The sequence below is a fragment of the Somniosus microcephalus genome, unplaced genomic scaffold (genome assembly GCF_052327205.1).
Source record: "Somniosus microcephalus isolate GS21.2 unplaced genomic scaffold, FLI_Smic_1.0 unresolved_chr9, whole genome shotgun sequence".
Classification (NCBI taxonomy): Eukaryota; Metazoa; Chordata; class Chondrichthyes; order Squaliformes; family Somniosidae; genus Somniosus; species Somniosus microcephalus.
Window position 1 is genome coordinate 29,030,372 of NW_028225187.1, and position 288,358 is coordinate 29,318,729.

The window sequence follows — 288,358 nt, forward strand, 5'->3', positions numbered from 1 at the left end:
ACGGGAGCAGGAATAGGCCACTTGGCCCCTCGAGCCTGCTCCGCCATTCAATAAGATCATGGCTGATCATGAGCTCAAAGCCACTTTCCTGCCCGCTCCCCATAACCCTTCACTCCCTTATTTTGCAAAAATGTCTATCTCCACATTAAATATATTTAATGACCCAACCTCCACGGCTCTCTGGGGCAGAGAATTGCAGAGATTTACGACCCTCTGAGAGAAGAAATTTCTCCTCATCTCAGTTCTAAAACGGTGACGATTTATTCTGAAACTATGCCCCAAGTTCTGGATTTCCCCACGAGGGGAAACATCTTCTCTGCATCTACCTTGTCAGGACCCCTCAGTGTCTTACATATTTCTATAAGGTCACCTCTGATTCTTCTCAATTCCAATGAGTTTAGGCCCAGCCTGCTCAAACTTTCTTCATAAATCAAACCCCTCGTCTCAGGAATAAACCATGTGAATCGTCTCTGACCTGCCTCCAATGCAAGTATATCCTTCCTTAAATAACGAGAGCAAAACTGTAAGCAGTACGCAAGGTGTGGTCTCACCAATATCCTGTACAGTTGTAGTAGGACTTCCCTGCTGTTGGATTGCAAAATTAGGCCTGTGAGCCGAAGCCTGAATCCTCCAGTCTCTAATACATAAACCATTAAGCTGTAATACTAGAAATCATATTTAAAGGATGATTAGCTTTACATTATTGAGATATATATGTATTAAAAGCGTACATGTAGCAATTGGAGAGCTGCAAGGCATGATGGGGTGCTTGCACTTTATAAACTAACTCTTTTTAACTAGTACTGTAGAATAGCTGACCAAAGCAGATTTGCCAGAATGCGGGCCGCCACCCCACGTATCTGCAAACATTCTGGAATGTTGTTATCAGCTTCACAGAAGCAGTGTTCAACACAGCTTGCTCTTCAAAGAGATAAGGACACTAGCCACAGAATATGTGGCTGTTTTTGATTTGTTTGCTCGATGGTTAGGGGAGACACATGTCCATTGAAGTTACAAACCTTCAGGCACTGGCTCCTACTGTAGAGTTGTACTATACAACATTTATAAGAGAAGTCTCTAAAATTCCACAGCAAGTTGTGGCCACCAAGTTAACATTAAAATGAATCAGCAATTTCTGAGACAAATCCTTGCTTCAAACACCTTATCTCCCTTTGGAATGTTTTCTCGAATCCTGAGCTGACATTGCTTATCCCAACAAGCTTTTCTCGAGATAATGGCCCCAAAATTCGGGTCTCCACGGGTGAGTACACGCTGGGTACTCACCCGTAGGCCCAATGGAAGTGTCGGTTTCCTGCATGCACTGTGCATGCACGGGAAACCTGCACTTTTGGTTCTCTGATCAAAGAGGTACAGAGGTCAAACTTTGGTTTTTATTACAGGCTTTCCCGGGAATGTAAGCCTGCAGAATTTAGAGAGATAAAAAGCAGGCATAAGGCCTGCTTTTTACAAGTTAAGTGGTGAATTAATTAAAATTAAAACATTTTTTCCACAGGTTGATTAATTTTAAATATTTTGAAACAAGGTAAGTTTAATTTTAGCCCCGTTAGAACATAAAATTATTTTTTTCAGAAGTTTAAATTATTTTTTTAAATAGTTATTTCATGTAATTTATAGTTTATTTAAAAAATGTAATGTTTTTAAAAATTTATTTGAAGATTTAGTGCTATTTTGGGGACGTAGTATATATAAGCCTTGACAGCTCTTCCTGTCACTTATGAATGAAGCATTCCCTGCTCGGATTGGCTGCCCATGGCCCACGTGATCCCAGGGGATGCATCGAACTAACTGCGCCCCTGGGATACACAAGCACTGCGTGCCGGCAGATGGACCAGGCCCCCGATCGGAATTCCAAGGGAGCCCAGAGCTCAACGGCCGGTGCGCAAGGTAAGTGCAGATCGGGGGCTTGCACCCACGGGAAGCCCCGACCCGAATTTCTGGGCCATTATTGAAGTGACTGCGCATCTCCAGGGCTAGCACAATAACACCAGGGTTGATAAGCATGGTTGCAGCCTCGGTGAAAGCTACTTTGTGGAGACTCAATGTCTGAAATCTATGCGCTTACTGATAAGAAGTAACTACAACTAGTGTGAGATGATTTGTGTCACAGGAAACCTCAAGGCGGGTCCTGACAGTTGAGTCAACCAATAAGAGAGTAACTGTAGTGACACTGTTTGTACATGTACGCTCACATTTTGTAACCAGTGCGCATTGCAAATTGAAAGGTATAAAAATATTTGTATTGCAGCATTTCCTTTGAGAGTTAGGTGCGAGCTTGAGGAAGCTCACCTCTCTCCCTTTGTGCACAAGGCCTCCCGGCCGTGATATAATAAACTTTAACTTTGTCAGCAGTTCCATCTCTCCATCTGCTTTTGCTCCGAAAATTCGAGTCTAACAGTTGGTGTCAGAAGTGGGATACTGTGCTTCAGGTAGGATGCTCAAACGGGTCCTGTATTGGAGGGTGGAGTTAGAGGCAGTGGGTCTGTCCCTGTGCTCGAGACAGGGAGGTGTTTGCCCCTGTATAAAGCCCTTGAGGGTGAGATTGGTAGGCCTATGGAATTGACATGCGTGTCTCGGTAGAAAGGGGCTAGGCTCACCATTAGAGACAGGGTTTATTAAACTTACCCACGTAGTGAAATTATTTTTCACGCAGACCACGGATTGACGGAATTGAATAGACCTGAATGTGTATTTCTGATTTAGAGTATAAGCTGATTTAGAGTCTAAGTTGATACTTTTGTGCCGATTAAAGTATAAGATTAGTGTAACGTAAGTAAGTTAAAGTACAAGATGGTGCATAAGGATATATGTAATGATAGACATGGGTGATGAGGGGAGACCACTTTCACCGGACGTTCCGGCCATGGCCACCAGTGTCACTGTTGTTAAACGGGTCCAGCCGCCTAATTTAAAATACCGAAATGAAATGATCAGGAATGAGTGGAAAGAAACGAGTCCGGTAGCTGACCAAATAAAGTGGTGGGCGTGCCAAAAGGTGCTAAACAAGCTACCTTCAGGGCGGTTTTATGTCTAGTTGTTTGGATCAGATAGGACCCATAATCGTGGATTAAAGGGGAAAACGGTCTATGCTACAAGACTTCTTGAGACCTGTTCAGGAGGCTAAAGTTCGAGTTAGTAGTCTCCTGCACCTGGGGCCATCAGAGATTGAGAATCTAGATGATTTAAAGAATTCGGAGGGAATTGTTGAGGCCGTAGAGGCTCAAAAAAACAAGACCCCACAACCCACGTGCCCCCCCCCGAACACAACCGTATCTGGCATTCAGCACCGCCTCAATCACGGGCCTGGAAATCCAAAGCCATGGCCCCCATCCAGATGAATCCGTGAGTGAATGCCAACAATGGAGAGATAAATGGTAGGGGCGACATGGGCGAGTCCCAGCCTTTCATTCCCCAAGAAAGATCTAGCGTTGTTCTTCTCATTCCCAATTTAAAGCGACACAATCCCAACGTTGATGTATGGGTAAAAATACAAGACGTAACAGATATCATCGAGGTGGAATGCCCCTCCACGGTTAAATCATCTAGATGTTACAAATGTCACGTATCCAGTCACCTGTATAGAGATTGCCCCATGAGGAATAAACGGTGTACCAGTTGCGGGCGCCCTGGACACCACCAGGCCACTTGTTATAGAAAGGGTGTAGAGAAGGAGGAACAAGGACCCCGAGAACCCAGTCAGGGTCCCCAGGGACTACCAGGGGGGTGGCTTGTCCAATCGAGAGTTGGAGGGTCCACGGGCCCTCCTCCTCCCACCATCACCCCCTCACAACTGATTCTGGACATGTCATCTGGACCCCAGGTCTCAAGAATGCTTCGCGTTTCCTGTCCGGTCCATTCAGTATACAGGGACCCGGCTGCCCCAAGGGTTCCAGATTGACCCCACAATTTTTCACGAGAGTCTGGAAAAGACTCTCCAACCGGCACAAGTGGATACCCGTATGCAATATTCCGCTTGCCTTCAGTATGTAGATGATATTCTCAATGGCAGCCCCTCGCCCTTAGCTCATTTGGATGCCCTGACGTGTGTCTCAGAGACTTTTAATCCTGGGTTGCTTTAAACTGAATCCAACCAAAGCTCAAGTTGGGCTTCCCCGGGTTACTTATCTCGGTCAGATCATCTCCCCAGAGGGAAGATCCCGGACTCCCAAGAGGGTTCAAGCACTTTTAAAAATGCCGTGACCTGTCACTGTCTCTGGCCAGTGGAGCGTGATGGGATTGCTCAACTACTGCCGCACATACATAGCCGACTTCACTGAATTGGCAAGTCCCTTAAATGCCCTCCTAAAGGGAGGGCCCCCGGGAGCGGCAAGTCTGGATTGGACACCTGAGGCAGTCAAAGCCTTTGATATGGTCAAAATCACTTTGGCCAATGCACCTGTCCTGGGTCTCCTGCACCCCGCAAAACCCTTCCACCTGTGAAACTGGGTGGGCAATCGGGTGTGTAGTGCAATGGTGGGACAATTCCGGGATGATCGTATACGACCAGTAGGATATTATTCTTGCCCAGTACCGTCCTCCATGATGGCACTGCCCCCATGCCTGGCTGCCACCGATTGTGCAGCCTGGGCGGTAGAAGCAATAGAGCCCATGGCAGGTCCCGGTAAGATAATCCTACACACCCGTCACAGCCTCGTTAAACTTCTCACGGGCAGCGTGTAAACTCTCTCCAACCAGAGGCGTGCGAGATGGGAGGCTTGTTTATTAGGTAGGGGGGTCCGGATTGAGGTGGTAGCTGACTCTCGAACAAACCCGGCATCCTTGCTGATAGAAGGAGGGACAGCTCCCAATTCAAAACTACCCTCCTGACGAAGCTACGTATGCTCAGTGAGGCCAATCAGGCCAATCACTTCCGGGTTCAACACCTACAGGAGGCACAGGATGACAACCAACTGAGGGGGGTTTGGAAATCACCCCCTTGTGTGGGACAATGGGTGATGGTTCAGTTACCAGTTCGAGGAACTTTTGAGCCACGGTGGGATGGACTTTTCCAGATCCTAATTAGTACAGGAACATTAGTTTGCCTGCAGGAAAAATTGGATGTAAGGTGGAGACACTTGAGCCAGACGAAGCAGGTGCTGACATCCGGGGAAGGAATCCCCCCTAACCCTCAGGATCCCTAGGGTTGAGGATAAAAAATAACTGCCGGATGTGTTCCTTCGTCTTCAGTGCACTGTCACTTTAAATGCCTGCGCTTCCCTCTTCAGGGTTGCAGGCTGCTCTCCTTCTCTCTCTCTCTCCCTCTCTCTCTCTCTCGATTGTGACTGCTGCTTGAAGTTGTGATTGAAGTTGACTGGAGTGTGTGTGTGTGTCAAATAATGTGCAATCTCCGATGAATTATGAAAACGACCCTATGGTTAAGAATAATGCGAGTTAACTTCCTTTCCATCCCAATATTAGGTTAGGGCCAATTTTGGAGGATTGAGTCAATTCTTCGGGTTGTTATATACCTCTCACTTTCTTACAGTTGTCCGGACCTGGCATCCTTACTTTCACCACTTCCGAGGATATCGACCTTTCAAAAGCTCAGTTTTTCAACTTAACCAGTGATCCGACTCACCCTGACGGTTATACGACCCTGACCTGTCCCAGGACATAACCCTTGACTTTTAGTTCTGATTATCTCCCTTTTGTGATAGGCCCATCAGACCCCTCGTCTTGCAGCACAGCAGAACACAGGCCCTTGATTTACCCTATTTCCAAAGCAGTTTGATTTCATTTGTTTAAATGTTGAAAAACGAATGTTTCTACAGTTATATTCAATGTTTTTACAGTATTTTGGAAAGACACCTGAAGAAAGGACAATAAGAAATATGACGTAATTTAGTGTTTTCTGCAAGAATGTGCTATTTTGTTTTGTTTTAATTGTTCACAGTTTTACAAAAGATAAGCTTCTGCCTTGAAGTTAACATTGCCAATGTGTTTGGAAGAAAATTAATTTGAATGGCTACAAGGCATGAGTGATTGTTTCCTTGCTAATGTGGCTTTCTTTTACAAGTTAGTTTAAAAAATTTGTCTGGATTAAATTGGAGTTATGAGTTTAATTAACCTTTTAAAGCCAAACTTTCATTGTGGCCATGGTGAAATTCTGGTTAGTGTAAATTTGTGTAGACCGCATTGAATAAGAAAACTCTTCTTCATGAGACCATCCGATAGTGGCAGGTCCCTCTACAATATTTAAGTGTTCATGTTTAGTTAAAGTGTTACAACACAACTGTCTTTTCGATCGTGAAAGTTTTTTTGTAATTTACGTGAAGTGACGCAATTGTGTGTGCCTGATAATGTTTTGCTCCACCTTCTTTAAAACCTGCAAAGGAGTTAACCCTTTCCACTGACAGCTGTTTAAGTTCACCGAGCAACAACTTTAGTATGAAGTTTAATGATATTAGACATTATTAAATTTAAGTTTCTTAATTTTAAGTTAATGTTTCCCCACAGTGATAGAAGGAAAATTCTGATTAGATAAATTAACCCCTTGGGCTCTAAGCAGAGTGACAATGGATTTGCTTCTTTCTTTTGTTATATGGAAGCTGCCTTGTAAACTAATTGCAGCACTTCTGTCTCTAATATTAAAACACAGTGTAAGTCACCTAGCTTGGGAGTCTCTTGTTTCTGAAATTGGAAATGGAGGATAAATTGCAAAAATGAAATTCAACCTTGACAAAACCTGCTAGTACAATAACACTGCTGATTGCATTTTGGGATAATTTTGTATTACAAAATGGACTCAGGCACTATATATTTGGTTACTTTTGGGAAAATAAAAGATCCTCTAAAATAATAATAAATAAAAGGTGTTAATAACTTGGATCAAGTGAGAATGTTTGATCTATGTTTTCAATTTTAAATATTGTACTGGACAGTAAAGTTCCTCCAGGACTCCTGAATGAGATATGAATGGTAATTAAGGGTGTGAGGTGGAAACAGGAGAATTGCAGTTAAGCATTTTTCAAAATTGTCTAGTGAAAGTCAGGAAAGTGTCATTAAGAATAATAAATTGATAGCTTTCTCTTGGAGACATGTGTGTCCTTGCCTTTAAAGGACTTTTTAAGAAAACTGAATTTGATAGCCTGGCCACTACCAAGACATCGGGACCATGCAGAGGAAGATGAGCAAAGAATTCCAGACAATCTTTTGATAAGATCACCTGAAAGCCCGAGAAAGGCTTGTATCAGATGGCAAGTGTGGCCTAATATGGAGATACCGGTATGAGTGTCCAAATATGATTCGTTGTCACAGAAATCACAGAAATCACAGAAACCACACAGTGCAGATAGAGGCCATTTCGGCCCATCGAGCCTGCACCGACACATATCCCACCCGATCCCCGTAACCCCTACACCAACACATATCCCACCCTATCCCCGTAACCCCACGTATTTAATCCCCCTAACACTAAGGGTCAATTTATCATAGCCAATCAACCTAACCCGCACATCTTTGGACTGTGGGAGGAAACCGGAGCACCCGGAGTAAACCCACGCAAACACGGGGAGAATGTGCAAACTCCACACAGACAGTCGCCCGAGGCCGGATTCGAACCCGGGTCCCTGGCGCTGTGAGGCAACAGTGCTAACCACTATGCCACCGTGCTGCCCTTGCAATACACAAACACTTATGTATGAAGTAATTACAATCCAGGAATGTATGGTGAGTTTGCACTGAAGAACAGGTCTCAGTCTGCTCATTTACTTGACAACAGCAAGACAGACATGAAATAGTTAATGCAGCTCAGGAGAGAGAGACAACCTTTAAAGCATTAACACATACTCCATGGAGAAACTATCAGAATAGAGCTACAGACACTGGTACCTGTTAGAGGGATTGAAATTGAGGTTGAAGAATCTGGATTGGGAGTATTGAGGGCTAAGGAGAAATCATATTTCGTAAGAATTATCCACAAGATGGATAAGAGAGATCTGGAGAATCTTTTAAGTCCATGATTTGTTGATTAGATGTTAAACTGTAATATCGCTTTAAATGATTGTAAGTCTGAATTTAACTGTGACTGTAATAATTTTGTTTCGTAGGTAACAGAGCTTGGGAAAAAACAGTACCAATCCAGTATTAGGTGATCAACCAACACGTTTTTAAGTACGAGCTGCACAATTGTGAGGCCCAATTCGGATAATCAGATACAGCATTTCCCTGTTGTTTGAGGGTTTCAGTGAGCTCATGATGTGACTGGAGTCCCCCAAAAAGCATTTTTACGTTTTGGGGTAAGACAACTCGAGAATGGATATTGAAATTGACAGCACAGAGGACAACTAACACTGCTGGGATATTGGGCTTAATATATATCAGCACACCCTTAGGTTTGTATTATTGGTTGCAGCCTTGCTAAAAGCTACTGTGTGGAACCTATGCGCTTACTGATAAGAAGAAACCACAACTAGCGTGAGATGTTTATTGTCACAGGACACCTCAAGGCGGGCCCTGACAGTTGAGTGACAACCATGTCAACCAATAAGAGAGTAACTGTAGTGACGTGGATTGTACGTGTACGCCCACTTTTGTAATCGGTGGGCGTTGCCTATTGAAAGGTATGTCAATGCCTGTATTGCTGATTTTCATTTGCGAACTCGGTGCGAGTCTGAGGAGACTTCCCTCTCTCCATTCATGCACAAGGCCTCCCGGACGTTTTCTAATAAACTTCAACTTTGTCAGCCGTTCCGTCTCTCCATCTGGTTTTGCTCTGAAAATTCGAATCTAACACACTCTTCTTGGAATTAACGCAGACATAAATTAAAAAGCTTCATGGCCTGTTTAACATTACCATTTGTAAAGAAACGATTGTGCATTCTGTGAAAGATTTATCAGGAGGTGCGATGTCTTAACTTGTCTTGATGTCACATATCTACTTTTTAAAGGAACAACGTTTCTGGTCAGAGACTGTACCCATCTCCCTGACAAGCTTGTAACAGGTGTAAGGCACTTTATTACTGATCTAAATGCATTGGCTGACAATATGGAACACAGGAGGACACCCAGCTGCTTTCGACGTGCACAGCTGGAGTCCTTACGAGGTTTATGGAAATGAGGCCTGGCCATTAAAACGGGCTGGGCCTCGATGTCTCCCTTTGTTCTGGATGCGTGTTTACAACTGCCACCCTCTGTTAAAATCGGGACCAACAGATAACCTCTCCGCAAATATTAAACACTGCTACTTTAAAACAGGGAAGATATCTTTGGAAAATACTACGAACGTTGATTAGACATAATGGCCCAGAATTTCGGGCCGGAGGGTTCCCGTGGGTGCAAGCCCCTGAACAGCACTTACCTACCGCGCCGGCCGTTGAGCTGTGGGCCCGCATGGAAATCCGATCCTGGGCCTCCTCCAACTGCCGGCGCACAGTGCTTGCGTATCCCAGGGGCGCAGCTAGTTCGAAGCGTCCCCTGGGATCACGTGGGCCATGGAGAGGCAATGGCAGCAGGGAATGCTTCATTCATAAGTTTGACCTGTCAAACCTTATAAATACTATAAGCCCCAAAACATCACGAAATCTTCAAATAAATTTTAAAAACCATCACATTTTTAAAATAAACTATAAATTACATGAAATAACTATTTTAATCAATAATTTAAATTTTTGAAAAAAATAATGACGTTTTCTAACGGGGCTAAAAGTAGACTTACCTTTCTTTAAGTTATTTAAAAATAATAAAGCTGTGGAAAAAATGTTTTAATTTTAATTAATTCACCACTTACCTTGTAAAAACCAGGCCTTGCGCCTGCTTTTTTAAATTGTAACTCCTGGAGACTTACCCTCCCGGGAAAACCTGTAAAAAAACCATGGCCCAGTAATTCAGAATCACAGAAATCACACAGTGCAGATAGAGGCCATTTTGGCCCATCGAGCCTGCACCGACACATATCCCACCCGATCCCCGTAACCCCTACACCAACACATATCCCACCAACCCCACGTATTTAATCCCCCTAACACTAAGGGTCAATTTATCATAGCCAATCAACCTAACCCGCACATCTTTGGACTGTGGGAGGAAACCGGAGCACCCGGAGAAAACCCACGCAAACACGGGGAGAATGTGCAAACTCCACACAGACAGTCGCCCGAGGCTGGATTCGAACCCGGGTCTCTGGCGCTGTGAGGCAACAGTGCTAACCACTATGCCACCGTGCTGCCTGTCACAACACGTGAGTACGGACGGGGTACTCACGCGTGTGACCGGAGGAATTGCCGGTTTTCAGCATGCACAGCGCATGCGCTGAAAACCGGCATTTCCTGCCCTCTGACCCAAGGGGTTAAGAGGCAGAACGCGTGCGACTGCACAGGCAGCGCGCGCGCAATGGAATTCCTGTTTTGTGACAGGTTTGCGCGTGTGCAAGGGCCTGAACTTTTTGGAAATAAAAAAGGAGGCGTAAGGAGTGGATTCTTCAAGGTAAGTGGTCTATTATTTAAAATTATTACATTTTTTCCACAGCTTCATTATTTTTAAGGGCATTACATTAAGGTAAGTTTATTTTTAGACCCGAAATCGTAGTTTTATTAGTTGTTTTAAATCGTTTTTTAAAGTTATTTATAGTTTATTTAATTATTGGGATGTTTTATTAAATTTTAATTAAAGTTAAACTAGTCTTTTGGGCGCCCGTACTTTTCATGAGTTTGACAGTCTTTACGACCAAACTGATGAATGAGTTTCCCCTCCCCCGATTGGCAGCAGAGTGCTCACCTGGTCCCAGCCGGCACATCGCACTAAGTACGCCGCTGGATCAGCTAAACACTGCGCGCCGACATCTGAACCGGGCCTGTGACAGGAAATCCACTGCGGGCCAGGTTTCAGATGTCGGCGCGCCGGCTAAGCGCACATCGGGGGCTTGCACGCGCGGCAAGCCCCCGACACCAAGTTCTGGGCCCACAAGTTCGGTGCGCACGCGCTGCCTCTCCTGCGCACGCATTCCACCTCTGAACCTCTTCTTTCAGGGGAACGGAAGTGCCAGTTTCCCGCGCATGCGCAGTGCATGCATGCATGAAACAAGCACTTCCATTGGGTGTACCGGTGAGTACCCCGTGCGTACTCACCCGTGGAGACCCGAATTTCTGGGCCATTAGAATTTTAGGTTGCACTTCACAAACCTGCTATAGTGACCGTCACAGCCTCGCTAAGCGGGGACACCAACAACCTTCTCATGACGGAGGTTCCATATTGACATTGGTAGCGCCCTCCTTGGGCTGTACTGGTGACCGGGAATCTTTCCAAGGTGTCCTTTGTGATGATGTGTCTAAAAAGGACAGCGGTTGTCTATCCCGGTAAAAGTCTAAGTATTTATCACAATATTCTCCAGTCACGGTGCAGGCAATGGTGACTGTCTCTCCTTCTGAATACACCCCGGTCGGTTGATCAAGTGATATCACGAGTGGTGTTAGAGGATCTGTGGTAAAATAAATAGAAGCCGCAATGTGAAATGGGTCCGTGGATGTTCCTGTTCAGTGCAATGTTAGTACCGAAATAACGATTGTGCTGTGTTAAAGGGAAGTGTTTACATCGGAGCGAGTGGAGAAAGGAGAAGGAATTAAGCTGAAATTACTATTTCTGCTAGTGTAACTGAGGAGCAAACTGGATTATAGAGAAGGAAACTCTTGCTAAACCATGGACAATCGATTTTCAAATGAAGGAATGGAGTGTTGATAGACTTCTATTCCGCAGGGTGATTTCAGAGGCACTCTCACCTGTATTACACTTGTAATACACAAACACTTTCCATTATTCATTCATTAATTTCAAGACATCTGGACTCACGGGATGATTTTCATTACTTTGGCTCTCATTTTCCCATCCTGTCACGTGTTCCACCAAGTGTACAATGCCGCCCCCGTGTATATGAAATGGCCCCTTAATCTTAATTATATTCCAGCTTCCCGAGGAAAGAAACGGACTCCCTCTAGTGGTCTGCAGGCAAACTCTTCTGCAACGCTGGAAAACAATCTGCCTGGACTTCTTTCACAAACAAGTGCATCCAGGTGAAGAGATTCTGAGCGGTTTTGGGGTGAGGTAGGCGGCTAACTAATGATAAGCCCTACCAAAAATAAAGTGAGAGTATTAGTTATCAAGTTTGTGTTTCCTACGATTTACATTTTGTTTCTATTTTGACAGTTTTAATTGATCCAGGGTGAGATTTGTTGATAGGGGCCAGGTAGTGTCTGACAGCGATTACTGATATTGGCCTCACTGTCATAACGAGCACTTATAATATTTACTATCAATTTAACCAACTCGTCAGGGGAAAATAAGAAAACACTACGGCCCATCAACGGACATTCCTTTATGTCTCCAACTTAAACCGCTGAATCAAGTGAATTTTAGAGTAACACAATTCATTCTGCTTCACTCAGTCCTCGGGGGTATTTAGTTAAAAGGCTTTCTTGCACTGCGAGTGATTGATTTCTGAGATCCATTTTAAATTTGCATTTCACACAATCATGTTTGAGTTCCTACTGCCCAATGGGGGCGATTGTAACCTTTGATATTGGTGTTAAACGGGCGATAGTGGATTGGCTGCCAGTTACAAACCTCGCGCCAATTACATTTCCATTAAATTCATTAGTCTGGAAAATCGGGCGAGGTGTATAGTGAGCGTTATATTCCATTTCGCTTATGTTACACCATCGCCCGTTGTTAAAATGAAGCCTTTCAGTAAGAGTGAGCCCGCACAAACGCTGATGACACCCAGCGGATTTTCCTCTTCTGCTCTCAGGTACACGAGCTGGGAGGAGTGCGAGTGCTTAACGGAAACTGGGACAAAACAGCGAGAATGAGTGAAATATATGGAACAACAAAGTGCCTTTTTGGTACATTTCACAATCCACGCTTCACAAGGCATTTTCTAATTGGTGAAATCCTTGCGAATCGACTTTTAATAACCAACATTTTCATTAACGTGGAACACATATCCAGAATCTCATGGCATCGGCTGTTGACCAATAGCTTTAGCGATTCATTCGTTTAAACACCGATTGTAAACTTGTTGGAAATGGCAGCCACATTTACGTCTTAGTTATTTAGACAGGGAGACTGGGCTGTGATTGGATCTTTCTTCCCGAAATATATTTTGTGACCCGGCAATTGTACGATCCTCTGTCTCCATCAGTGACGTGATCGATGTGGAGTCAATGAAATCTCCGATCTTGAGGTGTGCGATTCAGTAACTTGCTGCTGCTGCAGAAAGTGACCGGGCCTCCGCTAGAGCCCCCGGGACTGGTACACATTAGCATGGCCGCCTCTGCTATTACTTACACACGCGAATATTGGTCCAGAGCAATTTGTGGAGTTAACAGAGGATCTGAAAAAAATATGAAGACTATTTTCTCCTAAATATCATCTCATTGATTTGCACACATTATGATGGTGAATATTAATTCTATTTAACGCTCTAGCTATAAATAAGTAATTTGACTCCACGAATCTGAGTTGAGTTGAAATGAATCGAAGGGCAATGAATATCACAACCATCCAGATAGGTGGTTCCGATCTTCTAGTTTATTCTTAAATTAGGGTTAGGAAGGTAGGAAGATATGGACACGAGTATACCATTCCGTCCTTGGTGTCTGTCCCGCCATTCAATTAGATCATGTGTGAAGATGTGTGTCTTGATTCCAATCCTCAATGGCCTGGCTGTAATTTATAAGGGGTAAGCTCGGTATGGGCTTGGGCATAATGAAAACAAAGGTCATTTAATAAATAGGCCAGACAACGGAGAAGGGTGATGCACTGTGAGCGGTAGAAGGTAAAGTGGATTCAGAGAAGAGATATTGTGCGAGTCGCTGCTCCCATGACGATTTGTTGGGGCAGGTGATGGAATTTACAAGCTGACGGGAGACTTCAGTGAGGATCAAGGTATTACCACTCTGTGTCAAGTCTCAGTCAAAGCCACATTGACAACGCAGTCACACAGTTATCTACCTGGATAGAAAGGGGTTGTTGGCGAGTGAACCGTCATTCTAGATAGAAATTAGGTGGAGTGGTAATTGAGTCACTGAAGAGTCCAAGGAGGTAGTGGATGGTGGGGTAAGTGTGACGGGAAGGAGGATGCTGAGGTTAGTGGTCAGCAGACACACTGCTTGGGACGCGCAGCAACAGAGGATGTGGAACTATTCAGGTTGATGCTCCGAAGAGGCGAACGACAGTTCCTTTGATGGGCACTTTGGAGAATAACAAATGAGCCACGAAGGCTGGCTATGGGATTGTTCAATATATTCAACCCTGGGACCATAGAAGGCGAGAGGGAAGGCAGAGGCGTAACGATGCACTGGGTTAATGGTGAGAGAGCGGGTATGCAAGCAATTGCCGAGTTCTGACAAGGGATAGTCAGGAAAGGGATCTGGAGTGATGACTGATTGATCGTTCAACTCATTCAGTCGATTTCTGGGCTTTGGGCTGCTGACAAAGTTAAGCATAGATTTGATCAATAGAAGTCATGTCAAAAATTATATAGAGCACTGGTACTGTCCCACCTGGGATTGTGTGTAGTTTCTAACCCACACCAGAGAAAGGTTACGGGTGCACTTTCAGAAAACAAGGACAGATTTTGCCGCTGCATTGACAGCTACCGCGATGCAGAGCTACATTATCGCTACCAATGCCACAATACGACTTATTACGACAATCAACTTAGTTTACATAAAAAGTGACTTCAATTATTCAGCAGTGTGGAACGGCAATTGATCAGTATCGCTGTTTTAAGAGAAAAACGTGGACACTAACCTTGAGAAACGCTCCACCGAGCCCCAAAAACTGCTACAGTGAAAAAGTCAGCAGCAGATGTATGAGAAACTTCTGCAGCAATGCAAAATACGTTTCCGAGTTTCATGGAACTGAGCATCGGGCCAAACATCTAACAGGCGACCAATGAGAGGCCGCGAGTATTGCAGCCAAGCCGAGTCTAATATCACCCCAAGGGTATCTTTGATATCACAGAATCACTGAAACCCCACAGTGCAGATAGAGGCCATTTCGGCCCATCGAGCCTGCACCGACACATATCCCACCCGATCCCCGTAACCCCTACACCAACACATGTCCCACCCTATCCCTGTAACCCCACGTATTTAATCCCCCTAACACTAAGGGTCAATTTATCATAGCCAATCAACCTAACCCGCATATCTGGTGTTATATTGCTCTTCACCACGAAGGCAAAACTGGCTCATAGCGAATCGCAGTCCATTTTACACCGCGCCTGCATTTATTTTCCGCACAGGTTGCATTCCTGCCCTGTGTTGTAAATGGCACAGTGCATTACAGAACCGATACTACAATATATGGGACACCTCAAACCTGGTGAGCTTAAATTGTGAGTTATTACACCAAATCTGTGTGTTTTAGTTCCCTTTCTCCATTATTTCCCTTCCTCTTATGAAGGAGGTGACTCACACTGGAACAAGAAGGGCGGCTCCTATCTGTTTTACCATTTCGCTAATCAACACTCGACAGCGGGGCAGCAGCGGTCACTCTCTTCGCTTCTCTCTCTGCTGAAAATCGCAAAACTTTCCTGCATATTAACACCGTTTCCCACTGAGAATTGAGCACCAGCATGTACCCGCTCCGAAACCTCTCCAATGGGAGCACTCCACACCAAACTAGGAGTTGTTTTTATCCACTGAGCTACCAGAGATTGGACACCACCCGGCTCAGTCCCGCCCTCCCACTTACAGTTACCAATCAGCTGCCCCACAGCCCAGGAATCCTTCACTTTTGGTATAAAATTGTTTCACCACTCACCAAAGAGCAGGAATAAATCTGCTGTATCCATGTTCTAATAAGATCTTCTCCGTGATGTCAGAACAGTCAGGAACGATGACTCACTTGTTCTGCCTCGCAACAAGAGCAAGCCGGAATTGTTTATACAATGAGAACGGAAGAAGAGGCTGGGAGAGATTGATCGGTCACCACAATTATAACACCACCACTGCGTTTGCACAACACTGAAAAAAATGGATTGGAGCGTTGCAAGTGTCCAGCATGGCAGCCTTTGGATATCATAAGGTGATAACAGGATGAAAGGGCTCGAAAGGAATATGTACCCAGAACAAATTTCTTCATTTGTGTTTGGTTCAAATCTTTGTTATTATCATGGTCAGGAGAGCTAGTGCTGAGAAGGGATCTTTTCCCCTTTCAGGCACTCAGTGTTAGTTCAAAAACCCAAACATCAGGCGCAGCAGAGCAAAATTCAACGACAAATTACCTCAACCCCAGCCTCAGCAGAACGTCCCCTTACTGTGTCAATCATTTTGTGCTACTGACCAAAACTGCAATTTTGCGGGGGGAAATGGTAAGTTGCTGTTAGCACCGAGTTCATTGTCAGTTTTATGTCCCAGCCGGTTAAATAGAAACTGGAATATCCAAAAACAGTTAGGAATCTATTACGCAGCAGTCTGATGTAACGACTGAACATGGGTATGTTTAATCTGAATCAAAGAAGGAGCTGGTTCACAGCTGGTAATAATTATTTCAATTTCACACTCTTGAATTAGTTCATGGATGTGGGAACTAATCACATAATTGAGAAGATGCATTTGACAGCGGTCATAATTGTCTTGTGCTGGTGTAAACTAACAGGGAAATGTGTGTAAATAGATGCCGCTTGTTGAAGAACATGTAAGCTCGATCGTGCAATGGAAGCAGGACTGGCGATCCCTCGAGCTCGGAACACCGTTGTATAACTGGGGATAGATTGATCAAATCTCATAAATCACTTCAACAGTTTTCACGCAGCAGCATTTTCGATATAACACTCCTAATTTGAAGTCCTTACATCGAATTACCTCGTACTCAAGCTCCTTCACATTTTCCATTTTCTAGATCACTGCACGACTGTTCAAGCAGAGACCATGAGGGAAAACTCCCACTGAATTCAGCCACTGCAGAATATTGCCTCTAAAATATTTTGATTTTTACTGTACTGATCATTTAGATTGCAAAACAATGACAATCCATACACATGAATTCCATACTCTGCTGTCCGTATCTTAGCACATACCAACTCCCGTTTACACTGGCTCAGCCCCTGAGGATTGCGGGCATCTGGAACTTACTGCCTGAAAGGGTGGTAGAGACAGAGAGCTCATCCACGTTTAAAAGGTATGGCACGGACACTGTGGGCCGAAATGGTCTCCTTCTATTCTGCAACTTTCAATGATGCTATGATAATTAAAAGTTTTTAGTTTCCAGTGTGAAATATTGTATATTTTAATTTCAAAAGGCAACATTGGTGCAACATGAAGTTGAGAACAAATGTCATGTAATTTATCAAACAGGTTTTGCCAACTGAAATCTGATATGATGAAATATGCAACATGTTACTATAAAGTGAAGACAAATTTCAATTTGAGTGCAATAAAAATTTAAAAAAAGCTAATTACAGGGTTAATTCCAGGAACTCGAGACAGGTGAACCGTCTACCGAAGTCGAGGAACATAATCAGATCCATTACAAAGAAACGATGCAACAATTCAACTGGATTTGAGTAATTTCAAAGGCGAAAGCTAGAAAATGTTACCTGTCGTTATGGTTGTGAATCATAACGTGTGCTAAGTAAATATCCACACGTGAAATATATGTATTTGTTTTGTGTGTAAGATGAAATTAGGGCATGTGACAGAACGCTGTCATTGTAGGCACAACAGTGTCGAGTCAGTTATTCTATGATCCTTGTTACTGGCAGCACGACATGTTCTGTACTCGCAGTCTTGTTGTGTTTGAGTTTTTAAGTGCACTCAATTTCTAATATTGGCGACAAAGGGGAGATTTCTACCTGAGCAACGTCGGTTATTGGTTCTCCAGTGTTCAGTGACAATTTCTACTGAAGCACAAATTGATTCCCTGAATGGACGAAAAGCGAATCAATTTCAGAACCAAATGTTGCAGCAGCGCTCTAGAAAATACAAAAGCAACAAGATTAACAGCAGTTACTTAATTAGCGAAATATTAATTTCAGCAGCGCCCCTCACTGTACAAGGTCACTACATCCACCGCTCCGGAGTTGAGCCAATAAACTTCCATATGCACGTGTATGGTAGCATAATGGTTATGATGAAACGTCATCAACCTGAAAAGTTAACTCTGTTTCCCACTCTCTATATACAGCTAGACAAGCTGAGCATTTCCAGCATTTTATACTTATTATTAGTGGTTATGTTATTGATCTTGTAATCCAGAGGCCTGGGCGAATGATCCAGAAAGCTGAGTTAAATTCCGATACTGGGGGATTTTAAATTCAGTTAATTTAATAAACCTGGAATAAAAATCTAATTTCAGTATCAGTAACGGTGATCACAGGATTGCATTGGCTCAAGAAGACAATCCACCACATTCTCAAGAGCAACTGATGATGGGCAATAAATGCTGGCCTCACCAGCGAAGATAACATCAAAATAAAGAATTAAAATAAACGCTCAGCAGGCAGCCGTGCGGACATCGACTGGATCAGCACTTTTTCTTCAGAATGGGAAAGAGTCGTTTAGATTTTGGCACCAGATCTGGCAGGAGAGCACTAGATAAGGTGCTGCAAAAGGAGGAGCATAATTTCAGGGGCATCAGTGATTCTTTCAGGTCATGAAAACCAATAGGCACTGTTGGGTTTTGGAAAAATTACCTCATGTTTGTTGGACAGCTGCTCTGACCCGCTGACCCACGGCGCCTCGTGGGTCAGCGTGCAGTGCATAGCAGACAGCAAGCAAGGCAGAGTAGAGCAGCGAGCCACTACATAAGAACATAAGAAATAGGAGCAGGAGTAGGCCAATCGGCCCCTCGAGCCTGCTCCGCCATTCAATAAGATCATGGCTGATCTGATCCTAACCGCCAATCTACTATCACAGAACCATCTCCTGAATCTAACAGAATTAGACACATGAAATAGGAGCAGGATCAGGCTACACGGCCCCTGGGCCCGCTCCGCTACCCACAGGGCCATGACCGATCCGAACCTATACTCATGTCCAAATTCCTGCCCGCTCCCCGTAACCCTTAATTCCCTTTACTTCTAGGAAACTGTCTATTTCTGTTTTAAATTTATGTAATGATGTAGCTTCTACAGCTTTTTGGGGCAGCATATTCCATGGACCTACCACCCTCTGAGTGAAGTAGTTCCTCCTCATCTCAGTTTTGAAAGAGCAGCCCCTTATTCTAAGACTATGCCCCCTAGTTCTAGTTTCACCCATCATCGGGAACATCCTCCCCGCATCCACCCGATCCAACCCCTTCACAATCTTATATGTTTCAATAAGATCGCCTCTCATTCTTCTGAACTCCAATGAGTAGAGTCCCAATCTACTCAACCTCTCCTCATATGTCCATCCCCTCATCCCCGGGATTAACCGAGTGAACCTTCTTTGTACTGACTCGAGAGCAAGTATGTCTTTTCTTAAGTATGGACACCAAAACTGTATGCAGTATTCCAGGTGCGGTCTCACCAATACCTTGTACAACTGAAGCAATACCTCCCTATTTTTATATTCTATCCCCCTAGCAATGAAAGCCAACATTCCATTGGCCTTCTTAATCACTTGCTGCACCTGCATACTAACCTTTTGAGTTCCTGCACCAGGACCCCCAGATTCCTTTGTGCTTCAGTACTTTCCAGTTTCTTGCCATTAAGATAATAACTTGCTCTACGATTTATCCTGCCAAAGTGCATAACCTCACACTTTCCAGTATTGTATTCCATCTGCCAAATCTCTGCCTACTTACTTAGCCTGTCTATGTCCCCTTGCAGGTTTTTTATGTCCTCCTCACTCACTACTTTCCCTCCTATCTTAGTATCATCTGCAAACTTTGATATGTTACACTCGGTCCCCTCCTCCAAATCGTTAATATAGATTGTAAAGAGTTGGGGACCCAGCACTGACCCCTGCAGAACACCACTAGTTACTGATTGCCAGTCTGAGAATGAACCATTTACCCCAACTCTCTGCCTTCTGTTAGATAGCCAATCCTCTATCCATGCCAGAATATTACCCCCAATCCCGTGATTTTTTACCTTAAGCAATAATCTTTTGTGTGGCACCTTGTCAAATGCCTTTTGGAAGTCTAAATACACTACGTCCACTGGTTCCCCTTTATCCACCCTATATGTTACTTCCTCAAAGAACTCCAGCAAATTTGTCAAACATGACTTCCCCTTCATCAAACCATGCTGACTTTGTCCTATTAAATTATGATTATCCAAATGTCCTTTTACTGTCTCCTTAATAATGGACTCCAAAATTTTACCTACCACAGATGTTAGGCTAACCGCTCTATAGTTTCCAGCCTTCTGTCTACTGCCCTTTTTAAATAAGGGTGTTACATTAGCAGTTTTCCAGTCTGCTGGGACCTTTGCTGAGTCCAGGGAGTTTTGGAAAATTATTACCAATGCATCCACAATCCCTACCACCACTTCCCTCAAGACCCTAGGATGTAAGCCATCAGGTCCAGGCGATTTATCCGCCTTGACCCATTATTTTACCGAGTACCACTTCCTTAGTGATTTTGATCGTGTTTATCTCCACCCCCCCTATAGCCCCCTGTTTGTCCAGTGTTGGGATATTCTTAGTGTCCTCTACCGTAAAGACTGATACAAAATATTCATTCAGTGTTTTTGCCATCTCCATATTTCCCACCATTAATTTCCCGGTCTCATCCTCTAAGGGACCAACATTTACTTTAGCCACCCTTTTTCTTTTTATATAACTATAAAAACTCTTACTATCTGTTTTTATATTTTTTGCTAATTTACTTTCATAATCTATCTTCCCTTTCTTAATCAATCTTTTTGTTATTTTTTGCTGTCTTTTAAAGTTTTCCCAATCCGCTATCCTCCCACTAGATTTGGCTACCTTATATGCCCTTGTTTTTAGCTGAATACTATCCTTAATTTCTTTACTTAGCCACGGATGGCTGTCTTTTCTTTTACACCCTTTTCTTCTCAGTGGAATATATATTTTTTGGAAGTTGTAAAATAACTCCTTAAATGTACACCACTGATCATGTATCGTCTTACCCTTTAATCTATTTTCCCAATCCACTCTACTCAATTCCGCTCTCATACCTTCATAGTCTCCTTTATTCAAGCTTAGCATGCTTGTTTGAGATCCAACCTTCTCACCCTCTAATTGAATATGGAATTCAACCATGTTATGTTCACTCATTCCAAGGGGATCCTTTACTAGGACATTTTTAATTAATCCTGTCTCGTTACACAGGACCAGATCTAAGGTTGCTTGCCCCCTGGTCGGTTCAGTTACATACTGCTCAATGAACTCATCCTCAAGGCAGCCCTGCCCAATTTGATTTGTCCAATTAATATGATAGTTAAAATCCCCCATAATTATAGATCTTCCCTTATTACAAGCCTCAACTATTTCCTGGTTGATGCTCCGTCCAACCGAGTTGCCACTGTTCGGAGGCCTATAGACTACGCCCACTAGTGTTTTTTTCCCCTTATTATTCCTATCTCCACCCAAACTGTTTCATTATCCTGATCTTTTGACCCAACATCATTTCTCTGTATTACAGTGATTCCTTCCTTTATTAACATAGCCACCCCACCTCCCCTTCCTTCCTGCCTGTCCTTCCTGATCGTTAAATAACCTGGTATGTTTAATTCCCAGGGATTGTCACCCTGCAGCCATGTTTCTGTAATGGCCACAAGATCATACCCATATGTAGTTATTTGTGCCATTAACTCGTCTATTTTGTTACGAATGCTACGTGCATTCAGATAGAGAACTTTCAAATATGTTTTGTGACACTTAGTTCCTGCTTTTGCCCTTTTTATTACTTTACCTTTTACTCCATACCTTCTGCCCCTTCCTGACACGCTCTGGTTTTTAATTTCCCCACTGCTACCTAAGTCTCTGACCTTCTCTGTTGTCATTTTTATTATTTGCTCTCCAGGAACCTCCCCGCCACTAGTTAGTTTAAAGCCCTCTCTACAGCCCTAGTTATATGATCCGCCAGGACTCTAGTCCCAACACTGGCCAAGTGAAGCCCGTCCCAACGGAACAGCTCCCTCCTGCCCCAGTACTGGTGCCAGTGTCCCAGGAAGCAAAACCCATTTCTCCCACACCAGTCTTTGAGCCACGCATTTAACTCTCTAATTTTATTTGTCCTAGCCAAATTCGCTCGTGGCTCAGGTAAGAGATTATTACCCTTGAGGTTCTGTTTTTTAATTTGACCCCTAGCTGCTCATACTCCTTTAACAGAACCGGCTTCCTAGTCCTATCTACGTCGTTTGTACCAACATGGACCACGACAACTGGATCCACCCCTCCCACTGCAAGTTTCTTTCCAGCCCAGAGGAGATGTCCTTAACCCTGGCACCGGGTAGGCAACACAACCTACGGTACTCTCGCTCTCGGCTGCAGAGAACTCTATCTATCCCTCTAATAATACTATCCCCTACCACTACAACATTTCTATTTACTCCCCCCTCTTGAATGGCCCCCCGTTCCACGGTGCTGTGGCCAGTTTTCTCATCCTCCCTGCAGTCCCTGCTCCTGTCCCCACAGGGAGTAAGAACCTCGAACCTGTTGGACAAGAGCAAGGGCTGCGGCTCCTCCAACACTACCTCTTGGATCCCCGTACCTGCCTCACTCGTAGTCACACCGTCCTGCCCCTGACCATGGGCCACATCTGAATTAATTAACTTCATATGTATGACCACCTCCTGAAATATAGGGCTAGATTTTCAGTATAGACAGTTTTGGGGCGCTAACCTTAGCGCCCGCCCGAAGTTAGCGCCCGCCCCAAAGTAGCGCCCCGTTGCTGGAAATTCAGTGGCTTCGCCCTAAGAGAGTGGTGGAGCGCTAAAAGAGGCGTTCCACTCCTACCTTTAGGCGCTAAGCCGGCGGTCCAGAGGGATAGCGCCCAGGCGGGGCGCAGCACGGGTGCGGTCATTTTTGCACTGACAGCAGACCCCGTGGTGCCGACCAGCTCTTAAAGGGGGAAGGGACGAATTGGTCTGCTGCCACGCCCTGCACACTGCAGCCTTGCAAAGAGGCCTCAACACTGCTGCTCAGCCCCAGGGAGTCATGGCAACGCCAGAGAAGGCCCGTCAGCGTGCCCTGCGCTTCTCAGAGGGTGATCTGGACATAATGGTCACAGCTCTGGAGGTGAGGCGCAAGATCTTGTTTCCAGAGAGTGGGAGGAATCCAACCCACCATGACTACACCAAAGCCTGGAAGCAGATCGCCCAGAGGGTCACGTTCACCGGCGAGGCCCCCAGGACCCACAAACAATGCCGTAAGAAATACAACGATCTGACCAGGATTGTGAAGGTGAGTAGCCTTTCCAGTCTCCTCCTCATTCTTGCATGTACACCTGACATGATGGGCAAAGGGACCTGAAAGTCCTATTGGCCAGCCCTCAGCCAGCAGCATTGGGACAGTCATGAGCATCAAATGGCCATTCGGCACTCTACACTTTGGCCAAGCTATTCCACCATGGGAGGCAGTGCACACTACATCAGGGCTTCACTCTGTCCAAGCTATTCCACCATGGGAGGCAGTGCACACTACATCAGGGCTTCACTCTGTCCAAGCTATTCCACCATGGGAGGCAGTGCACACTACATCAGGGCTTCACTCTGTCCAAGCTATTCCACCATGGCAGGCAGTGCACACTACATCAGGGCTTCACTCTGTCCAAGCTATTCCACCATGGGAAGCAGTGCACACTACATCAGGGCTTCACTCTGTCCAAGCTATTCCACCATGGGAGGCAGTGCCCACTACATCAGGGCTTCACTCTGTCCAAGCTATTTCACCATGGGAGGCAGTGCACACTACATCAGGGCTTCACTGCGCACTTACAGCCCGTCCTTTCTCTTGCAGGCTAAAGTAGCGTTTAATCGCCAGGCCCGTGCCAGGGGTGGCCGCGCCAAGCTGCAGAAGCTCACTCGGCTGGAGGAGCGCGTGTGTGTGCTCATGGGAGCCCGTGTGATTGTCCCCACAGCGTGCGGTGTATCCGACCCTCCACTGCCCGGCAATGGTAAGGACCTCGCCTTTTGGCCCTCTCGCGTCGCACTGGCCCATCCGAGCTACCTCCTTTGCCACTGTCCCACCAATGCGCTGAATCCCACCAGTCCTAACTCCCGCGCTGACGCCGTCTCCTCACTCTGAAGCTACTCTTGTGCATTCCTGCTTTCAGCTGGTGATGACCAGGACCCTGAAGCTGCCAGTGACAGCACCTCCGACCAGGAGGAGGAGGAGGAGCAAGCCGGACCTTCGGGGGAACAGTCACGTCCCGCAGGAGAGGAGGAAATGCTTGACACCTCCTCACTGGACGAGTGCCTGGAGGAACTGTCGCAGGGCAATGCAGCTTCTGGGACCAGTGGCGTCCAGCCACCCAGCAGCCGTGCGCGTGGCCCGCGGCCTTCCCCCCAAAGGGGGGAAGGATCAGAGGGGAGTGCTGCTGCTCGGCACACTCGCCGTCACCAACGCGGCAAGGGTCCCCTAGTTCGGCCCCCTCCTCCCCAGCGGGAGAGTCGCGACTCCAGTCCGGACACCTTCACTTCGGAGGAGGTGCGGAAGCTGGATAAGATGGCCGACGACTCGGACCGGCACCACACGGAGCTCATGAGCGTGGTGGGGCGCATGCCTGAGGCCATCGAGTCGCTGGCGACCAGTGTGCGCGAGTTCGGGGCAGCAACTGCCGCGAGTGGCCGCATGCTGACTGATGCCGTCAAGACCCTGGCGGATGTGATGCGCGCGCACACCAGGACCACAGGGCCACTCACTGCTGCCACACGCGCTGTCTCAGGCAGGCATCGCCAGGGCAGGCGCCGCGCTGGACCATCCCAGCAAGCCGCCCGTCGGCTGATTGCTGCGGATCCTGCAGTGCGGGCCCGGCCGAGTGCCACCGCGCCACAGCACCAGCCAGCGCATCCCAGACGCCAGCTGGCCCACATTGCGCCATCCGTCGCCGCCATTCCCCCTCTGGGGCATCAACGGCAAGCGGCTGCAGCTGATGGTGGCCAGGCTCAGGTGCGCCACTCAGCAGACGGCCCCTCGAGGCCCAAACGCCGTGTAGGCCGCCCCCCAGCGGCATCTGGCGGAAGGGCATCTGAGCCTCAGGCGCCTTCCCCCAGCCTCGCAGCAGCCACTGGGCAGAGCTTGCGAAGGAGCAGCAGGCAGGGCAGGGGAGGCAAAATGCTGGCCAAGGTCTCGCCCTCGCGGGCCACTCAGTAGAGGGTGTGGGCAGCTTTCCTTTAATATGGCGGTGGCCATCTTTATTTTGCCCATGGTTGTGCTTTTGGACGGCTTATTTTTTGCGTTAGGCCGACGTTGAGGCCCAGTTTGAATAAAGGTGGAGTGGCTCCTCCCCAGTTTGTGGGAGTGAGTCGTTTGTTGGGCTTTTTGTGCGGCCCGTTTATTGTTTTTGGGGATTCATGTGGGAAGGGCTTTTCATTTTTGTGCAATAAAAAATTATCTTTATTCATGCAGTCTCCATGGTTGTTCTTCTTAGTGTTTGTTGGCTTCGCCGGCTGAGGGCTTGCGGAGCGGCTGCATTCATCTTCCCTCATGGCCCCTGGCCATTCCCTGACAGGGGGCTTAGAAGTACCGTGTAATAAGGTGGCGTCGTGCGGCCCTTGGCCCTGGTCGCTCCCTCCTGGGAACGTACTCCTGCTCCTCCTCCTCCTCCTCATGCTCCTCCTGCTCCTCCTCCTGAGGTGCTGGTCCAACGTCAGGTGGCAGTGCCTGAGTCCTGCGGATAGCCAGGTTGTGTAGCATGCAGCAAACCACCACAAATTGGGAGACCCGGTCCGGCGAATACTAGAGAGCTCCTCCGGAGCGATCAAGGCAGCGGAACCGCTGCTTGAGGACCCCAATAGTTAGCTCGATGATGTTGCGGGTGGTTTGATGGCTCTCGTTGTAGGCCTCTTCAGCAGCGGTCCTGGGCGCGCGGAGCGGGGTCATGAGCCAGGTGCACAAAGGATAGCCTTTGTCCCCGATGAGCCATCCTCTTGGGGAAGGCTGTGCCTGGAACATGTCATGCACAGTACTCTGCCGCAGGATAAAGGCATCGTGGCTGCTGCCTGGGAAGCTGGCATTGACTGCCATGATGCGCTGCTTGTGGTCACATACCAGCTGCACATTCAGAGAATGGTAGCCCTTCCTGTTGCGATACTGCTCGCCATGCTCCAGAGGGGCCCGCAAAGCCACATGCGTACAGTCAATGGCGCCCTGCACCAAGGGGAATTCCCCGAGTCTGGCAAATCCCAATGCGCGCTGATGCTGGCTCTCGAGGGCCATGGGGAAGGAGATGAATTGGCTTCTCCTTCTGAACAGTGCTTCGGTCACGTGGCGGATGCAGCAATGCGTGCCATACTGGGAGATGTTTGCTATGTCCCCAGCAGCGTATTGGAAGGAGCCGGTGGCATAGAAGTTCAATGCCACCGTCACCTTCACTTCCACTGACAGAGACGTCCTGCACCTGAGCTTTGGCCGCAGATCTCGGCGAAGCAGGTGGCAGATCTCTGCAATCACCTCCTTTCGGAATCGGAGCCTTCTAACACATCGCGCGGCACTCATGTTTAGGTAGGAGCGCTGCTGGCGGTATAGCCTGACTGGGTAAGGCCTACGTGGCCGACGCCTGTAGCCCCCTCTGCCTCTAGCCAGGGCTGCCCCTCTCACAATGCATCTGCGAGCCCTACGGACATGGCGCTGCAGCTGCGCGTTGGCACCCCATGCAGGCCCCATCAAATCCTGGCAAACAGTCTAATTTCCAAATGGCCACTTGCAGCGCTATGGCCTGAGTCCAAAAATACCTGGCTCTTGCTGCTTGAAACCAGTTAGCTATCCTCCTTGTTGTGTCTCCAGAAATGCGTTGCACAAGACTGTTTTCTGAAAAAAGGCTGGCCTTTATACTGGAGAGGACGTTCCCTTTAATTAGCGCCCCCCGGGGCCCGCGCTGGTTGTGTTGCGTTCCTTTTTCCAAACGCTCCGGCCGCCCGCCGCACAATGGGGCGGTCCGACTGAAGTTTGCAATCGGGGCGGCCAAAGGGCGTTGCATGAGGATGTGACGTCATTTTCTGCGCGCGCATCCGGGCGGGCGCTAAACTTTGCGCCGGCGCTAACGGGCAACTTAATTTGGGGCGGGGCGCAAACTGCGCTGCGCCCGGGCGCTACACGCATAGTGCCCGGAAATCACTTCTCTTAAGGCGCTAACTGCTGGCGCAAGCGACTGAAAATCTAGCCCACAGAGTCCAGGTACTTCTCCCCCTCCCTGATGTGTCGCAGTGTCTGAAGCTCAGACTCCAGCTCACCAACACGGAGCTGGAGTTCCTGTAGCAGCAGACACTTCTCACAGATGTAAACACCATGGGCCTCAATGGGGTCCACCAGCTCCCACATCTCGCAACAGTAACACATCACCTGCTCCATTCTATGTAATTAATTAAAATTTTTATTCTTAGTTATGGACACCCTCTGCCCGATTATAGATGCTAGTAGCCCCTTTAATTAATTGGATTTAAATTAAATCAATCCCTCTAATTACACCAGCTAACTGGTTTACCAACAGTCAGTCTGCACCAGAAAGGCCTTATTAACTACCACCCACAGAGTTAAAGTTTGAAAAGAGCACCTAACACCCCACTCACCCTATCTCACACTTACTCAAACTCACAGCACTCTCTGCTGACTCGCACTCAGTGCTTGCTCGCACTAGCACTGGTCTTTTTATACTGTTTGTTTGTTTACAGCCAAATGAGGCACCCCTGCTGATTGGTTAGAAAACTGGTTTCCACTGCCTGCTGTGCCAATTTACTCCTACTGCAGTGTAACCTTGTTTTACTCTTCTTAAACCAACAGAATCCCAAATATTTAACTTTTCCCCTTTACTTAAACTGCTTAAGTAATCTTATCAAGATAGATTTAATGAGAAATAACAATTAAAGAACTCTCACACTTACCCAAACTCACAGCACCCTCTGCTGACTCGCACTCAGTGCTTGCTCGCACTAGCACTGACTCCATCTCTCTCCCTAACATCTGTCTGAGGCTGATCTACACTGTTCACAAACTTGCTGTCACAGTTGACCCTGAAATGAGTTTCTGACCACATATCCACAACATAACAAAGACCGCCTACTTCCACCTCTGTAACATTGCCCGTCTCTGCACTTGCCTCAGCTCATCCGCTGCTGCAACCCTCATCCATGCCTTTGTTACCTCTAGAATTGACTATTCCAATGCACTCCTGGCTGGCCTGCCACACTCCACCCTATGTAATAAAGAGGTCATCTAAAACTCGGCTGTCCGTGTCCTAAGGTCGATATCCTGGAACTCCGTACCTAACAGCACTGTGGGAGTACCATCACTACATGGAGAGCAGCAGTTCAAGAAGGTGGCTCACCACCACATTCTCAAGGGCAACTAGGGATGGGCAATAAATGCTGGCATTGCCAGTGACGCCCTGATCCCATAAACGAAAAAAGCACTCGCACCAAGTTGCATTCACCCATCAGCCCGGTGCTCGGTGACCTACATTGGCTCCCGGTTAAGCAGCGCCTCAATTTCAAAATTCTCACCCTTGTTTTCAAAGCCCTCCATTGCCTCGCCCCTTCCTATTGATGTAATGTCTGTCAGACCCACAACGCACCCCCCCACCCCAAGATGTCTGCTCTCCTCTAATACTGCCCACTTAAGTATCCCTGATTATAATCGCTCAACCTTTGGTGGCCACGCCTTCATTTGCCTAGGCGCTAAGCTGCGCAATTGCCAGCCTAAATACTTTTGCCTTGCTACCTCTCTGTCCTCTTTTAAGTCGCTCATAAAAACCTAGCTCTTGTACCAAGCTTTGGTCAGTTGCCCTAGTTTATCCTTATGTGAATCAGTTTTAAATTGTCTTAAAATACTTCTGTGCAGCGCCTTGGGACGTTTTACTACGTGAAAAGCGCTATATAAATTCAAGTTGTTGTTGTTGTTGTCCACCAAGCCTGTCGCTCACCATGATGGTCCCACCACAGGGCGAAGCATTTCTTGAATTTCCCTCATCACCTGTGCAGACTTGTAATCTTCCAGCAGAGGCAAACATCAAGAGAAAAAACCGGGGCCAATAATGGAAATAATACCGTGAAAAAGTCCACCCCTTCGCTCTCAACCGAGCGAAACCTGTCCATGACATCAAATGGAGCAAGTGTTACAGATAAAGGCCCTGAACTTCTATAGGATGTGATCTCTGCCCCAGTCAGGGACCGGTCCATGAGATCACATGGACCAAGTGTTACAGAGAAAGGCACTGACCTTCTATATGATGTGATCTCTGCCCCAGTCAGGGACCGGTCCATGACATCACATGGACCAAGTGTTACAGAGAAAGGCACTGACCTTCTATATGATGTGATCTCTGCCCCAGTCAGGGACCGGTCCATGAGATCACATGGACCAAGTATTACAGAGAAAGGCACTGACCTTCTATATGATGTGATCTCTGCCCCAGTCAGGGACCGGTCCATGAGACCACATGGAGCAAGTGTTACAGATAAAGGCACTGACCTTCTATATGATGTGATCTCTGCCCCAGTCAGGGACCGGTCCATGAGATCACATGGAGCAAGTGTTACAGATAAAGGCACTGGCCTTCTATATGATGTAATCTCTGCCCCAGTCAGGGACCGGTCCAGGAGATCACATGGGCATGTGTTACAGATAAAGGCACTGACCTTCTATATGATGTGATCTCTGCCCCAGTCAGGGACCGGTCCATGAGATCACATCGAGCAAGTGTTACAGATAAAGGCACTGACCTTCTATATGATGTAATCTCTGCCCCAGTCAGGGACCGGTCCAGGAGATCACATGGGCATGTGTTACAGATAAAGGCACTGACCTTCTATATGATGTGATCTCTGCCCCAGTCAGGGACCGGTCCATGAGATCACATCGAGCAAGTGTTACAGATAAAGGCACTGACCTTCTATATGATGTAATCTCTGCCCCAGTCAGGGACCGGTCCATGAGATCACATGGACCAAGTGTTACAGATAAAGGCACTGACCTTCTATATGATGTAATCTCTGCCCCAGTCAGGGACCGGTCCAGGAGATCACATGGGCATGTGTTACAGATAAAGGCACTGACCTTCTATATGATGTGATCTCTGCTCCAGTCAGGGACCGGTCCATGAGATCACATGGAGCAAGTGTTACAGATAAAGGCACTGACCTTCTATATGATGTGAAATCTGCCCCAGTCAGGGACCGGTCCATGAGATCACATCGAGCAAGTGTTACAGATAAAGGCACTGACCTTCTATATGATGTGATTTCTGCCCCAGTCAGTGTCCGGCCCAGGAGATCCCATGGACCAAGTGTTACAGATAAAGGCACTGACATTCTATATGATGTGAAATCTGCCCCAGTCAGGGACCGGTCCAGTACATCACATGGAGCAAGTGTTACAGATAAAGGCACTGACCTTCTATATGATGTGATCTCTGCCCCAGTCAGGGACCGGTCCAGGAGATCACATGGAGCAAGTGTTACAGATAAAGGCACTGACTTTCTATATGATGTGATCACTGCCCCAGTCAGGGACCGGCCCATGAGATCACATGGATCAAGTGTTACAGATAAAGGCACTGACCTTCTATATGACGTGATCTCTGCTCCAGTCAGGGACCAGTCCATGAGATCACATGGAGCAAGTGTTACAGATAAAGGCACTGACCTTCTATATGATGTGATCTCTGCCCCAGTCAGGGACCAGTCCATGAGATCACATGGACCAAGTGTTACAGATAAAGGCACTGACTTTCTATATGATGTGATCTCTGCCCCAGTCAGGGACCGGTCCAGGAGATCACATGGACCAATTGTTACAGATAAAAGCACTGACCGTCTATGTGGTGTGAACACTGCCCCAGTCAGGGACCAGTCCAGGAGATCACATGGACCAAGTGTTACAGATAAAGGCACTGACCTTCTATATGATGTGATCTCTGCCCCAGTCAGGGACTGGTCCATGAGATCACATGGACATGGTGTTACAGATAAAGGCACTGACCTTTTCTATGAGGTGATCTCTGCCCCAGTCAGGGACCTGTCTAGGAGGTCACATGGACCAAGTGTTACAGATAAAGGCCCTGACATTCTATATTATGTTATCTCTGCCCCAGTCAGGGACCGGTCCAGGAGATCACATGGAGCAATTGTTACAGATAAAGGCCCTGAACTTCTATATGATGTGAACTCTGCCCCAGTCAGGGACTGGTCCAGAAGATCACATGGAGCAAGTGTTACAGATAAATGCACTGACCTTATATATGATGTGATCTCTGCCCCAGTCAGGGACCAGTCGAGCTCCCTACTGGAGGCCAATGCAAAGAGGCAGCCCCACCACTCCAGCTGACAATGTATTCCAGAGACTCACAATTCCCTGGGAGAGGAAGAATTGACACAAATTCGGTATATTCCTACATTTACGTAGATTAAACTCGCAAATCCTGGATTTGCACTGTGTGTTAAACTGTACTAACCCAATTATTAAGGACGCTATCCATCCCCTTTAATTATTTGAGATGCCTTTATCAAATCTCCTCTAAGCCTACGCTGATCTAATTCCAATAGATCACGGTCCTGGAGCAAATCTGCCTAACTGACCTGCTTTAAGGGAGGATTCATTCTTGTCGCGTTCCTCTGGACCTGCTGCAAGGCCACTATATCACCCACCATGTTGGCGGTGTTGTGGGAAACCAAAACTAGCGACAAATCTCAAATGGGTTCTGACCAACGACGATTGTACAAAAATGTTGTCCTTTCAATTAAATTCAATGCTTCAATTAATACAAATCAACTACCTGCTAGCTTTAGCTACAATTTCTCTATATTGGATACGAGCCTCAGTGACATGTGCACAATAACACCTAGGTGTTTTTTTTCTCTCCCAACCTCTTTCAATATTTTCCCATGTAAATAATGTCTGTATTCTGTGTTGGCTCTACCAAGTTGCATAACATAACACATATCTAACTTAAATGCCATTTTATGTGGCCCATTCCCTTAGCACATCTAAATTTTTTTGAATTTGATTGAACTCCTCTACTGTCTCCAGGCTGAACCACAATGCTTAGCTACTCATTTTCTGGCTGTGGGATTGGAGGCAATTCCTAATCCAAACCCAAATTTGGATGTAGCAGTCTATAACTAGGGGCCATAAATATAAGATCCTCACTCATAAATGCAATCGGGAATTCAGGAGAAACTTATTGACCCTGAGAGTGGTTAGAATGTGGAGCTTGCAACCATATGGACACATTGTGGAGAATACTATAGATGCATTTCAATAGGAAGGTAGATAAATACAGAGGGCGAAATGAACAGGAGGAAATGTTGATCAGGGGAAATTAAGTAAATGAAGAAGACTTTGTGTAGCATAAACACTGGCAGAGAGCAGTTGGGCTGAAGACCTATTTCTGTGCTTTAGATTCCATGTAATTATAAAGGCTCAGACACGGCAGAATGAGATCCGAGTGATAAAATATCTTGAATATCTGTATTCTTCTACCAAAAAAACGTATATTTCATTTTTTTTTAAGTTTGTAAAGTTTCATCATCTTCACTTGAGTTTCGTATTCTCTACCGATCCTGGGAAAATTTAGAATTCCGTTAGTATTTTTATAGCCATTCAACCTGAGGTTGAGCCGAAACCATCCAGTGAACCGATACCCCCACATCACTCTGCTCCTCCACAGCACTGAGACAGCTTAATTTTAATGTTAAGGCGTTGTGGGAGTGAGAGACAATGATGGTCAGTGTGGGCGAGTGTGATGGGCGAGCGGGACTTGGGGAGAGCTGGACATGGACAGCAGAGTTTGAGATCGTTTGAGATTGATGGAAGGTGGAGGTTGCCTGGCCAGCCAGGAGTGAACTGAAGGAATGGAGTCAGGAGGTGTCACAGTTCTAATTTTTCTGGAGCCGTTAATACAATGTAGAATAAACAGGTAAACATCTGCAGTAAAATAGGGGAGAGAAAAATGTCATTGGGGCCCGTTTAGTGTCTGTCCCCTAATATCACGCACAGTGACTTCTAGGCTCCAATCCTTAATCTGGCTTTAACTGTCCATGTGTAAGGCATTGAAACAACTGGGAAACTGCAGGGACAGAGTGAAACACGTCTGCCTGTGTCCCTGGATTCAGTGTTTACGGTGGAGAAATCGGTAACATTTGTAAATACATTGGCAGTAGTGAACATGTTCAAAACAATTGCATGAAACTGTAATTGAAGCCGCTAATTATTGCTGGATCTGTCCTGTAGGAGTGCAGCTTTCAGCCTTATTCCCGAGAGAGGTCTGATTAAGACAATGTCTTGGACTTTGAGATATTTTTGTTTTATCCTCCACATTTTTTACACCAGTGTCAAAGGTCCTGATGTAATGTGTTTGTTCAAGTGACTGTAACTAATAGCAATGATCAGGGGTATAACCGTGTCAGTGGAGATTTATCCCCTGTATAAATCAGGGCCCATTGGAATGGATCAGCTCAGAGTGCCTGCCGGAGCTGTGGGTTACACTCCAACAGAAGTCGCTGCTTCTCACAGAAATGGGAAAATCAGTAGTTCTTCAGATAGAACACATTTACTATCCTGCACTTGCAGCCGTTGGTGTTACTGGTAAGCCATTGTCTCAGCTATCAATCGGTGTTAACTGTGCTGCACTTTTTTCTCCTTGCATGTTTTCCACAGCCGCCTGTCCTGTTCCAGCAGCTGAATGCTGGAATGTCCTCAGTCCCTTCACTTTCGGCCTTGTAGAAGCCACATTATATCTGTAATGATCTTAGCATATCCAAACCTTGCATTGTTACTGGATTATTCCCTTCACTGATACAACTGGAATCAGGAGTCTGGGCTAAGAGCTGGTGCCAAACCATCATGCACTGGCAACAGTTTAATGTTGTGATCTAACCTGTCCTGTAATATATTTCATGAATGTGTTTCCAGTGATTGACAATGAGACAGCTCCCGGTCTCAGTGTTACAAGGAGGCAGCGGCACGCTCTCCCTGCCCAATAACATGGTTCAGTTTTACTGGGATTTCACTGTTGTGCAATATTTCACTGTGTGTGTATCTGACGCCACTTCAGAGGTCCGGCGACTGAACTGAGCTTGCTGCTGCCTCTTTCACATCTCCTTCTCTGCTTCAGTGTGGATGGATTCACTGACTGTCACCGGACCTCATTGTAAAATGAAATATTTTGAGGGTATGTTGTATCAGTTTGCACTGTATCAGTTGCAATCAGGAGCCCTTCTCTTGTTCTGGAGATTATAACTAGCAGCGGTGATGTTGGCATTATGTTCATTGAACCATCGCGCCATCTAACGTGGTACTTTATAATTCAGGAGAAGGGACTTCAATTATTGTCAGGTCTGTCTTTTGATTCTGTCTATTGCGCGCATTGCAGGTCAAAGTAGGTGAACAGGTGGAGAATTGAATGATCTTTAGCGACATTAAACTGTTCCTCTGAGGTTTCAGCGTTGATCAAACTGACTCTGAGAATAGAATCGGTGAACACGGGGTTGGTGAACAGTGTGGAACAGCAGGCTGTTAAGGTTGAAGCGGATTGGAAAGGGGGCATTAAGAAAGACAGTAGAGAGAGAGCGGCGAACTACAGACAGGAGCAATAGAGGGAGACTGAGAAAGAAAGCGAGAGGGAGGGTAGAATGAATGTGAGAAGAGCGCCGAAGCGATGTGAATAATTCATGGTAATGAACTGCGGTAACTTCCAGTACAATTATACTGAGGAAATGGGACTTGAAGGTGATAGGAGAATGCTGTCAGATAGTGAGAGTCTGATTTTACTCGGGTGGCTTTATCGCTATCAGATCTTCATTCTGTTTTGGTGAATGTACATTTTACTTGTTTAGTGAATGAACAAAGCAAGATAATTAAAAGGATTCTAAAGATTAGAATCAGTCATTTTTAGATCTGCGCTGCAGAGATCCTTGAATCAGATTCCACCGTTCGATGCAGCAACACATTTTGAACTTTCACCCCAGATCCTGTCAAACTGCTTCTTTGGCTCCTGGTCAGTTCAGTAATTTCTCTGCTTCCTTTTCTCTCTCTTACAGTTAACTTGTTGGCGATTGTGATCCTGTCCCGAGGAAACTGCGGTCTCTCCAAATGTATCACACTCTACCTGGTGGGAATGGCAGCGGCCGATCTCCTAGTCGTTATCTCAGATCCCATATTGAAGTGGATCGGTGGGATGTATTTCCCATTTTCATTCCTGGCGATTACTCCTGTGTGCAGTCTCATTGGCTTCCTGGTTTTTGCAACCACAGTGGTTTCTGTCTGGCTCACAGTCGCTTTCACCTTTGATCGATTTGTGGCCATTTGTTGTGAGAAACTGAAAACAAAATATTGCACCGAGAAAACGGCGGCTGTGGTTATTGGAACAGTGAGTGTGCTGGGCTTTTTAGAGTCTGTCCCCTGGTACTTTACATATGAACCTTATTTTATAATATATAATGTGCCCTGGTATTGCACCGCTAAACAGAGCTTCTATACTACCCCGGCATGGGCCGCATTTGAGTTGTTTCACTTAATTTTAACCCCTTGTGTCCCGTTCTTTCTGATTTTGCTGTTCAATGCTCTGACGATCAGACGTATTTTAGCGGCCAGTAGAGTCCGCAGGGGACTCCGGGGCAGCAGCAATGGAGAGAATCACAAGGACCCAGAGATGGAGAATCGAAAGAAATCCATCGTTTTACTCTTCAGCATATCTGGCAGTTTTATACTGTTATGGGCGGGCCTGGTTTTGTTTAACATTTATGGGCGAATTGCAGATGTTCGGTTTTATTACTCCCCCACAGACCCTGTTTCTATCACAGAACACACAGTAACAATGCTGCAGCTTCTCAGTTCCTGCACAAACACGTGTATTTATGTCCTGACCCAGACTAAATTCAGAGAGGAGCTGAAGAATGCAATGAAATACCCATTCAATCTAATTGTTAAATGTGTTCAATCATAGAAAGAGCTGAATTTTTTCAAACACTGGAACTAAATCCCATTTCATCCCCCATCTCCCTCATTTCCCACTGGACAGAAACTATATTTTATATTAGTAGCACAGATTCCTGAAATGATCTTTAATCTGATTCTGTTATATTTTGTTGTTGATCTGACCTGTCAGCAAAATATTTGTTCAAAGTCTCTGCCATTTCTCTGGTTCCCATTATTAATTCGCCAGACACATCCTCCAAGGGAGCTACGTTTACTTTAGCTATTCTCTTCCCTTTCATATACCTATTGAGGCTCTTACTGTCTGGTTATATATTTTTTGCTAGTTTACTTCCATAATCTATCTTCTCCATCTTTATTATTATTTTTAGTCATCCCTTGCTGGTTTCTAAAAATGATCCAATCCTCTGCCCTACCATTAATCTTCGTAACATTGTGCGCCTTTTCTTTCAAATTGATGCCATCCTTAACTTCCTTAGTTAGCCACAGATGGTTCATCCTTCTCGTAGACTCTTTCTTTCTCACTGGAATAAACCTTTGCTGAGAGTTATGAAATTACTCATTACATGTCTGTCACTGCTTATCTACCATCTTACCCTTTAATCTCTTTTTCTAGTCTATTTAAGCCAACTCTGTCTTCGTACCTTTTTTTAATTGCCTTTATATAAGTTTAGGACTACATTTTAAGACACAATTTTCTCACCCTCAAACTGAATTTGAAATTCCTTCAAGCTATGATCACTCTTCGCTGAAGAATTCTTTACTATGACATCATTAATGAATCCTGTCTCATTACACATTACCAGATCTAAATAAGCCTTCTCCCTGGTTGTTTCCACAATGTATCGTTGTAAGAAACTATTCAGAAAGCATTCTATAACACGTCCCCCAGGCTACCACTGCCAATTTGATTTGTCCAACATATACGAAGATTAAAATCACCCACGATTATCGCAGTACCTTTCTTTCAAGCCCCTATTATTTCTTGGAGGTGAAGTAAACATCATCTATTATCTAGTAGAAAGTTTCATCAGGCTCGAGGGCTGAACAGCCTACTCCTCATCATATGTCACAGGCTCGAGGGGCTGAATGGCCTCTTTCTCTTCCCGTGTTGTGGGGCGATGAAAATCAGTGATGCACAACAGCCCAGAATTGGAGGAAGGCAGAGGGTGGTCGGGCTGGAGGTGGTTACGGAGATAGAGTGGGGCTCGGGCCATGGAGTGAATTGACCACGAGAATGAGAGATATAAAATGAAATATTGTCGGACGGAGAGCCAGTGTAGGTCACCGAGCACGTGGTGATGTGTAAACGGGGCTTGGTGGGAGTTATGAGATGGGCAGCAGAGCTTTCGATGAGCCAGTGTCGGTCAGCGAGCTCGGGTGAAGGGTGAACGGGACATTGTGCGAGTTATGAGATGGGCAGCAGAGGGTTAGATGAGCCAGTGTCGGTCAGCAAGCATGGGGTGAGGGGTGAACGGGACTTTGTGTGAGTTATGAGATGGACAGCAGTGGTTTAGATGAGCCAGTGTGGGTCAGTGAGCACGGGGTGAGGGGTGAACGGGACATTGTGCGAGTTATGAGATGGGCAGCAGAGGTTTAGTTGAGCCAGTGTGGGTCAGCGAGCACGGGGTGAGGGGTGAACGGGACATTGTGTGAGTTATGAGACGGGCAGCAGAGGTTTAGATGAGCCAGTGTGGGTCAGTGAGCACGGGGTGAGTAGTGAACGGGACATTGTGTGAGTTATGAGACAGGCAGCAGAGGTTTAGATGAGCCAGTGTGGGTCAGTGAGCATGGGGTGAGGGGTGAACGGACTTTGTGTGAGTTATGAGACGGGCAGCAGAGGTTTAGATGAGTCAGTGTGGGTCAGCGAGCACGGGGTGAGGGGTGAACGGACTTTGTGTGAGTTATGAGATGGGCAGCAGAGGTTTAGATGAGTCAGTGTGGGTCAGCGAGCACGGGGTGAGGGGTGAACGGACATTGTGTGAGTTATGAGACGGGCAGCAGAGGTTTAGATGAGCCAGTGTGGGTCAGTGAGCACGGGGTGAGGTGTGAACGGGACATTGTGCGAGTTATGAGACGGGCAGCAGAGGTTTAGATGAGCCAGTGTGGGTCAGTGAGCACGGGGTGAGGGGTGAACGGACATTGTGTGAGTTATGAGATGGGCAGCAGAGGTTTAGATGAGCCAGTGTGGGTCAGTGAGCACGGGGTGAGGGGTGAATGGGACTTTGTGCGAGTTATGAGACGGGCAGCAGAGGTTTAGATGAGCCAGTGTGGGTCAGTGAGCACGGGGTGAGGGGTGAACGGGACATTGTGTGAGTTATGAGACAGGCAGCAGAGGTTTAGATGAGCCAGTGTGGGTCAGTGAGCACGGGGTGAGGGGTGAACGGACATTGTGCGAGTTATGAGACGGGCAGCAGAGGTTTAGATGAGCCAGTGTGGGTCAGTGAGCACGGGGTGAAGGGTGAACGGACATTGTGTGAGTTATGAGACGGGCAGCAGAGGTTTAGATGAGCCAGTGTGGGTCAGCGAGCACGGGGTGAGGGGTGAACGGACATTGTGTGAGTTATGAGACGGGCAGCAGAGGTTTAGATGAGCCAGTGTGGGTCAGTGAGCACGGGGTGAGAGGTGAACGGGACATTGTGCGAGTTATGAGACGGGCAGCAGAGGTTTAGATGAGCCAGTGTGGGTCAGCGAGCACGGGGTGAGGGGTGAACGGACATTGTGTGAGTTATGAGACGGGCAGCAGAGGTTTAGATGAGCCAGTGTGGGTCAGTGAGCACGGGGTGAGGGGTGAACGGGACATTGTGCGAGTTATGAGACGGGCAGCAGAGGTTTAGATGAGCCCGTGTGGGTCAGTGAGCACGGGGTGAGGGGTGAACGGGACATTGTGTGAGTTATGAGACGGGCAGCAGAGGTTTAGATGAGCCAGTGTGGGTCAGTGAGCACGGGGTGAGGGGTGAACGGACATAGTGCGAGTTATGAGACGGGCAGCAGAGGTTTAGATGAGCCAGTGTGGGTCAGTGAGCACGGGGTGAGGGGTGAACGGGACATTGTGCGAGTTATGAGATGGGCAGCAGAGGTTTAGATGAGCCAGTGTGGGTCAGCGAGCACGGGGTGAGGGGTGAACGGGACTTTGTGCGAGTTATGAGACGGGCAGCAGAGGTTTAGATGAGCCAGTGTGGGTCAGTGAGCACGGGGTGAGGGATTAACGGACATTGTGCGAGTTATGAGACGGGCAGCAGAGGTTTAGATGAGCCAGTGTGGGTCAGTGAGCACGGGGTGAGGGGTGAACGGACATTGTGTGAGTTATGAGACGGGCAGCAGAGGTTTAGATGAGCCAGTGTGGGTCAGCGAGCACGGGGTGAGGGGTGAACGGGACATTGTGCGAGTTATGAGACGGGCAGCAGAGGTTTAGATGAGCCAGTGTGGGTCAGCAAGCACGGGGTGAGGGATTAACGGACATTGTGCGAGTTATGAGACGGGCAGCAGAGGTTTAGATGAGCCAGTGTGGGTCAGCGAGCACGGGGTGAGGGGTGAACGGACTTTGTGCGAGTTATGAGACGGGCAGCAGAGGTTTAGATGAGCCAGTGTGGGTCAGTGAGCACGGGGTGAGGGATTAACGGACATTGTGCGAGTTATGAGACGGGCAGCAGAGGTTTAGATGAGCCAGTGTGGGTCAGTGAGCACGGGGTGAGGGGTGAACGGACATTGTGTGAGTTATGAGACGGGCAGCAGAGGTTTAGATGAGCCAGTGTGGGTCAGCGAGCACGGGGTGAGGGGTGAACGGGACATTGTGCGAGTTATGAGACGGGCAGCAGAGGTTTAGATGAGCCAGTGTGGGTCAGCGAGCACGGGGTGAGGGGTGAACGGGACATTGTGCGAGTTATGAGACGGGCAGCAGAGGTTTAGATGAGCCAGTGTGGGTCAGCGAGCATGGGGTGAGATGTGAACGGGACATTGTGTGAGTTATGAGACGGACAGCAGAGGTTTAGATGAGCCAGTGTGGGTCAGTGAGCACGGGGTGAGGGGTGAACGGGATACTGTGCGAGTTATGAGACGGGCAGCAGAGGTTTAGATGAGCCAGTGTGGGTCAGTGAGCACGGGGTGAGGGGTGAACGGACATTGTGTGAGTTATGAGACGGGCAGCAGAGGTTTAGATGAGCCAGTGTGGGTCAGTGAGCACGGGGTGAGGGGTGAACGGGACATTGTGTGAGTTATGAGACGGGCAGCAGAGGTTTAGATGAGCCAGTGTGGGTCAGCGAGCACGGGGTGAGGGGTGAACGGGACATTGTGTGAGTTATGAGACGGGCAGCAGAGGTTTAGATGAGCCAGTGTGGGTCAGTGAGCACGGGGTGAGGGGTGAACGGACATTGTGTGAGTTATGAGACGGGCAGCAGAGGTTTAGATGAGCCAGTGTGGGTCAGTGAGCTCGGGGTGAGGGGTGAACGGGACTTTGTGCGAGTTATGAGACGGGCAGCAGAGCTTTAGATGAGCCAGTGTGGGTCAGCGAGCACGGGGTGAGGGGTGAACGGACATTGTGTGAGTTATGAGACGGGCAGCAGAGGTTTAGATGAGCCAGTGTGGGTCAGTGAGCACGGGGTGAGGGGTGAACGGACATTGTGTGAGTTATGAGACGGGCAGCAGAGGTTTAGATGAGCCAGTGTGGGTCAGTGAGCACGGAGTGAGGGGTGAACGGACATTGTGTGAGTTATGAGACGGGCAGCAGAGGTTTAGATGAGCCAGTGTGGGTCAGCGAGCTCGGGGTGAGGGGTGAACGGGACTTTGTGCGAGTTATGAGACGGGCAGCAGAGGTTTAGATGAGCCAGTGTGGGTCAGTGAGCACGGGGTGAGGGGTGAACGGACATTGTGTGAGTTATGAGACGGGCAGCAGAGGTTTAGATGAGCCAGTGTCGGTCAGCGAGCACGGGGTGAGGGGTGAACGGGATACTGTGCGAGTTATGAGACGGGCAGCAGAGGTTTAGATGAGCCAGTGTGGGTCAGTGAGCACGGGGTGAGGGGTGAACGGGACATTGTGTGAGTTATGAGACGGGCAGCAGAGGTTTAGATGAGCCAGTGTGGGTCAGTGAGCACGGGGTGAGGGGTGAACGGACATTGTGTGAGTTATGAGACAGGCAGCAGAGGTTTAGATGAGCCAGTGTGGGTCAGTGAGCACGGGGTGAGGGGTGAACGGACATTGTGCGAGTTATGAGACAGGCAGCAGAGGTTTAGATGAGCCAGTGTGGGTCAGTGAGCACGGGGTGAGGGGTGAACGGACATTGTGCGAGTTATGAGACAGGCAGCAGAGGTTTAGATGAGCCAGTGTGGGTCAGCGAGCACGGGGTGAGGGGTGAACGGGACATTGTGCGAGTTATGAGACGGGCAGCAGTGGTTTAGATGAGCCAGTGTGGGTCAGCGAGCACGGGGTGAGGGGTGAACGGGACATTGTGCGAGTTATGAGACGGGCAGCAGTGGTTTAGATGAGCCAGTGTGGGTCAGCGAGCACAGGGTGAGGGGTGAACGGGGTAGTGTGTGAGTTATGAGATGGACAGCAGAGGTTTAGATGAGCCAGTGTGGGTCAGCGAGCACGGGGTGAGGGGTGAACGGGTCATTGTGTGAGTTATGAGACAGGCAGCAGAGGTTTAGATGAGCCAGTGTGGGTCAGTGAGCACGGGGTGAGGGGTGAACGGGACACTGTGCGAGTTATGAGACGGGCAGCAGAGGTTTAGATGAGCCAGTGTGGGTCAGTGAGCACGGGGTGAGGGGTGAACGGACATTGTGCGAGTTATGAGACGGGCAGCAGAGGTTTAGATGAGCCAGTGTGGGTCAGCGAGCACAGGGTGAGGGGTGAACGGGACATTGTGTGAGTTATGAGACGGGCAGCAGAGGTTTAGATGAGCCAGTGTGGGTCAGTGAGCACGGGGTGAGGGGTGAACGGGACATTGTGTGAGTTATGAGACGGGCAGCAGAGGTTTAGATGAGCCAGTGTGGGTCAGCGAGCACGGGGTGAGGGGTGAACGGACTTTGTGTGAGTTATGAGACGGGCAGCAGAGGTTTAGATGAGCCAGTGTGGGTCAGTGAGCACGGGGTGAGGGGTGAACGGGACATTGTGCGAGTTATGAGACGGGCAGCAGAGGTTTAGATGAGCCAGTGTGGGTCAGCGAGCACGGGGTGAGGGGTGAACGGGACACTGTGTGAGTTATGAGACGGGCAGCAGAGGTTTAGATGAGCCAGTGTGGGTCAGCGAGCACGGGGTGAGGGGTGAACGGGACATTGTGCGAGTTATGAGACGGGCAGCAGAGGTTTAGATGAGCCAGTGTGGGTCAGTGAGCACGGGGTGAGGGGTGAACGGACTATGTGCGAGTTATGAGACGGGCAGCAGAGGTTTAGATGAGCCAGTGTGGGTCAGCGAGCACGGGGTGAGGGGTGAACGGACATTGTGTGAGTTATGAGACGGGCAGCAGAGGTTTAGATGAGTCAGTGTGGGTCAGTGAGCACGGGGTGAGGGGTGAACGGACATTGTGTGAGTTATGAGACGGGCAGCAGAGGTTTAGATGAGCCAGTGTGGGTCAGCGAGCACGGGGTGAGGGGTGAACGGGACATTGTGTGAGTTATGAGACGGGCAGCAGAGGTTTAGATGAGCCAGTGTGGGTCAGTGAGCACGGGGTGAGGGGTGAACGGACATTGTGTGAGTTATGAGATGGACAGCAGAGGTTTAGATGAGCCAGTGTGGGTCAGCGAGCACGGGGTGAGGGGTGAACGGGACATTGTGTGAGTTATGAGACGGGCAGCAGAGGTTTAGATGAGCCAGTGTGGGTCAGCGAGCACGGGGTGAGGCATGAACGGGACTTTGTGTGAGTTATGAGACAGGCAGCAGAGGTTTAGATGAGCCAGTGTGGGTCAGTGAGCACGGGGTGAGGGGTGAACGGACATTGTGTGAGTTATGAGACGGGCAGCAGAGGTTTAGATGAGCCAGTGTGGGTCAGTGAGCACGGGGTGAGGGGTGAACGGGACATTGTGTGAGTTATGAGACGGGCAGCAGAGGTTTAGATGAGCCAGTGTGGGTCAGTGAGCACGGGGTGAGGGGTGAACGGGACATTGTGTGAGTTATGAGACGGGCAGCAGAGGTTTAGATGAGCCAGTGTGGGTCAGTGAGCACGGGGTGAGGGGTGAACGGACATTGTGCGAGTAATGAGACGGGCAGCAGAGGTTTAGATGAGCCAGTGTGGGTCAGAGAGCACGGGTGAGGGGTGAACGGACATTGTGCGAGTTATGAGACGGGCAGCAGAGGTTTAGATGAGCCAGTGTGGGTCAGAGAGCACGGGTGAGGGGTGAACGGACATTGTGCGAGTTATGAGACGGGCAGCAGAGGTTTAGATGAGCCAGTGTGGGTCAGCGAGCACGGGGTGAGGGGTGAACGGGACTTTGTGTGAGTTATGAGACGGGCAGCAGAGGTTTAGATGAGCCAGTGTGGGTCAGTGAGCACGGGGTGAGGGGTGAACGGACTTTGTGTGAGTTATGAGATGGGCAGCAGAGGTTTAGATGAGCCAGTGTGGGTCAGTGAGCACGGGGTGAGGGGTGAACGGACATTGTGCGAGTTATGAGATGGGCAGCAGAGGTTTAGATGAGCCAGTGTGGGTCAGTGAGCACGGGGTGAGGGGTGAACGGACATTGTGCGAGTTATGAGATGGGCAGCAGAGGTTTAGATGAGCCAGTGTGGGTCAGTGAGCACGGGGTGAGGGGTGAACGGGACTTTGTGCGAGTTATGAGACGGGCAGCAGAGGTTTAGATGAGCCAGTGTGGGTCAGTGAGCACGGGGTGAGGGGTGAACGGGACATTGTGTGAGTTATGAGACGGGCAGCTGAGGTTTAGATGAGCCAGTGTGGGTCAGTGAGCACGGGGTGAGGGGTGAACGGACTATGTGTGAGTTATGAGACGGGCAGCAGAGGTTTAGATGAGCCAGTGTGGGTCAGTGAGCACGGGGTGAGGGGTGAACGGGACATTGTGTGAGTTATGAGACGGGTAGCAGAGGTTTAGATGAGCCAGTGTGGGTCAGTGAGCACGGGGTGAGGGGTGAACGGGACATTGTGTGAGTTATGAGATGGGCAGCAGAGGTTTAGATGAGTCAGTGTGGGTCAGTGAGCACGGGGTGAGGGGTGAATGGGACATTGTGCGAGTTATGAGACGGGCAGCAGAGGTTTAGATGAGCCAGTGTTGGTCAGTGAGCACGGGGTGAGGGGTGAACGGACTATGTGTGAGTTATGAGACGGGCAGCAGAGGTTTAGATGAGACAGTGTGGGTCAGTGAGCACGGGGTGAGGGGTGATCGGGACATTGTGTGAGTTATGAGACGGGCAGCAGAGGTTTAGATGAGCCAGTGTTGGTCAGTGAGCACGGGGTGAGGGGTGATCGGACATTGTGTGAGTTATGAGACGGGCAGCAGAGGTTTAGATGAGCCAGTGTGGGTCAGTGAGCACGGGGTGAGGTGTGAACGGGACATTGTGCGAGTTATGAGACGGGCAGCAGAGGTTTAGATGAGCCAGTGTGGGTCAGTGAGCACGGGGTGAGGGGTGAACGGACATTGTGTGAGTTATGAGATGGGCAGCAGAGGTTTAGATGAGCCAGTGTGGGTCAGTGAGCACGGGGTGAGGGGTGAATGGGACTTTGTGCGAGTTATGAGACGGGCAGCAGAGGTTTAGATGAGCCAGTGTGGGTCAGTGAGCACGGGGTGAGGGGTGAACGGGACATTGTGTGAGTTATGAGACAGGCAGCAGAGGTTTAGATGAGCCAGTGTGGGTCAGTGAGCACGGGGTGAGGGGTGAACGGACATTGTGCGAGTTATGAGACGGGCAGCAGAGGTTTAGATGAGCCAGTGTGGGTCAGTGAGCACGGGGTGAAGGGTGAACGGACATTGTGTGAGTTATGAGACGGGCAGCAGAGGTTTAGATGAGCCAGTGTGGGTCAGCGAGCACGGGGTGAGGGGTGAACGGACATTGTGTGAGTTATGAGACGGGCAGCAGAGGTTTAGATGAGCCAGTGTGGGTCAGTGAGCACGGGGTGAGAGGTGAACGGGACATTGTGCGAGTTATGAGACGGGCAGCAGAGGTTTAGATGAGCCAGTGTGGGTCAGCGAGCACGGGGTGAGGGGTGAACGGACATTGTGTGAGTTATGAGACGGGCAGCAGAGGTTTAGATGAGCCAGTGTGGGTCAGTGAGCACAGGGTGAGGGGTGAACGGACATTGAGTGAGTTATGAGACGGGCAGCAGAGGTTTAGATGAGCCAGTGTGGGTCAGTGAGCACGGGGTGAGGGGTGAACGGACATTGTGTGAGTTATGAGACGGGCAGCAGAGGTTTAGATGAGCCAGTGTGGGTCAGTGAGCACGGGGTGAGGGGTGAACGGGACATTGTGCGAGTTATGAGACGGGCAGCAGAGGTTTAGATGAGCCCGTGTGGGTCAGTGAGCACGGGGTGAGGGGTGAACGGGACATTGTGTGAGTTATGAGACGGGCAGCAGAGGTTTAGATGAGCCAGTGTGGGTCAGTGAGCACGGGGTGAGGGGTGAACGGACATAGTGCGAGTTATGAGACGGGCAGCAGAGGTTTAGATGAGCCAGTGTGGGTCAGTGAGCACGGGGTGAGGGGTGAACGGGACATTGTGCGAGTTATGAGATGGGCAGCAGAGGTTTAGATGAGCCAGTGTGGGTCAGCGAGCACGGGGTGAGGGGTGAACGGGACTTTGTGCGAGTTATGAGACGGGCAGCAGAGGTTTAGATGAGCCAGTGTGGGTCAGTGAGCACGGGGTGAGGGATTAACGGACATTGTGCGAGTTATGAGACGGGCAGCAGAGGTTTAGATGAGCCAGTGTGGGTCAGTGAGCACGGGGTGAGGGGTGAACGGACATTGTGTGAGTTATGAGACGGGCAGCAGAGGTTTAGATGAGCCAGTGTGGGTCAGCGAGCACGGGGTGAGGGGTGAACGGGACATTGTGCGAGTTATGAGACGGGCAGCAGAGGTTTAGATGAGCCAGTGTGGGTCAGCAAGCACGGGGTGAGGGATTAACGGACATTGTGCGAGTTATGAGACGGGCAGCAGAGGTTTAGATGAGCCAGTGTGGGTCAGCGAGCACGGGGTGAGGGGTGAACGGACTTTGTGCGAGTTATGAGACGGGCAGCAGAGGTTTAGATGAGCCAGTGTGGGTCAGTGAGCACGGGGTGAGGGATTAACGGACATTGTGCGAGTTATGAGACGGGCAGCAGAGGTTTAGATGAGCCAGTGTGGGTCAGTGAGCACGGTGTGAGGGGTGAACGGACATTGTGTGAGTTATGAGACGGGCAGCAGAGGTTTAGATGAGCCAGTGTGGGTCAGCGAGCACGGGGTGAGGGGTGAACGGGACATTGTGCGAGTTATGAGACGGGCAGCAGAGGTTTAGATGAGCCAGTGTGGGTCAGCGAGCACGGGGTGAGGGGTGAACGGGACATTGTGCGAGTTATGAGACGGGCAGCAGAGGTTTAGATGAGCCAGTGTCGGTCAGCGAGCACGGGGTGAGGGGTGAACGGGATACTGTGCGAGTTATGAGACGGGCAGCAGAGGTTTAGATGAGCCAGTGTGGGTCAGTGAGCACGGGGTGAGGGGTGAACGGACATTGTGTGAGTTATGAGACGGGCAGCAGAGGTTTAGATGAGCCAGTGTGGGTCAGTGAGCACGGGGTGAGGGGTGAACGGGACATTGTGTGAGTTATGAGACGGGCAGCAGAGGTTTAGATGAGCCAGTGTGGGTCAGCGAGCACGGGGTGAGGGGTGAACGGGACATTGTGTGAGTTATGAGACGGGCAGCAGAGGTTTAGATGAGCCAGTGTGGGTCAGTGAGCACGGGGTGAGGGGTGAACGGACATTGTGTGAGTTATGAGACGGGCAGCAGAGGTTTAGATGAGCCAGTGTGGGTCAGTGAGCTCGGGGTGAGGGGTGAACGGGACTTTGTGCGAGTTATGAGACGGGCAGCAGAGGTTTAGATGAGCCAGTGTGGGTCAGTGAGCACGGGGTGAGGGGTGAACGGACATTGTGTGAGTTATGAGACGGGCAGCAGAGGTTTAGATGAGTCGGTGTGGGTCAGTGAGCACAGGGTGAGGGGTGAACGGACATTGTGTGAGTTATGAGATGGGCAGCAGAGGTTTAGATGAGCCAGTGTGGGTCAGTGAGCACGGGGTGAGGGGTGAATGGGACATTGTGCGAGTTATGAGACAGGCAGCAGAGGTTTAGATGAGCCAGTGTGGGTCAGTGAGCACAGGGTGAGGGGTGAACGGACATTGTGTGAGTTATGAGACGGGCAGCAGAGGTTTAGATGAGTCGGTGTGGGTCAGTGAGCACAGGGTGAGGGGTGAACGGACATTGTGTGAGTTATGAGACGGGCAGCAGAGGTTTAGATGAGCCAGTGTGGGTCAGTGAGCACGGGGTGAGGGGTGAATGGGACATTGTGCGAGTTATGAGACGGGCAGCAGAGGTTTAGATGAGCCAGTGTGGGTCAGTGAGCTCGGGGTGAGGGGTGAACGGACATTGTGTGAGTTATGAGACGGGCAGCAGAGGTTTAGATGAGCCAGTGTCGGTCAGCGAGCACGGGGTGAGGGGTGAACGGGATACTGTGCGAGTTATGAGACGGGCAGCAGAGGTTTAGATGAGCCAGTGTGGGTCAGTGAGCACGGGGTGAGGGGTGAACGGGACATTGTGTGAGTTATGAGACGGGCAGCAGAGGTTTAGATGAGCCAGTGTGGGTCAGTGAGCACGGGTTGAGGGGTGAACGGACATTGTGTGAGTTATGAGACAGGCAGCAGAGGTTTAGATGAGCCAGTGTGGGTCAGTGAGCACGGGGTGAGGGGTGAACGGACATTGTGCGAGTTATGAGACGGGCAGCAGAGGTTTAGATGAGCCAGTGTGGGTCAGTGAGCACGGGGTGAGGGGTGAACGGGACATTGTGTGAGTTATGAGACGGGCAGCAGAGGTTTAGATGAGCCAGTGTGGGTCAGTGAGCACGGGGTGAGGGGTGAACGGACATTGTGTGAGTTATGAGACGGGCAGCAGAGGTTTAGATGAGCCAGTGTGGGTCAGTGAGCACGGGGTGAGGGGTGAACGGGACATTGTGTGAGTTATGAGACGGGCAGCAGAGGTTTAGATGAGCCAGTGTGGGTCAGTGAGCACGGGGTGAGGGGTGAACGGGACATTGTGTGAGTTATGAGACGGGCAGCAGAGGTTTAGATGAGCCAGTGTGGGTCAGCGAGCACGGGGTGAGGGGTGAACGGGACTTTGTGCGAGTTATGAGACGGGCAGCAGTGGTTTAGATGAGCCAGTGTGGGTCAGCGAGCACAGGGTGAGGGGTGAACGGGGTAGTGTGTGAGTTATGAGATGGACAGCAGAGGTTTAGATGAGCCAGTGTGGGTCAGTGAGCACGGGGTGAGGGGTGAACGGACATTGTGTGAGTTATGAGACGGGCAGCAGAGGTTTAGATGAGCCAGTGTGGGTCAGCGAGCACGGGGTGAGGGGTAAACGGGACATTGTGCGAGTTATGAGACGGACAGCAGAGGTTTAGATGAGCCAGTGTGGGTCAGTGAGCACAGAGTGAGGGGTGAACGGGACATTGTGCGAGTTATGAGACGGGCAGCAGAGGTTTAGATGAGTCAGTGTGGGTCAGTGAGCACGGGGTGAGGGGTGAACGGGACATTGTGTGAGTTATGAGACGGGCAGCAGAGGTTTAGATGAGCCAGTGTGGGTCAGTGAGCACGGGGTGAGGGGTGAACGGACATTGTGTGAGTTATGAGACAGGCAGCAGAGGTTTAGATGAGCCAGTGTGGGTCAGTGAGCACGGGGTGAGGGGTGAACGGGACATTGTGCGAGTTATGAGACGGGCAGCAGAGGTTTAGATGAGCCAGTGTGGGTCAGCGAGCACGGGGTGAGGGGTGAACGGGACATTGTGCGAGTTATGAGACGGGCAGCAGAGGTTTAGATGAGCCAGTGTGGGTCAGCGAGCACGGGGTGAGGGGTGAACGGACATAGTGCGAGTTATGAGACGGGCAGCAGAGGTTTAGATGAGCCAGTGTGGGTCAGCGAGCACGGGGTGAGGGGTGAACGGACATAGTGCGAGTTATGAGACGGGCAGCAGAGGTTTAGATGAGCCAGTGTGGGTCAGTGAGCACGGGGTGAGGGGTGAACGGGACATTGTGCGAGTTATGAGACGGGCAGCAGAGGTTTAGATGAGCCAGTGTGGGTCAGTGAGCACGGGGTGAGGGGTGAACGGACTTTGTGTGAGTTATGAGACGGGCAGCAGAGGTTTAGATGAGCCAGTGTGGGTCAGTGAGCACGGGGTGAGGGGTGAACGGACATTGTGCGAGTTATGAGACGGGCAGCAGAGGTTTAGATGAGCCAGTGTGGGTCAGTGAGCACGGGGTGAGAGGTGAACGGGACTTTGTGCGAGTTATGAGATGGGCAGCAGAGGTTTAGATGAGCCAGTGTGGGTCAGCGAGCACGGGGTGAGGGGTGAACGGACTTTGTGCGAGTTATGAGACGGGCAGCAGAGGTTTAGATGAGCCAGTGTGGGTCAGTGAGCACGGGGTGAGGGGTGATCGGACATTGTGTGAGTTATGAGACAGGCAGCAGAGGTTTAGATGAGCCAGTGTGGGTCAGTGAGCATGGGGTGAGGGGTGAACGGGACATTGTGTGAGTTATGAGACGGGCAGCAGAGGTTTAGATGAGCCAGTGTGGGTCAGTGAGCACGGGGTGAGGGGTGAACGGACATTGTGCGAGTTATGAGACGGGCAGCAGAGGTTTAGATGAGCCAGTGTGGGTCAGTGAGCACGGAGTGAGGGGTGAACGGGACATTGTGCGAGTTATGAGACGGGCAGCAGAGGTTTAGATGAGCCAGTGTGGGTCAGTGAGCACGGGGTGAGGGGTGAACGGGACATTGTGTGAGTTATGAGACAGGCAGCAGAGGTTTAGTTGAGCCAGTGTGGGTCAGTGAGCACGGGGTGAGGGGTGAACGGACATTGTGTGAGTTATGAGACAGGCAGCAGAGGTTTAGATGAGCCAGTGTGGGTCAGTGAGCACGGGGTGAGGGGTGAACGGACTTTGTGCGAGTTATGAGACGGGCAGCAGAGGTTTAGATGAGCCAGTGTGGGTCAGTGAGCACGGGGTGAGGGGTGAGCGGGACATTGTGTGAGTTATGAGACGGGCAGCAGAGGTTTAGATGAGCCAGTGTGGGTCAGCGAGCACGGGGTGAGGGGTGAGCGGGACATTGTGTGAGTTATGAGACGGGCAGCAGAGGTTTAGATGAGCCAGTGTGGGTCAGTGAGCACGGGGTGAGGGGTGAACGGGACATTGTGTGAGTTATGAGACGGGCAGCAGAGGTTTAGATGAGCCAGTGTGGGTCAGTGAGCCTGGGGTGAGGGGTGAACGGGACATTGTGCGAGTTATGAGATGGGCAGCAGAGGTTTAGATGAGCCAGTGTGGGTCAGCGAACACGGGGTGAGGGGTGAACGGACATTGTGTGAGTTATGAGATGGGCAGCAGAGGTTTAGATGAGCCAGTGTGGGTCAGCGAACACGGGGTGAGGGGTGAACGGGACTTTGTGTGAGTTATGAGAAGGGCAGCAGAGGTTTAGATGAGCCAGTGTGGGTCAGTGAGCACGGGGTGAGGGGTGAACGGACATTGTGTGAGTTATGAGACGGGCAGCAGAGGTTTAGATGAGCCAGTGTGGGTCAGCGAACACGGGGTGAGGGGTGAACGGACATTGTGTGAGTTATGAGACGGGCAGCAGAGGTTTAGATGAGCCAGTGTGGGTCAGTGAGCACGGGGTGAGGGGTGAACGGACATTGTGTGAGTTATGAGACAGGCAGCAGAGGTTTAGATGAGCCAGTGTGGGTCAGCGAGCACGGGGTGAGGGGTGAACGGGACATTGTGCGAGTTATGAGACGGGCAGCAGAGGTTTAGATGAGCCAGTGTGGGTCAGTGAGCACGGGGTGAGGGGTGAACGGGACATTGTGTGAGTTATGAGACAGGCAGCAGAGGTTTAGATGAGCCAGTGTGGGTCAGTGAGCACGGGGTGAGGGGTGAACGGACTTTGTGTGAGTTATGAGACGGGCAGCAGAGGTTTAGTTGAGCCAGTGTGGGTCAGTGAGCACGGGGTGAGGGGTGAACGGACATTGTGTGAGTTATGAGACGGGCAGCAGAGGTTTAGATGAGCCAGTGTGGGTCAGCGAGCACGGGGTGAAGGGTGAACAGGACATTGTGTGAGTTATGAGACGGGCAGCAGAGGTTTAGATGAGCCAGTGTGGGTCAGTGAGCACGGGGTGAGGGGTGAACGGACATTGTGTGAGTTATGAGACGGGCAGCAGAGGTTTAGATGAGCCAGTGTGGGTCAGTGAGCACGGGGTGAGGGGTGAACGGACTTTGTGTGAGTTATGAGACGGGCAGCAGAGGTTTAGATGAGCCAGTGTGGGTCAGCGAGCACGGGGTGAGGGGTGAACGGGACATTGTGCGAGTTATGAGACAGGCAGCAGAGGTTTAGATGAGCCAGTGTGGGTCAGCGAGCACGGGGTGAGGGGTGAACGGGACATTGTGCGAGTTATGAGACAGGCAGCAGAGGTTTAGATGAGCCAGTGTGGGTCAGCGAGCACGGGGTGAGGGGTGAACGGGACATTGTGTGAGTTATGAGACGGGCAGCAGAGGTTTAGATGAGCCAGTGTGGGTCAGTGAGCACGGGGTGAGGGGTGAACGGACTTTGTGTGAGTTATGAGACGGGCAGCAGAGGTTTAGATGAGCCAGTGTGGGTCAGTGAGCACGGGGTGAGGGATGAACGGACTTTGTGTGAGTTATGAGACGGGCAGCAGCGGTTTAGATGAGCCAGTGTGGGTCAGTGAGCACAGGGTGAGGGGTGAACGGGACATTGTGTGAGTTATGAGACGGGCAGCAGAGGTTTAGATGAGCCAGTGTGGGTCAGTGAGCACGGGGTGAGGGGTGATCGGGACATTGTCCGAGTTATGAGATGGGCAGCAGAGGTTTAGATGAGCCAGTGTGGGTCAGTGAGCACGGGGTGAGGGGTGAACGGGACATTGTGTGAGTTATGAGATGGACAGCAGAGGTTTAGATGAGCCAGTGTGGGTCAGTGAGCACAGGGTGAGGGGTGAACGGGACATTGTGTGAGTTATGAGACGGGCAGCAGAGGTTTAGATGAGCCAGTGTGGGTCAGTGAGCACGGGGTGAGGGGTGAACGGACATTGTGTGAGTTATGAGACGGGCAGCAGAGGTTTAGATGAGCCAGTGTGGGTCAGTGAGCACGGGGTGAGGGGTGAACGGACTTTGTGTGAGTTATGAGACGGGCAGCAGAGGTTTAGATGAGCCAGTGTGGGTCAGTGAGCACGGGGTGAGGGGTGAACGGACATTGTGTGAGTTATGAGATGGACAGCAGAGGTTTAGATGAGCCAGTGTGGGTCAGTGAGCACGGGGTGAGGGGTGAACAGGACATTGTGTGAGTTATGAGACGGGCAGCAGAGGTTTAGATGAGCCAGTGTGGGTCAGCGAGCACGGGGTGAGGGGTGAACGGACATTGTGTGAGTTATGAGACGGGCAGCAGAGGTTTAGATGAGCCAGTGTGGGTCAGCGAGCACGGGGTGAGGGGTGAACAGGACATTGTGTGAGTTATGAGACGGGCAGCAGAGGTTTAGATGAGCCAGTGTGGGTCAGTGAGCACGGGGTGAGGGGTGAACGGACATTGTGTGAGTTATGAGACGGGCAGCAGAGGTTTAGATGAGCCAGTGTGGGTCAGTGAGCACGGGGTGAGAGGTGAACGGGACTTTGTGTGAGTTATGAGACGGGCAGCAGAGGTTTAGATGAGCCAGTGTGGGTCAGTGAGCACGGGGTGAGGGGTGAACGGACATTGTGTGAGTTATGAGACGGGCAGCAGAGGTTTAGATGAGCCAGTGTGGGTCAGTGAGCACGGGGTGAGGGGTGAACGGGACATTGTGTGAGTTATGAGATGGACAGCAGAGGATTAGATGAGCCAGTGTGGGTCAGTGAGCACGGGGTGAGGGGTGAACGGGACATTGTGTGAGTTATGAGATGGACAGCAGAGGTTTAGATGAGCCAGTGTGGGTCAGTGAGCACGGGGTGAGGGGTGAACGGACATTGTGCGAGTTATGAGACGGGCAGCAGAGGATTAGATGAGCCAGTGTGGGTCAGTGAGCACGGGGTGAGGGGTGAACAGGACATTGTGTGAGTTATGAGATGGACAGCAGAGGTTTTGATGAGCCAGTGTGGGTCAGTGAGCACAGGGTGAGGGGTGAACGGACTTTGTGTGAGTTATGAGACAGGCAGCAGAGGTTTAGATGAGCCAGTGTGGGTCAGTGAGCACGGGGTGAGGGGTGAACGGACTTTGTGTGAGTTATGAGACAGGCAGCAGAGGTTTAGATGAGCCAGTGTGGGTCAGCGAGCACGGGGTGAGGGGTGAACGGGACATTGTGCGAGTTATGAGACGGGCAGCAGAGGTTTAGATGAGCCAGTGTGGGTCAGTGAGCACGGGGTGAGGGGTGAACGGACATTGTGCGAGTTATGAGACGGGCAGCAGAGGTTTAGATGAGCCAGTGTGGGTCAGTGAGCTCGGGGTGTGGGGTGAACGGGACATTGTGCGAGTTATGAGACAGGCAGCAGAGGTTTAGATGAGCCAGTGTGGGTCAGTGAGCATGGGGTGTGGGGTGAACGGGACATTGTGCGAGTTATGAGACGGGCAGCAGAGGTTTAGATGAGCCAGTGTGGGTCAGTGAGCACGGGGTGAGGGGTGAACAGGACATTGTGTGAGTTATGAGACGGGCAGCAGAGGTTTAGATGAGCCAGTGTGGGTCAGTGAGCACGGGGTGAGGGGTGAACGGACTTTGTGTGAGTTATGAGATGGGCAGCAGAGGTTTAGATGAGCCAGTGTGGGTCAGTGAGCACGGAGTGAGGGGTGAACGGGACATTGTGCGAGTTATGAGACGGGCAGCAGAGGTTTAGATGAGTCAGTGTCGGTCAGCGAGCACGGGGTGAGGGGTGAACGGACTTTGTGTGAGTTATGAGACGGGCAGCAGAGGTTTAGATGAGCCAGTGCGGGTCAGCGAGCACGGGGTGAGGGGTGAACGGGACATTGTGCGAGTTATGAGACGGGCAGCAGAGGTTTAGATGAGCCAGTGTGGGTCAGCGAGCACGGGGTGAGGGGTGAACGGGACATTGTGCGAGTTATGAGACGGGCAGCAGAGGTTTAGATGAGCCAGTGTGGGTCAGTGAGCACGGGGTGAGGGGTGAACGGACATTGTGTGAGTTATGAGACAGGCAGCAGAGGTTTAGATGAGCCAGTGTGGGTCAGCGAGCACGGGGTGAGGGGTGAACGGACATTGTGTGAGTTATGAGACGGGCAGCAGAGGTTTAGATGAGCCAGTGTGGGTCAGTGAGCACGGGGTGAGGGGTGAACGGGACATTGTGTGAGTTATGAGATGGGCAGCAGAGGTTTAGATGAGCCAGTGTGGGTCAGTGAGCACGGGGTGAGGGGTGAACGGGACATTGTGCGAGTTATGAGACGGGCAGCAGAGGTTTAGATGAGCCAGTGTGGGTCAGCGAGCACGGGGTGAGGGGTGAACGGACTTTGTGTGAGTTATGAGACAGGCAGCAGAGGTTTAGATGAGCCAGTGTGGGTCAGTGAGCACGGGGTGAGGGGTGAACGGACATTGTGTGAGTTATGAGACGGGCAGCAGAGGTTTAGATGAGCCAGTGTGGGTCAGTGAGCACGGGGTGAGGGGTGAACGGACATTGTGCGAGTTATGAGACGGGCAGCAGAGGTTTAGATGAGCCAGTGTGGGTCAGTGAGTACGGGGTGAGGGGTGAACGGGACATTGTGCGAGTTATGAGACGGGCAGCAGAGGTTTAGATGAGCCAGTGTGGGTCAGCGAGCACGGGGTGAGGGGTGAACGGACATTGTGTGAGTTATGAGACGGGCAGCAGAGGTTTAGATGAGCCAGTGTGGGTCAGCGAGCACGGGGTGAGGGGTGAACGGGACTTTGTGCGAGTTATGAGACAGGCAGCAGAGGTTTAGATGAGCCAGTGTGGGTCAGTGAGCACGGGGTGAGGGGTGAACGGGACATTGTGCGAGTTATGAGACAGGCAGCAGAGGTTTAGATGAGCCAGTGTGGGTCAGTGAGCCTGGGGTGAGGGGTGAACGGGACATTGTGTGAGTTATGAGAGAGGCAGCAGAGGTTTAGATGAGCCAGTGTGGGTCAGCGAGCACGGGGTGAGGGGTGAACGGGACATTGTGTGAGTTATGAGACGGGCAGCAGAGGTTTAGATGAGCCAGTGTGGGTCAGTGAGCCTGGGGTGAGGGGTGAACGGGACATTGTGTGAGTTATGAGACGGGCAGCAGAGGTTTAGATGAGCCAGTGTGGGCCAGTGAGCACGGGGTGAGGGGTGAACGGGACATTGTGTGAGTTATGAGACGGGCAGCAGAGGTTTAGATGAGCCAGTGTGGGTCAGTGAGCACGGGGTGAGGGGTGAACGGACATTGTGTGAGTTATGAGACGGGCAGCAGAGGTTTAGATGAGCCAGTGTGGGTCAGTGAGCACGGGGTGAGGGGTGAACGGACATTGTGTGAGTTATGAGACGGGCAGCAGAGGTTTAGATGAGCCAGTGTGGGTCAGCGAACACGGGGTGAGGGGTGAACGGGACTTTGTGTGAGTTATGAGACGGGCAGCAGAGGTTTAGATGAGCCAGTGTGGGTCAGTGAGCACGGGGTGAGGGGTGAACGGACATTGTGTGAGTTATGAGACAGGCAGCAGAGGTTTAGATGAGCCAGTGTGGGTCAGCGAGCACGGGGTGAGGGGTGAACGGACATTGTGCGAGTTATGAGACGGGCAGCAGAGGTTTAGATGAGCCAGTGTGGGTCAGTGAGCACGGGGTGAGGGGTGAACGGGACATTGTGTGAGTTATGAGACAGGCAGCAGAGGTTTAGATGAGACAGTGTGGGTCAGCGAGCACGGGGTGAGGGGTGAACGGACTTTGTGTGAGTTATGAGAAGGGCAGCAGAGGTTTAGATGAGCCAGTGTGGGTCAGTGAGCACGGGGTGAGGGGTGAACGGACATTGTGCGAGTTATGAGACAGGCAGCAGTGGTTTAGATGAGCCAGTGTGGGTCAGTGAGCACGGGGTGAGGGGTGAACGGACATTGTGTGAGTTATGAGACGGGCAGCAGAGGTTTAGATGAGCCAGTGTGGGTCAGTGAGCACGGGGTGAGGGGTGAACGGACATTGTGCGAGTTATGAGACAGGCAGCAGTGGTTTAGATGAGCCAGTGTGGGTCAGTGAGCACGGGGTGAGGGGTGAACGGACATTGTGCGAGTTATGAGACAGGCAGCAGTGGTTTAGATGAGCCAGTGTGGGTCAGTGAGCACGGGGTGAGGGGTGAACTGGACATTGTGTGAGTTATGAGACGGACAGCAGAGGTTTAGATGAGCCAGTGTGGGTCAGTGAGCACGGGGTGAGGGGTGAACGGGACATTGTGCGAATTTTGAGATGGGCAGCAGAGGTTTAGATGAGCCAGTGTGGGTCAGCGAGCACGGGGTGAGGGGTGAACGGGACATTGTTCGAGTTATGAGACGGGCAGCAGAGGTTTAGATGAGCCAGTGTGGGTCAGTGAGCACGGGGTGAGGGGTGAACGGACTTTGTGCGAGTTATGAGACGGGCAGCAGAGGTTTAGATGAGCCAGTGTGGGTCAGCGAGCACGGGGTGAGGGGTGAACGGACATTGTGTGAGTTATGAGACGGGCAGCAGATGTTTAGATGAGCCAGTGTGGGTCAGCGAGCACGGGGTGAGGGGTGAACGGACATTGTGCGAGTTATGAGACGGGCAGCAGAGGTTTAGATGAGCCAGTGTGGGTCAGCGAGCACGGGGTGAGGGGTGAACGGGACATTGTGCGAGTTATGAGATGGGCAGCAGAGGTTTAGATGAGCCAGTGTGGGTCAGTGAGCACGGGGTGAGGAGTGAACGGGACATTGTGCGAGTTATGAGATGGGCAGCAGAGGTTTAGATGAGCCAGTGTGGGTCAGTGAGCACGGGGTGAGGGGTGACCAGGACATTGTGTGAGTTATGAGACGGGCAGCAGAGGTTTAGATGAGCCAGTGTGGGTCAGTGAGCACGGAGTGAGGGGTGAACGGGACATTGTGCGAGTTATGAGACAGGCAGCAGAGGTTTAGATGAGCCAGTGTGGGTCAGCGAGCACGGGGTGAGGGGTGAACGGGACATTGTGTGAGTTATGAGACGGGCAGCAGAGGTTTAGATGAGCCAGTGTGGGTCAGTGAGCACGGGGTGAGGGGTGAACGGACATTGTGTGAGTTATGAGAAGGGCAGCAGAGGTTTAGATGAGCCAGTGTGGGTCAGTGAGCACGGGGTGAGGGGTGAACGGACATTGTGTGAGTTATGAGACGGGCAGCAGAGGTTTAGATGAGCCAGTGTCGGTCAGCGAGCACGGGGTGAAGGGTGAACAGGACATTGTGTGAGTTATGAGACGGGCAGCAGAGGTTTAGATGAGCCAGTGTGGGTCAGTGAGCACGGGGTGAGGGGTGAACGGGACATTGTGCGAGTTATGAGACAGGCAGCAGAGGTTTAGATGAGCCAGTGTGGGTCAGCGAGCACGGGGTGAGGGGTGAACGGGACATTGTGCGAGTTATGAGACAGGCAGCAGAGGTTTAGATGAGCCAGTGTGGGTCAGTGAGCACGGGGTGAGGGGTGAACGGACATTGTGTGAGTTATGAGACGGGCAGCAGAGGTTTAGATGAGCCAGTGTGGGTCAGTGAGCACGGGGTGAGGGGTGAACGGACTTTGTGTGAGTTATGAGACGGGCAGCAGCGGTTTAGATGAGCCAGTGTGGGTCAGTGAGCACGGGGTGAGGGATGAACGGACTTTGTGTGAGTTATGAGACGGGCAGCAGCGGTTTAGATGAGCCAGTGTGGGTCAGTGAGCACGGGGTGAGGGGTGAACGGGACTTTGTGTGAGTTATGAGACGGGCAGCAGAGGTTTAGATGAGCCAGTGTGGGTCAGTGAGCACGGGGTGAGGGGTGAACGGGACATTGTGCGAGTTATGAGACGGGCAGCAGAGGTTTAGATGAGCCAGTGTGGGTCAGTGAGCACGGGGTGAGGGGTGATCGGGACATTGTCCGAGTTATGAGATGGGCAGCAGAGGTTTAGATGAGCCAGTGTGGGTCAGTGAGCACGGGGTGAGGGGTGAACGGGACATTGTGTGAGTTATGAGACGGGCAGCAGAGGTTTAGATGAGCCAGTGTGGGTCAGTGAGCACGGGGTGAGGGGTGAACGGGACATTGTGTGAGTTATGAGACGGGCAGCAGAGGTTTAGATGAGCCAGTGTGGGTCAGTGAGCACGGGGTGAGGGGTGAACGGGACATTGTGCGAGTTATGAGACGGGCAGCAGAGGTTTAGATGAGCCAGTGTGGGTCAGCGAGCACGGGGTGAGGGGTGAACGGGACATTGTGCGAGTTATGAGACGGGCAGCAGAGGTTTAGATGAGCCAGTGTGGGTCAGTGAGCACGGGGTGAGGGGTGAACGGGACATTGTGCGAGTTATGAGACGGGCAGCAGAGGTTTAGATGAGCCAGTGTGGGTCAGTGAGCATGGGGTGAGGGGTGAACGGGACTTTGTGTGAGTTATGAGACGGGAAGCAGAGGTTTAGATGAGCCAGTGTGGGTCAGCGAGCACTGGGTGAGGGGTGAACGTGACATTGTGCGAGTTATGAGACGGGCAGCAGAGGTTTAGATGAGCCAGTGTGGGTCAGTGAGCACGGGGTGAGGGGTGAACGGGACATTGTGTGAGTTATGAGACGGGAAGCAGAGGTTTAGATGAGCCAGTGTGGGTCAGCGAGCACGGGGTGAGGGGTGAACGGACTTTGTGTGAGTTATGAGACAGGCAGCAGAGGTTTAGATAAGCCAGTGTGGGTCAGTGAGCACGGGGTGAGGGGTGAACGGGACATTGTGCGAGTTATGAGATGGGCAGCAGCGGTTTAGATGAGCCAGTGTGGGTCAGCGAGCACGGGGTGAGGTGTGAACGGACTTTGTGTGAGTTATGAGACAGGCAGCAGAGGTTTAGATGAGCCAGTGTGGGTCAGTGAGCACGGGGTGAGGGGTGAACGGGACATTGTGCGAGTTATGAGATGGGCAGCAGAGGTTTAGATGAGCCAGTGTGGGTCAGTGAGCACGGGGTGAGGGGTGAACGGACATTGTGTGAGTTATGAGACGGGCAGCAGAGGTTTAGATGAGCCAGTGTGGGTCAGCGAGCACGGGGTGAGGGGTGAACGGACTTTGTGCGAGTTATGAGACGGGCAGCAGAGGTTTAGATGAGCCAGTGTGGGTCAGCGAGCACGGGGTGAGGGGTGAACGGACTTTGTGTGAGTAATGAGACGGGCAGCAGAGGTTTAGATGAGCCAGTGTCGGTCAGCGAGCTCGGGGTGAGAGGTGAACGGGACATTGTGTGAGTTATGAGACGGGCAGCAGAGGTTTAGATGAGCCAGTGTGGGTCAGTGAGCACGGGGTGAGGGGTGAACAGGACATTGTGTGAGTTATGAGACAGGCAGCAGAGGTTTAGATGAGCCAGTGTGGGTCAGTGAGCACGGGGTGAGGGGTGAACGGGACATTGTGTGAGTTATGAGACAGACAGCAGAGGTTTAGATGAGCCAGTGTGGGTCAGCGAGCACGGGGTGAGGGGTGAACGGGACATTGTGTGAGTTATGAGACGGGCAGCAGAGGTTTAGATGAGCCAGTGTGGGTCAGTGAGCACGGGGTGAGAGGTGAACGGGACTTTGTGCGAGTTATGAGACGGGCAGCAGAGGTTTAGATGAGCCAGTGTGGGTCAGTGAGCACGGGGTGAGGGGTGAACGGGACTTTGTGCGAGTTATGAGACGGGCAGCAGAGGTTTAGATGAGCCAGTGTGGGTCAGTGAGCACGGGGTGAGGGGTGAACGAGACTTTGTGTGAGTTATGAGACAGGCAGCAGAGGTTTAGATGAGCCAGTGTGGGTCAGCGAGCACGGGGTGAGGGGTGAACGGGACATTGTGTGAGTTATGAGACGGGCAGCAGAGGTTTAGATGAGCCAGTGTGGGTCAGCGAGCACGGGGTGAGGGGTGAACGGACATTGTGCGAGTTATGAGACGGGCAGCAGAGGTTTAGATGAGCCAGTGTGGGTCAGTGAGCACGGGGTGAGGGGTGAACGGACTTTGTGTGAGTTATGAGACGGGCAGCAGAGGTTTAGATGAGCCAGTGTGGGTCAGTGAGCACGGGGTGAGGGGTGAACGGACATTGTGTGAGTTATGAGACGGGCAGCAGAGGTTTAGATGAGCCAGTGTGGGTCAGTGAGCACGGGGTGAGGGGTGAACGGACATTGTGCGAGTTATGAGACGGGCAGCAGAGGTTTAGATGAGCCAGTGTGGGTCAGTGAGCACGGGGTGAGGGGTGAACGGGACATTGTGTGAGTTATGAGACGGGCAGCAGAGGTTTAGATGAGCCCGTGTGGGTCAGCGAGCACGGGGTGAGGGGTGAACGGGACTTTGTGTGAGTTATGAGACGGGCAGCAGAGGTTTAGATGAGCCAGTGTGGGTCAGCGAGCACGGGGTGAGGGGTGAACGGGACATTGTGCGAGTTATGAGACGGGCAGCAGAGGTTTAGATGAGCCAGTGTGGGTCAGCGAGCAAGGGGTGAGGGGTGAACGGGACTTTGTGCGAGTTATGAGACGGGCAGCAGAGGTTTAGATGAGCCAGTGTGGGTCAGCGAGCACGGGGTGAGGGGTGAACGGACTTTGTGCGAGTTATGAGACGGGCAGCAGAGGTTTAGATGAGCCAGTGCGGGTCAGCGAGCACGGGGTGAGGGGTGAACGGGACATTGTGCGAGTTATGAGACGGGCAGCAGAGGTTTAGATGAGCCAGTGTGGGTCAGTGAGCACGGGGTGAGGGGCGAACGGGACATTGTGCGAGTTATGAGACGGGTAGCAGAGGTTTAGATGAGCCAGTGTGGGTCAGCGAGCACGGGGTGAGGGGTGAACGGACTTTGTGTGAGTTATGAGACGGGCAGCAGAGGTTTAGATGAGCCAGTGTGGGTCAGTGAGCACGGGGTGAGGGGTGAACTGGACATTGTGCGAGTTATGAGACGGGCAGCAGAGGTTTAGATGAGCCAGTGCGGGTCAGCGAGCACGAGGTGAGGGGTGAACGGACTTTGTGCGAGTTATGAGACGGGCTGCAGAGGTTTAGATGAGCCAGTGTGGGTCAGTGAGCACGGGGTGAGGGGTGAACGGACTTTGTGCGAGTTATGAGACGGGCAGCAGAGGTTTAGATGAGCCAGTGTGGGTCAGCGAGCACGGGGTGAGGGGTGAACGGGACATTGTACGAGTTATGAGACGGGCAGCAGAGGTTTAGATGAGCCAGTGTGGGTCAGCGAGCACGGGGTGAGGGGTGAACGGGACATTGTGCGTGTTATGAGACGGGCAGCAGAGGTTTAGATGAGTCAGTGTGGGTCAGTGAGCACGGGGTGAGGGGTGAACGGGACATTGTGCGAGTTATGAGACGGGCAGCAGAGGTTTAGATGAGCCAGTGTGGGTCAGCGAGCACGGGGTGAGGGGTGATCGGACATTGTGTGAGTTATGAGACGGGCAGCAGAGGTTTAGATGAGCCAGTGTGGGTCAGCGAGCACGGGGTGAGGGGTGAACGGACATTGTGTGAGTTATGAGACGGGCAGCAGAGGTTTAGATGAGCCAGTGTGGGTCAGTGAGCACGGGGTGAGGGGTTAACGGGACATTGTGTGAGTTATGAGACGGGCAGCAGAGGTTTAGATGAGCCAGTGTGGGTCAGTGAGCACGGGGTGAGGGGTGAACGGGACATTGTGTGAGTTATGAGACAGGCAGCAGAGGTTTAGATGAGCCAGTGTGGGTCAGTGAGCACAGGGTGAGGGGTGAACGGACATAGTGTGAGTTATGAGACGGGCAGCAGAGGTTTAGATGAGCCAGTGTGGGTCAGTGAGCACGGGGTGAGGGGTGAATGGACATAGTGTGAGTTATGAGACGGGCAGCAGAGGTTTAGATGAGCCAGTGTGGGTCAGTGAGCACGGGGTGAGGGGTGAATGGACATAGTGCGAGTTATGAGACGGGCAGCAGAGGTTTAGATGAGCATGTGTGGGTCAGTGAGCACAGGGTGAGGGGGTGAACGGACATAGTGTGAGTTATGAGACGGGCAGCAGAGGTTTAGATGAGCCAGTGTGGGTCAGTGAGCAAGGGGTGAGGGGTGAACGGGACTTTGTGCGAGTTATGAGACGGGCAGCAGAGGTTTAGATGAGTCAGTGTGGGTCAGTGAGCACGGGGTGAGGGGTGAGCGGGATATTGTGCGAGTTATGAGATGGGCAGCAGAGGTTTAGATGATCCAGTGTGGGTCAGTGAGCACGGGGTGAGGGGTGAACGGACATTGTGTGAGTTATGAGACGGGCAGCAGAGGTTTAGATGAGCCAGTGTGGGTCAGCGACCACGGGGTGAGGTGTGAACGGACATTGTGCGAGTTATGAGACGGGCAGCAGAGGTTTAGATGAGCCAGTGTGGGTCAGTGAGCACGGGGTGAGGGGTGAACGGGACTTTGTGCGAGTTATGAGACGGGTAGCAGAGGTTTAGATGAGCCAGTGTGGGTCAGCGAGCACGGGGTGAGGGGTGAACGGGACATTGTGCGAGTTATGAGACGGGCAGCAGAGGTTTAGATGAGCCAGTGTGGGTCAGTGAGCACGGGGTGAGAGGTGAACGGGACATTGTGCGAGTTATGAGACGGGCAGCAGAGGTTTAGATGAGCCAGTGTGGGTCAGTGAGCACGGGGTGAGAGGTGAACGGGACATTGTGCGAGTTATGAGACGGGCAGCAGAGGTTTAGATGAGCCAGTGTGGGTCAGCGAGCACGGGGTGAGGGGTGAACGGACATTGTGTGAGTTATGAGACGGGCAGCAGAGGTTTAGATGAGCCAGTGTGGGTCAGTGAGCACGGGGTGAGAGGTGAACGGGACATTGTGTGAGTTATGAGACGGGCAGCAGAGGTTTAGATGAGCCAGTGTGGGTCAGTGAGCACGGGGTGAGGGGTGAACGGACTTTGTGCGTGTTATGAGACGGGCAGCAGAGGTTTAGATGAGCCAGTGTGGGTCAGTGAGCACGGGGTGAGGGGTGATCGGGACATTGTGCGAGTTATGAGACGGGCAGCAGTGGTTTAGATGAGCCAGTGTGGGTCAGTGAGCACGGGGTGAGGGGTGAACGGACTTTGTGTGAGTTATGAGACGGGCAGCAGAGGTTTAGATGAGCCAGTGTGGGTCAGCGAGCACGGGGTGAGGGGTGAACGGGACTTTGTGTGAGTTATGAGACGGGCAGCAGAGGTTTAGATGAGCCAGTGTGGGTCAGTGAGCACGGGGTGAGGGGTGAACAGGACATTGTGTGAGTTATGAGACGGGCAGCAGAGGTTTAGATGAGCCAGTGTGGGTCAGTGAGCACGGGGTGAGGGGTGAACGGGACATTGTGTGAGTTATGAGACAGGCAGCAGAGGTTTAGATGAGCCAGTGTGGGTCAGTGAGCACGGGGTGAGGGGTGAACGGGACTTTGTGCGAGTTATGAGACGGGCAGCAGAGGTTTAGATGAGCCAGTGTGGGTCAGCGAGCACGGGGTGAGGGGTGAACGGACATTGTGTGAGTTATGAGATGGGCAGCAGAGGTTTAGATGAGCCAGTGTGGGTCAGTGAGCACGGGGTGAGGGGTGAATGGGACATTGTGCGAGTTATGAGACGGGCAGCAGAGGTTTAGATGAGCCAGTGTGGGTCAGCGAGCACGGGGTGAGGGGTGAACGGACATTGTGTGAGTTATGAGACGGGCAGCAGAGGTTTAGATGAGCCAGTGTGGGTCAGTGAGCACGGGGTGAGGGGTGAACGGGACTTTGTGCGAGTTATGAGACGGGCAGCAGAGGTTTAGATGAGCCAGTGTGGGTCAGCGAGCACGGGGTGAGGGGTGAACGGACATTGTGTGAGTTATGAGACAGGCAGCAGAGGTTTAGATGAGCCAGTGTGGGTCAGCGAGCACGGGGTGAGGGGTGAACGGGACATTGTGTGAGTTATGAGAGAGGCAGCAGAGGTTTAGATGAGCCAGTGTGGGTCAGTGAGCACGGGGTGAGGGGTGAACGGGACATTGTGTGAGTTATGAGAGAGGCAGCAGAGGTTTAGATGAGCCAGTGTGGGTCAGTGAGCACGGGGTGAGGGGTGAACGGGACTTTGTGTGAGTTATGAGACAGGCAGCAGAGGTTTAGATGAGCCAGTGTCGGTCAGCGAGCACGGGGTGAGGGGTGAACGGGACATTGTGTGAGTTATGAGAGAGGCAGCAGAGGTTTAGATGAGCCAGTGTGGGTCAGTGAGCACGGGGTGAGGGGTGAACGGGACTTTGTGTGAGTTATGAGACAGGCAGCAGAGGTTTAGATGAGCCAGTGTGGGTCAGTGAGCACGGGGTGAGGGGTGAACGGACATTGTGCGAGTTATGAGACGGGCAGCAGAGGTTTAGATGAGCCAGTGTGGGTCAGTGAGCACGGGGTGAGGGGTGAACGGACATTGTGTGAGTTATGAGACAGGCAGCAGAGGTTTAGATGAGCCAGTGTGGGTCAGCGAGCACGGGGTGAGGGGTGAACGGACATTGTGTGAGTTATGAGACGGGCAGCAGAGGTTTAGATGAGCCAGTGTGGGTCAGTGAGCACGGGGTGAGGGGTGAACGGGATATTGTGCGAGTTATGAGACAGGCAGCAGAGGTTTAGATGAGCCAGTGTGGGTCAGCGAGCACGGGGTGAGGGGTGAACGGACATTGTGTGAGTTATGAGATGGGCAGCAGAGGTTTAGATGAGCCAGTGTGGGTCAGCGAGCACGGGGTGAGGGGTGAACGGGACATTGTGTGAGTTATGAGAAGGGCAGCAGAGGTTTAGATGAGCCAGTGTGGGTCAGTGAGCACGGGGTGAGGGGTGAACGGAACATTGTGTGAGTTATGAGAGAGGCAGCAGAGGTTTAGATGAGCCAGTGTGGGTCAGCGAGCACGGGGTGAGGGGTGAACGGACTTTGTGTGAGTTATGAGAAGGGCAGCAGAGGTTTAGATGAGCCAGTGTGGGTCAGCGAGCACGGGGTGAGGGGTGAACGGACTTTGTGTGAGTTATGAGACGGGCAGCAGAGGTTTAGATGAGCCAGTGTGTGTCAGTGAGCACGGGGTGAGGGGTGAACGGACATTGTGTGAGTTATGAGACGGGCAGCAGAGGTTTAGATGAGCCAGTGTGGGTCAGCGAGCACGGGGTGAGGGGTGAACGGACATTGTGCGAGTTATGAGACGGGCAGCAGAGGTTTAGATGAGCCAGTGCGGGTCAGTGAGCACGGGGTGAGGGGTGAACGGACATTGTGCGAGTTATGAGACGGGCAGCAGAGGTTTAGATGAGCCAGTGTGGGTCAGTGAGCACGGGGTGAGGGGTGAACAGGACATTGTGCGAGTTATGAGACGGGCAGCAGAGGTTTAGATGAGCCCGTGTGGGTCAGTGAGCACGGGGTGAGAGGTGAACGGGACATTGTGCGAGTTATGAGACGGGCAGCAGAGGTTTAGATGAGCCAGTGTGGGTCAGTGAGCACGGGGTGAGGGGTGAACGGGACATTGTGTGAGTTATGAGACGGGCAGCAGAGGTTTAGATGAGCCAGTGTGGGTCAGTGAGCACGAGGTGAGGGGTGAACGGGACATAGTGCGAGTTATGAGACAGGCAGCAGAGGTTTAGATGAGCCAGTGTGGGTCAGTGAGCACGGGGTGAGGGGTGAACGTGACTTGGTGCGAGTTATGAGACGGGCAGCAGAGGTTTAGATGAGCCAGTGTGGGTCAGTGAGCATGGGGTGAGGGGTGAACGGACATTGTGTGAGTTATGAGACGGGCAGCAGAGGTTTAGATGAGCCAGTGTGGGTCAGTGAGCACGGGGTGAGAGGTGAACGGACATTGTGTGAGTTATGAGATGGGCAGCAGAGGTTTAGATGAGCCAGTGTGGGTCAGTGAGCACGGGGTGAGGGGTGAACGGGACATTGTGTGAGTTATGAGACGGGCAGCAGAGGTTTAGATGAGCCAGTGTGGGTCAGTGAGCACGGGGTGAGGGGTGAACAGGACATTGTGCGAGTTATGAGACGGGCAGCAGAGGTTTAGATGAGCCAGTGTGGGTCAGTGAGCACGGGGTGAGGGGTGAACGGACTTTGTGCGAGTTATGAGACGGGCAGCAGAGGTTTAGATGAGCCAGTGTGGGTCAGTGAGCACGGGGTGAGGGGTGAACGGGACATTGTGTGAGTTATGAGACTGGCAGCAGAGGTTTAGATGAGCCAGTGTGGGTCAGTGAGCACGGGGTGAGAGGTGAACGGACATTGTGCGAGTTATGAGACTGGCAGCAGAGGTTTAGATGAGCCAGTGTGGGTCAGTGAGCACGGGGTGAGAGGTGAACGGACATTGTGTGAGTTATGAGACGGGCAGCAGAGGTTTAGATGAGCCAGTGTGGGTCAGTGAGCACGGGGTGAGGGGTGAACGGGACTTTGTGCGAGTTATGAGACGGGCAGCAGAGGTTTAGATGAGCCAGTGTGGGTCAGTGAGCACGGGGTGAGGGGTGAACGGACATTGTGCGAGTTATGAGATGGGCAGCAGAGGTTTAGATGAGCCAGTGTGGGTCAGTGAGCACGGGGTGAGGGGTGAACGGGACATTGTGTGAGTTATGAGATGGGCAGCAGAGGTTTAGATGAGCCAGTGTGGGTCAGTGAGCACGGGGTGAGGGGTGAACGGGACATTGTGCGAGTTATGAGACGGGCAGCAAAGGTTTAGATGAGCCAGTGTGGGTCAGTGAGCACGGGGTGAGGGGTGAACGGACATTGTGCGAGTTATGAGACGGGCAGCAGAGGTTTAGATGAGCCAGTGTGGGTCAGCGAGCACGGGGTGAGGGGTGAACGGACATTGTGTGAGTTATGAGACGGGCAGCAGAGATTTAGATGAGCCAGTGTGGGTCAGTGAGCACGGGGTGAGGGGTGAACGGGACATTGTGTGAGTTATGAGACAGGCAGCAGAGGTTTAGATGAGCCAGTGTGGGTCAGCGAGCACGGGGTGAGGGGTGAACGGACATTGTGCGAGTTATGAGACAGGCAGCAGAGGTTTAGATGAGCCCGTGTGGGTCAGTGAGCACGGGGTGAGAGGTGAACGGGACTTTGTGCGAGTTATGAGACGGGCAGCAGAGGTTTAGATGAGCCAGTGTGGGTCAGTGAGCACGGGGTGAGGGGTGAACGGACTTTGTGCGAGTTATGAGACGGGCAGCAGAGGTTTAGATGAGCCAGTGTGGGTCAGTGAGCACGGGGTGAGGGGTGATCGGGACTTTGTGTGAGTTATGAGACGGGCAGCAGAGGTTTAGATGAGCCAGTGTGGGTCAGCGAGCACTGGGTGAGGGGTGAACGGGACATTGTGCGAGTTATGAGACGGGCAGCAGAGGTTTAGATGAGCCAGTGTGGGTCAGTGAGCACGGGGTGAGGGGTGAACGGGACATTGTGTGAGTTATGAGACAGGCAGCAGAGGTTTAGATGAGCCAGTGTGGGTCAGTGAGCAAGGGGTGAGGGGTGAACAGGACATTGTGCGAGTTATGAGACGGGCAGCAGAGGTTTAGATGAGCCAGTGTGGGTCAGTGAGCACGGGGTGAGGGGTGAACGGACTTTGTGTGAGTTATGAGACAGGCAGCAGAGGTTTAGATGAGCCAGTGTGGGTCAGTGAGCAAGGGGTGAGGGGTGAACGGGACATTGTGTGAGTTATGAGACGGGCAGCAGAGGTTTAGATGAGCCAGTGTGGGTCAGTGAGCACGGGGTGAGGGGTGAACGGACATTGTGCGAGTTATGAGACGGGCAGCAGAGGTTTAGATGAGCCAGTGTCGGTCAGTGAGCACGGGGTGAGGGGTGAACGGACATTGTGCGAGTTATGAGACGGGCAGCAGAGGTTTAGATGAGCCAGTGTGGGTCAGTGAGCACGGGGTGAGGGGTGAACGGGACGTTGTGTGAGTTATGAGACGGGCAGCAGAGGTTTAGATGAGCCAGTGTGGGTCAGTGAGCACGGGGTGAGGGGTGAACGGGACTTTGTGCGAGTTATGAGACGGGCAGCAGAGGTTTAGATGAGCCAGTGTGGGTCAGTGAGCACGGGGTGAGGGGTGAACGGACATTGTGCGAGTTATGAGATGGGCAGCAGAGGTTTAGATGAGCCAGTGTGGGTCAGTGAGCACGGGATGAGGGGTGAACGGGACACTGTGCGAGTTATGAGACAGGCAGCAGAGGTTTAGATGAGCCAGTGTGGGTCAGTGAGCACAGGGTGCGGGGTGAACGGACATTGTGTGAGTTATGAGACGGGCAGCAGAGGTTTAGATGAGTCAGTGTGGGTCAGTGAGCACAGGGTGCGGGGTGAACGGACATTGTGTGAGTTATGAGACAGGCAGCAGAGGTTTAGATGAGCCAGTGTGGGTCAGTGAGCACGGGGTGAGGGGTGAACGGGACTTTGTGTGAGTTATGAGACGGGCAGCAGAGGTTTAGATGAGCCAGTGTGGGTCAGTGAGCATGGGGTGAGGGGTGAACGGACATTGTGTGAGTTATGAGATGGGCAGCAGAGGTTTAGATGAGCCAGTGTGGGTCAGTGAGCACGGGGTGAGGGGTGAACGGGACTTTGTGTGAGTTATGAGACAGGCAGCAGAGGTTTAGATGAGCCAGTGTGGGTCAGTGAGCACGGGGTGAGGGGTGAACGGGACATTGTGCGAGTTATGAGACAGGCAGCAGAGGTTTAGATGAGCCAGTGTGGGTCAGTGAGCACTGGGTGAGGGGTGAACGGACATTGTGCGAGTTATGAGACAGGCAGCAGAGGTTTAGATGAGTCAGTGTGGGTCAGTGAGCACGGGGTGAGGGGTGAACGGGACATTGTGCGAGTTATGAGACAGGCAGCAGAGGTTTAGATGAGCCAGTGTGGGTCAGCGAGCACGGGGTGAGGGGTGAACGGGACATTGTGTGAGTTATGAGACGGGCAGCAGTGGTTTAGATGAGCCAGTGTGGGTCAGTGAGCACGGAGTGAGGGGTGAACGGACTTTGTGTGAGTTATGAGACGGGCAGCAGAGGTTTAGATGAGCCAGTGTGGGTCAGTGAGCACGGAGTGAGGGGTGAACGGACTTTGTGTGAGTTATGAGACGGGCAGCAGAGGTTTAGATGAGCCAGTGTGGGTCAGCGAGCACGGGGTGAGGGGTGAACGGGACATTGTGTGAGTTATGAGACAGGCAGCAGTGGTTTAGATGAGCCAGTGTGGGTCAGTGAGCACGGGGTGAGGGGTGAACGGGACATTGTGTGAGTTATGAGACGGGCAGCAGTGGTTTAGATGAGCCAGTGTGGGTCAGTGAGCACGGGGTGAGGGGTGAACGGGACATTGTGTGAGTTATGAGACAGGCAGCAGAGGTTTAGATGAGCCAGTGTGGGTCAGTGAGCACGGAGTGAGGGGTGAACGGACTTTGTGTGAGTTATGAGACGGGCAGCAGAGGTTTAGATGAGCCAGTGTGGGTCAGTGAGCACGGGGTGAGGGGTGATCGGGACTTTGTGTGAGTTATGAGACGGGCAGCAGAGGTTTAGATGAGCCAGTGTGGGTCAGTGAGCACGGGGTGAGGGGTGATCGGGACTTTGTGTGAGTTATGAGACGGGCAGCAGAGGTTTAGATGAGCCAGTGTGGGTCAGCGAGCACTGGGTGAGGGGTGAACGGGACATTGTGCGAGTTATGAGACGGGCAGCAGAGGTTTAGATGAGCCAGTGTGGGTCAGTGAGCACGGGGTGAGGGGTGAACGGGACATTGTGTGAGTTATGAGACAGGCAGCAGAGGTTTAGATGAGCCAGTGTGGGTCAGTGAGCAAGGGGTGAGGGGTGAACAGGACATTGTGCGAGTTATGAGACGGGCAGCAGAGGTTTAGATGAGCCAGTGTGGGTCAGTGAGCACGGGGTGAGGGGTGAACGGACTTTGTGTGAGTTATGAGACAGGCAGCAGAGGTTTAGATGAGCCAGTGTGGGTCAGTGAGCAAGGGGTGAGGGGTGAACGGGACATTGTGTGAGTTATGAGACGGGCAGCAGAGGTTTAGATGAGCCAGTGTGGGTCAGTGAGCACGGGGTGAGGGGTGAACGGACATTGTGCGAGTTATGAGACGGGCAGCAGAGGTTTAGATGAGCCAGTGTCGGTCAGTGAGCACGGGGTGAGGGGTGAACGGACATTGTGCGAGTTATGAGACGGGCAGCAGAGGTTTAGATGAGCCAGTGTGGGTCAGTGAGCACGGGGTGAGGGGTGAACGGGACGTTGTGTGAGTTATGAGACGGGCAGCAGAGGTTTAGATGAGCCAGTGTGGGTCAGTGAGCACGGGGTGAGGGGTGAACGGGACTTTGTGCGAGTTATGAGACGGGCAGCAGAGGTTTAGATGAGCCAGTGTGGGTCAGTGAGCACGGGGTGAGGGGTGAACGGACATTGTGCGAGTTATGAGATGGGCAGCAGAGGTTTAGATGAGCCAGTGTGGGTCAGTGAGCACGGGATGAGGGGTGAACGGGACACTGTGCGAGTTATGAGACAGGCAGCAGAGGTTTAGATGAGCCAGTGTGGGTCAGTGAGCACAGGGTGCGGGGTGAACGGACATTGTGTGAGTTATGAGACGGGCAGCAGAGGTTTAGATGAGTCAGTGTGGGTCAGTGAGCACAGGGTGCGGGGTGAACGGACATTGTGTGAGTTATGAGACAGGCAGCAGAGGTTTAGATGAGCCAGTGTGGGTCAGTGAGCACGGGGTGAGGGGTGAACGGGACTTTGTGTGAGTTATGAGACGGGCAGCAGAGGTTTAGATGAGCCAGTGTGGGTCAGTGAGCATGGGGTGAGGGGTGAACGGACATTGTGTGAGTTATGAGATGGGCAGCAGAGGTTTAGATGAGCCAGTGTGGGTCAGTGAGCACGGGGTGAGGGGTGAACGGGACTTTGTGTGAGTTATGAGACAGGCAGCAGAGGTTTAGATGAGCCAGTGTGGGTCAGTGAGCACGGGGTGAGGGGTGAACGGGACATTGTGCGAGTTATGAGACAGGCAGCAGAGGTTTAGATGAGCCAGTGTGGGTCAGTGAGCACTGGGTGAGGGGTGAACGGACATTGTGCGAGTTATGAGACAGGCAGCAGAGGTTTAGATGAGTCAGTGTGGGTCAGTGAGCACGGGGTGAGGGGTGAACGGGACATTGTGCGAGTTATGAGACAGGCAGCAGAGGTTTAGATGAGCCAGTGTGGGTCAGCGAGCACGGGGTGAGGGGTGAACGGGACATTGTGTGAGTTATGAGACGGGCAGCAGTGGTTTAGATGAGCCAGTGTGGGTCAGTGAGCACGGAGTGAGGGGTGAACGGACTTTGTGTGAGTTATGAGACGGGCAGCAGAGGTTTAGATGAGCCAGTGTGGGTCAGTGAGCACGGAGTGAGGGGTGAACGGACTTTGTGTGAGTTATGAGACGGGCAGCAGAGGTTTAGATGAGCCAGTGTGGGTCAGCGAGCACGGGGTGAGGGGTGAACGGGACATTGTGTGAGTTATGAGACAGGCAGCAGTGGTTTAGATGAGCCAGTGTGGGTCAGTGAGCACGGGGTGAGGGGTGAACGGGACATTGTGTGAGTTATGAGACGGGCAGCAGTGGTTTAGATGAGCCAGTGTGGGTCAGTGAGCACGGGGTGAGGGGTGAACGGGACATTGTGTGAGTTATGAGACAGGCAGCAGAGGTTTAGATGAGCCAGTGTGGGTCAGTGAGCACGGAGTGAGGGGTGAACGGACTTTGTGTGAGTTATGAGACGGGCAGCAGAGGTTTAGATGAGCCAGTGTGGGTCAGCGAGCACGGAGTGAGGGGTGAACGGACTTTGTGTGAGTTATGAGACGGGCAGCAGAGGTTTAGATGAGCCAGTGTGGGTCAGTGAGCACGGAGTGAGGGGTGAACGGACTTTGTGTGAGTTATGAGACGGGCAGCAGAGGTTTAGATGAGCCAGTGTGGGTCAGTGAGCACGGGGTGAGGGGTGAACGGGACATTGTGTGAGTTATGAGACGGGCAGCAGTGGTTTAGATGAGCCAGTGTGGGTCAGCGAGCACGGGGTGAGGGGTGAACGGACTTTGTGTGAGTTATGAGACGGGCAGCAGTGGTTTAGATGAGCCAGTGTGGGTCAGCGAGCACGGGGTGAGGGGTGAACGGACTTTGTGTGAGTTATGAGACAGGCAGCAGAGGTTTAGATGAGCCAGTGTGGGTCAGCGAGCACGGGGTGAGGGGTGAACGGACATTGTGTGAGTTATGAGACAGGCAGCAGAGGTTTAGATGAGCCAGTGTGGGTCAGCGAGCACGGGGTGAGGGGTGAACGGGACATTGTGCGAGTTATGAGACGGGCAGCAGAGGTTTAGATGAGCCAGTGTGGGTCAGTGAGCACGGGGTGAGGGGTGAACGGGACTTTGTGGGAGTTATGAGACGGGCAGCAGAGGTTTAGATGAACCAGTGTGGGTCAGCGAGCACGGGGTGAGGGGTGAACAGGACATTGTGCGAGTTATGAGACGGGCAGCAGAGGTTTAGATGAGCCAGTGTGGGTCAGTGAGTACGGGGTGAGGGGTGAACGGGACATTGTGCGAGTTATGAGACGGGCAGCAGAGGTTTAGATGAGCCAGTGTGGGTCAGTGAGCACGGGGTGAGGGGTGAACGGGACTTTGTGGGAGTTATGAGACGGGCAGCAGAGGTTTAGATGAGCCAGTGTTGGTCAGTGAGCACGGGGTGAGGGGTGAACGGACATTGTGTGAGTTATGAGACGGGCAGCAGAGGTTTAGATGAGCCAGTGTGGGTCAGTGAGCACGGGGTGAGGGGTGAACGGGACATTGTGTGAGTTATGAGACGGGCAGCAGAGGTTTAGATGAGCCAGTGTGGGTCAGTGAGCACGGGGTGAGGGGTGAACGGACATTGTGTGAGTTATGAGACGGGCAGCAGAGGTTTAGATGAGCCAGTGTGGGTCAGTGAGCACGGGGTGAGGGGTGAACGGACATTGTGTGAGTTATGAGACGGGCAGCAGAGGTTTAGATGAGCCAGTGTGGGTCAGTGAGCACGGGGTGAGGGGTGAACGGGACATTGTGTGAGTTATGAGACGGGCAGCAGAGGTTTAGATGAGCCAGTGTGGGTCAGCGAGCACGGGGTGAGGGGTGAACGGGACATTGTGTGAGTTATGAGACGGGCAGCAGAGGTTTAGATGAGCCAGTGTGGGTCAGTGAGCACGGGGTGAGGGGTGAACGGACATTGTGTGAGTTATGAGACGGGCAGCAGAGGTTTAGATGAGCCAGTGTGGGTCAGTGAGCACGGGGTGAGGGGTGAACGGGATAGTGTACGAGTTATGAGACGGGCAGCAGAGGTTTAGATGAGCCAGTGTGGGTCAGTGAGCACGGGGTGAGGGGTGAACGGACTTTGTGCGAGTTATGAGACGGGCAGCAGAGGTTTAGATGAGCCAGTCTGGGTCAGTGAGCACGGGGTGAGGGGTGAACGGACATTGTGCGAGTTATGAGACGGGCAGCAGAGGTTTAGATGAGCCAGTGTGGGTCAGCGAGCACGGAGTGAGGGGTGAACGGACATTGTGCGAGTTATGAGACGGGCAGCAGAGGTTTAGATGAGCCAGTCTGGGTCAGTGAGCACGGGGTGAGGGGTGAACGGACATTGTGCGAGTTATGAGACGGGCAGCAGAGGTTTAGATGAGCCAGTGTGGGTCAGTGAGCACGGGGTGAGGGGTGAACGGACATTGTGTGAGTTATGAGATGGACAGCAGAGGTTTAGATGAGTCAGTGTGGGTCAGTGAGCACGGGGTGAGGGGTGAACGGGACATTGTGTGAGTTATGAGACGGGCAGCAGAGGTTTAGATGAGCCAGTGTGGGTCAGTGAGCACGGGGTGAGGGGTGAACGGACATTGTGTGAGTTATGAGACGGGCAGCAGAGGTTTAGATGAGCCAGTGTGGGTCAGCGAGCACGGGGTGAGGGGTGAACGGGATAGTGTGAGTTATGAGACGGGCAGCAGAGGTTTAGATGAGCCAGTGTGGGTCAGTGAGCACGGGGTGAGGGGTGAACGGGATAGTGTACGAGTTATGAGACGGGCAGCAGAGGTTTAGATGAGCCAGTGTGGGTCAGTGAGCACGGGGTGAGGGGTGAACGGACTTTGTGCGAGTTATGAGACGGGCAGCAGAGGTTTAGATGAGCCAGTGTGGGTCAGTGAGCACGGGGTGAGAGGTGAACGGACATTGTGTGAGTTATGAGACGGGCAGCAGAGGTTTAGATGAGCCAGTGTGGGTCAGTGAGCACGGGGTGAGGGGTGAACGGACATTGTGCGAGTTATGAGACGGGCAGCAGAGGTTTAGATGAGCCAGTGTGGGTCAGTGAGCACGGGGTGAGGGGTCAACGGGACTTTGTGCGAGTTATGAGACGGGTAGCAGAGGTTTAGATGAGTCAGTGTGGGTCAGCGAGCACGGGGTGAGGGGTGAACGGGACTTTGTGTGAGTTATGAGACGGGCAGCAGAGGTTTAGATGAGCCAGTGTGGGTCAGCGAGCACGGGGTGAGGGGTGAACGGACATTGTGTGAGTTATGAGACGGGCAGCAGAGGTTTAGATGAGCCAGTGTGGGTCAGTGAGCACGGGGTGAGGGGTGAACGGGACTTTGTGTGAGTTATGAGACGGGCAGCAGAGGTTTAGATGAGCCAGTGTGGGTCAGCGAGCACGGGGTGAGGGGTGAACGGGACATTGTGCGAGTTATGAGACGGGCAGCAGAGATTTGATGAGCCAGTGTGGGTCAGTGAGCATGGGGTGAGGGGTGAACGGACATTGTGTGAGTTATGAGACGGGCAGCAGAGATTTGATGAGCCAGTGTGGGTCAGTGAGCACGGGGTGAGGGGTGAACGGACATTGTGTGAGTTATGAGACGGGCAGCAGAGATTTGATGAGCCAGTGTGGGTCAGTGAGCACGGGGTGAGGGGTGAATGGGACATTGTGTGAGTTATGAGACGGGCAGCAGAGGTTTAGATGAGCCAGTGTGGGTCAGTGAGCACGGGGTGAGGGGTGAACGGACATTGTGTGAGTTATGAGACGGGCAGCAGAGATTTGATGAGCCAGTGTGGGTCAGTGAGCACGGGGTGAGGGGTGAACGGACTTTGTGTGAGTTATGAGACGGGCAGCAGAGGTTTAGATGAGCCAGTGTGGGTCAGTGAGCATGGGGTGAGGGGTGAACGGACATTGTGTGAGTTATGAGACGGGCAGCAGAGGTTTAGATGAGCCAGTGTGGGTCAGCGAGCACGGGGTGAGGGGTGAACGGACATTGTGCGAGTTATGAGACGGGCAGCAGAGGTTTAGATGAGCCAGTGTGGGTCAGTGAGCACAGGGTGAGGGGTGAACGGGACATTGTGTGAGTTATGAGACGGGCAGCAGAGGTTTAGATGAGCCAGTGTGGGTCAGTGAGCACGGGGTGAGGGGTGAACGGACATAGTGCGAGTTATGAGACGGACAGCAGAGGTTTAGATGAGTCAGTGTGTGTCAGTGAGCACGGGGTGAGGGGTGAACGGGACATTGTGCGAGTTATGAGACGGGCAGCAGAGGTTTAGATGAGTCAGTGTGGGTCAGTGAGCACGGGGTGAGGGGTGAACGGGACTTTGTGTGAGTTATGAGACGGGCAGCAGAGGTTTAGATGAGTCAGTGTGGGTCAGTGAGCACGGGGTGAGGGGTGAACGGGACATTGTGCGAGTTATGAGACAGGCAGCAGAGGTTTAGATGAGCCAGTGTGGGTCAGCGAGCACGGGGTGAGGGGTGAACGGATTTTGTGTGAGTTATGAGATGGGCAGCAGAGGTTTAGATGAGACAGTGTGGGTCAGTGAGCACGGGGTGAGGGGTGAACGGACATTGTGTGAGTTATGAGATGGGCAGCAGAGGTTTAGATGAGACAGTGTGGGTCAGCGAGCACGGGGTGAGGGGTGAACGGATTTTGTGTGAGTTATGAGATGGGCAGCAGAGGTTTAGATGAGCCAGTGTGGGCCAGTGAGCACGGGGTGAGGGGTGAGCGGGACATTGTGCGAGTTATGAGACGGGCAGCAGAGGTTTAGATGAGCCAGTGTGGGTCAGCGAGCACGGGGTGAGGGGTGAACGGACATTGTGCGAGTTATGAGACAGGCAGCAGAGGTTTAGATGAGCCAGTGTGGGTCAGTGAGCACGGGGTGAGGGGTGAACGAGACATTGTGTGAGTTATGAGACGGGCAGTCGAGGTTTAGATGAACCAGTGTGGGTCAGTGAGCACGGGGTGAGGGGTGAACGAGACATTGTGTGAGTTATGAGACGGGCAGCAGAGGTTTAGATGAGCCAGTGTGGGTCAGCGAGCACGGGGTGAGGGGTGAACGGGTCATTGTGTGAGTTATGAGATGGGCAGCAGAGGTTTAGATGAGCCAGTGTGGGTCAGCGAGCACGGGGTGAGGGTTGAACGGGACATTGTGCGAGTTATGAGACGGGCAGCAGAGGTTTAGATGAGCCAGTGTGGGTCAGTGAGCACGGGGTGAGGGGTGAACAGGACATTGTGTGAGTTATGAGATGGGCAGCAGAGGTTTAGATGAGCCAGTGTGGGTCAGCGAGCACGGGGTGAGGGTTGAACGGGACATTGTGCGAGTTATGAGACGGGCAGCAGAGGTTTCGATGAGCCAGTGTGGGTCAGTGAGCACGGGGTGAGGGGTGAACGGGACATTGTGTGAGTTATGAGACAGGCAGCAGAGGTTTAGATGAGCCAGTGTGGGTCAGCGAGCACGGGGTGAGGGGTGAACGGACATTGTGTGAGTTATGAGACAGGCAGCAGAGGTTTAGATGAGCCAGTGTGGGTCAGTGAGCACGGGGTGAGGGGTGAACGGACTTTGTGTGAGTTATGAGACGGGCAGCAGAGGTTTAGATGAGCCAGTGTGGGTCAGTGAGCACGGGGTGAGGGGTGAACGGGACATTGTGTGAGTTATGAGACGGGCAGCAGAGATTTAGATGAGCCAGTGTGGGTCAGCGAGCACGGGGTGAGGGGTGAACGGGATATTGTGCGAGTTATGAGACGGGCAGCAGAGGTTTAGATGAGCCAGTGTGGGTCAGCGAGCACGGGGTGAGGGGTGAACGGGACATTGAGTGAGTTATGAGACAGGCAGCAGAGGTTTAGATGAGCCAGTGTGGGTCAGTGAGCACGGGGTGAGGGGTGAACGGGACATTGAGTGAGTTATGAGACAGGCAGCAGAGGTTTAGATGAGCCAGTGTGGGTCAGTGAGCACGGGGTGAGGGGTGAACGGGACATTGAGTGAGTTATGAGACAGGCAGCAGAGGTTTAGATGAGCCAGTGTGGGTCAGTGAGCACTGGGTGAGGGGTGAACGGGACATTGAGTGAGTTATGAGACAGGCAGCAGAGGTTTAGATGAGCCAGTGTGGGTCAGTGAGCACGGGGTGAGGGGTGAACGGGACATTGTGTGAGTTATGAGACAGGCAGCAGGGGTTTAGATGAGCCAGTGTGGGTCAGTGAGCACGGGGTGAGGGGTGAACGGGACATTGTGTGAGTTATGAGACGGGCAGCAGAGGTTTAGATGAGCCAGTGTGGGTCAGTGAGCACGGGGTGAGGGGTGAACGGACATTGTGTGAGTTATGAGATGGGCAGCAGAGGTTTAGTTGAGCCAGTGTGGGTCAGTGAGCACGGGGTGAGGTGTGAACGGGACTTTGTGTGAGTTATGAGACGGGCAGCAGAGGTTTAGATGAGCCAGTGTGGGTCAGTGAGCACGGGGTGAGGGGTGAACGGGACATTGTGTGAGTTATGAGACGGGCAGCAGAGGTTTAGATGAGCCAGTGTGGGTCAGTGAGCACGGGGTGAGGGGTGAACGGGACATTGTGTGAGTTATGAGACAGGCAGCAGAGGTTTAGATGAGCCAGTGTGGGTCAGTGAGCACGGGGTGAGGGGTGAACGGGACATTGTGTGAGTTATGAGACGGGCAGCAGAGGTTTAGATGAGCCAGTGTGGGTCAGTGAGCAGGTGGTGAGGTGTGAACGGGACTTTGTGTGAGTTATGAGACGGGCAGCAGAGGTTTAGATGAGCCAGTGTGGGTCAGCGAGCACGGGGTGAGGGGTGAACGGGACATTGTGCGAGTTATGAGACGGGCAGCAGAGGTTTAGATGAGCCAGTGTGGGTCAGCGAGCACGGGGTGAGGGGTGAACGGGACATTGTGTGAGTTATGAGACGGGCAGCAGAGGTTTATATGAGCCAGTGTGGGTCAGTGAGCACGGGGTGAGGGGTCAACGGGACTTTGTGCGAGTTATGAGACGGGTAGCAGAGGTTTAGATGAGCCAGTGTGGGTCAGCGAGCACGGGGTGAGGGGTGAACGGACATTGTGTGAGTTATGAGACGGGCAGCAGAGGTTTAGATGAGCCAGTGTGGGTCAGTGAGCACGGAGTGAGGGGTGAACGGACATAGTGTGAGTTATGAGACGGGCAGCAGAGGTTTAGATGAGCCAGTGTGGGTCAGTGAGCACGGGGTGAGGGGTGAACGGGACTTTGTGTGAGTTATGAGACGGGCAGCAGAGGTTTAGATGAGCCAGTGTGGGTCAGTGAGCACGGGGTGAGGGGTGAACGGACATTGTGTGAGTTATGAGACGGGCAGCAGAGGTTTAGATGAGCCAGTGTGGGTCAGCGAGCACGGGGTGAGGGGTGAACGGGACATTGTGTGAGTTATGAGACGGGCAGCAGAGATTTGATGAGCCAGTGTGGGTCAGTGAGCACGGGGTGAGGGGTGAACGGGACATTGTGTGAGTTATGAGACGGGCAGCAGAGATTTGATGAGCCAGTGTGGGTCAGTGAGCACGGGGTGAGGGGTGAACGGGACATTGTGTGAGTTATGAGATGGGCAGCAGAGGTTTAGATGAGCCAGTGTGGGTCAGTGAGCACGGGGTGAGGGGTGAACGGACTTTGTGTGAGTTATGAGACGGGCAGCAGAGGTTTAGATGAGCCAGTGTGGGTCAGCGAGCACGGGGTGAGGGGTGAACGGACATTGTGTGAGTTATGAGACGGGCAGCAGAGGTTTAGATGAGCCAGTGTGGGTCAGTGAGCACGGGGTGAGGGGTGAACGGACATTGTGCGAGTTATGAGACGGGCAGCAGAGGTTTAGATGAGCCAGTGTGGGTCAGTGAGCACGGGGTGAGGGGTGAACGGACATTGTGTGAGTTATGAGACGGGCAGCAGAGGTTTAGATGAGCCAGTGTGGGTCAGTGAGCACGGGGTGAGGGGTGAACGGACTTTGTGTGAGTTATGAGACGGGCAGCAGAGGTTTAGATGAGCCAGTGTGGGTCAGTGAGCACGGGGTGAGGGGTGAACGGACTTTGTGTGAGTTATGAGACAGGCAGCAGAGGTTTAGATGAGCCAGTGTGGGTCAGCGAGCAAGGGGTGAGGGGTGAACGGACTATGTGCGAGTTATGAGACGGGCAGCAGAGGTTTAGATGAGCCAGTGTGGGTCAGTAAGCACGGGGTGAGGGGTGAACGGGACATTGTGCGAGTTATGAGACGGGCAGCAGAGGTTTAGATGAGCCAGTGTGGGTCAGTGAGCACGGGGTGAGGGGTGAACGGGACATTGTGTGAGTTATGAGACGGGCAGCAGAGGTTTAGATGAGCCAGTGTGGGTCAGTGAGCACGGGGTGAGGGGTGAACGGATATTGTGTGAGTTATGAGATGGGCAGCAGAGGTTTAGATGAGCCAGTGTGGGTCAGCGAGCAAGGGGTGAGGGGTGAACGGGACATTGTGTGAGTTATGAGACGGGCAGCAGAGGTTTAGATGAGCCAGTGTGGGTCAGCGAGCAAGGGGTGAGGGGTGAACGGACATTGTGTGAGTTATGAGACGGGCAGCAGAGGTTTAGATGAGCCAGTGTGGGTCAGTGAGCACGGGGTGAGGGGTGAACGGACATTGTGCGAGTTATGAGACGGGCAGCAGAGGTTTAGATGAGCCAGTGTGGGTCAGTGAGCACGGGGTGAGGGGTGAACGGACATTGTGTGAGTTATGAGACGGGCAGCAGAGGTTTAGATGAGCCAGTGTGGGTCAGTGAGCACGGGGTGAGGGGTGAACGGGACATTGTGTGAGTTATGAGACGGGCAGCAGAGGTTTAGATGAGCCAGTGTGGGTCAGTGAGCACGGGGTGAGGGGTGAACGGACATTGTGCGAGTTATGAGACGGGCCCCAGAGGTTTAGATGAGCCAGTGTGGGTCAGTGAGCACGGGGTGAGGGGTGAACGGACATTGTGCGAGTTATGAGACAGGCAGCAGAGGTTTAGATGAGCCAGTGTGGGTCAGTGAGCACGGGGTGAGGGGTGAACGGACATTGTGTGAGTTATGAGACGGGCAGCAGAGGTTTAGATGAGCCAGTGTGGGTCAGCGAGCACGGGGTGAGGGGTGAACGGGACATTGTGTGAGTTATGAGACAGGCAGCAGAGGTTTAGATGAGCCAGTGTGGGTCAGTGAGCACGGGGTGAGGGGTGAACGGACTTTGTGCGAGTTATGAGACGGGCAGCAGAGGTTTAGATGAGCCAGTGTGGGTCAGTGAGCACGGGGTGAGGGGTGAACGGGACATTGTGCGAGTTATGAGACGGGCAGCAGAGGTTTAGATGAGCCAGTGTGGGTCAGTGAGCACGGGGTGAGGGGTGAACGGACATTGTGTGAGTTATGAGACGGGCAGCAGAGGTTTAGATGAGTCAGTGTGGGTCAGCGAGCACGGGGTGAGAGGTGAACGGACATTGTGTGAGTTATGAGACAGGCAGCAGAGGTTTAGATGAGCCAGTGTGGGTCAGTGAGCACGGGGTGAGGGGTGAACAGGACATTGTGGGAGTTATGAGACGGGCAGCAGAGGTTTAGATGAGCCAGTGTGGGTCAGTGAGCACGGGGTGAGGGGTGAACGGGACATTGTGTGAGTTATGAGACGGGCAGCAGAGGTTTAGATGAGTCAGTGTGGGTCAGTGAGCACGGGGTGAGGGGTGAACGGACTTTGTGTGAGTTATGAGACGGGCAGCAGAGGTTTAGATGAGCCAGTGTGGGTCAGTGAGCACAGGGTGAGGGGTGAACGGGACATTGTGTGAGTTATGAGACGGGCAGCAGAGGTTTAGATGAGCCAGTGTGGGTCAGCGAGCACAGGGTGAGGGGTGAACGGGACATGGTGTGAGTTATGAGACGGGCAGCAGAGGTTTAGATGAGCCAGTGTGGGTCAGTGAGCACGGGGTGAGGGGTGAACGGACATTGTGCGAGTTATGAGACGGGCAGCAGAGGTTTAGATGAGCCAGTGTGGGTCAGTGAGCACGGGGTGAGGGGTGAACGGGACATGGTGTGAGTTATGAGACGGGCAGCAGAGGTTTAGATGAGCCAGTGTGGGTCAGTGAGCACGGGGTGAGGGGTGAACGGGACATGGTGTGAGTTATGAGACGGGCAGCAGAGGTTTAGATGAGCCAGTGTGGGTCAGTGAGCACGGGGTGAGGGGTGAACGGACATTGTGCGAGTTATGAGACGGGCAGCAGAGGTTTAGATGAGCCAGTGTGGGTCAGTGAGCACGGGGTGAGGGGTGAACGGGACATTGTGTGAGTTATGAGACGGGCAGCAGAGGTTTAGATGAGCCAGTGTGGGTCAGCGAGCACGGGGTGAGAGGTGAACGGACATTGTGTGAGTTATGAGATGGGCAGCAGAGGTTTAGATGAGCCAGTGTGGGTCAGCGAGCACGGGGTGAGGGGTGAACGGACATTTTGTGTGAGTTATGAGACGGGCAGCAGAGGTTTAGATGAGCCAGTGTGGGTCAGCGAGCACGGGGTGAGGGGTGAACGGACATTGTGTGAGTTATGAGACGGGCAGCAGAGGTTTAGATGAGCCAGTGTGGGTCAGCGAGCACGGGGTGAGGGGTGAACGGACATTTTGTGTGAGTTATGAGATGGGCAGCAGAGGTTTAGATGAGCCAGTGTGGGTCAGCGAGCACGGGGTGAGGGGTGAACGGGACTTTGTGCGATTTATGAGACAGGCAGCAGAGGTTTAGATGAGCCAGTGTGGGTCAGTGAGCACGGGGTGAGGGGTGAACGGACTTTGTGCGAGTTATGAGACGGGCAGCAGAGGTTTAGATGAGCCAGTGTGGGTCAGCGAGCACGGGGTGAGGGGTGAACGGGACATTGTGCGAGTTATGAGACGGGCAGCAGAGGTTTAGATGAGCCAGTGTGGGTCAGTGAGCACGGGGTGAGGGGTGAACGGGACTTTGTGCGAGTTATGAGACGGGCAGCAGAGGTTTAGATGAGCCAGTGTGGGTCAGTGAGCACGGGGTGAGGGGTGAACGGACTTTGTGCGAGTTATGAGACAGGCAGCAGAGGTTTAGATGAGCCAGTGTGGGTCAGTGAGCACGGGGTGAGGGGTGAACGGGACATTGTGCGAGTTATGAGACAGGCAGCAGAGGTTTAGATGAGCCAGTGTGGGTCAGTGAGCACGGGGTGAGGGGTGAACGGACATTGTGTGAGTTATGAGACGGGCAGCAGAGGTTTAGATGAGCCAGTGTGGGTCAGTGAGCACGGGGTGAGGGGTGAACGGACTATGTGCGAGTTATGAGACGGGCAGCAGAGGTTTAGATGAGTCAGTGTGGGTCAGTGAGCACGGGGTGAGGGGTGAACGGACATTGTGCGAGTTATGAGACGGGCAGCAGAGGTTTAGATGAGCCAGTGTGGGTCAGTGAGCACGGGGTGAGGGGTGAACGGGACATTGTGTGAGTTATGAGACGGGCAGCAGAGGTTTAGATGAGCCAGTGTGGGTCAGTGAGCACGGGGTGAGGGGTGAACGGGACATTGTGCGAGTTATGAGACGGGCAGCAGAGGTTTAGATGAGCCAGTGTGGGTCAGTGAGCACGGGGTGAGGGGTGAACGGACATTGTGTGAGTTATGAGACGGGCAGCAGAGGTTTAGATGAGCCAGTGTGGGTCAGTGAGCACGGGGTGAGGGGTGAACGGGACTTTGTGTGAGTTATGAGACGGGCAGCAGAGGTTTAGATGAGCCAGTGTGGGTCAGCGAGCACGGGGTGAGGGGTGAACGGACATTGTGTGAGTTATGAGACGGGCAGCAGAGGTTTAGATGAGCCAGTGTGGGTCAGTGAGCACGGGGTGAGGGATGAACGGGACATTGTGTGAGTTATGAGACGGGCAGCAGTGGTTTAGATGAGCCAGTGTGGGTCAGTGAGCACGGGGTGAGGGGTGAACGGGACATTGTGTGAGTTATGAGACGGGGAGCAGAGGTTTAGATGAGCCAGTGTGGGTCAGTGAGCACGGGGTGAGGGGTGAACGGACATTGTGCGAGTTATGAGACGGGCAGCAGAGGTTTAGATGAGCCCGTGTGGGTCAGTGAGCACGGGGTGAGGGGTGAACGGACATTGTGCGAGTTATGAGACGGGCAGCAGAGGTTTAGATGAGCCCGTGTGGGTCAGTGAGCACGGGGTGAGGGGTGAACGGACATTGTGTGAGTTATGAGACGGGCAGCAGAGGTTTAGATGAGCCAGTGTGGGTCAGTGAGCACGGGGTGAGAGGTGAACGGACTTTGTGCGAGTTATGAGACGGGCAGCAGAGGTTTAGATGAGCCAGTGTGGGTCAGCGAGCATGGGGTGAGGGGTGAACGGGACTTTGTGCGAGTTATGAGACGGGCAGCAGAGGTTTAGATGAGCCAGTGTGGGTCAGCGAGCACGGGGTGAGGGGTGAACGGGACATTGTGTGAGTTATGAGACGGGCAGCAGAGGTTTAGATGAGCCAGTGTGGGTCAGTGAGCACGGGGTGAGGGGTGAACGGACATTGTGTGAGTTATGAGACAGGCAGCAGAGGTTTAGATGAGCCAGTGTGGGTCAGCGAGCACGGGGTGAGGGGTGAACGGACATTGTGTGAGTTATGAGACGGGCAGCAGAGGTTTAGATGAGCCAGTGTCGGTCAGTGAGCACGGGGTGAGGGGTGAACGGACTATGTGCGAGTTATGAGACGGGCAGCAGAGGTTTAGATGAGCCCGTGTGGGTCAGCGAGCACGGGGTGAGGGGTGAACGGACTTTGGCGAGTTATGAGACGGGCAGCAGAGGTTTAGATGAGCCAGTGTGGGTCAGTGATCACGGGGTGAGGGGTGAACGGGACTTTGTGCGAGTTATGAGACGGGCAGCAGAGGTTTAGATGAGCCAGTGTGGGTCAGTGAGCACGGGGTGAGGGGTGAACGGGACATTGTGCGAGTTATGAGATGGGCAGCAGAGGTTTAGATGAGCCAGTGTGGGTCAGCGAGCACGGGGTGAGGGGTGAAAGGGACATTGTGCGAGTTATGAGACGGGCAGCAGAGGTTTAGATGAGCCAGTGTGGGTCAGTGAGCCCGGGGTGAGGGGTGAACGGGACATTGTGCGAGTTATGAGACGGGCAGCAGAGGTTTAGATGAGCCAGTGTGGGTCAGTGAGCACGGGGTGAGGGGTGAACGGGACATTGTGTGAGTTATGAGACGGGCAGCAGAGGTTTAGATGAGCCAGTGTGGGTCAGTGAGCACGGGGTGAGGGGTGAACGGGACATTGTGCGAGTTATGAGACGGGCAGCAGAGGTTTAGATGAGCCAGTGTGGGTCAGTGAGCACGGGGTGAGGGGTGAACGGGACATTGTGCGAGTTATGAGACGGGCAGCAGAGGTTTAGATGAGCCAGTGTGGGTCAGTGAGCACGGGGTGAGGGGTGAACGGACATTGTGCGAGTTATGAGACGGGCAGCAGAGGTTTAGATGAGCCAGTGTGGGTCAGTGAGCACGGGGTGAGGGGTGAACGGACATTGTGTGAGTTATGAGACGGGCAGCAGAGGTTTAGATGAGCCAGTGTGGGTCAGTGAGCACGGGGTGAGGGGTGAACGGACATTGTGTGAGTTATGAGATGGGCAGCAGAGGTTTAGAGGAGCCAGTGTGGGTCAGTGAGCACGGGGTGAGGGGTGAACGGACATTGTGTGAGTTATGAGACGGGCAGCAGAGGTTTAGATGAGCCAGTGTGGGTCAGTGAGCACGGGGTGAGGGGTGAACGGACATTGTGCGAGTTATGAGACAGGCAGCAGAGGTTTAGATGAGCCAGTGTGTGTCAGTGAGCACGGGGTGAGGGGTGAACGGACATTGTGTGAGTTATGAGACGGGCAGCAGAGGTTTAGATGAGCCAGTGTGGGTCAGTGAGCACGGGGTGAGGGGTGAACGGACTTTGTGTGAGTTATGAGACGGGCAGCAGAGGTTTAGATGAGCCAGTGTGGGTCAGCGAGCACGGGGTGAGGGGTGAACGGACATTGTGTGAGTTATGAGATGGGCAGCAGAGGTTTAGATGAGCCAGTGTGGGTCAGTGAGCACGGGGTGAGGGGTGAACGGACATTGTGCGAGTTATGAGACAGGCAGCAGAGGTTTAGATGAGCCAGTGTGGGTCAGCGAGCACGGGGTGAGGGGTGAACGGACATTGTGTGAGTTATGAGACGGGCAGCAGAGGTTTAGATGAGCCAGTGTGTGTCAGTGAGCACGGGGTGAGGGGTGAACGGACATTGTGTGAGTTATGAGACGGGCAGCAGAGGTTTAGATGAGCCAGTGTGGGTCAGTGAGCACGGGGTGAGGGGTGAACGGACATTGTGTGAGTTATGAGACGGGCAGCAGAGGTTTAGATGAGCCAGTGTGGGTCAGTGAGCACGGGGTGAGGGGTGAACGGACATTGTGCGAGTTATGAGACGGGCAGCAGAGGTTTAGATGAGCCAGTGTGGGTCAGTGAGCACGGGGTGAGGGGTGAACGGACATTGTGCGAGTTATGAGACGGACAGCAGAGGTTTAGATGAGCCAGTGTGGGTCAGCGAGCACGGGGTGAGGGGTGAACGGGACATTGTGTGAGTTATGAGACAGGCAGCAGAGGTTTAGATGAGCCAGTGTGGGTCAGTGAGCACGGGGTGAGGGTCAACGGGACTTTGTGCAAGTTATGAGACGGGCAGCAGAGGTTTAGATGAGCCAGTGTGGGTCAGTGAGCACGGGGTGAGGGGTGAATGGGACATGGTGTGAGTTATGAGACGGGCAGCAGAGGTTTAGATGAGCCAGTGTGGGTCAGTGAGCACGGGGTGAGGGGTGAACGGACATTGTGTGAGTTATGAGACGGGCAGCAGAGGTTAGATGAGCCAGTGTGGGTCAGCGAGCACGGGGTGAGGGGTGAACGGACATTGTGTGAGTTATGAGACAGGCAGCAGAGGTTTAGATGAGCCAGTGTGGGTCAGCGAGCACGGGGTGAGGGGTGAACGGGACTTTGTGTGAGTTATGAGACGGGCAGCAGAGGTTTAGATGAGCCAGTGTGGGTCAGTGAGCACGGGGTGAGGGGTGAACGGACATTGTGTGAGTTATGAGACAGGCAGCAGAGGTTTAGATGAGCCAGTGTGGGTCAGTGAGCACGGGGTGAGGGGTGAACGGGACACTGTGTGAGTTATGAGACGGGCAGCAGAGGTTTAGATGAGCCAGTGTGGGTCAGTGAGCACGGGGTGAGGGGTGAACGGACTTTGTGCGAGTTATGAGACGGGCAGCAGAGGTTTAGATGAGCCAGTGTGGGTCAGCGAGCACGGGGTGAGGGGTGAACGGACATTGTGTGAGTTATGAGACGGGCAGCAGAGGTTTAGATGAGCCAGTGTGGGTCAGCGAGCACGGGGTGAGGGGTGAACGGACATTGTGTGAGTTATGAGACAGGCAGCAGAGGTTTAGATGAGCCAGTGTGGGTCAGTGAGCACGGGGTGAAGGGTGAACGGGACATTGTGCGAGTTATGAGACGGGCAGCAGAGGTTTAGATGAGCCAGTGTGGGTCAGTGAGCACGGGGTGAGGGGTGAACGGACATTGTGTGAGTTATGAGATGGGCAGCAGAGGTTTAGATGAGCCAGTGTGGGTCAGTGAGCACGGGGTGAGGGGTGAACGGGACATTGTGTGAGTTATGAGACGGGCAGCAGAGGTTTAGATGAGCCAGTGTGGGTCAGTGAGCACGGGGTGAGGGGTGAACGGACTTTGTGCGAGTTATGAGATGGGCAGCAGAGGTTTAGATGAGCCAGTGTGGGTCAGTGAGCACGGGGTGAGGTGTAAACGGACATTGTGTGAGTTATGAGACGGGCAGCAGAGGTTTAGATGAGCCAGTGTGGGTCAGTGAGCACGGGGTGAGGGGTGAACGGACATTGTGTGAGTTATGAGACGGGCAGCAGAGGTTTAGATGAGCCAGTGTGGGTCAGTGAGCACGGGGTGAGGGGTGAACGGACATTGTGTGAGTTATGAGACGGGCAGCAGAGGTTTAGATGAGCCAGTGTGGGTCAGCGAGCTCGGGGTGAGGAGTGAACGGGACATTGTGCGAGTTATGAGACGGGCAGCAGAGGTTTAGATGAGCCAGTGTGGGTCAGCGAGCACGGGGTGAGGGGTGAACGGACATTGTGTGAGTTATGAGACGGGCAGCAGAGGTTTAGATGAGCCAGTGTGGGTCAGTGAGCACGGGGTGAGGGGTGAACGGACATTGTGCGAGTTATGAGACAGGCAGCAGAGGTTTAGATGAGCCAGTGTGGGTCAGTGAGCACGGGGTGAGGAGTGAACGGGACATTGTGTGAGTTATGAGACGGGCAGCAGAGGTTTAGATGAGCCAGTGTGGGTCAGTGAGCACGGGGTGAGGGGTGAACGGACATTGTGCGACATATGAGACGGGCAGCAGAGGTTTAGATGAGCCAGTGTGGGTCAGTGAGCACGGGGTGAGGGGTGAACGGACATTGTGCGACATATGAGACGGGCAGCAGAGGTTTAGATGAGCCAGTGTGGGTCAGCGAGCTCGGGGTGAGGAGTGAACGGGACATTGTGTGAGTTATGAGACGGGCAGCAGAGGTTGAGATGAGCCAGTGTGGGTCAGTGAGCACAGGGTGAGGGGTGAACGGGACATTGTGCGAGTTATGAGACGGGCAGCAGAGGTTTAGATGAGCCAGTGTGGGTCAGTGAGCACGGGGTGAGGGGTGAACGGACATTGTGCAAGTTATGAGACAGGCAGCAGAGGTTTAGATGAGCCAGTGTGGGTCAGTGAGCACGGGGTGAGGGGTGAACGGACGTTGTGCGACATATGAGACGGGCAGCAGAGGTTTAGATGAGCCAGTGTGGGTCAGTGAGCACGGGGTGAGGGGTGAACGGACTTTGTGCGAGTTATGAGACGGGCAGCAGAGGTTTAGATGAGCCAGTGTGGGTCAGCGAGCACGGGGTGAGGCGTGAACGGACATTGTGCGACATATGAGACGGGCAGCAGAGGTTTAGATGAGCCAGTGTGGGTCAGTGAGCACGGGGTGAGGGGTGAACGGACTTTGTGCGAGTTATGAGACGGGCAGCAGAGGTTTAGATGAGCCAGTGTGGGTCAGTGAGCACGGGGTGAGGGGTGAACGGGACATTGTGTGAGTTATGAGACGGGCAGCAGAGGTTTAGATGAGCCAGTGTGGGTCAGTGAGCACGGGGTGAGGGGTGAACGGACTTTGTGCGAGTTATGAGATGGGTAGCAGAGGTTTAGATGAGCCAGTGTGGGTCAGTGAGCACGGGGTGAGGGGTGAACGGGACATTGTGTGAGTTATGGGACAGGCAGCAGAGGTTTAGATGAGTCAGTGTGGGTCAGTGAGCACGGGGTGAGGGGTGAACGGGACATTGTGTGAGTTATGGGACAGGCAGCAGAGGTTTAGATGAGTCAGTGTGGGTCAGTGAGCACGGGGTGAGGGGTGAACGGACTTTGTGCCAGTTATGAGACGGGCAGCAGTGGTTTAGATGAGCCAGTGTGGGTCAGTGAGCACGGGGTGAGGGGTGAACGGACTTTGTGCGAGTTATGAGACGGGCAGCAGAGGTTTAGATGAGCCAGTGTGGGTCAGTGAGCACGGGGTGAGAGGTGAACGGGACATTGTGTGAGTTATGAGACGGGCAGCAGAGGTTTAGATGAGCCAGTGTGGGTCAGCGAGCACAGGGTGAGGGGTGAATGGGACATTGTGTGAGTTATGAGACGGGCAGCAGAGGTTTAGATGAGCCAGTGTGGGTCAGTGAGCACGGGGTGAGGGGTGAATGGGACATTGTGCGAGTTATGAGACGGGCAGCAGTGGTTTAGATGAGCCAGTGTGGGTCAGTGAGCACGGGGTGAGGGGTGAACGGGACACTGGGCGAGTTATGAGACAGTCAGCAGAGGTTTAGATGAGCCAGTGTGGGTCAGTGAGCACGGGGTGAGGGGTGACCAGGACATTGTGCGAGTTATGAGACGGGCAGCAGAGGTTTAGATGAGCCAGTGTGGGTCAGTGAGCACGGGGTGAGGGGTGAACGGACATTGTGTGAGTTATGAGACGGGCAGCAGAGGTTTAGATGAGCCAGTGTGGGTCAGTGAGCACGGGCTGAGAGGTGAACGGACATTGTGCGAGTTATGAGACGGGCAGCAGAGGTTTAGATGAGCCAGTGTGGGTCAGTGAGCACGGGGTGAGGGGTGAACGGACATTGTGCGAGTTATGAGACAGGCAGCAGTGGTTTAGATGAGCCAGTGTGGGTCAGTGAGCACGGGGTGAGGGGTGAACGGACATTGTGCGAGTTATGAGACAGGCAGCAGTGGTTTAGATGAGCCAGTGTGGGTCAGTGAGCACGGGGTGAGGGTGAACGGGACATTGTGCGAGTTATGAGACGGGCAGCAGAGGTTTAGATGAGCCAGTGTGGGTCAGTGAGCACGGGCTGAGAGGTGAACGGACATTGTGCGAGTTATGAGACGGGCAGCAGAGGTTTAGATGAGCCACTGTGGGTCAGTGAGCACGGGGTGAGGGGTGAACGGACATTGTGCGAGTTATGAGACAGGCAGCAGTGGTTTAGATGAGCCAGTGTGGGTCAGTGAGCACGGGGTGAGGGGTGAACGGACATTGTGCGAGTTATGAGACAGGCAGCAGTGGTTTAGATGAGCCAGTGTGGGTCAGTGAGCACGGGGTGAGGGGTGAACGGACTTTGTGTGAGTTATGAGACGGGTAGCAGAGGTTTAGATGAGCCAGTGTGGGTCAGCGAGCACGGGGTGAGGGGTGAACGGACTTTGTGTGAGTTATGAGACGGGCAGCAGAGGTTTAGATGAGCCAGTGTGGGTCAGTGAGCACGGGGTGAGGGGTGAACGGGACATTGTGTGAGTTATGTGACGGGCAGCAGAGGTTTAGATGAGCCAGTGTGGGTCAGTGAGCACAGGGTGAGGGGTGAACGGGACATTGTGTGAGTTATGTGACGGGCAGCAGAGGTTTAGATGAGCCAGTGTGGGTCAGTGAGCACGGGGTGAGGGGTGAATGGACATTGTGCGAGTTATGAGACGGGCAGCAGAGGTTTAGATGAGCCAGTGTGGGTCAGCGAGCACGGGGTGAGGGGTGAACGGGACATTGTGTGAGTTATGAGACGGGCAGCAGAGGTTTAGATGAGCCAGTGTGGGTCAGCGAGCACGGGGTGAGGGGTGAACGGGACATTGTGTGAGTTATGAGACAGGCAGCAGAGGTTTAGATGAGCCAGTGTGGGTCAGTGAGCACGGGGTGAGGGGTGAACGGACATTGTGTGAGTTATGAGACGGGCAGCAGAGGTTTAGATGAGCCAGTGTGGGTCAGTGAGCACGGGGTGAGGGGTGAACGGGACTTTGTGTGAGTTATGAGATGGGCAGCAGAGGTTTAGATGAGCCAGTGTGGGTCAGTGAGCACGGGGTGAGGGGTGAACGGACATTGTGTGAGTTATGAGACGGGCAGCAGAGGTTTAGATGAGCCAGTGTGGGTCAGTGAGCACGGGGTGAGGGGTCAACGGGACATTGTGCGAGTTATGAGATGGGCAGCAGTGGTTTAGATGAGCCAGTGTGGGTCAGCGAGCACGGGGTGAGGGGTGAACGGACTATGTGTGAGTTATGAGACGGGCAGCAGAGGTTTAGATGAGCCAGTGTGGGTCAGTGAGCACGGGGTGAGGGGTGAACGGACATTGTGTGAGTTATGAGACGGGCAGCAGAGGTTTAGATGAGCCAGTGTGGGTCAGCGAGCACGGGGTGAGGGGTCAACGGGACTTTGTGCGAGTTATGAGACGGGCAGCAGAGGTTTAGATGAGCCAGTGTGGGTCAGTGAGCACGGGGTGAGGGGTGAACGGGACTTTGTGTGAGTTATGAGATGGGCAGCAGAGGTTTAGATGAGCCAGTGTGGGTCAGCGAGCACGGGGTGAGGGGTGAACGGACATTGTGCGAGTTATGAGACGGGCAGCAGGGGTTTAGATGAGCCAGTGTGGGTCAGTGAGCACGGGGTGAGGGGTGAACGGGACATTGTGTGAGTTATGAGACGGGCAGCAGAGGTTTAGATGAGCCAGTGTGGGTCAGCGAGCATGGGGTGAGGGGTGAACGGACATTGTGCGAGTTATGAGACGGGCAGCAGGGGTTTAGATGAGCCAGTGTGGGTCAGTGAGCACGGGGTGAGGGGTGAACGGGACATTGTGTGAGTTATGAGACGGGCAGCAGAGGTTTAGATGAGCCAGTGTGGGTCAGCGAGCATGGGGTGAGGGGTGAACGGACATTGTGCGAGTTATGAGACGGGCAGCAGGGGTTTAGATGAGCCAGTGTGGGTCAGTGAGCACGGGGTGAGGGGTGAACAGGACATTGTGTGAGTTATGAGACGGGCAGCAGAGGTTTAGATGAGCCAGTGTGGGTCAGCGAGCACGGGGTGAGGGGTGAACGGGACATTGTGCGAGTTATGAGACGGGCAGCAGAGGTTTAGATGAGCCAGTGTGGGTCAGTGAGCACGGGGTGAGGGGTGAACGGACATTGTGCGAGTTATGAGACGGGCAGCAGAGGTTTAGATGAGCCAGTGTGGGTCAGTGAGCAAGGGGTGAGGGGTGAACGGACTTTGTGTGAGTTATGAGACGGGCAGCAGAGGTTTAGATGAGCCAGTGTGGGTCAGTGAGCACGGGGTGAGGGGTGAACGGACTTTGTGTGAGTTATGAGACGGGCAGCAGAGGTTTAGATGAGCCAGTGTGGGTCAGTGAGCACGGGGTGAGGGGTGAACAGGACATTGTGTGAGTTATGAGACGGGCAGCAGAGGTTTAGATGAGCCAGTGTGGGTCAGTGAGCACGGGGTGAGGGGTGAACGGACTTTGTGTGAGTTATGAGACGGGCAGCAGAGGTTTAGATGAGCCAGTGTGGGTCAGTGAGCACGGGGTGAGAGGTGAACAGGACTTTGTGTGAGTTATGAGATGGGCAGCAGAGGTTTAGATGAGCCAGTGTGGGTCAGTGAGCACGGGGTGAGGGGTGAACGGGACATTGTGCGAGTTATGAGACAGGCAGCAGAGGTTTAGATGAGCCAGTGTGGGTCAGTGAGCAAGGGGTGAGGGGTGAACGGACTTTGTGTGAGTTATGAGACGGGCAGCAGAGGTTTAGATGAGCCAGTGTGGGTCAGTGAGCACGGGGTGAGGGGTGAACGGGACATTGTGCGAGTTATGAGACAGGCAGCAGAGGTTTAGATGAGCCAGTGTGGGTCAGCGAGCAAGGGGTGAGGGCTGAACGGGACATTGTGCGAGTTATGAGACAGGCAGCAGAGGTTTAGATGAGCCAGTGTGGGTCAGCGAGCACAGGGTGAGGGGTGAACGGGACATTGTGTGAGTTATGAGATGGGCAGCAGAGGTTTAGATGAGCCAGTGTGGGTCAGTGAGCACGGGGTGAGGGGTGAACGGACATTGTGCGAGTTATGAGACGGGCAGCAGAGGTTTAGATGAGCCAGTGTGGGTCAGCGAGCACGGGGTGAGGGGTGAACGGGACATTGTGTGAGTTATGAGACGGGCAGCAGAGATTTAGATGAGCCAGTGTGGGTCAGTGAGCACGGGGTGAGGGGTGAACGGACTTTGTGCGAGTTATGAGACGGGTAGCAGAGGTTTAGATGAGCCAGTGTGGGTCAGTGAGCACGGGGTGAGGGGTGAACGGACATTGTGTGAGTTATGAGACGGGCAGCAGAGGTTTAGATGAGCCAGTGTGGGTCAGCGAGCACGGGGTGAGGGGTGAACGGACATTGTGCGAGTTATGAGACGGGCAGCAGAGGTTTAGATGAGCCAGTGTGGGTCAGTGAGCACGGGGTGAGGGGTGAACGGGACATTGTGCGAGTTATGAGACAGGCAGCAGAGGTTTAGATGAGCCAGTGTGGGTCAGCGAGCACGGGGTGAGGGGTGAACGGGACTTTGTGTGAGTTATGAGACGGGCAGCAGAGGTTTAGATGAGCCAGTGTGGGTCAGTGAGCACAGGGTGAGGGGTGAACGGACATTGTGTGAGTTATGAGACAGGCAGCAGAGGTTTAGATGAGCCAGTGTGGGTCAGTGAGCACGGGGTGAGGGGTGAACGGGACATTGTGTGAGTTATGAGACGGGCAGCAGAGGTTTAGATGAGCCAGTGTGGGTCAGTGAGCACGGGGTGAGGGGTGAACGGGACATTGTGCGAGTTATGAGACGGACAGCAGAGGTTTAGATGAGCCAGTGTGGGTCAGTGAGCACGGGGTGAGAGGTGAACGGACATTGTGTGAGTTATGAGACGGGCAGCAGAGGTTTAGATGAGCCAGTGTGGGTCAGTGAGCACGGGGTGAGGGGTGAACGGACTATGTGCGAGTTATGAGACGGGCAGCAGAGGTTTAGATGAGCCAGTGTGGGTCAGCGAGCACGGGGTGAGGGGTGAACGGACATTGTGTGAGTTATGAGACAGGCAGCAGAGGTTTAGATGAGCCAGTGTGGGTCAGTGAGCACGGGGTGAGGGGTGAACGGACTTTGTGTGAGTTATGAGACGGGCAGCAGAGGTTTAGATGAGCCAGTGTGGGTCAGTGAGCACGGGGTGAGGGGTGAACGGACTTTGTGTGAGTTATGAGACGGGCAGCAGAGGTTTAGATGAGCCAGTGTGGGTCAGCGAGCACGGGGTGAGGGGTGAACGGACATTGTGTGAGTTATGAGACGGGCAGCACAGGTTTAGATGAGCCAGTGTGGGTCAGTGAGCACGGGGTGAGGGGTGAACGGGACATTGTGTGAGTTATGAGACGGGCAGCAGAGGTTTAGATGAGCCAGTGTGGGTCAGTGAGCACGGGGTGAGGGGTGAACGGGACATTGTGTGAGTTATGAGACGGGCAGCAGAGGTTTAGATGAGCCAGTGTGGGTCAGTGAGCACGGGGTGAGGGGTGAACGGACATTGTGTGAGTTATGAGACAGGCAGCAGAGGTTTAGATGAGCCAGTGTGGGTCAGTGAGCACGGGGTGAGGGGTGAACGGACATTGTGTGAGTTATGAGACGGGCAGCAGAGGTTTAGATGAGCCAGTGTGGGTCAGTGAGCACGGGGTGAGGGGTGAACGGACATTGTGCGAGTTATGAGACGGACAGCAGAGGTTTAGATGAGCCAGTGTGGGTCAGCGAGCACGGGGTGAGGGGTGAACGGACATTGTGTGAGTTATGAGACAGGCAGCAGAGGTTTAGATGAGCCAGTGTGGGTCAGTGAGCACGGGGTGAGGGGTGAACGGGACATTGTGTGAGTTATGAGACGGGCAGCAGAGGTTTAGATGAGCCAGTGTGGGTCAGTGAGCACGGGGTGAGGGGTGAACGGGACATTGTGTGAGTTATGAGACGGGCAGCAGAGGTTTAGATGAGCCAGTGTGGGTCAGTGAGCACGGGGTGAGGGGTGAACGGGACATTGTGTGAGTTATGAGACGGGCAGCAGAGGTTTAGATGAGCCAGTGTGGGTCAGCGAGCTCGGGTGAGGGGTGAACGGACATTGTGCGAGTTATGAGACGGGCAGCAGAGGTTTAGATGAGCCAGTGTGGATCAGTGAGCACGGGGTGAGAGGTGAACGGGACATTGTGTGGGTTATGAGACGGGCAGCAGAGGTTTAGATGAGCCAGTGTGGGTCAGTGAGCACGGGGTGAGGGGTGAACGGGACTTTGTGTGAGTTATGAGACGGGCAGCAGAGGTTTAGAGGAGTCAGTGTGGGTCAGTGAGCACGGGGTGAGGGGTGAACGGACATTGTGTGAGTTATGAGACGGGCAGCAGAGGTTTAGATGAGCCAGTGTGGGTCAGTGAGCACGGGGTGAGGGGTGAACGTGACATTGTGTGAGTTATGAGACGGGCAGCAGAGGTTTAGATGAGCCAGTGTGGGTCAGTGAGCACGGGGTGAGAGGTGAACGGGACATTGTGTGAGTTATGAGATGGACAGCAGGGGTTTAGATGAGCCAGTGTGGGTCAGTGAGCACGGGGTGAGGGGTGAACGGGACATTGTGTGAGTTATGAGACGGGCAGCAGAGGTTTAGATGAGCCAGTGTGGGTCAGTGAGCACGGGGTGAGGGGTGAACGTGACATTGTGTGAGTTATGAGACGGGCAGCAGAGGTTTAGATGAGCCAGTGTGGGTCAGTGAGCACGGGGTGAGAGGTGAACGGGACATTGTGTGAGTTATGAGATGGACAGCAGGGGTTTAGATGAGCCAGTGTGGGTCAGTGAGCACGGGGTGAGGGGTGAACGGACTTTGTGTGAGTTATGAGACGGGCAGCAGAGGTTTAGATGAGCCAGTGTGGGTCAGTGAGCACGGGGTGAGGGGTGAACGGGACTTTGTGTGAGTTATGAGACGGACAGCAGGGGTTTAGATGAGCCAGTGTGGGTCAGCGAGCACGGGGTGAGGGGTGAACGGACTTTGTGTGAGTTATGAGACGGGCAGCAGAGGTTTAGATGAGCCAGTGTGGGTCAGTGAGCACGGGGTGAGGGGTGAACGGGACATTTTGTGAGTTATGAGACGGGCAGCAGAGGTTTAGATGAGCCAGTGTCGGTCAGCGAGCACGGGGTGAGGGGTGAACGGGACATTGTGCGAGTTATGAGACAGGCAGCAGAGGTTTAGATGAGCCAGTGTGGGTCAGTGAGCACGGGGTGAGGGGTGAACAGGACATTGTGCGAGTTATGAGACGGGCAGCAGAGGTTTAGATGAGCCAGTGTGGGTCAGCGAGCACGGGGTGAGGGGTGAACAGGACATTGTGCGAGTTATGAGATGGGCAGCAGAGGTTTAGATGAGCCAGTGTGGGTCAGTGAGCACGGGGTGAGGGGTGAACGGACATTGTGTGAGTTATGAGACAGGCAGCAGAGGTTTAGATGAGCCAGTGTGGGTCAGCGAGCACGGGGTGAGGGGTGAACGGGACTTTGTGGGAGTTATGAGACGGGCAGCAGAGGTTTAGATGAGTCAGTGTGGGTCAGCGAGCACGGGGTGAGGGGTGAACGGACTTTGTGCGAGTTATGAGACGGGCAGCAGAGGTTTAGATGAGTCAGTGTGGGTCAGTGAGCACGGGGTGAGGGGTGAACGGACTTTGTGTGAGTTATGAGATGGGCAGCAGAGGTTTAGATGAGCCAGTGTGGGTCAGTGAGCACGGGGTGAGGGGTGAACGGGACTTTGTGCGAGTTATGAGACGGGCAGCAGAGGTTTAGATGAGCCAGTGTGGGTCAGCGAGCACGGGGTGAGGGGTGACCGGGACATTGTGCGAGTTATGAGACGGGCAGCAGAGGTTTAGATGAGCCAGTGTGGGTCAGCGAGCATGGGGTGAGGGGTGAGCGGGACATTGTGCGAGTTATGAGACGGGCAGCAGAGGTTTAGATGAGCCAGTGTGGGTCAGTGAGCATGGGGTGAGGGGTGAGCGGGACATTGTGCGAGTTATGAGACGGGCAGCAGTGGTTTAGATGAGCCAGTGTGGGTCAGTGAGCACGGGGTGAGGGGTGAACGGGACTTTGTGTGAGTTATGAGACGGGCAGCAGAGGTTTAGATGAGCCAGTGTGGGTCAGTGAGCACGGGGTGAGGGGTGAACGGACATTGTGTGAGTTATGAGACGGGCAGCAGAGGTTTAGATGAGCCAGTGTGGGTCAGCGAGCACGGGGTGAGGGGTGAACGGGACATTGTGTGAGTTATGAGACGGGCAGCAGAGGTTTAGATGAGCCAGTGTGGGTCAGTGAGCACGGGGTGAGGGGTGACCGGGACATTGTGCGAGTTATGAGACGGGCAGCAGAGGTTTAGATGAGCCAGTGTGGGTCAGCGAGCATGGGGTGAGGGGTGAACGGGACATTGTGCGAGTTATGAGACGGGCAGCAGAGGTTTAGATGAGCCAGTGTGGGTCAGTGAGCACGGGGTGAGGGGTGAACGGGACATTGTGCGAGTTATGGGACGGGCAGCAGAGGTTTAGATGAGCCAGTGTGGGTCAGTGAGCACGGGGTGAGGGGTGAACGGGACATTGTGCGAGTTATGGGACGGGCAGCAGAGGTTTAGATGAGCCAGTGTGGGTCAGCGAGCACGGGGTGAGGGGTGAACGGGACATTGTGTGAGTTATGAGACAGGCAGCAGAGGTTTAGATGAGCCAGTGTCGGTCAGCGAGCACGGGGTGAGGGGTGAACGGGACATTGTGCGAGTTATGGGACGGGCAGCAGAGGTTTAGATGAGCCAGTGTGGGTCAGCGAGCATGGGGTGAGGGGTGAATGGGACATTGTGTGAGTTATGAGACGGGCAGCAGAGGTTTAGATGAGCCAGTGTCGGTCAGCGAGCACGGGGTGAGGGGTGAACGGGACATTGTGCGAGTTATGAGACGGGCAGCAGAGGTTTAGATGAGCCAGTGTCGGTCAGCGAGCACGGGGTGAGGGGTGAACGGACATTGTGTGAGTTATGAGACGGGCAGCAGAGGTTTAGATGAGCCAGTGTGGGTCAGTGAGCACGGGGTGAGGGGTGAACGGGACATTGTGTGAGTTATGAGACGGGCAGCAGAGGTTTAGATGAGTCAGTGTGGGTCAGTGAGCACGGGGTGAGGGGTGAACAGGACATTGTGTGAGTTATGAGACGGGCAGCAGAGGTTTAGATGAGCCAGTGTGGGTCAGTGAGCACGGGGTGAGGGGTGAACGGACATTGTGTGAGTTATGAGACGGGCAGCAGAGGTTTAGATGAGCCAGTGTGGGTCAGCGAGCTTGGGGTGAAGGGTGAACGGGACATTGTGTGAGTTATGAGACGGGCAGCAGAGGTTTAGATGAGCCAGTGTGGGTCAGTGAGCACGGGGTGAGGGGTGAACGGGACATTGTGTGAGTTATGAGACGGGCAGCAGAGGTTTAGATGAGCCAGTGTGGGTCAGTGAGCACGGGGTGAGGGGTGAACGGACTTTGTGTGAGTTATGAGACGGGCAGCAGAGGTTTAGATGAGTCAGTGTGGGTCAGCGAGCACGGGGTGAGAGGTGAACGGGACATTGTGTGAGTTATGAGACGGTCAGCAGAGGTTTAGATGAGCCAGTGTGGGTCAGCGAGCACGGGGTGAGGGGTGAACGGACATTGTGTGAGTTATGAGACGGTCAGCAGAGGTTTAGATGAGCCAGTGTCGGTCAGCGAGCACGGGGTGAGGGGTGAACGGACTTTGTGTGAGTTATGAGACGGGCAGCAGAGGTTTAGGTGAGCCAGTGTGGGTCAGTGAGCACAGGGTGAGGGGTGAACGGGACATTTTGTGAGTTATGAGACGGGCAGCAGAGGTTTAGATGAGCCAGTGTGGGTCAGTGAGCACGGGGTGAGGGGTGAACGGGACTTTGTGCGAGTTATGAGACGGGCAGCAGAGGTTTAGATGAGCCAGTGTGGGTCAGTGAGCACGGGGTGAGGGGTGAACGGGACATTTTGTGAGTTATGAGACGGGCAGCAGAGGTTTAGATGAGCCAGTGTGGGTCAGCGAGCACGGGGTGAGGGGTGAACAGGACATTGTGTGAGTTATGAGATGGGCAGCAGAGGTTTAGATGAGCCAGTGTGGGTCAGTGAGCACGGGGTGAGGGGTGAACGGGACATTGTGCGAGTTATGAGATGGGCAGCAGAGGTTTAGATGAGCCAGTGTGGGTCAGTGAGCACGGGGTGAGGGGTGAACGGACATTGTGTGAGTTATGAGACGGGCAGCAGAGGTTTAGATGAGCCAGTGTGGGTCAGTGAGCACAGGGTGAGGGGTGAACGGACTTTGTGTGAGTTATGAGACAGGCAGCAGAGGTTTAGATGAGCCAGTGTGGGTCAGTGAGCACGGGGTGAGGGGTGAACGGACATTGTGTGAGTTATGAGACAGGCAGCAGAGGTTTAGATGAGCCAGTGTGGGTCAGCGAGCACGGGGTGAGGGGTGAACGGGACTTTGTGGGAGTTATGAGACGGGCAGCAGAGGTTTAGATGAGCCAGTGTGGGTCAGTGAGCACGGGGTGAGGGGTGAACGGAACTTTGTGCGAGTTATGAGATGGGGAGCAGAGGTTTAGATGAGCCAGTGTGGGTCAGTGAGCACGGGGTGAGGGGTGAACGGACTTTGTGCGAGTTATGAGACGGGCAGCAGAGGTTTAGATGAGTCAGTGTGGGTCAGTGAGCACGGGGTGAGGGGTGAACGGACTTTGTGTGAGTTATGAGATGGGCAGCAGAGGTTTAGATGAGCCAGTGTGGGTCAGCGAGCACGGGGTGAGGGGTGAACGGGACATTGTGTGAGTTATGAGATGGGCAGCAGAGGTTTAGATGAGCCAGTGTGGGTCAGTGAGCACGGGGTGAGGGGTGAACAGGACATTGTGTGAGTTATGAGACGGGCAGCAGAGGTTTAGATGAGCCAGTGTGGGTCAGTGAGCACGGGGTGAGGGGTGAACGGGACATTGTGTGAGTTATGAGACGGGCAGCAGAGGTTTAGATGAGCCAGTGTGGGTCAGTGAGCACGGGGTGAGGGGTGAACGGGACTTTGTGTGAGTTATGAGACAGGCAGCAGAGGTTTAGATGAGCCAGTGTGGGTCAGTGAGCACGGGGTGAGGGGTGAACGGACTTTGTGTGAGTTATGAGACGGGCAGCAGAGGTTTAGATGAGCCAGTGTGGGTCAGTGAGCACGGGGTGAGGGGTGAACGGACATTGTGTGAGTTATGAGACGGGCAGCAGAGGTTTAGATGAGCCAGTGTGGGTCAGCGAGCACGGGGTGAGGGGTGAACGGGACGTTGTGCGAGTTATGAGACGGGCAGCAGAGGTTTAGATGAGCCAGTGTGGGTCAGCGAGCACGGGGTGAGGGGTGAACGGACATAGTGCGAGTTATGAGACGGACAGCAGAGGTTTAGATGAGCCAGTGTGTGTCAGCGAGCACAGGGTGAGGGGTGAACGGACATTGTGCGAGTTATGAGACGGGCAGCAGAGGTTTAGATGAGCCAGTGTGGGTCAGTGAGCACGGGGTGAGGGGTGAACGGACATTGTGTGAGTTATGAGACGGGCAGCAGAGGTTTAGATGAGCCAGTGTGGGTCAGCGAGCACGGGGTGAGTGGTGAACGGACTTTGTGCGAGTTATGAGACAGGCAGCAGAGGTTTAGATGAGCCAGTGTGGGTCAGTGAGCACGGAGTGAGGGGTGAACGGACATTGTGTGAGTTATGAGACAGGCAGCAGAGGTTTAGATGAGCCAGTGTGGGTCAGTGAGCACGGGGTGAGGGATGAACGGGACATTGTGTGAGTTATGAGACGGGCAGCAAAGGTTTAGATGAGCCAGTGTGGGTCAGTGAGCACGGGGTGAGGGGTGAACGGGACATTGTGTGAGTTATGAGACGGGCAGCAGCGGTTTAGATGAGCCAGTGTGGGTCAGCGAGCACGGGGTGAGGGGTGAACGGACATTGTACGAGTTATGAGACGGGCAGCAGAGGTTTAGATGAGCCAGTGTGGGTCAGTGAGCACGGGGTGAGGGGTGAACGGACATTGTGCGAGTTATGAGACGGGCAGCAGAGGTTTAGATGAGCCAGTGTGTGTCAGTGAGCACGGGGTGAGGGGTGAACGGGACATTGTGTGAGTTATGAGACGGGCAGCAGAGGTTTAGATGAGCCAGTGTGGGTCAGTGAGCACGGGGTGAGGGGTGAACGGGACTTTGTGTGAGTTATGAGACGGGCAGCAGAGGTTTAGATGAGCCAGTGTGGGTCAGCGAGCACGGGGTGAGGGGTGAACGGACATTGTGCGAGTTATGAGACGGGCAGCAGAGGTTTAGATGAGCCAGTGTGGGTCAGTGAGCACGGGGTGAGGGGTGAACGGGACATTGTGTGAGTTATGAGACGGGCAGCAGAGGTTTAGATGAGCCAGTGTGGGTCAGTGAGCACGGGGTGAGGGGTGAACGGACATTGTGTGAGTTATGAGACGGGCAGCAGAGGTTTAGATGAGCCAGTGTGGGTCAGTGAGCACGGGGTGAGGGGTGAACGGACATTGTGTGAGTTATGAGACGGGCAGCAGAGGTTTAGATGAGCCAGTGTGGGTCAGTGAGCACGGGGTGAGGGGTGAACGGGACATTGTGTGAGTTATGAGACGGGCAGCAGAGGTTTAGATGAGCCAGTGTGGGTCAGTGAGCACGGGGTGAGGGGTGAACGGGACATTGTGCGAGTTATGAGACGGGCAGCAGAGGTTTAGATGAGCCAGTGTGGGGCAGCGAGCACGGGGTGAGGGGTGAACGGACATTGTGCGAGTTATGAGACGGGCAGCAGAGGTTTAGATGAGCCAGTGTGGGTCAGTGAGCACTGGGTGAGGGGTGAACGGGACTTTGTGTGAGTTATGAGACGGGCAGCAGAGGTTTAGATGAGCCAGTGTGGGTCAGCGAGCTTGGGGTGAAGGGTGAACGGGACTTTGTGTGAGTTATGAGACAGGCAGCAGAGGTTTAGATGAGCCAGTGTGGGTCAGTGAGCACGGAGTGAGGGGTGAACGGACTTTGTGTGAGTTATGAGATGGGCAGCAGAGGTTTAGATGAGTCAGTGTGGGTCAGCGAGCACGGGGTGAGGGGTGAACGGACATTGTGCGAGTTATGAGACGGGGAGCAGAGGTTTAGATGAGCCAGTGTGGGTCAGCGAGCACTGGGTGAGGGGTGAACGGGACTTTGTGCGAGTTATGAGACGGGCAGCAGAGGTTTAGATGAGTCAGTGTGGGTCAGCGAGCACGGGGTGAGGGGTGAACGGACATTGTGCGAGTTATGAGACGGGGAGCAGAGGTTTAGATGAGCCAGTGTGGGTCAGTGAGCACTGGGTGAGGGGTGAACGGGACTTTGTGCGAGTTATGAGATGGGCAGCAGAGGTTTAGATGAGCCAGTGTGGGTCAGTGAGCACGGGGTGAGGGGTGAACGGACATTGTGTGAGTTATGAGACAGGCAGCAGAGGTTTAGATGAGCCAGTGTGGGTCAGTGAGCACGGGGTGAGGGGTGAACGGACATTGTGTGAGTTATGAGACGGGCAGCAGAGGTTTAGATGAGCCAGTGTGGGTCAGTGAGCACGGGGTGAGGGGTGAACGGGACATTGTGTGAGTTATGAGATGGGCAGCAGAGGTTTAGATGAGCCAGTGTGGGTCAGTGAGCACGGGGTGAGGGGTGAACGGACATTGTGTGAGTTATGAGACGGGCAGCAGAGGTTTAGATGAGCCAGTGTGGGTCAGTGAGCACGGGGTGAGGGGTGAACGGGACATTGTGTGAGTTATGAGACGGGCAGCAGTGGTTTAGATGAGCCAGTGTGGGTCAGTGAGCACGGGGTGAGGGGTGAACGGACATTGTGTGAGTTATGAGACGGGCAGCAGAGGTTTAGATGAGCCAGTGTGGGTCAGTGAGCACGGGGTGAGGGGTGAACGGACATTGTGCGAGTTATGAGACGGGCAGCAGAGGTTTAGATGAGTCAGTGTGGGTCAGTGAGCACGGGGTGAGGGGTGAACGGACATTGTGTGAGTTATGAGACGGGCAGCAGAGGTTTAGATGAGCCAGTGTGGGTCAGTGAGCACGGGGTGAGGGGTGAACGGGACATTGTGCGAGTTATGAGATGGGCAGCAGAGGTTTAGATGAGCCAGTGTGGGTCAGTGAGCACGGGGTGAGGGGTGAACGGACATTGTGCGAGTTATGAGACGGGCAGCAGAGGTTTAGATGAGCCAGTGTGGGTCAGCGAGCACGGGGTGAGGGGTGAACTGGACTTTGTGTGAGTTATGAGACGGGCAGCAGACGATTAGATGAGCCAGTGTGGGTCAGCGAGCACGGGGTGAGGGGTGAACAGGACATTGTGTGAGTTATGAGACGGGCAGCAGAGGTTTAGATGAGCCAGTGTGGGTCAGCGAGCACGGGGTGAGGGGTGAACGGGACATTGTGTGAGTTATGAGACGGGCAGCAGAGGTTTAGATGAGCCAGTGTGGGTCAGCGAGCACGGGGTGAGGGGTGAACGGGACATTGTGTGAGTTATGAGAGAGGCAGCAGAGGTTTAGATGAGCCAGTGTGGGTCAGCGAGCACGGGGTGAGGGGTGAACGGACATTGTGTGAGTTATGAGAGAGGCAGCAGAGGTTTAGATGAGCCAGTGTGGGTCAGCGAGCACGGGGTGAGGGGTGAACGGACATTGTGTGAGTTATGAGACGGGCAGCAGAGGTTTAGATGAGCCAGTGTGGGTCAGTGAGCACAGGGTGAGGGGTGAACGGGACTTTGTGTGAGTTATGAGACAGGCAGCAGAGGTTTAGATGAGCCAGTGTGGGTCAGCGAGCACGGGGTGAGGGGTGAACGGGACATTGTGTGAGTTATGAGACGGGCAGCAGAGGTTTAGATGAGCCAGTGTGGGTCAGTGAGCACGGGGTGAGGGGTGAACGGGACATTGTGTGAGTTATGAGACAGGCAGCAGAGCTTTAGATGAGCCAGTGTGGGTCAGTGAGCACGGGGAGAGGGGTGAACGGACATTGTGTGAGTTATGAGATGGGCAGCAGAGGTTTAGATGAGCCAGTGTGGGTCAGTGAGCACGGGGTGAGGGGTGAACGGGACATTGTGTGAGTTATGAGACGGGCAGCAGAGGTTTAGATGAGCCAGTGTGGGTCAGTGAGCACGGGGTGAGGGGTGAACGGACTTTGTGTGAGTTATGAGACGGGCAGCAGAGGTTTAGATGAGCCAGTGTGGGTCAGCGAGCACGGGGTGAGGGGTGAACGGACTTTGTGTGAGTTATGAGACGGGCAGCAGAGGTTTAGATGAGCCAGTGTGGGTCAGCGAGCACGGGGTGAGGGGTGAACGGACTTTGTGTGAGTTATGAGACGGGCAGCAGAGGTTTAGATGAGCCAGTGTGGGTCAGTGAGCACGGGGTGAGGGGTGAACGGGACATTGTGTGAGTTATGAGACGGGCAGCAGAGGTTTAGATGAGCCAGTGTGGGTCAGTGAGCACGGGGTGAGGGGTGAACGGACATTGTGTGAGTTATGAGACGGGCAGCAGAGGTTTAGATGAGCCAGTGTGGGTCAGTGAGCACGGGGTGAGGGGTGAACGGACATTGTGCGAGTTATGAGACAGGCAGCAGAGGTTTAGATGAGCCAGTGTGGGTCAGTGAGCACGGGGTGAGGGGTGAACGGGACTTTGTGTGAGTTATGAGACGGGCAGCAGAGGTTTAGATGAGCCAGTGTGGGTCAGTTAGCACGGGGTGAGGGGTGAACGGGACTTTGTGCGAGTTATGAGACGGGCAGCAGAGGTTTAGATGAGTCAGTGTGGGTCAGCGAGCACGGGGTGAGGGGTGAACGGACATTGTGTGAGTTATGAGACGGGCAGCAGAGGTTTAGATGAGCCAGTGTGGGTCAGTGAGCACGGGGTGAGGGGTGAACGGGACTTTGTGCGAGTTATGAGACAGGCAGCAGAGGTTTAGATGAGCCAGTGTGGGTCAGTGAGCACGGGGTGAGGGGTGAACGGGACTTTGTGTGAGTTATGAGACGGGCAGCAGAGGTTTAGATGAGCCAGTGTGGGTCAGCGAGCACGGGGTGAGGGGTGAATGGGACATTGTGTGAGTTATGAGACAGGCAGCAGAGGTTTAGATGAGCCAGTGTGGGTCAGCGAGCTCGGGGTGAGGGGTGAACGGGACATTGTGTGAGTTATGAGACAGGCAGCAGAGGTTTAGATGAGCCAGTGTGGGTCAGCGAGCACGGGGTGAGGGGTGAACGGACATTGTGTGAGTTATGAGACAGGCAGCAGAGGTTTAGATGAGCCAGTGTGGGTCAGTGAGCACGGGGTGAGGGGTGAACGGACATTGTGTGAGTTATGAGACGGGCAGCAGAGGTTTAGATGAGCCAGTGTGGGTCAGTGAGCACGGAGTGAGGGGTGAACGGACATTGTGTGAGTTATGAGACGGGCAGCAGAGGTTTAGATGAGCCAGTGTGGGTCAGCGAGCACGGGGTGAGGGGTGATCGGACACTGTGTGAGTTATGAGACGGGCAGCAGAGGTTTAGATGAGCCAGTGTGGGTCAGTGAGCACGGGGTGAGGGGTGAACGGACATTGTGTGAGTTATGAGACGGGCAGCAGAGGTTTAGATGAGCCAGTGTGGGTCAGTGAGCACGGGGTGAGGGGTGAACGGGACATTGTGTGAGTTATGAGACGGGCAGCAGAGGTTTAGATGAGCCAGTGTGGGTCAGTGAGCAAGGGGTGAGGGGTGAACGGGACATTGTGTGAGTTATGAGACGGGCAGCAGAGGTTTAGATGAGCCAGTGTGGGTCAGCGAGCACGGGGTGAGGGGTGAACGGGTCATTGTGTGAGTTATGAGATGGGCAGCAGAGGTTTAGATGAGCCAGTGTGGGTCAGTGAGCACGGGGTGAGGGGTGAACGGGACATTGTGCGAGTTATGAGATGGGCAGCAGAGGTTTAGATGAGCCAGTGTGGGTCAGTGAGCACGGGGTGAGGGTTGAACGGGACATTGTGCGAGTTATGAGACGGGCAGCAGAGGTTTAGATGAGCCAGTGTGGGTCAGTGAGCACGGGGTGAGGGGTGAACAGGACATTGTGTGAGTTATGAGATGGGCAGCAGAGGTTTAGATGAGCCAGTGTGGGTCAGCGAGCACGGGGTGAGGGTTGAACGGGACATTGTGCGAGTTATGAGACGGGCAGCAGAGGTTTAGATGAGCCAGTGTGGGTCAGTGAGCACGGGGTGAGGGGTGAACGGGACATTGTGTGAGTTATGAGACAGGCAGCAGAGGTTTAGATGAGCCAGTGTGGGTCAGTGAGCACGGGGAGAGGGGTGAACGGGACATTGTGCGAGTTATGAGACGGGCAGCAGAGGTTTAGATGAGCCAGTGTGGGTCAGTGAGCACGGGGTGAGGGGTGAACGGGACATTGTGCGAGTTATGAGACGGGCAGCAGAGGTTTAGATGAGCCAGTGTGGGTCAGCGAGCACGGGGTGAGGGGTGAACGGGACATTGTGCGAGTTATGAGACGGGCAGCAGAGATTTAGATGAGCCAGTGTGGGTCAGTGAGCACGGGGTGAGGGGTGAACGGACATTGTGCGAGTTATGAGACAGGCAGCAGAGGTTTAGATGAGCCAGTGTGGGTCAGTGAGCACGGGGTGAGGGGTGAACGGGACATTGAGTGAGTTATGAGACAGGCAGCAGAGGTTTAGATGAGCCAGTGTGGGTCAGTGAGCACTGGGTGAGGGGTGAACGGGACATTGTGTGAGTTATGAGACAGGCAGCAGAGGTTTAGATGAGCCAGTGTGGGTCAGCGAGCACGGGGTGAGGGGTGAACGGACATTGTGTGAGTTATGAGATGGGCAGCAGAGGTTTAGTTGAGCCAGTGTGGGTCAGTGAGCACGGGGTGAGGGGTGAACGGACATTGTGTGAGTTATGAGACGGGCAGCAGAGGTTTAGATGAGCCAGTGTGGGTCAGTGAGCAGGTGGTGAGGTGTGAACGGGACTTTGTGTGAGTTATGAGACGGGCAGCAGAGGTTTAGATGAGCCAGTGTGGGTCAGCGAGCACGGGGTGAGGGGTGAACGGGACATTGTGCGAGTTATGAGACGGGCAGCAGAGGTTTAGATGAGCCAGTGTGGGTCAGTGAGCACGGGGTGAGGGGTGAACGGGACATTGTGTGAGTTATGAGACGGGCAGCAGAGGTTTAGATGAGCCAGTGTGGGTCAGTGAGCATGGGGTGAGGGGTGAACGGGACTTTGTGCGAGTTATGAGACGGGTAGCAGAGGTTTAGATGAGCCAGTGTGGGTCAGTGAGCACGGGGTGAGGGGTGAACGGACATTGTGTGAGTTATGAGACGGGCAGCAGAGATTTGATGAGCCAGTGTGGGTCAGTGAGCACGGGGTGAGGGGTGAACGGACATTGTGTGAGTTATGAGACAGGCAGCAGAGGTTTAGATGAGCCAGTGTGGGTCAGTGAGCACGGGGTGAGGGGTGAACGGACTTTGTGTGAGTTATGAGACGGGCAGCAGAGGTTTAGATGAGCCAGTGTGGGTCAGTGAGCACGGGGTGAGGGGTGAACGGGACATTGTGTGAGTTATGAGACGGGCAGCAGAGGTTTAGATGAGCCAGTGTGGGTCAGCGAGCACGGGGTGAGGGGTGAACGGACATTGTGTGAGTTATGAGACGGGCAGCAGAGGTTTAGATGAGCCAGTGTGGGTCAGCGAGCACGGGGTGAGGGGTGAACGGACATTGTGCGAGTTATGAGACGGGCAGCAGAGGTTTAGATGAGCCAGTGTGGGTCAGTGAGCACAGGGTGAGGGGTGAACGGGACATTGTGTGAGTTATGAGACGGGCAGCAGAGGTTTAGATGAGCCAGTGTGGGTCAGTGAGCACGGGGTGAGGGGTGAACGGACATAGTGCGAGTTATGAGACGGACAGCAGAGGTTTAGATGAGCCAGTGTGGGTCAGTGAGCACGGGGTGAGGGGTGAACGGGACATTGTGCGAGTTATGAGACGGGCAGCAGAGGTTTAGATGAGTCAGTGTGGGTCAGCGAGCACGGGGTGAGGGGTGAACGGGACACTGTGTGAGTTATGAGACGGGCAGCAGAGGTTTAGATGAGTCAGTGTGGGTCAGTGAGCACGGGGTGAGGGGTGAACGGGACATTGTGCGAGTTATGAGACAGGCAGCAGAGGTTTAGATGAGCCAGTGTGGGTCAGCGAGCACGGGGTGAGGGGTGAACGGATTTTGTGTGAGTTATGAGATGGGCAGCAGAGGTTTAGATGAGACAGTGTGGGTCAGTGAGCACGGGGTGAGGGGTGAACGGACATTGTGTGAGTTATGAGATGGGCAGCAGAGGTTTAGATGAGACAGTGTGGGTCAGCGAGCACGGGGTGAGGGGTGAACGGATTTTGTGTGAGTTATGAGATGGGCAGCAGAGGTTTAGATGAGCCAGTGTGGGCCAGTGAGCACGGGGTGAGGGGTGAGCGGGATATTGTGCGAGTTATCAGACGGGCAGCAGAGGTTTAGATGAGCCAGTGTGGGTCAGTGAGCACGGGGTGAGGGGTGAATGGGACTTTGTGCGAGTTATGAGACGGGCAGCAGAGGTTTAGATGAGCCAGTGTGGGTCAGTGAGCACGGGGTGACGGGTGAACGGGACATTGTGTGAGTTATGAGACGGGCAGCAGAGGTTTAGATGAGCCAGTGTGGGTCAGTGAGCACGGGGTGAGGGGTGAACGGACATTGTGCGAGTTATGAGACGGGCAGCAGAGGTTTAGATGAGCCAGTGTGGGTCAGCGAGCACGGGGTGAGGGGTGAACGGACATTGTGCGAGTTATGAGACAGGCAGCAGAGGTTTAGATGAGCCAGTGTGGGTCAGTGAGCACGGGGTGAGGGGTGAACGAGACATTGTGTGAGTTATGAGACGGGCAGTCGAGGTTTAGATGAACCAGTGTGGGTCAGTGAGCACGGGGTGAGGGGTGAACGAGACATTGTGTGAGTTATGAGACGGGCAGCAGAGGTTTAGATGAGCCAGTGTGGGTCAGCGAGCACGGGGTGAGGGGTGAACGGGTCATTGTGTGAGTTATGAGATGGGCAGCAGAGGTTTAGATGAGCCAGTGTGGGTCAGCGAGCACGGGGTGAGGGTTGAACGGGACATTGTGCGAGTTATGAGACGGGCAGCAGAGGTTTAGATGAGCCAGTGTGGGTCAGTGAGCACGGGGTGAGGGGTGAACAGGACATTGTGTGAGTTATGAGATGGGCAGCAGAGGTTTAGATGAGCCAGTGTGGGTCAGTGAGCACGGGGTGAGTGGTGAACGGACTTTGTGTGAGTTATGAGACAGGCAGCAGAGGTTTAGATGAGCCAGTGTGGGTCAGCGAGCACGGGGTGAGGGTTGAACGGGACATTGTGCGAGTTATGAGACGGGCAGCAGAGGTTTCGATGAGCCAGTGTGGGTCAGTGAGCACGGGGTGAGGGGTGAACGGGACACTGTGTGAGTTATGAGATGGGCAGCAGAGGTTTAGATGAGCCAGTGTGGGTCAGTGAGCACGGGGAGAGGGGTGAACGGGACATTGTGCGAGTTATGAGACGGGCAGCAGAGATTTAGATGAGCCAGTGTGGGTCAGTGAGCACGGGGTGAGGGGTGAACGGGACATTGAGTGAGTTATGAGACAGGCAGCAGAGGTTTAGATGAGCCAGTGTGGGTCAGTGAGCACTGGGTGAGGGGTGAACGGGACATTGAGTGAGTTATGAGACAGGCAGCAGAGGTTTAGATGAGCCCGTGTGGGTCAGTGAGCACGGGGTGAGGGGTGAACGGGACATTGTGTGAGTTATGAGACGGGCAGCAGAGGTTTAGATGAGCCAGTGTGGGTCAGTGAGCACGGGGTGAGGGGTGAACGGGACATTGTGTGAGTTATGAGACAGGCAGCAGAGGTTTAGTTGAGCCAGTGTGGGTCAGCGAGCACGGGGTGAGGGGTGAACGGGACATTGTGTGAGTTATGAGACGGGCAGCAGAGGTTTAGATGAGCCAGTGTGGGTCAGTGAGCACAGGGTGAGGGGTGAACGGACATTGTGCGAGTTATGAGACAGGCAGCAGAGGTTTAGATGAGCCAGTGTGGGTCAGTGAGCTCGGGGTGAGGGGTGAACGGACTTTGTGCGAGTTATGAGACAGGCAGCAGAGGTTTAGATGAGCCAGTGTGGGTCAGCGAGCACGGGGTGAGGGGTGAACAGAACATTGTGCGAGTTATGAGACGGGCAGCAGAGGTTTAGATGAGCCAGTGTGGGTCAGTGAGCATGGGGTGAGGGGTGAACGGACATTGTGTGAGTTATGAGACGGGCAGCAGAGGTTTAGATGAGCCAGTGTGGGTCAGCGAGCACGGGGTGAGGGGTGAACGGACTTTGTGCGAGTTATGAGACGGGCAGCAGAGGTTTAGATGAGCCAGTGTGGGTCAGCGAGCACGGGGTGAGGGGTGAACGGACATTGTGTGAGTTATGAGACGGGCAGCAGAGGTTTAGATGAGCCAGTGTGGGTCAGCGAGCACGGGGTGAGGGGTGAACGGACATTGTGTGAGTTATGAGACGGGCAGCAGAGGTTTAGATGAGCCCGTGTGGGTCAGTGAGCACGGGGTGAGAGGTGAACGGGACATTGTGCGAGTTATGAGACGGGCAGCAGAGGTTTAGATGAGCCAGTGTGGGTCAGTGAGCACGAGGTGAGGGGTGAACGGGACATAGTGCGAGTTATGAGACAGGCAGCAGAGGTTTAGATGAGCCAGTGTGGGTCAGTGAGCACGGGGTGAGGGGTGAACGTGACTTGGTGCGAGTTATGAGACGGGCAGCAGAGGTTTAGATGAGCCAGTGTGGGTCAGTGAGCATGGGGTGAGGGGTGAACGGACATTGTGTGAGTTATGAGACGGGCAGCAGAGGTTTAGATGAGCCAGTGTGGGTCAGTGAGCACGGGGTGAGAGGTGAACGGACATTGTGCGAGTTATGAGACGGGCAGCAGAGGTTTAGATGAGCCAGTGTGGGTCAGTGAGCACGGGGTGAGGGGTGAACGGGACATTGTGCGAGTCATGAGACTGGCAGCAGAGGTTTAGATGAGCCAGTGTGGGTCAGTGAGCACGGGGTGAGGGGTGAACGGGACATTGTGCGAGTTATGAGACGGGCAGCAGAGGTTTAGATGAGCCAGTGTGGGTCAGTGAGCACGGGGTGAGGGGTGAACGGACATTGTGCGAGTTATGAGACGGGCAGCAGAGGTTTAGATGAGCCAGTGTGGGTCAGCGAGCACGGGGTGAGGGGTGAACGGACATTGTGTGAGTTATGAGACGGGCAGCAGAGATTTAGATGAGCCAGTGTGGGTCAGTGAGCACGGGGTGAGGGGTGACCGGGACATTGTGTGAGTTATGAGACAGGCAGCAGAGGTTTAGATGAGCCAGTGTGGGTCAGTGAGCACGGGGTGAGGGGTGACCGGGACATTGTGTGAGTTATGAGACAGGCAGCAGAGGTTTAGATGAGTCAGTGTGTGTCAGTGAGCACGGGGTGAGGGGTGAACGGGACATTGTGTGAGTTATGAGACGGGCATCAGAGGTTTAGATGAGCCAGTGTGGGTCAGTGAGCACGGGGTGAGGGGTGAACGGGACATTGTGCGAGATATGAGATGGACAGCAGAGGTTTAGATGAGCCAGTGTGGGTCAGTGAGCACGGAGTGAGGGGTGAACAGGACATTGTGCGAGTTATGAGATGGACAGCAGAGGTTTAGATGAGCCAGTGTGGGTCAGCGAGCACGGGGTGAGGGGTGAACGGGACATTGTGCGAGATATGAGATGGACAGCAGAGGTTTAGATGAGCCAGTGTGGGTCAGTGAGCACGGAGTGAGGGGTGATCGGACATTGTGTGAGTTATGAGACAGGCAGCAGAGGTTTAGATGAGCCAGTGTGGGTCAGTGAGCACGGGGTGAGGGGTGAACGGGACATTGTGCGAGTTATGAGACGGGCAGCAGAGGTTTAGATGAGCCAGTGTGGGTCAGTGAGCACGGGGTGAAGGGTGAACGGACATTGTGTGAGTTATGAGACGGGCAGCAGAGGTTTAGATGAGCCAGTGTGGGTCAGTGAGCACTGGGTGAAGGGTGAACGGACATTGTGTGAGTTATGAGACGGGCAGCAGAGGTTTAGATGAGCCAGTGTGGGTCAGCGATCACGGGGTGAGGTGTGAACGGGACTTTGTGCGAGTTATGAGACGGGCAGCAGAGGTTTAGATGAGCCAGTGTGGGTCAGTGAGCACGGGGTGAGGGGTGAATGGGACATTGTGTGAGTTATGAGACGGGCAGCAGAGGTTTAGATGAGCCAGTGTGGGTCAGTGAGCACGGGGTGAGGGGTGAACGGGACTTTGTGCGAGTTATGAGACGGGCAGCAGAGGTTTAGATGAGCCAGTGTGGGTCAGTGAGCATGGGGTGAGGGGTGAACGGACATTGTGTGAGTTATGAGACAGGCAGCAGAGGTTTAGATGAGCCAGTGTGGGTCAGTGAGCACGGGGTGAGGGGTGAACGGGACATTGTGTGAGTTATGAGACGGGCAGCAGAGGTTTAGATGAGCCAGTGTGGGTCAGTGAGCACGGGGTGAGGGGTGAACGGGACATTGTGTGAGTTATGAGACGGGCAGCAGAGGTTTAGATGAGCCAGTGTGGGTCAGCGAGCATGGGGTGAGGGGTGAACGGGACATTGTGTGAGTTATGAGACGGGCAGCAGAGGTTTAGATGAGCCAGTGTGGGTCAGTGAGCACGGGGTGAGGGGTGAACGGACATTGTGTGAGTTATGAGACGGGCAGCAGAGGTTTAGATGAGCCAGTGTGGGTCAGTGAGCACGGGGTGAGGGGTGAACGGACATTGTGTGAGTTATGAGACGGGCAGCAGAGGTTTAGATGAGCCAGTGCGGGTCAGTGAGCACGGGGTGAGAGGTGAACGGACATTGTGTGAGTTATGAGACGGGCAGCAGAGGTTTAGATGAGCCAGTGTGGGTCAGTGAGCACGGGGTGAGGGGTGAACGGGACATTGTGTGAGTTATGAGACGGGCAGCAGAGGTTTAGATGAGCCAGTGTGGGTCAGTGAGCACGGGGTGAGGTGTGAACGGACTATGTGTGAGTTATGAGACGGGCAGCAGAGGTTTAGATGAGCCAGTGTGGGTCAGTGAGCACGGGGTGAGGGGTGAACGGGACATTGTGTGAGTTATGAGACGGGCAGCAGAGGTTTAGATGAGCCAGTGTGGGTCAGTGAGCACGGGGTGAGGGGTGAACGGGACATTGTGTGAGTTATGAGACAGGCAGCAGAGGTTTAGATGAGCCAGTGTGGGTCAGTGAGCACGGGGTGAGGGGTGAACGGGACATTGTGTGAGTTATGAGACGGGCAGCAGAGGTTTAGATGAGCCAGTGTGGGTCAGCGAGCACGGGGTGAGGGGTGAACGGACATTGTGTGAGTTATGAGACGGGCAGCAGAGGTTTAGATGAGCCAGTGTGGGTCAGCGAGCACGGGGTGAGGGGTGAACGGGACATTGTGTGAGTTATGAGACGGGCAGCAGAGGTTTAGATGAGCCAGTGTGGGTCAGTGAGCACGGGGTGAGGGGTGAACGGGACATTGTGCGAGTTATGAGACGGGCAGCAGAGGTTTAGATGAGCCAGTGTGGGTCAGCGAGCACGGGGTGAGGGGTGAACGGACTATGTGTGAGTTATGAGACAGGTAGCAGAGGTTTAGATGAGCCAGTGTGGGTCAGTGAGCACGGGGTGAGGGGTGAACGGGACATTGTGTGAGTTATGAGACGGGCAGCAGAGGTTTAGATGAGCCAGTGTGGGTCAGTGAGCACGGGGTGAGGGGTGACCGGGACATTGTGTGAGTTATGAGACAGGCAGCAGAGGTTTAGATGAGCCAGTGTGGGTCAGTGAGCATGGGGTGAGGGGTGAACGGACATTGTGTGAGTTATGAGACGGGCAGCAGAGGTTTAGATGAGCCAGTGTGGGTCAGTGAGCACGGGGTGAGAGGTGAACGGACATTGTGTGAGTTATGAGACGGGCAGCAGAGGTTTAGATGAGCCAGTGTGGGTCAGTGAGCACGGGGTGAGGGGTGAACGGGACATTGTGTGAGTTATGAGACGGGCAGCAGAGGTTTAGATGAGCCAGTGTGGGTCAGTGAGCACGGGGTGAGGGGTGAACGGGACATTGTGTGAGTTATGAGACAGGCAGCAGAGGTTTAGATGAGCCAGTGTGGGTCAGTGAGCACGGGGTGAGGGGTGAACGGACATTGTGTGAGTTATGAGACGGGCAGCAGAGGTTTAGATGAGCCAGTGTGGGTCAGTGAGCACGGGGTGAGGGGTGAACGGACATTGTGTGAGTTATGAGATGGGCAGCAGAGGTTTAGATGAGCCAGTGTGGGTCAGTGAGCACGGGGTGAGGGGTGAACGGACATTGTGCGAGTTATGAGACAGGCAGCAGAGGTTTAGATGAGCCAGTGTGGGTCAGTGAGCACGGGGTGAGGGGTGAACGGACATTGTGCGAGTTATGAGACAGGCAGCAGAGGTTTAGATGAGCCAGTGTGGGTCAGTGAGCACGGGGTGAGGGGTGAACGGACTTTGTGCGAGTTATGAGACGGGCAGCAGAGGTTTAGATGAGCCAGTGTGGGTCAGTGAGCACAGGGTGAGGGGTGAACGGACATTGTGCGAGTTATGAGACGGGCAGCAGAGGTTTAGATGAGCCAGTGTGGGTCAGCGAGCACGGGGTGAGGGGTGAACGGACATTGTGTGAGATATGAGACAGGCAGCAGAGGTTTAGATGAGCCAGTGTGGGTCAGCGAGCACGGGGTGAGGGGTGAACGGACATTGTGTGAGTTATGAGACAGGCAGCAGAGGTTTAGATGAGCCAGTGTGGGTCAGTGAGCACGGGGTGAGGGGTGAACGGGACATTGTGTGAGTTATGAGACGGGCAGCAGAGGTTTAGATGAGTCAGTGTGGGTCAGTGAGCACGGGGTGAGGGGTGAACGGACTTTGTGTGAGTTATGAGACGGGCAGCAGAGGTTTAGATGAGCCAGTGTCGGTCAGTGAGCACGGGGTGAGGGGTGAACGAGACATTGTGTGAGTTATGAGACGGGCAGCAGAGGTTTAGATGAGCCAGTGTGGGTCAGTGAGCACGGGGTGAGGGGTGAACGGGATATTGTGTGAGTTATGAGACGGGCAGCAGAGGTTTAGATGAGCCAGTGTGGGTCAGCGAGCACGGGGTGAGGGGTGAACGGACATTGTGTGAGTTATGAGACGGGCAGCAGAGGTTTAGATGAGCCAGTGTGGGTCAGCGAGCACGGGGTGAGGGGTGAACGGGACTTTGTGCGAGTTATGAGACGGGCAGCAGAGGTTTAGATGAGCCAGTGTGGGTCAGCGAGCACGGGGTGAGGGGTGAACGGGGCATTGTGCGAGTTATGAGACGGGCAGCAGAGGTTTAGATGAGTCAGTGTGGGTCAGTGAGTACGGGGTGAGGGGTGAACGGGACATTGTGCGAGTTATGAGACGGGCAGCAGAGGTTTAGATGAGCCAGTGTGGGTCAGTGAGCACGGGGTGAGGGGTGAACGGACTTTGTGCGAGTTATGAGACAGGCAGCAGAGGTTTAGATGAGCCAGTGTGGGTCAGTGAGCAAGGGGTGAGGGGTGAACGGACATTGTGCGAGTTATGAGACGGGCAGCAGAGGTTTAGATGAGCCAGTGTGGGTCAGCGAGCACGGGGTGAGGGGTGAACGGGACATTGTGCGAGTTATGAGACGGGCAGCAGAGGTTTAGATGAGCCAGTGTCGGTCAGCGAGCACGGGGTGAGGGGTGAACGGGACTTTGTGCGAGTTATGAGACAGGCAGCAGAGGTTTAGATGAGCCAGTGTGGGTCAGCGAGCACGGGGTGAGGGGTGAACGGACATTGTGTGAGTTATGAGATGGGCAGCAGAGGTTTAGATGAGCCAGTGTGGGTCAGTGAGCACGGGGTGAGGGGTGAACGGGACATTGTGTGAGTTATGAGACGGGCAGCAGAGGTTTAGATGAGCCAGTGTGGGTCAGCGAGCACGGGGTGAGGGGTGAACTGACTTTGTGCGAGGTATGCGATGGGCAGCAGAGGTTTAGATGAGCCAGTGTGGGTCAGTGAGCACGGGGTGAGGGGTGAACGGGACTTTGTGCGAGTTATGAGACGGGCAGCAGAGGTTTAGATGAGCCAGTGTGGGTCAGCGAGCACGGGATGAGGGGTGAGCGGACTTTGTGCGAGTTATGAGACGGGCAGCAGAGGTTTAGATGAGCCAGTGTGGGTCAGTGAGCACGGGGTGAGGAGTGAACGGGACATTGTGTGAGTTATGAGACGGGCAGCAGAGGTTTAGATGAGCCAGTGTGGGTCAGTGAGCACGGGGTGAAGGGTGAACAGGACATTGTGTGAGTTATGAGACGGGCAGCAGAGGTTTAGATGAGTCAGTGTGGGTCAGTGAGCACGGGGTGAGGAGTGAATGGGACTTTGTGTGAGTTATGAGACGGGCAGCAGAGGTTTAGATGAGCCAGTGTGGGTCAGCGAGCACGGAGTGAGGGGTGAACAGAAATTGTGCGAGTTATGAGACAGGCAGCAGAGGTTTAGATGAGTCAGTGTCGGTCAGCGAGCACGGGGTGAGGGGTGAACGGACTTTGTGCGAGTTATGAGACGGGCAGCAGAGGTTTAGATGAGCCAGTGTGGGTCAGTGAGCACGGGGTGAGGGGTGAACGGACTTTGTGCGAGTTATGAGACGGGCAGCAGAGGTTTAGATGAGCCAGTGTCGGTCAGCGAGCATGGGGTGAGGGGTGAACGGACTTTGTGCGAGTTATGAGACGGGCAGCAGAGGTTTAGATGAGCCAGTGTGGGTCAGTGAGCACGGGGTGAGGGGTGAACGGACTTTGTGCGAGTTATGAGACGGGCAGCAGAGGTTTAGATGCGCCAGTGTCGGTCAGTGAGCATGGGGTGAGGGGTGAACGGACTTTGTGCGAGTTATGAGACGGGCAGCAGAGGTTTAGATGAGCCAGTGTGGGTCAGCGAGCACGGGGTGAGGGGTGAACGGACTTTGTGCGAGTTATGAGACGGGCAGCAGAGGTTTAGATGAGCCAGTGTGGGTCAGGGAGCATGGGGTGAGGGGTGAACGGGACATTGTGTGAGTTATGAGACGGGCAGCAGAGGTTTAGATGAGCCAGTGTCGGTCAGCGAGCATGGGGTGAGGGGTGAACGGGACATTGTGCGAGTTATGAGACGGGCAGCAGAGGTTTAGATGAGCCAGTGTGGGTCAGCGAGCACGGGGTGAGGGGTGAATGGGACATTGTGCGAGTTATGAGACGGGCAGCAGAGGTTTAGATGAGCCAGTGTGGGTCAGCGAGCACGGGGTGAGGGGTGAATGGGACATTGTGCGAGTTATGAGACGGGCAGCAGAGGTTTAGATGAGCCAGTGTGGGTCAGTGAGCACGGGGTGAGGGGTGAACGGGACATTGTGTGAGTTATGAGACGGGCAGCAGAGGTTTAGATGAGCCAGTGTGGGTCAGCGAGTACGGGGTGAGGGGTGAACGGGACATTGTGTGAGTTATGAGACGGACAGCAGAGGTTTAGATGAGCCAGTGTGGGTCAGTGAGCACGGGGTGAGGGGTGAACGGACTTTGTGCGAGTTATGAGACGGGCAGCAGAGGTTTAGATGAGCCAGTGTGGGTCAGTGAGCACGGAGTGAGGGGTGAACGGGACATTGTGTGAGTTATGAGACGGACAGCAGAGGTTTAGATGAGCCAGTGTGGGTCAGTGAGCACGGGGTGAGGGGTGAACGGACTTTGTGCGAGTTATGAGACGGGCAGCAGAGGTTTAGATGAGCCAGTGTGGGTCAGCGAGCACGGGGTGAGGGGTGAACAGGACATTGTGTGAGTTATGAGACGGGCAGCAGAGGTTTAGATGAGCCAGTGTGGGTCAGTGAGCACGGGGTGAGGGGTGAACAGGACATTGTGTGAGTTATGAGACGGGCAGCAGAGGTTTAGATGAGCCAGTGTGGGTCAGCGAGCACGGGGTGAGGGGTGAACAGGACATTGTGTGAGTTATGAGACGGGCAGCAGAGGTTTAGATGAGCCAGTGTGGGTCAGCGAGAACGGGGTGAGGGGTGAATGGGACATTGTGTGAGTTATGAGACGGGCAGCAGAGGTTTAGATGAGCCAGTGTGGGTCAGTGAGCATGGGGTGAGGGGTGAACGGACATTGTGTGAGTTATGAGACCGGCAGCAGAGGTTTAGATGAGCCAGTGTGGGTCAGTGAGCACGGGGTGAGGGGTGAACGGACTTTGTGCGAGTTATGAGACCGGCAGCAGAGGTTTAGATGAGCCAGTGTGGGTCAGCGAGCACGGGGTGAGGGGTGAACGGACTTTGTGCGAGTTATGAGACGGGCAGCAGAGGTTTAGATGAGGCAGTGTGGGTCAGCGAGCACGGGGTGAGAGGTGAACGGGACATTGTGTGAGTTATGAGACGGACAGCAGAGGTTTAGATGAGCCAGTGTGGGTCAGCGAGCACGGGGTGAGGGGTGAACGGGACTTTGTGCGAGTTATGAGACGGGCAGCAGTGGTTTAGATGAGCCAGTGTGGGTCAGCGAGCACGGGGTGAGGGGTGAACGGACATTGTGTGAGTTAAGAGACGGGCAGCAGAGGTTTAGATGAGCCAGTGTGGGTCAGCGAGCACGGGGTGAGGGGTAAACGGACTTTGTGCGAGTTATGAGACAGGCAGCAGAGGTTTAGATGAGCCAGTGTGGGTCAGCGAGCACGGGGTGAGGGGTGAATGGACTTTGTGCGAGTTATGAGACAGGCAGCAGAGGTTTAGAGGAGCCAGTGTGGGTCAGCGAGCACGGGGTGAGGGGTGAACGGACATTGTGTGAGTTATGAGACGGGCAGCAGAGGTTTAGATGAGCCAGTGTGGGTCAGCGAGCACGGGGTGAGGGGTGAACGGGACATTGTGCGAGTTATGAGATGGGCAGCAGAGGTTTAGATGAGCCAGTGTGGGTCAGCGAGCACGGGGTGAGGGGTGAACGGGACATTGTGCGAGTTATGAGACGGGCAGCAGAGGTTTAGATGAGCCAGTGTGGGTCAGCGAGCACGGGGTGAGGGGTGAACGGGACATTGTGCGAGTTATGAGATGGGCAGCAGAGGTTTAGATGAGCCAGTGTGGGTCAGTGAGCACGGGGTGAGGGGTGAACGGACATTGTGTGAGTTATGAGACGGGCAGCAGAGGTTTAGATGAGCCAGTGTGGGTCAGCGAGCACGGGGTGAGGGGTGAACGGGACATTGTGTGAGTTATGAGACGGGCAGCAGAGGTTTAGATGAGCCAGTGTGGGTCAGCGAGCACGGGGTGAGGGGTGAACGGGACATTGTGCGAGTTATGAGATGGGCAGCAGAGGTTTAGATGAGCCAGTGTGGGTCAGCGAGCACGGGGTGAGGGGTGAACAGGACATTGTGTGAGTTATGAGACAGGCAGCAGAGGTTTAGATGAGCCAGTGTGGGTCAGCGAGCACGGGGTGAGGGGTGAACGGACATTGTGTGAGTTATGAGACGGGCAGCAGAGGTTTAGATGAGCCAGTGTGGGTCAGTGAGCACGGGGTGAGGGGTGAACGGGACATTGTGCGAGTTATGAGACGGGCAGCAGAGGTTTAGATGAGCCAGTGTGGGTCAGTGAGCACGGGGTGAGGGGTGAACGGGACATTGTGTGAGTTATGAGACGGGCAGCAGAGGTTTAGATGAGCCAGTGTGGGTCAGTGAGCACGGGGTGAGGGGTGAACGGACATTGTGCGAGTTATGAGACGGGCAGCAGAGGTTTAGATGAGTCAGTGTGGGTCAGTGAGCTCGGGGTGAGGGGTGAACGGACATTGTGCGAGTTATGAGACGGGCAGCAGAGGTTTAGATGAGCCAGTGTGGGTCAGTGAGCACGGGGTGAGGGGTGACCAGCACATTGTGCGAGTTATGAGACGGGCAGCAGAGGTTTAGATGAGCCAGTGTGGGTCAGTGAGCACGGGGTGAGGGGTGAACGGACATTGTGTGAGTTATGAGACGGGCAGCAGAGGTTTAGATGAGCCAGTGTGGGTCAGCGAGCACGGGGTGAGGGGTGAACGGGACATTGTGCGAGTTATGAGATGGGCAGCAGAGGTTTAGATGAGCCAGTGTGGGTCAGCGAGCATGGGGTGAGGGGTGAACTGGACTTTGTGTGAGTTATGAGACGGGCAGCAGAGGTTTAGATGAGCCAGTGTGGGTCAGCGAGCACGGGGTGAGGGGTGAACGGGACATTGTGTGAGTTATGAGACGGGCAGCAGAGGTTTAGATGAGCCAGTGTGGGTCAGTGAGCACGGGGTGAGGGGTGAACGGACATTGTGCGAGTTATGAGACGGGCAGCAGAGGTTTAGATGAGCCAGTGTGGGTCAGCGAGCACGGGGTGAGGGGTGAACTGGACTTTGTGTGAGTTATGAGACGGGCAGCAGACGATTAGATGAGCCAGTGTGGGTCAGCGAGCACGGGGTGAGGGGTGAACAGGACATTGTGTGAGTTATGAGACGGGCAGCAGAGGTTTAGATGAGCCAGTGTGGGTCAGCGAGCACGGGGTGAGGGGTGAATGGGACATTGTGCGAGTTATGAGACGGGCAGCAGAGGTTTAGATGAGCCAGTGTGGGTCAGTGAGCACGTGGTGAGGGGTGAACGGACATTGTGCGAGTTATGAGATGGGCAGCAGAGGTTTAGATGAGCCAGTGTGGGTCAGTGAGCACGGGGTGAGGGGTGAACGGACTTTGTGTGAGTTATGAGACGGGCAGCAGAGGTTTAGATGAGCCAGTGTGGGTCAGCGAGCACGGGGTGAGGGGTGAACGGGACATTGTGCGAGTTATGAGACAGGCAGCAGAGGTTTAGATGAGCCAGTGTGGGTCAGTGAGCACAGGGTGAGGGGTGAACGGGACATTGTGTGAGTTATGAGACGGGCAGCAGAGGTTTAGATGAGCCAGTGTGGGTCAGTGAGCACAGGGTGAGGGGTGAACGGGACTTTGTGTGAGTTATGAGACGGGCAGCAGAGGTTTAGATGAGTCAGTGTGGGTCAGTGAGCACGGGGTGAGGGGTGAACGGACATTGTGTGAGTTATGAGACGGGCAGCAGAGGTTTAGATGAGCCAGTGTGGGTCAGTGAGCACGGGGTGAGGGGTGAACGGACATTGTGTGAGTTATGAGACAGGCAGCAGAGGTTTAGATGAGCCAGTGTGGGTCAGTGAGCACGGGGTGAGGGGTGAACGGGACATTGTGCGAGTTATGAGACAGGCAGCAGAGGTTTAGATGAGCCAGTGTGGGTCAGTGAGCACGGGGTGAGGGGTGAACGGGACATTGTGTGAGTTATGAGACGGGCAGCAGAGGTTTAGATGAGCCAGTGTGGGTCAGTGAGCACGGGGTGAGGGGTGAACGGGACATTGTGTGAGTTATGAGACGGGCAGCAGAGGTTTAGATGAGCCAGTGTGGGTCAGTGAGCACGGGGTGAGGGGTGAACGGACTTTGTGTGAGTTATGAGATGGGCAGCAGAGGTTTAGATGAGCCAGTGTGGGTCAGTGAGCACGGGGTGAGGGGTGAACGGACTTTGTGCGAGTTATGAGACGGGCAGCAGAGGTTTAGATGAGCCAGTGTGGGTCAGCGAGCACGGGGTGAGGGGTGAACGGACATTGTGTGAGTTATGAGACGGGCAGCAGAGGTTTAGATGAGCCAGTGTGGGTCAGCGAGCACGGGGTGAGGGGTGATCGGGACATTGTGTGAGTTATGAGATGGGCAGCAGAGGTTTAGATGAGCCAGTGTGGGTCAGTGAGCACGGGGTGAGATGTGAACGGGACTTTGTGTGAGTTATGAGATGGGCAGCAGTGGTTTAGATGAGCCAGTGTGGGTCAGCGAGCACGGGGTGAGGGTGAACGGGACATTGTTCGAGTTATGAGACGGGCAGCAGAGGTTTAGATGAGCCAGTGTGGGTCAGCGAGCACGGGGTGAGGGGTGAACGGACATTGTGTGAGTTATGAGACGGGCAGCAGAGGTTTAGATGAGCCAGTGTGGGTCAGTGAGCACGGGGTGAGGGGTGAACGGGACATTGTGTGAGTTATGAGACGGGCAGCAGAGGTTTAGATGAGCCAGTGTGGGTCAGTGAGCACGGGGTGAGGGGTGAACGGGACATTGTGTGAGTTATGAGACGGGCAGCAGAGGTTTAGATGAGCCAGTGTGGGTCAGTGAGCACGGGGTGAGGGGTGAACGGACATTGTGTGAGTTATGAGACGGGCAGCAGAGGTTTAGATGAGCCAGTGTGGGTCAGCGAGCACGGGGTGAGGGGTGAACGGGACATTGTGTGAGTTATGAGACGGGCAGCAGAGGTTTAGATGAGCCAGTGTGGGTCAGTGAGCACGGGGTGAGGGGTGAACGGACATTGTGTGAGTTATGAGACGGGCAGCAGAGGTTTAGATGAGCCAGTGTGGGTCAGCGAGCACGGGGTGAGGGGTGAACGGGACATTGTGTGAGTTATGAGACGGGCAGCAGAGGTTTAGATGAGCCAGTGTGGGTCAGTGAGCACGGGGTGAGTGGTGAACGGGACATTGTGTGAGTTATGTGACGGGCAGCAGAGGTTTAGATGAGCCAGTGTGGGTCAGCGAGCACGGGGTGAGGGGTGAACGGGACATTGTGCGAGTTATGAGACGGGCAGCAGTGGTTTAGATGAGCCAGTGTCGGTCAGCGAGCACGGGGTGAGGGGTGAGCGGGATATTGTGCGAGTTATCAGACAGGCAGCAGAGGTTTAGATGAGCCAGTGTGGGTCAGCGAGCACGGGGTGAGGGGTGAACGGACATTGTGCGACTTATGAGACGGGCAGCAGAGGTTTAGATGAGCCAGTGTGGGTCAGCGAGCACGGGGTGAGTAGTGAACGGGACATTGTGTGAGTTATGAGACGGGCAGCAGAGGTTTAGATGAGCCAGTGTGGGTCAGTGAGCACGGGGTGAGGGGTGAACAGGACATTGTGTGAGTTATGAGACGGGCAGCAGAGGTTTAGATGAGCCAGTGTGGGTCAGCGAGCACGGGGTGAGTAGTGAACGGGACATTGTGTGAGTTATGAGACAGGCAGCAGAGGTTTAGATGAGCCAGTGTGGGTCAGTGAGCACGGGGTGAGGGGTGAACAGGACATTGTGTGAGTTATGAGACGGGCAGCAGAGGTTTAGATGAGCCAGTGTGGGTCAGTGAGCACGGGGTGAGGGGTGAAAGGGACATTGTGCGAGTTATGGGACGGGCAGCAGAGGTTTAGATGAGCCAGTGTGGGACAGCGAGCACGGGGTGAGGGGTGAACAGGACATTGTGTGAGTTATGAGACGGGCAGCAGAGGTTTAGATGAGCCAGTGTGGGTCAGCGAGCACGGGGTGAGGGGTGAAAGGGACATTGTGCGAGTTATGGGACGGGCAGCAGAGGTTTAGATGAGCCAGTGTGGGTCAGTGAGCACGGGGTGAGGGGTGAACAGGACATTGTGTGAGTTATGAGACGGGCAGCAGAGGTTTAGATGAGCCAGTGTGGGTCAGCGAGCACGGGGTGAGTAGTGAACGGGACATTGTGTGAGTTATGAGACGGGCAGCAGAGGTTTAGATGAGCCAGTGTGGGTCAGCGAGCACGGGGTGAGGGGTGAGCGGGATATTGTGTGAGTTATGAGACGGGCAGCAGAGGTTTAGATGAGCCAGTGTGGGTCAGTGAGCACGGGGTGAGGGGTGAAAGGGACATTGTGCGAGTTATGGGACGGGCAGCAGAGGTTTAGATGAGCCAGTGTGGGACAGCGAGCACGGGGTGAGGGGTGAACGGGACATTGTGTGAGTTATGAGACGGGCAGCAGAGGTTTAGATGAGCCAGTGTGGGTCAGTGAGCATGGGGTGAGGGGTGAACGGACATTGTGTGAGTTATGAGACAGGCAGCAGAGGTTTAGATGAGCCAGTGTGGGTCAGTGAGCACGGGGTGAGGGGTGAACGGACATTGTGTGAGTTATGAGACGGGCAGCAGAGGTTTAGATGAGCCAGTGTGGGTCAGTGAGCACGGGGTGAGGGGTGAACGGGTCATTGTGTGAGTTATGAGACAGGCAGCAGAGGTTTAGATGAGCCAGTGTGGGTCAGCGAGCACGGGGTGAGGGGTGAACGGGACATTGTGTGAGTTATGAGACGGGCAGCAGAGGTTTAGATGAGCCAGTGTGGGTCAGCGAGCACGGGGTGAGGGGTGAACTGGACACTGTGTGAGTTATGAGACAGGCAGCAGAGGTTTAGATGAGCCAGTGTGGGTCAGCGAGCACGGGGTGAGGGGTGAACGGGACATTGTGTGAGTTATGAGACGGGCAGCAGAGGTTTAGATGAGCCAGTGTGGGTCAGTGAGCACGGGGTGAGGGGTGAACGGGATATTGTGTGAGTTATGAGACAGACAGCAGAGGTTTAGATGAGCCAGTGTGGGTCAGTGAGTACGGGGTGAGGGGTGAACGGACATTGTGCGAGTTATGAGACGGGCAGCAGAGGTTTAGATGAGCCAGTGTGGGTCAGTGAGCACGGGGTGAGGGGTGAACGGACATTGTGTGAGTTATGAGACGGGCAGCAGAGGTTTAGATGAGCCAGTGTGGGTCAGTGAGTACGGGGTGAGGGGTGAACGGGACATTGTGCGAGTTATGAGACGGGCAGCAGAGGTTTAGATGAGCCAGTGTGGGTCAGTGAGTACGGGGTGAGGGGTGAACGGACATTGTGTGAGTTATGAGACGGGCAGTACAGGTTTAGATGAGCCAGTGTGGGTCAGTGAGTACGGGGTGAGGGGTGAACGGGACATTGTGCGAGTTATGAGACGGGCAGCAGAGGTTTAGATGAGCCAGTGTGGGTCAGTGAGCACGGGGTGAGGGGTGAACGGACTTTGTGTGAGTTATGGGACAGGCAGCAGAGGTTTAGATGAGCCAGTGTGGGTCAGCGAGCACGGGGTGAGGGGTGAACGGACTTTGTGTGAGTTATGAGATGGGCAGCAGAGGTTTAGATGAGCCAGTGTGGGTCAGTGAGCACGGGGTGAGGGGTGAACGGACTTTGTGTGAGTTATGGGACAGGCAGCAGAGGTTTAGATGAGCCAGTGTGGGTCAGCGAGCACGGGGTGAGGGGTGAACGGGACTTTGTGCGAGTTATGAGACGGGCAGCAGAGGTTTAGATGAGCCAGTGTGGGTCAGCGAGCACGGGGTGAGGGGTGAACGGACATTGTGCGAGTTATGAGACGGGCAGAAGAGGTTTAGATGAGCCAGTGTGGGTCAGTGAGCACGGGGTGAGAGGCGAACGGACATTGTGTGAGTTATGAGACGGGCAGCAGAGGTTTAGATGAGCCAGTGTGGGTCAGTGAGCACGGGGTGAGGGGTGAACGGGACATTGTGTGAGTTATGAGACGGGCAGCAGAGGTTTAGATGAGCCAGTGTGGGTCAGTGAGCACGGGGTGAGGGGTGAACGGACTTTGTGCGAGTTATGAGAAGGGCAGCAGAGGTTTAGATGTGTCAGTGTGGGTCAGCGAGCACGGGGTGAGGGGTGAACGGGACATTGTGTGAGTTATGAGACGGGCAGCAGAGGTTTAGATGAGCCAGTGTGGGTCAGTGAGCACGGGGTGAGGGGTGAACGGGACATTGTGTGAGTTATGAGACGGGCAGCAGAGGTTTAGATGAGCCAGTGTGGGTCAGCGAGCACGGGGTGAGGGGTGAACGGACATTGTGCGAGTTATGAGACGGGCAGCAGAGGTTTAGATGAGCCAGTGTGGGTCAGCGAGCAAGGGGTGAGGGGTGAACGGACTTTGTGCGAGTTATGAGACGGGCAGCAGAGGTTTAGATGAGCCAGTGTGGGTCAGTGAGCACGGGGTGAGGGGTGAACGGATTTTGTGCGAGTTATGAGACGGGCAGCAGAGGTTTAGATGAGCCAGTGTGGGTCAGTGAGCACGGGGTGAGGGGGGAACGGGACTTTGTGCGAGTTATGAGACGGGCAGCAGAGGTTTAGAGGAGCCAGTGTCGGTCAGTGAGCACGGGGTGAGGGGTGAACGGACATTGTGCAAGTTATGAGACGGGCAGCAGAGGTTTAGATGAGCCAGTGTGGGTCAGTGAGCACGGGGTGAGGGGTGAACGGACTTTGTGCGAGTTATGAGATGGGCAGCAGAGGTTTAGATGAGCCAGTGTGGGTCAGTGAGCACGGGGTGAGGGGTGAACGGACTTTGTGCGAGTTATGAGACGGGCAGCAGAGGTTTAGATGAGCCAGTGTGGGTCATCGAGCACGGGGTGAGGGGTGAACGGGACATTGTGCGAGTTATGAGACGGGCAGCAGAGGTTTGATGAGCCAGTGTGGGTCAGTGAGCACGGGGTGAGGGGTGAACGGACATTGTGTGAGTTATGTGACGGGCAGCAGAGGTTTAGATGAGCCAGTGTGGGTCAGTGAGCACGGGGTGAGGGGTGAGCGGGATATTGTGTGAGTTATGAGACGGGCAGCAGAGGTTTTGATGAGCCAGTGTGGGTCAGTGAGCACGGGGTGAGGGGTGAACGGACTTTGTGTGAGTTATGAGACGGGCAGCAGAGGTTTAGATGAGCCAGTGTGGGTCAGCGAGCACGGGGTGAGGGGTGAACGGACATTGTGCGAGTTATGAGATGGGCAGCAGAGGTTTAGATGAGCCAGTGTGGGTCAGCGAGCACGGGGTGAGGGGTGAACGGACTTTGTGCGAGTTATGAGACGGGCAGCAGAGGTTTGATGAGCCAGTGTGGGTCAGCGAGCACGGGGTGAGGGGTGAACGGGACATTGTTCGAGTTATGAGACGGGCAGCAGAGGTTTAGATGAGCCAGTGTGGGTCAGTGAGCACGGGGTGAGGGGTGAACGGACTTTGTGCGAGTTATGAGACGGGCAGCAGAGATTTGATGAGCCAGTGTCGGTCAGTGAGCACGGGGTGAGGGGTGAACGGGACATTGTGTGAGTTATGAGACAGGCAGCAGAGGTTTAGATGAGCCAGTGTGGGTCAGTGAGGACGTGGTGAGGGGTGAACGGACATTGTGTGAGTTATGAGACGGGCAGCAGAGGTTTAGATGAGCCAGTGTGGGTCAGCGAGCACGGGGTGAGGGGTGAACGGGCTTTGTGCGAGTTATGAGACGGGCAGCAGAGGTTTAGATGAGCCAGTGTGGGTCAGTGAGGACGTGGTGAGGGGTGAACGGACATTGTGTGAGTTATGAGACGGGCAGCAGAGGTTTAGATGAGCCAGTGTGGGTCAGCGAGCACGGGGTGAGGGGTGAACGGGCTTTGTGCGAGTTATGAGACGGGCAGCAGAGGTTTAGATGAGCCAGTGTGGGTCAGCGAGCACGGGGTGAGGGGTGAACGGGACATTGTGTGAGTTATGAGACGGGCAGCAGAGGTTTAGATGAGCCAGTGTGGGTCAGCGAGCACGGGGTGAGGGGTGAACGGGACATTGTGTGAGTTATGAGACGGGCAGCAGAGGTTTAGATGAGCCAGTGTGGGTCAGCGAGCATGGGGTGAGGGGTGAACGGACATTGTGCGAGTTATGAGACAGGCAGCAGAGGTTTAGATGAGTCAGTGTGGGTCAGCGAGCACGGGGTGAGGGGTGAACGGATTTTGTGCGAGTTATGAGACGGGCAGCAGAGGTTTAGATGAGCCAGTGTGGGTCAGTGAGCACGGGGTGAGGGGGGAACGGGACTTTGTGCGAGTTATGAGACGGGCAGCAGAGGTTTAGAGGAGCCAGTGTCGGTCAGTGAGCACGGGGTGAGGGGTGAACGGACATTGTGCAAGTTATGAGACGGGCAGCAGAGGTTTAGATGAGCCAGTGTGGGTCAGTGAGCACGGGGTGAGGGGTGAACGGACTTTGTGCGAGTTATGAGACGGGCAGCAGAGGTTTAGATGAGCCAGTGTGGGTCAGTGAGCACGGGGTGAGGGGTGAACGGACTTTGTGCGAGTTATGAGACGGGCAGCAGAGGTTTAGATGAGCCAGTGTGGGTCATCGAGCACGGGGTGAGGGGTGAACGGGACATTGTGCGAGTTATGAGACGGGCAGCAGAGGTTTGATGAGCCAGTGTGGGTCAGTGAGCACGGGGTGAGGGGTGAACGGACATTGTGTGAGTTATGTGACGGGCAGCAGAGGTTTAGATGAGCCAGTGTGGGTCAGTGAGCACGGGGTGAGGGGTGAGCGGGATATTGTGTGAGTTATGAGACGGGCAGCAGAGGTTTTGATGAGCCAGTGTGGGTCAGTGAGCACGGGGTGAGGGGTGAACGGACTTTGTGTGAGTTATGAGACGGGCAGCAGAGGTTTAGATGAGCCAGTGTGGGTCAGCGAGCACGGGGTGAGGGGTGAACGGACATTGTGCGAGTTATGAGATGGGCAGCAGAGGTTTAGATGAGCCAGTGTGGGTCAGTGAGCACGGGGTGAGGGGTGAACGGACTTTGTGCGAGTTATGAGACGGGCAGCAGAGGTTTGATGAGCCAGTGTGGGTCAGCGAGCACGGGGTGAGGGGTGAACGGGACATTGTTCGAGTTATGAGACGGGCAGCAGAGGTTTAGATGAGCCAGTGTGGGTCAGTGAGCACGGGGTGAGGGGTGAACGGACTTTGTGCGAGTTATGAGACGGGCAGCAGAGATTTGATGAGCCAGTGTCGGTCAGTGAGCACGGGGTGAGGGGTGAACGGGACATTGTGTGAGTTATGAGACAGGCAGCAGAGGTTAAGTTGAGCCAGTGTGGGTCAGTGAGGACGTGGTGAGGGGTGAACGGACATTGTGTGAGTTATGAGACGGGCAGCAGAGGTTTAGATGAGCCAGTGTGGGTCAGCGAGCACGGGGTGAGGGGTGAACGGGCTTTGTGCGAGTTATGAGACGGGCAGCAGAGGTTTAGATGAGCCAGTGTGGGTCAGCGAGCACGGGGTGAGGGGTGAACGGGACATTGTGTGAGTTATGAGACGGGCAGCAGAGGTTTAGATGAGCCAGTGTGGGTCAGCGAGCATGGGGTGAGGGGTGAACGGACATTGTGCGAGTTATGAGACAGGCAGCAGAGGTTTAGATGAGTCAGTGTGGGTCAGCGAGCACGGGGTGAGGGGTGAACGGGACTTTGTGCGAGTTATGAGATGGGCAGCAGAGGTTTAGATGAGCCAGTGTGGGTCAGTGAGCACGGGGTGAGGGGTGAACGGACATTGTGCGAGTTATGAGATGGGCAGCAGAGGTTTAGATGAGCCAGTGTGGGTCAGTGAGCATGGGGTGAGGGGTGAACGGGACTTTGTGCGAGTTATGAGATGGGCAGCAGAGGTTTAGATGAGTCAGTGTGGGTCAGTGAGCACGGGGTGAGGGGTGAACGGACATTGTGTGAGTTATGAGACGGGCAGCAGAGGTTTAGATGAGCCAGTGTGGGTCAGTGAGCACGGGGTGAGGGGTGAACGGACTTTGTGTGAGTTATGAGACGGGCAGCAGTGGTTTAGATGAGCCAGTGTGGGTCAGTGAGCACGGGGTGAGGGGTGAACGGACATTGTGCGAGTTATGAGACGGGCAGCAGAGGTTTAGATGAGCCAGTGTGGGTCAGTGAGCACGGGGTGAGGGGTGAACGGACTTTGTGCGAGTTATGAGACGGGGAGCAGAGGTTTAGATGAGCCAGTGTGGGTCAGTGAGCACGGGGTGAGGGGTGAACGGACATTGTGTGAGTTATGAGACGGGGAGCAGAGGTTTAGATGAGCCAGTGTGGGTCAGTGAGCACGGGGTGAGGGGTGAACGGACATTGTGTGAGTTATGAGACGGGCAGCAGAGGTTTAGATGAGCCAGTGTGGGTCAGTGAGCACGGGGTGAGGGGTGAACGGACTTTGTGCGAGTTATGAGACAGGCAGCAGAGGTTTAGATGAGCCAGTGTGGGTCAGCGAGCACGGGGTGAGGGGTGAACGGACATTGTGTGAGTTATGAGACAGGCAGCAGAGGTTTAGATGAGCCAGTGTGGGTCAGTGAGCACGGGGTGAGGGGTGAACGGGACATTGTGTGAGTTATGAGACGGGCAGCAGAGGTTTAGATGAGCCAGTGTGGGTCAGTGAGCACGGGGTGAGGGGTGAACGGACATTGTGCGAGTTATGAGACGGGCAGCAGAGGTTTAGATGAGCCAGTGTGGGTCAGTGAGCACGGGGTGAGGGGTGAACGGACATTGTGTGAGTTATGAGACGGGCAGCAGAGGTTTAGATGAGCCAGTGTGGGTCAGTGAGCACGGGGTGAGGGGTGAACGGGACTTTGTGTGAGTTATGAGACGGGCAGCAGTGGTTTAGATGAGTCAGTGTGGGTCAGTGAGCACGGGGTGAGGGGTGAACGGACTTTGTGTGAGTTATGAGACGGGCAGCAGAGGTTTAGATGAGTCAGTGTGGGTCAGTGAGCATGGGGTGAGGGGTGAACGGGACATTGTGTGAGTTATGAGACGGGCAGCAGAGGTTCAGATGAGCCAGTGTGGGTCAGTGAGCACGGGGTGAGGGATGAATGGGACATTGTGCGAGTTATGAGACGGGCAGCAGAGGTTTAGATGAGCCAGTGTGGGTCAGTGAGCACGGGGTGAGGGGTGAACGGGACATTGTGTGAGTTATGAGACGGACAGCAGAGGTTTAGATGAGCCAGTGTGGGTCAGCGAGCACGGGGTGAGGGGTGAACGGGACATTGTGTGAGTTATGAGACGGGCAGCAGAGGTTTAGATGAGCCAGTGTGGGTCAGTGAGCACGGGGTGAGGGGTGAACGGACTATGTGTGAGTTATGAGACGGGCAGCAGAGGTTTAGATGAGCCAGTGTGGGTCAGTGAGCACGGGGTGAGGGGTGAACGGGACATTGTGTGAGTTATGAGACGGGCAGCAGAGGTTTAGATGAGCCAGTGTGGGTCAGTGAGCACGGGGTGAGGGGTGAACGGACATTGTGTGAGTTATGAGACGGGCAGCAGAGGTTTAGATGAGCCAGTGTGGGTCAGTGAGCACGGGGTGAGGGGTGAACGGGACATTGTGCGAGTTATGAGACAGGCAGCAGAGGTTTAGATGAGCCAGTGTGGGTCAGCGACCACGGGGTGAGGGGTGAACGGACATTGTGTGAGTTATGAGACGGGCAGCAGAGGTTTAGATGAGCCAGTGTGGGTCAGCGACCACGGGGTGAGGGGTGAACGGACATTGTGTGAGTTATGAGACGGGCAGCAGAGGTTTAGATGAGCCAGTGTGGGTCAGCGACCACGGGGTGAGGGGTGAACGGACATTGTGTGAGTTATGAGACGGGCAGCAGAGGTTTAGATGAGCCAGTGTGGGTCAGTGAGCACGGGGTGAGGGGTGAACGGGACATTGTGCGAGTTATGAGACAGGCAGCAGAGGTTTAGATGAGCCAGTGTGGGTCAGCGACCACGGGGTGAGGGGTGAACGGACATTGTGTGAGTTATGAGACGGGCAGCAGAGGTTTAGATGAGCCAGTGTGGGTCAGTGAGCACGGGGTGAGGGGTGAACGGACATTGTGTGAGTTATGAGACGGGCAGCAGAGGTTTAGATGAGCCAGTGTGGGTCAGTGAGCACAGGGTGAGGGGTGAACGGGACATTGTGTGAGTTATGAGACGGGCAGCAGAGGTTTAGATGAGCCAGTGTGGGTCAGTGAGCACGGGGTGAGGGGTGAACGGGACATTGTGCGAGTTATGAGACGGGCAGCAGAGGTTTAGATGAGCCAGTGTGGGTCAGTGAGCACGGGGTGAGGGGTGAACGGACATTGTGCGAGTTATGAGACGGGCAGCAGAGGTTTAGATGAGCCAGTGTGGGTCAGTGAGCACGGGGTGAGGGGTGAACGGACATTGTGCGAGTTATGAGACGGGCAGCAGAGGTTTAGATGAGCCAGTGTGGGTCAGTGAGCACGGGGTGAGGGGTGAACGAGACATTGTGCGAGTTATGTGACAGGCAGCAGAGGTTTAGATGAGCCAGTGTGGGTCAGTGAGCACGGGGTGAGGGGTGAACGGGATAGTGTGCGAGTTATGAGACGGGCAGCAGAGGTTTAGATGAGCCAGTGTGGGTCAGTGAGCTCGGGGTGAGGGGTGAACGGGACATTGTGTGAGTTATGAGACGGACAGCAGAGGTTTAGATGAGCCAGTGTGGGTCAGTGAGCACGGGGTGAGGGGTGAACGGGACTTTGTGCGAGTTATGAGACGGGCAGCAGAGGTTTAGATGAGCCAGTGTGGGTCAGCGAGCACGGGGTGAGGGGTGAACGGACATTGTGTGAGTTATGAGATGGGCAGCAGAGGTTTAGATGAGCCAGTGTGGGTCAGCGAGCACGGGGTGAGGGGTGAATGGGACATTGTGCGAGTTATGAGACGGGCAGCAGAGGTTTAGATGAGCCAGTGTGGGTCAGCGAGCACGGGGTGAGGGGTGAACGGACATTGTGTGAGTTATGAGACGGGCAGCAGAGGTTTAGATGAGCCAGTGTGGGTCAGTGAGCACGGGGTGAGGGGTGAACGGGACTTTGTGCGAGTTATGAGACGGGCAGCAGAGGTTTAGATGAGCCAGTGTGGGTCAGTGAGCACGGGGTGAGGGGTGAACGGGACATTGTGTGAGTTATGAGACAGGCAGCAGAGGTTTAGATGAGCCAGTGTGGGTCAGTGAGCACGGGGTGAGGGGTGAACGGACATTGTGTGAGTTATGAGACGGGCAGCAGAGGTTTAGATGAGCCAGTGTGGGTCAGTGAGCACGGGGTGAGGGGTGAACGGGACATTGTGCGAGTTATGAGACGGGCAGCAGAGGTTTAGATGAGCCAGTGTGGGTCAGTGAGCACGGGGTGAGGGGTGAACGGACATTGTGTGAGTTATGAGACAGGCAGCAGAGGTTTAGATGAGCCAGTGTGGGTCAGTGAGCACGGGGTGAGGGGTGAACGGACATTGTGCGAGTTATGAGACGGGCAGCAGAGGTTTAGATGAGCCAGTGTGGGTCAGCGAGCACGGGGTGAGGGGTGAACGGACATTGTGTGAGTTATGAGACGGGCAGCAGAGGTTTAGATGAGCCAGTGTGGGTCAGTGAGCACGGGGTGAGGGGTGAACGGGACATTGTGTGAGTTATGAGACGGGCAGCAGAGGTTTAGATGAGCCAGTGTGGGTCAGCGAGCACGGGGTGAGGGGTGAACGGGACATTGTGTGAGTTATGAGAAGGGCAGCAGAGGTTTAGATGAGCCAGTGTGGGTCAGTGAGCACGGGGTGAGGGGTGAACGGACATTGTGCGAGTTATGAGACGGGCAGCAGAGGTTTAGATGAGCCAGTGTGGGTCAGTGAGCACGGGGTGAGGGGTGAACGGACATTGTGTGAGTTATGAGATGGGCAGCAGAGGTTTAGATGAGCCAGTGTGGGTCAGTGAGCACGGGGTGAGGGGTGAACGGAACATTGTGTGAGTTATGAGAGAGGCAGCAGAGGTTTAGATGAGCCAGTGTGGGTCAGCGAGCACGGGGTGAGGGGTGAACGGAACATTGTGTGAGTTATGAGAGAGGCAGCAGAGGTTTAGATGAGCCAGTGTGGGTCAGTGAGCACGGGGTGAGGGGTGAACGGAACATTGTGTGAGTTATGAGAGAGGCAGCAGAGGTTTAGATGAGCCAGTGTGGGTCAGTGAGCACGGGGTGAGGGGTGAACGGGACATTGTGTGAGTTATGAGACGGGCAGCAGAGGTTTAGATGAGCCAGTGTGGGTCAGTGAGCACGGGGTGAGGGGTGAACGGAACATTGTGTGAGTTATGAGAGAGGCAGCAGAGGTTTAGATGAGCCAGTGTGTGTCAGTGAGCACGGGGTGAGGGGTGAACGGACATTGTGTGAGTTATGAGACGGGCAGCAGAGGTTTAGATGAGCCAGTGTGGGTCAGTGAGCACGGGGTGAGGGGTGAACAGGACATTGTGTGAGTTATGAGACGGGCAGCAGAGGTTTAGATGAGCCAGTGTGGGTCAGCGAGCACGGGGTGAGGGGTGATCGGGACATTGTTCGAGTTATGAGACGGGCAGCAGAGGTTTAGATGAGCCAGTGTGGGCCAGCGAGCACGGGGTGAGGGGTGAACGGGACATTGTGTGAGTTATGAGACGGGCAGCAGAGGTTTAGATGAGCCAGTGTGGGTCAGCGAGCACGGGGTGAGGGGTGAACGGACATTGTGCGAGTTATGAGACGGGCAGCAGAGGTTTAGATGAGCCAGTGCGGGTCAGTGAGCACGGGGTGAGGGGTGAACGGACATTGTGCGAGTTATGAGACGGGCAGCAGAGGTTTAGATGAGCCAGTGTGGGTCAGTGAGCACGGGGTGAGGGGTGAACGGACATTGTGTGAGTTATGAGACGGGCAGCAGAGGTTTAGATGAGCCAGTGCGGGTCAGTGAGCACGGGGTGAGGGGTGAACGGACATTGTGTGAGTTATGAGACGGGCAGCAGAGGTTTAGATGAGCCAGTGTGGGTCAGTGAGCACAGGGTGAGGGGTGAACGGACATTGTGTGAGTTATGAGACGGGCAGCAGAGGTTTAGATGAGCCAGTGTGGGTCAGTGAGCACGGGGTGAGGGGTGAACGGACATTGTGTGAGTTATGAGACGGGCAGCAGAGGTTTAGATGAGCCAGTGTGGGTCAGCGAGCACGGAGTGAGGGGTGAACGGGACTTTGTGTGAGTTATGAGACGGGCAGCAGAGGTTTAGATGAGCCAGTGTGGGTCAGTGAGCACGGGGTGAGGGGTGAACGGGACTTTGTGCGAGTTATGAGACGGACAGCAGAGGTTTAGATGAGCCAGTGTGGGTCAGCGAGCACGGGGTGAGGGGTGAACGGGACATTGTGTGAGTTATGAGACGGGCAGCAGTGGTTTAGATGAGCCAGTGTGGGTCAGTGAGCACGGGGTGAGGGGTGACCAGGACATTGTGTGAGTTATGAGACAGGCAGCAGAGGTTTAGATGAGCCAGTGTGGGTCAGTGAGCACGGGGTGAGGGGTGAACGGACATTGTGTGAGTTATGAGACAGGCAGCAGAGGTTTAGATGAGCCAGTGTGGGTCAGTGAGCATGGGGTGAGGGGTGAACGGGACATTGTGTGAGTTATGAGACAGGCAGCAGAGGTTTAGATGAGCCAGTGTGGGTCAGTGAGCACAGGGTGAGGGGTGAACGGACATTGTGTGAGTTATGAGACGGGCAGCAGAGGTTTAGATGAGCCAGTGTGGGTCAGTGAGCACGGGGTGAGGGGTGAACGGGACATTGTGTGAGTTATGAGACGGGCAGCAGAGGTTTAGATGAGCCAGTGTGGGTCAGCGAGCACGGGGTGAGAGGTGAACGGACATTGTGTGAGTTATCAGACGGGCAGCAGAGGTTTAGATGAGCCAGTGTGGGTCAGCGAGCACGGGGTGAGAGGTGAACGGACATTGTGTGAGTTATGAGACGGGCAGCAGAGGTTTAGATGAGCCAGTGTGGGTCAGTGAGCACGGGGTGAGGGGTGAACGGGACATTGTGTGAGTTATGAGACGGGCAGCAGAGGTTTAGATGAGTCAGTGTGGGTCAGTGAGCACGGGGTGAGGGGTGAACGGACATTGTGTGAGTTATGAGACGGGCAGCAGAGGTTTAGATGAGCCAGTGTGGGTCAGTGAGCACGGGGTGAGGGGTGAATGGGACATTGTGTGAGTTATGAGACGGGCAGCAGAGGTTTAGATGAGCCAGTGTGGGTCAGCGAGCACGGGGTGAGGGGTGAACGGGTCATTGTGTGAGTTATGAGACAGGCAGCAGATGTTTAGATGAGTCAGTGTGGGTCAGTGAGCACGGGGTGAGGGGTGAACGGGACATTGTGTGAGTTATGAGACGGGCAGCAGAGGTTTAGATGAGCCAGTGTGGGTCAGTGAGCACGGGGTGAGGGGTGAATGGGACATTGTGTGAGTTATGAGACGGGCAGCAGAGGTTTAGATGAGCCAGTGTGGGTCAGCGAGCACGGGGTGAGGGGTGAACGGACATTGTGTGAGTTATGAGACGGGCAGCAGAGGTTTAGATGAGCCAGTGTGGGTCAGTGAGCACGGGGTGAGGGGTGAACGGGACATTGTGTGAGTTATGAGACGGGCAGCAGAGGTTTAGATGAGCCAGTGTGGGTCAGTGAGCACGGAGTGAGGGGTGAACGGACATTGTGTGAGTTATGAGACGGGCAGCAGGGGTTTAGATGAGCCAGTGTGGGTCAGTGAGCACGGGGTGAGGGGTGAACGGGACATTGTGTGAGTTATGAGACGGGCAGCAGAGGTTTAGATGAGCCAGTGTGGGTCAGTGAGCACGGGGTGAGGGGTGAACGGGACATTGTGTGAGTTATGAGACAGGCAGCAGAGGTTTAGATGAGCCAGTGTGGGTCAGTGAGCACGGGGTGAGGGGTGAACGGGACATTGTGCGAGTTATGAGACGGGCAGCAGAGGTTTAGATGAGCCAGTGTGGGTCAGCGAGCACGGGGTGAGAGGTGAACGGGACATTGTGTGAGTTATGAGACAGGCAGCAGAGGTTTAGATGAGCCAGTGTGGGTCAGCGAGCACGGGGTGAGGGGTGAACGGACATTGTGCAAGTTATGAGACAGGCAGCAGGGGTTTAGATGAGCCAGTGTGGGTCAGTGAGCACGGGGTGAGGGGTGAACGGACATTGTGCGAGTTATGAGACGGGCAGCAGAGGTTTAGATGAGCCAGTGTGGGTCAGTGAGCACGGGGTGAGGGGTGAACAGGACATTGTGTGAGTTATGAGACGGGCAGCAGAGGTTTAGATGAGCCAGTGTGGGCCAGTGAGCACGGGGTGAGGGGTGAACGGACTTTGTGTGAGTTATGAGACAGGCAGCAGAGGTTTAGATGAGCCAGTGTGGGTCAGTGAGCACGGGGTGAGGGGTGAACAGGACATTGTGTGAGTTATGAGACAGGCAGCAGAGGTTTAGATGAGCCAGTGTGGGTCAGTGAGCACGGGGTGAGGGGTGAACGGACTTTGTGTGAGTTATGAGACAGGCAGCAGAGGTTTAGATGAGCCAGTGTGGGTCAGTGAGCACGGGGTGAGGGGTGAACGGACATTGTGCAAGTTATGAGACAGGCAGCAGAGGTTTAGATGAGCCAGTGTGGGTCAGCGAGCACGGGGTGAGGGGTGAACGGACATTGTGTGAGTTATGAGACGGGCAGCAGAGGTTTAGATGAGCCAGTGTGGGTCAGCGAGCACGGGGTGAGGGGTGAACGGGACATTGTGTGAGTTATGAGACGGGCAGCAGAGGTTTAGATGAGCCAGTGTGGGTCAGCGAGCACGGGGTGAGGGGTGAACGGACATTGTGTGAGTTATGGGACGGACAGCAGAGGTTTAGATGAGCCAGTGTGGGTCAGTGAGCACGGGGTGAGGGGTGAACGGACTTTGTGTGAGTTATGAGACGGGCAGCAGAGGTTTAGATGAGCCAGTGTGGGTCAGTGAGCACGGGGTGAGGGGTGAACGGACGTTGTGTGAGTTATGAGACGGGCAGCAGAGGTTTAGATGAGCCAGTGTGGGTCAGCGAGCACGGGGTGAGGGGTGAACGGGACATTGTGCGAGTTATGAGACAGGCAGCAGAGGTTTAGATGAGTCAGTGTGGGTCAGTGAGCACGGGGTGAGGGGTGAACGGGACATTGTGTGAGTTATGAGACGGGCAGCAGAGGTTTAGATGAGCCAGTGTGGGTCAGTGAGCACGGGGTGAGGGGTGAACGGGACTTTGTGTGAGTTATGAGACGGACAGCAGAGGTTTAGATGAGCCAGTGTGGGTCAGCGAGCACGGGGTGAGGGGTGAACGGGACATTGTGTGAGTTATGAGACAGGCAGCAGAGGTTTAGATGAGCCAGTGTGGGTCAGTGAGCACGGGGTGAGGGGTGAACAGGACATTGTGTGAGTTATGAGACGGGCAGCAGAGGTTTAGATGAGCCAGTGTGGGTCAGCGAGCACGGGGTGAGGGGTGAACGGGACATTGTGCGAGTTATGAGACGGGCAGCAGAGGTTTAGATGAGCCAGTGTGGGTCAGTGAGCACGGGGTGAGGGGTGAACGGGACATTGTGCGAGTTATGAGACGGGCAGCAGAGGTTTAGATGAGCCAGTGTGGGTCAGCGAGCACGGGGTGAGGGGTGAACGGGACATTGTGCGAGTTATGAGACAGGCAGCAGAGGTTTAGATGAGCCAGTGTGGGTCAGTGAGCACGGGGTGAGGGGTGAACGGGACTTTGTGTGAGTTATGAGACGGACAGCAGAGGTTTAGATGAGCCAGTGTGGGTCAGCGAGCACGGGGTGAGGGATTAACGGACATTGTGCGAGTTATGAGACGGGCAGCAGAGGTTTAGATGAGCCAGTGTGGGTCAGCGAGCACGGGGTGAGGGGTGAACGGACATTGTGTGAGTTATGAGACGGGCAGCAGAGGTTTAGATGAGCCAGTGTGGGTCAGCGAGCACGGGGTGAGGGATTAACGGACATTGTGCGAGTTATGAGACGGGCAGCAGAGGTTTAGATGAGTCAGTGCGGGTCAGTGAGCACGGGGTGAGGGGTGAACGGGACATTGTGTGAGTTATGAGACGGGCAGCAGAGGTTTAGATGAGCCAGTGTGGGTCAGCGAGCACGGGGTGAGGGGTGAACGGGATATTGTGCGAGTTATGAGACGGGCAGCAGAGGTTTAGATGAGCCAGTGTGGGTCAGCGAGCACGGGGTGAGGGGTGAACGGGACATTGTGCGAGTTATGAGACGGGCAGCAGAGGTTTAGATGAGCCAGTGTGGGTCAGCGAGCACGGGGTGAGGGGTGAACGGACATTGTGCGAGTTATGAGACGGGCAGCAGAGGTTTAGATGAGCCAGTGTGGGTCAGTGAGCACGGGGTGAGGGGTGAACGGACATAGTGCGAGTTATGAGACGGACAGCAGAGGTTTAGATGAGTCAGTGTGTGTCAGTGAGCACGGGGTGAGGGGTGAACGGGACATTGTGCGAGTTATGAGACGGGCAGCAGAGGTTTAGATGAGTCAGTGTGGGTCAGTGAGCACGGGGTGAGGGGTGAACGGGACTTTGTGTGAGTTATGAGACGGGCAGCAGAGGTTTAGATGAGTCAGTGTGGGTCAGTGAGCACGGGGTGAGGGGTGAACGGGACATTGTGCGAGTTATGAGACAGGCAGCAGAGGTTTAGATGAGCCAGTGTGGGTCAGCGAGCACGGGGTGAGGGGTGAACGGATTTTGTGTGAGTTATGAGATGGGCAGCAGAGGTTTAGATGAGACAGTGTGGGTCAGTGAGCACGGGGTGAGGGGTGAACGGACATTGTGTGAGTTATGAGATGGGCAGCAGAGGTTTAGATGAGACAGTGTGGGTCAGCGAGCACGGGGTGAGGGGTGAACGGATTTTGTGTGAGTTATGAGATGGGCAGCAGAGGTTTAGATGAGCCAGTGTGGGCCAGTGAGCACGGGGTGAGGGGTGAGCGGGATATTGTGCGAGTTATCAGACGGGCAGCAGAGGTTTAGATGAGCCAGTGTGGGTCAGTGAGCACGGGGTGAGGGGTGAATGGGACTTTGTGCGAGTTATGAGACGGGCAGCAGAGGTTTAGATGAGCCAGTGTGGGTCAGTGAGCACGGGGTGACGGGTGAACGGGACATTGTGTGAGTTATGAGACGGGCAGCAGAGGTTTAGATGAGCCAGTGTGGGTCAGTGAGCACGGGGTGAGGGGTGAACGGACATTGTGCGAGTTATGAGACGGGCAGCAGAGGTTTAGATGAGCCAGTGTGGGTCAGCGAGCACGGGGTGAGGGGTGAACGGACATTGTGCGAGTTATGAGACAGGCAGCAGAGGTTTAGATGAGCCAGTGTGGGTCAGTGAGCACGGGGTGAGGGGTGAACGGGACATTGTGTGAGTTATGAGACGGGCAGCAGAGGTTTAGATGAGCCAGTGTGGGTCAGTGAGCACGGGGTGAGGGGTGAACGGGACATTGTGTGAGTTATGAGACGGGCAGCAGAGGTTTAGATGAGCCAGTGTGGGTCAGCGAGCACGGGGTGAGGGGTGAACGGACATTGTGTGAGTTATGAGACAGGCAGCAGAGGTTTAGATGAGCCAGTGTGGGCCAGCGAGCACGGGGTGAGGGGTGAACAGAACATTGTGTGAGTTATGAGATGGGCAGCAGAGGTTTAGATGAGCCAGTGTGGGTCAGCGAGCACGGGGTGAGGGGTGAACGGACATTGTGTGAGTTATGAGACAGGCAGCAGAGGTTTAGATGAGCCAGTGTGGGTCAGTGAGCACAGGGTGAGGGGTGAACGGACATTGTGTGAGTTATGAGACAGGCAGCAGTGGTTTAGATGAGCCAGTGTGGGTCAGTGAGCACGGGGTGAGGGGTGAACAGAACATTGTGTGAGTTATGAGACGGGCAGCAGATGTTTAGATGAGCCAGTGTGGGTCAGTGAGCACGGGGTGAGGGGTGAACAGGACATTGTGCGAGTTATGAGACGGGCAGCAGAGGTTTAGATGAGTCAGTGTGGGTCAGCGAGCACGGGGTGAGTGGTGAACGGGACATTGTGTGAGTTATGAGACGGGCAGCACAGGTTTAGATGAGCCAGTGTGGGTCAGTGAGCACAGGGTGAGGGATGAACGGGACATTGTGTGAGTTATGAGACAGGCAGCAGAGGTTTAGATGAGCCAGTGTGGGTCAGCGAGCACGGGGTGAGTGGTGAACGGGACATTGTGCGAGTTATGAGACGGGCAGCAGAGGTTTAGATGAGCCAGTGTGGGTCAGTGAGCACGGGGTGAGGGGTGAACGGACTTTGTGTGAGTTATGAGACGGGCAGCAGAGGTTTAGATGAGTCAGTGTGGGTCAGTGAGCACGGGGTGAGGGGTGAACGGACATTGTGTGAGTTTTGAGATGGGCAGCAGAGGTTTAGATGAGTCAGTGTGGGTCAGTGAGCACGGGGTGAGGGGTGAACGGACATTGTGTGAGTTTTGAGATGGGCAGCAGAGGTTTAGATGAGCCAGTGTGGGTCAGTGAGCACGGGGTGAGGGGTGAACGGACATTGTGTGAGTTATGAGACGGGCAGCAGAGGTTTAGATGAGCCAGTGTGGGTCAGCGAGCACGGGGTGAGGGGTGAACGGGACATTGTGTGAGTTATGAGACGGGCAGCAGAGGTTTAGATGAGTCAGTGTGGGTCAGCGAGCACGGGGTGAGGGGTGAACGGGACATTGTGTGAGTTATGAGATGGGCAGCAGAGGTTTAGATGAGCCAGTGTGGGTCAGTGAGCACGGGGTGAGGGGTGAACGGACATTGTGTGAGTTATGAGACGGGCAGCAGAGGTTTAGATGAGCCAGTGTGGGTCAGTAAGCACGGGGTGAGGGGTGAACGGACATTGTGTGAGTTATGAGATGGGCAGCAGAGGTTTAGATGAGCCAGTGTGGGTCAGTGAGCACGGGGTGAGGGGTGAACGGACATTGTGTGAGTTATGAGATGGGCAGCAGAGGTTTAGATGAGTCAGTGTCGGTCAGCGAGCACGGGGTGAGGGGTGAACGGGACATTGTGTGAGTTATGAGACGGGCAGCAGAGGTTTAGATGAGCCAGTGTGGGTCAGTGAGCACGGGGTGAGGGGTGAACGGGACATTGTGTGAGTTATGAGACGGGCAGCAGAGGTTTAGATGAGCCAGTGTGGGTCAGTGAGCACGGGGTGAGGGGTGAACGGACATTGTGTGAGTTATGAGATGGGCAGCAGAGGTTTAGATGAGTCAGTGTCGGTCAGCGAGCACGGGGTGAGGGGTGAACGGGACATTGTGTGAGTTATGAGACGGGCAGCAGAGGTTTAGATGAGCCAGTGTGGGTCAGTGAGCACGGGGTGAGGGGTCAACGGGACATTGTGTGAGTTATGAGACGGGCAGCAGAGGTTTAGATGAGCCAGTGTGGGTCAGTGAGCACGGGGTGAGGGGTGAACGGGACATTGTGTGAGTTATGAGACGGGCAGCAGAGGTTTAGATGAGCCAGTGTGGGTCAGTGAGCACGGAGTGAGGGGTGAACGGACATTGTGCGAGTTATGAGATGGGCAGCAGAGGTTTAGATGAGCCAGTGTGGGTCAGTGAGCACGGGGTGAGGGGTGAACTGGACATTGTGCGAGTTATGAGACGGGCAGCAGAGGTTTAGATGAGCCAGTGTGGGTCAGTGAGCACGGGGTGAGGGGTGAACGGACATTGTGCGAGTTATGAGACGGGCAGCAGATGATTAGATGAGCCAGTGTGGGTCAGTGAGCACGGGGTGAGGGGTGAACGGACATTGTGCGAGTTATGAGACGGGCAGCAGAGGTTTAGATGAGCCAGTGTGGGTCAGCGAGCACGGGCTGAGGGGTGAACGGACATTGTGTGAGTTATGAGACGGGCAGCAGAGGTTTAGATGAGCCAGTGTGGGTCAGCGAGCATGGGGTGAGGGGTGAACGGGACATTGTGTGAGTTATGAGACGGGCAGCAGAGGTTTAGATGAGCCAGTGTGGGTCAGTGAGCACGGGGTGAGGGGTGAACGGGACTTTGTTCGAGTTATGAGACGGGCAGCAGAGATTTGATGAGCCAGTGTGGGTCAGCGAGCACGGGGTGAGGGGTGAACGGACATTGTGCGAGTTATGAGACAGGCAGCAGAGGTTTAGATGAGCCAGTGTGGGTCAGCGAGCACGGGGTGAGGGGTGAACGGACATTGTGTGAGTTATGAGACGGGCAGCAGAGGTTTAGATGAGCCAGTGTGGGTCAGTGAGCACGGGGTGAGGGGTGAACGGACATTGTGTGAGTTATGAGACAGGCAGCAGAGGTTTAGATGAGCCAGTGTGGGTCAGTGAGCATGAGGTGAGTGGTGAACGGGACATTGTGTGAGTTATGAGACGGGCAGCAGAGGTTTAGATGAGCCAGTGTGGGTCAGCGAGCACGGGGTGAGGGGTGAACGGGACACTGTGCGAGTTATGAGACGGGCAGCAGAGGTTTAGATGAGCCAGTGTGGGTCAGTGAGCACGGGGTGAGGGGTGAACGGACATTGTGCGAGTTATGAGACGGGCAGCAGAGGTTTAGATGAGCCAGTGTGGGTCAGTGAGCACGGGGTGAGGGGTGAACGGGACATTGTGTGAGTTATGAGACGGGCAGCAGAGGTTTTGATGAGCCAGTGTGGGTCAGTGAGCACGGGGTGAGGGGTGAACGGGACTTTGTGTGAGTTATGAGATGGGCAGCAGAGGTTTAGATGAGCCAGTGTGGGTCAGCGAGCACGGGGTGAGGGGTGAACGGGACTTTGTGTGAGTTATGAGATGGGCAGCAGAGGTTTAGATGAGCCAGTGTGGGTCAGCGAGCACGGGGTGAGGGGTGAACGGGACTTTGTGTGAGTTATGAGACGGGCAGCAGAGGTTTTGATGAGCCAGTGTGGGTCAGTGAGCACGGGGTGAGGGGTGAACGGGACTTTGTGTGAGTTATGAGATGGGCAGCAGAGGTTTAGATGAGCCAGTGTGGGTCAGTGAGCACGGGGTGAGGGGTGAACGGGACATTGTGTGAGTTATGAGATGGGCAGCAGAGGTTTAGATGAGCCAGTGTGGGTCAGCGAGCACGGGGTGAGGGGTGAACGGATTATGTGCGAGTCATGAGATGGGCAGCAGAGGTTTAGATGAGCCAGTGTGGGTCACCGAGCACAGGGTGAGGGGTGAACGGGACTTTGTGCGACTTATGCGACATGCAGCAGTGGTTTAGATGAGCCAGTGTGGGTCAGTGAGCACGGGCTGAGGGGTGAACGGGAGATTGTGCGAGTTATGAGACGGGCAGCAGAGATTTAGATGAGCCAGTGTGGGTCAGTGAGCACGGGGTGAGGGATGAACGGACATAGTGCGAGTTATGAGACAGGCAGCAGAGGTTTAGTTGAGCCAGTGTGGGTCAGTGAGCACGGGGTGAGGGATGAACGGACATAGTGCGAGTTATGAGACGGGTAGCAGAGGTTTAGATGAGCCAGTGTGGGTCAGCGAGCACGGGGTGAGGGGTGAACGGGACATTGTGCGAGTTATGAGACAGGCAGCAGAGGTTTAGTTGAGCCAGTGTGGGTCAGTGAGCACGGGGTGAGGGATGAACGGACATAGTGCGAGTTATGAGACGGACAGCAGAGGTTTAGATGAGCCCGTGTGGGTCAGCGAGCACGGGGTGAGGGGTGAACGGGACATTGTGCGAGTTATGAGACGGGCAGCAGTGGTTTAGATGAGCCAGTGTCGGTCAGCGAGCACGGGGTGAGGGGTGAGCGGGATATTGTGCGAGTTATCAGACAGGCAGCAGAGGTTTAGATGAGCCAGTGTGGGTCAGCGAGCACGGGGTGAGGGGTGAACGGACATTGTGCGACTTATGAGACGGGCAGCAGAGGTTTAGATGAGCCAGTGTGGGTCAGCGAGCACGGGGTGAGTAGTGAACGGGACATTGTGTGAGTTATGAGACGGGCAGCAGAGGTTTAGATGAGCAAGTGTGGGTCAGTGAGCACGGGGTGAGGGGTGAACAGGACATTGTGTGAGTTATGAGACGGGCAGCAGAGGTTTAGATGAGCCAGTGTGGGTCAGCGAGCACGGGGTGAGTAGTGAACGGGACATTGTGTGAGTTATGAGACAGGCAGCAGAGGTTTAGATGAGCCAGTGTGGGTCAGTGAGCACGGGGTGAGGGGTGAACAGGACATTGTGTGAGTTATGAGACGGGCAGCAGAGGTTTAGATGAGCCAGTGTGGGTCAGTGAGCACGGGGTGAGGGGTGAACAGGACATTGTGTGAGTTATGAGACGGGCAGCAGTGGTTTAGATGAGCCAGTGTGGGTCAGTGAGCACGGGGTGAGGGGTGAACGGACATTGTGTGAGTTATGAGACGGGCAGCAGAGGTTTAGATGAGCCTGTGTGGGTCAGTGAGCACGGGGTGAGGGGTGAAAGGGACATTGTGCGAGTTATGGGACGGGCAGCAGAGGTTTAGATGAGCCAGTGTGGGTCAGTGAGCACGGGGTGAGGGGTGAACGGACTTTGTGTGAGTTATGAGACGGGCAGCAGAGGTTTAGATGAGCCAGTGTGGGTCAGTGAGCACGGGGTGAGGGGTGAACAGGACATTGTGCGAGTTATGAGACGGGCAGCAGAGGTTTAGATGAGCCAGTGTGGATCAGTGAGCACGGGGTGAGGGGTGAACGGGACATTGTGTGAGTTATGAGACGGGCAGCAGAGGTTTAGATGAGCCAGTGTGGGTCAGTGAGCATGGGGTGAGGGGTGAATGGGACGTTGTGCGAGTTATGAGACGGGCAGCAGAGGTTTAGATGAGCCAGTGTGGATCAGTGAGCACGGGGTGAGGGGTGATCGGGACATTGTGTGAGTTATGAGACGGGCAGCAGAGGTTTAGATGAGCCAGTGTGGGTCAGCGAGCACGGGGTGTGGGGTGAACGGGACATTGTGCGAGTTATGAGACGGGCAGCAGAGGTTTAGATGAGCCAGTGTGGGTCAGTGAGCACGGGGTGAGGGGTGAACGGGACTTTGTGTGAGTTATGAGACAGGCAGCAGAGGTTTAGATGAGCCAGTGTGGGTCAGTGAGCACGGGGTGAGGGGTGAACGGGACTTTGTGTGAGTTATGAGACGGGCAGCAGAGGTTTAGATGAGCCAGTGTGGGTCAGCGAGCACGGGGTGAGGGGTGAACGGGACATTGTGTGAGCTTTGAGATGGGCAGCAGAGGTTTAGATGAGCCAGTGTGGGTCAGTGAGCACGGGGTGAGGGGTGAACGGGACATTGTGTGAGTTATGAGATGGGCAGCAGAGGTTTAGATGAGCCAGTGTGGGTCAGCGAGCACGGGGTGAGGGGTGAACGGGACATTGTGTGAGTTATGAGACGGGCAGCAGAGGTTTAGATGAGCCAGTGTGGGTCAGTGAGCACGGGGTGAGGGGTGAACGGACACTGTGTGAGTTATGAGACGGGCAGCAGAGGTTTACATGAACCAGTGTGGGTCAGCGAGCACGGGGTGAGGGGTGAACGGGACATTGTGTGAGTTATGAGACGGGCAGCAGTGGTTTAGATGAGCCAGTGTGGGTCAGCGAGCACGGGGTGAGGGGTGAACGGACATTGTGTGAGTTATGAGACGGGCAGCAGAGGTTTAGATGAGCCAGTGTGGGTCAGTGAGCACGGGGTGAGGGGTGAACGGGACTTTGTGTGAGTTATGAGACGGGCAGCAGAGGTTTAGATGAGCCAGTGTGGGTCAGTGAGCACGGGGTGAGGGGTGAACAGGACATTGTGCGAGTTATGAGACGGGCAGCAGAGGTTTAGATGAGCCAGTGTGGGTCAGTGCGCACGGGGTGAGGGGTGAACGGGACATTGTGTGAGTTATGAGACGGGCAGCAGAGGTTTAGATGAGCCAGTGTGGGTCAGTGAGCACGGGGTGAGGGGTGAACGGGACTTTGTGTGAGTTATGAGACGGGCAGCAGAGGTTTAGATGAGCCAGTGTGGGTCAGTGAGCACGAGGTGAGGGGTGAACGGGACATTGTGTGAGTTATGAGACGGGCAGCAGAGGTTTAGATGAGCCAGTGTGGGTCAGTGAGCACGGGGTGAGGGGTGAACGGACATTGTGTGAGTTATGAGACGGGCAGCAGAGGTTTAGATGAGCCAGTGTGGGTCAGTGAGCACGGGGTGAGGGGTGAACGGACATTGTGTGAGTTATGAGACGGGCAGCAGAGGTTTAGATGAGCCAGTGTGGGTCAGTGAGCACGGGGTGAGGGGTGAACAGGACATTGTGTGAGTTATGAGACGGGCAGCAGAGGTTTAGATGAGCCAGTGTGGGTCAGTGAGCACGGGGTGAGGGGTGAACGGGACATTGTGTGCGAGTTATGAGACGGGCAGCAGAGGTTTAGATGAGCCAGTGTGGGTCAGTGAGCACGGGGTGAGGGGTGAACGGGACTTTGTGTGAGTTATGAGATGGACAGCAGAGGTTTAGATGAGCCAGTGTGGGTCAGTGAGCACGGGGTGAGGGGTGAACAGGACATTGTGTGAGTTATGAGACGGGCAGCAGAGGTTTAGATGAGCCAGTGTGGGTCAGTGAGCATGGGGTGAGGAGTGAACGGGACATTGTGTGAGTTATGAGACGAGCAGCAGTGGTTTAGATGAGCCAGTGTGGGTCAGTGAGCATGGGGTGAGGAGTGAACAGGACATTGTGCGAGTTATGAGAGAGGCAGCAGTGGTTTAGATGAGCCAGTGTGGGTCAGTGAGCACGGGGTGAGGGGTGAACGGGACTTTGTGTGAGTTATGAGATGGACAGCAGAGGTTTAGATGAGCCAGTGTGGGTCAGTGAGCACGGGGTGAGGGGTGAACAGGACATTGTGTGAGTTATGAGACGGGCAGCAGAGGTTTAGATGAGCCAGTGTGGGTCAGTGAGCACGGGGTGAGGGGTGAACGGGACATTGTGTGCGAGTTATGAGACGGGCAGCAGAGGTTTAGATGAGCCAGTGTGGGTCAGTGAGCACGGGGTGAGGAGTGAACGGGACATTGTGTGAGTTATGAGACGAGCAGCAGTGGTTTAGATGAGCCAGTGTGGGTCAGTGAGCATGGGGTGAGGAGTGAACAGGACATTGTGCGAGTTATGAGAGAGGCAGCAGTGGTTTAGATGAGCCAGTGTGGGTCAGTGAGCACGGGGTGAGGGGTGAACGGGACTTTGTGTGAGTTATGAGACGGGCAGCAGAGGTTTAGATGAGCCAGTGTGGGTCAGTGAGCACGGGGTGAGGAGTGAACGGGACATTGTGTGAGTTATGAGACGAGCAGCAGTGGTTTAGATGAGCCAGTGTGGGTCAGTGAGCATGGGGTGAGGAGTGAACAGGACATTGTGCGAGTTATGAGAGAGGCAGCAGTGGTTTAGATGAGCCAGTGTGGGTCAGCGAGCACGGGGTGAGGGGTGAACGGACATTGTGTGAGTTATGAGACGGGCAGCAGAGGTTTAGATGAGCCAGTGTGGGTCAGTGAGCACGGGGTGAGGGGTGAACGGGACTTTGTGTGAGTTATGAGATGGACAGCAGAGGTTTAGATGAGCCAGTGTGGGTCAGTGAGCACGGGGTGAAGGGTGAACGGACTTTGTGTGAGTTATGAGACGGGCAGCAGAGGTTTAGATGAGCCAGTGTGGGTCAGTGAGCACGGGGTGAGGGGTGAACGGACTTTGTGTGAGTTATGAGATGGGCAGCAGAGGTTTAGATGAGCCAGTGTGGGTCAGTGAGCACAGGGTGAGGGGTGAACGGGACATTGTGTGAGTTATGAGACGGGCAGCAGAGGTTTAGATGAGCCAGTGTGGGTCAGCGAGCACGGGGTGAGGGGTGAACGGGACATTGTGTGAGTTATGAGACGGGCAGCAGAGGTTTAGATGAGCCAGTGTGGGTCAGTCAGCACGGGGTGAGGGGTGATCGGGACATTGTGCGAGTTATGAGACGGGCAGCAGAGGTTTAGATGAGCCAGTGTGGGTCAGTGAGCACGGGGTGAGGGGTGAACGGACATTGTGCGAGTTATGAGACGGGCAGCAGAGGTTTAGATGAGCCAGTGTGGGTCAGTGAGCACGGGGTGAGGGGTGAACGGACTATGTGCGAGTTATGAGACGGGCAGCAGAGGTTTAGATGAGCCAGTGTGGGTCAGTGAGCACGGGGTGAGTGGTGAACGGGACATTGTGCGAGTTATGAGACGGGCAGCAGAGGTTTAGATGAGCCAGTGTGGGTCAGTGAGCACGGGGTGAGGGGTGAACGGGACATTGTGTGAGTTATGAGATGGGCAGCAGAGGTTTAGATGAGCCAGTGTGGGTCAGTGAGCACGGGGTGAGGGGTGAACGGGACATTGTGTGAGTTATGAGACGGGCAGCAGAGGTTTAGATGAGCCAGTGTGGGTCAGTGAGCACGGGGTGAGGGGTGAACGGGACATTGTGCGAGTTATGAGACGGGCAGCAGAGGATTAGATGAGCCAGTGTGGGTCAGCGAGCACGGGGTGAGGGGTGAACGGACATTGTGTGAGTTATGAGACGGGCAGCAGAGGTTTAGATGAGCCAGTGTGGGTCAGTGAGCACGGGGTGAGGGGTGAACGGGACATTGTGCGAGTTATGAGACGGGCAGCAGAGGTTTAGATGAGCCAGTGTGGGTCAGCGAGCACGGGGTGAGGGGTGAACGGACTTTGTGTGAGTTATGAGACGGGCAGCAGAGGTTTAGATGAGCCAGTGTGGGTCAGTGAGCACGGGGTGAGGGGTGAACGGGACATTGTGGGAGTTATGAGACGGGCAGCAGAGGTTTAGATGAGCCAGTGTGGGTCAGTGAGCACGGGGTGAGGGGTGAACAGGACATTGTGCGAGTTATGAGACGGGCAGCAGAGGTTTAGATGAGCCAGTGTGGGTCAGTGAGCATGGGGTGAGGGGTGAACGGACATTGTGTGAGTTATGAGACGGGCAGCAGAGGTTTAGATGAGCCAGTGTGGGTCAGTGAGCACGGGGTGAGGGGTGAACGGACATTGTGTGAGTTATGAGACGGGCAGCAGAGGTTTAGATGAGCCAGTGTGGGTCAGTGAGCACGGGGTGAGGGGTGAACGGACATTGTGTGAGTTATGAGATGGGCAGCAGAGGTTTAGATGAGCCAGTGTGGGTCAGTGAGCACGGGGTGAGGGGTGAACGGACATTGTGCGAGTTATGAGACGGGCAGCAGAGGTTTAGATGAGCCAGTGTGGGTCAGTGAGCACGGGGTGAGGGGTGAACGGGACATTGTGTGAGTTATGAGATGGGCAGCAGAGGTTTAGATGAGCCAGTGTGGGTCAGTGAGCACGGGGTGAGGGGTGAACGGGACATTGTGTGAGTTATGAGACGGGCAGCAGAGGTTTAGATGAGCCAGTGTGGGTCAGTGAGCACGGGGTGAGGGGTGAATGGGACTTTGTGTGCGAGTTATGAGACAGGCAGCAGAGGTTTAGATGAGCCAGTGTGGGTCAGTGAGCACGGGGTGAGGGGTGAACGGACATTGTGCGAGTTATGAGACAGGCAGCAGAGGTTTAGATGAGCCAGTGTGGGTCAGTGAGCACGGGGTGAGGGGTGAATGGGACTTTGTGTGCGAGTTATGAGACGGGCAGCAGAGGTTTAGATGAGCCAGTGTGGGTCAGTGAGCATGGGGTGAGGGGTGAACGGGACATTGTGTGAGTTATGAGACGGGCAGCAGAGGTTTAGATGAGCCAGTGTGGGTCAGTGAGCATGGGGTGAGGGGTGAACGGGACATTGTGTGAGTTATGAGACGGGCAGCAGAGGTTTAGATGAGCCAGTGTGGGTCAGTGAGCACGGGGTGAGGGGTGAATGGGACTTTGTGTGCGAGTTATGAGACGGGCAGCAGAGGTTTAGATGAGCCAGTGTGGGTCAGCGAGCACGGGGTGAGGGGTGAACGGACTTTGTGCAAGTTATGAGACGGGCAGCAGAGGTTTAGATGAGCCAGTGTGGGTCAGTGAGCACGGGGTGAGGGGTGAACGGACATTGTGCGAGTTATGAGACAGGCAGCAGAGGTTTAGATGAGACAGTGTGGGTCAGTGAGCACGGGGTGAGGGGTGAACGGACATTGTGTGAGTTATGAGACGGGCAGCAGAGATTTGATGAGCCAGTGTGGGTCAGTGAGCACGGGGTGAGGGGTGAACGGACATAGTGTGAGTTATGAGACGGGCAGCAGAGGTTTAGATGAGACAGTGTGGGTCAGTGAGCACGGGGTGAGGGGTGAACGGACATAGTGTGAGTTATGAGACGGGCAGCAGAGGTTTAGATGAGACAGTGTGGGTCAGTGAGCACGGGGTGAGGGGTGAACGGACATTGTGCAAGTTATGAGACGGGCAGCAGAGGTTTAGATGAGCCAGTGTGGGTCAGCGAGCACGGGGTGAGGGGTGAACGGGACATTGTGTGAGTTATGAGACGGGCAGCAGAGGTTTAGATGAGCCAGTGTGGGTCAGCGAGCACGGGGTGAGGGGTGAACGGGACATTGTGTGAGTTATGAGACGGGCAGCAGAGGTTTAGATGAGCCAGTGTGGGTCAGCGAGCACGGGGTGAGGGGTGAACGGGACATTGTGCGAGTTATGAGACGGGCAGCAGAGGTTTAGATGAGCCAGTGTGGGTCAGCGAGCACGGGGTGAGGGGTGAACGGGACATTGTGTGAGTTATGAGACGGGCAGCAGAGGTTTAGATGAGCCAGTGTGGGTCAGTGAGCACGGGGTGAGGGGTGAACAGGACATTGTGTGAGTTATGAGACGGGCAGCAGTGGTTTAGATGAGCCAGTGTGGGTCAGTGAGCACGGGGTGAGGGGTGAACGGACATTGTGTGAGTTATGAGACGGGCAGCCGAGGTTTAGATGAGCCAGTGTGGGTCAGTGAGCACGGGGTGAGGGGTGAACGGACATTGTGTGAGTTATGAGACGGGCAGCAGAGGTTTAGATGAGCCAGTGTGGGTCAGCGAGCACGGGGTGAGGGGTGAACGGGACATTGTGCGAGTTATGAGACGGGCAGCAGAGGTTTAGATGAGCCAGTGTGGGTCAGCGAGCACGGGGTGAGGGGTGAACGGGACATTGTGTGAGTTATGAGATGGGCAGCAGAGGTTTAGATGAGCCAGTGTGGGTCAGTGAGCACGGGGTGAGGGGTGAACGGGACATTGTGTGAGTTATGAGACGGGCAGCAGAGGTTTAGATGAGCCAGTGTGGGTCAGTGAGCACGGGGTGAGGGGTGAACGGGACATTGTGCGAGTTATGAGACGGGCAGCAGAGGTTTAGATGAGCCAGTGTGGGTCAGTGAGCTCGGGGTGAGGGGTGAACGGGACACTGTGTGAGTTATGAGACGGGCAGCAGAGGTTTAGATGAGCCAGTGTGGGTCAGTGAGCACGGGGTGAGGGGTGAACGGACTTTGTGCGAGTTATGAGACGGGCAGCAGAGGTTTAGATGAGCCAGTGTGGGTCAGCGAACACGGGGTGAGGGGTGAACTGGACATTGTGCGAGTTATGAGACGGGCAGCAGAGGTTTAGATGAGCCAGTGTGGGTCAGTGAGCACGGGGTGAGGGGTGAACGGACATTGTGTGAGTTATGAGACGGGCAGCAGAGGTTTAGATGAGCCAGTGTGGGTCAGTGAGCACGGGGTGAGGGGTGAACGGACATTGTGCGAGTTATGAGACAGGCAGCAGAGGTTTAGATGAGCCAGTGTGGGTCAGCGAGCACGGGGTGAGGGGTGAACGGACATTGTGTGAGTTATGAGACGGGCAGCAGAGGTTTAGATGAGCCAGTGTGGGTCAGCGAGCACGGGGTGAGGGGTGAACGGACATTGTGTGAGTTATGAGACAGGCAGCAGAGGTTTAGATGAGCCAGTGTGGGTCAGTGAGCACGGGGTGAGGGGTGAACGGGACATTGTGTGAGTTATGAGACAGGCAGCAGAGGTTTAGATGAGCCAGTGTGGGTCAGTGAGCACGGGGTGAGGGGTGAACGGACATAGTGCGAGTTATGAGACGGGCAGCAGAGGTTTAGATGAGCCAGTGTGGGTCAGTGAGCACGGGGTGAAGGGTGAACGGACATTGTGTGAGTTATGAGACGGGCAGCAGAGGTTTAGATGAGTCAGTGTGGGTCAGTGAGCACGGGGTGAAGGGTGAACGGACATTGTGTGAGTTATGAGACGGGCAGCAGAGGTTTAGATGAGCCAGTGTGGGTCAGCGAGCACGGGGTGAAGGGTGAACGGACATTGTGTGAGTTATGAGACGGGCAGCAGAGGTTTAGATGAGCCAGTGTGGGTCAGTGAGCACGGGGTGAGGGGTGAACGGGACATTGTGTGCGAGTTATGAGACGTGCAGCAGAGGTTTAGATGAGTCAGTGTGGGTCAGTGAGCACGGGGTGAGGGGTGAACGGGACATTGTGTGCGAGTTATGAGACGTGCAGCAGAGGTTTAGATGAGCCAGTGTGGGTCAGTAAGCACGGGGTGAGGGGTGAACGGACATTGTGCGAGTTATGAGACGGGCAGCAGAGGTTTAGATGAGCCAGTGTGGGTCAGTGAGCACGGGGTGAGGGGTGAACGGACATTGTGTGAGTTATGAGACAGGCAGCAGAGGTTTAGATGAGCCAGTGTGGGTCAGCAAGCACGGGGTGAGGGGTGAACGGGACATTGTGCGAATTATGAGACGGGCAACAGAGGTTTAGATGAGCCAGTGTGGGTCAGCGAGCACGGGGTGAGGGGTGAATGGGACATTGTGCGAGTTATGAGACGGGCAGCAGAGGTTTAGATGAGCCAGTGTTGGTCAGTGAGCACGGGGTGAGGGGTGAACGGACTATGTGTGAGTTATGAGACGGGCAGCAGAGGTTTAGATGAGACAGTGTGGGTCAGTGAGCACGGGGTGAGGGGTGATCGGGACATTGTGTGAGTTATGAGACGGGCAGCAGAGGTTTAGATGAGCCAGTGTTGGTCAGTGAGCACGGGGTGAGGGGTGATCGGACATTGTGTGAGTTATGAGACGGGCAGCAGAGGTTTAGATGAGCCAGTGTGGGTCAGTGAGCACGGGGTGAGGGGTGAACGGACTTTGTGTGAGTTATGAGACGGGCAGCAGAGGTTTAGATGAGCCAGTGTGGGTCAGTGAGCACGGGGTGAGGGGTGAACGGACTTTGTGTGAGTTATGAGACGGGCAGCAGAGGTTTAGATGAGCCAGTGTGGGTCAGTGAGCACGGGGTGAGGGGTGAACGGGACATTGTGTGAGTTATGAGACGGGCAGCAGAGGTTTAGATGAGCCAGTGTGGGTCAGTGAGCACGGGGTGAGGGGTGAACGGACATTGTGTGAGTTATGAGACAGGCAGCAGAGGTTTAGATGAGCCAGTGTGGGTCAGTGAGCACGGAGTGAGGGGTGAACGGACATTGTGTGAGTTATGAGACAGGCAGCAGAGGTTTAGATGAGCCAGTGTGGGTCAGTGAGCACAGGGTGAGGGGTGAACGGGACATTGTGTGAGTTATGAGACGGGCAGCAGAGGTTTAGATGAGCCAGTGTGGGTCAGTGAGCACAGGGTGAGGGGTGAACGGGACATTGTGTGAGTTATGAGACGGGCAGCAGAGGTTTAGATGAGCCAGTGTGGGTCAGTGAGCACGGGGTGAGGGGTGAACGGGACATTGTGCGAGTTATGAGACGGGCAGCAGAGGTTTAGATGAGCCAGTGTGGGTCAGTGAGCACAGGGTGAGGGGTGAACGGGACATTGTGTGAGTTATGAGACGGGCAGCAGAGGTTTAGATGAGCCAGTGTGGGTCAGCGAGCACGGGGTGAGGGGTGAACGGGACATTGTGTGAGTTATGAGACGGGCAGCAAAGGTTTAGATGAGCCAGTGTGGGTCAGTGAGCACGGGGTGAGGGGTGAACGGACTTTGTGCGAGTTATGAGACGGGCAGCAGAGGTTTAGATGAGCCAGTGTGGGTCAGCGAGCACGGTGTGAGGGGTGAACGGACTTTGTGCGAGTTATGAGACGGGCAGCAGAGGTTTAGATGAGCCAGTGTGGGTCAGCGAGCACGGGGTGAGGGGTGAACGGACTTTGTGTGAGTTATGAGACGGGCAGCAGAGGTTTAGATGAGCCAGTGTGGGTCAGTGAGCACGGGGTGAGGGGTGAACGGACTTTGTGTGAGTTATGAGACGGGCAGCAGAGGTTTAGATGAGCCAGTGTGGGTCAGTGAGCACGGGGTGAGGGGTGAACGGACTTTGTGTGAGTTATGAGACAGGCAGCAGAGGTTTAGATGAGCCAGTGTGGGTCAGTGAGCACGGGGTGAGGGGTGAACGGACATTGTGTGAGTTATGAGACGGGCAGCAGAGGTTTAGATGAGCCAGTGTGGGTCAGTGAGCACGGGGTGAGGGGTGAACGGGACATTGTGTGAGTTATGAGACGGGCAGCAGAGGTTTAGATGAGCCAGTGTGGGTCAGTGAGCACGGGGTGAGGGGTGAACGGACTTTGTGTGAGTTATGAGACAGGCAGCAGAGGTTTAGATGAGCCAGTGTGGGTCAGTGAGCACAGGGTGAGGGGTGAACGGACATTGTGTGAGTTATGAGATGGGCAGCAGAGGTTTAGATGAGCCAGTGTGGGTCAGTGAGCACGGGGTGAGGGGTGAACGGGACATTGTGTGAGTTATGAGACGGGCAGCAGAGGTTTAGATGAGCCAGTGTGGGTCAGCGAGCACGGGGTGAGAGGTGAACGGACATTGTGTGAGTTATGAGACGGGCAGCAGAGGTTTAGATGAGCCAGTGTGGGTCAGCGAGCACGGGGTGAGAGGTGAACGGACATTGTGTGAGTTATGAGACGGGCAGCAGAGGTTTAGATGAGTCAGTGTGGGTCAGCGAGCACGGGGTGAGGGGTGAACGGGTCATTGTGTGAGTTATGAGACAGGCAGCAGATGTTTAGATGAGTCAGTGTGGGTCAGTGAGCACGGGGTGAGGGGTGAACGGGACATTGTGTGAGTTATGAGACAGGCAGCAGAGGTTTAGATGAGCCAGTGTGGGTCAGCGAGCACTGGGTGAGGGGTGAACGGACTTTGTGTGAGTTATGAGACGGGCAGCAGAGGTTTAGATGAGCCAGTGTGGGTCAGCGAGCACGGGGTGAGGGGTGAATGGGTCATTGTGTGAGTTATGAGACAGGCAGCAGAGGTTCAGATGAGCCAGTGTGGGTCAGTGAGCACGGAGTGAGGGGTGAACGGACATTGTGTGAGTTATGAGACAGGCAGCAGATGTTTAGATGAGCCAGTGTCGGTCAGTGAGCACGGGGTGAGGGGTGAACGGGACATTGTGCGAGTTATGAGACGGGCAGCAGAGGTTTAGATGAGCCAGTGTGGGTCAGTGAGCACGGGGTGAGGGGTGAACGGACATTGTGTGAGTTATGAGACGGGCAGCAGAGGTTTAGATGAGCCAGTGTGGGTCAGTGAGCACGGGGTGAGGGGTGAACGGGACATTGTGTGAGTTATGAGACGGGCAGCAGAGGTTTAGATGAGCCAGTGTGGGTCAGTGAGCACGGGGTGAGGGGTGAACGGGACATTGTGTGAGTTATGAGACAGGCAGCAGAGGTTTAGATGAGCCAGTGTGGGTCAGCGAGCACGGGGTGAGGGGTGAACGGGTCATTGTGTGAGTTATGAGACAGGCAGCAGAGGTTTAGATGAGCCAGTGTGGGTCAGCGAGCACGGGGTGAGGGGTGAACGGGACATTGTGTGAGTTATGAGACGGACAGCAGAGGTTTAGATGAGCCAGTGTGGGTCAGTGAGCACAGGGTGAGGGGTGAACGGGACATTGTGTGAGTTATGAGACGGGCAGCAGAGGTTTAGATGAGCCAGTGTGGGTCAGCGAGCACGGGGTGAGGGGTGAACGGACATTGTGCGAGTTATGAGACGGGCAGCAGAGGTTTAGATGAGCCAGTGTGGGTCAGTGAGCATGGGGTGAGTGGTTAACGGGACATTGTGCGAGTTATGAGACGGGCAGCAGAGGTTTAGATGAGCCAGTGTGGGTCAGTGAGCACGGGGTGAGGGGTGAACGGGACTTTGTGCGAGTTATGAGACGGGCAGCAGAGGTTTAGATGAGCCAGTGTGGGTCAGTGAGCACGGGGTGAGGGGTGAACGGGACTTTGTGCGAGTTATGAGACGGGCAGCAGAGGTTTAGATGAGCCAGTGTGGGTCAGCGAGCACGGGGTGAGGGGTTAACGGGACATTGTGCGAGTTATGAGACGGGCAGCAGAGGTTTAGATGAGCCAGTGTGGGTCAGCGAGCACGGGGTGAGGGGTTAACGGGACATTGTGCGAGTTATGAGACGGGCAGCAGAGGTTTAGATGAGCCAGTGTGGGTCAGTGAGCACGGGGTGAGGGGTGAACGGACATTGTGTGAGTTATGAGACGGGCAGCAGAGGTTTAGATGAGCCAGTGTGGGTCAGTGAGCACGGGGTGAGGGGTGAACGGGACATTGTGTGAGTTATGAGATGGGCAGCAGAGGTTTAGATGAGCCAGTGTGGGTCAGTGAGCACGGGGTGAGGGGTGAACGGACTTTGTGTGAGTTATGAGACGGGCAGCAGAGGTTTAGATGAGCCAGTGTGGGTCAGCGAGCACGGGGTGAGGGGTGAACGGACATTGTGTGAGTTATGGGACGGGCAGCAGAGGTTTAGATGAGTCAGTGTGGGTCAGTGAGCACGGGGTGAGGGGTGAACGGGACATTGTGTGAGTTATGAGACGGGCAGCAGAGGTTTAGATGAGCCAGTGTGGGTCAGTGAGCACGGGGTGAGGGGTGAACGGGACATTGTGTGAGTTATGGGACGGGCAGCAGAGGTTTAGATGAGTCAGTGTGGGTCAGCGAGCACGGGGTGAGGGGTGAACGGACATAGTGCGAGTTATGAGACGGGCAGCAGAGGTTTAGATGAGCCAGTGTGGGTCAGCGAGCACGGGGTGAGGCGTGAACGGACATTGTGTGAGTTATGAGATGGGCAGCAGAGGTTTAGATGAGCCAGTGTGGGTCAGTGAGCACGGGGTGAGGGGTGAACGGACATTGTGTGAGTTATGAGACAGGCAGCAGAGGTTCAGATGAGCCAGTGTGGGTCAGTGAGCACGGAGTGAGGGGTGAACGGACATTGTGTGAGTTATGAGACGGGCAGCAGGGGTTTAGATGAGCCAGTGTGGGTCAGTGAGCACGGGGTGAGGGGTGAACGGGACATTGTGTGAGTTATGAGACGGGCAGCAGAGGTTTAGATGAGCCAGTGTGGGTCAGTGAGCACGGGGTGAGGGGTGAACGGGACATTGTGTGAGTTATGAGACAGGCAGAAGAGGTTTGATGAGCCAGTGTGGGTCAGCGAGCACGGGGTGAGGGGTGAACGGACATTGTGTGAGTTATGAGACGGGCAGCAGAGGTTTAGATGAGCCAGTGTGGGTCAGTGAGCACGGGGTGAGGGGTGAACGGACATTGTGTGAGTTATGAGACGGGCAGCAGAGGTTTAGATGAGCCAGTGTGGGTCAGTGAGCACGGGGTGAGGGGTGAACGGACATTGTGTGAGATATGAGACGGGCAGAAGAGGTTTAGATGAGCCAGTGTGGGTCAGTGAGCACGGGGTGAGGGGTGAACGGACATTGTGTGAGTTATGAGATGGGCAGCAGAGGTTTAGATGAGCCAGTGTGGGTCAGTGAGCACGGGGTGAGGGGTGAACGGACATTGTGTGAGTTATGAGACGGGCAGCAGAGGTTTAGATGAGCCAGTGTGGGTCAGTGAGCACGGGGTGAGGGGTGAACGGACATTGTGTGAGATATGAGACGGGCAGAAGAGGTTTAGATGAGCCAGTGTGGGTCAGTGAGCACGGGGTGAGGGGTGAACGGACATTGTGTGAGATATGAGACGGGCAGAAGAGGTTTAGATGAGCCAGTGTGGGTCAGTGAGCACGGGGTGAGGGGTGAACGGACATTGTGTGGGTTATGAGATGGGCAGCAGAGGTTTAGATGAGCCAGTGTCGGTCAGCGAGCACGGGGTGAGGCGTGAACGGGACATTGTGTGAGTTATGAGACGGGCAGCAGAGGTTTAGATGAGCCAGTGTGGGTCAGCGAGTACGGAGTGAGGATGAACGGACTTTGTGTGAGTTATGAGACGGGCAGCAGAGGTTTAGATGAGCCAGTGTGGGTCAGTGAGCACGGGGTGAGGGGTGAACGGACATTGTGTGAGTTATGAGACGGGGAGCAGAGGTTTAGATGAGTCAGTGTGGGTCAGTGAGCACGGGGTGAGGGGTGAATGGACATTGTGTGAGTTATGAGACGGGGAGCAGAGGTTTAGATGAGCCAGTGTCGGTCAGTGAGCACGGGGTGAGGGGTGAACGGGACATTGTGCGAGTTATGAGACGGGCAGCAGAGGTTTAGATGAGCCAGTGTGGGTCAGTGAGCACGGGGTGAGGGGTGAACGGACATTGTGCGAGTTATGAGACGGGCAGCAGAGGTTTAGATGAGCCAGTGTGGGTCAGCGAGCACGGGGTGAGGGGTGAACGGACATAGTGCGAGTTATGAGACGGGCAGCAGAGGTTTAGATGAGCCAGTGTGGGTCAGTGAGCACGGGGTGAGGGGTGAACGGACATTGTGTGAGTTATGAGACGGGCAGCAGAGGTTTTGATGAGCCAGTGTGGGTCAGTGAGCACGGGGTGAGGGGTGAACGGGACATTGTGCGAGTTATGAGACGGGCAGCAGAGGTTTAGATGAGCCAGTGTGGGTCAGTGAGCACAGGGTGAGGGGTGAACGGACATTGTGTGAGTTATGAGACGGGCAGCAGAGGTTTAGATGAGCCAGTGTGGGTCAGTGAGCACGGGGTGAGGGGTGAACGGACATTGTGCGAGTTATGAGACGGGCAGCAGAGGTTTAGATGAGCCAGTGTGGGTCAGTGAGCACGGGGTGAGGGGTGATCGGACATTGTGTGAGTTATGAGACGGGCAGCAGAGGTTTAGATGAGCCAGTGTGGGTCAGTGAGCACGGGGTGAGGGGTGAACGGGACTTTGTGCGAGTTATGAGATGGACAGCAGAGGTTTAGATGAGCCAGTGTGGGTCAGCGAGCACGGGGTGAGGGGTGAACTGGACATTGTGCGAGTTATGAGACGGGCAGCAGAGGTTTAGATGAGCCAGTGTGGGTCAGTGAGCATGGGGTGAGGGGTGAACGGGACATTGTGCGAGTTATGAGACGGGCAGCAGATGTTTAGATGAGCCAGTGTGGGTCAGTGAGCACGGGGTGAGGGGTGAACGGGACTTTGTGTGAGTTATGAGACGGGCAGCAGAGGTTTAGATGAGCCAGTGTGGGTCAGTGAGCACGGGGTGAGGGGTGAACGGGACTTTGTGTGAGTTATGAGACGGGCAGCAGAGGTTTAGATGAGTCAGTGTGGGTCAGTGAGCACGGGGTGAGGGGTGAACGGGACTTTGTGTGAGTTATGAGACGGGCAGCAGAGGTTTAGATGAGCCAGTGTGGGTCAGCGAGCACGGGGTGAGGGGTGAACGGACATTGTGTGAGTTATGAGATGGACAGCAGAGGTTTAGATGAGCCAGTGTGGGTCAGCGAGCACGGGGTGAGGGGTGAACTGGACATTGTGCGAGTTATGAGACGGGCAGCAGAGGTTTAGATGAGCCAGTGTGGGTCAGTGAGCATGGGGTGAGGGGTGAACGGACATTGTGTGAGTTATGAGATGGACAGCAGAGGTTTAGATGAGCCAGTGTGGGTCAGCGAGCACGGGGTGAGGGGTGAACTGGACATTGTGCGAGTTATGAGACGGGCAGCAGAGGTTTAGATGAGCCAGTGTGGGTCAGTGAGCATGGGGTGAGGGGTGAACGGGACATTGTGCGAGTTATGAGACGGGCAGCAGAGGTTTAGATGAGCCAGTGTGGGTCAGTGAGCACGGGGTGAGGGGTGAACGGACATTGTGCGAGTTATGAGACGGGCAGCAGAGGTTTAGATGAGCCAGTGTGGGTCAGTGAGCACGGGGTGAGGGGTGAACGGACATTGTGTGAGTTATGAGACGGGCAGCAGAGGTTTAGATGAGCCAGTGTGGGTCAGTGAGCACGGGGTGAGGGGTGAACGGGACATTGTGTGAGTTATGAGATGGGCAGCAGAGGTTTAGATGAGCCAGTGTGGGTCAGTGAACACGGGGTGAGGGGTGAACGGACATTGTGTGAGTTATGAGACGGGCAGCAGAGGTTTAGATGAGCCAGTGTGGGTCAGTGAGCACGGGGTGAGGGGTTAACGGACATTGTGTGAGTTATGAGACGGGCAGCAGAGGTTTAGATGAGCCAGTGTGGGTCAGCGAGCACGGGGTGAGGGGTGAACGGACTATGTGTGAGTTATGAGACGGGCAGCAGAGGTTTAGATGAGCCAGTGTGGGTCAGCGAACACGGGGTGAGGGGTGAACGGACATTGTGTGAGTTATGAGACGGGCAGCAGAGGTTTAGATGAGCCAGTGTGGGTCAGTGAGCACGGGGTGAGGGGTGAACGGGACATTGTGTGAGTTATGAGACGGGCAGCAGAGGTTTAGATGAGCCAGTGTGGGTCAGTGAGCATGGGGTGAGGGGTGAACGGGACATTGTGCGAGTTATGAGACGGGCAGCAGAGGTTTAGATGAGCCAGTGTGGGTCAGTGAGCACGGGGTGAGGGGTGAACGGACATTGTGTGAGTTATGAGATGGGCAGCAGAGGTTTAGATGAGCCAGTGTGGGTCAGCGAGCACGGGGTGAGGGGTGAACGGGACATTGTGTGAGTTATGAGATGGGCAGCAGAGGTTTAGATGAGCCAGTGTGGGTCAGTGAGCACGGGGTGAGGGGTGAACGGGACATTGTGTGAGTTATGAGACGGGCAGCAGAGGTTTAGATGAGCCAGTGTGGGTCAGCGAGCACGGGGTGAGGGGTGAATGGACATTGTGCGAGTTATGAGACAGGCAGCAGAGGTTTAGATGAGCCAGTGTGGGTCAGTGAGCACGGGGTGAGGGGTGAACGGACATTGTGTGAGTTATGAGACGGGCAGCAGAGGTTTAGATGAGCCAGTGTGGGTCAGCGAGCACGGGGTGAGGGGTGAACGGACTTTGTGCGAGTTATGAGACGGGCAGCAGAGGTTTAGATGAGCCAGTGTGGGTCAGTGAGCACAGGGTGAGGGGTGAACGGACATTGTGCGAGTTATGAGACGGGCAGCAGAGGTTTAGATGAGCCAGTGTGGGTCAGTGAGCACGGGGTGAGGGGTGAACGGGACATTGTGTGAGTTATGAGACGGGCAGCAGAGGTTTAGATGAGCCAGTGTGGGTCAGTGAGCACAGGGTGAGGGGTGAACGGACTTTGTGCGAGTTATGAGACGGGCAGCAGAGGTTTAGATGAGCCAGTGTGGGTCAGTGAGCACGGGGTGAGGGGTGAACGGACATTGTGTGAGTTATGAGACGGGCAGCAGAGGTTTAGATGAGCCAGTGTGGGTCAGTGAGCACGGGGTGAGGGGTGAACGGACTTTGTGCGAGTTATGAGACGGGCAGCAGAGGTTTAGATGAGCCAGTGTGGGTCAGCGAGCACGGGGTGAGGGGTGAACGGACTTTGTGCGAGTTATGAGACGGGCAGCAGAGGTTTAGATGAGCCAGTGTGGGTCAGTGAGCACGGGGTGAGGTGTGAACGGACATTGTGTGAGTTATGAGACAGGCAGCAGAGGTTTAGATGAGCCAGTGTGGGTCAGTGAGCACGGGGTGAGGGGTGATCGGGACATTGTGTGAGTTATGAGACGGGCAGCAGAGGTTTAGATGAGCCAGTGTGGGTCAGCGAGCACGGGGTGAGGGGTGAACGGGACATTGTCCGAGTTATGAGACGGGCAGCAGAGGTTTAGATGAGCCAGTGTGGGTCAGTGAGCACGGGGTGAGGGGTGAACGGACAATGTGCGAGTTATGAGACGGGCAGCAGAGGTTTAGATGAGCCAGTGTGGGTCAGTGAGCACGGGGTGAGGGGTGAACGGGACATTGTGTGAGTTATGAGACGGGCAGCAGAGGTTTAGATGAGCCAGTGTGGGTCAGTGAGCACGGGGTGAGGGGTGAACGGGACATTGTGTGAGTTATGAGACGGGCAGCAGAGGTTTAGATGAGCCAGTGTGGGTCAGCGAGCACGGGGTGAGGGGTGAACGGGACATTGTGCGAGTTATGAGACGGGCAGCAGAGGTTTAGATGAGCCAGTGTGGGTCAGTGAGCACGGGGTGAGGGGTGAACGGGACATTGTGTGAGTTATGAGACGGGCAGCAGAGATTTGATGAGCCAGTGTGGGTCAGTGAGCACCGGGTGAGGGGTGAACGGACATTGTGTGAGTTATGAGATGGGCAGCAGAGGTTTAGATGAGCCAGTGTGGGTCAGTGAGCACGGGGTGAGGGGTGAACGGACATTGTGCGAGTTATGAGATGGGCAGCAGAGGTTTAGATGAGCCAGTGTGGGTCAGTGAGCACGGGGTGAGGGGTGAACGGATTTTGTGCGAGTTATGAGATGGGCAGCAGAGGTTTAGATGAGCCAGTGTGGGTCAGCGAGCATGGGGTGAGGGGTGAACGGGACATTGTGCGAGTTATGAGACGGGCAGCAGATGTTCAGATGAGCCAGTGTGGGTCAGTGAGCACGGGGTGAGGGGTGAACGGACATTGTGTGAGTTATGAGACGGGCAGCAGAGGTTTAGATGAGCCAGTGTGGGTCAGCGAGCACGGGGTGAGGGGTGAACGGATTTTGTGCGAGTTATGAGATGGGCAGCAGAGGTTTAGATGAGCCAGTGTGGGTCAGTGAGCACGGGGTGAGGGGTGAACGGATTTTGTGCGAGTTATGAGACGGGCAGCAGAGGTTTAGATGAGCCAGTGTGGGTCAGTGAGCACGGGGTGAGGGGTGAACGGATTTTGTGCGAGTTATGAGACGGGCAGCAGAGGTTTAGATGAGCCACTGTGGGTCAGCGAGCACGGAGTGAGGGGTGAACGGATTTTGTGCGAGTTATGAGACGGGCAGCAGAGGTTTAGATGAGCCAGTGTGGGTCAGCGAGCACCGAGTGAGGGGTGATCGGACATTGTGTGAGTTATGAGACGGGCAGCAGAGGTTTAGATGAGCCACTGTGGGTCAGCGAGCACCGAGTGAGGGGTGATCGGACATTGTGTGAGTTATGAGACGGGCAGCAGAGGTTTAGATGAGCCAGTGTGGGTCAGAGAGCATGGGGTGAGGGGTGAACGGACATTGTGTGAGTTATGAGACGGGCAGCAGTGGTTTAGATGAGCCAGTGTGGGTCAGCGAGCATGGGGTGAGGGGTGAACGGGACATTGTGCGAGTTATGAGACGGGCAGCAGAGGTTTAGATGAGCCAGTGTGGGTCAGCGAGCACGGGGTGAGGGGTGAACAGGACATTGTGTGAGTTATGAGACGGGCAGCAGAGGTTTAGATGAGCCAGTGTGGGTCAGTGAGCACGGGGTGAGGGGTGAACGGACATTGTGTGAGTTATGAGACGGGCAGCAGAGGTTTAGATGAGCCAGTGTGGGTCAGTGAGCACGGGGTGAGGGATGAACGGGACATTGTGTGAGTTATGAGACGGGCAGCAGAGGTTTAGATGAGCCAGTGTGGGTCAGTGAGCACGGGGTGAGGGGTGAACGGGACATTGTGCGAGTTATGAGACGGGCAGCAGAGGTTTAGATGAGCCAGTGTGGGTCAGTGAGCACGGGGTGAGGGGTGAACGGGACATTGTGCGAGTTATGAGACGGGCAGCAGAGGTTTAGATGAGCCAGTGTGGGTCAGTGAGCACGGGGTGAGGGGTGAACGGACTTTGTGCGAGTTATGAGACGGGCAGCAGAGGTTTAGATGAGCCAGTGTGGGTCAGTGAGCACGGGGTGAGGGGTGAACGGACTATGTGCGAGTTATGAGACGGGCAGCAGAGGTTTAGATGAGCCAGTGTGGGTCAGTGAGCACGGGGTGAGGGGTGAACGGGACTTTGTGTGAGTTATGAGACGGGCAGCAGAGGTTTAGATGAGCCAGTGTGGGTCAGTGAGCACGGGGTGAGGGGTGAACGGGACATTGTGTGAGTTATGAGACGGGCAGCAGAGGTTTAGATGAGCCAGTGTGGGTCAGTGAGCACGGAGTGAGGGGTGAACGGACATTGTGTGAGTTATGAGACGGGCAGCAGAGGTTTAGATGAGCCCGTGTGGGTCAGTGAGCACGGGGTGAGGGGTGAACGGACATTGTGGGAGTTATGAGACGGGCAGCAGAGGTTTAGATGAGCCAGTGTGGGTCAGCGAGCACGGGGTGAGGGGTGAACGGACTTTGTGTGAGTTATGAGACGGGCAGCAGAGGTTTAGATGAGCCAGTGTGGGTCAGCGAGCACGGGGTGAGGGGTGAACGGGACATTGTGCGAGTTATGAGACGGGCAGCAGAGGTTTAGATGAGCCAGTGTGGGTCAGTGAGCACGGGGTGAGGGGTGAACGGACATTGTGTGAGTTATGAGATGGGCAGCAGAGGTTTAGATGAGCCAGTGTGGGTCAGTGAGCACGGAGTGAGGGGTGAACGGGACTTTGTGTGAGTTATGAGACGGGCAGCAGAGGTTTAGATGAGCCAGTGTGGGTCAGTGAGCACGGGGTGAGGGGTGAACAGGACATTGTGTGAGTTATGAGACGGGCAGCAGAGGTTTAGATGAGCCAGTGTGGGTCAGCGAGCACGGGGTGAGGGGTGAACGGGACATTGTGTGAGTTATGAGACGGGCAGCAGAGGTTTAGATGAGCCAGTGTGGGTCAGTGAGCACGGGGTGAGGGGTGAACGGGACATTGTGCGAGTTATGAGACAGGCAGCAGAGGTTTAGATGAGCCAGTGTGGGTCAGTGAGCACGGAGTGAGGGGTGAACGGGACATTGTGTGAGTTATGAGACGGACAGCAGAGGTTTAGATGAGCCAGTGTGGGTCAGTGAGCACGGGGTGAGGGGTGAACGGACTTTGTGCGAGTTATGAGACGGACAGCAGAGGTTTAGATGAGCCAGTGTGGGTCAGTGAGCACGGAGTGAGGGGTGAACGGGACATTGTGTGAGTTATGAGACGGACAGCAGAGGTTTAGATGAGCCAGTGTGGGTCAGTGAGCACGGGGTGAGGGGTGAACGGGACATTGTGTGAGTTATGAGACGGGCAGCAGAGGTTTAGATGAGCCAGTGTGGGTCAGTGAGCACGGGGTGAGGGGTGAACGGACATTGTGTGAGTTATGAGACGGGCAGCAGAGGTTTAGATGAGCCAGTGTGGGTCAGCGAGCACAGGGTGAGGGGTGAACGGGACATTGTGCGAGTTATGAGACGGGCAGCAGAGGTTTAGATGAGCCAGTGTGGGTCAGTGAGCACGGGGTGAGGGGTGAACGGACTTTGTGTGAGTTATGAGACGGGCAGCAGAGGTTTAGATGAGCCAGTGTGGGTCAGTGAGCACGGGGTGAGGGGTGAACGGACATTGTGTGAGTTATGAGATGGGCAGCAGAGGTTTAGATGAGCCAGTGTGGGTCAGTGAGCACAGGGTGAGGGGTGAACGGGACACTGTGTGAGTTATGAGACGGACAGCAGAGGTTTAGATGAGCCAGTGCGGGTCAGTGAGCACGGGGTGAGGGGTGAACGGGACTTTGTGTGAGTTATGAGACGGGCAGCAGAGGTTTAGATGAGCCAGTGTGGGTCAGCGAGCACGGGGTGAGGGGTGAACGGGACTTTGTGTGAGTTATGAGACGGGCAGCAGAGGTTTAGATGAGCCAGTGTGGGTCAGTGAGCATGGGGTGAGGGGTGAACGGACATTGTGTGAGTTATGAGACGGGCAGCAGAGGTTTAGATGAGCCAGTGTGGGTCAGTGAGCACGGGGTGAGGGGTGAACGGACATTGTGCGAGTTATGAGACAGGCAGCAGAGGTTTAGATGAGCCAGTGTGGGTCAGTGAGCACGGGGTGAGGGGTGAACGGGACATTGTGCGAGTTATGAGACGGGCAGCAGAGGTTTAGATGAGCCAGTGTGGGTCAGTGAGCACGGGGTGAGGGGTGAACGGGACATTGTGTGAGTTATGAGACGGGCAGCAGAGGTTTAGATGAGCCAGTGTGGGTCAGTGAGCACGGGGTGAGGGGTGAACGGGACATTGTGCGAGTTATGAGACGGGCAGCAGAGGTTTAGATGAGCCAGTGTGGGTCAGTGAGCACGGGGTGAGGGGTGAACGGACTTTGTGTGAGTTATGAGACGGGCAGCAGAGGTTTAGATGAGCCAGTGTGGGTCAGTGAGCACAGGGTGAGGGGTGAACGGACATTGTGTGAGTTATGAGACGGGCAGCAGAGGTTTAGATGAGCCAGTGTGGGTCAGTGAGCACGGGGTGAGGGGTGAACGGACATTGTGTGAGTTATGAGACGGGCAGCAGAGGTTTAGATGAGCCAGTGTGGGTCAGTGAGCACGGGGTGAGGGGTGAACGGACATTGTGTGAGTTATGAGACGGGCAGCAGAGGTTTAGATGAACCCGTGTGGGTCAGTGAGCACGGGGTGAGGGGTGAACGGACATTGTGTGAGTTATGAGACGGGCAGCAGAGGTTTAGATGAGCCAGTGTGGGTCAGTGAGCACGGAGTGAGGGGTGAACGGGACTTTGTGTGAGTTATGAGACGGGCAGCAGAGGTTTAGATGAGCCAGTGTGGGTCAGAGAGCACGGGGTGAGGGGTGAACGGACATTGTGTGAGTTATGAGACGGGCAGCAGAGGTTTAGATGAGCCAGTGTGGGTCAGTGAGCACGGGGTGAGGGGTGAACGGGACATTGTGTGAGTTATGAGACGGGCAGCAGAGGTTTAGAGGAGCCAGTGTGGATCAGTGAGCACGGGGTGAGGGGTGAACGGGACATTGTGCGAGTTATGGGACGGGCAGCAGAGGTTTAGATGAGCCAGTGTGGGTCAGTGAGCACGGGGTGAGGGGTGAACGGACTTTGTGCGAGTTATGAGACGGGGAGCAGAGGTTTAGATGAGCCAGTGTGGGTCAGTGAGCACGGGGTGAGGGGTGAACGGGATATTGTGTGAGTTATGAGACGGGCAGCAGAGGTTTAGATGAGCCAGTGTGGGTCAGTGAGCACGGGGTGAGGGGTGAACGGACATTGTGTGAGTTATGAGACGGGCAGCAGAGGTTTAGATGAGCCAGTGTGGGTCAGTGAGCATGGAGTGAGGGGTGAACGGACATTGTGTGAGTTATGAGACGGGCAGCAGAGGTTTAGATGAGCCAGTGTGGGTCAGTGAGCATGGAGTGAGGGGTGAACGGACATTGTGCGAGTTATGAGACGGGCAGCAGAGGTTTAGATGAGCCAGTGTGGGTCAGTGAGCACGGGGTGAGGGGTGAACAGGACATTGTGTGAGTTATGAGACGGGCAGCAGAGGTTTAGATGAGCCAGTGTGGGTCAGTGAGCACGGGGTGAGGGGTGAACGGGACATTGTGCGAGTTATGAGACGGGCAGCAGAGGTTTAGATGAGCCAGTGTGGGTCAGTGAGCACGGGGTGAGGGGTGAACGGGACATTGTGTGAGTTATGAGACGGGCAGCAGAGGTTTAGATGAGCCAGTGTGGGTCAGTGAGCACAATGTGAGGGGTGAACGGACTTTGTGCGAGTTATGAGACGGGGAGCAGAGGTTTAGATGAGTCAGTGTGGGTCAGTGAGCACGGGGTGAGGGGTGAACGGGACATTGTGTGAGTTATGAGACGGGCAGCAGAGGTTTAGATGAGCCAGTGTGGGTCAGTGAGCACGGGGTGAGGGGTGAACGGGACATTGTGTGAGTTATGAGACAGGCAGCAGAGGTTTAGATGAGCCAGTGTGGGTCAGTGAGCACGGGGTGAGGGGTGAGCGGGACATTGTGCGAGTTATGAGACGGGGAGCAGAGGTTTAGATGAGCCAGTGTGGGTCAGTGAGCACGGGGTGAGGGGTGAACGGGACATTGTGTGAGTTATGAGACGGGCAGCAGAGGTTTAGATGAGCCAGTGTGGGTCAGTGAGCACGGGGTGAGGGGTGAACGGGACATTGTGTGAGTTATGAGACGGGGAGCAGAGGTTTAGATGAGTCAGTGTGGGTCAGTGAGCACGGGGTGAGGGGTGAACGGGACATTGTGTGAGTTATGAGACGGGCAGCAGAGGTTTAGATGAGCCAGTGTGGGTCAGTGAGCACGGGGTGAGGGGTGAACGGGACATTGTGTGAGTTATGAGACGGGCAGCAGAGGTTTAGATGAGTCAGTGTGGGTCAGTGAGCACGGGGTGAGGGGTGAACGGGACATTGTGTGAGTTATGAGACGGGCAGCAGAGGTTTAGATGAGCCAGTGTGGGTCAGTGAGCACGGGGTGAGGGGTGAACGGACATTGTGTGAGTTATGAGACGGGCAGCAGAGATTTAGATGAGCCAGTGTGGGTCAGTGAGCACGGGGTGAGGGGTGAACGGGACATTGTGCGAGTTATGAGACGGGCAGCAGAGGTTTAGATGAGCCAGTGTGGGTCAGTGAGCACGGGGTGAGGGGTGAACGGACATTGTGTGAGTTATGAGACGGGCAGCAGAGATTTAGATGAGCCAGTGTGGGTCAGTGAGCACGGGGTGAGGGGTGAACGGGACTTTGTGCGAGTTATGAGACGGGCAGCAGTGGTTTAGATGAGCCAGTGTGGGTCAGTGAGCACAGGGTGAGGGGTGAACGGGACATTGTGCGAGTTATGAGACGGGCAGCAGTGGTTTAGATGAGCCAGTGTGGGTCAGTGAGCACGGGGTGAGGGGTGAACGGACTTTGTGTGAGTTATGAGACGGGCAGCAGTGGTTTAGATGAGCCAGTGTGGGTCAGTGAGCATGGGGTGAGGGGTGAACGGACTTTGTGTGAGTTATGAGACGGGCAGCAGAGGTTTAGATGAGCCAGTGTGGGTCAGCGAGCACGGGGTGAGGGGTGAACGGGACATAGTGCGAGTTATGAGACGGGCAGCAGAGGTTTAGATGAGCCAGTGTGGGTCAGCGAGCACGGGGTGAGGGGTGAACGGGACTTTGTGCGAGTTATGAGACGGGCAGCAGAGGTTTAGATGAGCCAGTGTGGGTCAGTGAGCACAGGGTGAGGGGTGAACAGGACATTGTGTGAGTTATGAGAGAGGCAGCAGAGGTTTAGATGAGCCAGTGTGGGTCAGTGAGCACGGGGTGAGGGGTGAACGGGACATTGTGTGAGTTATGAGAGAGGCAGCAGAGGTTTAGATGAGCCAGTGTGGGTCAGTGAGCACGGGGTGAGGGGTGAACGGGACTTTGTGTGAGTTATGAGACAGGCAGCAGAGGTTTAGATGAGCCAGTGTGGGTCAGTGAGCACGGGGTGAGGGGTGAACGGACTTTGTGTGAGTTATGAGACAGGCAGCAGAGGTTTAGATGAGCCAGTGTGGGTCAGTGAGCACGGGGTGAGGGGTGAACGGACATTGTGTGAGTTATGAGACAGGCAGCAGGGGTTTAGATGAGCCAGTGTGGGTCAGCGAGCACGGGGTGAGGGGTGAACGGACATTGTGTGAGTTATGAGACGGGCAGCAGAGGTTTAGATGATCCAGTGTGGGTCAGCGAGCACGGGGTGAGGGGTGAACGGACATTGTGTGAGTTATGAGACGGGCAGCAGAGGTTTAGATGAGGCAGTGTGGGTCAGTGAGCACGGGGTGAGGGGTGAACGGGTCATTGTGTGAGTTATGAGACGGGCAGCAGAGGTATAGATGAGCCAGTGTGGGTCAGCGAGCATGGGGTGAGGGGTGAACGGGACATTGTGTGAGTTATGAGACGGGCAGCAGAGGTTTAGATGAGTCAGTGTGGGTCAGTGAGCACGGGGTGAGGGGTGATCGGACACTGTGTGAGTTATGAGACGGGCAGCAGAGGTTTAGATGAGCCAGTGTGGGTCAGCGAGCACGGGGTGAGGGGTGAACGGACATTGTGCGAGTTATGAGACGGGCAGCAGAGGTTTAGATGAGCCAGTGTGGGTCAGTGAGCACGGGGTGAGGGGTGAACGGACTTTGTGTGAGTTATGAGACGGGCAGCAGAGGTTTAGATGAGCCAGTGTGGGTCAGCGAGCACGGGGTGAGGGGTGAACGGACATTGTGCGAGTTATGAGACGGGCAGCAGAGGTTTAGATGAGCCAGTGTGGGTCAGTGAGCACGGGGTGAGGGGTGAACGGGACATTGTGTGAGTTATGAGACAGGCAGCAGAGGTTTAGATGAGCCAGTGTGGGTCAGTGAGCACGGAGTGAGGGGTGAACGGACATTGTGTGAGTTATGAGACGGGCAGCAGAGGTTTAGATGAGCCAGTGTGGGTCAGCGAGCACGGGGTGAGGGGTGAACGGACATTGTGTGAGTTATGAGACGGGCAGCAGAGGTTTAGATGAGCCAGTGTGGGTCAGTGAGCACGGGGTGAGGGGTGATCGGACACTGTGTGAGTTATGAGACGGGCAGCAGAGGTTTAGATGAGCCAGTGTGGGTCAGTGAGCACGGGGTGAGGGGTGAACGGACATTGTGCGAGTTATGAGATGGGCAGCAGAGGTTTAGATGAGCCAGTGTGGGTCAGTGAGCACGGGGTGAGGGGTGAACGGACATTGTGTGAGTTATGAGACGGGCAGCAGAGGTTTAGATGAGCCAGTGTGGGTCAGTGAGCACAGGGTGAGGGGTGAACGGGACATTGTGTGAGTTATGAGACGGGCAGCAGAGGTTTAGATGAGCCAGTGTGGGTCAGTGAGCACGGGGTGAGGGGTGAACGGACATTGTGTGAGTTATGAGACAGGCAGCAGAGGTTTAGATGAGCCAGTGTGGGTCAGTGAGCACGGGGTGAGGGGTGAACAGGACATTGTGTGAGTTATGAGACGGGCAGCAGAGGTTTAGATGAGCCAGTGTGGGTCAGTGAGCACGGGGTGAGGGGTGAACGGACATTGTGTGAGTTATGAGACGGGCAGCAGAGGTTTAGATGAGCCAGTGTGGGTCAGTGAGCACGGGGTGAGGGGTGAACAGGACATTGTGTGAGTTATGAGACGGGCAGCAGAGGTTTAGATGAGCCAGTGTGGGTCAGTGAGCACGGGGTGAGGGGTGAACGGACATAGTGCGAGTTATGAGACAGGCAGCAGAGGTTTAGATGAGCCAGTGTGGGTCAGCGAGCACGGGGTGAGGGGTGAACGGGACATTGTGCGAGTTATGAGACGGACAGCAGAGGTTTAGATGAGCCAGTGTGGGTCAGTGAGCACGGGGTGAGGGGTGAACGGGACTTTGTGTGAGTTATGAGACAGGCAGCAGAGGTTTAGATGAGCCAGTGTGGGTCAGTGAGCTCGGGGTGAGGGGTGAACGGGACTTTGTGTGAGTTATGAGACGGGCAGCAGAGGTTTAGATGAGCCAGTGTGGGTCAGCGAGCACGGGGTGAGGGGTGAACAGGACATTGTGCGAGTTATGAGACGGGCAGCAGAGGTTTAGATGAGCCAGTGTGGGTCAGTGAGCACGGGGTGAGGGGTGAACGGGACATTGTGTGAGTTATGAGACGGGCAGCAGAGGTTTAGATGAGCCAGTGTGGGTCAGTGAGCACGGGGTGAGGGATGAACGGGACATTGTGTGAGTTATGAGACGGGCAGCAGAGGTTTAGATGAGCCAGTGTGGGTCAGTGAGCACGGGGTGAGGGGTGAACGGACATTGTGCGAGTTATGAGATGGGCAGCAGAGGTTTAGATGAGCCAGTGTGGGTCAGCGAGCACGGGGTGAGGGGTGAACGGAACATTGTGCGAGTTATGAGACAGGCAGCAGAGGTTTAGATGAGCCAGTGTGGGTCAGTGAGCATGGGGTGAGGGGTGAACGGACATTGTGTGAGTTATGAGACGGGCAGCAGAGGTTTAGATGAGCCAGTGTGGGTCAGTGAGCACGGGGTGAGGGGTGAACGGACATTGTGTGAGTTATGAGACGGGCAGCAGAGGTTTAGATGAGCCAGTGTGGGTCAGTGAGCACGGGGTGAGGGGTGAACGGACATTGTGCGAGTTATGAGATGGGCAGCAGAGGTTTAGATGAGCCAGTGTGGGTCAGTGAGCACGGGGTGAGGGGTGAACGGACATTGTGTGAGTTATGAGACGGGCAGCAGAGGTTTAGATGAGCCAGTGTGGGTCAGTGAGCACGGGGTGAGGGGTGAACGGGACTTTGTGCGAGTTATGAGACGGGCAGCAGAGGTTTAGATGAGCCAGTGTGGGTCAGCGAGCACGGGGTGAGGGGTGAACGGGACATTGTGCGAGTTATGAGATGGGCAGCAGAGGTTTAGATGAGCCAGTGTGGGTCAGCGAGCACGGGGTGAGGGGTGAACTGGACATTGTGCGAGTTATGAGACGGGCAGCAGAGGTTTAGATGAGCCAGTGTGGGTCAGTGAGCACAGGGTGAGGGGTGAATGGGACATTGTGTGAGTTATGAGACGGGCAGCAGAGGTTTAGATGAGCCAGTGTGGGTCAGTGAGCACGGGGTGAGGGGTGAGCGGACATTGTGTGAGTTATGAGACGGGCAGCAGAGGTTTAGATGAGCCAGTGTGGGTCAGCGAGCACGGAGTGAGGGGTGAACGGGACATTGTGTGAGTTATGAGACAGGCAGCAGAGGTTTAGATGAGCCAGTGTGGGTCAGCGAGCACGGGGTGAGGGGTGAACGGGACATTGTGTGAGTTATGAGACGGGCAGCAGAGGTTTAGATGAGCCAGTGTGGGTCAGTGAGCACGGGGTGAGGGGTGAACGGAACATTGTGCGAGTTATGAGAAGGGCAGCAGAGGTTTAGATGAGCCAGTGTGGGTCAGTGAGCACGGGGTGAGGGGTGAACGGACATTGTGTGAGTTATGAGAAGGGCAGCAGAGGTTTAGATGAGCCAGTTTGGTCAGTGAGCACAGGGTGAGGGGTGAACGGGACATTGTGTGAGTTACGAGAGAGGCAGCAGAGGTTTAGATGAGTCAGTGTGGGTCAGTGAGCACGGGGTGAGGGGTGAACGGGACATTGTGTGAGTTATGAGACAGGCAGCAGAGGTTTAGATGAGCCAGTGTGGGTCAGCGAGCACGGGGTGAGGGGTGAACGGGACATTGTGTGAGTTATGAGAGAGGCAGCAGAGGTTTAGATGAGCCAGTGTGGGTCAGTGAGCACGGGGTGAGGGGTGAACGGACATTGTGCGAGTTATGAGACGGGCAGCAGAGGTTTAGATGAGCCAGTGTGGGTCAGTGAGCACGGGGTGAGGGGTGAACGGGACTTTGTGTGAGTTATGAGATGGGCAGCAGAGGTTTAGATGAGCCAGTGTGGGTCAGTGAGCACGGGGTGAGGGGTGAACGGGACTTTGTGCGAGTTATGAGACGGGCAGCAGAGGTTTAGATGAGCCAGTGTGGGTCAGTGAGCACGGGGTGAGGGGTGAACGGACATTGTGCGAGTTATGAGACAGGCAGCAGAGGTTTAGATGAGCCAGTGTCGGTCAGTGAGCACGGGGTGAGGGGTGAACGGACTATGTGCGAGTTATGAGACGGGCAGCAGAGGTTTAGATGAGCCCGTGTGGGTCAGCGAGCACGGGGTGAGGGGTGAACGGACTTTGGCGAGTTATGAGACGGGCAGCAGAGGTTTAGATGAGCCAGTGTGGGTCAGTGAGCACGGGGTGAGGGGTGAACGGGACATTGTGTGAGTTATGAGACAGGCAGCAGAGGTTTAGATGAGCCAGTGTGGGTCAGTGAGCACGGGGTGAGTGGTGAACGGACATTGTGTGAGTTATGAGACGGGCAGCAGAGGTTTAGATGAGCCAGTGTGGGTCAGTGAGCACGGGGTGAGGGGTGAACGGGACATTGTGCGAGTTATGAGATGGGCAGCAGAGGTTTAGATGAGCCAGTGTGGGTCAGCGAGCACGGGGTGAGGGGTGAAAGGGACATTGTGCGAGTTATGAGACGGGCAGCAGAGGTTTAGATGAGCCAGTGTGGGTCAGCGAGCACGGGGTGAGGGGTGAACGGACTTTGTGTGAGTTATGAGACCGGCAGCAGAGGTTTAGATGAGCCAGTGTGGGTCAGTGAGCACGGGGTGAGGGGTGAACGGGACATTGTGTGAGTTATGAGACAGGCAGCAGAGGTTTAGATGAGCCAGTGTGGGTCAGTGAGCACGGGGTGAGAGGTGAACGGACATTGTGCGAGTTATGAGACGGGGAGCAGAGGTTTAGATGAGCCAGTGTGGGTCAGTGAGCACGGGGTGAGGGGTGAACGGGACATTGTGCGAGTTATGAGATGGGCAGCAGAGGTTTAGATGAGCCAGTGTGGGTCAGTGAGCACGGGGTGAGGGGTGAACGGGACATTGTGCGAGTTATGAGACAGGCAGCAGAGGTTTAGATGAGCCAGTGTGGGTCAGTGAGCACGGGGTGAGAGGTGAACGGACATTGTGCGAGTTATGAGACGGGGAGCAGAGGTTTAGATGAGCCAGTGTGGGTCAGTGAGCACGGGGTGAGGGGTGAACGGGACATTGTGCGAGTTATGAGATGGGCAGCAGAGGTTTAGATGAGCCAGTGTGGGTCAGTGAGCACGGGGTGAGGGGTGAAAGGGACATTGTGCGAGTTATGAGACGGGCAGCAGAGGTTTAGATGAGCCAGTGTGGGTCAGTGAGCACGGGGTGAGGGGTGAACGGGACATTGTGTGAGTTATGAGACGGGCAGCAGAGGTTTAGATGAGCCAGTGTGGGTCAGTGAGCACGGGGTGAGGGGTGAACGGGACATTGTGTGAGTTATGAGACGGGCAGCAGAGGTTTAGATGAGCCAGTGTGGGTCAGTGAGCACGGGGTGAGGGGTGAACGGGACATTGTGCGAGTTATGAGACGGGCAGCAGAGGTTTAGATGAGCCAGTGTGGGTCAGTGAGCCCGGGGTGAGGGGTGAACGGGACATTGTGCGAGTTATGAGACGGGCAGCAGAGGTTTAGATGAGCCAGTGTGGGTCAGTGAGCACGGGGTGAGGGGTGAACGGGACTTTGTGTGAGTTATGAGATGGGCAGCAGAGGTTTAGATGAGCCAGTGTGGGTCAGTGAGCACGGGGTGAGGGGTGAACGGACATTGTGTGAGTTATGAGATGGGCAGCAGAGGTTTAGATGAGCCAGTGTGGGTCAGTGAGCACGGGGTGAGGGGTGAACGGGACATAGTGTGAGTTATGAGACGGGCAGCAGAGGTTTAGATGAGCCAGTGTGGGTCAGTGAGCACGGGGTGAGGGGTGAACGGACATTGTGTGAGTTATGAGATGGGCAGCAGAGGTTTAGAGGAGCCAGTGTGGGTCAGTGAGCACGGGGTGAGGGGTGAACGGACATTGTGTGAGTTATGAGACGGGCAGCAGAGGTTTAGATGAGCCAGTGTGGGTCAGTGAGCACGGGGTGAGGGGTGAACGGACATTGTGCGAGTTATGGGACAGGCAGCAGAGGTTTAGATGAGCCAGTGTGTGTCAGTGAGCACGGGCTGAGGGGTGAACGGACTTTGTGCGAGTTATGAGACAGGCAGCAGAGGTTTAGATGAGCCAGTGTGGGTCAGTGAGCACGGGGTGAGGGGTGAACGGGACATTGTGTGAGTTATGAGACAGGCAGCAGAGGTTTAGATGAGCCAGTGTGGGTCAGCGAGCATGGGGTGAGGGGTGAACGGGACTTTGTGTGAGTTATGAGACGGGCAGCAGAGGTTTAGATGAGCCAGTGTGGGTCAGCGAGCATGGGGTGAGGGGTGAACGGGACATTGTGTGAGTTATGAGACAGGCAGCAGTGGTTTAGATGAGCCAGTGTGGGTCAGTGAGCACGGGGTGAGGGGTGAACGGACATTGTGCGAGTTATGAGACGGGCAGCAGAGGTTTAGATGAGCCAGTGTGGGTCAGTGAGCACGGGGTGAGGGGTGAACGGACATTGTGCGAGTTATGAGACGGACAGCAGAGGTTTAGATGAGCCAGTGTGGGTCAGCGAGCACGGGGTGAGGGGTGAATGGACATTGTGTGAGTTATGAGACAGGCAGCAGAGGTTTAGATGAGCCAGTGTGGGTCAGTGAGCACGGGGTGAGGGGTGAACGGGACATTGTGCGAGTTATGAGACGGGCAGCAGAGGTTTAGATGAGCCAGTGTGGGTCAGCGAGCACGGGGTGAGGGGTGAACGGACATTGTGCGAGTTATGAGACGGGCAGCAGAGGTTTAGATGAGCCAGTGTGGGTCAGTGAGCACGGGGTGAGGGGTGAACGGGACATTGTGTGAGTTATGAGACAGGCAGCAGAGGTTTAGTTGAGCCAGTGTGGGTCAGTGAGCACGGGGTGAGGGGTGAACAGGACATTGTGCGAGTTATGAGACAGGCAGCAGAGGTTTAGTTGAGCCAGTGTGGGTCAGTGAGCACGGGGTGAGGGGTGAACAGGACATTGTGTGCGAGTTATGAGACGGGCAGCAGAGGTTTAGATGAGCCAGTGTGGGTCAGTGAGGACGTGGTGAGGGGTGAACGGACATTGTGCGAGTTATGAGACAGGCAGCAGAGGTTTAGATGAGCCAGTGTGGGTCAGCGAGCACGGGGTGAGGGGTGAACGGACATTGTGCGAGTTATGAGACGGGCAGCAGAGGTTTAGATGAGCCAGTGTCGGTCAGCGAGCACGGGGTGAGGGGTGAAGGGGACATTGTGCGAGTTATGAGACAGGCAGCAGAGGTTTAGATGAGCCAGTGTGGGTCAGTGAGCACGGGGTGAGGGGTGAACGGACATTGTCCGAGTTATGAGACAGGCAGCAGAGGTTTAGATGAGCCAGTGTGGGTCAGTGAGCACGGGGTGAGGGGTGAACGGACATTGTGCGAGTTATGAGACGGGCAGCAGAGGTTTAGATGAGCCAGTGTGGGTCAGTGAGCACGGGGTGAGGGGTGAACGGACATTGTGCGAGTTATGAGACGGGCAGCAGAGGTTTAGATGAGCCAGTGTGGGTCAGCGAGCATGGGGTGAGGGGTGAACGGGACATTGTGCGAGTTATGAGACGGGCAGCAGAGGTTTAGATGAGCCAGTGTGGGTCAGCGAGCACGGGGTGAGGGGTGAACGGGACATTGTGTGAGTTATGAGACGGGCAGCAGAGGTTTAGATGAGCCAGTGTGGGTCAGTGAGCACGGGGTGAGGGGTGAACGGGACATTGTGTGAGTTATGAGACAGGCAGCAGAGGTTTAGATGAGCCAGTGTGGGTCAGTGAGCACGGGGTGAGGGGTGAACGGACATTGTGTGAGTTATGAGACGGGCAGCAGAGGTTTAGATGAGCCAGTGTGGGTCAGTGAGCACGGGGTGAGGGGTGAACGGGACATTGTGCGAGTTATGAGACGGGCAGCAGAGGTTTAGATGAGCCAGTGTGGGTCAGTGAGCACGGGGTGAGGGGTGAACGGACATTGTGCGAGTTATGGGACGGGCAGCAGAGGTTTAGATGAGCCAGTGTGGGTCAGCGAGCACGGGGTGAGGGGTGAACGGGACATTGTGTGAGTTATGAGACGGGTAGCAGAGGTTTAGATGAGCCAGTGTGGGTCAGTGAGCACGGGGTGAGGGGTGAATGGGACATTGTGCGAGTTATGGGACGGGCAGCAGAGGTTTAGATGAGCCAGTGTGGGTCAGCGAGCACGGGGTGAGGGGTGAACGGACTTTGTGTGAGTTATGGGACGGGTAGCAGAGGTTTAGATGAGCCAGTGTGGGTCAGTGAGCACGGGGTGAGGGGTGAACGGGACATTGTGTGAGTTATGAGACGGGCAGCAGAGGTTTAGATGAGCCAGTGTGGGTCAGCGAGCACGGGGTGAGGGGTGAACGGACTTTGTGTGAGTTATGAGACGGGCAGCAGAGGTTTAGATGAGCCAGTCTGGGTCAGTGAGCACGGGGTGAGGGGTGAACGGGACATTGTGTGAGTTATGAGACGGGCAGCAGAGGTTTAGATGAGCCAGTGTGGGTCAGTGAGCACGGGGTGAGGGGTGAACGGGACATTGTGTGAGTTATGAGACGGGCAGCAGAGGTTTAGATGAGCCAGTGTGGGTCAGTGAGCACGAGGTGAGGGGTGAACGGACATTGTGCGAGTTATGAGATGGGCAGCAGAGGTTTAGATGAGCCAGTGTGGGTCAGCGAGCACGGGGTGAGGGGTGAACGGACATTGTGTGAGTTATGAGACGGGCAGCAGAGGTTTAGATGAGCCAGTGTGGGTCAGTGAGCACGGGGTGAGGGGTGAACGGGACACTGTGCGAGTTATGAGACGGGCAGCAGAGGTTTAGATGAGCCAGTGTGGGTCAGTGAGCACAGGGTGAGGGGTGAACGGGACATTGTGTGAGTTATGAGACAGGCAGCAGAGGTTTAGATGAGCCAGTGTGGGTCAGTGAGCACGGGGTGAGGGGTGAACGGGACATTGTGTGAGTTATGAGACGGGCAGCAGAGGTTTAGATGAGCCAGTGTGGGTCAGTGAGCACGGGGTGAGGGGTGAACGGACATTGTGTGAGTTATGAGACGGGCAGCAGAGGTTTAGATGAGTCAGTGTGGGTCAGCGAGCACGGGGTGAGGGGTGAACGGGACATTGTGTGAGTTATGAGACGGGCAGCAGAGGTTTAGATGAGCCAGTGTGGGTCAGTGAGCACGGGGTGAGGGGTGAACAGGACATTGTGCGAGTTATGAGATGGGCAGCAGAGGTTTAGATGAGCCAGTGTGGGTCAGTGAGCACGGGGTGAGGGGTGAACGGACATTGTGTGAGTTATGAGACGGGCAGCAGAGGTTTAGATGAGCCAGTGTGGGTCACTGAGCACGGGGTGAGGGGTGAACGGACATTGTGTGAGTTATGAGACGGGCAGCAGAGGTTTAGATGAGCCAGTGTGGGTCAGTGAGCACGGGGTGAGGGGTGAACGGACATTGTGTGAGTTATGAGACAGGCAGCAGAGGTTTAGATGAGCCAGTGTGGGTCAGTGAGCACGGGGTGAGGGGTGAACGGACATTGTGTGAGTTATGAGACAGGCAGCAGAGGTTTAGATGAGCCAGTGCGGGTCAGTGAGCACGGGGTGAGGGGTGAACGGGACATTGTGCGAGTTATGAGACAGGCAGCAGAGGTTTAGATGAGCCAGTGTGGGTCAGTGAGCACGGGGTGAGGGGTGAACGGACATTGTGTGAGTTATGAGACGGGCAGCAGAGGTTTAGATGAGTCAGTGTGGGTCAGTGAGCACGGGGTGAGGGGTGAACGGGACATTGTGCGAGTTATGAGACGGGCAGCAGAGGTTTAGATGAGCCAGTGTGGGTCAGTGAGCACAGGGTGAGGGGTGAACGGACATTGTGTGAGTTATGAGACGGGCAGCAGAGGTTTAGATGAGCCAGTGTGGGTCAGTGAGCACGGGGTGAGGGGTGAACGGACTTTGTGCGAGTTATGAGACAGGCAGCAGAGGTTCAGATGAGCCAGTGTGGGTCAGTGAGCACGGGGTGAGGGGTGAACGGACTTTGTGTGAGTTATGAGATGGGCAGCAGAGGTTTAGATGAGCCAGTGTGGGTCAGCGAGCACGGGGTGAGGGGTGAACGGACATTGTGTGAGTTATGAGATGGGCAGCAGAGGTTTAGATGAGTCAGTGTGGGTCAGCGAGCACGGGGTGAGGGGTGAACGGACATTGTGTGAGTTATGAGACGGGCAGCAGAGGTTTAGATGAGCCAGTGTGGGTCAGTGAGCACGGGGTGAGGGGTGAACGGACATTGTGTGAGTTATGAGATGGGCAGCAGAGGTTTAGATGAGCCAGTGTGGGTCAGTGAGCACGGGGTGAGGGGTGAACGGGACATTGTGTGAGTTATGAGACGGGCAGCAGAGGTTTAGATGAGCCAGTGTGGGTCAGTGAGCACGGGGTGAGGGGTGAACGGGACATTGTGTGAGTTATGAGACGGGCAGCAGAGGTTTAGATGAGCCAGTGTGGGTCAGTGAGCACAGGGTGAGGGGTGAACGGGACACTGTGTGAGTTATGAGACGGGCAGCAGAGGTTTAGATGAGTCAGTGTGGGTCAGTGAGCACGGGGTGAGGGGTGAACGGACATTGTGTGAGTTATGAGACGGGCAGCAGAGGTTTAGATGAGCCAGTGTGGGTCAGCGAGCACGGGGTGAGGGGTGAACGGGACATTGTGTGAGTTATGAGACGGGCAGCAGAGGTTTAGATGAGCCAGTGTGGGTCAGTGAGCACGGGGTGAGGGGTGAACGGACATTGTGTGAGTTATGAGACGGGCAGCAGAGGTTTAGATGAGCCAGTGTGGGTCAGTGAGCACAGGGTGAGGGGTGAACGGGACTTTGTGTGAGTTATGAGACGGGCAGCAGAGGTTTAGATGAGCCAGTGTGGGTCAGTGAGCACGGGGTGAGGGGTGAACGGGACATTGTGTGAGTTATGAGACGGGCAGCAGAGGTTTAGATGAACCACTGTGGGTCAGCGAGCATGGGGTGAGGGGTGAACGGGACATTGTGCAAGGTATGAGACGGGCAGCAGAGGTTTAGATGAGCCAGTGTGGGTCAGCGAGAACGGGGTGAGGGGTGAATGGGACTTTGTGCGAATTTTGAGATGGCCAGCAGAGGTTTAGATGAGCCAGTGTGGGTCAGCGAGCACGGGGTGAGGGGTGAACGGACATTGTGTGAGTTATGAGACGGGCAGCAGAGGTTTAGATGAGCCAGTGTGGGTCAGTGAGCACGGGGTGAGGGGTGAACGGGACATTGTGTGAGTTATGAGACGGGCAGCAGAGGTTTAGATGAGCCAGTGTGGGTCAGTGAGCACGGGGTGAGGGGTGAATGGGACATTGTGCGAGTTATGAGACGGGCAGCAGAGGTTTAGATGAGCCAGTGTGGGTCAGTGAGCACGGGGTGAGGGGTGAACGGGACATTGTGTGAGTTATGAGACGGGCAGCAGAGGTTTAGATGAGCCAGTGTGGGTCAGCGAGCACGGGGTGAGGGGTGAACGGACATTGTGTGAGTTATGAGACGGGCAGCAGAGGTTTAGATGAGCCAGTGTGGGTCAGTGAGCACGGGGTGAGGGGTGAACGGGACTTTGTGCGAGTTATGAGACGGGCAGCAGAGGTTTAGATGAGCCAGTGTGGGTCAGCGAGCACGGGGTGAGGGGTGAACGGACATTGTGTGAGTTATGAGACAGGCAGCAGAGGTTTAGATGAGCCAGTGTGGGTCAGTGAGCACGGGGTGAGGGGTGAACGGACATTGTGCGAGTTATGAGACGGGCAGCAGAGGTTTAGATGAGCCAGTGTGGGTCAGCGAGCACGGGGTGAGGGGTGAACGGACATTGTGTGAGTTATGAGACAGGCAGCAGAGGTTTAGATGAGCCAGTGTGGGTCAGTGAGCACGGGGTGAGGGGTGAACGGAACATTGTGTGAGTTATGAGACGGGTAGCAGAGGTTTAGATGAGCCAGTGTGGGTCAGTGAGCACGGAGTGAGGGGTGAACGGACTTTGTGCGAGTTATGAGACGGGCAGCAGAGGTTTAGATGAGCCAGTGTGGGTCAGTGAGCACGGGGTGAGGGGTGAGCGGACACTGTGCGAGTTATGAGACGGGCAGCAGTGGTTTAGATGAGCCAGTGTGGGTCAGCGAGCACGGGGTGAGGGGTGAACGGGACATTGTGTGAGTTATGAGACGGGTAGCAGAGGTTTAGATGAGCCAGTGTGGGTCAGTGAGCACGGAGTGAGGGGTGAACGGACTTTGTGCGAGTTATGAGACGGGCAGCAGAGGTTTAGATGAGCCAGTGTGGGTCAGTGAGCACGGGGTGAGGGGTGAGCGGACACTGTGCGAGTTATGAGACGGGCAGCAGAGGTTTAGATGAGCCAGTGTGGGTCAGTGAGCACGGGGTGAGGGGTGAACAGGACATTGTGTGAGTTATGAGACGGGCAGCAGAGGTTTAGATGAGCCAGTGTGGGTCAGTGAGCACGGAGTGAGGGGTGAACGGGACATTGTGTGAGTTATGAGACGGGCAGCAGAGGTTTAGATGAGCCAGTGTGGGTCAGTGAGCACGGGGTGAGGGGTGAACAGGACTTTGTGTGAGTTATGAGACGGGCAGCAGAGGTTTAGATGAGCCAGTGTGGGTCAGTGAGCACGGGGTGAGGGGTGAACGGGACATTGTGCGAGTTATGAGACGGGCAGCAGAGGTTTAGATGAGCCAGTGTGGGTCAGCGAGCACGGGGTGAGGGGTGAACGGGACATTGTGTGAGTTATGAGACGGGCAGCAGAGGTTTAGATGAGCCAGTGTGGGTCAGTGAGCACGGGGTGAGGGGTGAACGGACATTGTGTGAGTTATGAGACAGGCAGCAGAGGTTTAGATGAGCCAGTGTGGGTCAGTGAGCACGGGGTGAGGGATGAACGGACTTTGTGTGAGTTATGAGACGGGCAGCAGAGGTTTAGATGAGCCAGTGTGGGTCAGTGAGCACGGGGTGAGGGGTGAACGGGACTTTGTGCGAGTTATGAGACAGGCAGCAGAGGTTTAGATGAGCCAGTGTGGGTCAGTGAGCACGGGGTGAGGGGTGAACGGACATAGTGCGAGTTATGAGACAGGCAGCAGAGGTTTAGATGAGCCAGTGTGGGTCAGTGAGCACGGGGTGAGGGGTGAACGGAACATTGTGTGAGTTATGAGACGGGTAGCAGAGGTTTAGATGAGCCAGTGTGGGTCAGTGAGCACGGAGTGAGGGGTGAACGGACTTTGTGCGAGTTATGAGACGGGCAGCAGAGGTTTAGATGAGCCAGTGTGGGTCAGTGAGCACGGGGTGAGGGGTGAGCGGACACTGTGCGAGTTATGAGACGGGCAGCAGTGGTTTAGATGAGCCAGTGTGGGTCAGCGAGCACGGGGTGAGGGGTGAACGGGACATTGTGTGAGTTATGAGACGGGTAGCAGAGGTTTAGATGAGCCAGTGTGGGTCAGTGAGCACGGAGTGAGGGGTGAACGGACTTTGTGCGAGTTATGAGACGGGCAGCAGAGGTTTAGATGAGCCAGTGTGGGTCAGTGAGCACGGGGTGAGGGGTGAGCGGACACTGTGCGAGTTATGAGACGGGCAGCAGAGGTTTAGATGAGCCAGTGTGGGTCAGCGAGCACGGGGTGAGGGGTGAACGGACATTGTGTGAGTTATGAGACGGGCAGCAGAGGTTTAGATGAGCCAGTGTGGGTCAGTGAGCACGGGGTGAGGGGTGAACGGGATATTGTGCGAGTTATGAGACAGGCAGCAGAGGTTTAGATGAGCCAGTGTGGGTCAGCGAGCACGGGGTGAGGGGTGAACGGGACATTGTGTGAGTTATGAGACGGGCAGCAGAGGTTTAGATGAGCCAGTGTGGGTCAGCGAGCACGGGGTGAGGGGTGAACGGACATTGTGTGAGTTATGAGACGGACAGCAGAGGTTTAGATGAGCCAGTGTGGGTCAGCGAGCACAGGGTGAGGGGTGAACGGGACATTGTGTGAGTTATGAGACAGGCAGCAGAGGTTTAGATGAGCCAGTGTGGGTCAGTGAGCACGGGGTGAGGGGTGAACGGACTTTGTGCGAGTTATGAGACGGGCAGCAGAGGTTTAGATGAGCCAGTGTGGGTCAGCGAGCACGGGGTGAGGGGTGAACGGACATTGTGTGAGTTATGAGACGGGCAGCAGAGGTTTAGATGAGCCAGTGTGGGTCAGTGAGCACGGGGTGAGGGGTGAACGGGACATTGTGTGAGTTATGAGATGGGCAGCAGAGGTTTAGATGAGCCAGTGTGGGTCAGTGAGCACGGGGTGAGGGGTGAACGGACATTGTGCGAGTTATGAGACGGGCAGCAGTGGTTTAGATGAGCCAGTGTGGGTCAGCGAGCACGGGGTGAGGGGTGAACGGGACATTGTGCGAGTTATGAGACGGGCAGCAGAGGTTTAGATGAGTCAGTGTGGGTCAGCGAGCACGGGGTGAGGGGTGAACGGACTATGTGTGAGTTATGAGACGGACAGCAGAGGTTTAGATGAGCCAGTGTGGGTCAGTGAGCACGGGGTGAGGGGTGAACGGACATTGTGCGAGTTATGAGACGGGCAGCAGAGGTTTAGATGAGCCAGTGTGGGTCAGTGAGCACGGGGTGAGGGGTGAACGGACATTGTGTGAGTTATGAGACGGGCAGCAGAGGTTTAGATGAGCCAGTGTTGGTCAGTGAGCACGGGGTGAGGGGTGAACGGACATTGTGCGAGTTATGAGACAGGCAGCAGAGGTTTAGATGAGCCAGTGTGGGTCAGTGAGCACGGGGTGAGGGGTGAACGGACATTGTGTGAGTTATGAGACGGGCAGCAGAGGTTTAGATGAGCCAGTGTGGGTCAGTGAGCACGGGGTGAGGGGTGAACGGGACATTGTGCGAGTTATGAGACAGGCAGCAGAGGTTTAGATGAGCCAGTGTGGGTCAGCGAGCACGGGGTGAGGGGTGAACGGGACATTGTGTGAGTTATGAGACGGGCAGCAGAGGTTTAGATGAGCCAGTGTGGGTCAGCGAGCACGGGGTGAGGGGTGAACAGGACATTGTGTGAGTTATGAGACGGGCAGCAGAGGTTTAGATGAGTCAGTGTGGGTCAGTGAGCACGGGGTGAGGGGTGAACGGGACATTGTGTGAGTTATGAGACGGGCAGCAGAGGTTTAGATGAGCCAGTGTGGGTCAGTGAGCACGGGGTGAGGGGTGAACGGACATTGTGTGAGTTATGAGACGGGCAGCAGAGGTTTAGATGAGCCAGTGTGGGTCAGTGAGCACGGGGTGAGGGGTGAACAGGACATTGTGTGAGTTATGAGACGGGCAGCAGAGGTTTAGATGAGCCAGTGTGGGTCAGTGAGCACGGGGTGAGGGGTGAATGGGACATTGTGTGAGTTATGAGACGGGCAGCAGAGGTTTAGATGAGTCAGTGTGGGTCAGTGAGCACGGGGTGAGGGGTGAATGGGACATTGTGTGAGTTATGAGACGGGCAGCAGAGGTTTAGATGAGCCAGTGTGGGTCAGTGAGCTCGGAGTGAGGGGTGAACGGACATTGTGCGAGTTATGAGACGGGCAGCAGAGGTTTAGATGAGCCAGTGTGGGTCAGCGAGCACGGGGTGAGGGGTGAACGGGACATTGTTCGAGTTATGAGACGGGCAGCAGAGGTTTAGATGAGCCAGTGTGGGTCAGCGAGCACGGGGTGAGGGGTGAACGGGACATTGTTCGAGTTATGAGACGGGCAGCAGAGGTTTAGATGAGCCAGTGTGGGTCAGTGAGCTCGGGGTGAGGGGTGAACGGACTTTGTGCGAGTTATGAGACAGGCAGCAGAGGTTTAGATGAGCCAGTGTGGGTCAGCGAGCACGGGGTGATGGGTGAACGGACTTTGTGTGAGTTATGAGACGGGCAGCAGAGGTTTAGATGAGCCAGTGTGGGTCAGCGAGCACGGGGTGAGGGGTGAACGGACATTGTGTGAGTTATGAGACGGGCAGCAGTGGTTTAGATGAGCCAGTGTGGGTCAGTGAGCACGGGGTGAGGGGTGAACGGGACTTTGTGAGTTATGAGATGGGCAGCAGAGGTTTAGATGAGTCAGTGTGGGTCAGCGAGCACGGGGTGAGGGGTGAACGGACATTGTGTGAGTTATGAGACGGGCAGCAGTGGTTTAGATGAGCCAGTGTGGGTCAGTGAGCACGGGGTGAGGGGTGAACGGACATTGTGTGAGTTATGAGACGGGCAGCAGTGGTTTAGATGAGCCAGTGTGGGTCAGTGAGCACGGGGTGAGGGGTGAACGGGACTTTGTGTGAGTTATGAGACGGGCAGCAGAGGTTTAGATGAGCCAGTGTGGGTCAGCGAGCACGGGGTGAGGGGTGAACGGGACTTTGTGTGAGTTATGAGACGGGCAGCAGAGGTTTAGATGAGCCAGTGTGGGTCAGCGAGCATGGGGTGAGGGGTGAACGGACATTGTGTGAGTTATGAGACGGGCAGCAGAGGTTTAGATGAGCCAGTGTGGGTCAGCGAGCACGGGGTGAGGGGTGAACGGGACATTGTGCGAGTTATGAGACAGGCAGCAGAGGTTTAGATGAGCCAGTGTGGGTCAGTGAGCACGGGGTGAGGGGTGAACGGACATTGTGTGAGTTATGAGACGGGCAGCAGAGGTTTAGATGAGCCAGTGTGGGTCAGCGAGCACGGGGTGAGGGGTGAACGGGACATTGTGCGAGTTATGAGACAGGCAGCAGAGGTTTAGATGAGCCAGTGTGGGTCAGCGAGCACGGGGTGAGGGGTGAATGGGACATTGTGTGAGTTATGAGACGGACAGCAGAGGTTTAGATGAGCCAGTGTGGGTCAGTGAGCACGGGGTGAGGGGTGAACGGGACATTGTGTGAGTTATGAGACAGGCAGCAGAGGTTTAGATGAGCCAGTGTGGGTCAGCGAGCACGGGGTGAGGGGTGAACGGACATTGTGTGAGTTATGAGACGGGCAGCAGAGGTTTAGATGAGCCAGTGTGGGTCAGTGAGCACGGGGTGAGGGGTGAACGGACATTGTGCGAGTTATGAGACGGGCAGCAGAGGTTTAGTTGAGCCAGTGTGGGTCAGTGAGCACAGGGTGAGGGGTGAACGGGACATTGTGTGAGTTATGAGACAGGCAGCAGAGGTTTAGATGAGCCAGTGTGGGTCAGTGAGCACAGGGTGAGGGGTGAACGGGACATTGTGCGAGTTATGAGACGGGCAGCAGAGGTTTAGATGAGCCAGTGTGGGTCAGTGAGCACGGGGTGAGGGGTGAACGGACATTGTGCGAGTTATGAGATGGGCAGCAGAGGTTTAGATGAGCCAGTGTGGGTCAGTGAGCACGGGGTGAGGGGTGAACGGGACATTGTGTGAGTTATGAGACGGGCAGCAGAGGTTTAGATGAGCCAGTGTGGGTCAGTGAGCACGGGGTGAGGGGTGAACGGACTTTGTGAGTTATGAGATGGGCAGCAGAGGTTTAGATGAGCCAGTGTGGGTCAGCGAGCACGGGGTGAGGGGTGAACAGGACATTGTGTGAGTTATGAGACGGGCAGCAGAGGTTTAGATGAGCCAGTGTGGGTCAGCGAGCACGGGGTGAGGGGTGAACGGGACATTGTGTGAGTTATGAGACGGGCAGCAGAGGTTTAGATGAGCCAGTGTGGGTCAGTGAGCACGGGGTGAGGGGTGAACGGGACATTGTGTGAGTTATGAGACGGGCAGCAGAGGTTTAGATGAGCCAGTGTGGGTCAGCGAGCACGGGGTGAGGGGTGAACTGGACATTGTGTGAGTTATGAGACGGGCAGCAGAGGTTTAGATGAGCCAGTGTGGGTCAGTGAGCACGGGGTGAGGGGTGAACGGGACATTGTGTGAGTTATGAGACGGGCAGCAGAGGTTTAGATGAGCCAGTGTGGGTCAGCGAGCACGGGGTGAGGGGTGAACTGGACATTGTGTGAGTTATGAGACGGGCAGCAGAGGTTTAGATGAGCCAGTGTGGGTCAGTGAGCACGGGGTGAGGGGTGAACGGGACATTGTGTGAGTTATGAGACGGGCAGCAGAGGTTTAGATGAGCCAGTGTGGGTCAGTGAGCACGGGGTGAGGGGTGAACGGACATTGTGCGAGTTATGAGATGGGCAGCAGAGGTTTAGATGAGCCAGTGTGGGTCAGTGAGCACGGAGTGAGGGGTGAACGGACATTGTGTGAGTTATGAGACAGGCAGCAGAGGTTTAGATGAACCAGTGTGGGTCAGTGAGCACGGGGTGAGGGGTGAACGGACATTGTGCGAGTTATGAGACGGGCAGCAGAGGTTTAGATGAGCCAGTGTGGGTCAGTGAGCACGGGGTGAGGGGTGAACGGGACATTGTGTGAGTTATGAGACGGGCAGCAGAGGTTTAGATGAGCCAGTGTGGGTCAGCGAGCACGGGGTGAGGGGTGAACGGGACATTGTGTGAGTTATGAGACGGGCAGCAGAGGTTTAGATGAGCCAGTGTGGGTCAGTGAGCACGGGGTGAGGGGTGAACGGACTTTGTGTGAGTTATGAGACGGGCAGCAGAGGTTTAGATGAGCCAGTGTGGGTCAGTGAGCACTGGGTGAGGGGTGAACGGGACATTGTGTGAGTTATGAGACAGGCAGCAGAGGTTTAGATGAGCCAGTGTGGGTCAGCGAGCACGGGGTGAGGGGTGAACGGGACATTGTGTGAGTTATGAGACAGGCAGCAGAGGTTTAGATGAGCCAGTGTGGGTCAGCGAGCACGGGGTGAGGGGTGAACGGGACATTGTGTGAGTTATGAGACGGGCAGCAGAGGTTTAGATGAGCCAGTGTGGGTCAGTGAGCACGGGGTGAGGGGTGAACGGACATTGTGTGAGTTATGAGACGGGCAGCAGAGGTTTAGATGAGCCAGTGTGGGTCAGTGAGCACGGGGTGAGGGGTGAACGGACATTGTGTGAGTTATGAGACGGGCAGCAGAGGTTTAGATGAGCCAGTGTGGGTCAGTGAGCACGGGGTGAGGGGTGAACGGGACATTGTGTGAGTTATGAGACGGGCAGCAGTGGTTTAGATGAGCCAGTGTGGGTCAGTGAGCACGGGGTGAGGGGTGAACGGACTTTGTGTGAGTTATGAGACAGGCAGCAGAGGTTCAGATGAGCCAGTGTGGGTCAGTGAGCACAGAGTGAGGGGTGAACGGACATTGTGTGAGTTATGAGATGGGCAGCAGAGGTTTAGATGAGCCAGTGTGGGTCAGCGAGCACGGGGTGAGGGGTGAATGGGACATCGTGTGAGTTATGAGACAGGCAGCAGAGGTTTAGATGAGCCAGTGTGGGTCAGTGAGCACGGGGTGAGGGGTGAACGGACATTGTGTGAGTTATGAGACAGGCAGCAGAGGTTTAGATGAGCCAGTGTGGGTCAGCGAGCACGGGGTGAGGGGTGAATGGGACATCGTGTGAGTTATGAGACAGGCAGCAGAGGTTTAGATGAGCCAGTGTGGGTCAGCGAGCACGGGGTGAGGGGTGAACGGACTTTGTGTGAGTTATGGGACGGGCAGCAGAGGTTTAGATGAGCCAGTGTGGGTCAGTGAGCACGGGGTGAGGGGTGAAAGCGACTTTGTGCGAGTTATGAGACGGGCAGCAGATGTTCAGATGAGCCAGTGTGGGTCAGCGAGCACGGGGTGAGGGGTGAACGGGACTTTGTGCGAGTTATGAGACAGGCAGCAGTGGTTTAGATGAGCCAGTGTCGGTCAGCGAGCACGGGGTGAGGGGTGAACGGACTTTGTGCGAGTTATGAGACAGGCAGCAGTGGTTTAGATGAGCCAGTGTCGGTCAGCGAGCACGGGGTGAGGGGTGAACGGACTTTGTGTGAGTTATGAGACAGGCAGCAGTGGTTTAGATGAGCCAGTGTGGGTCAGTGAGCACGGGGTGAGGGGTGAACGGGACATTGTGCGAGTTATGAGATGGGCAGCAGAGGTTTAGTTGAGCCAGTGTGGGTCAGCGAGCACGGGGTGAGGGGTGAACGGACTTTGTGCGAGTTATGAGATGGGCAGCAGAGGTTTAGATGAGCCAGTGTGGGTCAGTGAGCACGGGGTGAGGGGTGAACAGACTATGTGCGAGTTATGAGACGGGCAGCAGAGGTTTAGTTGAGCCAGTGTGGGTCAGCGAGCACGGGGTGAGGGGTGAACGGACTTTGTGCGAGTTATGAGATGGGCAGCAGAGGTTTAGATGAGCCAGTGTGGGTCAGCAAGCATGGGGTGAGGGGTGAACGGATTTTGTGCGAGTTATGAGACGGGCAGCAGAGGTTTAGATGAGCCAGTGTGGGTCAGCGAGCACGGGGTGAGGGGTGAACGGGACATTGTGTGAGTTATGAGACGGGCAGCAGAGGTTTAGATGAGCCAGTGTGGGTCAGTGAGCACGGGGTGAGGGGTGAATGGACATTGTGTGAGTTATGAGACGGGCAGCAGAGATTTAGATGAGCCAGTGTGGGTCAGTGAGCACGGGGTGAGGGGTGAACGGACATTGTGTGAGTTATGAGACGGGCAGCAGAGATTTAGATGAGCCAGTGTGGGTCAGTGAGCACGGGGTGAGGGGTGAACGGACATTGTGTGAGTTATGAGATGGACAGCAGAGGTTTAGATGAGCCAGTGTGGGTCAGTGAGCACGGGGTGAAGGGTGAAGGGACATTGTGTGAGTTATGAGACGGGCAGCAGAGGTTTAGATGAGCCAGTGTGGGTCAGTGAGCTCGGAGTGAGGGGTGAACGGGACATTGTGTGAGTTATGAGACAGGCAGCAGAGGTTTAGATGAGCCAGTGTGGGTCAGTGAGCACGGGGTGAGGGGTGAACGGACATTGTGTGAGTTATGAGACGGGCAGCAGAGGTTTAGATGAGCCAGTGTGGGTCAGCGAGCACGGGGTGAGGGGTGAACGGACATTGTGTGAGTTATGAGACGGGCAGCAGAGGTTTAGATGAGCCAGTGTGGGTCAGTGAGCTCGGAGTGAGGGGTGAACGGGACATTGTGTGAGTTATGAGACGGGCAGCAGAGATTTAGATGAGCCAGTGTGGGTCAGCGAGCACGGGGTGAGGGGTGAACGGACATTGTGCGAGTTATGAGACGGGCAGCAGAGATTTAGATGAGCCAGTGTGGGTCAGCGAGCACGGGGTGAGGGGTGAACGGACATTGTGCGAGTTATGAGACGGGCAGCAGAGGTTTAGATGAGTCAGTGTGGGTCAGTGAGCACGGGGTGAGGGGTGAACGGGACATTGTGTGAGTTATGAGACGGGCAGCAGAGGTTTAGATGAGCCAGTGTGGGTCAGTGAGCACGGGGTGAGGGGTGAACGGGACATTGTGTGAGTTATGAGACGGGCAGCAGAGGTTTAGATGAGCCAGTGTGGGTCAGCGAGCACGGGGTGAGGGGTGAATGGGACATTGTGTGAGTTATGAGACGGGCAGCAGAGGTTTAGATGAGCCAGTGTGGGTCAGTGAGCACGGGGTGAGGGGTGAACGGACATTGTGCGAGTTATGAGACGGGCAGCAGAGGTTTAGATGAGCCAGTGTGGGTCAGTGAGCACGGGGTGAGGGGTGAACGGGACATTGTGTGAGTTATGAGACGGGCAGCAGAGGTTTAGATGAGCCAGTGTGGGTCAGTGAGCACGGGGTGAGGGGTGATCGGGACATTGTGCAAGTTATGAGATGGGCAGCAGAGGTTTAGATGAGCCAGTGTGGGTCAGTGAGCACAGGGTGAGGGGTGAACGGGACATTGTGTGAGTTATGAGACGGGCAGCAGATGTTCAGATGAGCCAGTGTGGGTCAGCGAGCACGGGGTGAGGGGTGAACGGGACTTTGTGCGAGTTATGAGACAGGCAGCAGTGGTTTAGATGAGCCAGTGTCGGTCAGCGAGCACGGGGTGAGGGGTGAACGGACTTTGTGCGAGTTATGAGACAGGCAGCAGTGGTTTAGATGAGCCAGTGTCGGTCAGCGAGCACGGGGTGAGGGGTGAACGGACTTTGTGTGAGTTATGAGACAGGCAGCAGTGGTTTAGATGAGCCAGTGTGGGTCAGTGAGCACGGGGTGAGGGGTGAACGGGACATTGTGCGAGTTATGAGATGGGCAGCAGAGGTTTAGTTGAGCCAGTGTGGGTCAGCGAGCACGGGGTGAGGGGTGAACGGACTTTGTGCGAGTTATGAGATGGGCAGCAGAGGTTTAGATGAGCCAGTGTGGGTCAGTGAGCACGGGGTGAGGGGTGAACAGACTATGTGCGAGTTATGAGACGGGCAGCAGAGGTTTAGTTGAGCCAGTGTGGGTCAGCGAGCACGGGGTGAGGGGTGAACGGACTTTGTGCGAGTTATGAGATGGGCAGCAGAGGTTTAGATGAGCCAGTGTGGGTCAGCAAGCATGGGGTGAGGGGTGAACGGATTTTGTGCGAGTTATGAGACGGGCAGCAGAGGTTTAGATGAGCCAGTGTGGGTCAGCGAGCACGGGGTGAGGGGTGAACGGGACATTGTGTGAGTTATGAGACGGGCAGCAGAGGTTTAGATGAGCCAGTGTGGGTCAGTGAGCACGGGGTGAGGGGTGAACGGACATTGTGTGAGTTATGAGACGGGCAGCAGAGGTTTAGATGAGCCAGTGTGGGTCAGTGAGCACGGGGTGAAGGGTGAAGGGACATTGTGTGAGTTATGAGACGGGCAGCAGAGGTTTAGATGAGCCAGTGTGGGTCAGTGAGCTCGGAGTGAGGGGTGAACGGGACATTGTGTGAGTTATGAGACGGGCAGCAGAGGTTTAGATGAGCCAGTGTGGGTCAGCGAGCACGGGGTGAGGGGTGAACGGACATTGTGCGAGTTATGAGACGGGCAGCAGAGATTTAGATGAGCCAGTGTGGGTCAGCGAGCACGGGGTGAGGGGTGAACGGACATTGTGCGAGTTATGAGACGGGCAGCAGAGGTTTAGATGAGTCAGTGTGGGTCAGTGAGCACGGGGTGAGGGGTGAACGGGACATTGTGTGAGTTATGAGACGGGCAGCAGAGGTTTAGATGAGCCAGTGTGGGTCAGTGAGCACGGGGTGAGGGGTGATCGGGACATTGTGCAAGTTATGAGATGGGCAGCAGAGGTTTAGATGAGCCAGTGTGGGTCAGTGAGCACAGGGTGAGGGGTGAACGGGACATTGTGTGAGTTATGAGACGGGCAGCAGAGGTTTAGATGAGCCAGTGTGGGTCAGTGAGCACGGGGTGAGGGGTGATCGGGACATTGTGCGAGTTATGAGACGGGCAGCAGAGGTTTAGATGAGCCAGTGTGGGTCAGTGAGCACGGGGTGAGGGGTGATTGGGACATTGTGCAAGTTATGAGATGGGCAGCAGAGGTTTAGATGAGCCAGTGTGGGTCAGCGAGTACGGGGTGAGGGGTGAACGGGACATTGTGTGAGTTATGAGACAGGCAGCAGAGGTTTAGATGAGCCAATATGGGTCAGTGAGCACGGAGTGAGGGGTGAACGGGACATTGTGCGAGTTATGAGACAGGCAGCAGAGGTTTAGATGAGCCAATGTGGGTCAGTGAGCACAGGGTGAGGGGTGAACGGGACATTGTGCGAGTTATGAGACGGGCAGCAGAAAGGTTTTTGCGCCAGAAAGGAATTTATAACTTTTGCAATTCATGCATTTGTTCCTTAAAAGTTAGCCATTGCAATCCACTGTCATGCCTTTTAATGAAGCTTCCAAAGCTATTATAAACAACTCCCTCATCATATTTTCGTACTATCCTTTGGTTAGATTTAGGACCCTAGTTTCGGATTGGACTTGTTCGCTTTCCACCATAATGAAGAATTATATCATGTTATGGTAACTCTTCCCTAATGAATCCCGCACAACAAGATTATTAATTAACCCCTTCTCATTGCACAATACCAAATCTAGGCTAGCCTGTTCCCAGTTTGGCTCCTTAACGTACTGGTCTAAACCATCATCTCGTACACACTCCAGGAATTCATCCTCCACAGTATTAATGCTAATTTGGTTTGGCCAGTCTATATTTAGATTAAAAACACCCTTGATTACTGTAATACCCTTGTTGCACGCATCTCTATTGTTCGGTTTGATGCCATCCCCTACATTTCCACCACTGCTTGGAGGCCTAAAGGCAACTCCCACCAATGTTTTATGCCCCTTGGTGTTTCTTAGCTCCACCCAAACTGATTCTACATCTTGATTTTCTGAGCAAATATCCTTGCTCACTATTGCACTGATTTCATCCTTTACTAACAGTGCCACCCCACCTCCTTTTCCTTTTTGTCTTTCCTTCCTCAATATCAAATACCCCTGGAGAGTCAGCTCCCAGTCTGGGGCACTGTGCAACCATGTCTCCGTAATCAAGTGCTCTATAGAGCTGCAACTAACTTCAACCACTTCGTATTCCAGCTATCTTGAGATAAAGGCTAACATTCCACTACACTTCCTAAATATGTTCCAACCTTTCCACTAGATTTTACTGATTTCTGTACTTTGATTCCTAAATCTCTCCGATCCTCCACTTTCCCCAGTTTTTCACCAATTATGATATACAGGAATCTGGCTTTACATCCAAAGCGGAAGAGATCACAGTTTTTCACTTTAAATTCCATTTGCTGTATTTTTTCCACTCACTCAATCCATCAATGTCGCTTTACAACTTTCTGCTCAAGTGTGCATTATTTACTGCGCCACCTAACTTAGTTTCACCAGAAAACTTAAATATACGACTCACTATTCCTTCATCCAAGTCATTGTTAAATTTACTGAAAAGCTGAGGTTCAGTTCAGATCCCCGGGGGACACCACTAATCACATCCCGCCAATGTGATCACAGATCCATTATCCCTACTATCTGTCTCCTACCATATAGTGAATGTCCTGTCCAAGTCAATAAGTTGCCTCCAATTCCATGCACAAGCTAGTCGAATGCCTTCTGCAATTCCATATAAATAACATCCATAGACAGTCCTTTATCTACCACGTTAGTTATCTCCTCAAAAAGTTCAACTAGGTTTAATAGAGGTAAATAATACTTTATTAATCCATGCTGGATCTCTCTGATCAACTCATATCTGTCCGAATGCTCATCACACTGTCCTAATAATAGATTGTTGTTCATTCCGCACAACTGACAGCAGACTAATGGGCTTATAATTTCCTAGTTGATCTCTCCTTCCCTCTTAAATAATGCTCTGCCTCTGGCTATATTCCAATCCAATCGGTCAATTCCTCAAACGAGAGAGTTTTGGAAGATCATCATGACTATATAGGATTACATGGGATTACATCGGATATACGGCACTGAAACAGGCCATTCGGCCCAACCAGCCCATGCCGCCGTTTATGCTCCACTCGAGCCACCTTCTGCCTTTCCTCATCTAAGTCTATCAGCGTAACCCTCTATTCCCTTCTCCCTCATCTTTTATCCTGCCTCCCCTTAAATACATCTATACTATTCGGTTCAACCACTCCCTGTGGAAGCGAGTTCCACATTCTCACAACTATTTGGGTAAAGAAGTCTCTTCTCAATTACCTACGGATTTCTCGGTGTCTATTTTCTAGTGATGGCCACTAGTTATGCTCTTTCCCACAAGTGGAAACATTCTCTCTGTATCCACTCTACTAAAACATTTAATAATTTTAAAGATCTGTATAAGGTCACCCCTCAGCCTTCTTTTATTGAGAGGAAAGAGTCCCAGCCAGTTCATATTTTCCTGTTATGTATACCATCATGTTTCAGGTATCATCCTTGTAAATCTTCTCAGCACTTTCTCCCGTGACTCTATATCCTTTATAGAATATGGCGTCCAGAACTGCAAGCAGTACTCTAAACGCAGTCCAAAAAAAGGTTCGATACAGGCTCAGCATAATTTCCCTACTTTTCAATTATATCCCTCTAGAAATAAACCCTAGTGCTTGATTTACTTAATAATGGCCTTGCTAACCTGTGTCACAAATTTAAGTGAATTTGTGTATTTGTACTCCGAAATAACTTTGTTCCCCTACACCACCTAGTTTCGCACGTTCCAAGTGAAAAGTAACCTCCCTATACTTCCTACCACAATGTATTACCTCGCATGTATCTATGTTGAACTTCATTTGCCAATTATTTGCGCATTCTTCAATTTTATTAACGTCCTCCTATAATGGATTGCAGTCCTCCAGAGTATTGACTATTGCCCCAATTGGTTATCATCTGCAAATTCGGAAATTGTGTTTTTGATTGAAAAGTGTAAATAGTTAATGTAAATTGTTAACAGCCATGCTCTCAGCACTATTCCTTGTGGAACACCACTACCCACTTTCTGCCACTGTGAATAGCTAATCTTTACTCTCACTCTCTGCTTTCTGTCTTGAAGCCAGCGAGCAATCTATTCTGCTACTTTTCTCCTGACTCCGCAATATTCTGACCTTATTCATTAGTCTATTGATTGGACAAATCAAATTCGCCATTGTCCTCTTTAGGAGGTGTTCATAGTGTGTATCTGGGATGGTTTCCTAGAACAGTATGTAATGGAACCAAGCAGGCTCTCTTGGATCTGGTACTGGGTAATGAGAAAGAATTAAATAAAGATCTCATACAAAAGGATCCTCTAGAAAAGAGTGATCATAACATGGTTGAATTTCAAATTCAGTTGGAGGGTGAGAAAGTTGTATCTCAACCCACTGTCCTGATCTTAATCAAAGGCAATTTCAATGGCATGAGGGCATAACTGGCCAAAGTGGACTGGAAAATATAAATTAAATGGTAAGGCAGTTGAAATGCAGTGGCAGACATTAAAGGAGATAATTTATAACTCTCAACAAAAATATACTCCAGTGAGAAAGAAATATTTTAAGAGAAGGGAGCACTATCTGTGGCTAACTAAGGAAGTAAAGGATGGTATTAAATTGAAAACAAAGGCAGACAAGATTGGTGGGAGGCAGAGGATTCGTTTTTTTTTTTTAAAACTGCAAAGGATGACTCAAAAAATAATAAAGAGTGAGAAAATGAATTATGAGTGTAAGCTGGCAAGAAATGTTAAATCAGAAAGTAAGAGCTTCTACAGGTATATAAAAAGGAAGAGAGTAGCTACAGTAAATGTTGGTCCCTCAGAGGATGAGAATGGGGAATTAATAATGGGGAACGGGGAAATGGCAGAAACTCTGAACAAATATTTTGTATCTGTCTTCACAGTAGAAGACACTATCAGCATGCCAATCATGGATAATCAAGGGTCGACAGGGAGGGGGGGACTAAAGTCTATCACTATCATTAAGGAAAAGGTACTTGGTAAAATAATGGACTAAAAGATGACAAGTCCCCTGGACCAGATTAGCTGCATCCAGGTGTCTTTAAATAAGTGGCTGCAGAGATAGTGGATGTATTGGTTGCAATATACCAAAATTCCCTGGACTCTGGAGAGGTCCCAGCGGATTGGAAAACCTCAAATGTAACACCCCTGTTTAAGAAAGGAGGTAGGCAGAAAGCAAGAAAGTATAAACCAGTTAGCCTATCATCTGTCATTGGGAAAATGCTGGATTCCTTCAAGGAAGCAGTAGCAGAGCATTTGGAAAATCATAATGCAGTCAAGCAGAGTCAGCATGGTTATATGAAAGGGAAATCATGTTTAACAAATTTGCTGGAGTTCTTTGCAGCTGTAACGAGCAGGGTGGATAAGGGTGAGCCAGTGGATGTGGTGTAATTGGATTTCCAGAGGGAATTCGATTAGGTGCTACATTATAGTTTACAACATATGATAAGTGCTCACAGAGTAGCGGGTAATAAGTTAGCATGGATAGATAATTGGCTAACTAACTGCAAGCAGAGAGTCGGGATAAATGGGTCATTTTCCGGTTGGCAAACGATAACTAGCAGGGTGCCACAAAATTCGGTTCTGGGGCCACAACTATTTACAAACTAAATTAATGACTTGAATGAAGGGACCGAGTGTAATGTAGCCAAGTTTGCGGATGATGCAAAGATGGATGAGAAAGCAAGTTGTGCAGAGGACTCAGATAATCTGCAAAGGGATATTGACAGGCTAGGTGAGTGGACAAACATTTGACAGGTGGATTATAAAGTGGGAAAGTGCGAGCTCATAAACTTTGGCTGGAAAAATAAAGTGTCCTGTTATCACATCCTTTATAATAGACACTAGTATTTTTCATACTACTGATGTTAGGCGAACCAGTCTGTAGTTCCCGGTTTTCTCTCGCCCTCCTTTTTTAAATAATGGGGTTACATTTGCCACCCTCCAATCTGCAGGAACTATTACATAATCTATAGCATTTTGGAAGATGACAACCAATGCATCCATTATTCCATTCTCCCGGTGTCTCCGTCGCATCTGCTCTGACGATGCCACCTTCCATACTAGTGCTTTCGATATGTCATCCGTTTTCCTCAGCCGAGGATTCCCCTCTATCGTGGTTGACATGGCCCACTACCATGTTCATTCCATTTTCGAAACTCCTGCTTTCAGTCCATCCCCTCCCTCCCGGAGCCACGCCAGTGTTTCCCTTGTCCTCACCCCACCAGCCTCCACATTCAACGGATCATCATTTGCCATTTCCGCCAGCCAGTCTGGCGGTGCCTCGTGAGGTGACCATACATTCAGTGGAATAAAAAAATATCAGGATGATGCCGTTTGACATTAAACATTTCGCTGTGGTAGGCCCAGACATTTAGGGAGTAAAATTGGAAATCAGGGACATAGATTGTGTGTTGTTAACAGACAGCCTGCAGTTCCCCTGTCAGAAGGTCTGGTCTTCACATTGCAAATTATCGGGTCTCTCAGTTCCATCACACAGCACTCCCTCAGTAGTCAGTCACAGGAGCAATATAAACTAGCATGATATTACACTCCATTCAAGTCAATGGAGGGTATCATTGGGCGGAGAGTAAAACGGGAGGCCGATCCATATCCGTCTCTTTCCTGCCTGGAGAATGTGGTTAAAGTTACTCTCTAAGTTTTGCCATGGGCTGCGTTCTCATGTTTTTTTGGCGGGATTGAATTAACAAAATTCTGACGCAATGGGGTATACATTAGTCCTGTACAGTAGCCTAAAACAAGTGATAGTCCATCGTCAGCCTGTTTTACACATCACCAGATTTTCATTCCCATTGCCTACAATGGAATCAGAATTCGGCGGGGTGTGAAACAGGAGGCTGATTCACTTTTGCCCGTTTTGCGCTTCCGCCTGTGACGATTTTCATCCCCTTTTCTCCAGTAATGCCCTTTGCCACTAATAGATTAACAGCGTCAGTTTTACAGAGATCCTGTCAACAGTTGAGCAATAAGAACAAAATGTAACCCTACTATTTAAGAAAGGAGGGATAGAGAAAACGGTGAACTACAGAACAGTTAACCTGATATCAGTATTAGAGAAAAAGCTAGAATCTATTATTAAGGACTTGGTAAAAGGGCACTTCGAAAATAATAAAAGGATTGGGCAGAGTCAACATGGATTTATGAAACGGTAAACGTGTTTGACGAATCTGCTGGAGGTTTTTGAGATGGTAACTAGCAGAATAGATAAGGGGGAACCAGTGGATGTGGTTTATCTGGACTTTCAGAAGGCTTTCTATAAGGTGCCACACAAGTGGTTATTAAACAAAATTAAGGCTAATGGGATTGGGGGTAATATACTAGCATGTTTTGAAGATTGGATAACGGACAGAAAACAGAGAGTAGGAATAAACGGGTCATTTTCGGGTTGGCAGGCTGTAACTAGTGGGATACCTCAAGGACCAGTGCTTGGGCCTCAGCTATTCACAATCTACATCAATGATTTGGATGAGGGGACCGAATGTATTATATCTAAGTTTGCTGACGGTACAAAGCTGGGTTAGAACATAAGTTGTATGCAGGATGCAAGGAGGCTTCAAGTGGATATAGACAGTCTATGTGAGTGGACAAGATCATGGCAAATGGAATATAATGTGGAGAAATGTGAGTCTCGATCCAGGGTTGACAGTCTCAGATCGAGTCGGCCATTTAGGAATGAGATGAGGAGACATTTCTCCCATGTGAGGGTGATGAATCTTTGTAAATCACTACCCCAGAGAGTTGTGAAGGCTCAGTCGTTGAGTATATTCAAGACAGGTAGATATATTTTTGAATATTAAAGGAATCAAGGGATATGTGGATAGTGCAGGGAAGTAGAGATAAGGTAGAACATTAGCAATGATCTTATTGAATGGCGGAGCAGACTTGAAGGTCCAAATGGCATACTCCTGCTCCTATCTCTTAAGTTCTTATATTCGTAAAACCAATTCTGTTATATTCGTCTCTCCTAATATTGAACCACTAATACAGTTACAGTGATTAAAGCAGGATTTAATAAACATAGCAAGAGTGATGAAAAAACATGTGAAAATCCTCGCTCCCTGTCACTCACCTGCTACAGTGACCATTACAGACACGCTGTGATGAGATTCTAACCTCCTTCCATTGACAGAGGTTCCATATTGGCACTGGTATCGCCCTCCTTGGTCTGTACTGGTAACCGGGAATGTTCCAATGTTGTTCTTTGTGACAATTTGTTCGGATTGCAGATATTGATCATCTTTGTAAAAGTAGAAGGAAATATCACGACTGTCTCCGGTCACAGTGCAGGTAATGTTGACCGTCTCTCCTACTACATACACCCCAGTCAGTTGATCAAGAGATATCACTGGCGTTGTTAGTGGATCTGTGGTAAAATAAATAGAAAGTACAATGAGAATGGATCTGCGGATTTTCGTGTGCAGTGCATGGTTGGGAACCCAGTGATTATTGTGCGGTGTTGAAGCGCAGTTTCACACCGGATACAGAGATTGCACTAAAGGGGAGTTCGGAATTTGATTACAAAGAAAGAAAGACTTGAATTTCTCTAGCGCCGTTCATGACCTCGGGACGTCCCAAAGCACTTTACCAACAATGTATTACTTTTGAAGTGTATTCCCTGTTGTAGAGTAGGAAATCAAATGGCGAAGCCAAAGCACCTAAATCAGCTTGAATTCTCTGTCCAAAGTCCGGTTTTAAGCCGGAGATTTTACTCTGGGATATGTGCAGAAGAAGGAAGTGGCTGTTTTGAAAAGCCCAGTGCTGCTAATTTAGCCCAGGTGAAGGTGCAATCAGAAATAGTTAATGTCTCCATTATACCCGCATTGCGACTGGTGCCATTGCAAGTTTGAAACCTTCGCTTAGTCAGTTAGAAACCAAACTAAGCGAGGCTGCGGCCGTCACACATTTCAAATAACTGAACTGTTTTGGTGGGCCCGATATTATTATTATTATTACCATTGTAATAGTCGCTGGCATACCTGGCAACCACTGTCCATCCCTAGTTTCCCCTTCAGAATGTGATGGGTTGCCTTCTAATTGAACAGCAGTGAGTCCGCTGAGGTCAAATTGTACAACAAGGTGGTGAGTTCTAAGATTTGGACCTAGCGACGATGAAGGGACAGCAGGATGGTGTGTGATATGCAGGCAATTTGGAGGTGGTTGGTTCACCCCTGTGCCTGCTACCCCTGTCGTTCTAGGTGGGAGAGGTCGCGGGTTTGGGAGGTGATGCCGAAGAAGTCTTGGCGAGTTGCTGCAGAGCATCTTGTAGATGGTACACACTGCAGCCACGGTGCACCGGTGGTGGAGGGAGTGAATGTTTAAGGTGGTGGATGGCGTGCTAATCAAGCGGGCTGCTTTGTCCTGGTTGGTGCCAAGGTTCCTGAGTTGGAGTTGCACTCATCCAGGCAAGTGGAGAGTATTCCATCACATTCCTTACTTGTGCATGTAAATGGTGGAATGGCTTTGAGGAGTCAGGAGGTGAGTCATTCGCCACAGATTTTCTCACCTCAGACCTGCTCTAGCAGCCGCAGTGTTTATATGGAGGGAAATTTGCAATTGATGTTTTTGGTGGTGAATTTGGTGGTGATGGTTGTTAAGTCCGTGAATGATTGAGACACGGACCAGCAGGAGTGAAAACAACAAGTCTTTACTGGTGGAAGTCAGGAGTGAAACTAAACAGAGGCTCTCTAGCACCTTTTATACAGGGGTGGTCACTGCCGGTAATGCAGTCTGAGACCAGTTATTCTCTTAAAGGTACATACACAACAATTCCTCCCCTTTTAGATAAACAGTACATAACATTCATTTAACAACTAAATGATAACGAATTACAATCACAATTACTGTTGCTAGATACATTGGTTAAGTTTAAGCAATTATAAGTTCAGTCTTTGAGGAGGCTTCCTGATTCTGTCTGGATAATGCCTCTTTGGGGTATCAGGTTCTTCTGGCAATGTTGCGTCGGGATCAATGTCTTTGTTTGGTTCACCTGCTTCCAATATTACCGGTTCTGCGGTAGCTGCAATTGGAACGTCAATTTCATTACCAGGTGTAACAGATCGTGGTGTGGAGTTGATGTTTTCCAGTGACTCTAGAATCTGGTCAGCATGGCGTCTTACAATGCTCTCCCCAAAGTCCACGGTATACATGAGAGGTCCTTGTCGTGTACAAATCGTTCCTGGCTGCCATTTCTCAGTGCGGTAGTCCCGGCCCAAAACTGGTTGACCTATCTTAAAACTCCTGGTCTGCCTGTTCTCCACATCTCTTCGGACATTTGGCTTAACCAAATCCAAGCGACATCGTAGTCTTCGATTGAAGAACATCATGGCTGGAGTTTGGTTGGTAACCGCATGTGTCGCATTCCGGTAGGCAAACAAGAAGTTGTCCACCTTGTGTTGTAGGGGTATATCTTCATTACACATTGCCTTGATAGCCTTATTGAATGTTTGGACAAACCTCTCGGCCAATCCATTAGTGGCTGGATGATATGGGGCAGATGTGTAATGCTTAACACCATTGTTCTTTACGAACCTCCGGAACTCTTCAGACACAAACCATGGTCCATTGTCAGAGCAAATCTGTTCAGGCAGCCCATTCCTGGCGAATATTGTTCGTAAAACTGTGATAGTTTTTTCTGTGGTGGTTGAGGACATTTTTAGTACCTCTGGCCACTTTGAATGTGCATCCACCGCAATTAAAAACATTGAGTCCATGAAGGGACCAGCAAAATCAATGTGCACCCTTTGCCATGGAGATGAGGGCCACTCCCATGGATGCAGAGGAGCTTGTGGTGGGGCGTATTGGACCTTCTGGCATCCTGCACAGCTCTTGGTCATCTCTTCGAATTCTCTATCGATTCCCGGCCACCACACAAACGCTCTGGCTAAGTTCTTCTTTTTTGCCCCACCCAGACGACTCTCATGAAGCTCATTGAGCACTCTATCCGTCAACTTAGGTGGAATTACTACTCTGGATCCACACATCAAGGTTCCTCTGCACACTGACAGCTGTTCTCTTCTCGGCGAGAATGCTGGCAGCAGTGGTTCCCCATGTGCTGGCCATCCCTTCACCATTAAATCATAGACCCGTGATAGTGTCGGGTCATTCCGTGTTTCCTTTTCTATGTTTGCATTCGTCACAGGGAGACATTCGACTATGGTCGAGTGGAATAACTCCACTGGATCCACTGCAACGTCTTCTTCTTCCACCGACGGCAATGGTAGGCGTGACAATCCATCAGCATTTCCATGCTGTTTAGTTCCTTTGTACTCGATGTCATATTGGTGTGCCCCTAGGAAAAGGGTCCATCTCTGCAGCCGTTGTGCCGTCATTATCGGTACGCCCTTCTGAGGGTTGAAAATGGAGACAAGAGGTTGATGATCGGTTAGTAGAGTACATTTTTGACCGTGCAGATAGTGATTGAACTTCTTCACCCCCCACACTAGGCTGAGGGCCACTCTGTCAATCTGGGCGTAGTTACACTCGGCAGAAGTTAACGAGCGTGACGCAAAAGCTATTCGCCTCTCTAAACCATCAAGGAATTTATGTGACAGTACCGCCCCAATGCCGTAGGGAGACGCATCACATGCCAGCCTGATTGGCAGTGCTGGGTTGTAGTGAGCCAATACTTCCCTTGAAGTGGTTAAGTCCTTACTCTTCTGAAAAGCACGCTTACAATCATCGTTCCATTTCCATGCTACCCCCGTTCGTAGCAGGGTGTTCAGTGGGTGCAGAATTGTCGACAAATTCGGCAAAAACTTATGATAGTAATTCACCAACCTGAGGAATGACCTCAGTTGCGACACATTTTCAGGCACTGGGGCCTTAACAACCGCTTCAATTTTGTCAGGGGACTTATGTAACCCTTCTTCATCAATCACGTGGCCACAATACGATATCTGTTTCTTAAAAAATTCGCACTTGTGGTGGTTGGCTCGCAGCCCATGTTCCCGTAGTCTGGTGAGCACCTGTTCTAGGTTGTTAAGGTGTTCACTGTCATCTTCACCTGTCACAAGGATGTCGTCCAAGTAACACTGAGTCCCCGGAATCCCTTGCAGGACTTGTTCCATCGCTCTTTGCCATATCGCCAGAGCCGATGCTACTCCGAATACCAATCGATGATACTGGTAAAGGCCTTTGTGAGTATTTATCGTGAGATACTTCCTAGAGGACTCTTCAACTTCCATCTGCAAATATGCTTGTGCTAGGTCAATTTTTGTAAAACGTTTCCCTCCAGACAGTGAGGCGAAGATGTCTTCTATCCTTGGAAGAGGATATTGTACTGTGTGAAGGACAGGGTTCACCGTCACCTTGAAATCCCCACAGATGCGAATCTTCCTTGGCTCTCCAGACTTATTGCTTAAAGTTTTCTTCATGACAGGAACGATGGGTGTCGCCCACTCGCTCCAGTCGACCTTAGACAACACGCCCGCCTTCTCCAGATTCTCTAGCTCTGCCTCGACGGCTGGGCGAATTGCATATGGTACCGGTCTCACTTTGAAAAACTTGGGAACTGCATTCTCTTCTATTTTTATCGAGGTGGTTACGCCTTTAAGTGTGCCCAGTTCTTGTTGAAATACCTCTTTGGCGTTAGCTAAGATTGTTGACAATCATCCAGGAGTGACGTCTTCATCTTTTTTACCATCCACCGTCATTGTATGAATGGAATGCCAATCTAAGTTTATCTTCCTGATCCATTCCCATCCCAATAATGGTGGTCCACCATTTGGCAGTATGTAGAGATAAAATTTCCGTATTTTCTTGCCGTTGTATTCGACAGGCACCCTTATTTTTCCTCTGGGTTATACTTTTTGCCCCGTATACGTCGTCAAGACGATGGATGTCTCTCTCAAGAGTATGTGTGAAAATAGCCGCTCGTAGTCTCGTCGATTCATGATGGTTAGCGCTGATCCTGTATCCAGTTCCATTTTAACTTGGAACCCTGCTATCGTGAGAGAGACCCAAATGGTTTGGTGATCTTCTTTTGTGATTACATTGTGAAGTTTGAGACAGCTTAGTCTCTTGTTTCCGGATTCACTATCGCTCATCTGGTCTTCGGAACTACTGTCCATCATCTTTTGTACTTTCTTGTACGGTTCCTTAGTAGCCTTTTTGTTGTCGCTGGTCTTCTTCCCAGACCTACAAACTCATGCAATGTGTCCAATCTTCCCGCATTGTCTGCATATTTTGTCTTTGGACCAGCAGTCCTTCTGGTCATGGTTAGTTCTGCCGCAGCGATAACATTTTGCAAATCCCCGTGTCATTTCGTGGGTGCCGTATTCCTGTGGTTTTTGTTGAATTTTTGCAGCTCCCCTGGCTGCTGCTTCATACGATACTGCCATGCTGAAAGCCTAATCTAGCGTCAGCTCTTTTTCTGAGAGTAACTTCTTCTGTGTTCCTTCACTCAGGAGTCCACAGACAAATTTGTCCCATAGGGTATCTGCCAGTCCTGCTCCGAACTGGCAGTGCTTTGATAGCTTGTGTAGTTCCATAAGATACTCAGCATTGCTCTCATCTTTGTGCTGAGTTCTCCTGTGGAATTTAAATCTTTCTGCTATCAACAGCGGTGCAGGGTTTAAGTGTTCCTGTAGGACAGCAACAATTTCGTTCAAACTCTTCGCCTTCGGTTTGGCTGGAGTAATCAGGTCCCGCAATAGGCTGTACGTTCTAGCGCCCATTAAGTTTAGCAATATCGATGCCTTTGTCCCCTCTACTATTTCGTTTGCCTCGAAATATACCTCGACTCTTTCCACATACGTGGTCCAGTACTCTAATGTATTATCAAAAGCAGTGATACAGCCAGACTTCGGCATCTTGCAAATCTAAAATGGCGCCTCCCGCGCTTTGCCTTCTTCCCCGATTTAACAAAATGGCGCCTCCTGCGCTTTGTCTTCTTCCCCGCTGTTGTTAGCGCTGCTTTCCACGGTTTCCTGTGCGTTAAATATTGATTCTTTTTCTTTTATTATTTCCCGTCGTGGAGAGGACCCTCGGGGACTCTTCTTAGGTCCGAACGCTGCCCGGCTTCGAAGCACTGGCCACGCCCTGTGTGCTCCACCCTCTCTCTCTCTCTTGCTTCCCGACTCGCTGCCCGGCCCCGTTGAAAAGCCACCCGATCGAGCTTCAGCCCGCCGCAGCCCAGGAAGGATCAGTGCACTACCTGCCACCAGACCGATTAGCTGGGAAACCACGGACCGAGGAACCCAACCTGGCTCTGGACAGTCTCTCCTGCAAGTTTTCAAACCGATGATTGACGGTCGACGCCCGTTTCCCGAGTTTCAATGGACTCTATTTTTTTTTTCTTTCTTCTGGCTCCGACCTTCAACAACGTCGTCGGAGGTGCTGCCGAGTTGCAGGTAAGTTCGTTTCTTACTCGTCGCCAGTGTTAAGTCCGTGAATGATTGAGACACGGACCAGCAGGAGTGAAAACAACAAGTCTTTACTGGTGGAAGTCAGGAGTGAAGCTAAACAGAGGCTCTCTAGCGCCTTTTATACAGGGTGGTCAGTGCCGGTACTGCAGTCTGAGTCCAGTTATTCTCTTAAAGGTACAGACACAACAATGGTGTTCCCATGCACCTGCTGCCCTTGTCCTTCTGGGTGGAGAAAGTCACGTGTTTGTGAAGTGCTGCCGAAATGCATTGCAGAGAGAGATATGGAACACCACAATGTAATTACATTAAAATATCGCGCATTACAGGATCATTTTGCAAGTCTCAGCAGTCAGATTCTGTTCTCTGACAGAGGAACCTGTCAAGGCCAGTCAGTCTGGAGAGCTTCCGGAGGTGATGCTAAACTCAGTAGAGTTAAATCCCTGGCGCCCTGCTGTCATTGTGGCACTAAACTTTGTTAGTTCGAACATGTAGGGGATAATTTTTTCTTAGGTGGATCCTTGAAACAAGTGGTCACGATTCGATTTTACACACATAAATGAATGGAAAACATTATCAGGCGAGTCATAAAACGGGCAGACGAATCCCTATCGCCCGTTTTGCACTACCACCAGTGAAGATTTTCACCGCCTTATCTCCAGTAGCGCCCATAGCCGGTAATAGATTCACAGCGAGTGAATGCAGTGTGCAGCATTACATGAATCCTGTCTAGATTTGAGCAATAAAATCTTAACCAATTAGATTATCTTCTCCTCCCCTAATATTAAACCATTCATGTTGTTCCAATGATTAAAGCGTGATTTTATAAAAAATATCAGGAGCTGGAAAAAAACATACTAAAAACCTCTGCTCCCTGTCACTCACCTGCTACAGTGACCGTCACAGACTCGCTGCGATAAAATTGTGACAACCCTCCATTGAAGGAGATTTGATGTCGGCACTGGTACCGCGCTCCTTGGTCTGTACTGGTAACCGAGAATATTACACTATTGTCCGTTGTGCTGATTTCCTCGGTTTCCTCGGAGTAAAGCCGTTGAGTATATTTGTAAAAGTGGAAGGTTTTATCGTGATAATCTCCAGTCACAGTGCAGGTAATGGTGACCGTCTCTCCTACTAAATACACCCCAGTCGGTTGGTCAAGAGATATCACTGGCGTTGTTAGCGCATCTGCGGTAAAATACATAGAAATAGCATTTAGCATTGGGTCTGCGGACTGTCATGTACAGTGCAAGGTTGGGAACTCAATGTTGATTCTGCAGTGTTAAAGTGCAGTTTCACATCGGATACAGAGATTCCACAAAAGGGGAGTTCGGGGTTTGATTACAAAGAAACAAAGTAGGACTTGCATTTCTATAGCGCCTTTCATGACCTCGGGATTGCCCAAAGCGCTTTACAGACAATTTATTACTTTTGCAGTGTAGCCACTGTTGTAATGTAGGAAATCAAATGGCGGTGCCAAAGAAACTAAATCAGCTCGAGTTCGCTGTCAAAAGTCCGGTTTCAGGCTGGAGATTTTACTCTGAGATACGAGCAGAACAAGGAAATGGTTGCTTTGAAAACCCAGTGCTGCTAATTTAGCCCAGGTGAAGATGCGATCAGAAAGAGTGAATGTCGCTATTATACCCGCACCGCGATCGGTACCAGTGCAAGTTTGAAACCGCCGCCAAGGGAAGGCCATTAGAAACCAATCTCAGCGAGGCTGTGACGATCACTCATATCAAATAATTGACATGTTTTGGTGGGCCCGCTGTGATAGTCGCTGGCATGGCCAGCAACTACTGTCCATCACTAGTGTCCCCTTCAGAAGGTGGTCATTGGTCTTCTAATTGAATCCATTCAGAATGGTGTGTAACTTGGAGGCAACTTGGAGGTGATGGTGCACCCAAGCGCCTGCTGCCCTTATGTTGATTTGCATTTGAAACTTTGGGCCCACAAAAATCTCACCCACTGCCCTTTTTGCAGGTCCATGCAGTTATTCCCTTTTCAGGTATTCATTCACTTCCACTTGGAGGTTAATATTCAATCCGTTTCTACGACCAGTTCAGGCAGTGCATTCCAGATCATAGCAACTCACTGTGTAAAACAATTCTCTTTATATCCTGCCTGGTTCTTTTGCCAATTAATTTAAATCTTTGTCCTTTGCTTGCAGTTTCTTTTTATTCACTCTAACGATACGCATCATACGTTTGAACAACTCTAGTGATTCTTCACTTAATATTTTCTGCTCTAAGCGATTAACCCCACCTTATCTAGTCTGTCCACATCAAACTACCCGGGGTTAAAAGGCACAGAGCTACGTGATGGCTAGAAGACAGAGAAAGAGAACGAGAGGGAGAGAGATAAAGACAGAGATAGACAGGCTCAGAGTGGGAGAGGGAGAGAGAGCCACAAAGCGAAAGTTGGCATCCAGGGAGAGAAGGAACAATTAACACATTAAAGGGATTCGCAAAAGTATTGGAAGAGAGCACACGATCGAAAGAGAATGCGACAGAAAGATGAATAACAGGAGTGGGAGAGTAACAGAGAGAGAAGGACTGCGAGAATCATTGAGCAATGGAACGAGGGGGAATCAGCGAGACTGGATAAGGGAGATAAAAGGAGAGTGAGGGCTGAAGGCAGGAAAAGTCTAAGATCTGGACCGTACTATCTGACAGGGTCATGGAAGCAGATTCCATAGGAACTTTCGAAAGGCAATTGGACATGTACTTGAAGATGACTAATTTGCAGGATTAAGGGAAAAGCTGAGGAGTGGGACTAAATTGGGCAGCTCTTTCAAAAAACCGGGGCAGGCACACCGGGCCAAATTGCCTCCTTCTGTGCTGTAAATCTTCATGATTCCATGATTGTATGATCTACCGAAATATAAAAGGGATTCAAAGTACTGATCTGCATTTGCATTGGTGTCTCTCTAGGTAAAGAGTTTCTCCCGGATTCCCTATTAGCTTCATTATTGACGAGCGTTTATTTATGGACTTTATTTCTGGTCTGCCCCGAAAGTGGAAACATCTTTTCTACGTCTGCCCTGTCAAAACTTTTCATAAACTTAAAGACTCTATCAGTCACCATCTCCAGTCCTCCCTTTTCTGGAGAAAAGAGCGCAAACCTGTTCAATCTTTCCTGAAAGTTATAGCCTTTCAGTTCTGGTATTCTCCTTGTCAATATACATTGCACCTTCTCCAGTGCTTCGATATCCATTTTATAAAATGAAGATCAGGACTCTGCACAATGCTCCAAGTGTAGTAAAACCCTGGTCTATACAAGGTTAACTTAGAAACATAGAACACAGAAAAATAGGAGCAAGAGTAGGCCAATCGGCCCTTCGAGCCTGCTCCGCCAGTCAAGGTGATCATGGCTGAACCTAGGGAAGCACGGAGGCATAGTGGTTAGCACTGTTGCCTCACAGCGCCAGGGACCCGGGTTCGAATCCGGCTCTCGGGTGACTGTCTGTGTGGAGTTTGCACATTCTCCCCATGTTTGCGTGGGTTTCCTCCGGGTGCTTTGGTTTCCTCCCACAGTCCAAAGATGTGCGGGTTAGGATGATTGGCTATGATAAATTGGCCCTTAGTGTTCGGGGGATTAAATACGTGGGGTTACGGGGATAGGGTGGGATATGTGTTGGTGTAGGGGTTACGGGGATCGGGTGGGATATGTGTCGGTGCAGGCTCGATGGGCCGAAATGGCCTCTATCTGCACTGTGGGGTTTCTGTGATTCTACCTCAATAACATATACCCGCCCTCTCCCCATACCCATTGAAGCCTTGTGTGTCTAGAAATCTATCTATCTCCTTTTTAAATACATTCAGTGACTTGGCCTCCACAGCTTACTGCGGCAGAGAATTCCATATGTTCACCACCCTCTGAGTGACGAAATTTCTCCTCATCTCAGTCCTAAATGTCCTACCCCTATCCCGAGACTGTGACCACTCGTTCTAGAGCCCCCAGCCAGGGAAAACATCCTCCTTGCATCCAGTCTGTTTAGCCCTGTCAGAATGTTATATATTTCAATGAGATTTGCTCTTATTCTTCTAAACTCTAGTGAATAGAGGCCTAGTCGACTCAATATCTCCTCATACGACTGTCCTGCCATCCCACGAATTAGTCTGGTGTACCTTCGCTGCACTCCCTCTATGGCAAGTATAGCCTTTCTTAGGCAAGGAGACCTAAACTGCACACAGTACTCCAGGTGTGGTCTCACCAAGGCCATGTACAACTGTAGTAAGACATCCTTGCTCCTGCAATGAAGGCCAACATAAAATTTGCCTTCCTAACTGATTGCTGCTCCTGCATGTTTGCTTTCAGTGACTCGTGTACAAGGACACCCAGCTCCTTTTGTACATCAGCATTTCCCAATTTTTCAACATTTATATAATACTCTACCTTTTTGTTTTTCCAACCGAAGTGGATAATTTCACATTTATCCACGTTATACCGCCATGTATTTGCCCACTCACTCAACTTGTCTAAATCGCCTTGAAGCCTCTTTGCATTCTCCTCAGAACTCACAATCCCACCAAAATCGTGTCGTCAGCAATCATGGAAATATTACATTTGCTTCCCTCATCCAAATCATTAATATATATTGTGAAAATCTGGTGCCCGGGCACTGATCCCTGCGGCACCCGACTAGTCACCAACTGATACCCCGAAAAAGACCTCTTTATTCCTACACTCTTTCTCCTGTCTGTTAACCAAATTTCAGTCCACGCCAGTATATTACTCCCAATCCCAGGTGCTTTAATTTTGCACACTAACCTCTTATGTGGGAATTTATCAAAGGCCTTCTGAAAATCCAAATACACCACAGCAACTCTTTCTCCCTTATCTATTCTGCCAGTTACATCCTCAAAAACTCCAGTAGGTTGTCAAACACGTTTCCTTTTCATAAATCCATGTTGACTTTGTCAAATCCCGTTGATATTTTCTAAGTGTGCTGTTAATCACATCCTTTATAATACACTCTAGCATTTTCCCTACTAGTGAGGTTAGGCTAACCGATCTGTAGTTCTCTGTTTTCTCTCTCCCTACCTTTTGAAATAGTGGGGTTACATTTGCCACCCTCCAATCTGGAGGAACTGCTCCATAATATATAGAAATTTGGCAGATGTCAACCAATGCATCCATTATTTCCATGGCTACCACTTTCAGTACTCTGGGATGCAGGTTATCAGGCCATGGGGATTTAGAGTCATAGAGTTATACAGCTCAGGAAGAGGACCTTCAGCCCATCGTGTCCACGCTGGCCATCAAACCCTATATTTTCTAGTTCCATTTCCCAGCACTCGGTCCGTAGCCTTGTATGCTATGGCATTTCAAGTGCTCATCTAAATGCTTCTTGAATGTTGAGGGTTCCTGCCTCTACCAGCCTTTCAGGCAGTGAGTTCCAGGTTCCAGCCATGCTCTGGTGTATCGCAGGGATCGGTGCTGGGTCCTTTGCTGTTTGTAGTATACATTAATGATTTAGATATGAATGTAGGAGGTATGATCAGTAAGTTCGCAGATGACACGAAAATTGGTGAAGTGGTAAATAGCGAGGAGGAAAGCCTCAGGCTACAGGACGATATAGACGGGTTGGTCAGATGGGCAGAACAGTGGCAAATGGAATTTAACCCTGAAAAATGTGAGGTGATGCATTTTGGGAGGATTAACAAGGAAAGGGACTATACAAAGAATGGTAGCATCCTAGGGAGGAAAGAGGATCAGAGAGACCTTGGTGTGCATGTACATAGATCTCTGAAGACAGCAGGACAGGCAGATAAGGTGGTTAAAAAGGCATATGCGATAATTGCCTTCATTAGCCGAGGCATGGAATATATTTGAGCAGGGAGGATATGATGGAGCTGTACAAAACGCTAGTTAGGCCACAGCTGGAATATTGTGTGCATTTCTTGTCGCCACACTATAGGAGGGATGTGATTGCATTGGAGAGTGTGCAGAGGAGTTTCACCAGGATGTTACCTGGGCTGGAGCGTTTCAGCTATGAAGAGAGACTGGACAGGCTGCGTTTCTTTTCCTTAGAGCAGAGAAGGCTGAGGGGGGGACCTGATTGGTGTGTACAAAATTATGAGGGGCATATATTGGGTAGATAGAAAGGAACTTTTCCCCTTAGTAAAGGGATCAATAACCAGGGGGCATAGATTCAAGGTAAGGGGCAGAAGGTTTAGAGGGGATTTGTGGAAAGCCTTTTTCACCCAGAGGGTGATTGGAATCTGGAACTCACTGCCTGAAAAGGTGGTAGAGGCAGGAACCCTCACAACATTCAAGAAGCATTTAGATGAGCACTTGAAACACCATAGCATCCAAGGCTACGGACCAAGTGATGGAAAATTGGATTAGAAAAGATAGGGCTTGATGGCCTCCGTGGACACGATGGGCCAAAGAGTCTCTTTCTGTGCTGTATAACTCTATGACACTCAGACTAATTTGTTCAATTATATCACAATCCCCCTGCCTGATTTATATGCCTACATCGTCCTTCTCCATAGTGAACACAGATGCAAAATATTCATTTTAAACCTCATCTAATTCTTCCGGCTCTACACACAGATTGCCACTTTGGTCCCTAATGGGCCCTAATCTTGCCCTGGATATCCTCTTGCCCATAATATATTTCTAAAACACCTTGAGAATTTCCTTTATTTTGCCCGCCAGTGTTTTTTCATGCACCCTCATCGCTCTCCTAATCTCATTTTTAAGTACCCCCTGCACTTTCTGTACTCCTCTAGGACTTCCACTGTTTTCAGTCCTTTGCATGTGCCAAAAGCCTGCCTTTATTCCTAATCCATTCTTGTATATCCCTTGACATCCAGGGATCCCTGGGCTTGTTGGTCCCACCCTTGACCTTTACGGGAACATGTTGGCGTTGTACTCTATTTCCTTTCTGAAAGACTCCACTGCTCTGATGTGGATTTTCCTACAAGTAGCTGATGCCAGTCCACTTTGGCCTTTTCATATTAAAATCGGCCTTCTCTTAATGAAGAACCTTTATTTCTGGTCCATCTTTGTCCTTTTCCATGACTACCTTAAATCTCAACGATTTATCGTCACTGTCACCAAAATGCTTTCCAACTGACACTTCTACCACTTGCCCGGCTACATTCCCTAGAATTAGGTCCTGTACGACCCCCTCTCTTGTAGGACTTTCTACATGCTGGCTCCAAAAGCTCTCCTGGATGCACTTTAAGAATTCTCTCTAAGCCTTTCACACTGTGACTATTCCAGTTAATATTGGGGAAGTTGAAATCCCTTACTATTATTACCCTATTATTTCTACACTTCTCTGAGATTTGCCTACATATCTGTTCCTCTATCTCCCCCTGACTGTTTGGAGGTCTATAGCACACTCCCAGCAAAGTGCTATCCACTTTTTTATTTTTAAGTTCTTCCCATATGGCTCCGTTAGAGGAACCTGCTAAGATATCATCCCTCCGTACAGCAATAATTGACTCCTTGATTAATATTGCGATAAACCCACCTCTTTTACACCCCCCTCTGTCTCGTCTGAAGATTCTATAGCCCGGATTAATCAGTTGCCAGTCCTGCCACTCCCTCAACCATGTCTCTGTGATAGGAACAATATCAGTCTGCCATGTGTTCATCAACAACATTAATACATCTGCCTTACTCGCAAGACTCCTTGCATTAAAATAAATGCCATCCAGCGTTGCCATACCCCCTTGTGCCGTTATATATTTGCTCTGTACAGGTCCCATCTTCTCCAGAAGCAGAACCAGTTAACCAGGAAGCTAAAACACTCCCTGCTGCACCAAATCTTTAGTCACACATTCTTCTGCTCAATCCTGCTATTCATATACTCAGTAGCACGTGGCACCAGGAGTAATCCAGAGATTACAACCTTTGAGGTCTTGCTTTTTAATCTGCTATCCCTAAATTCTTGTTGCAGGACCACATCCCTCGTTCTATCCACGTCATTGGTACGAATGTATCCACGTCATTGCACTCCCCTTCAGAATGCCCTGCAGCCGTCCAGTGACATCCTTGACCATGGCATCAAGGAGGCAACATACCATCCTGGAGTCACGTCTGCGGCCACAGAAACGTCTATCAGTTCCTGTTACGATAGAATCCCCGATCACTATTGCTCTCTCACTCTTTTTCCTCCCCTCCTGTGCAGCTTGGCCACTCTTTGTGCCACGGACTTGGTCTTGCTTCATTCCCCTGAGAAACCATCTCCCCATCAGTATCTAATACGGAAAATCTGTTGGAGAGGGAGATGGACCTAGGGGACTCCTGCAACACCTTCCTAGTTCTATTACTCTGTCTGGTGGTCACCCATTTCCTGTTTGCCTTTACCTGTGGTATGACGACCTCGTTAAATGTGCTATCCATGAAGATCTCAGCTTCACAGATGCTCCACAGTGACTGCAGCCACAGCTCCAGTTCCGAAGCGTGGATTTCGAGTAGCTGCATTTGGAGACACTTCCTGCACATGTGTTCGCCCTGGACACCGAAAGTGTCCCTGACTTCCCACATACCACAGGAGGAGCACGCCACACTGCCGAGCTGCTCTGCCACATCCTACACTTAATTTACTCCCTTTACTTCCTCCTAATTGAAGAATATTAAATACACTATTGAACTTACTTCGCTTTAAGCACTACTTACTCTAATCTAGAGACCTTACTTTTACTTTAACCACTGGACTGTAGAAATACTCACCAGGTCCTACTTACCAGTCCGCAGCCTTGTAGGTTATGGAACTTTAAGTGCATATCCAAGGATGTTTTAAATCTGATGAGGGATTCTGCCTCTACCACCCTTTCAGGCAGTGGGTTCCAGACCCCCACTACCCTCTGGGTGAAAAAAGCTCTCCTCAACTCCCTTCTAATCCCTTTACAAATTGCTTTAAATCTATGCCTCCTCTTTATTGACCTCTATGCTAGGCGATGTAGGTGCTTCCAGTCCACTCAATCTGGGTCCCTCATCATTTTATAAACCTTAATCAAGTGGCTCCTCAGACGCCTTTGTTCCATAGAAAAAACATGAGCAAACCCACCTTAGTTATGACCTTATTAACCTGCGTCTCAACTATAAGTGATTTGCGTGCCAGTACCCCCAGTATCTCTTCTCCTCTACACCATTTAGATACATATTTTCCAAGGAGAAGGTGCCATCCATATTACAAGTATATAGGTTATTCCACTTAAATCCTTCCACACCAGACTATATAGAGAAATACATATATAATATTTAACCATCAATCTGGATGGAAATTGGCAGGGGCGCTAGTTGATCCATTTAAGAGTCCAAGGGGATAGTGGAGGATTCAGTGACTGGGACAGATAAGTAGTTTGTTAGATTAGGCCTCAGCAGGAGCGATGGGTTTGAAGATCAGCAGCAGAGAAGGAGCGGGAATTGGTTTTGCTGCTCGCATGAAATGATTGACAGAACTCTCGATGGGCCTGTCAGAGAATACCAGGAGAGGAACAGAGGGCCACTGAGGACTTGGTCACAAATAATTCAATTCTACAAATGCAGGGTATTGGAAAACTAGTGGAGTTGTGAAGTGTTGGGATAATGATAGTTCACTCATGGCAGAAGAGAAAAATACAGAAAAGAACGAATTAATAAAAGGGATATGGGACTCGTGGCATATTGACCCTTGAGCTCTTGCAGCTCATCTCTGGCTCAAGCCAAATGTCAGTAAATGGGTTGCTAAGAAAATGATACCCTTGTGTGATCAAAATCAGTAATCCTGACATTAAGTAGAGCATTTGTCCGGTAAATCACATGGAACTGAATGCAACCTATTGACGTTCGTAGCAAATTGTTTAGAAGTTAGGAGACAGAGCACAGGGATGACGGGTATGTAATCTAATTGGCAGGATGTGACAAGTGGTGTCCCCAGGATTCTGTAATGTCACCTCATGTTTTCACTACATTGACCTATGGGTTACAGGAATTAATAAAGTTCCATACATCCAAGTTAATGACGACACTAAGTTTGGTGGCACTAAAATTCTGGAGATACCAGCAGAATATCGCAAGGGGACTTTGCTAGATTAAGTGAGTGGGAAAAACTCAGGTCAATTCAGTTCAGTGTGGTAGGAGTGTGTGGTCACGCACTTTAGACCGAAGCAAGATATTCATTCCACTTGCGCTGAGTGCACTTTTTAAACCCACACCAGATTAAGGATGTAGGAACATATGAACAGAAGTAGGTTATTGAGCCCCTCGAGCCTGTTTCACTGTTCAAATCGATCATCGCTGATCTCTATCCTAACTCAATCTACTTGGCTTGGTTTTATAAAACGTATTAAACTTGCTCAATACAAATCTATTAATCTCAGTTTCGGAATTTTCAATTGATCTAGTCCCAACCGAATTTTGGGTGAGAGTTCAATGTTTTCTCTACACCTTGTGTATAGAAGTGCTTCCTGACATCACCCTTGAATGGCCGAGCTCTAATTTTAAGGCTATGCCCCCTTGTTCTGTACTCTCCCACCAGAGGGAATCGTTCCTCTCTTTCTACCAGATCAAATCCTTTAATGACCTTAAACAGATGAATTAGATCACCCCTTAATCTTCTGTAGTTGAGCGAATACAAGCCTAGACTATGGAATCTGTCCTCACAATTAACCCTTATTGACCCGTTATCATTCTGGTGAATCTGTGCTGCACCCCCTCCAAAACCAATGGGTCAGAATTTGCGGTGAGTATGATGGCATGCTCTGAGAGTGCTCCGTCACACCGCCTTTGACATTTACCGCAAGTTCGGTATTTCCACAAGTGCTTGCGCAGGCACTAATCCTGAACTTGCAATCGGTCGAGGTTCGCCTTAACACATGATCTACACCGACAGGGAAATACTAATAAATGGCGCAGATTTGGGCTAATTACCAACTGCCCAGCAATTACATCCGCATATTTTATGGTTACTGAAAGCAGGCGCAAGAGGCTGTGTCACATCTTAAAAGATCTGTGTGTGTAGATTGTGGCCCTTTTGGTGGAGGAGACATTTTTGTTGTTTGAGTTTCATTTTACTTATTTGGGAAGTTGAAAAAGAAAGTTAAATAAAATGAGCATCTAACAAATTTCAGTGAAAAAAATCATTTCAAATCAAAAATGAACAAGGTAACAATTTATATAATGACTCTTTATCATGGAGAATAGATTTGTTTATTACCAGCCTAAATGACGTCTGAATATTATATTTTAATACTGAAAATTAACATTGAATATATGGTTGGGGATCTCTTTCTGAAGTTCAACAACATTACCTGTAGCAGATAAAAGACAGTGTTAGGTGTTTACTGAGGATCAAAAATGGAAGTTGTACCCATAGGGACTAATATATTGTGAGTCTAGATGAAAAAATAAAGCATATGATTGATATGTGAAATGAGACCAGATTAATTACATGTTTTTATATGTTTTGCTGAGTTAAAAAAAAATAATTTCAATGGAAAAGACTGAAAGAGCCTTACCTGGGCGTGGCTTATGTTTGACAGATTTTGTGATCGTTTCTTCCCTTACGCAGAGGCTGTACACTGCGCTCCTGGACTTAGTGATGTCATACGTGGCACACAATTCTGCAGCACCGAGGAGTAAGTCTCCATTCGCTGCAGCTCCATACTCAGTAGCTACGCAACCGATGCACTTTTTGGGCCATAATATCCTTCCTGAGGTCCAGTTCCCTGAACTGAATGCAATAACTCCAGAAGGAGTCTAGCCAGAGCTCTGTACAGCTGCAACTTAACTTCCACCGCTTCGAATTCCAGCTCTCTCGAGATAAAGGCAAACATTCCATTAATCTTTATAATTATCCGTAACTGTCCACTAGATTTTAGCTATTCATGTACTTCGACCCTTAAATCACTCCGTTCCTCCACTTTCCCGAGCTTTTTAGCAATTAGAAAATACAAGAATCTTGATTGTACGTCCAAAATGAAAGAAATCACAATTTCTCTCTTTAAATTCCATCTGCTACTGTCTTCCCGCTCACCCACTCAATCACTGTCCCTTTACAACTTTTTGCTTACGTGTGCATTATTTACTGCGCCGCCTAACTTCGTTTCGCCAGCAAATTTAGATATACGGCTCCCTATTCCTTCAACCAAGTCACTTATAAATATAAATATATGAGGCCTCAGTACAGATTCCCGGGTGACACCATTATTCACATCATGCCAATGTGAGTACAGAACCATTATCCCTACTAACTGTCTCCAACAAAATAACCATTTCATATCCAATTCAATAAGTTACCTTCTATTGCCTGCACGGCTCGTCGAAAGCCTTCTGGACGTCCATATAAATAACATTCATAAACAGTGTATAACACCAATTAGTTACCTCCTCAAAATATCAATTGGTTCGCTAGACGTGATTTACCATTTACAAATCCATGCTGGATCTCTCTGGTCAGTTCATATCTGTCCAAATGCTCTGTCCATAATAATAGATTGCAGTGTATTCCCCAAAAGTGACCTAGACTGATGGGCCTAAAATTTTCAAGTTGATCTCTCCTCCCCTCTTAAATAAAACAGTGCCTGTCAGTTTCCAATCGAATTGGTCTATTCCTCAATCGAGAGACTTTTGGAAGTTCATGACTAACACATCAGTAATTTCCTCACCTAATTATATTAACCGCCCACACCCCACCCGCCACCCGCCCATCGGGTGGAAAGCCTTGGGTCCTCATAATCTGGCTATCTTTGATCTCATTATCTTCTCCATCACCATTTACTTTACTTATATTGAAACTAGATATTTCCTCCCAGATTTATTGTAGTTTTCCTTGTATCGCTGACCAAAATGTTTGAAAACAAAGACATCTCTCATAGTACATTAGCAATGAAAGCTACTGAGATGCAGACATGCATTACTGCTACAAACGTCACAACACGATGCATCAGAGCAACGAATTTCAATTTCACAATAACAAATTCATTTATTTAGCAGTTTGAAAATGAATTGCTCAATTTCATTATTTTAGAGAAAAGCGTCGACACTAACCTCGAGAAACGATTCTCTGAGCCCCAAAAATCACTGAAAAGAGAAAATATGAATCAGTTATTCGAACACCAGCACCTTTAGAGGATGAATATACAAACTGACTGCCGTGCATTGTTTTATGGACATTTCTCAGTGTGACTGAGTTGGTGACATTCTGGCTCCATTTAGTTCAGCTCCCACTCCAGAACATGAACACATAATGTAGGCAGACACTAAATACAGGGTTCCAGATTAACACTACACTTTGTGTAAGAAAGTATTTCCTGGTTTCACTCCAAATTATCTGGCACCAATTTTAATATCCTGCCTCCTTGTTATAGATACACCCACCATAACTGAAGAAATTCAACCTAATATTCATTGGCATATAATTGCAATAATCGACAGCAATTACCAAATGTGCCCTTTGGCCCTAATGACACAAAACACGTGGATTTATAACAGATCCATTTTGTGAAAACGTCACTGAAAGACAAATGACTGCAGTTGCATGGAGTATGGGTGCAAACACTGAGCATCTTTACAGATCTCCACAGGCGGCTACACCACAAAGCAGAATTGCAATGGCAGCGCGTGAGCTCCATTATTGAATGGATGGAGGCATTACTTGTTTCAATTGTGTTTGGAGACGTTGGTGATTAAGAGGTTAATGCAGCTCTGTGTTTTTGTAGCATATTAGTCTCCGCCCACTGTGCAGATCTATATGTCAGTGATATGTCAGCTCTTGTATACTGAATGAGGAAGTGGAGCTTAAACAAGTAGAACCGAATGAACATAAGAACATAAGAAATAGGAGCAGGAGTAGGCCAATCGGCCCCTCGAGCCTGCTCCACCATTCAATAAGATCATGGCTGATCTGATCCTAACCGCCAATCTACTATCACAGAACCATCTCCTGAATCTAACAGAATTAGACACACAAAATAGGAGCAGGATCAGGCTACACAGCCCCTGGGCCCGCTCCGCTACCACAGGGCCATGACCGATCCGAACCTAGACTCATGTCCAAATTCCTGCCCGCTCCCCGTAACCCTTAATTCCCTTTACTTCTAGGAAACTGTCTATTTCTGTTTTAAATTTATGTAATGATGTAGCTTCTACAGCTTTTTGGGGCAGCATATTCCATGGACCTACCACCCTCTGAGTGAAGTAGTTCCTCCTCATCTCAGTTTTGAAAGAAGCAGCCCCTTATTCTAAGACTATGCCCCCTAGTTCTAGTTTCACCCATCATCGGGACCATCTTCCCCGCATCCACCCGATCCAACCCTTTCACAATCTTATATGTTTCAATAAGATCGCCTCTCATTCTTCTGAACTCCAATGAGTGGAGTCCCAATCTACTCAACCTCTCCTCATATGTCCATCCCCTCATCCCCGGGATTAACTGAGTGAACCTTCTTTGTACTGACTCGAGAGCAAGTATGTCCTTTCTTAAGTATGGACACCAAAACTGTACGCAGTATTCTAGTTGCGGTCTCACCAATACCTTGTACAACTGAAGCAATACCTCCCTATTTATATATTCTATCCCCCTAGCAATGAAAGCCAACATTCCATTGGCCTTCTTAATCACTTGCTGCACCTGCATACTAATCTTTTGAGTTTCGTGCACCAGGACCCCCAGATTCCTTTGTACTTCAGTACTTTCAAGTTTCTTGCCATTAAGATAATAACTTACTCTACGATTTTTCCTGCCAAAGTGCATAACCTCACACTTTCCAGTATTGTATTCCATCTGCCAAATCTCTGCCCACTTACTTAGCCTGTCGATGTCCCCTTGCAGGTTTTTTATGTCCTCCTCACTCACTACTTTCCCTCCCATCTTAGTATCATCTGCAAACTTTGATATGTTACACTTGGCCCCCTCCTCCAAATCGATAATATAGATTGTAAAGAGTTGGGGACCCAGCACTGACACCTGTGGAACACCACTAGTTACTGATTGCCAGTCTGAGAATGAACCATTTATCCCAACTCTCTGCCTTCTGTTAGATAGCCAATCCTCTATCCATGCCAGAATATTACCCCCAATCCCGTGATTTTTTATCTTAAGCAATAATCTTTTGTGTGGCACCTTGTCAAATGCCTTTTGGAAGTCTAAATACACTACGTCCACTGGTTCCCCTTTATCCACTTCCGCAAAGAACTCCAGCAAATTTGTCAAACATGACTTCCCCTTCATAAAACCATGCTGACTTTGTCCTATTAAATTATGATTATCCAAATGTCCTGTTACTGTCTCCTTAATAATGGACTCCAAAATTTTACCTACCACAGATGTTAGGCTAACCGGTCTATAGTTTCCAGCCTTCTGTCTACTGCCCTTTTTAAATAAGGGTGTTACAGTAGCAGTTTTCCAGTCTGCCGGGACCTTTGCTGAGTCCAGGGAGTTTTGGAAAATTATTACCAATGCATCCACAATCCCTGCCGCCACTTCCCTCAAGACCCTAGGATGTAAGCCATCAGGTCCAGGTGATTTATCTGCCTTGAGTCCCATTATTTTACCGAGTACCTCTCCCTTAGTGATTTTGATCGTGTTTAGCTCCTCCCCCCCTTTAGCCCCCTGTTTGTCCAGTGTTGTGATATTCTTAGTGTCTTCTACTGTAAAGACTGATGTAAAATATTCATTCAGTGTTTTTGCCATCTCCATATTTCCCACCATTAATTTCCCGGTCTCCTCCTCTAAGGGACCAACATTTACTGTAGCCACCCTTTTTCTTTTTATATAACTATAAAAACTCTTACTATCTGTTTTTATATTTTTTGCTAATTTACTTTCATAATCTATCTTCCCTTTCTTAATCAATCTTTTTGTTACTTTTTGCTGTCTTTTAAAGTTTTCCCATCCTCTATCCTCCCACTAGATTTGGCTACCTTATATGCCCTTGTTTTTAGTCGAATACTATCCTTAATGGGCCAGAAATTCGTGACCAAATGCGTGAGTACGGTCTGGGCACTCATGCATCTGGCCGTTGGAAATGCCGGCGTTCAGCATGCACAGCGCATGCGGGGAACGCCGGCATTTCCAGACCTCGGAACGAAGGGGTTCAGAGGCACAGCGCGTGCGACTGCACAGGCAGCGCGTGCGCAGTGAACTTCGTCAATTTCATTCATGGATTCAGTGAGGGCAAGTCCTTACAAGTTACACTTGAAAAAAGCATGTGTAAAGTTGTTCCAAGGCTGCGGAGGAAGATATATTTTATCGTGGAGCTTCTGAAAGGCAATATTTTTGTTTGGGAAAGGGAGGGAAGTTATTTTAAGAAATTTTAAGTAAGTTTTAAAGTTTAAATTTTTTTTTTTTAAACGGGTTTTCAGAACGGTAGGTAGAAGGAGCAATTGTGGCTGTGTGAATGGAATGTGAAAATGAGTGTTCTAAAATGAGTAATGTAACATTTCCAGCACTTTTAAGAAAGAAACTTTTCATCAGTAATAAGTAATTATGTATGTATGTCCGCATATATTCCTTTACGTATATGTATGTATGTTTTATATTCCTTTGCTTATGTGTATGAATGTATGTTTTTAATTATGATTTTCCAATAAGTTACTTTCTCTGAAAGTCATAATTAAATAATACATTCATACACATAAGTAAAGGAATATATACATAACACGCAAAGGAATATATACAGACATACATACTTTCAGAAGCTCCACGATAAGAAATATCTTCCTCCGTAGCCTCTGGAGCAACTGTACCCATGCTTTTTTCATGTGTAAGTTGTAAGGACTTGACCTCACTGAAAGCATGAATGAAAGCGGCGAATTTTACTGCGCACGCGTTCTGCCTCTGAACCCCTTCGTTCAGAGGACAGGAAATGTCGGTTTTCCCCGCATGCGCTGTGCATGCTGAAAACCGGCATTTCCTCCGGCCAGACGCGTAAGTACCCCGACCGTACTCGCGCATTTGGAAGGGAATTACTGGGCCAACATTTTACATGTCAATAAAATGAAAAATTTAACAATTGCACGATTTGCCCCCTCGCATCTGCGACTGAGGGTCCAAGGAGGTGCATTGCGCAAGAGGTCATCGTCGTACGTATCCTCACACTGTTCCCTTTTGGGAACTGTATGAAGTGGTGGAAGGATTTATGGCCATGATTAACGCTCATTCCGTGACCGTAACCATCTTTGAACCAGCCATTAGGGTGGTTAGTCCTATGGCGTGAGGGTTTTACGGGCTCCCACAACCCATCTGAGGTGGGGGGGCCACCCACACCCACGGACGCAAGTATCCCGCTGGATGTCCACCCAGAATTTATAGTTGGAGCTCCGACTCCACTTGCCGGGACTGTCTGGAGTGGGGTTCGAAACCCTACTCCTTCTGGCCCAGCGGCGGGATGCTTACTGCTACGCAGAAGGCCCACTCCGCACAAAAGGTGACACCCATACGTTTCCTGCTCCTTTTCCCTCCCTGTGACTGGAGCCCTATGCTGCCACTTGAAAGACCAAGCTATCATCTGCCCTTTATGCGGCGCCTTTGACTTCTCATTACCAATGATGAGCAGGCGCTGCGCCTCCACCTCCTTGAGGAGATTGCTGAGGTCATCATCAGTTGAATTGTGAGTTCTTTTAATGCTGTGAATTGTGCTCATTCCAGCCATTTCACGTTGCTAATCGGATTGGGCCTTTGGCATAGTGGTAGGATCCCCGCCGCTGGGCCAGATCAGGGTAGGGTTTCAGAACCCCGCTCGAGACAGTCCTGGCAAGTGGAGTCGGAGCTCCAGCTCTAAATTCTGGGTTGACATCCAGTGGGATATTTGCGTCCGTGGGTGTGGGTGGCCCCCCCTCCTTGTATAGCTTGTGGGAGCCCGTAAAACCCTCCTGCCATAGGACTAACCGCCCTAATGGCTGGTTCAAAGATGGTTACGGTCACGGAATGAGCGTTAATCATGGCCATAAATCCTTCCACCACTACATACAGTTCCCCAAAGGGAACAGTGTGAAGACACGTATGACGACGACATTGCTAAATAAATAAATGGAATTAAAAAAATTCTTTTAGGGCTTTTAAAAGTCTTTAAATTGCTTTAATTCTGTTTAAAACTACATCAGATTCTTCAAAATAATGTAAACGTTTTCAAAAGTTTATAAAAGTTACCAAAAGCTTAAAAAAAACTTCCAAAAACCTATTTAAACTGCTGCTTTGCATGTAAAAATGCTTAGCAGCTTGGCAGAAACATTGGGGGCATGTCCTGTTAAACTGAGACCTCAAGGGGCGTGTCTCAGTTGCACAGCGCGCTACAGGCTTCACGCTGACTGCACTCCTGGGCGGCGTGACGTCAGACGCTGCCCGGGAGTCAACATTTTAAAACAGCAATTCCAGGCATCCCTGAAGCTCAATGGCCGGCGCGTCGTGTAAGTGCATATCGGGGGCTTACACGCGCGGCAAGCCCCCGACTCGAATTTCTGGGCCAATGTCTTTACGTAGCCATGGATGGCTGTCTTTTCTTTTACACCCTTTTCTTCTCAGTGGAATATATATTTTTGGAAGTTGTAAAATAACTCCTTAAATGCACACCACTAATCATGTATCGTCTTACCCTTTAATCTCTTTTCCTAATCCACTCTACTCAATTCCGCTCTCATACCTTCATAGTCTCCTTTATTCAAGCTTAGCACGCTTGTTTGAGATCCAACCTTCTCACCCTCTAATTGAATATGGAATTAAACCAAGTTATGGTCACTCATTCCAAGGGGGTCCTTTACAAGGACATTTTTAATTAATCCCATCTCGTTACACAGGAGCAGATCTAAGGTTGCTTGCCCCCTGGTCAGTTCCTTTACATACTGCTCAAGAAACCCATCCCTAATACACTCAATGAACTCATCCTCAAGGCAGCCCTGCCCAATTTGATTTGTCCAATTAATATGACCTCCACCGAAACTGTTTCATTATCCTGATCTTTTGACCCAACATCATTTTTCTGTATTACAGTGATTAAATGGTGTTAGGATTCACTGGAAACCGGAACTTTTAAAGCCAGTTTGCTCACTGTCACAAATATCACAATGCAGGTGCAATCAGCAAGGAAGAAGGAAGAAACATTTAATAACAATAATTAAATAATATGGAAATATTGCAGGCTGATGTTAACAATGACAACAAATGCTTAGAACGGAAACCTGCGGTTTCAGCTCAGAAACTCTTCAGCTCAGACAAACAGTAAGTTTACCCATACAATGAATAAATAGTGAATACGTTGTAAACTACCTTGTTTTCACATCCCTTAAAGACCTCGCCTCTCCCTTTCTCTGTAATCGCCTCCAGACCCACAACCCGCCGAGATATCTGCGCTCCTCTAATTGAGCTCTCTTGAGCATCCCTGATTATAATCGCTCAGCCAGTGGTGGCCGTGCCTTCAGCTACCCAGGCCCTAAGCTCTGGGATTCCCGGCCAAAACCTCTCTGCTTCGCACCATTTCTTGCCTCCTTTAAGACGCTCCTTAAAACCTACACCTTTGACCCAGCTTTTGGTCACCTGCCCTTATTTTTCCTTATGTGGCTCAGTGTCAATTTTCTTGTCTTATAACACTCCTGTGATGCGCCTTGGGACGTATTACAACATTAAAGGCAATATATAAATAAACGTTGTTATAGAGTCACAAAGTCATAGAGCCATAAAGGCACAGAAGGAGGCCATTCGGTCCATCGATTCGATGCCAGCTCTCTGTAGAGCAATCCAGTCAGATTCATTCCCCCGCTCTATCCCCGAAGCCCTGCAACTTTATTTCCCTCGTCTATCCAGTCTCCCCTTGAACACGTTGAGTGTATCCACATCCTCCAATTCCATTGGCAGCGAATTCCAGGTCATCACCACTAGCTGCGTAATTATTTTCCTCTCATTACCCCTGTACCTTAAACATTAAATCTGTGTCCCCTAGTCCATGTAATCCATCAACTAGTGGGAACAACCTTTTCCTGTCTAGCATATCCAAACCCATCATAATAGTGTACACCTCGATCAAATCACCCCCAACCTCCTTTGCTCTAATGAAAACAAATCAAGCTTCTCCAACCTGTCCGTTTAGTTAAGACCCCCGTCCCCGGAACCACTCCAGTAAATCTCCTCTGCACCCTCTCAAGGGCCTTCACATCCTTCCCAAATTGTGGTGAATTGATCTGGATGCAATACTCCAGTTATGGCCTAATCAGCGTAAAAGTTAAGCATAACTTCTCTACTTTTGCACTCAATACCACTATTTATGAAGCCCAAGTTCCCATATGCTTTGTTATCCACTCTCTCAATAAGTCCTGCCACCTTCAGTGACCTATGGACATTAACCCCCAAGTCCCTCTCTTTAAAACTGTGATATTAAGTATATATTGCCTCTCTCTATTCCTGCTGCCAAAATGCATCAACTCACACTTCTCTGTATTAATTCCATCTGACACTTGTCTGCCCATTCTACTAGCCATTTGATGTCCTGTTGCAGTCGATTGATACCATCATCACTGTTTGCCACATAACAACTCCTATAAATAAGGGGACGTGTTTAGAGACACGGTGCAAACCGAATGGGTGAAATAAGAGCACTCAAACTGCATTATGGTAGTTTTGCTGGAGGGTGAAACAACATGAGGAGACTGACTGGTCCCAACGTCGACTGTTTTATCCCCCCAGAAAGGAAGTTGTGTGATCAGTTGTCTACTGGGATAATGTCGAGGGAGCAGGAGGTGGATTAGATGGACAAACTAAACACAAAAATTGCATGTGTAGATCTAGGAGAGCAACTAGAAAAGATTCAGGATCAGGGCAAGGAGTTGGGAGAGCCTCCGGGGATGGTTGGGTTGCTGGCCAAGGGATTTGTGAGATACAGCAGGGGCATCCAATTAATGAAGGGTGTGAAGGCCCTTGAGAGCGTGCAGAGGAGATTTACCAGAGTGGTTCTGGGGACGGGGGTCTTAACTACAAGGACAGGTTGGAGAAGCTTGATTTGTTTTCATTAGAGCAAAGAAGGTTGAGGAGTGATTGATAGAGTTGTGCACTATTATGATGGGTTTGGATAGGCTAGACAGGAGAAGGTTGTTCCCACTAGTTGGTGTATTACATGGACTAGGCGAAATGATTTGATGCACAGGGTGGTTAAGATCTGGAACACACCACCTGAAAGGCTGGTGGAGTCAGATTCCATAGGAACATTCATAAGACCATTGGTAATGTACTTGAAGAGCAAGTACATTACCAATTGCAAGTTTATGGGTTAAAAGCTCCAGCCTGGCACTAAATGACCTCCTTCTGCACTGTAAGATTCAATTACTCTAACTAAATAAGTTCTATCGACACGGCCATGTGTAAACAATTCCAATAATCCATGGCTAGGAACAAATTGTGCTTTTGCCTTAAAGAAACAAAACACCATTAAATGATGCACAGATACACACATGGTCCATTGTGTGACTGAATGAAACCATCACTGAAAGACAAAGGAAAGCAGCAGGGTGGACTCTGTGTGCAAATAATCAGCATCTTTACAGGTCTCCACATGCGACCATACCATGAAACACAATGTCAAGGCTATCGTGGAAACTCCATTATGGAATGGATGGTGGCAGTAACGGTAGGAATTGACATTGAAAACATTGGAGTTTAAGAGATAAATTCTTAGCACCAAAGGCAGCTGCAGCACTGTGTTGCTCGAAAGGCAGTCGGCTCCGCCCACTAAGCAGATCTGTGTCTCTGTGATATGCTCAGCTCCAGTAGACTGAATGAGGAAGTGGAATTAAAATAAATTCCTAGATCAGAAAAATGATTGAATTATTCATCAGAAAACATTAGTTGTACAGACAGTACACAGACGCCCAATTATATCAAAAAGCACCTATATTGAGATGCAAGATGGAAAAGAGAATGAAAAACAATCAAATAAATGGAAAATGATCAGTACTGCAGCGAACAGTAGCAGCAGTTAGGTGCAGCAGGTGTGGCAGCAGTTGGTTGCGGTTTCAAGTCGAAGGAGCTTCAGTCCAAAGAAAGAGGAACTGAGCTGCTCACAGAAAGAACAGTTTCTCAGAACCAGCGGCAGAGCTAAAATATGTTTACTATAATATACAGTGTCTGTATTTAAAAACTTTATCATCCAGTTTCTCTCGCGAAATCTACAATACCCCTCACCCCCCGCATTATCTGTTGATGTTTGAATGCAGACATTGAGTGGGTTGCTTGACCTGAGGTCAGCAGTGGTGAGCCGGCAGAACTTCGCCCTCCTACCGCGCATGCTCGCTCTCCAGCAGGCAGCAGCTATCAAAGAGCTACAGAACGACATTTGGCCGAGGCTTCCTTCACTGTCCTCGGAGCACTGACCTTAATGGTAGCGCCAGTACCTCCCCTTGATGAAGATCAAGGAACTCAGCAAGGAGCAGATGTTGATCATTCGGTCTTACTTTGATGTATTTCTTAGCTCTGCACTGCAGGCATTAACTGAGCTATTGGGAGACAAATATGCTCCACTATTCTCCAAATAAAATACACTATTCTCCAAATCCAGTCCAGTAACACATGTAAAAGTGCCTTATAAAACCGAGAGATGATCATTTAATTCAACTTATCCAATAAAGAGATTAGGAGACACTTCTTCACCCAGAGAGTGGACACATCGTTGTAAATGGTACCACATGGTGTAGTTGTGGTGAATAGCATAGAGGCATTTAAGGTGAAACTAGTTGGTAACATGAGGGAGAAAGAAATAGGAGGATATGATGAGAGAGTCATCTGAATTAGATTGGGGAGGTGGCTGGTGTGGGGTATAATCAACGGCATAGAGCTGTTGGGGCCGAATGCCTAGTCTCTGTGCTTTTATTTCCAGTAATTCTATTTAATTTCAGGCTGAATCTCACAGTGACAGCAAATGCTGCAAACGAAAGCCTGTGGTTTCAGCTCTGAAGCGCTTCACCTTGGACTGAGAGTAATTTAAACCCTGACAGTAAGAACAGTGCATCAGAACCAAGAATGTGTATAAACACATTGAGAAAAATACATTGTGGCAATCTTTCATATACACTTTCAACCGAAAAATTAATGAATTCTTGTATAAACCACCACCATGTGTGCTGTAGCAGCAGACGAAGTGCCATACTGTAATTTAGTAATACAATTCAATTCAAGAAATTAAAATTAGAAAATGTTATTTCATATTGTAAACTTTATAAAAAAGGATGTGTTTAGGGACATCATACAAACTGAATGGGATAAATTGGAGGATACTATCAGGCACAATGTAGATTTGCAAGAGAATTACAGTAACTGAAGAGACGATAATTCATAATTTCAGCTTCTTTAATGTCGGAAAGTAAGTCAGATGGTCAGCTGTTCACTAAAAATAAGGTCAGGGCCAAGGTGGTGGGTTTCACAGGCAAACTAAGGCAAACAGCATATGTGGGGACAGGAGAGAGATTGGGGAAAGACTCAGAATCAGAGCTCAGAGAGGGCGGAGCGTCAGAGGTGTCTGAACGTTGTGACCAGGGGAACTGTGTGATGTAGCATCTGAACTGATGGTCTTGATCTTTGAGAGTTCGGTTATGTAGAGGGACTAGAGGAGCTGGGATGCTTCTCCTTAGGGCACAGAGGTTTAAGCGGAGATTCACCAGAATGGCATCAGGGCTGAGCAACTTCAGAGATGCAGAGAGATTAGAGACACTTGGACTGTCTCCTCAGAGCAGAGAATGTTAAGGGGAGATTTACCATAAACGAGGGACTTCCGTTATGAGGAGGGCATAGAGAAGATTAAATTGTTCTCCTTTGAGCAGAGAAGGCTAGGTGGTGATTTAACAGCATGGTCTCCGGGGAAAGGGACTTCGGTTATGAGGAGAGATGAGAGAAGCTAGGGTTGTCCAGGTGCAATCTGTGTGGAAATAAAAAGTGGATTTAAATACAGTTAAAAATAGATGATGAAAATATTTCAGACTGAAGTTAACAGTGACAGAAAATGCTGACAACAGATACCTGTGGTTCCAGCTCAGAAAGCTTCACCTCGGGCAATGAGGAATTTAACCCTGACAGTAAGAGCAGGGCATCAGAGTCAAGACTGAGGCTAAACATACTAAATGAAAATCCATTTTGATGATATTTCTTATATGTTTCAGGCCGTATAATTAATTAATTCTTTGTTTACCACCACAGATAGAATCAGCAAATCGGAGAACTCTACAGCAGCGCTGGAGGCCTCAGGCCCACCATGCCTGTGTTGACTCTTTGACGGACCAATCACATTAGTCCCTCTCATAAGTTTCTTCCGCAAAGCCCTGCAATTGTTTCCCTTTGAATCATTTACCCTATTCCATTTGACAGTTACAATTAAAGGTGCGCTAACTACTGATTCGCAGACATTCAATTACTAATGACATTGAAATCAAGGCCTAGATTTTCAGTATAGCCAGTTTTGGGGCGCTAACGTTAGCGCCCGCCCGAAGTTAGCGCCTGCCCCAAAGTTGCACCCCCTTGCCGGAAATTCAGTCGCTTCGCCCTAAGAGGTTGCTGGAGCGCTAAAACAGGTGTTGCACGACTATCTTCAGGCGCTAAGCCGTCAGGCCGGAGCGCAACACCCGAGCTCGGGCGCAGCGCAGGTGCGGGGAGCTGGTGATTGACGGCAGACACTCTGGTGCCAGTGAGCTCTTAAAGGAGAAGGGTGCATGTGTTTTTATTAAAGGCCGAGTCTGGGGGGGAAAGAGGGAGGAGGAGGAGGAGGAGGAGGAGGAGGAGACCGTTCACAACAACACACTGGACCCTTCCACACAACACATGCAGAGCGCCTTTTATAGTGCAGGAGGAGTGCCCTTTAATTTGCGCTCCCTGGGGCCCGCGTCGGCTGTGTTGCGTTCCATTTTACAAACGCTCTGGACGCCAGCCGCACAATGGGGCGGTCCGACTGAAGTTTGGAATCGGGGCGCGCAAAGGGCGTTGCACGAGGATGTGACGTCATTTTCTGCGCGCGCAGCCGGGCAGGCGCTAAACTTTGCGCCGGCGCTAAGGGTCAACTTAATTTGGGGCGAGGCGCAAACTGCGCTGCGCCCGGGCGCTACACGCATAGCGCCCGAAATTCACTTCTCTTAAGGCGCTAACTGCTGGCGCAACCAACTGAATTTCTAGGCCCAATTCTCTTCATGCAATTATAAATGATGTTGCTGAGACCAAACCTGGAGCATTGTGTACAGTTTTGGTCTCCTTACCTATTAAATGATATACTTGCCATAGAGGGAGTGTAACGATGGTTCAACAGACTGATACCTGGGATGGGGGGATTGGTCTATGAGTAGAGAATGAGTAGTCTAGGCCTATATTCTCTAGAATTTAGAAGAATGAAAGATGATCTCATTGAAAAATATAACACTCTTACAGAGCATAACAGGTTAGATGCAGGAAGGATGCTTCACCTGGCTGGGGCATCTGGATCCAGGGGCCACAGTCTGAGAATAATGGATCGGCCATTGAAGACTGAGATGAGAAGAAATTTCTTCACTCAGAGGGTGGTGAATCATTGGAATTCTGTACACCAGCGGGCTGTGGAGGCTCAGTCATTAATTATATTCAAGCCCAAGATCGATAAATCTTTGGATATTAATTGAATCAAGGTGCTTAGGAATAGTGCGGGAATGTATAGTTGAGGTCGAAGATCAGCCATAATTTTGTTAATTGGTGGTTCAGGCTGGAACGGCAGATTTCCTACTCCTGCTCCTATTTTGTATGTTTTTATGTTCTTAAAATACATTTAGAGATAATATTCCACTTTACATCTCGTAAACTATAAATTTAGGGGTATTGTATACAAACACAACGGAAGAAATAGAATCATACAATCCACCTCATAACCCTGTAGTGTGCTGCAAATGTAATTCTCTATTGAAATCAACGTAGTTTGTTTCTGATTCCAAATAATTTAAAGTGATTAACCGACTTTGAAACAACAAGAATTAAATTCAATTTGGACTTGAAGGATATCCATGTGTTTTATATTCACCATTTCATTCGACTGAAAAGCAGGTCAGCTTGGAGTATGGTTGGAAATGTAGTAAACTTGGAATTGTAGTAAGCAGTGAAGGGATAGCAGCAGACTTCGGAATGACAGAGCCCGACTTGTGAAATGGGCAGGTGCATTGCAGCTGACATTTAACGTAGAGAAATCGGAAGTGATGGAATTTAGGTAGGCGAATGAGGAGAGACAATGTATAGGAAATTAAACATGTTACAGGGCGTTCAGAAACAGAGCACACATTCACAAATCTTTAAAGGTGGCAGGACCTGTTGATCAATATGTTAAAACAACCTTTAAGTTCTTTAGCTTTAATAGTAGAGACATAATGTACAAAAGGAGGAGGTATGCTGAACCTTTGTAAATCACAGGTTAGGCCTCAGCTGGAGCATTGTGTCCAATTCTGGCCACCACACATTAGGAAGGACCTCATGACCTTGTAAACGGTGTGGAGGAAATTTAGCAGAATGGTAGAAAGATTGACAGAATTTAGTTATGTGGAGAGATTAGTGAAGCTGAGGTTGTTCATATTATAGCAGCGAAGGTTATGGGCACATTTACCAGAATGGTAGCAGGGAAGAAGGACTTCAGTTCTGTGGACAGATTGGAGAAGCTGGGATTGTTCACCTGATGGTAGAGAAGGTTAAGGGATGATTTAACAGAATGGTACCAGGGATGATGGACGTGAGTTATGTGGAAAGACTGGAGAAGGTGTGATATTTCTCGACGGTACAAGCCAAGCATGTACCCATAAGGAGGAAATATGGGGCTTCCAAAGCAACAGCGCTTGGAGGAGAAAGACAATAGAGGTTAAATTAAACAGAAAATAGGAGGTTTATGACACATGTCAATGGCAGATTACAGCAGAACACCAGGTAGAATAGGGAGAGTGCAGGCGGAAATTGAAAAACGATATAAGAAGGGAAAAGGGAGCGTATGGAAACAAACTAGCGGGTAAAATGTATCATTTATAAGCATTAAACGAATGTTGGGGCCGATTAAAGTCAACAGAGGAAATATTCTTGTGGAGGCAGAGAGCATGACTGAGGGACTGAATGAATAGTTTGCATCCGTATTCACATAGGAAGAGGATGAAGTTAATATTGCAGTAGATCTACTGGATAGGATAAAATAGAGAGCAAGGATGTGAAATAAGTTGCCGTTATTATATTAACAAATCACCCGATCCAGATGGGATGTATCCTACATTGCTGAGGAAAGTGGTGGAGGAGGTAGCTGAAGCTCTGACTACAATTTTACAAAACCTCCTTGGAAATGGGGGTGGTGCCAGAGGACTGAATCATTGCAAATGTCTCGTGACTGTTCAAAAATAGGGGAGAGCGATATAACTGTTAATGGCAGGCTAATCAGTCCACCTTCAGTGGTGGGAAAACTACTGGAGACCATTGTCAAGCACAATATTAAATCTCACTTACAGAAGCAGCTTTAATAAGGAACAGGCAGCTTGGAATTGTTCAAGAAAAATCATGTTTGACTAACCTGACTGGGCTTTTTATTGAAATAACAAATAGGTCGTGCAGCCAATTTTGTAAATCTGGAATTTCAATTAACATCACATAACAGACTCACTCGAAATGCAGAAAGAGGTGTTAGTGTAGGCAGGATGGTAAATTGACTATGAGATAAGAAGCAGAGAGTAGTGGTGAACGGATGTTTTACTGATTGTGTGGAAATACACAGTGGCATCCCCCAGGGGTTGGCAATAAGATCATTGTTTATCTATATATATATAAACGGATTCATCTGTCTGTCTGTCCTCTGGCGTGCGTCTGTGCGGCTATGCACTCGAAAGTTATAGAGCGTACCTACGCTTGCGTTACGTCAAAGGAAAGCTTACCGAAAACGGTCGTAAGCGTATTGACGTTTCGGCCGGACGAAAATCGCGCCCGCAGTATCCAAAAAACGTTCAAAATTCCGCTCATTAGCATCTCATTATCCGCTCATTAGTGATAGAGTGACCCCGAGGTCGACCAATCGTACGCCGGGTTCCTGGCACGTGCGGGCGGGCCCTCCTACAGTTGAGTGATGGGACGATTGACCAATCCTACGCTTCGGTGACCTGACGGTCGACCAATCGGTGTGTGTGTGGGCGGGCCTTATCGTTCTGAACCGAGGTGAGTCGCCGCCATCTTGATTCCAAACTTTTCATTTCTTTTTCCAGCTTTCTGCGTCTTTAAAAAAAAAGTTGCTTTTAAAACACATAGGGCTGGATTTTCAGTATAGGCAGTTTTGGGGCGCTAACCTTAGCGCCCGCCCGAAGTTAGCGCCCGCCCCAAAGTAGCGCCCCGTTGCCGGGAATTCAGTGGCTTCGCCCTAAGAGGTTGGTGGAGCGCTAAAAGAGGCGTTCCACTACTCTCTTTAGGCGCTAAGCCGGCGGTCCAGAGGGATAGCGCCCAGGCGGGGCGCAGCACGGGTGCGGTCATTTTTGCACTGACAGCAGACCCCGTGGTGCCGACCAGCTCTTAAAGGGGGAAGGGACGAATTGGTCTGCTGCCACGCCCTGCACACTGCAGCCTTGCAAAGAGGCCTCAACACTACTGCTCAGCCCCAGGGAGTCATGGCAACGCCAGAGAAGGCCCGTCAGCGTGCCCTGCGCTTCTCAGAGGGTGATCTGGACATAATGGTCACAGCTCTGGAGGTGAGGCGCAAGATCTTGTTTCCAGAGAGTGGGAGGAATCCAACCCACCACGACTACACCAAAGCCTGGAAGCAGATCGCCCAGAGGGTGACGTTCACCGGCGAGGCCCCCAGGACCCACACACAATGCCGTAAGAAATACAACGATCTGACCAGGATTGTGAGGGTGAGTAGCCTTTCCAGTCTCCTCCTCATTCTTGCATGTACACCTGACATGATGGGCAAAGGGACCTGAAAGTCCTTTTCGCCAGCCCTCAGCCAGCAGCATTGGGACAGTCATGAGCATCAAATGGCCATTCGGCACTCTACACTTTGGCCAAGCTATTCCACCATGGGAGGCAGTGGACAGTACATCAGGGCTTCACTCTGTCCAAGCTATTCCACCATGGGAGGCAGTGCACACTACATCAGGGCTTCACTCTGTCCAAGCTATTCCACCATGGGAGGCAGTGCACACTACATCAGGGCTTCACTGCGCACTTACAGCCCGTCCTTTCTCTTGCAGGCTAAAGTAGCGTTTAATCGCCAGGCCCGTGCCAGGGGTGGCCGCGCCAAGCTGCAGAAGCTCACTCGGCTGGAGGAGCGCGTGTGTGTGCTCATGGGAGCCCGTGTGATTGTCCCCACAGCGTGCGGTGTATCCGACCCTCCACTGCCCGGCAATGGTAAGGACCTCGCCTTTTGGCCCTCTCGCGTCGCACTGGCCCATCCGAGCTACCTCCTTTGCCACTGTCCCACCAATGCGCTGAATCCCACCAGTCCTAACTCCCTCGCTGACGCCGTCTCCTCACTCTGAAGCTACTCTTGTGCATTCCTGCTTTCAGCTGGTGACGACCAGGACCCTGAGGCTGCCAGTGACAGCACCTCCAACCAGGAGGAGGAGGAGGAGCAATCCGGACCTTCGGGGGAACAGTCACGTCCCGCAGGAGAGGAGGAAATGCTCGACACCTCCTCACTGGACGAGTGCCTGGAGGAACTGTCGCAGGGCAATGCAGCTTCTGGGACCAGTGGCGTCCAGCCACCCAGCAGCCGTGCGCGTGGCCCGCGGCCTTCCCCCCAAAGGGGGGAAGGATCAGAGGGGAGTGCTGCTGCTCGGCACACTCGCCGTCACCAACGCGGCAAGGGTCCCCTAGTTCGGCCCCCCTCCTCCCCAGCGGGAGAGTCGCGACTCCAGTCCGGACACCTTCACTTCGGAGGAGGTGCGGAAGCTCGATCAGATGGCCGACGACTCGGACCGGCGCCACACGGAGCTCATGAGCGTGGTGGGGCGCATGCCTGAGGCCATCGAGTCGCTGGCGACCAGTGTGCGCGAGTTCGGGGCAGCAACTGCCGCGACTGGCCGCATGCTGACTGATGCCGTCAAGACCCTGGCGGATGTGATGCGCGCGCACACCAGGACCACAGGGCCACTCACTGCTGCCACACGCGCTGTCTCAGGCAGGCATCGCCAGGGCAGGCGCCGCGCTGGACCATCCCAGCAAGCCGGCCGTCGGCTGATTGCTGCGGATCCTGCAGTGCGGGCCCGGCCGAGTGCCACCGCACCACAGCACCAGCCAGCGCATCCCAGACGCCAGCTGGCCCACATTGCGCCATCCGTCGCCGCCATTCCCCCTCTGGGGCGTCAAGGGCAAGCGGCTGCAGCTGATGGTGGCCAGGCTCAGGTGCGCCACTCAGGAGACGGCCCCTCGAGGCCCAAACGCCGTGTAGGCCGCCCCCCAGCGGCATCTGGCGGAAGGGCATCTGAGCCTCAGGCGCCTTCCCCCAGCCTCGCAGCAGCCACTGGGCAGAGCTTGCGAAGGAGCAGCAGGCAGGGCAGGGGAGGCAAAATGCTGGCCAAGGTCTCGCCCTCGCGGGCCACTCAGTAGAGGGTGTGGCCAGCTTTCCTTTAATATGGCGGTGGCCATCTTTATTTTGCCCATGGTTGTGCTTTTGGAGGGCTTTTTTTTTGCGTTAGGCCGACGTTGAGGCCCGGTTTCAATAAAGGTGGAGTGGCTCCTCCCCAGTTTGTGGGAGTGAGTCGTTTGTTGGGCTTTTTGTGGGGCCCGTTTATTGTTTTTGGGGATTCATGTGGGAAGGGCTTTTCATTTTTGTTTAATAAAAAATTATCTTTATTCATGCAGTCTCCATGGTTGTTCTTCTTAGTGTTTGTTGGCTTCGCCGGCTGAGGGCTTGCGGAGCGGCTGCATTCATCTTCCCTCATGGCCCCTGGCCATTCCCTGACAGGGGGCTTAGAAGTACCGTGTAATAAGGTGGCGTCGTGCGGCCCTTGGCCCTGGTCGCTCCCTCCTGGGAACGTACTCCTGCTCCTCCTCCTCCTCCTCCTCCTCCTCCTCATGCTCCTCCTGCTCCTCCTCCTGAGGTGCTGGTCCAACGTCAGGTGGCAGTGCCTGAGTCCTGCGGATAGCCAGGTTGTGTAGCATGCAGCAAACCACCACAAATTGGGAGACCCGGTCCGGCGAATACTGGAGAGCTCCTCCGGAGCGATCAAGGCAGCGGAACCGCTGCTTGAGGACCCCAATAGTTAGCTCGATGATGTTGCGGGTGGTTTGATGGCTCTCGTTGTAGGCCTCTTCAGCAGCGGTCCTGGGCGCGCGGAGCGGGGTCATGAGCCAGGTGCACAAAGGATAGCCTTTGTCCCTGAGTAGCCATCCTCTTGGGGGAGGCTGTGCCTGGAACATGTCATGCACAGTACTCTGCCGCAGGATAAAGGCATCGTGGCTGCTGCCTGGGAAGCTGGCATTGACTGCCATGATGCGCTGCTTGTGGTCACAGACCAGCTGCACATTCAGAGAATGGTAGCCCTTCCTGTTGCGATACTGCTCGCCATGCTCCAGAGGGGCCCGCAAAGCCACATGCGTACAGTCAATGGCGCCCTGCACCAAGGGGAATTCCCCGAGTCTGGAAAATCCCAATGCGCGCTGATGCTGGCTCTCCAGGGCCATGGGGAAGGAGATGAATTGGCTTCTCCTTCTGAACAATGCTTCGGTCACCTGGCGGATGCAGCGATGCGCGCCGTACTGGGAGATGTTTGCTATGTCCCCAGCAGCGTATTGGAAGGAGCCGGTGGCATAGAAGTTCAATGCCACCGTCACCTTCACTTCCACCGACAGAGACGTCCTGCACCTGAGCTTTGGCCGCAGATCTCGGCGAAGCAGGTGGCAGATCTCTGCAATCACCCCCTTTCGGAATCGGAGCCTTTTAACACATCGCGCGGCACTCATGTTTAGGTAGGAGCGCTGCTGGCGGTATAGCCTGACTGGGTAAGGCCTACGTGGCCGACGCCTGTAGCCCCCTCTGCCTCTAGCCAGGGCTGCCCCTCTCACAATGCGTCTGCGAGCCCTACGGACATGGAGCTGCAGCTCCGCGTTGGCACCCCATGCAACCCCCATCAAATCCTGGCAAACACTCTAATTTCCAAATGGCCACTTGCAGCGCTGTTGCCTGAGTCCAAAAATACCTGGCTCTTGCTGCTTGAAACCAGTTAGCTATCCTCCTTGTTGTGTCTCCAGAAATGCATTGCACAAGACTGTTTTCTGAAAAAAGGATGGCCTTTATACTGGAGAGGACGTTCCCTTTAATTAGCGCCCCCCGGGGCCCGCGCTGGTTGTGTTGCGTTCCTTTTTCCAAACGCTCCGGCCGCCCGCCGCACAATGGGGCGGTCCGACTGAAGTTTGCAATCGGGGCGGCCAAAGGGCGTTGCACGAGGATGTGACGTCATTTTCTGCGCGCGCATCCGGGCGGGCGCTAAACTTTGCGCCGGCGCTAACGGGCAACTTAATTTGGGGCGGGGCGCAAACAGCGCTGCGCCCGGGCGCTACACGCATAGCGCCCGGAAATCACTTCTCTTAAGGCGCTAACTGCTGGCGCAAGCAACTGAAAATCTAGCCCATATTGTTTTTAAAAAAAGTTAATTACTTTCTAAATCTTTTATCTAATCTCATTAATTTTCCTACCTTTCCCCGTTTTTCCAGGTAGTCCTCGAAGCCTCGGCCTCTCCTCCGCACCCACGCCCCAGCTAGGCACCTCCCGGCCCCTGTCAACAAGCGGCTCCCGATCGCCGCCATCTTTGTGAAGGCTGGAGGGGCGGGCCTCAGCCGAGCACCGCTACCGCCGCCATCTTAGTAGGAGGCTGGTGCATGGGGGAAGAGGCCCGGGGCACCGTGGCCGCTTTCGGAGACTTCAACTCCGTGACAGGTGAGGAGGGTCTTTGTTCACGTTGGGCAGCGGGCGGGTTGCTCGGGGCTGATCCCTGGCATTGTGGGGCCGGAGCCCGGCTCTTACCTTGCCCTGGAGAGCAGGTGGATGGCGAGGCCTGGAGAGGCAAATTGGGCACCGGCGCCAAGATGATTTCCATGCAGAGCCTAAGCGGCCGGCGTGCTCGGACACAAAAAACGGCAGAAGAAAAACTGAGAGCAGCAGAGGGGAACAGACGCCAGAGAGACAGAGAAATAGGGAGGGAGGATAGGGAGAGGGAGAGGGAGAGCGGCAAGGAGGGAGAGGGAAGAGAGAGAGTTTGGGGGGAAGGGGGGAAGAGAAAGAGAGGGTTGGGGGATGGGGGGCGAGAGAGAGTGGGCGGGGGGAAGGGGGGAGAGAGAGAGGGTGGGGAGGGGGGGAGAGAGAGAGAGAGGGTGGGGGGAAGGGGGAGAGAGAGAGGGTGGGGGAAGGGGGGAGAGAGAGAGAGAGTGGGGGGAAGGGGGGAGAGAGAGAGGGGTGGGGGAAGAGGGGGAGAGAGAGGGAGGGTGGGGGGAAGGGGGTGAGAGAGAGAGAGGGTGGGGGAAGGGGGGGAGAGAGAGAGAGAGGGTGGGGGGAAGGGGTGAGAGAGAGAGGGTGGGGGGAGGGGAGGGAGAGAGATGGTGGGGGGAGAGGGGAGAGAGAGAGGGTGGGCAGAGGGGGGAGAGAGAGAGGGTGGGGGGAAGGGGGAGAGAGAGAGGGTGGGGGAAGGGAGAGAGGGTGGGGAGAGGGGGGAGAGAGAGAGGGTGGGGGGGAGGGGGAAGAGAGAGAGGGTGGGGGAGGGGGCAGGGGGGAGAGAGAGAGGGTGGGGGGAGGGGGGAGAGAGGGTGGGTGGGGGGAGGGGAGGGAGAGAGATGGTGGGGGGAGAGGGGAGAGAGAGAGGGTGGGCAGAGGGGGGAGAGAGAGAGGGTGGGGGGAAGGGGGAGAGAGAGGGTGGGGGAAGGGAGAGAGGGTGGGGAGAGGGGGGAGAGAGAGAGGGTGGGGGGAGGGGGAAGAGAGAGAGGGTGGGGGAGGGGGCAGGGGGGAGAGAGAGAGGGTGGGGGGAGGGGGGAGAGAGGGTGGGTGGAGGGGGGAGAGAGAGAGGGTGGGGGAGGGTGAGAGAGAGAGGGTGGGGGGAGGGGGGAGAGAGAGAGGGTGGGGGGAGAGAGAGAGGGTGGGGGAGAGAGAGAGGGTGGGGGGAGAGAGAGAGGGAGGGGGAGAGAGTGAGGGTGGGGGGAGAGGGTGGGGGGAGGGGAGAGAGGGTGGGGGGAGGGGAGAGAGAGAGGGTGGGGGTAGGGGAGAGAGAGAGGGTGGGGGAGCGGAGAGAGAGAGGGTGGGGGGAGGGGGAGAGGGAGGGAGAGAGAGTGAGGGTGGGGGGAGGGGAGAGAGAGAGGGTGGGGGTAGGGGAGAGAGAGAGGGTGGGGGAGCGGAGAGAGAGAGGGTGGGGGGGAGGGGAGAGGGAGGGGAGAGAGTGAGGGTGGGGGGAGAGGGTGGGGGGAGGGGAGGAGAGAGAGGGTGGGGGGAGGGGAGAGAGAGAGGGTGGGGGGAGGGGAGAGGGAGGGGGAGAGAGTGAGGGTGGGGGGAGAGGGTGGGGGGAGGGGAGAGAGAGAGGGTGGGGGAGGGGAGTGAGAGAGGGTGGGAGGGGGAGGGAGAGAGAGTAAAGCAGGGAGAGACAGGGGAGGGAGAGAGAGAGGGTGAGGGAGGGAGAGCGTGAGGAGAGGGGGAGGGAGAGTAAAGCAGGGAGAGACGGGGGAGGGAGAGAGAGGGAAAGAGTGAGGGGGTGGGACAGGGAGGGAAAGAGTGAGGGGGTGGGACAGGGAGGGAGAGCTTACCTTCTTTCTTCCTTTGCAGGGGTCCATCGGGCCACCTTTCCCCCCAGTCGCTCTCTCTCTCTTCCCCACTCCAGTCGCTCTCTCTCTTCCCCCCCAGTCGCTCTTTCTCTTCCCCCCCCAGTCGCTCATTCTCTTCCCCCCAGTCGCTCTCTCTCTTCCTCCCCCAGTCGCTCGCTCCCTTCCTCCCCAGTCGCTCTCTCTCTTCCCCCCCAGTCACTCTCTCTCTTCCCCCCCAGTCGCTCTCTCTCTTCCCCCCCAGTTGCTCTCTCTCTTCCGCCCCCCCAGTCACTCTCTCTCTTCCCCCCCAGTCGCTCTCTCTCTTCCCCCCCAGTCGCTCTCTCTCTCCCCCTCCAGTCGCTCTCTCTCTTCCCCTCCAGTCGCTCTCTCTTCCACCCCCAGTCGCTCTCTCTCTTCCCCCCACAGTCGCTCTCTCTCTTCCCCCCGCAGTCGCTCTCGCTCTTGCCCCCAGTCGCTCTCGCTCTTCCCCCCCAGTCGCTCTCTCTCTTCCCCCCCAGTCGCTCTCTCTCTTCCCCCCCTAGTCGCTCTCGCTCTTCCCTCCAGTCACTCTCTCTCTCTCTTCCAATAATAACATGCCCTCGAAAAAGCCTCGGCACCGCCAGGCACTCCAGCTAGTCTTATTATATGTAAATTACCTGGACTTGAGTGTAAGGGGTAACATTTCACATATTGCGTTTGAAACAAAATTTAGCAAAGTTGTTAGTAGTGATCTGCATAGCAGCAGACTTCAGGTGTTTATATTGAGTGTGGTGAAATGGGCAGACATTTGCCAGAAGCAATTTACTGCAGCTAACTGTGCAGTGAAGCACTTTGGGAGAAACAACATGGCGAGGCAGTATAATATAAATGACAACGTCTTCAACGGGTAAAAGAGCAAAATTTTATTGGGGGAACATAATCAAAAATCATTGAAGGTGGCAGGACAAGTCGATAAGGCCGCTAAGACCATGTATGGGATAATTGGCTTTGATAAAAAGAGGCACTGAATAGAAGAACAAGAAAGTCTTGCTAAATACTTACAAACAGGCCTCAACTGGAGTATTGTGTACAATCCTAAGCATCGCACTTTAGCAATGATGTGAAGTGCTTCGGGAGGGTAAGAGAAAGTTTCCAGGATAATTGTAGGCATGAGGGCCGCCCATTGCAGAACCTGGATTTGCTCTCCTAACAGAAGCGTTTTAATGGGAGATGCAGTAGAGGTATTGGCACTAATGTAGGGATTTGATAGAGCAAGCAGCGATAAACCATGGGCAAGCAAAGTTCAAAGATTTCAGATACTTTGCTAAAGGCCCAGAGGGGAGATCAGGTGAAATGATTTGGCACAGAGGGTTGTTAAGATCTGGAATATACCAACTGAAAGCCTGCTGGAATCAGATTCCATGGGATCTTTCATAAGGCCATTGGACATGTATTTGAGGAGCACCAATTTGCCTGTTTATGGGTTATAAGCTCGAGCCTGGGACTAATGTCCTCCTCCTGCACTGTAAGATTCAATAACTCTAACTAAATAAGTTCTATCGGGACGACAATGTGTAAACAATTCCAATAATGCATGGCTAGGATCAAGAAGTGTATTTGCCTTAAAGAAACAAAACACCATTAAAGGATGTGGAGATGCCGGAGTTGGACTGGGGTGGACAAATGTAAGAAATCACACAACACCAGGTTATAGTCCAACAGCTTTATTTGAAATCACAAGCTTTCGGAGCGCTGCTCCTTCATCAGGTGAAGTGGAGAAATGCATAAAGACACAGATTATATAGTCAGAGAATAATGCCAGATGATTACAGGTAATCTTTCTAACTGCCATTTATCACACCTCGGCAGAGAGATAATCACAGCAATCAAAGGTGTGAATAGTGTCCAAACAGGTCAGTCAGGAAAACATTACAGCCAAGAACAATGAGGTGGGGTCACCAGGGATCAAATGTTGCAGATGCTGGGGTCTGTATGAAAAACAAAAAAGACAAAAAATCCTTTTTTTTTGTTGGAAATCATAGCAGGTCTGGCCGCATCTGTGTAGAGATAACAAGCCAATGTCGACTCGAGTCTGGGTGACCCTAATTCAGGTGGGTTTACATGTAGCGTGACATGAACCCAAGATCGTAGTTGAGGCCGTCCTCATGAGTGCGGAACTTGGCTATTAGTTTCTGCTCGATGATTTTGCGTTGTCATGTGTCTCGAAGGCCGCCTTGGAGAATGCTTACCCGAAGATTGGAGGCTGGATGTCCTTGACTGCTGAAGTGTTCCCCGACTGGGAGGGAACACTCCTGCCTGGCGATTGTTGCGCGGTGTCCGTTCATCCGTTGTCGCAGTGTCTGCATGGTCTCGCCGATGTACCATGCTCCGGGGCATCCTTTCCTGCAACGTATGACGTAGACCATGTTGGCCGAGTCACATGAGTATGTACCATGTGCCTGGTGGGTGGTGTCCTCACGTGTGATGATGGTACCTGTGTTGATGATCTGGCATATCTTGCAGAGGTTGCCGTGGCAGGATTGTGTGGTGTCGTGGTCGTTGTTCTCCTGAAAGCTGGGTAATTTGCTGTGAACGACAGTCTGTTTGAGGTTAGGCGGCAGTTGGAAGGCGAATAGTGGAGGCGTGGGGATGGCCTTAGCGAGGTGTTCATCGTCATTGATGACATGTTGAAGGCTGCGAAGGACATGGCATAGTTTCTCTGCTCCGGGGAAGTACTGGACGATGAAGGGTACTCTGTTGGTTGTGTCCCGTGTTTGTCTTCTGAGGAGGTCTATGCGATTTTTTGCTGTGGCCCGTCGGAACTGTCTATCGACGAGTCGAGCATCATATCCCATTCTTACAAGGGCGTCTTTCTGTGTCTGTAGGTGTCCATCGCGTTCCTCCTCGTCTGAGCAGATCCTGTGTATTCGCAGGGCTTGTCCATAGGGGATGGCTTCTTTAATGTGGTTAGGGTGTAAGCTGGAGAAGTGGAGCATCCTGAGGTTGTCTGTGGGCTTGCGGTAGAGTGAAGTGCTGAGGTGTCCGTGTTTGATGGAGATTCGTGAGTCCAAGAATGAAACTGATTCTGAGGAGTAGTCCATGGTGAGTTTGATGGTGGGATGGAACTTGTTGATGTTATCGTGTAGTCTTTTCAGTGATTCTTCGCCGTGGGTCAATCGGAAGAAAATGTTGTCGATGTATCTGGTGTAATGTTTTCCTGACTAACCTGTTTGGACACCATTCACACCTTTGATTGCTGTGATTATCTCTCTGCCGAGGTGTGATAAATGGCAGTTAGAAAGATTACCTGTAATCATCTGGCATTATTCTCTGACTATATAAGCTGTGTCTTTATGCATCTCTCCACTTCACCTGACGAAGGAGCAGCGCTCCGAAAGCTTGCGATTTCAAATAAAACTGTTGGACTATAACCTGGTGTTGTGTGACCATTAAATGATGCACAGATACAACAATGGTCCATTTTGTGACTGAGTGAAACCATCATTGAAAGACAAAGGAAAGCACCTGTGTGGAGTCTGTGTTCAAAGATTGAGCATCTTTACAGATCTCCACATGCGACCATACCACGAAACACATTAGCAAGGCTATCGTGGAAACTCCTCTATGGAATAGATGGAGGCAGTAACGGTAGGAATTGAGATTGAAAAAAATGGAGTTTAAGAGATAATTACTAAATTCTGAGCACCAAAGGCAGCTGCAGCACTGTGTTTCTTGAAGGACATTGGTCTCCACCCACTGTTCACATTTGTATCTCAGTAATGTGCTCAGCTGCAGCAGACTGAATGAGGAAAGGGAATGAAATACATTCCTAGATCTGAAAGCTGCCTGAAATATTCACCAGAATGGATTAGTTGTACAGAAAGTACACTCACGCTCAATGATATCAAAAAGCACCTTACGTTGAGATGCAAGCTGCAAAAGAGAATTAACAATAAGCAAACAAAGGGAGAATGATTAGTACCGCAGAGAAGTGCAGCAGCAGTTAGCTGTGAAAACGGAAGGCTGTGGTTTCCACTCGAAGGAGCTTCAGTTCAAAGATAGAGAAACTAAGCTGCTCACAGAAAGAACCGTGTCTCAGATCCAACGTCAGACTTAAAAATATATTTACTAAATATACAGTGTCTGTATTTAAAATCATTCTCATCCAGTTTCTCTCTCGAAATCTCCAATACTCCCGGCATTATCTGTTCATGTTTGAGTGCAGACACTGAGTGGGTTGCTTGACCTGAGGTCAGCAGTGGTGAGCCGGCAGAAATTCGCCCTCCCACCGCGCATGCTCGCTCTCCAGCAGGCAGCAGATATCAAAGAGCTACATAACGACATAAGTCCGAAGCTTCCTTCAGTGTCCTCGGAGCACTGACCTTAATGGTAGCGCCAGTACCTCCCCTTGATGGGTACAGGGAACTCAGCAAGGAGCGGATGTTGATCATTGGGTCTTACTTTGATGTATTTCTTAGCTCTGCACTGCAGACACTAATTGAGCTATCCGGAGAGCAATATGATCCACTATTCTCCTGCAAAAAATACACTATTCTCCAAATCCAGTCCAGTAACACATTCAGCAGTGCCTTTGCAAACCAAGAGATGATCATTTAGTTCAACTTATCCAATAAGGAGTTCAGGAGACACTTCTTCACCCAGAGAGTGGACACAATGTGGAAAATGGTACAACATGGTGTAATTGCGGCGAATACTATAGATGTCTTTCAGGTGAAACTAGTTGGTAACATGAGGGAGAAAGGAATAGGTGGATAAGCTGATAGTGTCATCTGATTTAGATTGGGGAGGCTAGTGTGGAGTATAGTCAACGGCATAGACCTGTTGGGGCCGAATGGCCTTGTTTCTGTGCTGTTATTTCCAGTAATTATATTTAATTTCAGGCTGAAGTTCACAGTGAAAGTAAATGCTGTAAACGGAAGCCTGTGGTTTCAGCTCTGAATTGCTTCACCTTGGACAGAGAGTAATTTAACCCCTGACAGTAAGAACAGTGCATCAGAACCAAGAATGTGTTTAAACACATTGAAAAAAAACATTGTGGCAATCTTCCTTATACACATTCAACCGAATAATTAATTAATTCTTGTATAAACCACCACTGTGTGCGGTGCATTAGCAGACTGGAAATCCATACTGTCATTTATTAATGCAATTTCATTCAAGTCAAGTTATTAAATTAAAAACTGTTATTTCATATTCCACCAGCGTCTTCTAAACTACAAAAGTGTTGTGTTTAGGAACATTGCACAAACAGAATGGGATAAATCGGAGGATACTATCAGGCACAATGCAGTTTTGCAAAAGAATTACAGTAACTGAAGAGACAATAATTCAAAATTTCAGCTTGTTTAAGGTCTGAATGGAAGTCTGATGGTCAGCTGTTCACTAAATTTAAGTTCAAGTCCAAGGTGATGTGTTTCACAGGCAAACTAAACAGGAGAAGAGCATGTGTGGGGATAGGAGAGATATTGGGGAAAGACTCAGTGTCAGAGCTCAGAGAGGGCGGAGTGTCAGAGTTGTTTGAATGTTGTGACCAGAGGAACTGTGTGATGTAGCATCTGAACTGTTGATCTTGATCTTAGAGATTTCAGTTATGTAGAGATACTAGAGCAGCTGGGATTGTTCTCCTTGGAGCACAGAGGTTTAAGCAGAGATTCACCAGAATGGCTCCAGTGCTGAGCAACTTCAGTTATGCAGAGATTAGAGACACTTGGACTTGTCTCCTTAGAGCAGAGAATGTTAATACCGGGAATGAAGGACTTCAGTTATGAGGAGAGACTACTGAAGATTAACTTGATCTCCTTAGAGCAGAGAAGGCTAGGCAGAGATTTACCAGTATGGTACCTGGGGAAAGGGACTTCAGTTATGAGGAGAGATGAGAGAAGCTGGGGTTGTTCAGGTAGAATCTGTGTGGAACTAAAAAGTGGATTTAAATACCGATAACAATAGATAATGAGAATGTTTCAGGCTGAAGTTAACAGTGACAGAAAATGCTGACAACAGAACCCCTGGTTACAGCTCAGAAGCATGTCACCTCGGGCAATAAGGACTTTAACCCTGACTGTAAGAGCAAGGCATCAGATCCAAGACTGAGGCTAAACATTTTGAATGGTAATACACTGTGGCAATGTCTCTGATATGGTTTAACTGTGTAATTAGTTAATTATTTGTTTAACTTCACAGATAGAATCAGGAAATCACAGAAACTGACAGCAGAGCAGTCGGCCATTCGGCCCATTATCCCTGTGCTGGCTCTTTGACAGAACAATCACATTAGTCCCTCTCTTATGTGTTTCCTCACAGCCCTGCGAGTTTTTCGCTTTGAAACATTTACCCAATTCTGTTTTGACATCTATAATTAGAAGTGCACCAACAAACTGATTCTCAGACATTCAATTATTAATAAAAATTGAATTCAAGACTCTTACTGCAATTATATAGGGCCCCGGTGCGACCAAACCTGTAGTATTCTGTACAATTTAGTCTCCTTACCTAAGGAAGGATGTACTTGACATCGAGGGAGTGCAATGTTGGTTCAACAGACTGATTCCTGGGATGAGGAGAGATTGAGTAGACTAGACCTATATTCTCTTGAGTTTGGACGAATGAGAGATGATCTCATTCAAACATTCAACATTCTTACAGGGCTTGACAGGGTAGATGCAGGAGGGATGTTTCCCCTGGCTGGGGCGTCTAGAACCAGGTTTCACAGTCTATAAATAAATGGTCGGACAATTAGGACTGAGAAGAGAAGAAATTTCTTCAATCAGAAAGTGGTGAATCGTTGGAATTCTCTACCGCAGAGGGCTTTGGAGGCTCAGTCGTTAAGCATATTCAAGGCCAAGGTCGATAATTTTTTGAATATTAAGTGAATCAAGGGGTATGGGGAGCAAGTTGGTGTTGAGGTCGACGATCAGCCATGATCTTGTTAAATGGCGGATCAGGCTGGAATGGCAGGATGACCTATTCCTGCTCCTATTCATATGTTCTTATGATATATGGAGAGATAATATTCCACTTTGCCTCTCATAAACTATAACCTTAGGGGAATTACATGCAAACACAATGGAAGAAATAGAAGGATGCAAACCGAATAATACCCCTCTATTGAGCTGCAAATGTAATTGCACCTTGGAATCAATGTAGATTGTTTCTGAGTCCAAATAATTTAAAATGAACGAACGACATTGAAACAAAACACTTTAAATTCCATTTGGGCGTGCATGAAATCCAAATATTTTACATTCACCGTTTCATTCACCTGAAAAGCAAGTCAGCTTGGAGCTTGGTTGGAAATGTAGTAAACTTGAAATATGTAGTAAACAATGAGCTGTATAGCAGCAGACTTATGGAGGGAAGAGGCAGACTGGTGAAATGGGCAGGTACATTGTAGCTGACATTTAATGCAGAGAAATATAAAGTGATGGAATTTGGGCAGACGAATCAGCAGAGACAATGTATTGGAAATTATAAAATGTTTCAGGGCGTTCTGAAACAGAGTGCAAATATTACAAGTCTTTAAAGGTGGCAGGACAAGTTGATCAATGTTTCAAAAAAACCTTTAAGGACTTTTGTTTAATGGTAGTGACATAATGTATAAAAGAGAAAAGGTTATGCTAAACCTTTGTAAATCAATGGTTAGGCCTCAGCTGGAGCATTGTGTCCAATTCTGCCCACCATACATTAGGAAGGATCTCATGGCCTTGTAAACGGTGTGGAGAATACTTACCAGAATTGCAGGAGGGTAGACAGAATTCAGTTCAGTGAATTTGGGATTGTTCACCTTATGGGAGAGAAGGTACAGGCAAGATTTACCAGAATGGTAGCAGGGATGATGGATTCAGTTATGTGGAGAGACTACTGAAGCTGGGTTTGTTGACCTTATTGCAGAGAAATCACAGAAATCACAGAAACCCCACAGTGCAGATAGAGGCCATTTCGGCCCATCGAGCCTGCAACGACACATATCCCACCCGATCCCCGTAACCCCTACACCAACACATATCCCACCCTATCCCCGTAACCCCACATATTTAATCCCCCTAACACTAAGGGCCAATTTATCATAGCCAATCAACCTAACCCGCACATCTTTGGACTGTGGGAGGAAACCGGAGCACCCGGAGGAAACCCAAGCAAACACGGGGAGAATGTGCAAACTCCACACAGACAGTCGCCCGAGGCCGGATTCGAACCCGGGTCCCTGGCGCTGTGAGGCAACAGTGCTAACCACTATGCCACCGTGCTGCCCTAAGAAGGTTAAGCAAAGATTAACAAGAAGGGATGATTAACTTCAGTTATGTGTAGAAATTTGAGAGGCTGGGATTGTTCACCTTATGACAGAGGAGGTTCAGGGAAGATTAACTAGAATGGTATCAAGGAGGATGGACTTCAGTTAAGTGGAGAGACGAGGGAAGCTGAGATTGTTCTCCTTATGGCAGAGAATGTTAAGCGAAGATTAACTAGAATGGTAGCAGGGATGAAGGACTTCAGTTAGGTGGAGATACTAGTGTAGCTGCGATGGTTCATCTTATGACAGAGAAGGTTAATGGAAGATTAACCAGAATAGTAGCAGGGATGATGAACTTTAGTTACGTGGAATGACTTGAGAGGCTGGGATTTTTCACCTTATGGCAGAGAAGGTTAAGGGAATATTTACCAGAATGATACCAGGGATGATGGAATTCTTTTATGTGGAGAGTCTGGAGAAGCTGGATTTGTTCTCCTCGGTACAAACCAAGCATGTACCCATAAGGAGGAAAGATGGGGATTCCAAATTTAGAGCGCCTGGATGAGAAACAGATTATAGCTTACACTAAACAGAGAAAAGGAAGCTTATGGCAAATGTGAATTTCAGAATACAGTATAACTCCAGGTAGAATAGGCAGAGTGCAGGCAGAAATTTAAAAACGATATAAGAAGCTCAGAGGAAGCCCATAAAAACAGCTTTGCGGGTAAAATAGATCTTTAAACAACATTAAAGGAAAGGTGGGGCCGTTAATGTCAAAACATGAAATATTCTTGTGGAGGCAGAGAGCATGACTGAGGTACTGAATGTAGATTTTGCATCTGCCTTCACATAGGAAGAGGATGGAGTCAATTTTTGCAGTACATCTACTGGATAGGGTAAAATAGATAGAAAGAATGTGAAAAATAATTTGGCGTTAATTACATTAACAAGTCACCCGATCCATATGGGATGTATCCTACATTGCTGAGGAAAGTGGTGGAGGAGATAGCAGAAGTTCTGACCAGAATCTTAAAAAACCTCTTGGAAATGGGAGTAATGCCAGAGGACTGTTCAAAACGGGGAAAGCGATATACCTGTTAAATCCAGGCTAATCAGTCTGCATTCAGTGGTGAGAAAACTACTGGAGTGTTGTCAAGGACAATATTCAGTCTCACTTACAGAAACATGCTTTAATAAGGGACAGTCAGCTTGGAATTTATCAAGAGTAATCGTGTTTGACTAAACTGAGTGAATTTTTGATGAAATAACAATGAGGAGTGATGAAGGTTGTGTAGCAGATTTTGTATATGTGGAATTGCAATTAAGTATCACATAACAGACTCACTGGAACTGCAGAGGCTCATGGTATTATAGGGACTTTGATAAACTGAGTACTTAACTGGCTAAGGGATACGAGGCAGAGAGTAGTGGTGAACGGATGTTTTACTGAATGTGTGGAAATATGTAGTGCTATTCCCCCAGGCTCGGTATTAAGGCCATTGATAATCTTCTTCTATGTAAATGAATTGGACTTGTGTATAGCGGATAACATTTCGAATTTGCGCTGATGCAAAATTTGGCAAGGTTGTTTCTAGAGAGCTGGATAGCAGCAGGCTTCAGGAGGATATAGTCAGACAGGGTTAATGGGCAGACTATGCCAGATGGAATTTACTGTGGCTAACTGTGCAGTGAAGCACTTTGGTAGAAACTTCATGGCGAGTCAGTATAATACAAATGGCAATATCTTCAAGCTGTCAAAGAGCAAAGGCAACTGGGAGAACAGACTGACCGATCATTGAAGGTGGCAGGGCAAGTTGAAGAGGCAGTTAAGAGCATGTATGCGATATTTGGCTTTGAAAAAAGATGCACTGAATAGATGAACAAGGAAGTCTTGCTAAATATTCACAAATTACTGGTTAGGCCTCAACTGGATTATTGTGTAAAATTCCAAGCACCACACTTTAGAAATCATGTCAAGTGCTTCGCGAGGATTCAGCGAAAGTTTCCAGTATAATACTAGGCTTGAGTGCCGTACATTGGAGAAGTTGAAATTGCTCTCCTTACAACAGAACATGTTAATGGGAGACCCAATAGAGGTATTGGCAATAATATGGGGCTTTGCTAGAGCAAGGAGCGATAAACTGTCGGCAAGCAAATTTCAAAGATTTCAGATAAACGGCTAAAGGTCCAGAGCGGAGATGAGGTGAAATGACTTGACACAGAGGGTTGTTAAATCTTGAACACACCACCTGAAATTGTGATGGAATCAGATTCCATAGGATCTTTCATAATTTGCATGATTATTGGTAAAAACCTCGATCCTGGGAATAAATGTCTTCCTTCTGCACTGTAAGATTCAATGACTAACTAAATAAGATCCATCGAGAGGACCATGTGTAAGCAATTCCAAAAATCCATGCCTAGGATCAAGATGCGCCTTTGCCTTGAAGAAACAAAACCACGTTTAATGATGCACAGATACACACATGGTCCACTTTGTGACTGAGTGAAACCATCACTGAAAGACAAAGGAAAGCAGCTGGGTGGAGCGTGTGTGAAATAACTGAGCATCTTTACAAATCTCCACAATCGACCATAGCACGGATAAGAATGGCAATGCCACCGTGGAATCTCCATAATGGAATGAATGGAGGCACTAACGGTGGAAATTGAGATTGAAAAAATGGAGTCTAAGAGATAAATTATCAGCACAACAAGGCAGCTGCAGCCCTGCGGTTGTTAACGGACATTAGTCTCCGCCCACTGGGCAGATCTATATCTCAGTGAGATGCTCAGCTGCCCTAAGTATTCACCAGAAATGTTTAGATGTACAGACAATACACATAGGCTCACAAATATCACAAAGCGCCTTACATTGAGATGAAAGTTTGAAAAGAGAATGACAAATATGCAAACAAGTGGAAAATGTTCAGTACTGCAGAGGAAAGTAGCTGCAGTTAGGTGTGAAAACGGAAAGCTGCGGTTTCAAGTCGAAGGATCTTTAGTTCAAAGAAAGAGAAACTAAGCTGCTCACAGAAAGAACAGTGTCTCAGAAACAAAGGCAGAGCTAAAATTATATTTACTGTAATATCCACTGTCTGTTAATATTGTTCTTCTCCTCTTTCATAACCTCCTGAATTATAGAATCATTGAAGCGTACGGCACAGGAAGCCATTCGGTCCATTGTGTCTGTGCCGGCCGGAAAGGATTTTCCTTTGCCAATTGGTCACATTCCTGTTCTTTTCCACAGATTACCCGGCGTTACAGAACCGACAGAAGAACTTTTAGTTCAACTGAACAATATTGTGAAACCGCAAACCTCATGAGCTGATATTGTGCATTCTCCGACATACACTTAACCGTTTTACTTCAATTACTCTAATCTTTCCCCTCTCCTTTGTGAAGGAGGAGACTCACCCTTGAACACGGTTGTAAGGGTGGGCGCTTTTCTGTTTTGCCATTGGGTGGAGCGGACATTTCCTATCTGACCTCAAACGCTGCAAATCGCTCACCTCTCCCGAAAACTAATATCACTTACACTGTCTCAATGTGACACACGGAGAATTCAGCACAAACAAGTATCCGCACTGACAGCTTTCCAATCTAAGGTGGTCCACATCAAACTAGGAGTTGCTTTAATCTACTGAGATACCGGAGATCGGCCAGCGCCGGACTCAGTTCCACTCTCCCACTTACACATGCCCACTCAGTTACCTCGCAGACCCGGAATCCAGCAATGAAGCTATAACCTGGTTCATGACTCACCAAACAGCATTAACAAGGCGGCTCTGTCCATGTTCTAGTGTGAGCTACTTTGAGAGGTGAGTCCTGTAAGGAATGGTGACTGAGACTCTTGCTCCGCCTCGCAGAAGTTCACACCCAGAAGCGTTGATTCAATTGAGAGTGGAAAGAGATGCTGGGAGGAAGTGAGGTGGTCCCCATAATTAAAGGAACAGTACTGAGTTTTTTACAAGCTGGAATGCAGTACGGGTGGGAATGTTGCAAGGTCCAACGTTACAACATTTGAATATTAGACAATAATCATTGGCAACAAAAATCAGAAGGTTTGAAAAACGGTCCGCAAAATCGCTACCGCCCGTTTTCCAGCCGGCGGTGTAACAATTCACCCCATACAGTTTACCATCACTCTCTGCCCTGAAGGACATTACTGATCCACCCGGCGGTGTGACAATTCACCCCATACAGTTTACTATCACTCTCTTCCCTGAAGGACATTACTGATCCACCCGGCGGTGTGACAATTCACCCCATACAGTTTACTATCACTCTCTGCCCTGAAGGACATTACTGATCCACCCGGCGGTGTGACAATTCACCCCATACAGTTTACTATCACTCTCTGCCCTGAAGGACATTACTGATCCACCCGGCGGTGTGACAATTCACCCCATACAGTTTACTATCACTCTCTTCCCTGAAGGACATTACTGATCCACCCGGCGGTGTGACAATTCACCCCATACAGTTGACTATCATTCTCTTCCCTGAAGGACATTACTGATCGACCCGGCGGTGTGACAATTCACCCCATACAGTTTACTATCACTCTCTGCCCTGAAGGACATTACTGATCCACCCGGCGGTGTGACAATTCACCCCATACAGTTTACTATCACTCTCTTCCATGAAGGACATTACTGATCCACCCGGCGGTGTGACAATTCACCCCATACAGTTTACTATCACTCTCTGCCCTGAAGGACATTACTGATCCACCCGGCGGTGTGACAATTCACCCCATACAGTTTACTATCACTCTCTGCCCTGAAGGACATTACTGATCCACCCGGCGGTGTGACAATTCACCCCATACAGTTTACTATCACTCTCTTCCCTGAAGGACATTACTGATCCACCCGGCGGTGTGACAATTCACCCCATATAGTTTACCATCACTCTCTTCCCTGAAGGACATTACTGATCGACCCGGCGGTGTGACAATTCACCCCATGCAGTTTACTATCACTCTCTTCCCTGAAGGACATTACTGATCCACCCGGCGGTGTGACAATTCACCACATACAGTTTACTATCACTCTCTTCCCTGAAGGACATTACTGATCCACCCGGCGGTGTGACAATTCACCCCATACAGTTTACGATCACTCTCTTCCCTGAAGGACATTACTGATCCACCCGGCGGTGTGACAATTCACCCCATACAGTTTACCATCACTCTCTTCCCTGAAGGACATTACTGATCCACCCGGCGGTGTGACAATTCACCCCATACAGTTTACTATCACTCTCTGCCCTGAAGGACATTACTGATCCACCCGGCGGTGTGACAATTCACCACATACAGTTTACTATCACTCTCTTCCCTGAAGGACATTACTGATCCACCCGGCGGTGTGACAATTCACCACATACAGTTTACTATCACTCTCTTCCCTGAAGGACATTACTGATCCACCCGGCGGTGTGACAATTCACCCCATACAGTTTACGATCACTCTCTTCCCTGAAGGACATTACTGATCCACCCGGCGGTGTGACAATTCACCCCATACAGTTTACTATCACTCTCTTCCCTGAAGGACATTACTGATCCACCCGGCGGTGTGACAATTCACCCCATACAGTTTACTATCACTCTCTTCCCTGAAGGACATTACTGATCCACCCGGCGGTGTGACAATTCACCCCATACAGTTTACTATCACTCTCTTCCCTGAAGGACATTACTGATCCACCCGGCGGTGTGACAATTCACCCCATACAGTTTACTATCACTCTCTTCCCTGAAGGACATTACTGATCCACCCGGCGGTGTGACAATTCACCCCATACAGTTGACTATCATTCTCTTCCCTGAAGGACATTACTGATCGACCCGGCGGTGTGACAATTCACCCCATACAGTTTACTATCACTCTCTGCCCTGAAGGACATTACTGATCCACCCGGCGGTGTGACAATTCACCCCATACAGTTCACTATCACTCTCTGCCCTGAAGGACATTACTGATCCACCCGGCGGTGTGACAATTCACCCCATACAGTTTAGTATCACTCTCTGCCCTGAAGGACATTACTGATCCACCCGGCGGTGTGACAATTCACCCCATACAGTTTACTATCACTCTCTTCCCTGAAGGACATTACTGATCCACCCGGCGGTGTGACAATTCACCCCATACAGTTTACTATCACTCTCTTCCATGAAGGACATTACTGATCCACCCGGCGGTGTGACAATTCACCCCATACAGTTTACTATCACTCTCTTCCCTGAAGGACATTACTGATCCACCCGGCGGTGTGACAATTCACCCCATACAGTTTACTATCACTCTCTTCCCTGAAGGACATTACTGATCCACCCGGCGGTGTGACAATTCACCCCATATAGTTTACCATCACTCTCTTCCCTGAAGGACATTACTGATCCACCCGGCGGTGTGACAATTCACCACATACAGTTTACTATCACTCTCTTCCCTGAAGGACATTACTGATCCACCCGGCGGTGTGACAATTCACCCCATACAGTTTACGATCACTCTCTTCCCTGAAGGACATTACTGATCCACCCGGCGGTGTGACAATTCACCCCATACAGTTTACTATCACTCTCTTCCCTGAAGGACATTACTGATCCACCCGGCGGTGTGACAATTCACCCCATACAGTTTACTATCACTCTCTTCCCTGAAGGACATTACTGATCCACCCGGCGGTGTGACAATTCACCCCATACAGTTTACCATCACTCTCTTCCCTGAAGGACATTACTGATCCACCCGGCGGTGTGACAATTCACCCCATACAGTTTACTATCACTCTCTTCCCTGAAGGACATTACTGATCCACCCGGCGGTGTGACAATTCGCCCCATACAGTTTACCATCACTCTCTTCCCTGAAGGACATTACTGATCCACCCGGCGGTGTGACAATTCACCCCATACAGTTTACTATCACGCTCTTCCCTGAAGGACATTACTGATCCACCCGGCGGTGTGACAATTCACCCCATACAGTTACTATCACTCTCTTCCCTGAAGGACATTACTGATCCACCCGGCGGTGTGACAATTCACCCCATACAGTTTACTATCACTCTCTTCCCTGAAGGACATTACTGATCCACCCGGCGGTGTGACAATTCACCCCATACAGTTTACCATCACTCTCTTCCCTGAAGGACATTACTGATCCACCCGGCGGTGTAACAATTCACCCCATACAGTTTACTATCACTCTCTGCCCTGAAGGACATTACTGATCCACCCGGCGGAGTGACAATTCACCCCATACAGTTTACTATCACTCTCTGCCCTGAAGGACATTACTGATCCACCCGGCGGTGTGACAATTCACCCCATACAGTTTACTATCACTCTCTGCCCTGAAGGACATTACTGATCCACCCGGCGGAGTGACAATTCACCCCATACAGTTTACTATCACTCTCTTCCCTGAAGGACATTACTGATCCACCCGGCGGTGTGACAATTCACCCCATACAGTTTACCATCACTCTCTGCCCTGAAGGACATTACTGATCCACCCGGCGGTGTGACAATTCACCCCATACAGTTTACCATCACTCTCTTCCCTGAAGGACATTACTGATCCACCCGGCGGTGTGACAATTCACCCCATACAGTTTACCATCAGTCTCTTCCCTGAAGGACATTACTGATCCACCCGGCGGTGTGACAATTCACCCCATACAGTTTACCATCAGTCTCTTCCCTGAAGGACATTACTGATCCAACCGGCGGTGTGACAATTCACCCCATACAGTTTACCATCACTCTCTTCCCTGAAGGACATTACTGATCCACCCGGCGGTGTGACAATTCACCCCATACAGTTTACCATCACTCTCTTCCCTGAAGGACATTACTGATCCACCCGGCGGTGTGACAATTCACCCCATACAGTTTACTATCACTCTCTGCCCTGAAGGACATTACTGATCCACCCGGCGGTGTGACAATTCACCCCATACAGTTTACTATCACTCTCTTCCCTGAAGGAAATTACTGATCCACCCGGCGGTGTAACAATTCACCCCATACAGTTTACCATCACTCTCTTCCCTGAAGGACATTACTGATCCACCCAGCGGTGTGACAATTCACCCCATACAGTTTACTATCACTCTCTGCCCTGAAGGACATTACTGATCCACCCGGCGGTGTGACAATTCACCCCATACAGTTTACTATCACTCTCTGCCCTGAAGGACATTACTGATCCACCCGGCGGTGTGACAATTCACCCCATACAGTTTACTATCACTCTCTGCCCTGAAGGACATTACTGATCCACCCGGCGGTGTGACCATTCACCCCATACAGTTTACTATCACTCTCTTCCCTGAAGGACATTACTGATCCACCCGGCGGTGTGACAATTCACCCCATACAGTTTACTATCACTCTCTTCCCTGAAGGACATTACTGATCCACCCGGCGGTGTGACAATTCACCCCATACAGTTTACCATCACTCTCTTCCCTGAAGGACATTACTGATCCACCCGGCGGTGTGACAATTCACCCCATACAGTTTACCATCACTCTCTTCCCTGAAGGACATTACTGATCCACCCGGCGGTGTGACAATTCACCCCATACAGTTTACCATCACTCTCTTCCCTGAAGGACATTACTGATCCACCCGGCGGTGTGACAATTCACCCCATACAGTTTACTATCACTCTCTGCCCTGAAGGACATTACTGATCCACCCGGCGGTGTGACAATTCACCCCATACAGTTTACCATCACTCTCTTCCCTGAAGGACATTACTGATCCACCCGGCGGTGTGACAATTCACCCCATACAGTTTACTATCACTCTCTTCCCTGAAGGACACTACTGATCCACCCGGCGGTGTGACAATTCACCCCATACAGTTTACCATCACTCTCTTCCCTGAAGGACATTACTGATCCACCCGGCGGTGTGACAATTCACCCCATACAGTTTACTATCACTCTCTTCCCTGAAGGACATTACTGATCGACCCGGCGGTGTGACAATTCACCCCATACAGTTTACTATCACTTTCTGCCCTGAAGGACATTACTGATCCACCCGGCGGTGTGACAATTCACCCCATACAGTTCACTATCACTTTCTGCCCTGAAGGACATTACTGATCCACCCGGCGGTGTGACAATTCACCCCATACAGTTTACTATCACTCTCAGCCCTGAAGGACATTACTGATCGACCCGGCGGTGTGACAATCCACCCCATACAGTTTACTATCACTCTCTTCCCTGAAGGACATTACTGATCCACCCGGCGGTGTGACAATTCACCCCATACAGTTTACTATCTCTCTCTGCCCTGAAGGACATTACTGATCCACCCGCGGTGTGACAATTCACCCCATACAGTTTACCATCACTCTCTTCCCTGAAGGACATTACTGATCCACCCGGCGGTGTGACAATTCACCCCATACAGTTTACTATAACTCTCTTCCCTGTAGGACATTGCTGATCCAACCGGCGGTGTGACAATTCACCCCATACAGTTTACTATCACTCTCTTCCCTGAAGGACATTACTGATCCACCCGGCGGTGTGACAATTCACCCTATACAGTTTACTATAACTCTCTTCCCTGTAGGACATTGCTGATCCAACCGGCGGTGTGACAATTCACCCCATACAGTTTACTATCACTCTCTTCCCTGAAGGACATTACTGATCCACCCGGCGGTGTGACAATTCACCCCATACAGTTTACTATCACTCTCTGCCCTGAAGGACATTACTGATCCACCCGGCGGTGTGACAATTCACCCCATACAGTTTACTATCACTCTCTTCCCTGAAGGACATTACTGATCCACCCGGCGGTGTGACAATTCACCCCATACAGTTTACCATCACTCTCTTCCCTGAAGGACATTACTGATCCACCCGGCGGTGTGACAATTCACCCCATACAGTTTACTATCACTCTCTCCCCTGAAGGACATTACTGATCCACCCGGCGGTGTGACAATTCACCCCTACAGTTTACTATCACTCTCTGCCCTGAAGGACATTACTGATCCACCCGGCGGTGTGACAATTCACCCCATACAGTTTACTATCACTCTCTTCCCTGAAGGACATTACTGATCCACCCGGCGGTGTGACAATTCACCCCATACAGTTTACTATCACTCTCTTCCCTGAAGGACATTACTGATCCACCCGGCGGTGTGACAATTCACCCCATACAGTTTACTATCACTCTCGGCCCTGAAGGACATTACTGATCCACCCGGCGGTGTGACAATTCACCCCATACAGTTTACCATCACTCTCTTCCCTGAAGGACATTACTGATCCACCCGGCGGTGTGACAATTCACCCCATACAGTTTACCATCACTCTCTTCCCTGAAGGACATTACTGATCCACCCGGCGGTGTGACAATTCACCCCATACAGTTTACTATCACTCTCTTCCCTTAAGGACATTACTGATCCACCCGGCGGTGTGACAATTCACCCCATACAGTTTACTATCACTCTCTTCCCTTAAGGACATTACTGATCCACCCGGCGGTGTGACAATTCACACCATACAGTTTACTATCACTCTCTTCCCTGAAGGACATTACGGATCCACCCGGCGGTGTGACAATTCACCCCATACAGTTTACTATCACTCTCTGCCCTGAAGGACATTACTGATCCACACGGCGGTGTGACAATTCACCCCATACAGTTTACTATCACTCTCTGCCCTGAAGGACATTGCTGATCCACCCGGCGGTGTGACAATTCACCCCATACAGTTTACCATCACTCTCTTCCCTGAAGGACATTACTGATCCACCCGGCGGTGTGACAATTCACCCCATACAGTTTACCATCACTCTCTTCCCTGAAGGACATTACTGATCCACCCGCGGTGTGACAATTCACCCCATACAGTTTACCATCACTCTCTTCCCTGAAGGACATTACTGATCCACCCGGCGGTGTGACAATTCACCCCATTCAGTTTACTATCACTCTCTGCCCTGAAGGACATTACTGATCCACCTGCCGGTGTGACAATTCACCCCATACAGTTTACTATCACTCTCTGCCCTGAAGGACATTACTGATCCACCCGGCGGTGTGACAATTCACCCCATACAGTTTACTATCACTCTCTGCCCTGAAGGACATTACTGATCCACCCGGCGGTGTGACAATTCACCCCATACAGTTTACTATCACTCTCTTCCCTGAAGGACATTACTGATCCACCCGGCGGTGTGACAATTCACCCCATACAGTTTACTATCACTCTCTGCCCTGAAGGACATTACTGATCCACCCGGCGGTGTGACAATTCACCCCATACAGTTTACTATCACTCTCTGCCCTGAAGGACATTACTGATCCACCCGGCGGTGTGACAATTCACACCATACAGTTTACTATCACTCTCTTCCCTGAAGGACATTACGGATCCACCCGGCGGTGTGACAATTCACCCCATACAGTTTACTATCACTCTCTGCCCTGAAGGACATTGCTGATCCACCCGGCGGTGTGACAATTCACCCCATACAGTTTACCATCACTCTCTTCCCTGAAGGACATTACTGATCCACCCGGCGGTGTGACAATTCACCCCATACAGTTTACCATCACTCTCTTCCCTGAAGGACATTGCTGATCCACCCGGCGGTGTGACAATTCACCCCATACAGTTTACCATCACTCTCTTCCCTGAAGGACATTACTGATCCACCCGGCGGTGTGACAATTCACCCCATACAGTTTACCATCACTCTCTGCCCTGAAGGACATTACTGATCCACCCGGCGGTGTGACAATTCACCACATACAGTTTACTATCACTCTCTTCCCTGAAGGACATTACTGATCCACCCGGCGGTGTGACAATTCACCCCATACAGTTTACCATCACTCTCTGCCCTGAAGGACATTACTGATCCACCCGGCGGTGTGACAATTCACCCCATACAGTTTACCATCACTCTCTTCCCTGAAGGACATTACTGATCCACCCGGCGGTGTGACAATTCACCCCATACAGTTTACCATCACTCTCTTCCCTGAAGGACATTACTGATCCACCCGCGGTGTGACAATTCACCCCATACAGTTTACCATCACTCTCTTCCCTGAAGGACATTACTGATCCACCCGGCGGTGTGACAATTCACCCCATACAGTTTACTATCACTCTCTGCCCTGAAGGACATTACTGATCCACCCGGCGGTGTGACAATTCACCCCATTCAGTTTACTATCACTCTCTGCCCTGAAGGACATTACTGATCCACCTGCCGGTGTGACAATTCACCCCATACAGTTTACTATCACTCTCTGCCCTGAAGGACATTACTGATCCACCTGCCGGTGTGACAATTCACCCCATACAGTTTACTATCACTCTCTGCCCTGAAGGACATTACTGATCCACCCGGCGGTGTGACAATTCACCCCATACAGTTTACTATCACTCTCTTCCCTGAAGGACATTACTGATCCACCCGGCGGTGTGACAATTCACCCCATACAGTTTACTATCACTCTCTGCCCTGAAGGACATTACTGATCCACCCGGCGGTGTGACAATTCACCCCATACAGTTTACTATCACTCTCTGCCCTGAAGGACATTACTGATCCACCCGGCGGTGTGACAATTCACCCCATACAGTTTACTATCACTCTCTTCCCTGAAGGACATTACTGATCCACCCGGCGGTGTGAGAATTCACCCCATTCAGTTTACTATCACTCTCTGCCCTGAAGGACATTACTGATCCACCCGGCGGTGTGACAATTCACCCCATACAGTTTACTATCACTCTCTGCCCTGAAGGACATTACTGATCCACCCGGCGGTGTGACAATTCACCCCATACAGTTTACTATCACTCTCTTCCCTGAAGGACATTACTGATCCACCCGCGGTGTGACAATTCACCCCATACAGTTTACTATCACTCTCTGCCCTGAAGGACATTACTGATCCACCCGGCGGTGTGACAATTCACCCCATACAGTTTACTATCACTCTCTTCCCTGAAGGACATTACTGATCCACCCGGCGGTGTGACAATTCACCCCATACAGTTTACCATCACTCTCTCCCCTGAAGGACATTACTGATCCACCTGGCGGTGTGACAATTCACCCATACAGTTTACTATCACTCTCTTCCCTGAAGGACATTACTGATCCACCCGGCGGTGTGACAATTCACCCCATACAGTTTACTATCACTCTCTTCCCTGAAGGACATTGCTGATCCACCCGGCGGTGTGACAATTCACCCCATACAGTTTACTATCACTCTCTTCCCTGAAGGACATTACTGATCCACCTGGCGGTGTGACAATTCACCCCATACAGTTTACTATTACTCTCTTCCCTGAAGGACATTGCTGATCCAACCGGCGGTGTGACAATTCACCCCATACAGTTTACCATCACTCTCTTCCCTGAAGGACATTACTGATCCACCCGGCGGTGTGACAATTCACCCCATACAGTTTACTATCACTCTCTTCCCTGAAGGACATTGCTGATCCACCCGGCGGTGTGACAATTCACCCCATACAGTTTACCATCACTCTCTTCCCTGAAGGACATTACTGATCCACCCGGCGGTGTGACAATTCACCCCATACAGTTTACTATCACTCTCTGCCCTGAAGGACATTACTGATCCACCCGGCGGTGTGACAATTCACCCCATACAGTTTACTATCACTCTCTGCCCTGAAGGACATTACTGATCCACCCGGCGGTGTGACAATTCACCCCATACAGTTTACTATCACTCTCTTCCCTGAAGGACATTACTGATCCACCCGGCGGTCTGACAATTCACCCCATACAGTTTACCATAACTCTCTTCCCTGAAGGACATTACTGATCCACCCGGCGGTGTGACAATTCACCCCATACAGTTTACTATCACTCTCTCCCCTGAAGGACATTACTGATCCACCCGGCGGTGTGACAATTCACCCCATACAGTTTACTATCACTCTCTGCCCTGAAGGACATTACTGATCCACCCGGCGGTGTGACAATTCACCCCATACAGTTTACTATCACTCTCTTCCCTGAAGGACATTACTGATCCACCCGGCGGTGTGACATTTCACCCCATACAGTTTACTATCACTCTCTTCCCTGAAGGACATTACTGATCCACCCGGCGGTGTGACAATTCACCCCATACAGTTTACTATCACTCTCTGCCCTGAAGGACATTACTGATCCACCCGGCGGTGTGACAATTCACCCCATACAGTTTACTATCACTCTCTTCCCTGAAGGACATTACTGATCCACCCGGCGGTGTGACATTTCACCCCATACAGTTTACTATCACTCTCTTCCCTGAAGGACATTACTGATCCACCCGGCGGTGTGACAATTCACCCCATACAGTTTACTATCACTCTCTTCCCTTAAGGACTTTACTGATCTAGCTGGCGGTGTGACAATTCACCCCATACAGTTTACTATCACTCTCTTCCCTTAAGGACTTTACTGATCTAGCTGACGGTGTGACAATTCACCCCAGACAGTTTACTATCACTCTCTTCCCTGAAGGACATTACTGATCCACCCGGCGGTGTGACAATTCACCCCATACAGTTTACCATCACTCTCTGCCCTGAAGGACATTACTGATCCACCCGGCGGTGTGACAATTCACCCCATACAGTTTACCATCACTCTCTTCCCTGAAGGACATTACTGATCCACCCGGCGGTGTGACAATTCACCCCATACATTTTACTATCACTCTCTTCCCTGAAGGACATTACTGATCCACCCGGCGGTGTGACAATTCACCCCATACAGTTTACCATCACTCTCTTCCCTGAAGGACATTACTGATCCACCCGGCGGTGTGACAATTCACCCCATACAGTTTACCATCACTCTCTTCCCTGAAGGACATTACTGATCCGCCCGCGGTGTGACAATTCACCCCATACAGTTTACCATCACTCTCTTCCCTGAAGGACATTACTGATCCACCCGGCGGTGTGACAATTCACCCCATACAGTTTACTATCACTCTCTTCCCTGAAGGACATTACTGATCCGCCCGCGGTGTGACAATTCACCCCATACAGTTTACTATCACTCTCTTCCCTGAAGGACATTACTGATCCACCCGGCGGTGTGACAATTCACCCCATACAGTTTACTATCACTCTCTGCCCTGAAGGACATTACTGATCCACCCGGCGGTGTGACAATTCACCCCATACAGTTTACTATCACTCTCTTCCCTGAAGGACATTACTGATCCACCCGGCGGTGTGACAATTCACCCCATACAGTTTACTATCACTCTCTTCCCTGAAGGACATTACTGATCCACCCGGCGGTGTGACAATTCACCCCATACAGTTTACTATCACTCTCTTCCCTGAAGGACATTACTGATCCACCCGGCGGTGTGACAATTCACCCCATACAGTTTACTATCACTCTCTTCCCTGAAGGACATTACTGATCCACCCGGCGGTGTGACAATTCACCCCATACAGTTTACCATCACTCTCTCCCCTGAAGGACATTACTGATCCACCTGGCGGTGTGACAATTCACCCCATACAGTTTACTATCACTCTCTTCCCTGAAGGACATTACTGATCCACCCGGCGGTGTGACAATTCACCCCATACAGTTTACTATCACTCTCTTCCCTGAAGGACATTACTGATCCACCCGGCGGTGTGACAATTCACCCCATACAGTTTACTATCACTCTCTTCCCTGAAGGACATTACTGATCGACCCGGCGGTGTGACAATTCACCCCATACAGTTTACTATCACTCTCTGCCCTGAAGGACATTACTGATCCACCCGGCGGTGTGACAATTCACCCCATACAGTTTGTGGTAAACCACTGTTATAGTTATCACTGTATATTGTTCTCACTGTTCTCACTGTCACATCACTACACGAGGTCGCCTCTTGTCGCACTGTTATACCTGGGCTGACCACCTCCGACTCCGCCCATTACCTGCCCAGGTATAAAGGTAGCTGACTGGCTAGTATTCCTCCCTGTTGGATCGGATCACCCACGAGGGTGGGCTCTGTTATTTAGCCAATAAAAACCTTCAGTTACGTTCTTAACTCGTCGCCTTTTATTGGACTAATTGATAGGCATATCACAGTTCACTATCACTTTCTGCCCTGAAGGACATTGCTGATCCAACCGGCAGTGTGACAATTCACCCCATACAGTTTACTATCACTCTCTTCCCTGAAGGACATTACTGATCCACCCGGCGGTGTGACAATTCACCCCATACAGATGACTATCACTCTCTTCCCTGAAGGACATTGCTGATCCACCCGGCGGTGTGACAATTCACCCCATACAGTTTACTATCACTCTCTGCCCTGAAGGACATTACTGATCCACCCGGCGGTGTGACAATTCACCCCATACAGTTTACTATCACTCTCTGCCCTGAAGGACATTACTGATCCACCCGCGGTGTGACAATTCACCCCATACAGTTTACCATCACTCTCTTCCCTGAAGGACATTACTGATCCACCCGGCGGTGTGACAATTCACCCCATACAGTTTACCATCACTTTCTTCCCTGAAGGACATTACTGATCCACCCGGCGGTGTGACAATTCACCACATACAGTTTACCATCACTCTCTGCCCTGAAGGACATTACTGATCCACCCGGCGGTGTGACAATTCACCCCATACAGTTTACTATCACTCTCTTCCCTGAAGGACATTACTGATCCACCCGGCGGTGTGACAATTCACCCCATACAGTTTACTATCACTCTCTGCCCTGAAGGACATTACTGATCCACCCGGCGGTGTGAAAATTCACCCCATACAGTTTACTATCATTCTCTTCCCTGAAGGACATTACTGATCCACCCGGCGGTGTGACAATTCACCCCATACAGTTTACCATCACTCTCTGCCCTGAAGGACATTACTGATCCACCCGGCGGTGTGACAATTCACCCCATACAGTTTACCATCACTCTCTGCCCTGAAGGACATTACTGATCCACCCGGCGGTGTGACAATTCACCCCATACAGTTTACTATCACTCTCTTCCCTGAAGGACATTACTGATCCACCCGGCGGTGTGACAATTCACCCCATACAGTTTACTATCACTCTCTTCCCTGAAGGACATTACTGATCCACCCGGCGGTGTGACAATTCACCCCATACAGTTTACCATCACTCTCTGCCCTGAAGGACATTACTGATCCACCCGGCGGTGTGACAATTCACCCCATACAGTTTACCATCACTCTCTGCCCTGAAGGACATTACTGATCCACCCGGCGGTGTGACAATTCACCCCATACAGTTTACTATCACTCTCTTCCCTGAAGGACATTACTGATCCACCCGGCGGTGTGACAATTCACCCCATACAGTTTACCATCACTCTCTTCCCTGAAGGACATTACTGATCCACCCGGCGGTGTGACAATTCACCCCATACAGTTTACCATCACTCTCTGCCCTGAAGGACATTACTGATCCACCCGGCGGTGTGACAATTCACCCCATACAGTTTACTATCACTCTCTTCCCTGAAGGACATTACTGATCCACCCGGCGGTGTGACAATTCACCCCATACAGTTTACTATCACTCTCTTCCCTGAAGGACATTACTGATCCACCCGGCGGTGTGACAATTCACCCCATACAGTTTACTATCACTCTCTGCCCTGAAGGACATTACTGATCCACCCGGCGGTGTGACAATTCACCCCATACAGTTTACCATCACTCTCTTCCCTGAAGGACATTACTGATCCACCCGGCGGTGTGACAATTCACCCCATACAGTTTACCATCACTCTCTTCCCTGAAGGACATTACTGATCCACCCGGCGGTGTGACAATTCACCCCATACAGTTTACTATCACTCTCTGCCCTGAAGGACATTACTGATCCACCCGGCGGTGTGACAATTCACCCCATACAGTTTACTATCACTCTCTGCCCTGAAGGACATTACTGATCCACCCGGCGGTGTGACAATTCACCCCATACAGTTTACCATCACTCTCTTCCCTGAAGGACATTACTGATCCACCCGGCGGTGTGACAATTCACCCCATACAGTTTACCATCACTCTCTTCCCTGAAGGACATTACTGATCCACCCGGCGGTGTGACAATTCACCCCATACAGTTTACTATCACTCTCTTCCCTGAAGGACATTACTGATCCACCCGGCGGTGTGACAATTCACCCCATACAGTTTACCATCACTCTCTCCCCTGAAGGACATTACTGATCCACCTGGCGGTGTGACAATTCACCCCATACAGTTTACTATCACTCTCTTCCCTGAAGGACATTACTGATCCACCCGGCGGTGTGACAATTCACCCCATACAGTTTACCATCACTCTCTTCCCTGAAGGACATTACTGATCCACCCGGCGGTGTGACAATTCACCGCATACAGTTTACTATCACTCTCTGCCCTGAAGGACATTACTGATCCACCCGGCGGTGTGACAATTCACCCCATACAGTTCACTATCACTCTCTGCCCTGAAGGACATTACTGATCCACCCGGCGGTGTGACAATTCACCCCATACAGTTTACTATCACTCTCAGCCCTGAAGGACATTACTGATCGACCCGGCGGTGTGACAATCCACCCCATACAGTTTACTATCACTCTCTTCCCTGAAGGACATTACTGATCCACCCGGCGGTGTGACAATTCACCCCATACAGTTTACTATCTCTCTCTGCCCTGAAGGATATTACTGATCCACCCGCGGTGTGACAATTCACCCCATACAGTTTACCATCACTCTCTTCCCTGAAGGACATTACTGATCCACCCGGCGGTGTGACAATTCACCCCATACAGTTTACTATTACTCTCTTCCCTGAAGGACATTGCTGATCCAACCGGCGGTGTGACAATTCACCCCATACAGTTTACCATCACTCTCTTCCCTGAATGACATTACTGATCCACCCGGCGGTGTGACAATTCACCCCATACAGTTTACTATCACTCTCTTCCCTGAAGGACATTGCTGATCCACCCGGCGGTGTGACAATTCACCCCATACAGTTTACTTTCACTCTCTGCCCTGAAGGACATTACTGATCCACCCGGCGGTGTGACAATTCACCCCATACAGTTTACTATCACTCTCTGCCCTGAAGGACATTACTGATCCACCCGGCGGTGTGACAATTCACCCCATACAGTTTACTATCACTCTCTGCCCTGAAGGACATTACTGATCCACCCGGCGGTGTGACAATTCACCCCATACAGTTTACCATCACTCTCTTCCCTGAAGGACATTACTGATCCACCCGGCGGTGTGACAATTCACCCCATACAGTTTACTATCACTCTCTGCCCTGAAGGACATTACTGATCCACCCGGCGGTGTGACAATTCACCCCATACAGTTTACCATCACTCTCTTCCCTGAAGGACATTACTGATCCACCCGGCGGTGTGACAATTCACCCCATACAGTTTACTATCACTCTCTGCCCTGAAGGACATTACTGATCCACCCGGCGGTGTGACAATTCACCCCATACAGTTTACTATCACTCTCTTCCCTTAAGGACTTTACTGATCTAGCTGGCGGTGTGACAATTCACCCCATACAGTTTACTATCACTCTCTTCCCTGAAGGACATTACTGATCCACCCGCGGTGTGACAATTCACCCCATACAGTTTACTATCACTCTCTGCCCTGAAGGACATTACTGATCCACCCGGCGGTGTGACAATTCACCCCATACAGTTTACCATCACTCTCTTCCCTGAAGGACATTACTGATCCACCCGGCGGTGTGACAATTCACCCCATACAGTTTACCATCACTCTCTTCCCTGAAGGACATTACTGATCCACCCGGCGGTGTGACAATTCACCCCATACAGTTTACTATCACTCTCTGCCCTGAAGGACATTACTGATCCACCCGGCGGTGTGACAATTCACCCATACAGTTTACCATCACTCTCTGCCCTGAAGGACATTACTGATCCACCCGGCGGTGTGACAATTCACCCCATACAGTTTACCATCACTCTCTTCCCTGAAGGACATTACTGATCCACCCGGCGGTGTGACAATTCACCCCATACAGTTTACTATCACTCTCTTCCCTGAAGGACATTACTGATCCACCCGGCGGTGTGACAATTCACCCCATACAGTTTACCATCACTCTCTTCCCTGAAGGACATTACTGATCCACCCGGCGGTGTGACAATTCACCCCATACAGTTTACCATCACTCTCTTCCCTGAAGGACATTACTGATCCAACCGGCGGTGTGACAATTCACCCCATACAGTTTACCATCACTCTCTTCCCTGAAGGACATTACTGATCCACCCGGCGGTGTGACAATTCACCCCATACAGTTTACCATCAATCTCTCCCCTGAAGGACATTACTGATCCACCCGGCGGTGTGACAATTCACCCCATACAGTTTACTATCACTCTCTGCCCTGTAGGACATTACTGATCCACCCGGCGGTGTGACAATTCACCCCATACAGTTTACTATCACTCTCTTCCCTGAAGGACATTACTGATCCACCCGGCGGTGTGACAATTCACCCCATACAGTTTACCATCACTCTCTGCCCTGAAGGACATTACTGATCCACCCGGCGGTGTGACAATTCACCCCATACAGTTTACCATCACTCTCTTCCCTGAAGGACATTACTGATCCACCCGGCGGTGTGACAATTCACCCCATACAGTTTACCATCAATCTCTCCCCTGAAGGACATTACTGATCCACCCGGCGGTGTGACAATTCACCCCATACAGTTTACTATCACTCTCTGCCCTGTAGGACATTACTGATCCACCCGGCGGTGTGACAATTCACCCCATACAGTTTACTATCACTCTCTTCCCTGAAGGACATTACTGATCCACCCGGCGGTGTGACAATTCACCCCATACAGTTTACTATCACTCTCTGCCCTGAAGGACATTACTGATCCACCCGGCGGTGTGACAATTCACCCCATACAGTTTACCATCACTCTCTTCCCTGAAGGACATTACTGATCCACCCGGCGGTGTGACAATTCACCCCATACAGTTTACTATCACTCTCTGCCCTGAAGGACATTACTGATCCACCCGGCGGTGTGACAATTCACCCCATACAGTTTACCATCACTCTCTTCCCTGAAGGACATTACTGATCCACCCGGCGGTGTGACAATTCACCCCATACAGTTTACTATCACTCTCTGCCCTGAAGGACATTACTGATCCACCCGGCGGTGTGACAATTCACCCCATACAGTTTACCATCACTCTCTTCCCTGAAGGACATTACTGATCCACCCGGCGGTGTGACAATTCACCCCATACAGTTTACTATCACTCTCTGCCCTGAAGGACATTACTGATCCACCCGGCGGTGTGACAATTCACCCCATACAGTTTACCATCACTCTCTTCCCTGAAGGACATTACTGATCCACCCGGCGGTGTGACAATTCACCCCATACAGTTTACCATCACTCTCTTCCCTGAAGGACATTACTGATCCACCCGGCGGTGTGACAATTCACCCCATACAGTTTACTATCACTCTCTTCCCTGAAGGACATTACTGATCCACCCGGCGGTGTGACAATTCACCCCATACAGTTTACCATCAATCTCTCCCCTGAAGGACATTACTGATCCACCCGGCGGTGTGACAATTCACCCCATACAGTTTACTATCACTCTCTGCCCTGAAGGACATTACTGATCCACCCGCGGTGTGACAATTCACCCCATACAGTTTACCATCACTCTCTTCCCTGAAGGACATTACTGATCCACCCGGCGGTGTGACAATTCACCCCATACAGTTTACTATCACTCTCTGCCCTGAAGGACATTACTGATCCACCCGCGGTGTGACAATTCACCCCATACAGTTTACTATCACTCTCTTCCCTGAAGGACATTACTGATCCACCTGCCGGTGTGACAATTCACCCCATACAGTTTACTATCACTCTCTTCCCTGAAGGACATTACTGATCCGCCCGCGGTGTGACAATTCACCCCATACAGTTTACTATCACTCTCTTCCCTGAAGGACATTACTGATCCACCCGGCGGTGTGACAATTCACCCCATACAGTTTACTATCACTCTCTGCCCTGAAGGACATTACTGATCCACCCGGCGGTGTGACAATTCACCCCATACAGTTTACTATCACTCTCTTCCCTGAAGGACATTACTGATCCACCCGGCGGTGTGACAATTCACCCCATACAGTTTACTATCACTCTCTTCCCTTAAGGACATTGCTGATCCACCCGGCGGTGTGACAATTCACCCCATACAGTTTACTATCACTCTCTGCCCTGAAGGACATTACTGATCCACCCGGCGGTGTGACAATTCACCCCATACAGTTTACCATCACTCTCTTCCCTGAAGGACATTACTGATCCACCCGGCGGTGTGACAATTCACCCCATACAGTTTACTATCACTCTCTTCCCTGAAGGACATTACTGATCCACCCGGCGGTGTGACAATTCACCCCATTCAGGTTACCATCACTCTCTTCCCTGAAGGACATTACTGATCCACCCGGCGGTGTGACAATTCACCCCATACAGTTTACCATCACTCTCTTCCCTGAAGGACATTACTGATCCACCCGGCGGTGTGACAATTCACCCCATACAGTTTACTATCACTCTCTTCCCTGAAGGACATTACTGATCCACCCGGCGGTGTGACAATTCACCCCATACAGTTTACCATCACTCTCTTCCCTGAAGGACATTACTGATCCACCCGGCGGTGTGACAATTCACCCCATACAGTTTACCATCACTCTCTTCCCTGAAGGACATTACTGATCCACCCGGCGGTGTGACAATTCACCCCATACAGTTTACTATCACTCTCTTCCCTGAAGGACATTACTGATCCACCCGGCGGTGTGACAATTCACCCCATACAGTTTACTATCACTCTCTGCCCTGAAGGACATTACTGATCCACCCGGCGGTGTGACAATTCACCCCATACAGTTTACTATCACTCTCTTCCCTGAAGGACATTACTGATCCACCCGGCGGTGTGACAATTCACCCCATACAGTTTACTATCACTCTCTTCCCTGAAGGACATTACTGATCCACCCGGCGGTGTGACAATTCACCCCATACAGTTTACTATCACTCTCTGCCCTGAAGGACATTACTGATCCACCCGGCGGTGTGACAATTCACCCCATACAGTTTACTATCACTCTCTTCCCTGAAGGACATTACTGATCCACCCGGCGGTGTGACAATTCACCCCATACAGTTTACTATCACTCTCTGCCCTGAAGGACATTACTGATCCACCCGGCGGTGTGACAATTCACCCCATACAGTTTACTATCACTCTCTTCCCTGAAGGACATTACTGATCCACCCGGCGGTGTGACAATTCACCCCATACAGTTTACTATCACTCTCTTCCCTGAAGGACATTACTGATCCACCCGGCGGTGTGACAATTCACCCCATACAGTTTACTATCACTCTCTTCCCTGAAGGACATTACTGATCCACCCGGCGGTGTGACAATTCACCCCATACAGTTTACTATCACTCTCTTCCCTGAAGGACATTACTGATCCACCCGGCGGTGTGACAATTCACCCCATTCAGGTTACCATCACTCTCTTCCCTGAAGGACATTACTGATCCACCCGGCGGTGTGACAATTCACCCCATACAGTTTACTATCACTCTCTTCCCTGAAGGACATTACTGATCCACCCGGCGGTGTGAAAATTCACCCCATACAGTTTACTATCACTCTCTTCCCTGAAGGACATTACTGATCCACCCGGCGGTGTGAAAATTCACCCCATACAGTTTACTATCACTCTCTTCCCTGAAGGACATTACTGATCCACCCGGCGGTGTGACAATTCACCCCATTCAGTTTACCATCACTCTCTTCCCTGAAGGACATTACTGATCCACCCGGCGGTGTGACAATTCACCCCATACAGTTTACCATCACTCTCTTCCCTGAAGGACATTACTGATCCACCCGGCGGTGTGACAATTCACCCCATTCAGTTTACCATCACTCTCTTCCATGAAGGACATTACTGATCCACCCGGCGGTGTGACAATTCACCCCATACAGTTTACTATCACTCTCTTCCCTGAAGGACATTACTGATCCACCCGGCGGTGTGACAATTCACCCTATACAGTTTACTATCACTCTCTGCCCTGAAGGACATTACTGATCCACCCGGCGGTGTGACAATTCACCCCATACAGTTTACTATCACTCTCTTCCCTGAAGGACATTACTGATCCACCCGGCGGTGTGACAATTCACCCCATACAGTTTACTATCACTCTCTGCCCTGAAGGACATTACTGATCCACCCGGCGGTGTGACAATTCACCCCATACAGTTTACCATCACTCTCTTCCCTGAAGGACATTACTGATCCACCCGGCGGTGTGACAATTCACCCCATACAGTTTACTATCACTCTCTTCCCTGAAGGACATTACTGATCCACCCGGCGGTGTGAAAATTCACCCCATACAGTTTACTATCACTCTCTTCCCTGAAGGACATTACTGATCCACCCGGCGGTGTGAAAATTCACCCCATACAGTTTACTATCACTCTCTTCCCTGAAGGACATTACTGATCCACCCGGCGGTGTGACAATTCACCCCATACAGTTTACTATCACTCTCTTCCCTGAAGGACATTACTGATCCACCCGGCGGTGTGACAATTCACCCCATTCAGTTTACCATCACTCTCTTCCCTGAAGGACATTACTGATCCACCCGGCGGTGTGACAATTCACCCCATACAGTTTACTATCACTCCCTGCCCTGAAGTACATTACTGATCCACCCGGCGGTGTGACAATTCACCCCATTCAGTTTACCATCACTCTCTTCCATGAAGGACATTACTGATCCACCCGGCGGTGTGACAATTCACCCCATACAGTTTACTATCACTCTCTTCCCTGAAGGACATTACTGATCCACCCGGCGGTGTGACAATTCACCCCATACAGTTTACTATCACTCTCTGCCCTGAAGGACATTACTGATCCACCCGGCGGTGTGACAATTCACCCATACAGTTTACTATCACTCTCTGCCCTGAAGGACATTACTGATCCACCTGGCGTTGTGACAATTCACCCCATACAGATTACCATCACTCTCTTCCCTGAAGGACATTACTGATCCACCCGGCGGTGTGACAATTCACCCATACAGTTTACCATCACTCTCTTCCCTGAAGGACATTACTGATCCACCCGGCGGTGTGACAATTCACCCCATACAGTTTACTATCACTCTCTTCCCTGAAGGACATTACTGATCCACCCGGCGGTGTGACAATTCACCCATACAGTTTACCATCACTCTCTTCCCTGAAGGACATTACTGATCCACCCGGCGGTGTGACAATTCACCCATACAGTTTACTATCACTCTCTTCCCTGAAGGACATTACTGATCCACCCGGCGGTGTGACAATTCACCCCATACAGTTTACTATCACTCTCTGCCCTGAAGGACATTACTGACCCACCCAGCGGTGTGACAATTCACCCCATACAGTTTACCATCACTCTCTTCCCTGAAGGACATTACTGATCCACCCGGCGGTGTGACAATTCACCCCATACAGTTTACCATCACTCTCTGCCCTGAAGGACATTACTGACCCACCCAGCGGTGTGACAATTCACCCCATACAGTTTACCGTCACTCTCTTCCCTGAAGGACATTAATGATCCACCCGGCGGTGTGACAATTCACCCTATACAGTTTACTGTCACTCTCTTCCCTGAAGGACATTACTGATCCACCCGGCGGTGTGACAATTCACCCCAGACTGTTTACTATCACTCTCTTCCCTGAAGGACATTACTGATCCACCCGGCGGTGTGACAATTCACCCCATACAGTTTACTATCACTCTCTTCCCTGAAGGACATTACTGATCCACCCGGCGGTGTGACAATTCACCCCATACAGTTTACCATCACTCTCTTCCCTGAAGGACATTACTGATCCACCCGGCGGTGTGACAATTCACCCCATACAGTTTACTATCACTCTCTTCCCTGAAGGACATTACTGATCCCCCCGGCGGTGTGACAATTCACCCCATACAGTTTACTATCACTCTCTTCCCTGAAGGACATTACTGATCCACCCGGCGGTGTGACAATTCACCCCATACAGTTTACTATCACTCTCTTCCCTGAAGGACATTACTGATCCACCCGGCGGTGTGACAATTCACCCCATACAGTTTACTATCACTCTCTTCCCTGAAGGCCATTACTGATCCACCCGGCGGTGTGACAATTCACCCCATACAGTTTACCATCTCTCTCTGCCCTGAAGGACATTACTGATCCACCCGGCGGTGTGACAATTCACCCCATACAGTTTACCATCACTCTCTGCCCTGAAGGACATTACTGATCCACCCGGCGGTGTGACAATTCACCCCATACAGTTTACTATCACTCTCTGCCCTGAAGGACATTACTGATCCACCCGGCGGTGTGACAATTCACCCCATACAGTTTACTATCACTCTCTGCCCTGAAGGACATTACTGATCCACCCGGCGGTGTGACAATTCACCCCATACAGTTTACTATCACTCTCTTCCCTGAAGGACATTACTGATCCACCCGGCGGTGTGACAATTCACCCCATACAGTTTACTATCACTCTCTTCCCTTAAGGACTTTACTGATCCACCCGGCGGTGTGACAATTCACCCCATACAGTTTACTATCACTCTCTTCCCTGAAGGACATTACTGATCCACCCGGCGGTGTGACAATTCACCCCATACAGTTTACTATCACTCTCTTCCCTGAAGGACCTTCATTATTTGTTGAGTTTTTATGACCTCCCTTTGTTTCCTGATCATTTTCATGCCGCCAACCCATCAATTACCCCAGTTTAAATTATTTTTCCTAACCTGTTACAGTGGGATTAGGAACTCATCACCTGTGGGCAGTTGGTTGTCTGGGATGGACAATATAGATTTACCACATGTTTCCCTCTAAAATCATTGAATCAAAGTATCATAGAAAAATTACGATACTGAAGGAGGCTATTCGGCCCATCGTTTCCTTGCTACCCAGCTTAATCACACCTACCAGCAATAGGTCCGTAGCCCTGTAAGTTAGGGCTCTCAAGGGTATATCAAAATACTTTTTAAATGTGATGAGTGTTTCTGCCTCTCCCACCCATTCGGGCAGTGAGTTCCAGAGCCCCATCAACCTCTGTGTGGAAAATAAATTCCACATCTCCCCTCGAATTATTAATTCAAGCACTTTAAATCTATGCGCCTGATTCTTGACCTCTCTGCTAAGGGAAAAGATCCTTTCTATCCACCCTATCTAGACCCCTCATAACTTTATACATCTCAATTAAACCTCCCCTCAGGCTGCTCTGTTCCAAGGAAAACAACCCCAGCCTCTCCAAACTTCTCTCATAGCTAAAGTTTTCCAGTCCAGGCATTATCCACGTAAATCTCCTCTGCACCCTCTCCAGTGCAATCACATCCTTCCTGTAATGTGGTGACGAGAATTGCTCGCAGCATTCTAGCTGTGACCTAAGCAGTGTTGTTTACAGGTCTAGCATTACGTCCCCGCTCTTATTTTCTAAGCCTCGGCTAATAAAGGAAAGCATTATGTATGCCTTTTAAACCTTTTACCGACCTGTCCTGCTACCTTTAACGATCTGTTGACATATACTCCAAGCTCCCTCGGTTCCTCCACACCCCTCTGTATCGTCCCATTCATTGTGTATTCCATTGCCTTGTTGACCCTCCACAAATGCATTGCCTCACACTTTTCCTGTTGAATTCCATTTCTGCCGAACTGTCTTGTTCATCGAAATCTTGCTGCAGTCTAAAGCTTTACTGCCAAGAAAACTGCCAATTTTGTATCACCTGCAAATTCTTTATCATGTCCCATTCAGTTAAGTCTAAATCATTAATATATTCCACAAAAACTAAGGGACCGAGCACCGAGCCCTGTGGAAAACCCCACAGGTAACAGCCTTTCTGTCGCAAAAACACCCTCAACCATGACACTTTGCTTTCTGCCACTGCGCCACTTGTGATTTTAATTTGCCACTCTCCCTTGGATCCCATTGGCTTTTACTTTTTTATTGAGCCTGCCATGTGGGACCTTGTTAAATCCATGTAGATGACATCAAACGCACTGCCCTCATCGACCCTCCTTGTTATCTTCTCAAAGGATTCTATCAAGTTAGTCAGACAGGACCTTCGCTTCAAAAACCATGCTGACTGTCCTTGATTAATCTGCGTCTGTCTAACTGAAGGTTTATACTGTCCCTGAGAATTGCTTCCAGTAATTTGCCCACCACCGAGGTTAAACTATCTGGCCTGTAATTGCTCAGTTCTTCCTTTCCTCACTTTTTAATCAATGTTAAACATTAGCAGTTTTCCAATCCTCTGGCACCACTCCTGTTGCCAGGGAACTAAGCACCAGCCATCAGCAGAGTGGCGCAGCGGAAACGTGCTGGGCCCGTAACCCAGAGGTCGATGGGTGGAAACCATTCTTATTTTTTAATCACACTTACACCAACTTCCTGCTTGCAATACACAACAGGAATAAATTATGACTAACATTTACAATGGGTGTGTTTCAACAAACATCTATTTATCAGTGTTGCCCTGTGAACAGGTAGCTTCTTCTGATCTGGTGGGTTGCATCAGAAGAGAGTTTGCCGTCCATGAATCTAATTTCCCTTTTTTTCCACTTTTATTTACAAGACCAAGACACATTTCAATCACCAGTTACTAGTTGCAGAACCCGAAGTGGATTGGTGTGGTAACGTGACCTGTCGGTCTAATGCGCTGGATTTATAACTCCAGTATTCTCGGGGCTTGCGGGTTCGAATGCCGATGTTGCAACATTCATAAATTTCGTTGCGTCCCCAACAGCAGTAAACCGTATAAACATGGTGCTTTCATTCATGTGTCATGTCACATCTTCACCTTTCCCTTCAGTTGTTATTAACAAGCCGATCCGACTTGCAGAATTTCCGCAGGTCCATAATTGGCCTGAAACCCACAACAAACACCGTCACCCAACCAACTGAATTCAGACCGTTCACGCACTCGTCTCCACACCCGCTGCCTCTCAGATATACAGCACATTTACATTTTTGTTTCTTCCATTTCTTGCAATCACGGTGGCATAGTGGTTAGCACTGTTGCCTCACAGCGCCAGGGACCCGGGTTCGAATCCAGCCTCGGGCGACTGTCTGTGTGGAGTTTGCACATTCTCCCCGTGTTTGCGTGGGTTTCCTCCGGGTGCTCCGGTTTCCTCCCACAGTCCAAAGATGTGCGGGTTAGGTTGATTGGCCATGATAAAAAAAAATTGGCCCTTAGTGTTATGGGGGATTAAAAACGTGGGGGTTACGGGGATAGGGTGGGGATATGTGTTGGTGTAGGTGTTACGGGGATCGGGTGGGATATGTGTCAGTGCAGGCTCGATGGGCCGAAATGGCCTCTATCTGCACTGTGGGGTTTCTGTGATCTGTGATGAGAGTCAGATGTGCTTTTTATACCATAGTGTGAGGAAGCTGTGATTAGGAGGGCAAATATTCCCTATTGTTCCCTCCACTTACAATTATGGTAAATTTCAGGCTCAATGCGGCAGGTATTTTTAATCACACTGTACGCTTTACTTACAGCAACTTCCTTCTTGCAAAAAACAAAAAACCTGCAAAACAACTTTCAAATTACTTTATTCGCACCAATGTATGCTGCAAATTTTGCAAACTTGCAGCAGCCTTGGCCTTCCCGTTTCTCTCAACCCATTCCTGCAGCGCCGCCTCTCCACCACCCGATGGTGGTCTAGGCCAGTGTGAAGCCCTAGAACATTGTCACAGTGAGGAGACGGACAGTAACACAGGGCACATTTACGCAACAGGGAACACATTTACAGAGCAAGGAAACATTTACACAGCAGGGAACACATTCATACAACAGGGAACACATTCACAGAGCAAGGAAACATTTACACAGCAGGGAACACATTCATACAACAGGGAACACCTTTATACAACAGGGAATAACTTTAAACAACAGGGAATACCATTACCCAAAACGGAGAACCTTTACACAACAGGAAAGACATTACGCAATCGCGAACAACTTTACAAAGTAGACAACATCTGTCAACAACAGGCAACATCTTTACACAACAGAGAACATCATTACACAGCAGGGAATATCTTTCTATAACAGGGAACATCTTGACACAACAGGGAATATCTTTCTATAACAGGGAACATCTTGACACAACAGGGACTATTTTTACACTGAAGAAAGCAACTTCACGCAAGTCTCTCTCTTCATCTCAGTTTCCGTTTCCCTGTCTGTCCATTTTCCTCTCTGTTTCTCTCGCAGTTTCGGTCTTTCCCTCAGTCTCTGTCTCTCGCTCGTGTTATTCGGTCTGTCTCTCTCTCTCTCTCTCTCTCTCGGGTTAGCTCTCTGTCCCTCCCTTTGTGTGGCCAGAAAGACCCTTGCTGGTTTTGTGTGTGTCATTCTGTGTCTGCCCCATTGTCGGTGGTGTAATACTGAGTGTCTTTGTGACATTGTGTTGCCATGTGAGCTTCCCAAAACGGGTGCTACGGGGTCCGGGTCTCTGGGCTGTTTGACGGCCATGCTGTAGCTTTCAACACAGCCTGAATGCTGACATTTGTCTCGCTAACACACAGCACCGTGGGGCATCGGAAGCTAAACACCAGCCGGGATTCTACACCAGCCGACAGCAGAGCGGCGCGGCGAAAGCGTGCTGGGCCCGTAACCCAGAGGTCGATGGGTCAAAATCATCTTTTGTATTTGCATTCTTGCTTTAACCAACAATAAAACATCTATTGCTATCCACAATCAGATCACACTGATTTTATTATCACACTTACACCAACTTCCTGCTTGCAATACACAACAGGGATAAATTATGAATTGACTTTAAACTGGGTATGTTCCAACAAACATTTATTTATCAGTGTTGCCCTGTGAACAGGTAGCTTCTTCTGATCTAGTGGGTTGCATCAGAAGAGAATTTGCCATCCACGAATTTAATTTCCTTTTGTTTCCATTTTTATTTACAAGACCAAGCCACACTACAATCACCAGTTAATAGTCCATGACTCCAACAGGATTGGCGTGGCCGAGCGGTCCCAGGTACTGGGTTTAGACTGTAGTCTTCTTCGGGGTCATGGGTTCAAATGCCACAGCTACCGGATGCTGCAGCACTCATACATTTCATCGCTGCAGTTAACAGTGCAGACATGGCGGTTTTAACCAGTACTACATCACATCTTCAACTGTTCTATCAGTTTTTATTGACAGGCAGATATGCCTTTCAGAATTTCCTCTGCTCCATAATTGGCCTGAACCGAACACTAGAATCACCGTCACCCAACCAACTGAATTCAGCTCGTTCACTCACTCGTCTCCACACCTGCTGCCTCTCACTTATTCAGATATGCACCACTTTTACAAGTTTGTTTCTTCCATTTTTTGCAATCTACCGACCGCGCCCCCCGTTGCTGTCAAACTCGCACCCACCATCTCTCCGTCGTTTCCCCGTTCGCCCTTCCAATCTTGCCGGCTCAACAGCCCCTCCCATTTGCTCCTGTGCTGCAAGCCCCAGACCCGAATTTCTGGGCCATTGTAACCCACAATCACATAGCACATAATTTTGTCACACATTAAACTTTACTTACACCAACTTTACACAACAGAGAACATCTTTACAGAACAGGACATTGATTACACACGAGGGAAATACTTCACACAGCAGGAAACATTTTTGCACGCCAGGGAACATCTTTACACAATAGGGAACATGTTTACATAACAGAGAACATATTTGCACAACAGGATAAGACTTTTCACAAGAGGTAACACCCTTACACAACAGGGAACAGAATTACACAACAGCAAACATATTTACACAACAGGGAACATCCTGAAGCAAAAGAAAACATCTTCATACCAGTCTCTCCCTTCCTCTCATTCTCCGTTTTCCTGTCTGTCTCGCAATCTCTCTCTCGCAGTTTCTGTCTTACCCTCAGTCTCCGTCTCCCCTCGTGTTATTCAGTATTTTTGTTTGACTCTCTCTTGATTCTTCAATTTATTTCTCTGTCCCTCCCTTTGGGTGTCCTGAAAGTCTGTTTTTGGTTTTCTGTGTGTCATTCTGTGTCTGTCCCATTGCGGGTGGTGTAATACTGAGTGTCCCTGTGACAATTCCTTCCCAGGGTTTGCCTCCCAAAGCGCGTATTGCTGTGTCTGGGATTCTGAGAAATTTGAGGGCAATGCTATCGGTTTCATTACAGCGTGGAGTCTGAAATTTGTCTCGCTGACACCCAGCACTGACAGGCAACTGGAGACCAGCAGCAGAGTGCTGCAGCGGAAGCGTGCTAGGCTCAAAACCCACAGGTCTGATAGATCGAAACCATCCTCTATTAATTACATACTTATTTATGCCAACAAAAAACATCTCTTTTAATCCACAATCACATCGCACTTAATTTTATCTCAAATTAAACTTCATTTACACCAACTTTACACAACAGAGAACAACTGTACACAACAGGGAAAGCTTTGACACAACAGGGAACACCTATAAACAACAGAGAACATATTTACGCAACAGGAAAATTCACACAGCAGGAACCAGCCGCATAAATACTGTGGCAACAGGAGCAGGGCAGAGGTTAGGTATTCTGTGGCGTCTGACTCACGTCCTGACTCCCCAAATCCTTTGCACCATCTAGAAGGTAGAGGTAAGGAGTGTGATGGAATACTCTCCACTTGCCTGGGTGAGTGCAGTTCCAACAACACTCAAGAAGCTCGACACAATCCAGAACAAAGCAGCCCGTTTCATTGGCACCCCACTCACCTTCTTCAACACTTACTCCCTCCACCACTGGCGCACTGTGGCTGCATTTTTTACCATCAACAAAATTCAGTGCAACAACTCGCAAGGGTTCTTCGGCAGCATCTCCAAAACCCGCGACCTCCTCCACCTAGAAGGACAAGGTTAGCAGTTACATGGGAACAACACCACCTCCAAGTTCCACCGCCAAGTCACACACCATACTGATTTAGAAGTATATCACCGATACTTCAGCGTCGCTGGGTCAAAATCCTGGAACAAAAATCAAAAATCAAAAAGGCAGCTCACCACCACCTTCTCAAGGGCAACTAGCGATGTGCAATAAATGCTGGCCTTGCAGAGACACCGACATGCCATAAACGAATAATAATTTAAAAAAGCATCTTTGCACACCAGCCAACATCTTTACACAGCAGGGCAAACCTTTAAACAAAAAGGGACATTGTTAATAAACAAGGGAAAACCTTTGCACAACAGAGAAAACCTTTATGAAACCGACAACAACGTCACACAGCAGGAAAAATATTGCGCTCCACGAACAACTTTACTTAACAGAGAACATCTTAACACAACAGGATATCTCTTTAAACAACAGTGAACATCTGAACACATCATGGAACATCCTGATACAAGAGAAAACATCTTCATACCAGTCTCTCCCTTCCTCTCATTCTCCGTTTCCCTGTCTGTCTATCACTCCCTCTGTCACTCTCGCAGTCGCTGTCTTTCCCTCTGTCTCTATCTCTCCCTCGTGTTATTCAGTCTGTATGTTTGTCTCTCTCTTCCTTTCTCATTGTCTTCACCTGTCCCTCCCTTTGTGTGTCCTGAAAGTCTATTTTTCTTTGTTGTGTGTCATTCTGTGTCTGTCCTATTGCGGGTGGTGTAATACTGAGTGTCCCTGTGACATTCTGTTCACAGGGTGAGCTTTCTAACGCAGGCACTGCTGTTTCTTAGATTTTGGGAAATTTGCGGGCATTGCTATCACTTTCAATACAGACTGGAAAATATATTTACAGAACACGGAAAATCTTTACACTACAGGTAACACATTTACACGCCAGAGAATACATTTAAACAGCAGAATCATACAATCATAGAATAATAGAAAGTTGCAACGCGGAACGAGGCCACTTCGGCTCATTGTGTCTGCACTGGCTGAGAAAGAGCTATCCTGCCTAATCCCACCTGCCAGCTCTTGGTCCGTAGCCCTGCAGGTTAGAGCATCCCAAGTGCACATCCAAGTACTTTTTAAATGTAATTAGTTGTCCTGCCTCTACCACCCTTTCATGCAGTGAGCTCCAGACCCCCACAACCCTCTGGATGAAGAGATGTTCCCTCAAATCCCCTCTAAACATTCCCCCAATTTTTTAAATCTGTGCCCCCTGGTTTTTGAACCCTCTCCTGGGAAATACGTCCTTTCTAACCATTTATCCATGCCCATCATAATTTTATACACCTCAATATGGGCTCACCTCAGCCTCCTCTGTTCCAAGGAAAACTGACCCAGCCTATCCAGTCTTTCCTCATAGCTAAGATTCTCTACTCCTGGCAACATCCTTCTAAATCTCCTGTCAATTCAATTTAATTCAATTTTATTTGTCATATATGAAGCAGACGTGTGTACTTCACAATGAAATGTTGATTTTTACGAGTCCTTCCAACATTGGGATAAATATGGCATAGCAATGATAAAAATACTAATAGAAATACCGTAATAATAATAAAACAACAGTAATAAATAATAATAAATTATTCGTTCATGAATCTTATGGCCTGGGGGTAGAAGCTGTTTCGAAACCTGCTGGTACGAGACCGCATGCTTTGGTATCTCTTACCGGATGGGAGCAGGGCGAAGAGGTTGTGGCTGGGGTGGCTCACGTTTTTGATGATTCTCAGGGCCTTCCCCCGGCACCTCTCGGGGTAGATATCCTGCACAGCAGGTAGTTTAATTCCTCTAGTATGTTGTGCAGCTTTCACTACCATCTGTAGAGCCTTGCGCTCTGTGGCGGTGCAGTTGCCATACCAGGTAGTGATGCAGCCGGACAGGATACTCTCGATGGTGCACCGGTAGAAGTTGGTGAGAATCTGGGGGGCCATTCCAAACTTCTTCAGTCTCCTGAGGAAGAACAGGCGTTGGCATGCCTCTCTAGTGCAATCACATCTTTCCTATAATGTGGTGACCAGAACTGCACGCAGTACTGCAGCTGGGGCCCAACTAATGTTTTATACAGTTGAAGCATAATCCCCCTGCTCTTGTATTCTATGCCACGAATAATAACGGCAAGCATTCCGTACACCTTTTTAACCACCTTATCTACTTGTCCTGCTACCTTCAGGAATCTGTGGACATGCCCTCCAAGGTCCCTTTGTTCCTCTACACTACTCAGTGTCCTAACATTTAATGTGTATTCCCTTTCCTTGTTAGCCCTCCCCAAATGCATTACCTCACACTTCCCCGGATTGAATTCCATTTGCCACTGTTCTGCCCATCTGACCAATTTATTGATATCTCCCTGCAGTCTGCAGCTTCCTTCTTCAGTATCAACCACACAGCCGATTTTAGTATCATCTGCAAACTTCTTATGCATAACCCTATATTCAAATCCAGATCTTTGCTATATACCACAAAAAGCAAGGGAGCTAATACTGAGCCCTGCCTTCCAGTCAAAAAAAATCACTCATTACCCTTTGCTTCGCATCGCCGAGCCAGTTTTGATTCCAACTTGAAACTTTACCCGAGATCCCATAGGCTTTTAACTTCATGACCAGTCTGCCATGTGGAACCTTATCAAAAGCCTTGGTAAAGTCCATATACACTGCATCAAATACACTACTCTGATCTACCCTCCTTGTTACCTCCTCAAAAATTCAATCAAGATCGTAAGACATGACCTTCCCTTACCAAATCCGTTCTGACTATCCTTGATTAGTTCCTGTCTTTCTTAATGAACATAAGAACATAAGAACATAAGAAATAGGAGCAGGAGTAGGCCAATCGGCCCCTCGAGCCTGCTCCACCATTCAATAAGATCATGGCTGATCTGATCCTAACCGTCAATCCACTATCACTCTCCATCCACCCGAACCCATGTGATCTCCCGGGAGAGGCGAAAAACCAGATAAAAGACCCAATGGCCAATTTGGGAGAAAGAAATCTGGGAAATTCCTCTCCGACCCATCTAGGCGATCGAAATTCTTCCAGGAGATCACTCTGTCCCTATATTTTCTACAGTACTTACCTTCTGTAAAGGCGATCTCCACCCCAGCCAGGAACAGGAATAAAACCATCTCCTGAAATCTAACACAGAATTAGAACACAGTAGGAGCAGAACCAGGCTACAAGGCCCCTGGGCCCACTCCACTACCCACAGGGCCATGACCATTCCGAACCTAGACTCATGTCCAATTTCCTGCCCGCTCCCCGTAACCATTAATTCCCATTACTTCTAGGAAACTATCTATTTCTGTTTTAAATTTATTTAATGATGTAGCTTCCACAGCTTTCTGGGGCAGCAAATTCCACAAACCTACCACCCTCTGAGTGAAGAAGTTTCTCCTCATCTCAGTTTTGAAAGAGCAACCCCTTATTCTAAGATTATGCCCCCTAGTTCTAGTTTCACCCATCATTGGGAACATCCTCACCGCATCCACCCGATCAAGCCCCTTCACAATCTTATACGTTTCAATAAGATCGCCTCTCATTCTTCTGAACTCCAATGAGTAGAGTCCCAATCTACTCAACCTCTCCTCATATGACCACCACCTCATCCCCGGGATTAACCGAGTGAACCTTCTTTGTACTGACTCGAGAGCAAGTATGTCTTTTCTTAAGTATGGACACCAAAACTGTATGCAGTATTCCAGGTGCGATCTCACCAATACCTTGTACAACTGCAACAATACCTCCCTGTTTTTATATTCCATCCCCCTAGCAATAAAAGCTAACATTCCATTGGCCTTCTTGATCACTTGCTGCACCTGCATACTAACTTTTTGAGCTTCGTGCACCAGGACCCCCAGATCCCTTTGTACTTCAGTACTTTCCAGTTTCTAGCCATTAAGATAATAACTTGCTCTATGATTTTTCCTGCCAAAGTGCATAACCTCACACTTTCCAGTATTGTATTCCATCTGCCAAATCTCTGCCCACTTGAAGATGAATGAAGATTTAACCTGTCCTTCAGAAATATTTCCAATAATTTTTCCACCACCGAGGTTAGGCTGACAGGCCTGAAATTATTCGGTCTATCCTTTTCTCCGTTTTTAAACTCCGGCACCACACCTGAAGAACAGGGGACACCTTTACACAACAGGGAACACATTTACACTGCAGGGAAAACCTTTACACAACAGGGAACAGCTTTACACAAAAGGGAACATATTTTCATAAAAGGAACTTTTTCACAACACGGATATCTTTACACAACAGAGAACACCTTTACTTAACAGGCAACATCTTTACATAACATGGAATATCTTTACAAAGCAGGGGACATCTTTACACAACCGATGACACCTTTACATATCAGGGAACATCTTTACACAACAGGAAACTCCAACACACAACAGGGAACACATTTGAACAACAGATAACAGCTTTACACAACAGAGATATTCTTTGCAGAACACAATCCACCTTGGTATCATGTTACCATGGAATATCTGCAGCACAGAAGAAGGCCAAGCGGCCAAGAGCCCATGCCGACTCTCATATTGTCCCACTCCCCTGCCCTTTTCCCATAGCTCTGTGTTTACTTTCCTTCAGATACTTATCCAACTCCCTTTTGAAAGCCGTGATTAAATCTGCCTTCACCATCCTTTAAGCCAGTGCATTCCAGATCTTAAACACTCGCTGCATAAAACGTTTTTATTAGGTCGACTTTGTTTATTTTGCCAATCAACTTAAATCTGTACCCACTGGCTCTCGACACTTCTGCCAATGGGACCAGTTTCTCTCTATCTACTCTGCCCTGACCCCTCATGATTTTGAACACCTCTATCAAATCTCCACACAAAGTTCTCTGCTCTAAGGAGAACAAAGCTAGCTTCTCCAGTCTATCGAGGTAATTGAAGTCCCTCACCCCCGGAATCATTCTCGTAATTATTTCCTGCTCCTTCTCTAAGGCCTTCGCATCCTTCCTAAAGCGTGGTGCCCAGAATTGGAGTCGAACCAGTGTTTTATACATGTTCATCATCATATCCACACTTCTGTACTCTATACCTCTATTTATGAAGCCCAGGATACCATAAGTCTTTTAAACTGCTTTCTCAACCTGCCCTGCCAACTTCACTGATTTGTACACATGTACACCCAGGTCTCTGTTTGTGCAACCCATCAGAATTTTACCATTTACGTTACATGTCCGCTTCTTATTCTTTCTACCAAAATGTATCGCTTCACATATTTATGCGTTAAATGTCATCTGCCACGTGTCCGTCTATTTCACCAGCCTGTTTATGTCTTACTGAAGTCTACTACTATCCTGCTCATCATTTACTGTACTTTCAGGTGTTGTGTAATCTGCAAATTCAGAAATTGTGCCCTGCACACTTGCGTCCAAGTCATTAATATATATCAAGAAAGGCAGTGGTCCTAGAGCCGACCCCTGGGGAACACCACTATATGCCTTCCTCCAATCCGAAAAAAAAGTGTTCACCACTACTTTCTGTTTCGTATCACTTAGCCAATTTCGTATCCATGATGCCAATGTCCCTTTTATTCCATTAGCTTCGGCTTTGCTGGCGAGACTATTAGGTGGCACTTCGTAGATCGTCTTTTTGATATCCATCTGCACTATGTCAAATGCAGTACTCGCACCAACCCTCTTTGTTGCCTCATCAAAACACCTTAATTCTAAGTTCTATTGCTCTCAGCCTCCATTTATCTGTCTGTCTAATTCTCCCTCTTTCTCTCTCGCAGTCTGTGCCTTTCCCTCAGTCTTTGTTTCACCCTCATGTGGTTCAGTTTATTTCTCTGTCTCCCTCTGGTTTCCTCATTGTCTTTCTCTTTCTATCGCGTTGTGTGTCCTGAAAGTCCCTTGCTGGCTTTCTGTGTGTCGTTCTGTTTCTGTCCCATTGTGGGTGCTGTAATACTAAGTGTGGTTGTGACATTGTGCAGACAGAGTGAGCCTCCCAACACGTGTGTTGCTGAGTCCGGGACTCTGACATATTTAGGAACATAAGAAATAAGAGCAGGAGTGGGCTTTACGGCACCTCG

At 51.7% G+C, this 288,358-nt stretch overlaps 1 protein-coding gene and 1 long non-coding RNA gene across 2 annotated transcripts; both read right to left on the reverse strand.

The window, feature by feature from the left end:
* Positions 1 to 8,429: 8,429 nt before the first annotated feature.
* Positions 8,430 to 16,815, reverse strand: LOC147084981 (uncharacterized). The gene is made up of 2 exons (XR_015075879.1): positions 15,465 to 16,815; positions 8,430 to 11,431 (listed from the first exon to the last, which is right to left on the reverse strand). It is a non-coding gene; the product is annotated as an uncharacterized LOC147084981 (long non-coding RNA).
* Positions 16,816 to 34,695: 17,880 nt separating this feature from the next.
* Positions 34,696 to 219,354, reverse strand: LOC147084982 (Fc receptor-like protein 5). The gene is made up of 4 exons (XM_085979693.1): positions 219,218 to 219,354; positions 207,107 to 207,409; positions 199,930 to 200,223; positions 34,696 to 35,379 (listed from the first exon to the last, which is right to left on the reverse strand). Exons 1-4 carry the CDS (start codon positions 219,327 to 219,329, stop codon positions 35,342 to 35,344), a joined length of 747 nt encoding a protein of 248 aa, XP_085835819.1. The 5' UTR covers positions 219,330 to 219,354; the 3' UTR covers positions 34,696 to 35,341.
* Positions 219,355 to 288,358: the final 69,004 nt, after the last annotated feature.

Coding starts and splice junctions, on each gene's coding strand:
- LOC147084982 (XM_085979693.1), bottom strand. CDS start 219,329: ATGCACGGCAGTCAGTTTGTATATTCATCCTCTAAAGGTGCTGGTGTT. Junction 207,410..219,217: donor TCAGAGAATCGTTTCTCGAG/GTTAGTGTCGAC, acceptor ATTTTACCGCAG/ATGCGCTAACAACGCCAGTG. Junction 35,380..199,929: donor TGTAATGGTCACTGTAGCAG/GTGAGTGACAGG, acceptor TTTTGTTTTCAG/TTTCTCACAACAAATGGCCA.